The following is a 288358-nucleotide window of genomic DNA, read 5'->3' as shown; positions in this document are numbered from 1 at the left end:
TGAGGGGAGGAGTGTGGAGAATATGATGACAGATAGTATGCTTGGGAAAGGAGTGCAAAGAAGTGTATGATGAAAGGAAGTATGTTCAGGAGGGGAACAGAGTGTATGATGGCAGATAGTATGTTGAGGGGAGGAGTGTGGAGAATATGATGACAGATAGTATGCTTGGGAAAGGAGTGCAAAGAAGTGTATGATGAAAGGAAGTATGTTCAGGAGAGGAATACAGAGTGTATGATGGTAGATAGTATGTTGAGGAGAGGAGTGTGGAGAATATGATGACAGATGACAGTATGCTTGGGAAAGGAGTGCCGAGTGTATGATGACAGGTAGTATGTTGAGGGGTGTGAAGTGTATGATGGCAGATAGTATGTTTGGGAAAGGAGAGTGGAGGGTATGGTTACAGATAATATGCGGAGGAGAGGAGTGTAGAATGTATGAAGGCAGACAGTATATCGAGGAGAGGAGTTCAGCATGTATGATCATAAGTAGTATGTTGAGGAGTACGGAGTGTATTGAGGTAGATGGTGTGAATGGTCCCTAATTCTGTGCCCCATCGCTACAGACACATGTATGGTGACAATATCTGATGCTATCTGCAGACCCTCAGCACCAGGGCCTACCACCCTACTGCACACTCACCCTTCTTCTGCACCTTATTGCCATCTTAATACTTTGTCTAGCTGGCACCTGAACTCCTCTCCTTCCATTTGGCATGGCACACCATCCCTCCAGCTTACATTTCTATTCACATCCAGCAACAAGGAAGTACTGTCAATTTCAAACTTCTCGGCGGGAACTCCGAAGCCGCCACCTGGAAGTAGAGATGCTCCTCCCCCTTCATGGAGCTCCTCCTATAGCCGGCACTAGAGGGAAATATTTATTATTCAAGAGAGGAGCGTGGAGTGTGTGATGACAGATTGTATGTTCAGGAAAGGAGTGCATAGTGTATGATGACAGGTAGTATGTTTAGGAAAGGAGGTTGGAGTGTATAATGACAGATTGTATGTTCAGGAGGGGAATGCAGAGTGTTTGATGACAGGAAGTATGTTCAGGAGAGGAATGTGGAGTGTATGTTGGCAGACAGCATTCTAAGGAGAGGAGTGTGGAGAGTATGATGACAAGCAGTATGATCAGGAAAGGAGTAGAGTATATGCTGACAGGTGGTATGTTCAAGAGAGGAGTGCAAAGTGTATGATGTCACATAGCATGTTAAGCAGAGGTGTGCAGAGTGTATGATTACAGGGAGTATGTTTGGGAAAGGAGTGATGAGTGTACAATGACAGGTTGTATATTTTGGAAAGGAGAGCAGATTGTATGGTGACAGATAGCATGTTGAGAAGTGTGGAGTGTATGATAACAAGTAGTATTTTTGGGAAAGGAGTGTGGAGTGTATGATGACAGATAGTATGCTAAGGCGAGGAATGTGGAGTGTATGATGATAAGAAGTATGTTGAGGACAGGAGGACAGAGTGTATTGAGGTAGACTGTGTGAATGGGTCTAATTCTGTGCTCCATCATTGCAGTGACATGTATGATGACAATATCTGATGATATCTGAAGACATTCACTACCAGGGCCTACCACTCTCCTGCACACTCAACCATCTTCTGCACCTTTCTGCCACCTTAACACTTTGTCTAGCTTGTATCTGAACTCCTCTTCTTCCTGCTGACATTGCGCACCATCTCTCCAACTTACCTCTTCATTCATATCCTGCAGCGAAGAAGTTCTGTAGATTCCATACTTCCCGTCGGTAACGTTGAGGCCGGAACCTGAAAATAGAGATGCTCCGCCCCTCCTTCAAGCTCCTCCTACAGCAGGCACGAGAGCGTTATATTGAATGTCCAGGAGAGGAGTGCGGACTGTATGTAGACAGATAGTATGTTGAGGAGAGGAGTGTATGATGACAGGCAGTATATTTGGGAAAGAAGCACAGAGTGTAAGATGACAGGTATTATGTTCAAGAGAGAAGTATGGAGTGTATGATGAAACATAGTATGTTGAGGAGAGGAGTGTGGAGCGTATGATGACAAGTAGTTTGTTCAGAAGAGGAGTGCGGAGTGTATTATGGCAGCTAGCATGCTGAGGAGAGGAGTGCGGAGTCTATGATGGCAGATAGCATAATAGAGGAGAGGCGGGCAGAGTGTGTAATGACAGGGAATATGTTTGGGAAAGGAGTGCGGATAGATCGTGAAAAAGGGCCCTAGCAATGACAATATCTGATGTTATCCGCAGACACAGAGCAAAAGGGCCTCCCACCATCCTGTACACTCACTCCTCTTCTGCACCTTTTTGCCACCTTAACACTTTGTCTAGCTGGCACCTGAACTCCTCTCCTTCCTGCTGACATCACACACCATCCCTCTAGCTTATCTCTTTATTCACATTTTACAGAGGACAAGTTTTGTAGATTCCATCCTTCCCGGCGGTAACTCCGACACCCATATTTAGAGATGCTTCGCCTCTTCCTCTGAGCTCCTCCTACAGGCAGTACTAGAGGGAAATATAGTATGTTTAGGAGAGGAGTGCAGAGTGTATGATGGCAGGTAGTATGTTAAAGAGAGGAGTGCGGAGTTTATGATGGTAGATAGCATAGTTGAGGAGAGGACTACGGAGGGTATGATTACAGTTAGTATGTGTGGGAAAGGAGTGCAGGATGTATGATGACAGGAAGTATGTTCAGGAGAAGCGTGCGGAGTGTATGATGACAGGAAGTATGTTCAGGGGAGGAGTGCGGAGTATATGATGGAAGATAGTAAGTTAAGGAGAGGAGTGCGAAGTGTAGCTGGCACCCGAACTCCTCTCCTTCCTGTTGACATCACACACCATCCCTGCAGCTTACCTCTCCATTCACATCCTGCACAGAAAAAGTTCTGTAGATTCCATCTTTCCAGACGGTAACTCCAAGATCGACACCTGGAAGTAGAGATGCTCCACCCCTTCCTTTGAGCTCCTCCTACAGCCGGCTCTAGAGAGAAAAGTAATATATTCAGTAGAGGAGTGCGGAGTACATGGTGACAGACAGTATGTTTGGGAAAGGAGTGCAGAATGATGATGACAGGCAATATGCTTGGCAAGGGAGTGCGGAGTGAATTATGAAAGGTAATATATTCAGAAGAGGAGTGCGGAGTGTATGATGATAGGTAGTATGCAGAGGAGAGGAGTGCACGATGATATGTAGTATGTTGAAAAGAGGAGTGTGGAGTGTATGAGGAAAGGTAGTATGTTCAGGACAGAAGTGCAGAGTGTATGATGACAGGTAGTATGTTCTGGAGAGGAATGGGAGTGTATGATGATAGGTAGTATGTTCTGTAGAGGAGAGCGGAGTGCATAATGACAGGAAGTAAGTTCTGAAGAAGAGTGCAGAGTGAATGATTGCAGATAGCATGTTGAGGAGAAGAGTGCGGAGTGTATGATGGCAGACAGTATGTTGAGGAGAAGAGTGCGGAGTGTATGATGGCAGACAGTATGTTGAGGAGATGAGTGCGGAGTGTATGATGAGAAGTAGTATATTTGGGACAGGAGAGCAGAGGGCATAATGAAAGGTAGTTTGTTCAGCAGAGGTGTGCGGAGTGTATGATGAAAGGTAGTATGTTCAGGAGAGGTGTGCGGAGTGTATGATGAAAGGTAGTATGTTCAGGAGAGGTGTGCGGAGTGTATGATGAAAGGTAGTATGTTCAGGAGAGGTGTGCGGAGTGTATAATGGCAGACAGTATGTTGAGGAGATGAGTGCGGAGTGTATGATGAGAAGTAGTATATTTGGGACAGGAGAGCAGAGGGCATAATGAAAGGTAGTATGTTCAGGAGAGGTGTGCATACTGTATGATGAAAGGTAGTATGTTCAGGAGAGGTGTGCGGAGTGTATAATGGCAGACAGTATGTTGAGGAGATGAGTGCGGAGTGTATGATGAGAAGTAGTATATTTGGGACAGGAGAGCAGAGGGCATAATGAAAGGTAGTTTGTTCAGCAGAGGTGTGCGGAGTGTATGATGACAGGTAGTATGTTCAGGAGAGGTGTGCGGAGTGTATGATGAAAGGTAGTTTGTTCAGGAGAGGTGTGTGGAGTGTATGATGAAAGGTAGTATGTTCAGGAGAGGTGTGCAGAGTGTATGATGAAAGGTAGTATGTTCAGGAGAGGTGTGCGGAGTGTATGATGACAGGTAGTATGTTCAGGAGAGGTGTGCAGAGTGTATGATGACAGGTAGTATGTTCAGGAGAGGTGTGCAGAGTGTATGACGACAGGTAGTATGTTCAGGAGAGGTGTGCGGAGTGTATGATGGCAGACAGTATGTTGAGGACAGGAGTGCGGAGTGCATAAAAATAAATGGTGAGAACAGGCCCTCATTCTGTGCTCCATCATTGCTGTATCATGAATGATGATAAAATCTGATGTCATCTGAAGACACTAAGCACCAGAGCCTACCACCCTCTGGCAAACTCACACCTGTTCTGACTAGCTGACTAGGGAAATGTTGTATGTTGAGGAGAGGAGTGAGGACTGTATGATGACACGTAGTATGTTGAGGAGAGGAGTGCTGAGCGTATGATGACAGGAAGTATGTACCTTCCTGCACACTCACCCCTCTTCTGCACCTTTCTGCCACCTTAACACTGTCAGGGTAAAGAAGCTTCGTGTCGGCGCACATCTATGCGCCAACGCCGGGCACCCGTCAGCCGTGCCAGTGTGCATGAGCACGCGGTTGCACGCACGCATGCCGGCGTGCACAGGCGAGTTATTTAAACCCCTGCTGCACTTAGAATGGTGCCTTCTGGTCTACTTTGTTCTGTGCTTGTATCCGACTCCTATTATCTATCTGATTTGACCTGACTACGACTGAACTCCGCCTGCACCAATCCGGCTCATCCCTTGACTATCAGCTTGCCTGCTCCTCTGTACCTGATCCACCCGATTGATTCTGATCCGGCTTGTCTGGCGCTTCTACCTCTCCTGCCTGTGACTATCTCTAGCTGCCAGCTGCCTCAATTGTCCATACTTCCGCTACACCTTCCTGCTGCTGCACCTGCTCACCTGCATCCGCAACCGACATGCATCCTGGTCTTCCAGTGATCACCTGCCAACGGTCACCGCAGACCCGTCAGGCACTCGTGCCCCTCCTAGCTCGATACCTTCTATCAGGGGTCCCAAGAGGGAGTGGTAAGAGGAAGCCCTCTCTCAACGTCAGGCTCCCCAACCAAGTACGTTAAAACACTCTCGCTGACACCTGAACTCCTCTCCATCCTCATTGCACACCATCCCTCAAGTTTACCTCTACAATCACATCCTGCAGCGACAAAGTTCTATAGATTACATCCTTCCTGGTGGTAACTCAGAGGCCGGCTCAAGGAAGTGGAGCTGTTCTGCCCCTTCCTCCGAGCTCCTCCTTTAGCCAGCACTAGAGGGAAATGTTGTATGTTGTGTAGAGGAGTGCGGAGTGTATGATGACAAGCAGTATGTTTGGTAAAGGAGCACAAAGTGTATTATGACAGGTAGTATGTTCAGGAGAGGAGTGGGGAGTGTATGATGACAGGTAGTATGTTCAGGAGAAGAGTGCGAAGTGTATGATGACAGATAGTATGTTCTGGAGAGGAGTGGGAGTGTATTATGATAGGTAGTATGTTCAGGAGAGGAGTGTATGATGGCAGGTAGTATGTTTATGAGTGGAGTGGGTTGTGTATAATGATAGGTAGTATGTGTGGGAAAGGAGCACAGAGTGAATGAGGACAGGTAATATGTTCAGGAGAGGAATGCAAAGTGAATAGCGACGGATAGTATGTTGAGGAGAGTAGTGAAGGGTGAATGATGACAGGTAGTATGTTTAGGAGAGGATTGTGGAGTTTATGATGGAAGTAGTCAGTTGAGGAGAGGAGTGCGGAGTGTATGAAGGTAGATGGAGCAAATGGGCCCTAATTATATTCTCCATCACTGCAGTGACATGTATTGGTGACAATATCTGATGTTATCTGCAGACACTCAGCAACAAGGCCTACAACCCCCTACTCACTCACCCCTCTTCTGCACCTTTCTGCCACCTTAAGAGTTTGTACAGCTGGCACCCGAACTCCTCTCCTTCATGTTGACATCGCACACCATCCCTGCAGCTTACCTTTCCATTCACATTCTGCACAGAAAAAGTTCTGCAGATTCCATCCTTCCCGGCGGTAACTTCGAAATCGACACCCGTAAGTAGAGATGTTCTGCCTCTTCCTCCGAGCTCCTCCTACACCCGGCACTAGAGAGAAAAGTAATATGCTCAGTAGAAAAGTGCGGAGTATTTGGTGAAAGGTAGTGTGTTCATGTGAGGAGTGCGGAGAGTATGATGACATGTAGTGTGTTCAGGAGAGGAATGCAGGGTCTATAATGACAGGAAATATGTTCAGGAGAGGAGTGCAAAGTGTATGATGATAAAAAGTATGCTTGGGAAGGGAGTACAGAGTGTATGAGGACAGGTAGTATGCAGAGGAGAAGAGTGCGGAGTGCATGATGATATGCAGTATGTTGAAAAGAATTGTGCGGAGTGTATGATGACTGTAAGTATGTTCAGCAAAGGAGTGTGGAGGAAATGATGAAAGGTAGTATGTTTGGGAAAGGAGTGCGGAATGTATGATGAAAGATAGTATGTTGAGTGGCTATGGCCACTGACAATCACATGCTAAAAATTCATCATGGCTGACCGTATCCAAGTCAATCAATGGATCAACTTTGGTGCAATCAGCCTGCCCATAGATGGATCGAATTGCGGCTGGTTCCTGCTGAACTGGCCAAGATTCAATCGATCTATGACCGATCTTTAAACTTTTTCAGGCTCCTTTTGCTTTACTACTGTGCTCCTTCATTTCCATCCAATGCTCCTGATTTCAGAGAATGTCAAAGCAGACATTTGCAGGTTGAATCAGCATTCTTCTTTTAGAGCTGGTCAGTGGTAGCCAATAGTAGACTGAGCGTACCACAAAGTTCTGCTGTGCATACTCTGTACTGTCTGCAACAAGAATGTCTGCCTGCCACTAATGGAAGCATTAAACTAAAGCATAACTAGCTGAGCAGTTGAATGTATGGTTGAAACATGGGAACTGTTTTATCTGCCAGGGTAGTTGCATAGTTTTGCGTTGGACCCCTTCTGTCTGACAGTTGACAAGATAATAGGAGCACCTCTTTAATTTACTTTTTAACTGTATTGTCACTTTTCCAGTCACATTTAAGAATACCACAGTATACGCTTGTGTTCCTATCACACAGCATACCTAGATAGATATACAGACAGTACCTTGGAAAAAGTATTCATACCCCTTGAAAGTTTCCTCATTGGCATGTTACAACAAAAAACGTAAATGTATTTTATTGGGATTTTATGTGATAGACCAACACGAAGTGGCACATAATTGTGAAGTAGAAGGAAAATGATAAATTTCAAAACTTTTTTACAAATATGTGAAAAGTGTGGTGTGCATTTGTAGTCGGCCCCCCTGAGTCAATACTTTGTAGAACCGCCTTTCGCTGCAAGTCTTTTTGGAGATGTGTCTACCAGTTTTGCACATCTAGAGTGAAAGTTTTGCCCATTCTTTCCATCCAATCTGACAGAGCTTGAGCTATTTTGTAGAGTGTCCATGAACAGCAATTTTCAAGTCTTGCCACAGATTGTCAATTGGATTTAGGTCTGGGCTTTGACTGAGCCATTCTAACACATGAATATGCTTGATCTAAAACATTCCATTGTAGCTCTGGCTGTATGTTTAGGGTCGTTGTCCTGCTGGAAGGTGAACCTTCACCCCGATCTTGTCTTTTTTTTTTTTTGCAGACCCTAACAGATTTTCTTCTAAGATTGCCCTGTATTTGGCTCCATCCATTTTCCCATCAACTCCGACCAGCTTCCCAGTCCCTGCTGAGGAAAAGCATCCCCACTACTTGATGCTACCACCACCATGTTTCATGGTGGGTGTGTTTAGGGTGATGTGCAGTATTAGTGTTCTGCCACACATTGTGTTATGCTTTTATGCCAAAAAGTTAAATTTTGGTGTCATCTGACCAGATCACCTTCTTCCACATGTTTGCTGTGTCCCCTACATGGCTTCTCGCAAGCTGCAAACGGGACTTCTTATGGCTTTCTTCTTGCCACTCTTCCATAAAGGCCATATTTGTGGAGTGCATGACTAATAGTTGTCCTGTTTTTGTTGTGTTTTTTTTGTATTTTTTCATTTTCGGATGATGGATTGAACAGTGCTCTATGAGATGTCTCAAGCTTTGGATATTTTTTTTTTTTTTATATAACCTAACCCTGCTTTAAACTTTTCACAACGCTATCCCTGACCTGTCTGTGTTCCTTGGCTGTCATGATGCTGTTTATTCACCAATGTTCTCTAACAAACCTCTGAGGGCTTCACAGAGCAGCTATATTTATACTGAGAATAAATTACACACAGGTGGACTCTATTTACTAATTAGGTGACTTCTGAAGGCAATTTGTTCCACTAGATTTTAGTTATCAGAGTAAAGGGCGCTGAATACAAATGTACACCACACTTTTCAGAGACATTTGTAAAAAAAAAAAAAAATGTAGAAAGCCATTTATCAGTTTCCTTCCACTTCACAATTATGTGCCACTTTGTATTGGTCTATCGCATACAATCCCAATAAAATACATTTATGGTTTTGTAACATGGCAAAGGTGGGAAATTTCTAGGGGTATGAATACTTTTCTGTGTGTGTATATTATACACACACTATAGTCTCCAAAGTATTGGGACGCCTGCCTTTACACGCAAATAAACTTTAATAGCATCCCTTAGTCTGTAGGGTTCAATATTGAGTTGGCCCACTCTTTGCAGCTATAACAGCTTCAACTCTTCTGGAAAGGCTGTCCACAAGGTTTAGGAGTGTGTCTATGGGAATGTTTGACCATTCTTTCAGTAGCGCATGTGTGCGGTCGGACAAGAAGGCCTGGCTCACAGTCTCTGCTCTTTCATTCATGTTACAACCAAAAATGTAAATGTATTTTATTGGGATTTTATGTGATAGACCAATACAAAGTGGCACATAATTGTGAAGTGGAAGGAAATTGATAAATGGTTTTCAAAATTTTTTTACAAATATCTGAAAAGTGTGCATTTGTATTCAGCTCACTTTACTCTGATATCCCTAACTAAAGTCTAGTGGAACCAATTGCCTTCAGAAGTCGCCTAATTCGTAAATAGAGTCCACCTCTTTGTAATTTAATCTCAGTATAATATACAGCTGTTCTGTGAAGCCCTTATAGGTTTGTTACAGAACATTAGTGAACAAACCGCATCATGAAGGCCAAGTAACACATCAGATAGGTCAGAGATGAAGTTGTGGAGACATTTAAAACAGGGTTAGGTTATAAAGAAAATTCCAAGCTTTGAACATCTCACAGAGCATCTAATAATGCTGGCACAACTGTAAACCTACCAAGACATGGTCATTCACCTAAACTGAAAGGCTGGGCAAGGAGAGCATTAATCAGAGAAGCAGCCAAGAGGCCCATGGTAACTCTGGTGGAGCTGCAGAGATGCACAGCTCAGGTGGAAGAATCTGTCCACAGGACAACTATAAGTCGTGCACTCCACAAATCTGGCCTTTATGGAAGAGTGGCAAGAATAAAGCCATTGTTGAAAGAGCCATAAGAACTCCCGTTTGCAGTTTGGGAGAAGCCATGTGGGGGACACAGCAAACATGTAGAAAAAGGTGCTCTGGTCAGATGAGACCAAAATTTAATTTTTTGGCCTAGCTAAAATAGAATAGTTTAGATCAAAGCATATTCACATGTTAGAATGGCCTAGTCAAAGTCTAGACCTAAATTCAATTGAGAATCTGTGGCAAGACTTGAAAATTGATGTTCACAGACCCTCTCCGTCCAATCTGACAGTGCTTGAGCTGTTTTGCAAAGAAGAATGGGCAAACATTTCACTCTCTAGATGTGCAAAGCTGGTAGAGACATAACGAAAAGACTTGCAGCTGTATTTGCAGTGAAAGGTGGTTCTACAAAGTATTGACTCGGGGGCTGAATACAAATGCACGCCACACTCTTCAGATATTTATTTGTAAAAAATGTTGAAAACCATTTATCATTTTCTCTCCACTTAACAATTATGTGCCACTTTGTGTTGGTCTATCACATAAAATACACTTATGTTTTTGGTTGTAACATGACAAAATGTTGAACATTTCAAGGGGTATGAATACTTTTTCAAGGCACTGTATCCTTTGAAGCTGAGTGAACTGAACAATGACTTCATCAACTAGGTAGATTGCTGTGTGTGTGTACATTCTGCATTCTTTCTTCCATCATTCAGTCAAAATGAAGCATCTTCTTGCTGCTGTTACCGCTTTGAAAGCACTTTGTAGATTCCTTATCCGGTTCTGCTTCACTGCCTCCTTTTGGTGACTTTATCGTCTCCACCTATCAATGAACCTCTTCAGCTTCAGTTTGTGAGTACACACAAGTGTGGATGTTCACTCAAGTACACACAAAAGTTTGTAAGTACTCACTTAGGACTTAGTTGTTTTTCACTGTGTGGTTCAACATGTCTTTTCAGATATGTACAGAGGACAGTCCCTCCGAAACGAGGGACCGTTACTCCCTTGTTTCTTGGGGTGGTATCCTCCAGAAGGAACCAATGCTTGTAACCTCGATGCTGGGACCCCATTACTATAGCGTCATCCTCATTGGAGTTACAGGCCTGTGTCACACTAGTGCTGGCCATGCGGCCTGCGTCTGCTTGGGCAGGCATTCTGTTCATTTGAATGGGCTTCTGTGCTGCATGTCCTGCACAAAAAAAAGGTGCATGCACCTTTTCACAAATGCATCCGCAGGGAAACCACATGGTCTTTTTGACCATGCATTCCTGCACCCATGCTGTGGGCTGAGATGTGTGGGGGTGCTATGTCCCCAAGACCATTAATATCTACTTCAGATTTTGTTTTAGTGGTTTGTTTGCAAATATTGCAGCAATCTTCTCAGAGATTTGAAGTATGCTATGGTATCCTCCACAAAAGAATCCAATTATGATCCTTTTGGACTTCCATCTCTAAGTGTGCCTGAGACCCCCTTCACAACCTTCTATTATAAAGCTTGTGTTCAGCTGATTCAGCGTTATAATTCTCTGATGCAGTGCTTTATCCCCTGCAGTTGTAGAGTTAGCCTGCTGTTCCCGACATAGAGGCCTACCCATTACATTTGGTGTGTAAAACCTTCTTTGAGGAATTGAAACAACCTGTGGAAATATGGCTTCCTCCTAACAATGTGAATTGTGTGATCTTTTTTCCATTTAAAAGAGAACTTTAGATGTTCCTGCCCACTGTAAATACTCCTGTCATTCGCCACAGACATACCACCAAACAGGTCGATGAGATATTCTTGCCTCTTGACAAACCCTTGTCAGGAGCCATGCGTTGCAGTGGTTTATTGAAAGCATCTAAGCTTGTGTCTCGCATCTGTTCAGATGCGTAAGGTGCCTGTCCTTTGTTCCTGGTGCACTGGGAATATATTAAACAGTAAATTTATTTACCCCTTTTTAGGGTTTGTCTCTCTTTTGGTTCTGCCCATGACATGGTTATCCTTGATGCTTCTCGTGCTCATAATGTGTGCCTATCTCAAGGCAGGAGATTTTGAAAATGGGGAAGGAGGAACTTTATTCTTTGTCTACTACAGTATTTCCTCTTAACTGATCACAATTCACCTCAAACTCAAGCATCAGGTCTCATGGCCTGGTTCTCTGTCTCCTCTGCTCAGCTGTTCGCATGACCGGTATACCTCCACATTTGCAAGTGGGAGGTTGTTCATCCATCCTGCTAGTTCACTTGCTGGTTTGAATGCTCAATCTTTCCCTTGTGGCTCTACTGTAAACCTTTGGATCAAGAATCTTTTATGTAGTTTCCCCTTCTGACATTTCTGCAACCCACTGTGGAATACTTTTCTTTCATGTTTGATTGCATTCTTTGCAATGCCGGACTGTGTTCAAGCCTTATCCCTACTTTGAGGGATTTTGACCTGCAAAATCGAAAAGGATCAGTTCCTACTACACCTTTGCCCTTGTATAATCAAAAATTAAACTGTGTATTATCCCATGCCTCCAGTGTGTACATAGTGATAGATAAATGTAATAAAAATATCCCCAAAACTTTTAAAATGCGATAATTATATCAACTAAACAAAACACCATAAACATACTTCTATAGCAGGGGTCTTGAATTAAAATTTACGGAAGTCTCGTCAGCAAAATTTCCTTCCAGCAGAGGTCTGAATCTCGCTAGCGATATAACACATCACAGTCCCCTGGTACATTATCATCTTTAGCGTACCTTTCACACTGTAGCCCTAAATCACAGTCCCCTCTTTAACCATTTCAATACCGTGCAATTTTACACCTTCCTGCCCAGGCCATTTTTCAGGTTTCAGCGCTCTCACACTTTGAATGACAATTGCGCGGTCATACAACATTGTACCCAAACTAAAATTTTATCATTTTCTTCACACAACTAGAGCTTTCTTTTGGTGGTAATCACCGCTGGGGTTTTTATTTTTTGCTAAATTAACAAAAAAAGACCAAAAATTTTGAAAAAAAACACGTTTTTCTTTGTTTCTGTTATAAAAGTTTACAAATAAATAATTGTTCTTCATAAATTTAGGCCGAGATGTATTCTACTACATGTCTTTGGTGAAAATAACCCAAATTAGGATGTATTTTTTAGTTTGTAGGAAAGTTATAGAGTTCACAAACTATGGTATAGATCTGAATATTGATCAATCCTGAAGTACTGACGGCCAATCTAATTTCTTGAGGTCCAAGAATGTCAGAATAGTACAGATATCCCCAAATGACCCCTTTTTGCAAAGTAGACAGTCCGACGTACTTCATAAGAGGAATGGCGAGTTTTTTGAAGTTGTATTTTTTTTGTCATAATTTTTTGGAAAATGAAAAAATTAAAAAAATTATTTTCACAATTTTTTTTTTTACATACTGTCACCAGTGCAGTACAGCGTCAAATGGCGTGCACCCGGCATGCAGAAGCACTTTTGCCGCCGCCAAACGGCCATTGGCCGGGCGGCAAATGGTTAAAGAAGTCCCACAGTGTCCTCAGTTCCCCTTTACATCGCAGCGCCCCTTTAAACATCACAGCGCCCCTTTTAATGCAAGCTTTCCCCTGCACAGTCCTATGGTACCTTAGGCAGAGCAGAGGCACTAATTCCTTCCGGGGTTCCAGCCCACCACCGATGTCATCCTCATAGCGGGCGGGGGTGGGAGGAGCTTATATACACAGTTTATTTTCATGCTTTCTCATCAGTATATACTTTGTATTACTCATCAAATCCTTTGTATGTTATATTCTTACTGGTCATTGCATATGTTTTTGACTGATTTTTTTTTGCTGTTTCCTACTCTATAATAAAATTCTTTGTAAAAGAAAAGACTCCCACTCTCTGTCTCGAGCTGCAGAGATCGGAATGCGCTTACAAAAAGAAAATAATAATAATAATATATCAACTAGTACGTATCAACATAGTAATTTGAGGAACTCTTCAACATTTAATCCAAAGAATATAGGGAACGAATTTTTAGAGGTTTTTAAAAAGATGGTTGAGACCGATATCAAAAATATGGATCTAAAAAATAAAAAATATACCCCTAATGAAATTAGACAAGGAATCAAAGATTTAGAAAAAAGGAAAGATATTGTTATTAGAGGAGCAGATAAGGGAGGTAGTATTGTGATTCTGAATAAAAAGGACTATGAAATAGAGATGAATAGACTTTTAAATATTAAGGATACTTATAAAATTTTGACATCAAATCCTACGAAAGAATTAAAAAATCGATTAAAGCAGTTGATCAAGAAAGGAAAGGAATCTGATGTTTTGAATGAAAGGGAGGCAAAATATCTTTATATTAAGAACCCTAAAATTCCAGTAATATACTATTTGCCAAAATTACATAAGGACAAACAGAAGCCACCAGGAAGACCCATTGTGAGTGGGATTAATTCAATTTTTTCCCGTATTGGGGAATATATAGATTCATTTTTGCAGACAATAGTGAAGAACAATAGAGCTTTTTTAAGAGACAGTAGTGAGCTTATTAATATTCTTAAAAATGTGAGTGGGATTGAGGATTGTATCTTGGTGACCATTGATGTAGAAGCCTTGTATACTAGTATTCAGCAGAAAGATGGAATTGAAGCAGTGAGATGGGCTTTAAAACATAAATCTAGGATCAAAACTGTTCAGAGACGATTTATTGTCAAATTGTTGGAGTTTGCTATGTCAAATAACTTTTTTTGGTATAACAACACCTTTTTCCAGCAATGTAAAGGTGTCGCGATGGGAGCCAAATATGCTCCCAGCGTAGCAAACATTGTTATGGACAAATGGGAAGAAGAATATATCTTCGATAGATGGCCAGAAATAGTTTTATATAGGCGTTATATTGATGATATTGTGATGATCTGGAGAGGTTCAGAGGAAGACCTAAGTAGGTTTACCAACAGTATCAATATCAATCAATATGGGCTAAAATTTACAACAATTAGTGATCTTGAAAAAGTGAATTTTTTAGATCTCACATTGTATAAGTATGGAGGTGGTATTTACACGAAAAGCTTTTTTAAGGATGTTGACAAAAATAGTTATATTCCTACTTCCAGTGGACACCATCCAAGATGGTTGTTCAATACACCAAGGAGCCAGTTCACTAGAATAAAAAGAAACTGTAGCCGACAAGAAGATTTCGTGGATCAGACTAGTCTGCTGATAGAGAGATTTGTTGATAAAGGTTACAATAAGTCCTTTCTGGAGACCGAAAGGAAAGTGATTAGTAATAGAGATAGAGATGGGTTGTTAATGAACAAAAAAGTGAAGGAAAAGAAACAGGAAATTGCCTTTATCACTAATTTTAATAATCAATATAGGCATGTTGAGAAGATTTTTAATAAATACTGGCCAATACTACTTAAAGATGAGATACTAAAGAAGATTATCCCTAAAAAACCAAAATTTATATATAGAAAAAATAAGTCATTGAAGATGAAATTGGTTCACAACGTCTTGGACCCACCGATGGAAAAACATTTCTTTCCTGAATTGCAAGGTTTTTTTAACTGTAATAAGTGTAAGGCATGTAAAACAGTAAAAAAAGATACTAAGAAAAAAAGAAAGAATTTTACATCAACACATACGGGGAAGGAATATAAGATAAATTCATTAATTTCATGTAATTCATCCCATGTAATTTACGTCATAGAGTGCCCATGTCACTTACAGTACGTAGGGAGGACAGGGAGGCTACTAAAAACAAGAATTGGAGAACATCTTAACAATATAAAAAAGGGGTATGATAAACATAGTGTGTCAAAACACTTTAAATTAAAACATAATAGCGATCCAAGTCTAGCAACCTTTTATGGAATAGAAAGTGTAAAAAAACATTGGAGAGGAATAGATAGGATTAATGAAATATCCAAAAGGGATACGTTTTGGATATACGAATTAGATGTATTGAAACCGAATGGTTTAAATATAGATATTGATCTGAATTGTTTTTTGACGAATTTTTAAATATATTCTTTGGTAAAATGAGAGGTATATAGTAGAGATGTTTTGTTAAGGGAGAAAAGAGACATATATGTATACATATTAATAGATTATAGATGGAGTTCCTCTTTAAAATTTGGAGTTAGGTCCTTTGGAGGGAGGGGATTCATTTAAAAGGTTAATGGAGGTTCCCCATAGATAGGAATGATTCAGATCATTGGAATGTGTATATACATATATGTCTCTTGGAATTTTGAGTTCTTTTATGAAAATACATATAGTAATATATGATAAGAACTTGTAAATTGTATGGATTGTGATGGAGCTCATGTTGAGGCATAGAGTTCCCCTTTATAAGGCTTATTATTATGTGATTAGCTTTTTTAGATAATGACTTGCTGTAATATGTAGTTCACTCTTTTTAATATACAGTCATGGCCGAAATTGTTGGCACCCTTGATATTTCTCCAGGAAATCATGTATTTCTCACGAAACGTATTGCATTAACACATGTTTTGCTATACACATGTTTATTCCCTTTGTGTGTATTGGGACAAAACAAAAAAAGGGAGGAAAGAAAGCAAATTCGACATAATGTCACACAAACCTCCAAAAATGGGCTGGACAAAAGTATTGGCACCCTTTCACAACTGCGGATAAATAAGAATGTTACAAGCATGTGATGCTCCTGTAAACTCACCTGGGGCAAGTAACAGGTGTGGGCAATATAGAAATCACACCTGAAAGCAGATAAAAAGGAGAGACGTTCACTTAACCTTTGCATTGTGTGTCTGTCTGTGCCACACTAAGCATGGACAACAGAAAGAGGAGACGAGAACTGTCTGAGGACCTGAGAACCAAAATTGTGGCAAAATATCAACAATCTCAAGGTTACAAGTCCATCTCCAGAGAACTAGATTTGCCTTTGTCCACAGTGCGCAACATTATCAAGAAGTTTGCAACCCATGGCACTGTAGCTAATCTCCCTGGTCGTGGACGGATGAGGAAAATTGATGAAAGATTGCAACGCAGAATAGTCCGGATGGTGGATAAGCAGCCCCAAACATGTTCCAAAGACATTCAAGCTGTCCTGCAGGCTCAGGGAGCATCAGTGTCAGCGCGAACTATCCGTCGACATTTAAATGAAACGCTATGGCAGGAGACCCAGGAGGACCCCACTGCTGACACAGAGACATAAAAAAGCAAGACTACAGTTTGCCAAAATGTACTTGAGTAAGCCAAAAGCCTTCTGGGAAAACGTCTTGTGGACAGATGAGACCAAGATAGAGCTTTTCGGTAAAGCACATCATTCTACTGTTTACCGAAAACGGAATGAGGCCTACAAAGAACAAAACACAGTACCTACGGTAAAATATGGTGGAGGTTCAATGATGTTTTGGGGTTGTTTTGCTGCCTCTGGCACTGGGTGCCTTGACTGTGTGCAAGGCATCATGAAATCTGAGGATTACCAAAGGATTTTGGGTCGCACTGTAGGGCCCAGTGTCAGAAAGCTGGGTTTGCGTCCAAGATCCTGGGTCTTCCAGCAGGACAATGACCCCAAACATACGTCAAAAAGCACTCAGAAATGGATGGCAAAGAAGCGCTGGAGAGTTCTGAAGTGGCCAGCAATGAGCCCAGATCTAAATCCCATTGAACACCTGTGGAGAGATCTTAAAATTGCTGTTGGGAAAAGGTGTCCTTCCAATAAGAGAGACCTGGAGCTGTTTGCAAAGGAAGAGTGGTCCAAAATTCCGGGTGAGAGGTGTCAGAAGCTTATTGATGGTTATAGGAAGCGACTGATTTCAGTTATGTTTTCCAAAGGGTGTGCAACCAAATATTAAGTTAAGGGTGCCAATACTTTTGTCCAGCCCATTTTTGGGGTTTTGTGTGACATTATGTCATATTTGCTTTTCTGCCTCTGTTTTATATTTGTTCCAATACATACAAAGGGAATAAACATGTGTATAGCAAAACATGTGTTAATGCAATACCTTTTTTGTGTGAAATACTTGATTTTCAGGAAAAATATCAAGGGTGCCAACAATTTCGGCCATGACTGTATAGTTTATATGTTAAAACAAATATTGGATAATATATGTGATTGTAGGATTTGCTGATATAGCTGTATCTTTGCCAATTGACCGGCGGTGTATTATTATAGCGCCGCCGTGATTGGTTAAGAAGTACCGCTGTGTAGAGTGTGAGCGGTATATATGAATGGATTTGACGTCTGAATCCATGCCGCTCCGTGAGGACGTCAGAGTGACGAAACGCGTAGGGCGGAGCCTATTGGATGACGTCAGGACGTTCCCGGCAACTGTCGGCGAGGTGTCCGCGAAGAACGGAGTTCGTCCATTACATGCTTCCTTATATTTCTGCCGCTTGTTATACCAGTGTCAGGTGGACACTTGCTTTGTGAGTAAGATGAATTTTTAATAAATATATATAGTTTTTACTTACTGCACCATCATGCCTTTCCTTTATTTCTGAGTGATATTGCCATTTACTTGGAAGATGATCGATGTATAATAAGTCCTGACCATATCGCAGAGTGGCTGCAGAGTATTGCTCCTGGTGTCTGGATTTCAAATTACAGAGGGGTGTTTCTTTGGATTTTCTCATCGCTCCCAGAGCAAATACGCTTGTGCTGATTTATAATTTGATCAGCATTAAGCTCTGGTGAGTTTATTTCATTCATCTGGTGGTGGATTGAGCACGGTGGATTTATTTTCAAGAAAAAATGTTTTTGGGATATTGGACTTTTATATATGAATAATAATTTATAAAGAGGTTCACTGGGGACTTTTTCACAATATAAATTTATAGCATTTTGGACATTTTTTTGCACGATATATGAAAATTTTTGATATGATGTAAGCACATTCCGATTTTGTGTTTTTTACTTTTCACCAATATTTTGGGTTAGAGGTTTTGCAGCTTTATAGGATCAATTATTGTTGATTGGCGCTTTCTTTTTGTTTGTTTTTTGCAGAGATCGGAAGTCTTTACATATGAACAAGCTGGGTAATCACCAGTTCCCGCCCCTCAGTCCTGATCTGCAGCTCCTCACACCCTGCCCACTGTGAGGAAGAATCATATCGGTGGCTGAGTGAGAGGCCCGGAAGAGGATACCCAGCTGTGGCAGTGGCATTGCTGCGCTCCGGACAGGACTGTTCCTTGGTCCGGTTCCGGACTGCAGTCCGCCATTTAGTGATCACTGCTCTGTAGGATGGCTGGAAACAAAAAATTGTGTTCCCTTAACATGTACATAAATATACAACAAATAAAGTATTGCTGCACCTACCTCTCTATCAATGTTCACTTAATGTGCAAACCCTGTGCATATGTACATAAATACCACCCCAAATATATATGTAAATAAATACAGTGAATAGTGTAGCAACTCAAGATGCAATACCATATAAGCATAAGTGTCAAATCATGTCCTTTTTATTATCTTTGCAGTCTTGTGAAGGACCGTAAACGTCTCCACACCTTCCTGTGTTTCACCTCTTGTGTTTAATCCAAATAATACATAGTGATTCCCACCACCGTTCTCCACTGTGCTCACCTCAAGTGGTGGACCTGCCATCCACCAAGTCATAACACATTGTCCCCCTTTGGGGACTCCACTCGAATATAGCTTCAATAACATGTATTCTGCTGTTGTCCCTTGGGATATGTTCTTCCACATATATTGGTATATGGCCCTTTAAAAATCGTTCTGTGCAGTCGACTCCTATTAAAAGGGGGGTTCCCATTGTGTCATATGTCTCAATATATCAATTTATTAATTAAAAATGCCTTGAAAGCCTCTTCTAGGGTTCCCTACCAGCGCTCCTGATCTTCGGCGAGTCCCCCTATAGGAATCTGCTTCCTATTGGAGCACGCTTGCAGGCACTCCAGAGCTCCGCTTCTTCATCATAGGATTTGATTGACAGTAGAAGGATATTGGGCTCAGGTAAGTATAAGGTTGGGGGGGAGGGGGACACAGAAGGTTGGAGACCCTGTACACAGAAAGGCAGAGAATGTACAAGAACCTTACCCATAACATCTTGATAGCAAGGAACATACTTTCCACACTAATAATTTTGCTACCAAAATTAGTGTGCCCTGTAAATTGCCTTCAGCTTTGTTGCTGTTTCTTCTTGCTGGAGGCTGCCATTTTTCTGAAGCCCAAAGCCCCTGAGCAGCAGTTAATCTTAGGGTGTCAGCAGATCAGCTTCTACATTTTTTGCATCGTGGCGATAAATAGCAACTGAGCATGTGCAGAGTAGGGTGAGATGATGTAGTACTGGATTTTAAATGCCTTCCGCCCGCCATATAAGGAAATAATGGGAGGACGGTTGCTCTCTCATTCAGGGAGGAGTCATATGATGTCCACCCACTCTAGCTGCAAATGCGCGCCCCGGCAATCGGTGGTGCGCTGTGTCCCTGGACACAGCAGATCACCGATCACAGTAGAGAGCCAATGACACAGGCTGTATCATGTGATAAGCTGCATCCAATCACAGCTGATCACATGTAAATAGGAAATGCCGGTTATCGGCAGTCCTCACGCGCTGTCAATGTCAGCAAGTGGCATTCCGCAAAGGGGACATCTACACCGATTATCAGTAGCCCCATCAGTGCCACCTGTCAGTACTCATAATTGCCACCTGGTAATGCCCATCAATGCGACATACCAGTACGCATCAGTGCCCATCAGCGCTGCCTATCATTGCCAGTCAGTGCTGCCTATCAGTGCCACCTAACAGTTCCAATCAATGTCGCCTATCAGTGCCACCTAACCATGCCATATATGAGTGCTGCCTTTCAGTGCCCATCATTGCAGCCTCATTAGTGCACATCAGTGAAGGAGAAAAATTACTTATTTATAACATTTCATAACAGAAACTAAGAAAAAAACTTTTTTTTTCAAAATTTTCAGCCTTTTTTTTTTTTTTTTAGCAAACAAACCCCACCCCAGTGATGATTAAATACCACCAAAAGAAAGCTCTGTCTCAAAAAAAACCTAAACATTTTGTTTGAGTACTGTGTTGCATGACCGCACAATTGTCATTCAAAGTATGAGAACACTGAAAGCTGAAAATTGGTCTGGGCAGGAAGGGGGTAAAAGTGCCCGGTAGGCAAGTGGTTAAAAAGTATAAGCACTTCTTTTTAATATTTTCTAAAGCTATAAATGCAAAAGGGCCAGCCTGAAGTAATCTAGGAGGACCTCATTTTCTGACCAAAGTTCCATTTTAAGGCTTTGGAGCCACTTTAAGGGACAGTTGTATTACTTTACAAAGGACCTGTTCAAGAGTGACATCTAGTGGTGAGAAATGTGCACTGCAGAAATAGGGGAAGCAGAAACTATTAAAGTTCACTGTAGTTTCTTCCTATTGGGGTCCCCCACGTGGGTTATGTTATAATGTAATAGTATGCACAGCATATACTAGCATATTATAGCACACTTATCTGTGAGTGATCTGGCCGGTTCCAGGCACTTCCATCTTCGCCCGGTCTGCCTTCCTGGTTCTATGTCTTCGGCTGCTTGAATGGCTGGGCCGCGATGACGTCCCTCCTACACATGCACATGGAAGTCTCATCGCACAGATCAGCGGCCATAAATGTTCGCTGGGCTAGCAACGCTAACTTTACTACCACTTTAAATAAATAAACAGTGGCTTTTAAAGGTTTTTTTTGAAAAAAATAATAATGCACATATTTTTGCAGACAAAAAATGGCTATTTATTATTTTTCCTGCAGGAGTCTGCAAAGTTTGACTCCAGGGGAATAATTTCTCTAGAACAGCCCCCTCTTCTGTGATTGTCTCTGTGCTGGCCCAGCTTCTCTGCCCCTCTCCTCATCTACCTGCATAAACATTTATGTAGCTACCTGGGGAACAATAATAGGGAATACTGTACTATAGACTGTTGCTTGAGTAAGAGCCCTGAATCTGCTGGGGCAGCTGACAGCAAATCCAAGATGATGACACCCAGTAACAATCTCAGTGATTTTTGTTGTCTATGCAAGGGATGCAGTTTTTATGCTTACTTCCTTTTCCTTTCCATTAAAGAAGAAGTTTGGATATGTACAAAATAAACATACATACTCACCTTTATGCTGCAGCATCAATGGGATACTGCAACTGTCCCACGTCAGAGTTCTTGGACTGCTCAGTCGTTTTTATGCGTTTTTATTACATTTTACATGTAAGTACAACCAATAAAGTCTAGATATATTTATGTGACATATTACACTATATGGCTATTCTCTCTTTTCTATTGGTGTTTACCTGTGATTGGCCGGGGGACGATACAGTGGGGCAAAAAAGTATTTAGTCAGCCACCAATTGTGCAAGTTCTCCCACTTAAAAAGATGAGAGAGGCCTGTAATTGGCATCATAGGTAGACCTCAACTATGAGAGACAAAATGAGAAAACAAATCCAGACAATCACATTGGCTGATTTGGAAAGAATTTATTTGCAAATTATGGTGGAAAATAAGTATTTGGTCAATATCAAAAGTTCATCTCAATACTTTGTTATATATCCTTTGTTGGCAATGACAGAGGTCAAACGTTTCCTGCAAGTCTTCACAAGGTTGGCACACACTGTTGCTGGTATGTTGGCCCATTCCTCCATGCAGATATCCTCTAGAGCAGTGATGTTTTGGGGCTGTCGCTGGGCAACACAGACTTTCAACTCCCTCCAAAGGTTTTCTATGGGGTTGAGATCTGGAGACTGGCTAGGCCAATCCAGGACCTTGAAATGCTTCTTACGAAGCCACTCCTTCGTTGCCCGGGCTGTATGTTTGGGATCATTGTCATGTTGGAAGACCCAGCCACGTTTCATCTTCAATGCCCTTGCTGATCGAAGGAGGTTTGCACTAAAAATCTCACGATACATGGCCCCATTCATTCTGTCCTGTACATGGATCAGTCGTCCTGGTCCCTTTGCGGAAAAACAGCCCCAAAGCATGATGTTGCCACCCCCATGCTTCACAGTAGGTATGGTGTTCTTTGGATGCAACTCAGCATTCTCTCTCCTCCAAACATGACAAGTTGTGTTTCTACCAAACAGTTCTATTTTGGTTTCATCTGACCATATGACATTCTCCCAATCCTCTTCTGGATCATCCAAATGCTCTCTAGCAAACTTCAGACGGGCCAGGACATGTACTGGCTTAAGCATGGGGACACATCTGGCACTGCAGGATCTGAGTCCCTGGCGGCGTAGTGTGTTACTGATGGTAGCCTTTGGTACGTTGGTGCCAGCTCTCTGCAGGTCATTCACTAGGTCCCCCTGTGTGGTCCTGGGATTTTTGCTCACCGTTCATGTGATTATTTTGACCCCACGGGGTGAGATCTTGCGTGGAGCCCCAGAACGAGGGAGATTATCAGTCGTCTTGTATGTCTTCCATTTTCTAATTATTGCTCCCACAGTTGATTTGTTCACACCAAGCTGCTTGCCTATTGCAGATTCAGTCTTCCCAGCCTGGTGCAGGTCTACAATTTTGTTTCTGGTGTCCTTCAAGCTCCACTATGGTGAAGACCAAAGAGCTGTTGGAGTGTGACTGTTTGAGGTTGTGGACAGGTGTCTTTTATACTGATAACAAGTTCAAACAGGTGCCATTGATACAGGTAATGAGTGCAGGACAGAGGCGCCTCTTAAAGAAGGTACAGGTCTGTGAGAGCCAGAAATCTTGCTTGTTTGTAGGTGACCAAAATACTTATTTTCCACCATAATTTGCAAATAAATTCTTTCCAAATCAGCCAATGTGATTGTCTGGATTTGTTTTCTCATTTTGTCTCTCATAGTTGAGGTCTACCTATGATGCCAATTACAGGCCTCTCTCATCTTTTTAAATGGGAGAACATGCACAATTGGTGGCTGACTAAATACTTTTTTGCCCCACTGTATATATCAAACTTGGAAGCATAGGATGTCTGACATTTGACATAACGTTGAAGGATCTACTGAATGAGTGGTGGCAATTGGATTAAGGCTTTTTTGATCACATTTTGATGGTAAGAGTATTCACTCTAGCCACATAAAAGTGTTCACGGAGTAGTGTTTATGTTGGAGTGTACACGGAGTGCTGCACTAATTCATGTGTTCTCACGCAGTGTTTATTTTGTGTTTTTCACAATTTTTCACATATGTATATATGGTTGCAATTATTGTTACACTGAGGATAATACACTATTTTAGTTTTTGTATTTTTTGAGGTACACTGAGATATTGGATTTCATTTTTGGATTATCACATTGAAGATTGTTTGAAGGGACTTACTGACACTAATGGTATGGCATATGGTGGTGATTAGAACGCTGGTATGGCATATGGTGATGATCAGGATGTTGTTATGGGGTATTGTGGTGATCAGGACACTGGAATGGGGTATGGTGGTGATTAGGACACTGGTATGGGGTATGTCAGTGATCAAGATACTGGTATGACATATGACGGTGGTCAGGACGCTGGTATAGCGTATTGTGTTGAGCAAGATTCTGGTATGATGTAGTGGTGATCAGGATGCTGGTATGATGTATGGAGGTAATCAGAGCGCTGTTATGGTGTATGGCAGTGATCAAGGCACTGATATGACAGTGAGTAGGGCTCAGATATGGTGAATAGGCCTAAATTAACTGGTGGGAGTAGCAACCACAATAGATTTAAAAGCTATAGAAAGGTTTCCTTTATAACAATTAATCTAAAACCCTAATCTTGATACCAACTGGCCAGTGGCACAACAGTTTAATAGTATAGTTTATGGGCTTCTTTTGCAGCACCAAACTGCATTGTTTTAAAAGTGTATTAAAATTTCAAAACAGAGTGCATTCCCCAAACCTTCCAACTCTGTATCCCACTTATTCTCACAATGCTCCAAATATAGATCTTAGGGATTCACTTGGTAGAAATTAACCAGCATCTGGACAGTGCCTAAGCACTTTAATAGGGCAGCAAATATAAAGACATGGCAGGTTTTATCTTACAATTAAATTAAGAGAAAATAAAGTGTATTATCTGAGTGATGATAGCCATAAACAGTTTATAGTAGACGGTCAGTATTTAAGCAGCTTGCTTAAGCTGCCACTTAAGAGAAGGAGAGAGGTGAAAAGTTTTATCTTGAAATAAACACAGATAGCACAGATAATGCACAGTGGCTAAACAATATGTAAGCAGAGGGTATCCAGTCTAATATCATATTTATTGATTAAATCTGCCTACTCTCTCCACCAGAAAGAGTAGCCCATTCAACAATGTTTAAAAAAAGAGAATGGAATTCTGTAATATCTGGCTGCTCAAGCCCTCAGAAATTGTTAACTATCCAAAAGGCTTAAAAAGTATGCTTGGAATTGCTAACACTTTTCCTCATTAAATTTAATATAATTTTTTTTTCCAGATGCAATCTGCCATCTCTCTCTGCCTTAACATTCTTTGTCTGTCTAGCAGTTTAATAAAACGGTGTTGCAAACCTATATACCTTTGCCTCTTCTGCCTTTTAATAATAACCCAATTTTTGTTGTAAGATACAGTCTGCTTGCTCTCTGGCTCACTTATAGTGGCCTGTCCAAATTGGCTTAAAAATGTAGTACCAATCTATAAATAATGTACCATTGTCATTCAGGCTTTGAAAAAAAGGCAACAATGTCTTATTTCTAGCTGTAATCTATTTGCTTTCTCTCAGAAATAGCATCCTGTCTGATAAGCATTAAATGATGTGCAGTAAATCTGTAAAATGTTTATCTTTTTAATCAAAAATAAAAAGAATCTATCTTTTTTATTTCCAGATGAAAAAGTATAGTAACAGTGGTGCAGAATGTGTTCATTTTTTCATTCTACATTCCCTGAAGCAAGACACTGAGTTTTTATTTTCCAGATGCTTGCTTGATCCCTCAGAAATTGCAGCCTGTCCGTATACTGTATGCATAAATGATACGGTACAAAATTGTAGCATGTTTCCATCTCCAAATCAAGACACAAATATTTAATTCCCATATGCAATATCCCTCAAAAATTGTGATCTATTAACACCTAAATAGAATCTTTAAAATGTTTCAGTCTCCAGTCTTTGAAAATGGGCAATTGCTGATTGCTTATACAAGAAAGCTGCCTTTTCTATCCTGAAACTGCAGACTATCAAAAATACTCTTCTGTAAATATGTACAATTTTTAGGTCTTTAATCTCAGAAAAAGACACGGTTATTTATTTATTTCAGGTGAAGTCTGCCTAGTTTCTCCCTCTGAAGTTAAGTTGTTGGATTGCAACTCTAAAAATGCTTCTTTTATTTTATGATGAAAGTTGTAGTTTCTTAGTCTTCCATTGCGGTCTGAAAAAAAGGCCTACATTGTGTGCAGCATGTCCATTAAATATTTATGGCTTTTGACTGTGCCATAATAATTAGATTTTTTTTTTTCACAATACAATATGCCTTAAAGTGATTATCAACCCGTCTTTTTTTTTAAATAACAAGCATAGCATACTTACCTGCTCTTTGCAATGACCTTGCACAGAGGAGCCTCAAACCTCCTTTTCTTGGGTCCCCTGTCAAAGTTCTTGGTTCCTCCTGTTTGGCAGGTGCCCCCATAGAATGACGCTTCCTGTGGGGGAACTTGTGCAGGCTCAGTTCTGAGTCTTGGACACAGACAGTAAGGCTTGGACCTGCCCCCCCCCCCCCCCACTCCCTCATCACAAAATTTGATTGACAGCATTCCTTCTTTTATGTACTGAAATGTATTGTATTTGTACTGTTTCCCTTTATATTGTAAAGTGATACGCAAACTGTTTGCACTATATAAATCCTGTATAATAGTAATAATTAGGAGTCAATGGCTACCACTGCTGCCTCTCTGTCCTATGCAAAGAGAGAGAGCAAAGAGAGTAACAGTGCTGGATCAGGAGACTCAGATAAGTATTTAGACGGGCTGGGGAGGGTTCTCAGAAGATGTTTTACTTTAATGCTACTATGCACAAGAAAAGAAAATGAAAGCATTTAAAGCCATAATTTACCAAAAAGCAAACATTTAGTATACTGATGCTTATCAATTCTTAGATGAGGTGGCTGCATTCATTTTCTTATTTAGACTTTCTTTTATTTTCACCTGATAATCCTGCCAGTAAGCCGGTGGTTTTTCAACAGAACAAGCTGCAGATGTAGCAGTTAGAGGGTTGAGATAAACCATTTACCACTGACAGGAGTACTTACAACAGCCAGATTTTATTTGTGTAAAATCTTTATCCAAAAAAACAAAACAAAAACATTGCAGTAACTGCTTGCATAACTACAGTGTGAGTTGGAGTTTGGCTTCAATGTGTTCGTGTATCTAAATCTGCAAGTACATCTAACACCCCCTCCCCCCAGACTGACATTGCTACTGTCCAAAGATGCCCCCTGGGCTCCTTCATGCAGAGTGGAAGGACTCTAATATGAAAGGTGTGTTACTGGCCAGATCACCAGGTGTAAACAGAGGGAAAAACCCTAAAAAAAAAGAAAACTAATCCAGCCAGTACATCTAATGATTGGTAAGCTGATATATATTACATTTTTGGTTTAGGGTTTAATATTTCTTTAAAGTAGTATTGATTATCTGTAGTAATCTTCACAGGAGACCAGGTAATCCATACCTAATTTATTTTGTCTTCTTCAATATCATAGGTTAAAACTTCCGTATATTGATAATGGCATCCTAATAGACAAAAATGATGATACACTGAAAATTAGCGTTAAGTTGATGTTAGATATTTCTTGGGAACAAAATAACACCATTCATGTAAGTATATATGAAGGGAAAATAAAATGCAAGTTGGCAGACTATGTGAACTAGTAGAGGGTACATGCTGACGTTTCACTAAGGATAATTTTTTCATGAATGTTAGCTGCATATTTGTCAAAGATAAGTGTATTATGGAGGTCAATGAATTTAAGCACATGTAGCAAATATTTTGTCAGCGTACTGCAGCTGTTTATATTTGTCTTCAAACAGTGTAGTATCTTTCATTTTCTTTAAAGATTTGCATTCACCATTTGAAGTTAGCAACAAGTTTAAACTGCTCAAACTGCCATACTGCATATTCTAGAGTACATGTTGCTTAACAAATATAAACCCATTTCATGGCAAATTCAACAGGTGGAACCCCGAGCTTACTTTTCAGGTTTACTGTCTCTTCTTAGCTGCTCTGTTGCATTAGGCATGTTGCTAACAGAGCTCAGTGGCAGGTTATACTTTGTAACGGATTAGGCTTAGAAATGCCTTTACATACAGTAGCTTTTTGTCTAAGTGGAAATAAAGTTTTTTCACCTTACACAAAAGTGTTCTATGCTAGCATTACTGAGTAATAACTACAACCCTTAGCACCATCTTTGTAGAGCAAAGAAAGAGAAGAGGTGTATCTGACTAGGTCAGATTCTGGTACTTAAAGGGTAAGTTCACCTTTGGGAAAATGTTACATGTTCCATCCATTTTTAGGGTGGAACATGTAACACAGCCATTCTTTGCAACACAGAGGAACCCTTGACATAACTGTTCAGTCTCAGGGAACCTCTGCTAAAAATGACTTTATGTACAATTCATGATACATTAGTGTGATAGTCAGAGGTAAGAATGCTCTTTACACTTGTGGTCATTGGGAAGAATTACCCCCTTACAGATAACTAAAAAGATCAATGGTGTCAGTGTGAACTTACCCGAGAGGAAAAAATTGCTCATTGCTCAAGGAACCCCTAGCAACCTCTGGAGGAAACCTAGTTGAGAAACCCTGGTGTAACATGTTCCCATAGCCACAGCAACCACTGGCCACCCCCCCTTCCCCCGACAGATTGTACGGGGAAACTTCTCCCCATACTATCTGTCAAATTTGTAAACAGTGCGGCTGTGCGGGGCTCCGCCCACACGGCCGCATCATTCATTCACGGACTTCCATGAATTAATGAACTGCAAGTCCTGACAGCCTTAGTGGCTGTCGGCTTGTAGTTTTCAATGAACTACCGCAGCGCTGTGGAGCACCGTGGTAGTTAATTGAAGCTTCCTGTCAGAATATCTGCTTGACTATATGTACAGCAAGCAGATATACTGAGAGGTGTGCAGGAGACCTGCATGGCATCAGTAATCTGCTGATCGCTGGTGCAATGCTTTCCAGGCTCCTGTAGACAAAAATAAATGCACATTTTTTACCAGCAAAAAAATGTGCATTGATTATTTTTGTCTAAAAGGTGAACTTATCTTTTATATTTCAATATTTTTATTGAGGAACAAGCATATAGATGCATAAAACGAGAGGGCAAACAAAAAAAGCCCACCTACGTGGTGGAATGAGATATAGAATCAGAATCATGACACTTATAGGCATGCAAAAAAAGATTATCGGAAAATAGCATTACAAATACACACAGAGTGCCATAACCATCAAGACGTACAGGTTTCATAAATCAATAAACAGAAATTAAACCAAAGGAAAGAACCAAGAGTGACAGAAATAATTCAGCGAATAAAGTAGAAAAAGAGAGAAAAGAAGAAGGAAATTACTCCTAAGGAAAAGGAAGGAAACAAGAGGGGGGGTCAGCTACCAGACTCTCACAATACAGTAATATAATTAATCCAAGGCTCCCAAGTCCTCTAAAATCTGGACACATCGTCAGTGATAATACTCGTCAGTTTATCATTAACCATTATCCAGTTAAGTTTTTTTTTCACCCTATCTAGCGGGATCAAGGATTGTTTCCAACTTCTAGCAATGGTAATGCAAGCTGCCAGTACTATATATAAAATTAATTTAATCGATTTTTTGGGGACGTCAGAGGGTAGTATATTGAACAAAGCCACTTCCGGCGATCTACGGATACTAACTCCTGTTACTGAGTAAATAAAATTGAATATGCGGATCCAGAACCTACTCACAACTGGACATTTCCACCATATGTGGAACATGGTACCCTCTTGACCACAGCATCGGAAACAGCCAGATGACACGGAAGGATACATTATGGCTAGGCGAGCAGGAACCAAATACCATCGAAGTAGCGTTTTATAGTTAGATTCAACAAGATCAGTGTTAATCGAGATCTTCGATAGAGTATGGGCCGCATTCCGCCATGTATCTAAACCTAATGAACTATTTAAATCCCGCTCCCATTGGGTCATGTACGATAATTTAGTGAGGGAATCAACCAACAAAGCATAAATAATGGATATGCGACCTCGTATCATCCCACTTGCCCCACAGGAGACCTCGAGAGAAGTAAGGTTCTGTGAGTAGTCTAAGCTTGCTATTGATAAAAGAGCGAAGTTGGTGATAACGGAATATTTCTCCGCGAGGCATATTATAACTAGTCACAAAATAATGAGGAGACCGAGGATGAACCCCATCTAAATAGTCTCCGATACGTAACAACTCCTTACTAATCCACCACTGGAACCTTGCGAAAGATAGACCCAGGGCAAACTCAGGATTACCAAACACCGGGGCCAACGGGGTATGCGGAGAGGAGAAAGGTTTAGGAGCTCGCCATCTATCCCACACCGATAATGAATAGGATAGAGTAGGACACAAAATAGGAGGACGCAATCCACTGGGAAGCCACATGAGAGTACCAATAGCATATGGATGGCATGAAAGAGCCTCAATCCCAACCCATTGGGGGACATATCCCCTGGCCGTTGTACACAAAAGCTGTGCTATCTGGGCCGCCTGAAAGTATGCGAAAAGATTAGGGAGTCCCAAACTGCCGTGCCTCTTCAAAGAAAATAAGGCAGATTTGTTCAGCTCCACACAAATCTAGAGACTGCTGCTTGTAGTAAGAACAGTTCCCGTTTGGGGATCATGATTGGTAGCGTCCTGAAATAGTACAATAATCTTGGTAGAAAGGTCATTTTAATAGAATTAATTCTACCAAACCAGAAAAGTGAGAGATCCTGCCAGTCTAGTAAGTCATTTTTAAGTCGTTTGAAAAGCGGGAGATAGTTGGCCTTGTAAAACGTCGATATAGATTTCGTGAGGAGAATCCCCAGATAGGGGAGAGAACCAGGGGCCCACTGAAAATCAAAAATTTCCCGGCAGTAACAAACCTCCGAATCAGGTAACGAGATATTTAAAGCAACCGTTTTAGATGAGTTGAGTGTAAGACCGGAGGCCTCAGAAAACCGATGAAACAAATGGAAGAAACCAGGTAGAGATGTTCGAGGATTAGATATGTACATAAGAACATCATCAGCAAATAGGGCACATTTATGATCCTGTTGACCACAGTTAACACCCGAGATAGTGGGATCAGCGTGAATAGCAATCACAAGTTGTTCCATTTCCAACGCAAAGAGCAATGGAGAAAGAGGACATCCCTGTCTAGTCCCTCGTTCTATCGAAAAAGGGACTGATTTATATCCATGAATGGAAACGTGGGCGGACAGAGTAGAATAGAGGCCAAACCCAAATTTGTCTAACGTTCGAAATAAATAATCCCAGGACAGACTGTCGAATGCCTTCTGAATATCCAGTGACAGTAGTAGAATTTCCCTCTGTGGAGATCCGTCCCAATTGGACTGCACAGCTGACAGCAAAGCTATAGTCCGTCTAATTTGGTCCAATGTTTGTCGACCGCTTATGAATCCTGATTGGTCATCATGAATATACAGGGCCAAGAAGTTATGGAGACGTAGGGCCAGGATTTTAGTAAGAATCTTTAAATCACAATTAATTAAAGAAATAGGCCGGTAATTGGAGACCATAGCGGCATCCTTGAGAGGCTTGGGAATGACACTGATGAATGCCTTATCTTCATCCGGGAGTACCACTCCTCCATCCCGCAAATAATTATAGTACAGGGCCATATGGGGCGTCAGAATATCAGGGAAAGCTTTATAGTAATTATTGGGAAGACCATCCGGTCCCAGGGCTTTATGAGAGGCAAGAGATTTCACCGCATTCCCAATTTATTCACAGGAGATAGGTCGTTCCATCATCTTCCTATGGGCCTCCTGGAGGGGGGGAAGTGAAATAGACTCCAAAAAAGTATCAAGAGAAGAACAACCCCCTTTGGGCGAGCTATACATTTGAGTGTAAAAAGAATGAAATGTGTGGAGGATCTTACCAGGGTCCTGGGATAACAAACCGTTATCCAGTCTGAGTTTGGGGAGGGCCATCTGGGAATGTCTGGGAGTCAGCTTGCATGCTAACAGGGTGCCAGGTCTGTCCCTCCAAGTAAACAATTTATGATTAGACCAACGAAGTTGTTTGTCAGCAGTGGTAGTAAGACACAAATTAAGTTCCAGTCGGGCCTGGTCAAGTTTAAGTAACAAATCAGAACTGGGATTTTGCTTATGTTGAGCAACCAGGTCAGTGTATGACTGAGTTTTAGTAGCAAGTAGGTCATTTCGGGCTTTTTTTAGACGAGAAGAAAGTTGAATAATATATCCCCTGACTGAGGCCTTATGAGCTGCCCAATTAATCGCCGGGTTCTTGTCCTCTGCTTTATTAAAGTCAAAAAAATATCTGTAGGTGTGAGGAAATTTCCTGACAATGAGAGGGGTTACCCAAAATAGAGTCATTAAGACGCCAGTGAAAAGTCGTCTTACCAGGACGACAAGGTTATAGAAACTGGGTCTTGGTCAGACCAGGGCGTGGAAAAGATTTTAGTAGTAACAAGTTTGGGAAGTTAATGTGTATGAAGAAAAATATGATCAATGCGAGAATAACTAATATGAGCCCTGGAGTAGTGGGAGTAGTCTTGGGAAGTAGGATTAGCCTCCCTCCATGCATCAATAAAGTCATAGCAGTATAAGAGTTGAGCCAACTTACAGCTCCGTCTAGAAGGAGGCGGAAGCGTGACGGTTTGGGAACGAGTCTGGTCCAATGCTAGATTAGAGTCACCAGCCAGAATAATGTCACCCTCAAATTCTCCGACAAGAGTGCTTAGCAGGGACTGGAAAAATTCCACCTGATTGGTATTGGGGGTATAATAGATTAGAAAAGTGATAAGGTTTCCTCCCAAGTGGCCTTTCACCAAAAGATATCGCCCCTCCTTGTCCCGGATAATTTTAGATTCGGTAAAGGACAATCGGCGAGAAAAGCAAAGGGCCACCCCCCGTTTTTTCTCTGTAGCATTAGCAAAAAAGCAGAGAGGGTAATTTTTGTGGATAGAACGTGGAGAGAAGGAGGGGGGAAAATGTGTCTCCTGTAAGGTAACTATATCTGCCCCAAGGGAGTGGTATGAGCTAAAAGCCCGTATGCATTTGGATGGGGAATTAAGCTCCTGGACATTGTGAGAAATTTCTCCTCTAGTTGACCGAAGGGAAGAGATTATAAATAATTAAGGAGCTAATCATGATAAAGACCCCTCGTTCCCCAAAAGTGGTAAGGTCCCTAGGAGTCCTTAAATGTCGCCAGCTGACCCCAGAGAAAAACAGAGAAAGACAAAGAGAGAAAAATCGGAGAAAAAAAGAAGAAAAAGTCTGAATGTCAAGTAACCGCGGTACACGAAACAATACTATAGAAATGAATCAAACAATGTACCAGGAAATACAGAGCAATAGCCCTGTGGTGGAATGGATCTGCCCAGAGAGACAATCTCGGGGAAGAGTCTTCCAATCAGAGAGAGCACAAAGACACTCTCCGGCACCGACAGCAACTGTAACCCATCAGCAATAAATCAAAAGCATAGTGCATTGAAATATAAAAACAAAACAATAAAACCGCTTGAAATGGTATTCAGCAAACAGATGCAATTAACACCCCAAGTCCCGCACCCAGCCCCCCCGCCAATGCCCCCACGCCAACACAGCAGCAGCGGCCAATGCTCTTAGGAGCCACAGAGAGGCCACCACCAATCAACATATCACAGTGAAAAGTCCCCAAAAGGACAAGGAAATTCTAGAGATCTTCCCAGGTGGGTTCCGGGACCCCTTCTTCTTAGATGATGGTGTAGTCCACAATGGCCAGAGCAGCGGAGGTCGACGAGCCGATCCCATAGGGGAATGGGATGCCGGACTGTGAGAGATAATACCCAGCTGAAGCAGCAACTCCTCGCCATCCTGGAATGTAGCAAACCCATAGGACTTTCCATTAATAGTGAACTGCAGACGAAGAGGGTAGGCCCATATCTAATGCCCTTTTGAACCAAGTGAGAGAGTAGTGGCTTGAGGGATCGCCGCTTCTGGATAGTGGCCGAAGAGACATCAGCAAAGATTTGTATCTTGTGCCCCGCAAGCTCTATATCCGGATTCTCCCTGCCATACCGCATAACCGCTTCCTTGAACTGGAAAAAATGAGGCTTGACGATGCTATCTCTAGGAGGCCCCCCTTGCCGGGGGGGGGGGGATCAATGCCCTGTGAATGCGATCTATCTCAAGATGAAGGTCATCAATTGCAGGTAAAGCAGACCGCATGAGGGTGTGTGCGCAGCTAGTGAGCTCCTTAACAGACTCAGGGAATCCTTGAATGCGAAAATTGTATCGCCTGGCCCGATTCTCCAGATCATCAATTTAGAGTATGCTTCCTCCAGGCGATCTTGCAAGTCGGTGATCATGTTAGAATTTTGGGAGACACTTTGGACTGTCGCATCAACTTTAGCCTTGATACTGTCCAGACTGTGGTCCAAGGCCTGAAAATCCTGCTTAAGGTCAATTTTGAGGTAGCTCTGTCCAGTTTGCGTTGCAGCAAATCTGTGAACGCGTCACCCGAATATAGAGGCGGGTCAGGAGGAATTGTTGGCGAGGAAGCCGGGCTGTCATCTGCGGGCTCTGGACCACTATGCTGGCTGGAAAAAATGGCAGCGATCTCACTGCTCAAGGGCGAGGATGCAGGGGAGTCACGGCCCAGTGAACAGGCCGAAGCCTGGGATTCTGGTGGTACAGGGCTGGAAGGTGACTGGGGGGGCTGCATGGAGTCACTCATCCCAGCTGATGATGCTGCTGCAATTCTCCCTGGACCAGTGTGGGAAGAGGAGCCCATTTTCTCCCTCTGGGGGAGAGGTGCTGCCGTGAGAGAGGCAGAGGAGGCACCAGGAGCCGCGGGCGCCGATCCGGCCGCCATCTTGGATTCCCCAGCCCCCGCAGGGAGCCGCATCTGGGAGCCTCCACGGCTCTTCACCGCCATTTTTCCGGGCATGATGTCAGGCGCCCGAGGTCCGGTTCAAGACAGGGGGGGGGGCCCCGGGAGTGAGGCAGCACTATGCCCTTATATGGGCTGCTATCGGCACCAGAGATGTGCGGATAGTGCCGGGACATCCAATCCTGGCGGCCCTCTGAACTTATCTTTTAATAGACAGCACAGTCATATATAGACAGCAAGTGGCAAAAATGGTGAATCTAGCTGAATATTTATTTATATGGCTTCAAGTGCACTTTATTTGCGAAAATATGGATTTGATAAGAATAGTGAATAAAATCAGTTTAAAACATATAAATGTTAAAATAAAACTAATTCAAAAGCATTCTACAAGATCTACAAGAAAAGCAGAACACCACATTAATAAATATATTGCACCCAATATAGATGAATTGTAAATAGTAGTTCTAGAAATCTGACCTCCACTCACCTCCTCTCATTTAGAGGGATTTTACCAATTTAGGACCAATTCTCTCCGTCCCTTCTCCTCCAAAGCTTTCACTCTTTGGTGTGATTTATAAACTACTTTAAAAAAATAGCCGATTGAACTTGTAGTGCTGTACCTCTGTGACCAAACCTTCGGTGGGTGGGGCACAATGCAAAAGGGGGTGTGGCTGGCAGCAGCTGAGGTCAAAACCGCTATCCTTACTGGGGAGGTTGATGCAATGTCCATCCCTTTCTTACTTTCAAAAAACTATTACAATACAAAAACTGTTATTCATCTCTAAACCTTTCATCAAAGTTTGTTATTGGAAAAGCCAGGAAAACGGAAATGTAGACAAGTAAAAAAGCACTTAGAGGCTTAATTAATCATTATTATTATTTTTTTTAACATCTTAGTAGGTTCCAGCCTAGTAGTTGTATACTGTATTTACATCACTCTTGTCCTTCAGCAGCTGCACCTGGCCATGACTAGAGACACTGTAATGAACCGCCTGGCGGTACCTCTAGCGACCCACGGAATAGGATTCCCCAGAGTGCAGAGTCTAAGTCCCAGTCTGCTAGTTCACCAGGGCCCCTGATGGTGGGGATGGACTTGGAGCAGACAGAGACCAGGTCGCGGCCCCTGAGTACACCCACCCATGGTAGAGGGATGGATGGCTAAGCAGAAGCGTGGTCAGACAGGCCAAGTCGGTAACCGTGGGGACAGCGCGGTACAAGGCAGCAGGCAGAGAATAGTCGGGTCACTCGCCGGGTCAGTAACGGAAGGTCAGATCCAATGAGGGGCATCCAAAAGAGAGGTCAGGCAAGCCAGGGGTCAGAGCAGGAGAATACAGAGCGGTCAGGAACAATCCGGGTCAGCAACGATCAATCAGCACAGATACAGGAGCAGGAACAAACAGAAGAGACCATACGGTAACCAGTGTCAGCGCAGAGCAGATTTAAATACCGCGCCCTGCGCTGTCATTGGTGCCAGGCGCGCACCCGCGGTCCCGAGTGTGCATGTGCGAGTTCCGTCATCGCCGCGGCCGTCCAGGACCTAGTGCCCGTACACTAGTGCGAGTCGGCACACTGCGCCTGCACCGAGCCATACGCCGCTGCGGCTTCTGGCAGACACACAAAAGAAGAAGAGAGATTGTTCACTAGGAGCTACCAGTTGCTAACATTGACATCAATGCATCTACTATCCTTTTGCCCTGGTTCACACCTGAGTGATATGACGTGCTTTTCTAGGAGCATGTCAACGTACAACATGAGGATTTTTATTGCATCCTATGATGCCTGTACACACCTGAGAATTGCACCACCGCAAATGTGTTGATTGAAACTTAAAAAGTACATGAGCTTTTTTGGGAAAAAGTTATTTATTTTTGGTGCTTATACAATTCACTTGGAGAGCTTGCAAAATGTCTGTTTTTCTTGCAGTTTCTTGCCCCTCCAGCTCCTTGTGACTAGCTTTCCATTGGAAGTAACAAGTATACTGAAGCTTAAAAATGCCTGACAAATGCATGCAAAAACACTTACAGAAACTAAAGTTTAAGTGTGAACCTAGTCTTTCTTAGAGTTGAGCTAACATTTTGCCAGTATTTTGGGCAGCAAGACTTTGTATTAGGGGTTATCTGTAAAGACTATGAAACGTGGTATCTATACCAGGCTGTAAAGATTATTCTGAACCCCCATTTTGTATTCCAATTTTAGCCTAACTAGAGAATGAACTATAATACAATAATAGTCTTAAAGTGGTAGTAAAGCTACTTTGTTAATTTTTACCTACAGGTAAGCTTATAATAAAGTTTACCTGTAGGTAAAATGAATATCTCCTAAACATGCACCATTTAGAAGATATTCAGGTTTTATTAGAGCAAGCGCATTTGCACTGAAGGAACGGCATACCCGTGCTGTTCCTTCAGAGCACTGTGCCATGTCCCGAGACTCCCGTACGCATATGCGGGAGTGACATCATCATGGCTCAGTCAGCCAGATGTCTGGAGCTCACAAACCCAGAAGGAAGACCTAAATCTAAATGGCCATTGCCTGCTATAGAAATGCCATTACACTTACCTATCTAGCAATCCTTATCTCCTACTATTGCTTCATCCTACTATTGCTTCATGCACTTCAAGATTCTCTGTGCTTTTAGAGCTCACCCCCCCCTAAAACATAAGTGAAACACCACCATGCTTTACTCTGGGGATGTTTTTCTTGTCACTATAGGCTTTGTTGACCCCTCTCCAAACATAGAGCTTATGGTTGTGACCATAAAGCTCTATTTTGGTCTTGTCACTCCAGATTATAGTGTGCCAGAAGCTGTGAGAAGTGTCAAGGTGTTGTCGGGCATATTGTAACCGGCCTTTTTTGTGGCATTGGCGCAGTAAAGGCTTCTTTCTGGCAACTTGACCATGTAGTGTATTTTTGTTCAAGTAGCTTCTTATTGTGCTCATTGAAATAACCACACTGTCTTTTTCCAGAGCAGCCTGTATTTATCCTGAGGTTATCTGTGGGTTTTTCTTTGTATCCCAAACAATTCTTCTGCCAGTTGTGGCTGCAATCTTTCTTGGGTTACCTTGGCCTGGTATCGAGAACCCTGAATTTTCCACTTTTTAATAAGTATACGTATACTGGCACATTGGATATCTTTTTATATCCTGTTCCATCTTTATAAAGATCCATTGCTTTGTTACCCAGGTCTTTTGACAGTTTTCTTTTTGTTCTCCATGGCTCAGTATCTAGCCTGCTCAGTTCATCCACGTGAGAGCTTACAAACTCATTGCCTATCTGTACAAAGACACTAACTTCAATTTAAAAAGCCACAAATGTGGGAAATTAACCTTTAATTGCTGTTTCAACCTGTATGTGTATCACCCTGTGTGTCTGTACCAAGGACAAACATTCCAGGGTATGTAAACTTTTGATCAAGGCCATTGGGTGATTTATGTTATTGTCATGATTATTTATTTCAGGTACTTATATAGTGCCGTCAATTTACGCAGTGCTTTACACATATATACTGTACATTCACATCAGTCCCTAACCCTCAAGGGGTGTACAATCTAAGGTCCCTAACTTACATTCATACATACACATATTAGGGCCAATTTAGACAGGATCCAATTAACCTACCAGCATGTCTTTAGAGGGTGGGAGGAAACCGGAGTACCCGGACGAAATCCACGCAGGCACAGGGAGAACATGCGAACATGCAGGTGGTGCCGTGGCTGGGATTCGAAACATTGACCCTAGTACTGCCAGGCGGAAGTGCTAACCATTTAGCCACTGTGCTGCCACAATGATTGACGATTGAAAAAGGAGCCAAACAACAATGTGATAATAAATAGCTTCCTTAAATAAAAGACAGTTTTTTTGACATGATCAGTGATATTTTCAATATCAATGCCAAAATTTCACACTTTTCCACCAGGGTATGCAAACGTTTCAGCACAACTGGAAGTGCACTTTAAAAACAGTGTAAGTTCCTGATATAATGCTATCTGATGCTTTTTGGACTCCATTAAAGCTGAGTTCTACCCAAAAGTTTCTGCCCGCTTATCTGCCCCCCCCCCCCCCTCCGCTGCCACATTTGGCACCTTTTGGGGGAGAGTAGGTACCTTGTTTGCCCCCCTGCAGCTCTCTGGGACATTTTAGAGATACCAGAGGGCTGCGATCCATTCACAAAGTGCAGCTGGCTTTGCGCATGCGCTGTACGAAACTGACTGTGAAGCTGCATGGCTTCATTGCCGGTTTCCCTTAGTCAAGATGGCAGCACCAGCACCTGAAAGCCGATTGAAGAATCGGCTCAGTGTGAGGACATCTCTGGATTCCTGGACAGGCGAGTGCCCTAATATTAAAGGTCAGCAGCTACAGTATTTGTAGCTGCTGACTTTTATTTTTTTTTGGTGGGTGGGGCAGAGCTCCACTTTAATCTTCCCACACTGACCACCTTCAAGACTTTTCCTCCCCTTGCACATATCTCCTGGCAAGATGGCTTCATATATGAATATTATAGATTATTAATGGTTCACTTAACCCCTTATCTTACCGACTCCTTTAATATTATTGTGGACCATGGTTTTTGCTCCATGGAAATTCTTGAGTCAATCACTGTTACTATTCCCAAACCCGGTAAGTAGACTGATAGCCCTGATATAATTTATGTCCCATTTCCCTCATAAGGTTGTAAGACTATCTTGGGAGTCACAGTGATGTTGCCCACATCCTAAAAAGTACAAGCAAAGATTTTTTTCCCCTTAGGATGCAATGGGACTTTTAAGGGAAAACAACCAAAAATAAAAATACAACATCATTTTTATTACAAACAATTATTAAAAGGCATTATACAATCACACAAATGTGCATATGGCTAAAAACATATATAAGGTGGCTAAGTGAATAATGCAAGCTTATTGTAGATATGTGTCCTCCTTCTTCAACTGATTGGAATAAGTGGAGAAGGAGTGCTTCTTCAGTACCAGACGCATTTTAGAACACTATCTTTCATCAGGGGTAAACTGAAGAAAACAATGGCTGAGAAAAGCTCTATAGGTACAATAGAGAACAATAAGAATCCATATATATGAAAAATCAGCAACAGGGTGAGTTATCATATATAGGACAGCTGGTATAACCCCCTACCTTTCCTCCCTGAACCGCCGCTACAAACAAGGCTGACCATGGATGCCATGGCTGGCCCCAGTGTGCCAGATGGGGAAAGATGTGAAGGCTCCCCAAAGAGTATACTGGAGGCACCTGGTGGTGATGATAGAGAAAAAACTGGGAATCATCTTGGATAGCTACCAACATAAAAGTTACCAGCCACAAAGTACATAGCTTAACAAAAATATAAACCAATTATAACAAATACATACTTCAGATATCGAAAAAAACAGGCATGAATATGTTCAAACAGAAGTTTAGTAGGTGGGTAGTCTATGCTGGTTTCAAGCAGAGAACAAGTTATATATGAGTATCAAATCTCCAATAAACTGTTATTTGCTTGTTATTACACTATTTCTCCCAACCCCCTGAAGAAAATCCATCCAAAAATGGTCTAAAGCTCAGTGTATCATTAAGCCCAAGGGGAGAGGTGGCATTAAGAAGGACAATCCATCTTGTCTCATGTAGGAGAAATAGTTTGTTCCAATCTCCCCCTCTCCTGCTTGGATAGATCCGATCCAGGATAAGGAAATTCATTTTAGGGAATCTACCTCCATGTAAATCCCTAACATGACATCCTAAAGGTAAATCAGGGTTCACGGATCTCATACCTAAAATATGACGGTACGACTGTTTCAAAAAATTAAATTTAGTTTTCGCCTCCTAAACTCAGATAAGAAATTGTACACTAAAATCCTGGCCAACTGCTTAGCTACAGGTGAAACTCGAAAAATTTGAATATTGTGCAAAAGTTCATTTATTTCAGTAATGCAACTTAAAAGGTGAAACTAATATATGAGATAGATTCATTACATGCAAAGCAAGAAAGTTCAAGCTGTGATTTGTCATAATTGTGATGGTTATGGCTTACAGCTCATGAAAACCCCAAATCCACAATTTCAGAAAATTTGAATATTACATGCAATCAATAAAACAAGGATTGTACATAGAACAATATCGGACCTCTGTAAAGTATAAGCATGCATATGTACTCAGTACTTGGTTTGGGCCCCTTTTGCAGCAATTACTGCCTCAATGTGGCGTGGCATGGAATCTATCAGCCTGTGGCATTGCTGAGGTGTTATGGAAGACCAGGATGCTTCAATAGCGGCCTTCAGCTCTTCTGCATTGTTCGGTCTCATGTCTCCCATCTTTCTCTTGGCAGTGCCCCATAGATTCTCTATGGGGTTCAGGTCAGGCGAGTTTGCTGGCCAATCAAGCACAGTAATCCTACGGTCATTGAACCAGGTTTTTGGTGCTTTTGGCAATGTAGGCAGGTGCCAAGTACTGCTGGAAAATGAAGTCAGCATCCCTATAAAGCTTGTCTGCGGAAGGAAGCATGGAGTGCTCCAAAATCTCCTGGTAGACAGCTGCGTTGACCCTGGACTTAATGAAGCACAGTGGACCAACACCAGCAGATGACATGGCTCCCCTAATCAACACAGACTGTGGAAACTTCACACTGGACTTCAAGCATCTTGCAGTGTGTGCCTCTCCATTCTTCCTCCATACTCTGGGTCCTTGGTTTCTAAATGAGATGCAAAAGTTGCTCTCATCAGAAAAGAGGACTTTGGACCACTGAGCAACAGACCAGGTCTGTTTTTCTTTAGCCCAGGTAAGGCGCTTCTGACGTTGTTTGTTGTTCAGAAGCGGCTTGACAAGAGGAATACGACATTTGAAGCCCATGTCCAGGATCCGTCTGTGTGTGGTGGCTCTTGATGCACTGACTCCAGCCTCAGTCCACTCCTTGTGAAAGTCCCCAACACTTTTGAATGGCCTTTTCCTGACAATCCTCTCCACGCTGCGGTCATTCCAGCTGCTTGTGCACCTTTTTCTTCCACACTTTTCCCTTCCACATAACTTTCTGTTAATGTGCTTTGATACAGCACGTTGGGAACATCCAAATTCTCTTGCAATTACCTTTTGAGGCTTTCCCTCCTTATGGAGGGTGTCAATGATGGTTTTCTGCACAACTGTCAGGTCAGCAGTCTTTCCCATGATTGTGATTCCTACTGAACCAGACTGAGAGACCATTTAAAGGCTCAGGAACCCTTTGCAGGTGTTATGGCTTAATTAGTTGATTAGAGTGGGACACTTTGAGCCTAGAATATTGCACCTTTTCATAATATTGTAATTTTCTGAGATTGTGGATTTGGGGTTTTCATGAGCTGTAAGCCATAATCATCACAATTATGACAAATCACGGCTTGAACTATCTTGCTTTGCATGTAATGAGTCTATCTCATATATTAGTTTCACCTTTTAAGTTGCATTACTGAAATAAATGAACTTTTGCACGATATTCTAATTTTTTGAGTTTCACCAGTATAGTTGTTGGGTGGAGGCAGGATACGCTTCTCTAAAGGAGTAATGTTTTCAGGGATCACCTAAAGTTACGCCTCTGCTGTCAGGTTTTTATTGCTGTCTGTGGTCCTATTGGGGAGATTAACCCTCTCTATTTGTCCTGTTTTACTGTTATCATTGAAAGTGAAAATCCCAAATTCCAGGGTGTCCCGAGAAAAGTGGTATCTTATAATGGGGACACTGGTTCTGGTGACCTGGGGGTTCCAACGTATTCCTTTAATTTATAGTTTCCTTTCACTTCCTGTTTTGGCTATGGGACAGGAAGTGAATGTAAATCTCACCAATGGGACACAGATGACAAAACAAAACTGACAGGGGTATAACTCTCCCTTACTCTATCCAAAATGAAGAAAAGACTGTGCACTTTGCAAGTTGATCCAGAACTTAGCAAATGAGGTACAGCTTCACTTTACAAAGGATACTTACAACCAAGCAAGGGAAGTTAAAAAAAACTGCATTTTTGCTTGCATATGATTGGATGATGGAAGCTAGCAGAGCTTCCCATCATTTACTAAGCTATGGAGCAAGTGTACTTGCAAAGTGCTCATTGTGTGTGCCTTTAGTAAATCCACCCTATTACATGTAATAAATCCACCCAAATGCATTTAGTGAATCCGACCCATTACATGTAGTGAAATATATCTATTTTCTCTTGTCATTTCATCAGATTCTTAGAGACCTTTTTTGTGTATATATAAGCTTCTTGATGTGATGATGATATTTGGCAAGAAAAATTAATAAATCAAATAACTATGCAGTGCTAGTATGTGCAATAAATACATGCATAAAAAATAAAGATCAAACAAAATCAAATTAATTTAATAAGGAAATAACTTCCACCTCCAGAAATTCCTTTTTAGTATGATATGTGTTAGGACTGTTCCACTATCGGTGCTCCTAAATAACCACTGCAATCGTGACCACCACCAGATGTACTCTCACCTCAACTATTTGGCCTCACATTACATGCTTGGTCAAACTGCACTTTTTTCCCCTTTAAGATGGACCGTAGTAGATTCCTTGGTACATTCGCTGTTGTCCTCCACAGCCTGATGGTCGCTTCCTCCATTAACTCCACTCAGTGCCATGCAAACAAAACACCTAGATATATAGATGGAAAAAATGTAGCGTTACTCACATTCACAAATGTGCATATATCCATATACATATGAATATATATATAAATATATATACAGTGGGGCAAAAAAGTATTTAGTCAGCCACCAATTGTGCAAGTTCTCCCACTTAAAAAGATGAGAGAGGCCTGTAATTGGCATCATAGGTAGACCTCAACTATGAGAGACAAAATGAGAAAACAAATCCAGACAATCACATTGGCTGATTTGGAAAGAATTTATTTGCAAATTATGGTGGAAAATAAGTATTTGGTCACCTACAAACAAGCAAGATTTCTGGCTCTCACTGACCTTTACCTTCTACTTTAAGAGGCTCCTCTGTCCTGCACTCATTACCTGTATCAATGACACCTGTTTGAACTTGTTATCAGTATAAAAGACACCTGTCCACAACCTCAAACAGTCAGTTTATTTAGTGATTTTTCACTTATGATACACTATTTGACACCTATATATATATTTATATATATATTCATATGTATATGGATATATGCACATTTGTGAATGTGAGTAGCGCTACATTTTTTCCATCTATATGTTCATGTTAATCATTGGTATATGATTAAATGTTAACAGCTTCTCTTGAGTTTATGTAGCTGGACATTGTTAAGCGCAGGAGGTTCACACCATTAAAATACCTAGATAGTGCTTATCCTTTTAAAACATTTATTTCTTTCCCAACTATGACAATTGCTGCAATGTGCAGAATTGTCCGAGGCGTTTGGGAAGCAGTAAAAACGCTTCCCAAACGCCTCTCTGCCGCCTGCACACAACGCTAGTGTGAACGTAGCCTAATACATTCACGTTGATAAGAGGAATGAATTTTGGATTTAGAAGAGACAGTGCTTTTTTGAGGATTTCTGTACAGATATCTTTAGCATAGTAGCATAAAGCAAGTACTGAACCGGTTTGTTCTTCAGTTTTGGTTAGATGCCAGGTATTCTGTTTCCCTTTTTCTCAGTTTTTTTCAGATTGTGTTAGAATGACTATGAAGAAAGGTTAGCTTTGAGGACCAGAGGACCCCAGTAAAACACTCCTAAATCTTTAGAAGTTCCCCCATTTCTTTAATATCAGTAGAGAAAAGAAACAGCTAGACATGTGCCGTTCATTTAGTTCTAAATCGAAATCCAGACAAATTTTTTATTATTTGGAGATTTGGATGTATCTGAATTTCCGAATTACAGTTGTAATGAATTTAAATGAATCTGAAATAATAAAACAAACTTCATCAGAAATTTGAATCAAATTCAAAAAGGAAATTGAATTTGAAAACACATTCGAAATATAAACATATTGCTGAATATTGCTGATTTCCTTCAAAGGAATTTTGAAAAGAATTGAAGAGAATATAAAAGAATAGAATGGAAAATAAGAAAATAGAATAGAATTAAATAGAATAGAAAAGAAAAAAATAGAATCAAATTAAATCGAAAGAATATAGCCGTCTTCCAAAATTCGAATTTTGTAAAGAATAGAATAGAATAAAAAAAGAATAAAACCAAATGGAATAGAATAGAAAATAAAAGAATAGAATATGAAATAAAGGAATAGAATATAAAAGAAATGATTAGAATAGAGAATAATAGATTAGAAAAGAATAGAAAAAAATAATAGAATAGAATAAAATAGAATATAACCGTCTTCTAAAATTCAAATTCGAATAGAATAGAACCAGCTATTCTTCACAATGAATTTAGATAGTTTCAATATTTTGGATTCCAATACTTTTAATCCATTGGAAAATTTGAAAATTAATAAATGAAACTAAACAAATTTAGTTACGAATGTAATGGAATTAAATTAGTAACTTAACAAATCGAGCCAACACTAAACAAATGTTTGTTCCGCACATGGCTAGAAACAGCATATGTGAATGGGTGTTGGTCCTTTTTTTCAGTTATACTTGCCTTTCTAAGATATCAATATGTAGTTAAGTAGTTTAGTATGACTGTTTAAATGGATGTTTTTCAACCCTTTGACTGCCCCAGATGTTAACCCCTTCCTACTCAGTGTCTGTATAGTGTCAGTGAATATTATTAGCACTGATCACTATGTTAGTGTCACTGGAGATGTCAGTGGCAGTTACGGGTGCAGTGCACCGCCATTACTAGTTTACAAAAATAAATAAACAGAAATGCCAGTATATACACTCACTGGCCACTTTATTAGGTACACCTGCCTAGTACCAGGTTGGACCCCCTTTTGCCTTCAGAACTGCCTTAATTCTTTGTGACATAGATTCAACAAGGTGTTGGAAAAATTCCTCAGAGATTTTGGTGCATATTGCCATGCGTTACTGTTGCCTTTCTATCTTGTTGAACCAATCTGCCCATTTTCCTTTGACCTCTGACATCAGCAAGTCATTTTTGTTCACACAACCACCGCTCACTGGATATTTTCTCTGTAAACCCTACAGGTGGTTGTGCATGAAAATCCCAGTAGATCAGCAGTTTTTGAAATACTCAGACCAGCCCATCTGGCACCAACAATCATGCCACATTTAAAGTCACTTAAATCCCTTTCTTCTCCATTCTAATGCTTGGTTTGAGCTTTACCAAGTTATCTTCACCATGTTTAGATGCCTAAATGCATAGAGTTGCTGCCATGTGATTGGTTGATTAGCAACTTTTGTTACCAAGCAATTTAACAGGTGTAACTAATAAAGCAGCCGGTGAGTGTATACCGTCATTATTGGGGTTTTTACCATGACATATAGCAGAGTACATTTTGGCCTAAGTTTATGAAGAAATTTTATTTGTTTGAATTTTTCTTAAGGAATATGTTTTATAGCAAAACGTAAAAAAAAAACAATTTTTATTCAAACTTTTCAGTCTGTTTTCATTTATATGATAAAAAAATAAAAAACTCAATGGTGATCATATACCACCAAAAGAAAGCTCTATTTATGTTAAAAAAATTATATAAATTTAATTTGGGTACAGTGTTGCATAACGTGTACTTACCAGTTAAAGTAATAGTAACAGTGCTGCATAGCAAAAAATGACCTGGTCATGAAGGGGGCTAAGATGCAACATATTACTTTTGTGGTTTTGGGTGTATTACTGCTTTAATGTCAACAGAGAAAAGAAACTGCATATTTGAGTGGGTATTAATCCTTTTTTCGATTACAGTTGTCATTCTAAGATATCAATATGTTTGTTTGTACTACTGTTCAGATGGATGTTTTCATGATTAAGTTTGTTCTGCCACACATACAGATGGTAAGTATAATGTCTGATTCCTCATGGAATTGTACTTTTGAATTAATTTCCAATAGGGGTTGTGGGGATTTTTTCCTGGATTGGTCTCAAATAGTTTTGACCACTATAAAGAAAGGTTAGCTTTGACAATCTGAGGTCTCCTGCGAAAGACCCCAAATTTCTTTCATGTCAACAGAGAAAAGAAACAACATATTTGAATAGGTATTGGTCTTCTTTTTTCTAATAACAGTTTCAGTTCTAATATATGAAAATGTTGTGTTAATTTGACTATTCAGATGAATTGACAAGGCACCATACAGCCAGTTCTGTCACCTTAAAAGAAATTGTAGCACATAGGAAGATTTCCTAACACAAAATGAAGTCTAAAAGGAGTTTTTTTGGAAAAAAGCTATGGAAAAAAGCTATGCAGTCAGGGCGAAATATCAGTGATTTTTTAAAAAACCCCTAAAAAGAAACAGAGTGCCAGTCAGGAAACAGGAAAATACTCCTTTTTCAAGTCATAAAAAGAATTGGAATATACTGCCTAATGTCCCCATACTAAAGGAACATAACCCTGAGACCCCTAGAGTAGTATTCAGGAAGGCAAAAAGTTGTAATAACTATATAAAACTATATAAGTAAAACCATATAAGTAAAAATAAAATGAGAACTCAACCTGTTTTGACCACCATTCAAACATTTCTTTTAATTTTGGGCATGTACAAGTGTAGGAAAAATAAATGCTTAACCTGCTCTCTTGTACATTACCATCAGAAGCAATTCACAAATGGGAAGAGAGGGGAGTTACCCCCTCAACTGTTACTGATTTTTTTTAAATTTATGTTATCACTTTCTCACGCGGCCTAAATTATGTTGAAGAACAATTCGATCTCTGCACACCAGATTTGGTGAACATGGAAGAAAGAGCACTCCCAACTTCAGCATCTCTCACCCTATTACTATTTTCGATATGAACAAGATTTACGGTTATCAGATTGCTACAATACAGTGTACTGGAGGGGGAAAGATTCAGAAAGTTTTGTTCTCAAGAAACCTACTGAGTCTTCCAACTAGATTTGAGGCCAGGGGGCTTGAATGAGGAAATCAAGGTCCAGACTATACTTTATTAACTGTTTCAGGCAGTTTCCTTGATCTGACTCCTACCCTTTTCAAAAATTATTTTATTCACTACTTCCCCCCCCCCCCCTTTACTCACAAAGATCAATCTGTCTTTTCTGAAAAAATGTTCCTTGGCTCTGTTCATACAGTACTTTGTTTATTAGGGAATTTATTGGTTTACACAGCTGTGGATATGTGTGGGAATGTGTGTGTATACATAGGACATGCTATTCCCAGCCTAGTAACTTGGCCTGTTTTCCATACTTCTGGCAGAGCCTTCACTCTCTTGATATGATGGAGGCCACTCTATGAGGACTATTATATATAAATATGGACCGTTATATAGAAACAAAATTTTTGTTGGATTCCTGTCATAGAGCCTTTCCAGTTGTTTATGACTTGCTCTCCAAACATTCAGTGGTATCTCCATACATTTTCCCCTTTTATGGTGAGGGCTATTTTGTTTAGGAATAATCCTTTTACTATAAACTGGTCATTTCTTTTTTTTTTTTCAATCATTCATCTACCCATATACCTACCATCTGTGAGTGTGACGCATATCTAAAAAAACGTCAGTGGTTCCAGGTGTCTTTTCTGGCAGAAAGGGGTCTTCCCAATAGAGTTATGAATAAATGTTTTGCAGGCTTTTTGTAACATTTAATATTAATTATTAATACCATTTATAAAGTATTTACTGGTTAGCTAATATTTAATGCACTGTCTAATTAATAATTAATTATTTTTGAAGATTTTTATATAATTATTCTAATATATGGAAGTAATATTTTAGATAGTAATCAGAAGTTTATACATGATTTACATACTTCTTTTAACATGCAACTACAGGAATACTGAAATCTCTAAATCCTAAATAAAGTTGTATTGATGTGCTCAGAAAAAAACTATTCAAAGCTTCAATAAAGTAAAAAATAAATAAATGAATAAATAATGCACATGTATACCTTTACAGTAAATTCAATAAATAAATGCTCATTCATATAAATACATAGAGTCAGGGAAGAAGAACACAAATCTCAGGCATCTATATGGTGAAAGGAGAGTCCAAAGAAATGTCAGTCCAAGAGAAAAGATCCCCCTGAGGGTGAACCTGAGTGGAAGATAGAAAGCCTCCAGATCCCTGATGGCAAGCACGTCATATCACCTCAGTGAAACAGACAGTGGCTTACCAGAGCAAAATGACCACTAGATTTTAGTGGTCAAAGAGCACTGGTCTTACTCTAGCAGGGTATCTCCTCCCCACTGCCTGTATCAAGATCTTCCAATAGAGTGAGATATCCCTAGAGCAGTCAGTCTCCCAAGCCTCCGCTCTGGAAAATGGCAATACATGTGGATGAGGGAAACATTCAAACATCATACCGTAGTGTTACAAAAAAAAGAAAAACGCTCCCCATAGTGAAGGTCAGAAATAAAACATACATTTTATTAAGCCAATGCACTTACAAGAGTAGAAGAATATAAGGTGCTTTTATCACATAAAAATGTCCATCCACCAGAAACAATGATGGCAGTGGTCAGTCGCCGCACCCCACGCATTTTGCCACATATGACGTAATCAGGGTCTTGGGACACATGCCTAACCTCTGTTTGTTGCCAGAACCAGGGACCATCTAGCGTCAGATACCCTTTTTACACCCTGGTTTCAGTTCAGGCTAATTTATGCCTGTCCTCCTCTGTGGATTCAACCTCATTTGCTCTACAATATACAGCAAGAAAAGAAAACAGTGATGCTACTGGCTCCAAACTGGCCCAGAAAAACCTGGTACACAGACATACTCAGACTTCTAGCAGGTGGCAATTTGGCCTCTTCCCAACAGGCCAGATCTCCTGTCTCAAGGTCCTCTATTCCACCCTGCTTTGCGATTGCTGGCTTTAATGGTATGGCTGTTGAAACTCAAGTCTTACGGGATAGAGGAATTTCTGAGTCTGTAGTTCCTACCTTGATAATACCAAATCCAAAGAACAAAGGTATACCGCTCAGGCAAACAATCCAGATTAATCCACAGCAGGTGCAGGCTCTGGCTCGCCACGGCACACGATGCAATAGGAAGAAGGGTCAGCCGCACACTGGAGGATAGATGAATATAGTGTGTATTTACTGATCCATAGGACACACACAAAACACCAGGACATGAATACAGGACCTGTTAACGCGTTTCACACAATCTTGTGCTTATGATTAAGCACGAGATCATGTGAAACGCATTAACAGGTCCTGTATTCATGTCCTGGTGTTTTGTGTGTGTCCTATGGATCAATAAATACACACTATATTCATCTATCCTCCGGTGTGCGGCTGACCCTTCTTCCTATTGCTAAAACCAAAACAAGGCCACTTCCAGGAAATTCTACCTTTGCACCTGACAATCTTACTTTGCCTTGTGTAAACACAAGAAGTTCTGCCCCAGTGACTATTCTGTGCCTTGCATTATGGCCTTCCTGAAGACTGGTCTTGACCATTATCTAGCTCTCAGCACTCTGAAAGGGCAAGGATCAGCCTTATCCATCCTTTTCCAAAGGCCTCTGACCTCACACTCCCTTCTTAAAACCTTTATCCAAGGTGTTTCTCACATTAGGCCTTCCTTGCAGCTCACTTCCCTGGCACCTTAATCTGGTTCTCTCTGTGCTGCAGAAACCATCCTTTGAACCCATCAGGGATATCCCCTTGGAAATACATACCAGCAAGGTCGCCTTTTTTGTAGCCATCACATCAGACATATTCTGAATTGCAGCCCTTTCTTATAATGAACCTTTCCTTATCCTTCACAATTGTTGGGTGCATGTGGAGGAGTGCCTGGTACAAATGTTAATTTCACTTAAAGGACTTTCTGAATCATTAATGTTTAGAGCATCAAATACAGCCAATGTGTTTTGGGGGAATAGCCTCATATTTCCTCAGAGCTTGAGCAGTGAATATCAATGAAATCACAGCAGTCAGCTTTATAAGCAGCAGGCTGAGTCTATAGTACTCACAGAGGATGTAAGCCTTTACCAAGCCTTAACACAGGTCCCTTTGTACATTTTGGCATGATTAGAAATGTGCGGTTCGTTTTGTTCCGAATTTGGACACATTTTTCGTTATTCGGATATTCAGATGTCTTCGAATTTCCAAATTACAATTGTAACAAATAAAAAAAAAAGAAATAAAATTTGAATGAAATTTAAATTCAAGTCAAATTTGAAAAGAATAAAACATAAAAGAACAGAATATAATAAATTTGAATATAATAGAAAATAATAGAATAGATAGAATAGAAAAACAATTGAATAGAATAGAATAAAATATAAGAATAGAATAGATTTCAATAAAAAAGAATAGAATATAATAAAAAAGAATAGAATAGAAAAAAATAGAATAAAATAGAATATAACTGTCTTCTGAAATTTTAATTTCGCGTAGAAAAAATTCAAATAGAATAGATTAGAATTTAATAGAAAATAATAGAATAGACAATATAAGAATAGAATAGGATAGAAAAGAATAGCAAAAGAACAGAATACAATATTAAAGAATAGAATACAATATTAAACAATAGAATAGACTAAAATAGAAAAGAATTGAATAGAAAAAACAATATAATAGAATATAAAAGAAATAATATAACAGTCTTCTGAAATTCAAATTTTGAATAGAATAAATTTGAATAGATTAAAAAAAGAATAGAACAAAATAATAAAATAGAATATAACTGTCTTCCGTAATTTGAATAGAATACATTTGAATAGAATAGAATAGAAAAGAATAGAAAAAAACGATAGAATACAAAAGAATATAACTGTCTTCTGAAATTAAAATTTCGAACAAAATAAATTCAAATTTGAATATATTAGAATATAATAGAAAAGAATAGAATATAAAAAAAACTGTAGAATAGAGTAACATAGAATATAACTGTCTCCCGAAATTCTAATTTTGAATAGAATAAATTCAAATGTGAATTGATTAGAATAGAAAAGAATAGAAAATAAGAGAATTATAAGAATAAAATCACACACTTAATTCATCCACATTAAAAACATAGGTTGACTAACCCAGTGGTGGGCAACCTTTTTTTTCAACTGAGCCAAATCTCGCCAAAACCACGATTGAAATTTATTTTGAGAGCCACATTTTTAAAACTGAAAATACATCCCCCATATAGTAATTCATCCCCCATAGTAATTCATCCCCCATATAGTAATTCATCCCCCATAGTAATTCATCCCCCATATAGTAATTCATCCCCCATATAGTAATTCATCCCCCATAGTAATTCATCCCCCATATAGTAATTCATCCCCCATATAGTAATTCATCCCCCATAGTAATTCATCCCCCATATAGTAATTCATCCCCCATAGTAATTCATCCCCCATATAGTAATTCATCCCCCATATAGTAATTCATCCCCCATAGAGTAATTCATCCCCCATAGTAATTCATCCCCCATATAGTAATTCATCTCCCATAGTAATTCATCCCCCATACAGTAATTCATCCCCCATACAGTAATTCATCCCCCATAGTAATTCATCCCCCATAGTAATTCATCCCCCATATAGTAATTCATCCCCCATATAGTAATTCATCCTCCATATAGTAATTCATCCCCCATATAGTAATTAATCCCCCATAGTAATTCATCCCCCATATAGTAATTCATCCCCCATAGTAATTCATCCCCCATATAGTAATTTATCCCCCATAGAGTAATTCATCCCCCATAGAGTAATTCATCCCCCATAGTAATTCATCCCCCATAGTAATTTATCCCCCATATAGTAATTCATCCCCCATAGTAAGTCATCCCCCATTGTAAATCATCCCCCATAGTAATTTATCCCCCATATAGTAATTCATCCCCCATAGTAATTCATCCCCCATAGTAATTCATCCCCCATATAGTAATTCATCCCCCATAGAGTAATTCATTCCCCATAGTAATTAATCCCCCATATAGTAATTCATCCCCCATAGTAATTCATCCCCCATATAGTAATTCATCCCCCATAGTAATTCATCCCCCATATAATAATTCATCCCCCATAGTAATTCATCCCCCATATAGTAATTCATCCCCCATAGTAATTAATCCCCCATATAGTAATTCATCCCCCATAGTAATTTATCCCCCATATAGTAATTCATCCCCCATAGTAATTCATCCCCCATATAGTAATTCATCCCCCATAGAGTAATTCATTCCCCATAGTAATTAATCCCCCATATAGTAATTCATCCCCCATAGTAATTCATCCCCCATATAGTAATTCATCCCCCATAGTAATTCATCCCCCATATAGTAATTCATCCCCCATAGTAATTCATCCCCCATATAGTAATTCATCCCCCATAGTAATTAATCCCCCATATAGTAATTCATCCCCCATAGTAATTCATCCCCCATATAGTAATTCATCCCCCATAGTAATTCATCCCCCATATAGTAATTCATCCCCCATAGTAATTCATCCCCCATATAGTAATTCATCCCCCATAGTAATTCATCCCCCATATAGTAATTCATCCCCCATAGTAATTCATCCAACATAGTAATTCATCCCCCATAGTAATTCATCCCCCATATAGTAATTCATCCCCCATAGTAATTCATCCCCCATATAGTAATTCATCCCCCATAGTAATTCATCCCCCATATAGTAATTCATCCCCCATATAGTAATTCATCCCCCCTATAGTAATTCATCCCCCATATAGTAATTCAACATAGGTTGACTAACCCAGTGGTGGGCAACCTTTTTTTTCAACTGAGCCAAATCTCGCCAAAACCACGATTGAAATTTATTTTGAGAGCCACATTTTTAAAACTGAAAATACATCCCCCATATAGTAATTCATCCCCCATATAGTAATTCATCCCCCATAGTAATTCATCCCCCATATAGTAATTCATCCCCCATAGTAATTCATCCCCCATATAGTAATTCATCCCCCATAGAGTAATTCATCCCCCATAGTAATTCATCCCCCATATAGTAATTCATCCCCCATATAGTAATTCATCCCCCATAGTAATTCATCCCCCATATAGTAATTCATCCCCCATAGTAATTCATCCCCCATATAGTAATTCATCCCCCATAGTAATTCATCCCCCATATAGTAATTCATCCCCCATAGTAATTCATCCCCCATTTAGTAATTCATCCCCCATAGTAATTCATCCCCCATATAGTAATTCATCCCCCATATAGTAATTCATCCCCCATAGTAATTCATCCCCCATATAGTAATTCATCCCCCATAGTAATTCATCCCCCATATAGTAATTCACCCCCCATAGTAATTCATCCCCCATATAGTAATTCATCCCACATAGAGTAATTCGTCCCCCATATAGTAATTCATCCCCCATAGTAATTCATCCCCCATATAGTAATTCATCCCCCATAGTAATTCATCCCCCATATAGTAATTCATCCCCCATAGTAATTCATCCCCCATAGTAATTAATCCCCCATATAGTAATTCATCCCCCACAGTAATTCATCCCCCATATAGTAATTCACCCCCCATAGTAATTCATCCCCCATATAGTAATTCATTCCACATAGTAATTCATCCCCCATATAGTAATTCATCCCCCATAGCAATTAATCCCCCATATAGTAATTCATCCCCCACAGTAATTCATCCAACATAGTAATTCATCCCCCATAGTAATTCATCCCCCATATAGTAATTCATCCCCCCTATAGTAATTCATCCCCCATATAGTAATTCATCCCCCATATAGTAATTCATCCCCCATAGTAATTCATCCCCCATATAGTAATTCATCCCCCCTATAGTAATTCATCCCCCCTATAGTAATTCATTCCCCATATTGTGTCAATTCACTTACCTTTGCTCCGCGCGTTCCTCTTGCCGTGTTCCCGTGCCGTTCCGGTCTTCAGGGCGGACTGTGAGAGGAGAGGAGTTCGTCACGCTGCCCCGCCTACATCCTGACAGCCAATGTTTGCCACGCTCCGCGGGCCAGATTAAAAAGTCCTCCGGGCCGTAGTTTGCCCATTGCTGGGCTAGCTGCAGAGTCCTGACTTTTGGGGCGGCCGCCCGAGAGGAGGGAGGGGAGCGGGCGGCCGCCCGGCACACAGAAGAGCCGCATTAAAGTTTGTAAAGAGCCGCATGTGGCTCGCGAGCCGCGGCTTGCCGACCACTGGACTAACCCTAAAGAAATTTCAATGTCTTTTGCAGATTATTATCATTCACTATACAACCTAAGCAATGACTCTAATATACCACAACCATCCGATGCAAATATAGAAAACTTTCTATCATCCCTCAAACTAACTTGTCTCTCTTCCCACCAACTGGACTCACTAAATGCCCCCATTACATCTATAGAAATAACTAAAGCAATCAAATCCCTCCCTGTGGGTAAATCTCCTGGGCCTGATGGATTGTTTAATGACTGTTATAAACAATTTCACCATCTACTATGCCCAAACCTTTAAGATTTGTTCTCTGCTGCAAGGTCTTCTGCTTCTTTCCCATCAAAAATGCTCAAAGCTTACATCATTATTATTCCAAAACCTGGCAAGAAACCTACCTCGCCAGCCAGTTTTAGGCCGATTTCCTTACTCAATACAGATGTAAAGCTTAATGCCAAAATCTTAGCCAGAAGACTTCTTCCTATTTTACCTACTCTGATCAAGCAAGACCAAACAGGGTTCACTCACGTGTGTCAGGCCTCTGGTGCCACGTGCATTCTCCACCATGCAGGATCTCATTGGACACCTTCTCTGATGGATGCGGAGAAGGTGTTCGATAGAGTACATTGGGGCTATATGTTCCACATGCTCCAAAAATTTGGATTTGAAGGCCCTATTTTATCCGCTAATCTTGGTTTATACTACTCATCGTCAGCACAGGTATACACATCAAATACACTGTCTCACCCTTTTTCAATAACAAATGGTACTCGCCAAGGTTGTCCCTTATCTCCTACCATATTCAATCTTGAAACACTTGCAGAGGCTATCAGATCACACCCAGACATTCATGGATTCACGTTCAAAGATAAACCACGTCATCAACTTATTTGCAGATGATGTTATCATTTTCATGCAACATACATCCACTTAACTAGGCGCTGTCCATAGTATACTCACTTCCCTCAGTCAAATATCTTACTATGAAGTCTACTTCACAAAATCACTTATATTAGCCTTAAATATAAATCCTACTCTAAGGAAGACTGTACAATCCGCATACCCATATACGTGGAGCACCTCGTACATTCCTTATTTAGGATTACACTTGACAGCTGGCATTACTCAACTGGCCGATGCAAATTACATTCCCCTTATTGAAAAACTCACTAAAGAGGTCTTCCCTTCTAGCCAAAATAGAACTCACCTGGTCAGGACACCTGGCATCCATTAAAATAGCTGTTACCACAATTTCTTTACCTCTTTATGACACTGCCTATCCTGCTTAAAAAAAAAAACACCTACAAGCGTTAAACTCCTTACTTACATTTCATACTTGGTGTACCATAAAACCCAGATGGACAATGGATCACGCCCGCTACAGACATCCTATGGAGCAATATAGAAGCATCACTCTACCCCACTCATAGCTTACGCTCCTTCCTAATAACTGAAATTTGGACTCCACACTCCTTAACACATCTTCCACCATCCATCCAAGTGTCATTAACAGCCTGGAAAAGAGTACACTCTATTTCTCAAACCTCCTTTATCAAACGAGATATCTCAATACCTATACAGACAGTAGAAGACTCAATTTTAGACATCTCTCTAGTACATTGGGAAAATAAGGGCATAACAAATGTATCCGATCTATATTCAGCAGGAAAACAGAAAACATTTGTAACGTTAGCTAGTGAATTCCATCTTTCACAATCAGAGTTTTGCAAATATCTTCACATAAAACATTTTCTAAACTCCATCCCCACAAGAAGCAGCCTGGCAATTTTTTACTACAACTCCTGTTTCTCGTAAAGGTACATCCTCATTTTATAACTTACTCCAAGACAAACGCACCTTTTCCAAAACTTCACCCTACCTGAAATGGGAACAAGATCTGAACAGCTCTTACTCAGTTCACCAATAGCCACAATCTTTTAAAGTAAACTACAAAGCCTCTCATTGTGTAAATCATTGGGAACTGACCCAAAAGATTGCTTTACATTGGTACCTTACACCATATAGAATTTCAAAATTTTCTAAAAACCAATCCCCTATGGGCTGGAGAGAATTTGGAAACATTGGTCACCTTATACACATATTCTTGACCTGTAAACATCTCACTAGCTTCTGGAATATAATTTTTTGCATCCTTTCTGGAGTTACCGGCATTATTTCCCAACCCAACCCACCTTTAGCAATATTAAACTTGGGCAGAGAAAGGTTTCCTCCATCTTGCCGTACCATAGTGACCCATATCTTATTAGCAGCTAGAATACTCATCACAAGATCCTGGAAATCCAATTTAGCACCCAACCCTTCAGAAGTTAATCCTTTTGGAGAAAACAGATAAAGAGCAAAAAATTAAGAAAAAGAAAAAAATATGTAAGAGATTATTATGATTATAAAGAAAAATCTGTATTCAAATGGGAAGCAAAAAATTATGATTTTGATACCTCAAACAAACCAGACTCTAAGCCCATACAGGTTCATAATAATAATCGAACTAAGAACTTTCACCAAGGGAATGGGGTGTCACACCCTAAAACTCCCAACAACAGACAAAGAAATCTGTCCTACAATACACCCAAATACAATTACAATGTAGCTACATACAACAGATTTGAAGCGTTAGAATATGACCAAGAACCCCGAATAGGTAATAGAGATATGAGGACACATCCCCTAAATGAGTACCATCAGTATTTGAAAGGACCGAATAATAGGTCTAAACAATATCAACCTAAAGGAGGCTACCAACCTAAATCCAAATCTAGGAATGAAGTACACAATAACAACCAAAGAAAAGGAGGAGATTCCTATAACATGAGACCCTATGATGAACAGTATGACAGGCTTCACCAGAGGACTCCTAGGAATAGACAAAAAGATTTTGAATACCAAACTTATAATGAGACATACAGTATACAAACTCCCGACATAATCAACAGTCATCCTATCCCTACTATAATCCTGATTATAGAACCCCTATGGGCCAACCATACCGTAACCATCAAAATAGACCTAATGGTTATGATGTGCCCAACCCCCATCATTTTTTAGGAAAAGGTTCAGGCAGAAAAAGAAGCCTAAGACAAGAGGAAAGCGAGGAGGAATCAGGATTAATCGACAAAAGGAGAAAAATGTAACGAACACGGGCATTTTTAACCTCAGTAGTCAGACCCTAACTGCTAAAGAATTGGAACTTCTAAACAGAGGTCTCAAATTCGCACCCCCAGCAAGATTAAACAAATTTAATACGTTTATTGATATTCAGAAATTTACAAGGAAATTGTCTCTAAAAAGACACTTCCTCACTAATCCAATCAGCAGAACACCCCCAGAGACAGACAATACAGGTTTTAAAACCACAAGCTTAAGAAATGCGTCACTCTTCAATCCACAGGCCCACTCCCATATCAATATATTTTAAAATATGGTCATCAAGGACCTAGAAAATCTGAGAGTAAAGAAATGGAACAACAAACCATATGACCGTAAGCAGATTGACACTATGACCAAGGATTTGTTGGAAAATAAAAATCTGGTCATCAGACCTGCGGACAAGGGGGGTGGCGTTGTTGTGATGGACAAGGTGGATTATTTGGCCCAAGTCCATAACATCCTGGATGATAAGGACACATATATAGAATTACAAATGTATAAGGGGACATACATTTCCACAAAAACATTCTTTAAATTGACAGATAGGAACAGTTATATTCCTAAAGATAGCTGTCACTTACCGAGATGGCTAGAGAACATACCGAGGGGCCAATTTCTACGTGTCCGGAGAAATTGTACTGAACTAGAGGATTACAGATCACAGGCCAATATTCTTAAGGGCAGGTTCATTGAAAAGGGCTATGACATTAACGCTCTAGAAAAAGAAATTAACAAAGTGGCTAATGCAGACCGAACGAACCTCCTAACTTCCAAAAACAAAGCCCAAACAAAGAGGAGTTGTCCCTTCATTACCAGTTACTCGACACAGCATAAGGAAATATCGAACATTATTAGAAAGAATTGGAACATTTTAAAGAATGATCCTATATTAGGGGAAACGTTACCAGACTTACCGGAAATTACATATAGGAGAGCGCCAACATTAAGAAACATGCTGGCCCCGAATGTAGTTAACCCCCCTAAACCCGTGACGTTCAGTTTTCTCAACACCAAGGGTTTCTTCCCCTGTAACAGGTGCATGTTATGTACCTTTAATGGCATACATAAGAAACCTGTTAAAACTTTCAGCTCTAATGTGACTGGTATATCTTACGATATTCAATCGACTATCACCTGCTATAGCTCCCATGTGGTATATCTCTTGAGTTGCACATGTGGGAAGCAATATGTGGGTAGAACCACGAGAAGACTGAGAGATAGGTTGCGTGAGCACCTATCAAACATTAAAAAGGGTTTTAAGGAACATTCTCTTTCCATGCATTTTCGCCAACATCATAACAGGAATCCGCATACATTGAAATTTACAGGTATTGACATAATTAATAAAAATTGGAGAGGAACACACAAAAAGAGAGCTGTATCAATGCTAGAAACAAAGTGGATCTACCTGTTACACACTCAAGCACCACATGGCTTGAATGTAGAGCTAGATATTAATTGCTTTATTGACACCAGCTAAATATATAATACCCTGGCCTATTGAAGCATTATGAGTTTTATTTGTATTATTATATATTTTTACCGCTACTGGAATATGGATTTAGTTTTTATACTACGGGGTCTGTTTCTGCTTTGATTTTGTTTAATATCAGATTTTTATGTTATTATTGTTTTTAGAGTCTATTACTTTTTATATCATACTATATTTTATAATAAGTTGGATATAATAATTTGGATATATTCATTTTATGTTTATGTTTTTAAATATGAGGGTCTGAAGATTGATTTTAAACGGCAATCATTATTGATTTTAAATGGCAATCATTACTTTTTATCATTGATGGATGTTCTGACTCATCCATTTTACTTTGAGGAAATTATGATTATTTATTTATGATATTTATTTTCTATTGATTGATTGTATATTATTGTGAGGTTCATTACATTCCACTCTCATGTAAGCTCATCACACACTATATATGACTCTGATGCATTGTTAATTAATGCAAGTATAACTTATACAAGGAAAATGGAATGTCTGAACGATTTCCTTAATAACCACTAGATGGCACCAATTTTAGTTTTATTCATTAAAGTTTCATTCATTTAATATATTATTTAATTATAATTTTACTAATAGTAATGTAAGTTCACCCACTATCAAATATGGTATTAGTGGTTAGCAAAGTAGGAAGCCGCTGTTTAATAAGGACAGTTTGCTGTTCCATTGCTGTCCTTTGTATTTATACATGTATCACCACCTTGCCGGTATATGTGCACTGAGGCACCGACAAAATGGCAACCGTGATCGCTCACTGTGCATGCGCGAATGCCTATCTTTCTACCGAAGATTGATCATATGGAAAATGGCTGATTAGCGCTCACTGCGCATGCGCGAAAGCCCTTTCTCGGTTTCTCATAAAAACCTCCAAGAAAATGGCCGCGTCGTCGCAACTGCGCATGCGCGAACCGCGATGAACGCGATCGTGCAATAATGCACGCCAATTTCAAATTTAGTATATATAGAACTCACACAGCATGGGCACACTCCCTCTGAGGAAGTGTTTTGACACGAAACGCGTCAGAGAGGTGCCCCTGACCTGTGTGCATATACCGTAAGGCCATCCTGATTGGTTGACTTATCAGATCCGGATGTAAGTTTTATTTCTCTGTTTATGCAGGAATTTTGACCATTAAAGACCTACTTCACTATCAGAAGCTTTCTTGGGGCTCATTATTTCCATGTGAGCCCGTTTTTGAAGGTTCCTGAGGATTTGGAAGATATATGACTTCCCCTTTTCCCCTGCTGACGATGGCCCGGGTGGAATGCCTAAGAATACACCTAGACTGATGACATCTAGTGGCCAACTTGCTGATGACATCTGCCTGGTATCATAAGTCCAGAGCACCAGGAGCAGGTCTTAATTGCTCCATGCGCAATTTATGCGCTATCTGGTTAGTGCATTATTTGTACATTCACAACAACACAAGAGTCACGGTTTTCTTGATCATGGACTGTTGGAACATCTGCACTTAATCACTTTATTATAAGGACTGAGTTATCTAACATATTTAATATATGTTATGGTGCATTATTTAATTATTCATTATTTAATTATTCATCTTTTCCATCACTTTATTATACATATATAAGCGCTGCATACTTATTTTATATAACCCTTCAGAAGCTGTTGAGCTAGTACGCACAATTCAAGAATACAAAAAATTAATAGACAAGGAATCAGAAAGACATTTGACAGTTACTGGCAACTATGGAATATATGGCTAGGGGTAACTTGAAGATATCAATTTACTTTGATAACAATATAATTAACACTGCATTTAGTTTCTCTGTGTTTACTAGCAGACCTTTAAATAGCTTCTTTTTTTTGTGTAGTTAATATGCAGTTTATGTATCGTTCCTTGTAATTCTCTTTTTTTTCCTTGTTCAAATACAATTTGATCTAAGTTAGCCACATTTACAACTATATACTTCTACAACATTTGTAATGATCTGAATAATGGATATACTTTGTCTTTTATATACTGTATGTATATCTGTATTGTAATACTTTTGATAGCAATAAAAACTAATAAAAAAAATGTTTTTCCTCCTTGGCAGTATTAACCACCTCATTGCAGTTCAGTTGATACAGTTCATCTGTAATTTTAGCCTTTGCAAGTAAGATATCCCCTTTTGTGATGGCACAGCTGTCACCTTGGAAGGTCATTATGTTGCCTTGTTTTGTGAGCTTCTTCACTGACAAAATGTTAGTTTCAAGAGCAGGGACATATAGGACATTTTTCACAGGTATATTTCTTGTGAATCTCTGGGAAATAGGACAGTAAAGAAAACAGTCTCCTATTCCTTCTGATTCCATTATTTGCCCATTAGCTGTGGTGATTTTTTTTCTCTTTTATTCTGGTCAAGGTGAATAAATAAATGTCTGTCATTTGTCATGTGACTCATGGCTCCTTAATCAACATTAACACCTTAATCAATATGTAATCCTGCATATACTGGCCTTTCACCAGCTTGGTTTGGTATAGCTTTCTAATCAAATACAGTTTATTGCTAAGATTAGCTCTTTCATGCACCTTTTGTAATCCTTCTCACATTTATTTAGCATTTTCACACTTAGTATACTGTATGTATAATTTGATTATCTTCTGTGCTGAGAGGAATTGTACAACTAGCTTTCTGATATTTCTCTATCCACTCATCTGAAGGGTATTCTGGCCTGACTTTTGTTTATACATTTCCATGTATCTTATCTTACTAGCAACATTTTCATCTTGAATTTCCAAGATTGGTAGTTCTGATTTGTCAGGTTTGCAAATTAAAGCTTTGTTGCAACTGTGTTACTGGCCATTTTCTTTTAATCTGTTGCAGTGTTCTTTCTATTGCTGTATTTTGCACTTATTTGCTGTAGCTGGCTATGTCTGTGCCCATAGCCTGTTAGAAATTCTGTATATTGCCCTACAGAACAGACAGTGCACAGTCCACATGTGCTTTTCTGCAACAAGGAAAAAGGAAACTATATTTGTGAAAAGACATATAGTTTACCATAGGTGCAGCTACAAACTTATAAACACTGCAATCTACTGGTTGAAGAATATATCTTTACTGAATACTGATGTAGTTGTTGCACAAAATACTTAAACACTGTATTCCACAGCCTCTGTTGCCCAACACTGTAAAACCACCACCTAGTCTTCTGATCATGCTTTTAAAAATTTTACCAGGTGGATGTCTTGCAGATTCAGCTTTTGAATAAAAGGTTTCCCGCAGCAGCACTTTGAAGTTGTTGGTTTTGGGTCTGAAGGCACAGTTTAGTTTGCCTAGTTGTTGTCCACCCTTAAATTAATTTCTTGGGGATGTCCCATGGCGTATGCATAAGTTGCTTGTGTCCTGTACTGTACAATTAAGACAAGAGAAATTTTGACCTACCTGTGAATTCAATATCTTGGAGTATAGGACACAGGCCACTCGCCTTGTTAAATAGCATTGCTTGCTACAAAACAGAGGGCTTATGGGGTAGGGTAGCTATAGGGAAGGGAAGGGGTAGGGCGTGTTCTCAAAATCCTGCCAGTGTACAATCAGTTGAAGGTACAAGTCTATAACCCACGGTGTACGAATAAGCTGCCGATATCCTGTCTTCCAAGATATGGCAGCTACAGGTAAGTCAAAATTCCTCTTTTAATGGAGCAAGGAAGAGTTAGATTAAAACATTGCTTAGGATTGTATTAATGCTTGTTACAAAGAAGGAACTTTCTCTGACATCTGAAACAAGACTGGATAAGAAGAGAATTCTCTGTTATGTGGATGTTGATAACATTTAAATTCTGAAAGAAAATTACGTTTGATCAAAAATGTTTCTTCTATTTTTACCAACTTGCATTCAGTAATAGCGCCAAGGCCTCCCAGAGCGTTTCATGATGGTCAACAGGAATCTAGCATTTTTAAAATGTCAGCCATGGCAGACCCTGTTTTGATTTCATGATAGGTTTACTTTAGTTTAAAAATGGCTATATCAGACATCTCTAAGGAAAGCTTCCATTCCTGACTTCCTCATAGACAACATGGGTTCTCATTGGAGATATCTTTACCCACCATGAATCTGACAACAATTAACTTTATTGCCCTTAACCTCTTGCTGCCCATGAAAAGAGGGTGGACCTTAATGCCCACATGCTGCAAATATGCATCTATGGTCAGCAGAGCTTTCTGTGCTGAGACCGTGCTCACTGCGTGCTCCCAGCATAGTGACTGGTTTTGCAAAGACAGCTCTCAGCCTCCTCTAATGACCAAAAGCCAATCCTGTGGTCATGTGATTGGCTGGTCCTTCCCTCCCTTTGAGCATTCAGACCTTCTTAAAGGAATGCCAGAGCTGGGTGGGAAGAGGTTAAAATAATATGTAGTCTTTGACTGTGAACTTGATTGCTTCAATCAGCAGTGTTAGAGACAGGTCCTTATTCGTAACAAATTGCTTTTTAAGAGACCTGAACTGTAAGAATGTTTTTACAAGTTAATAGAGTTCTAATTAGAATTACTATTGCTCTCTCTAGTCAATGATTGTATAAACTGCAAAGTTATAGATGGTAGAAAAAATGAAACTTCCACATCTCCGGCTTAACTTATAAAAAAACACTATTCGCTATTTTACCTTAAAATATAGAAGCCTTTTCATCCTCTTGGGTGGTTGCCTTTTTGAGGCACCAAAGGTTCTGTAATTAATCTGCTCACATACATATACTGTAAATTTGGGTTATGCCGCTAAGTCATTCTGATTCTTTAACCCTTTCGCTGCCAGATGTGGTTTTTTTTTTTTTTCGTTTTTTTGCACACGTTTAAATAATTTTCGGCCTGAAGATTACACAAAACCCCCAACATTATATATTCTCTGAAAGCAGACACCCTGGAGAATAAAATAGTGGTAGTTCCAATTTTTTATGTCACACGATATTATTGTAAAATTTCAATAAAAATGACACCAAGGTGAATTTTAGGGCAAACAAATGTAATAAATTACCCACATTTTTGGTAAAATTTAAACAACAAGGCTGTACCTAATAAATAGATACCCAACATGCCAAACCTTACATTTGTGTGTGCCTATGAAATAGCAACAAACGTCAGTACCTTATATTTTCTATAGATGCTTCAAAACACCTATAGGTCATCAGTTTACCATTATAGAGGGAGGTCTGGTGCTAGAGCTCTCACTCTGGCGTGCGTAGTGATATATTACATGTGTATTGTAAAGGACGTTTTCATGCGTAGGCTCCCTGACGAGTGTGTTTACATTTGTACATGTGTATATGTGGGGTGGGGGGGGGGCTCAGATTTTTTTGGGGGGGCATCTTATGTGCTTGGGTGTAACTTATTTTTTAACGTTTTTTTCTTACTTAACGTTTTTTTTTATCACATAGGGGACACAAAGTCCCCTATGTGATGATTTTTTGGTGACAGGTTCTCTTTATTGTGTAAATGTAGGGTGCTACTCTATAAACTAGCAAGTGTAAATAGTTGCATCCATCTAGCACCAATAAATAAAATAAGTTCAAACATCAATGGGTGTAAACAATTATATCGAAAAGAAAAAATACTTTATGAATAAACACCCAGGAAAACCTAACACCAAAGGCTACAAAACAAAAACTCCACCAGTGTAAGTACTGTACATTATACTGTGTTCAAACTAGAAAATTGTTATAAAAAGAGGTCAAATAAGTAAATCAATGCAGTAAACAACATGCTGTCCTGCTAGGCTGATCTCCTCTGTGATCCGTTAGATGTATTGCAATGCATCTTTCTCTGGCTATTCTAGCTGGTCAAGTGACAGCTGTGACCCGGAAGTGACGTCATGGACGTCGTGTTCCAGGTCACACAAAGAAGTGGAGGGGAATGGACGTTCGTCCACTCTCTTCTCTCCCCTCCATCCACTGGCAAAAACCATGGCTCTCCCTGGGCCTGCAGACGGGCAAGCGGAGGCTAGTTACATAGCAGGATGGCGCCCGCAGGAGGGGCATCGGAACCAGGGGCTGTGGCAGTGGAGCCACCTGACTGCTTCCACCTGACAGGCAGGAGTCTGCCTGTTCGTTCTATACACAAACCCACATTCTGGTGGCTGCAGCTGGATTGTGTATAAAACTTCCTGCTGTCAGGTTGTACGGTGTACAGACCTGGCAGTGAAATGGTTAAAGAGTAACTACACTTTTGTTGAAAAAAAAACCATTCCCTTCTAGGTAATCTATGTACATTGCAGGGATTTTAACAAACTTTGTTGCTGATGTCTACCTTTTGTTATTCTGAACAAATAGTTGTTTGTTTGTGTGTGTCCATGTGCAGAGAGAATCTGTATGGGAATGTCTTCATAATTATCAATCAGCTGCTGCACCTGCAGGGCTCTAATGAGGAAACTTTTTGGGTCCCTTCAGACATGATTTCCCTTTGAGAGTATCTCACCAAAAATGACATTTTTGTTGCAGGGGATGCTCAAAAGCTGATTTGTATCTTAGTGCAGACTTCTGGGCAAATCAGTGGGCCAATCACACAAGCAGGAAATGACATTTCTGGGGGACGTTCTGTGTACAGAACACCTCCAGGTGGCCATATTGAATTGCATTTTACAGAAATTTACACCTCTGCAGATTGAAAAGGAAATGTAATTTATAATGACATTAAATTACAATATGGCGTGTATCGTAATTGTATATGCTATTTGTTTGTTATTTGCTAATTTTTTTCCACAAAAGTGGAATCACACTTTAAGTTGTATTGGCACTTACAATGCTGAAGTAACCTATCAAGCAATATTATCAGGTGTGATATATTCTGAGAGAAACTTTGGCTTCATGAATGTGGACCACTGTGCTGCTTTTAAAGCTATAGGCTGCAACTAGTGGGTCATACAGTATATAGAAGAGAACATGGTACAGATGGTACACTTTTTACATATAAAAACTTTTTGTTCAATATTCAGATATTGCAAGATTGGTTTTAGACACAAACACAGAAGAAAACACTTATGCATAAAGAAAACAGTTTATTATTTAAACTGTTAATAATCATTTCAGGTTGAGCATGGCAGTCTATTTTACAAGATGTTCTCTGATCTGGTAAATAAAATTGGTTTGAATTTACAAGGCAGAATACATATTGATGAAAGAGAAAATGTTTATTTGCTGGCGGAAATTCAATTAATATTAATGGTAACTGTTGTTAGAACATGGTACAGTGTTACATTCGCATTGTTCAATTATTTTGATCTGTATAACAGATTTTGATGAGTCGGGACAGTGAAGTTCTATCGATTTTACTGAGGTGCGCACTGGACTGCAACAGCGGCACCTACCCTCAACTGCTTCAAATCCATCGTGATACCTGAAATTAAAAACAAAGAATGACCAATGGCAGATATGTCAATGTTACAGTAATGGGCAGGGATGAAATATATTAGGCCAGCCGTTCTCAACCTTCTCATCACAGAGGAACCTCTAAATTAACGTTCTGGTCTCAGGGAACTCCTGCTAAAAATTGCTATATCTACAACTCATGATACATTAGAGTGGCTATTCAGTCAGGCAGAGGTGTGTGAATCACAAAACTGGCTGAACAGGCAGATAAGATGGATATATGTGGGGTTTTTTTTTGCCTTCCACTGGATCAACTGTGGGTATAGGATTATATCTTTTTTTTTTTTTGTAATGGTTGAACTGGATGGACTTTTGTGTAACTGTATGTAAGTATATATGTGTATTTCAACACTGTACTTGTTTGCCTGAATTTCAGCTTTAACTTTCCTATTTTATTCAGCTGAATAAATGTTAATATTCTGCCAATTCTGTGTTTGGTAATATAAATAAGAGTCAGAATAAAATATAAAAGCCTTTAGAAGTTTCACTAGTGTAGTGGGACCATTGCCGTTTCCCTTTTAAAGAACAGTTTCCCTTTTAAGACTGCATGTTGTCAGAAAGGGTTAGATTGGCTCAGCTCCCAGCAGTACTTGAGTGTTTGTGGGAGTTGCAGTTTCATCACAGAGGCAGACAATGTAACTTTATACTGCACAGGACTACAGGACCAGGATGCTTTGCAAGGAGGAAGGGGGTGGAGGAGCCATGTGGGCCTTTGCAGAGGACATATGGGAGCTAGTCTGCAGCCCCTACTGTTGAAGTATACTGACACTGTTTCCAGAACAGCAAAGGTTGCTAAGGACAATGGTTATCTACAGCAGCTGAAGTCAGCAGCAATTGTGATCATTGGTACCAGTCACCCGTGATGGCAGTTACCAACAGCAATGACATCTCCCACCGCAGAGAGAGGTCATAGTGTTGGAAATTACAGAGGAGGGTGTGACCATCCTAGGTGAGGCACCTGACAACAGGAAACACTAGTCAGATAGAGAGATCCCTTCAAGGAGTTAACCCATGGAGACTGTTCTTCGTGGATGTGGTGAGCAACTGCTAACCAGTGACATGTCAGTCCTTAAGAGCTTTCCACCGATTCACTAACACAGGCCTGTGCAACACATAGACTCACACAGTGCTACAGTCCTGCAGCATACAAGTGAATTTGGGACTGAGCCTAAAGAGATGTCAGTTTAGCTGGGGACATATTGCTGCTATAGTTGAAGGGGGTTAATTCTGATCTATAGCTATAGTGCATTTAACTGCTATTTTCCAAGTTAATTTGCAGTCTATTTGCAAAGTTTTTCCTGTCTTATTAAACCTGTTATAAAACTTCCCACAAAGAGTCCTAGTGTGCTGTGGATCCAATATATATATATATATGGTTCATCACTGAAGTAAGGACAGAAGTGCCCGTTATTTCCAGCGGCTCCTTTGGGGGTGAGCGTTACACTAGTAATACAATGATTGGTGAAAACAGGATAATGCATTTGTCCCTTACCATGATTCAGACTCGCAGTATCCCTGACACTTGGTCAGTGGCACTTCAGCCGTGCAATTGTCCTTAGTGATGGTGTGTTTGTATTGATGAGGGCTGCAGCTGGTTTCTAAAAGGAAAGACATGAATGAATATGTTGCTTTGAAAGATGGATCCCTATCATTATTTTCCTGTTTTATATACAGTATGCAACAAGAGGGCTGCTCTTCTATGCTTGTGCTGTATAACAGTTTTGCCTCTGACAAGTGTTTTAAAACTTGTGTCTTCCCAGCCAGAATTAACATCAGCAAAGTTCCCCCCCGTTAATTGATGGACTGTATTTTCCTGACAATCGTGTAATTTCATAATACATTCATTGCTCTAATTACAAACGTATGTTAAGTTTTTCTTGTCGATTGCCAAAGTAACCCGTTCACATCAACCAATCAGGGTGCCTTGTTGGTACCTATAATGGCACTTGTTGGTGAACCGAGGGACTGACATGTATACACAATGCAATGTCTGGGTATTGGCCTTCAGAAACATTTAAAAAAAAACAGGTAAATGGTAACTTCCACAGGGATAATGTAGTCAGTCCATTAGTTAGGTATTTGAGTCTCAGTTCACACTTGTGCGGTGCAGCATACTGCATGTGATTTGCACAGGAACCGCACCGCATTCCTGTGCAAATCACATGCGAATTCTGTGTGGTGCGGTTTGAGCCATACTTTTTTCACACCAAAAAGGTTCAGGACCCTTTTTTTGGTCCGCACTAGAATCAGACCGCATGGGTGTTCACACCAATTCTGCACATCGCACCGCGTTTTGCGAACTGATTTCGGGTGTCATTAACTTAAAATACACACCTGCAATGGTTCGTGTGAATGGGGTGCGATTATGATGCGGTGCAGAAACTGGTGCAAATTTTGCACCGCATCAGTGTGAACCCAGGTTGAAAACAATATTAAACCACAAACCAAAAATATTATATATTGCAGCTTACCAATCATTAGATGTGGCTGCTTTAGTTTTCTCTTTTTAGGATCCCCCCCTTTGTTTTCACTTGGTGATTTGGCCAGTAACATACCTCCCGTGTTAGAGTGCCTCCACGAGCACGAGCAACAGAGACACCTTTTGACAGCAGCGTTGTCAGTTTGGGGGGAGGGGAGTGTTAGATGTACTAGCAGATTTAGATACTGTAAACAAATTGAAGCCAAACTCCAGTTAAGACTTTTTAAGTAGGTAGGGCAACAGTTGTTTTTACTTTTGGAATAAAGGTTTTACATAAATAAATTAAAGTTGATCATTGTGAGCACCCCTGTCAGTGGTAAATAGTTTGACTCAAGCATCTAATTGCTATATCTGCAGAACAGCTTGTTCTGCTAAAAAACAACAGACTTACTGTCTAGATCAAAAGCTGAAAATAAAATCCTAAAAGCAAAACTAACGCATCCATCACATCTAAGAATTGGTAAGCTGCGGTATAATAAATGTTTGCTTTTGGGCTTAATACCACTTTAAAATGCAGGCATACTCAAACTTTTTTTTCAGTCTTTGAGGGAATGGGGATGGGCTAAAACCCTTCTGAGGTTGTTTTTGTTTGTCCATAGCCTGTTGACTTTCTAGGTAATTTCCCTTCACTCTCTTTCTTGGAGATGCAGCAGGAAGTGTGACAGTTCTGATCAGAACAGTTGTCCTCATTAGAGGTTTTTCCTTTACCCCTTATTCTGAAGACAACTCTAAAATGTAGAAATTCCCCTTATTTTCTGTCTTAGTGACAATGATGAATCTTCCCAGCGAGGACACAGTTCACAACAAAAAGTTGTCAGAGAGTCTATTCTTTTCCCACTCTGTACATAAGTTAATAAAAAAGTTTTACCTTTACATGAACTTTAATGATAAAGCAACATGATGTTAAAACACCAAATCTTGACTGTAGGAGGATCTCTATACTGTCTGACTGATTATCTCTGTTGTGTAGGGCTCCCATAGAAATTAGATTCCCCATGATGCAGACTGGGGTCCTCTAATATAGCCATAATCATCTATTAAACTCCTGTAAAATATATACTGTATTTATATCGTAATTATAGTTCTGAGCAGGTTTTTCCTCAAAAAATGGAATGCTCTTTTGGCCTTACTTCTGGGGATCACAGGAGTGCACTTAGATCTGCACTCCTGTGACCCATATTCAGCTGACAGCGGGCACTTTCAGCTGACCTCACTCAGCCAGTCGAGACTCTGCAGAGATCCCAATTTACGCCGATGAGAGCCCGAGCCAGCTGCATCAACCTCCTCCACAGCCCGGCACTCCAATGAGCACTGGAGGGGCAGAGCAGAGTGCCGATGATTGACAGTCACCGCTTTCTGCTCACTGAAGGCCACGAACTGAGCAATCAGCAGTCAAATGATCACTCAGTTCTTGGTCTTACAGGCGCCGGGGGACAGATGCAGCATTGGATCAATGTTACATTCACCTAGGTGAGTATGATTGTTTGTTTTTTTGAATCCCCATACTTCTCTTTTAAGATACAATATAAGACCTCAAACCCAATGTCTAAGCCATATAATCTACAACAGTGCATTTAAAAATATTTTTAGTGACTTCTGTACTCACTTATGATGGTACAATAAAGATAAATCAGACAGTAGATTGTGTGATACAATCCCGTAACTTTTCACTTTAAAGAAAACCTTTCATGAAAGAAATAGGATAGCCGTCATTAAGAGATGAGAACTTCTGATCTACCTAAATGGGAGCATGTTCATACTAGACCAGTTGCCATGTATGTGGGTGCATTATCCAATGTGGGCAAAATGTATGCTCTTGGCAAGAGGCAAAAATACAGCTGACTCCTTTCTAGCTGGCTTCCCTCCTTGTTCCCCTTTCCAAGCATTTTCATTAAGGAAAGGGGATTGTTCTAAATTGTTAAAGTGGTTGTAGACCTTAGACATGAAATATAAACAAACCGTATCCCTCTATAGTGTGTACTTGTCTCAAATAAAAGCGCTAAGTGTCATTTCTGTCTGCTGCTTTGTTCCTCTATTATCAGAATGAATCACTTCTGACAGGTTTTCCTGGCACCAAGAAAAATTGGTGATGGGAGAGGGATCTCCACCAGATTGTCAGCCTCAGCTGTATTGCTGTGAGCTGTGTGAAGGGGTGTGTCTCTTCCCTCCAATCAGCTCTCAGAGCTCTCCTCACTGAGCTCTGCAGAGTGTAATTTTAGTTCTCTGTCCCCTTTTTTCTGAACTCACAGACTAAAAATTCAGCACTTTGAACAGATGTAGAGAAGAGAGGACTGCAGATAAACAGGCACAACATACAGTATGTAGGGGTATTTGTTTAATCTGCGTGTATCATCTGAGGCCAGTCACTACACCGGGTATATGTAAGCCCCCTTTCACATGTGCTTTTCACCAGTTCAGTCACGTTTTTTCAAAGAATCAGTTTTTACATCACTTTTTAACATCTACTACCAGTGCAGAAACGGATGCAATAACGGACCGTTTGTCAGTTTACATCCCTTTTTCGTCTGTTTCATTTTTTTAACAGAACAAATATAGTGCTTTGATCCATTTTAAAAAAAATTGGATGTTGACACGTGGATTTAAACGGATGATCATCTATTTACATCCGTCTTTCCATACAAATGCATTGATGTCCATTTTTCGTCTGTCAACAGACGGAAGAAAAAATACAGTTTGCATGTGTGAGAGGGGAATTAGGGTTTATATCCACTTTAAAGTAGAATTCCAGCCTAAAACTAAATGTGCTTAAAAATGTTCACTTCCCCTCTCCTTACACCTATGCTATTTTACATGTATAAGGTCCCTTTCAGACGGGGCAGATCTGTCAAAAGATCTGCTTGCTCAGTGGGGATCTCTCCGCTGATCCCCAATGAGCAAGTGGATGACAGGTCTGTGTCTGTTCTGCTACACAGTGGACATAGACACACCCTGCTATTTTCTATGGGGATCACCTGTCCGTTTCCACCCAACTGTCAACTGATCCGATCCACTGGATGGATGGGGAACGGATCCCCATGGATTGGATTGAAGTTTGCTGACACCTGCCGCTCCATAGAGAGCTATGGATGGTCCGATCGGGTCCTCCTGAAAAACTGACAGGCGGACCCTATCGGATGTCAGTGTGAAAGGGACCTAAAAAAAGATGAGTATACTTGCCTATTTTTCATCCACTCCAGTCTGGTCATGTGATCCCCTGTATCAGTGCAGGGGAGAGGAAAGAGTGCTCGACAATGGCTGGGAATTCCAGGAGTCACGACTTCGCCTATAGGGGTCCATGTCCCAGCCAATGTCCATGCTCCCTCCTCCACACTACAGCCACCACTGATTGACACAGGGGAGCTTCAGGAACACATGACAGGACCGGAGCGGTCTAAAAATCGGTAACTATACATATCTTTTTTACCCAGGTTAGATTGCATAGGTTTTAGGAAGGGAAGGGAACATTTTTAAGACTAACTAGGTTTAGGTTGGAATTCCACTTTAAGCCTTTTTCTTAAAGGGAAACTGTGAAAAGAGAAATATGGCATCCCAGCTGATCCTGAGTCACAGACACATAGAGGATGGGAGTTGCACATTTACTGGATTTATGCTTGTTGTACATCCATGACTCAGTAGGTAATGAAGCCAGGACTTGGATGGACAGTTCAGCCAAGGTGGCTCCCATTCTGGTATGCTCACAGTATTGTTTTAAAAACAATAAGAAACAAAAATGAGCTCTGAAGCATTCCAGGAGCACGGGTTTCTTTCCTCCCCACACCCGTACTCTGCTCTGTACATTTATCTGTGGCTATATGCAGGTCCATGATTGCTTAGACCATTTTAGCAGGACCTACGTGACCCCGGGAATACTGCCAGATGATCCATTCTTAAGGCGGTATGTTTAAATAAAGCACATTGTGTGCAGCCCTGTGAATGATTGTTTTTCTAAATTATTTGCTGTGCACCTGTTAGACTCGTTGTGCACTGAAGCCCATTTTCTGTTGTCTTTCTTTAGCTCATTTGGCAGCAAGGAGTCATCTGTCTGTTACCTGACAAGGTCAGTACAATCCTTTGAAAGTAGTAAAGTTATAGCTCTTTGTCTGAATGTGTGTACCCTAGTGCGCCTACTGATTTGATTTTGTAGGTGCAGGTTATAGGGCTGTTTTTCTTACAATTGCTCTACTAACCAGTAACATATATGCAGTTTGGGAGCTCTGACTTTGTTGGCTGAATGCTGGTGAAAGTGGTATAAAAACCTCAATGTTTCAGTTTAACATATTGAGCACAATCAAGTAAACCTTCTTACACCAGCTCTTACAGTTTTCAACTTTCAGTGCTGTTGGCTCCTGCTTTCTAAGTGTTGCTCCCCTGAGCTTACGGTCTTTACTGGAAAGTATGAATACTGGACAGTGCAGTCTGCAGCCAGTCTGTTAGCATGGAGAATGGGGTGGGAGGAGAAAGGAGCAGGGGAGCCCTTTACCAACCTAGATCACAAGGCTTTGTGCTTCTATTGCACACAGTGTAGAGAGACATAACCCTTGCATGCAAGGGTGGCTCCATAGGATGTTGCAAAAGAAAGGAGCTACCCTGAAGTAGGAAACCAGGGGCAGAGGTCATGGCATCAGCTTAAACTGGAACATAGGCAAAGAGTAAAAGCTCAGTAAGTGATGGAATCAGCTGCTGAAACCTGAGGGTTTAATATCACCTAAAGCTAAGACAGTGATTAAATAGCGATACAATTTGCTGGATTTTTTGAGGTACAGGTTCTCAGTTCCTATTCTAATCCTGGCTTTACCAGCTTGAGAGTCAGTGACCTAAAAGTAGCAAATGGCATCGGAATTCTTTGTACACTTCATGTTTTGAATGTTTTCTCAAATCAGGAACTTACATGTAGCAAAGCTAAAATCAGTATGAAACTCTTCGCTCCATTTTTACTCCATCTGTGGTCTCTCTTCAATGGCTTACCACCTTGCCAGCATTCACATGTGCAAAGAAATGGACACACCACAGCAGGCACTCCCCTCACTTAGAAATTTACTGTTCCATTGAGAACTCCATATGCCTCCATATGCCTGAATGGAGTGGAGAGATCCCAGGTGGATGGAGTGGTTTTTAGAGCCATAAAGTTTTAGGTGAAGTGAGAGTCTTGCCTCCATTTCTTTGGACGTGTATGACAGCCTTTAAAAACAAGGCAGCATGGCGGTTCCCTATTATTTTTTACATTTACTTTAAAGGCCTTACTAGGCAGGACCTTTCAGGCACTCATGATTACAGACCTGGCCTGCTACCAGTATTTGCATTTTATCACTAATAAATAAAAGACTGGAGACTACGTACGTGGTTTAGTTGTTGACTGATGTGGCAAGGTTACATCATGAGCTGTAGAAGAAAAATTACAATATTTTAGATAAAATAAAGTACACATAGATTTAAAGAAAGTCAAAGGATCCAAGTGTCACATTTGCTTTATCCATTTGTATATGTCATCTAGAATTCTATCAGCCTGCCTTGTTTCTAACCCTTCTACCTTGTAATTTCTGTGAATCAAAGTGCCTGAACAGCTTTACTGCAGCATACTTGTCTGACCTACAAGTAGCATACAGCCTCAGGGGGAGTCTAGGTACAACAAAATCTGGCTTTGAATATATGATTTGTGGGCCTTCTTTAATGTGAGACAAACAATTACATTTTTCAGTATAAACCCTCTAGTGTTGTATTCTATTTTTCTTTGCCACAGGCATGGATGGAAGAACACACAGGAAACTTAGGGGACTTTTCACCCAATCATCGGATATGCTTCGCCACGTTGGGCGCCAAAATGTTTTGGATGCGATCACTTACCGACCACAGCTATTGTGATCTACCAGTGAGCCTAATTAATGTGAGAATACATGCACGTGGAAGTAAGACACTGGCACAGAATGCAGTTTGCCAACTTCCTAATTTCTACTTTATTGAGGAAATAACAGTAACATTTATAAGTCTCATGACGCAGGTGAAGCATATCCGATGATTGGGTGAAAAGTCCCCTAAGTTTCCTGCGTGTTCTTCCATCCGTGTTGATATCTTCCAATCATTGTCACCAAAACGACTCATTCCCTTTTATGGGGGTTGTTTACGTTAAAAGATACTTTTCTTCTAATGAGTCACCTAGGGTGAGACTCCGGATGAAGGCGCCATCTTAATTATCATTGTTCGGTTGCCCTATATCTGATTGTTTTCTTAAGAGAGTAAGGAATTTAGATAGCAAGAAGCAGAGAGTAGCAAGACTATAAAATTGTAATTTTACTGATCATCTAATAGAACGTGGACTGTCTATCACAATCCACTACAGGCACATATTGCTATATGTTTTATTCTATGAATCTAAAATTCATTACCTTCATGAGACCCAAAGCACAAAGTTCAAGAGAAGACCAAGAGTAGAATATTTTGAACTTCAGGAAGGGAATCATAATGGAGGACGCGCATAGGTAACTTTGAAAGAAAGGCAGTAGGGATTCAAAATGAAGGACCTGTTCACACCTATGCATTTCAGGAACATACTGTACAGTGTGTTCCTGTAATGCATGACTATATGTAGCCAGCGATCCCCTGTTCTTCAGGGATTAATCAGTGGGCAAGTTGTGCTGGTCTATCCCTCAGGCAGTATTTTCTCTGTGCCATGTGAACTGGTGAAGTATGTTGCCTCTATTTTTTTTTTGTCAGTGTTGGTCATTATTCTTTTCTTTTCTGTTGCCTACAGGTTCTCTGTTTTAAACCATGAGTTTGTCATCGTCCCCTTGTGGCCACCTTTGCCTAGCAGGTAAGGTACTGGCTGTTAGGTGACTTCTCTTTCAGGTGGCATTTGTATAATGGACTTTGTATTGATCAGTCCTTCCAGATCTCAGCATCAGAATTCCTCCAGGGAGGAAAGAGATTCCTCTGGACCCTTAAGACACAGCTTCTCATCCAGGTCACAGCAACGCAGGTCTTCATCCGGATTTTCATATCACAGATTTTCATCTATATCATGGCGACACAGGAGAAGCTCTCACTCTTTTTCTAGATACCACTCTCACCACCATTTTGCTTGCCCTAGATTTGGTACTTGTGGAGTTCATGCCTTGACTGGGAAAACTCTATGTGAACATTGCTTTACTCAGAGAGTGGGAGAAAGGGAAGACACCAACCAGAAGTTAGTTGCACTCATCAGGCAAGTGCCCCAGGACTTTATACGTGTTTGCAGCAGATCACCCTGCTCAGGATCCACCCACAGAGTCTTCTCAATCAACTCTCTCAAGACACTTCTAAGGGTGAAAATGTCGAGGAGAATGACCTATATGCAGGTTTTGACTTTTCTCTTTTTTCTGTCTTGGTAATGGCTGTTATAGATGCCTTAAAATTGAAAGATCCCCTGCAAAGCAGTGCAAATATTTTAAGCACCTTAAGAGTGCTGTATCTTTAAAATGCTGACAACGCTGAAAAATGTTATTCTAGAGGAACGGAGTAAGACTGAGCACAAAACATCTCTCCAAAGCAGGATAGCAAAACTGTATTTTTTTAGGAACAAGCATCTGGATTCAGCACCCTTAAATTATGTAGCCCTTATGAGGCTGGCTAGACACATAGCTTATCCCCCTAGAAAACATCATGTCTTTCAAGGAAAGCCTTGATAAGCAAACTGACACTGCTCTTAAAAGGATCTACCTGTTAGTGGGTGCAGCCTGTAAGCATAAGCTAGCTCTTGCTTCCATGTGTAAAGCAATTGAGGTCTGGATGGAGAATATTGATTATGCCCTGAAGAATGATTTGCAGTTTTCTTATGCCTTACAAAAGCTGAAATTGTTGTATAGCCAGGGCCACAGACAGTGAGTCTGGGTTCCAGCCTCAGGATAAACATCTGTTACATCAAATAAGACTGCAGTTCAGCAGACAGAACACGGATCACTCCAGGGAAGTGTGTTCCTATAGACCTGAAAGGGAAAAACTGGAAGAGGAGACGATCTTCATTCCAGAAGTTAGTAAAGAGCGCTACTGTTGAAGGTCGGGATGCTTCTAAATATTTTTGAGGTCACGCTTCGTGAGAGCCTGGTTGCTTCTCTTTTGGCATGTGTGGGAGGCTGAGAACTCCGAATCACACTTTTAGAAAAGTCTCTTCAAGTAATGCCTGGAAATTAAGTTGTCCTTCACATCTCTAGGTTGTGCTAACAAAATTGATATGCTACAGTGACAAGATTCTATTGATTTATGTTAAGACCCTAGTATCTCAAGGAGCAGTGACTCCAGTAGGTGAGGGTTTCAGGGCTTGTATTCCCCACTGCTCATGGTCTGCAAAAACACAGGAAATTGGAGGCCTGTTATCGATCTGACTCACCTGAACAGATTCATATTAAAACAAAACTGCAGGATGGAAATGCTATTCTGCATCTTACAGACACTCCCTCCAGGCCACTGATTTATCTCAGTAGATTTAAAAGACACTTATTTTCACATTTTTATATTAGCCACTTTTCAAAAGTTTCCCTGTTTTTCCATGGAGCAATAACATCTGCACTTTACACGCCTGCCTTTTGGCCTCTCAACTTTGCCTTGTGTATTCATGAAAGGTTTACTGGCAGTAGTAACCCTGATCGGGAAAAAAGGCATGCATCTATCATTTACACTACTTTCTCCTTCTCTCAGGACAATTAACTTCTGCTGGAGTACAGAGATCAGGTTCTCAGAACCCTTTAAGAATTTGGCTGGTTTATGAATCAGGAAAAGAGCTATCTCAGATCTACGCAAAGCTCCATTCAATACAGTTTTGAATGCAATTTCTCTGCTTTTAGAGAATATTCTGGTGATCATCCTGGCTCTTTCCTCTTCTCACCTCTCAGCATTCCTGTGATTACTGGTCATTGAGATCATAGTCTTGACTGCACTGACCGTGAAATGGGCACAATGGAGGATGCACCCTTTGCAGAGGAGTTTCTCCTACAGTGGTCATCAAGGGACATGAACCAAGTTATCTAGCAGGTGATGAAAAGAAGTCTGTGGTAGTTGGCATGGCAGAAGAACCCACTCCCACCTCATGCATCATAGTTACAGCCAATTTCAGCTTCAGGGGCAGGAGTGCTTTCTGTCAAAACAGAGGTAGCACCAGGTCAGTGGAACCTTCCTGCTCAGGAAGTTGTCTTTACCATTCTGGAACTTTGGAGAGCCGTCTGCCCTCTTCATGCCTTTCATTACCTGATAGTAGATTCTTCTGTTCTGATGAGGTTAAATACAGCAGTGTCCTGCATAAAGAGACAGGGTAGAACTTGCAGTCTGAGTCTACTGGGGGAAGTGGAGCCGATCATGGCCTGACCAGAAAATAACCTCACAAACATCTCTTCAGTCTACATTTCATGGGTTCATATCTCCCAAGCAGATTTTCTTTCATGCTCCCAATTAGGCAATAATAAGTTGTCTCTACATCCAGACTCCTTCATGTGACTCCTGTTCCTGGGAGTGTCTCTAAAGGTGGATCGATTAGCTTCATACAATCACAATGTCAAATGTCTGTGGTAGTGAGACCTTGTAGATCACCAACTCGGGGATCCCCAGGTCGTGGAGCCTGCTTCTTTACCAGGGTCCCTGATGGTGGGGATGGACTTGCAGGAAGCTGAGACCAGGATGCAGCCCCAAGCTATGCCCAGTTGAGCATGCGGAGACCACTCACATGGGAAATCCAAGAGACAAGATGAGGTCAGGAGGGGCAGCAGACAAGCACAGAAGGAAGCGAAGCCAGGCTTGGCACACGGGTAGCCAGACGCAGGATACACTAGAAGTAGCAAATGGGAGCTTAGAGAACTGTGAGGTTGCTCAGGCAAGGCAGACTGCACTGAGCACATGTGTGTACCCAGGAAGTGATAGAAGGGAAAATTATATAAATCCACAATAGAGCAAGTGACGCCCATAGGTGAACAGAGAACCCAACACACATGTGAATGAAATCACAGGTCTAGCAGAACAGCACCACTGCAGCAAGGAGGTAAGAAATGCACACACAGAAATCTGCAGGCACCAGCTTGTAGCACACAAGATGGAGAAGTACTGCATGAGGATCTGGTGCCAACAAGCTGTGGGAGAGGGACGCCTTTCTGCCAGTCCTCACCATTTTCAGTTTGTTTAGGAGCCTACTGTCAGTGAAGGCAGAACCAGTTGAAGTAATTCCATATTGCTTAGACTGTAATTTCCTCTGCAACTGCAGCTCAGTTACTGTGACCAAGTCTCTCCACTTCTCAAATAGAATTTTCTGTCGCAGGAGGCTGTAGTCCACCAGTGTCCCAGTCACCTCACCTGGTTTGCTTCTTGAACGATTAGCCCACTTAGTCTGTTCTGCAAAATTCATCACTACAATCATGAGCTCCAGAAGACCAAGCCCTAATAAAGTCTACAACAGAATTTGGTTGAGAATTATCCTGTTTGTAGCTTCCTCTGACTTTCCCTGCCCTAACCATCAGGTCCAGAACATTCTGTATTTCTTACAAACTGGCTTATATATTTTACTAAATATCTGTTCCCGTAAGGTACAGATATCTGCACTTTCAGCCTTTACCAGTGTCTTTTTTAGAAGTGCAATCCAGCTTAGACCTCTGAGTAAATTGAGATTTTCCATGTGGGATGTTCCTTTTATCCTTGGCTTCCTGTCCAACTCTAGATTTGACCAATCTCAATCCTTTTTGATTAAGGATTTATCCATCAAGACAACCTTCTAGGTAACTATCACCTCAGACAAGAGACTTTCCGGGATCAGGGCCTTCAGCCACAAAAACCCCTTTTTGAACTTTCATCAAGATCGGGTGGTTCTGATCCCCACACTGAAATTTAACCGAAAAGTGACTTCACTGTAGCACATGCAGCGAAATGTGTCGATCCTATATGCTTATTGTTTGTTCATCACAAACTTAAAAGACTGTATGCTGGTGCTAGACCATGATATTTATTGTTTTTATGTAAAATGTCTATTTTAACTGAATAAATTAATAAATATTATATTTTTTTTATAGTTTTGTGTTGTATATTTATTCTTGTGAGGTACATATAAAGTCCCTTTTTTCTGAGCAAGATAGTTCCACATTTATGCTTAGGTGTGGTTACTCATGCTTGCTCTTTTGTTCCTGCTTTGACAAGGTTGGGATGGTTCCACAATGTGGATACTTCTATCCTAACTCCTAATCACACATTTTCTCTTTCTTGCTGACTGTAAACACTAGATTTCATTGTTTTAAAATAACAAACAGGTTTAGACTTACCTGCTCTGTGCAATGGAATCACACAGTGCATTTCTGATCTTCCTGTTCTTGAGTCCCCCACTGGTGCTCCTGGCTCCTCCTCTACTTGGTGTGCCACCACAGAAAGCCACTTCCTATCGTGGCACACCTGCAGGCTCCATCCCACTGCCTGTGCTCTGCTCCCTCATCAAAACCAAGCCTGTGAGGGTGGGGAGAAGGGAAACAGCCCCAATAGACCGGCACAGCGCTGGATCGACTGAGGGCTCAGGTAAGTATGGGGGGGGGGGGGGAGTGTGTGAGGGGGTACAGTGGTATCTAAGCATTTTTTACCTTAATGCAAGGGACTTTATTCTATTTGTTTCATTACATGTATTCAGATTGTATGTTGTTATGCATCTCTTCCTAGTTTTACCCACCGTTTTGATTTATTGAAGGATGGGAGGTACGTGCATAAGTGCACACAGGTCTGGACAGAACAATTAGAGTGCACTGAAAGTGCAGTTACACTTTAGGAATGTATTCAGTGCAGGGCAAACATGATATCTATGGAACTTAAGCATTACTCAAGCAGTCCTTAAATTTCACATTTCAAAATGCACTAAAGCTTTCAGTACTGAGGGAAAGGTCAATGCTTACCTTTTATTGTTCCTGTTTTACTGCAAATCTACTAGTAAATGAGTAGTGAACGTAAAGAAAGCCTGTACAAGAAGAAAATTGTAGGTTGCCATTGATGACCTCCCTTTCTGAATGATGTATGCTTTTGTGTACTTTCTGTATCATTGACCCAAAACAAGCATGCTACTTCATACTTGTTTCAGGTAAATGACTCAAGGCAGCCAGGTAACTATAATTTTCAGGAGGTCAGCAATGGTATTGTATTTTTTTCAATAAAGGCTTCCTTTAAAGCTTAGATTTAATGAAATGCTTTTTAAAGATATTACATAAGACAGCCACCAGCATAAGGGACACTGCTAATTTAGTCTCCATACACACTAGTCTGTTTTCTTAACTAACAAAAAAACTGGAAAAAACCCTGGATAAAAAATGCTGGATAATAGAGTTTTTGAGTAGAGTTTTAGTAACGTTTAGAAGTGTTTATGAGCGTTAGCTTTTTATTAGCATTTTTACAGTACATGTAGAAACAAATAAGCTAAAAAAAGCTGTTAGGAGCGTTTAGCGTTTTTTTCTGCTGGAAAAACGCTCCAAAAATCTCTACAAATATTTTTTTTTCTGCTCCTAGATCCTGAAGCTCAAAAAAACGATAATAGCCTATAGTATGCATAGACACACAGGATAACACTATTTAGCTTCTAGGAGCAGAAAAAAAATGCTAAAAACAACTTCTGGGAGCTTCAAAATTGCTAGTGTGCATGGAGCCTAAATGTACTATCCTTGATGCTGATTTTTAAAAAAATACTTAATGTTAAAGCGGAGCTCCAGTCAAGTTAAAAAAAATAAAGGTCAACAGCTACAAAATCTGTAACTGCTGACTTTTAAAATACAACCATGCACCTGTTCCCCGATCCAGTGGTGTCCTCATCACAGTTGGGTTCACTGGCCGTCCTCCCTCCCTGGCGCCTGCATCTTCAGTGTGGGCACCCGGCTGTGAAAACTTGTGTCTTCGAAGCTGGGTGCCCACACGAGTATCGCTGCGCTTTGTGAATGGTCCCATAGTCTTCTGGGACCTGTCACGTGTCCCAGAAGATTATGGGAAGGGAGGGTAGAAGGACAACTTCCACTTCCGATCTCCTAGGCGATTGCAGCAGAAGTGGGAGTGGGTACCTGTCAAATTCGGGTATCCTTTCCCCCCCACTCCCCAAAGGTGCCCTTCCTTAACAGGGAGTGGGGGATGAAGCCTTAAAGCGGAACTTTCCCTTTTGGGTGGAACTCCGCTTTAAGCTTTAAAGCTGAACTCCAGCCTTGCCTTTAGTCTTGCACAGTTGTACAAGCTCCTCACATACTGTAATTGTTCATACTAATTTTATTGCGCACTGTGAGCCATTCTCATGCATTAGAATTTATAGCCCAGCATTTCCAGACGAAAGCATCATTCAGTCCTTTCTTTCCCAGCCTTGCTGTTTGTATCCTGATTTTTTCATTCATCTACTTTCAATTCTTTATTTAAGGAGGCCCAGTATCACATGTGAATATTACCTTTAGCAGTCTGCATGCAAATACAGGCTGCCTAGGAAAGCCCATTAACATTCAGGGCCCTCAATCCCCTCATGTTTTGCATTGTATTGGTATTGTTCTGTCACATGTTCTGTCCCCCTTTGTAATGTACAGCGCTGAGCGAACTATTGGCGCTTTATAAATACTGTATAATAATAATAATAATAATCCATCAAGACATTTTGATATTTGCATGCTTTCTCCTAAGAGCCAGCCCACTGCTTGCCCCAAGGCTGAGGGCTCTGGAGAGGAGTAAAGAGACAGAATGCTGTGATGTTTTTGGAAGCTATATACAGTACCCTACTGGCCCCTTCCACCAGTTATGATCTGCCTGCATTGCATAAGGGAGTACAGAGGCTCAGTGATTCAGAAGCTCATTCGCATGTGGATGGGGGAACCAAGGAAGGCAAAATATTAGCAGATTAAGTTTCAGCTTTATCATATGATCGTATTCTAATAGTGCATAAGCCTCCATATGGTTTAAGCTTTATTCACATTTGTGCCTTGTGGTAACTGGCATGTTATCTTCCATCATTACAACACATGGAAATGCACCTGCTCTCTGTGTCTTTGTGGGAGCCTTTCCAAAAAAGGTTATGTGCATTTGTTGGCACACTGTAGTGATTTTGGAGCACAATTATGGGCTGCCTCAACACTTGTTAATTCAAAGCATAACATGCAGCTGTGTGAATCAGCCCTCAATGGTTTTACTTTTGCAAGTTTAAATTGGTTCCAAAATCTAAGCATTTTTACCTTAATGCATTCCCTGCATAAAGGTAAAAAATGTATAGGTAGCAGTAACCCCCCTCAGGGGGCAGGGCTGAGCCATATTGTCTGTGTATATGTTTGCAGGCATTAGGATTGAGCCTGCACGAGTGCCCCCATAGCAAGCAGCGTGCTATGGGGCACTCGCAGAAGAGAAGAAGACAGGAGCGTCTATTGGGGACCCAAGAAGAGCAGGCTTGTGGCTGCTGTATGCAATTCCATTGCACAGAGCAGGTAATATATATATATATATATATATATATATATAAATATATATATATATATATACACTGTTTGTTTTTAAAAAAAATAAAACTTTGCAATCACTTTAATGTAAATTTTTTTGAATGAGCATCATATTTGTAGTCACTTTTTATTTCAAAAGACTACTGCAATATAAAATATTCTTACCTGGGGTGGTTTGTGGGTGTTTGGTAGAAACTGATGTTGATGTGGTAGTTGATACTGTAGAATATGTGATGGGTTTTGTGATTGTTGTCGTGTGATTAGTGGAGGGATGTGTTATAGTGGTCATAGTTGAGGGATGAGTGCTTCTAGTGCCTGCAATAGACAGAGCTGCGGTTAGAGGTAATGTTAGTAGTGATGAAATAGATCTTGTAGCTGGGAAAGAAGGCCATGAAGTAGAAATCAGTGGAGTTTTTCCAGTAGTAATTTGGTAGACTGGGGTAGTTTTTTGGGCTAATGTAGATAAATTGGTGGTAATTAAAACGAAACTGCAGGATGGAAATGCTATTCTGCATCTTACAGGCACTCCCTCCAGGCCACTGATTTATCTCAGTAGATTTAAAAGACACTTATTTTCACATTTTTATATTAGCCACTTTTCAAAAGTTTCCCTGTTTTTCCATGAAGCAATAACATCTGCACATTACACGCCTGCCTTTTGGCCTCTCAACTTTGCCTTGTGTATTCATGAAAGGTTTACTGGCAGTAGTAACCCTGATCGGGAAAAAAGGCATGCATCTATCATTTACACTACTTTCTCCTTCTCTCAGGACAATTAACTTCTGCTGGAGTACAGAGATCAGGTTCTCAGAACCCTTTAAGAATTTGGCTGGTTTATGAATCAGGAAAAGAGCTATCTCAGATCTACGCAAAGCTCCATTCAATACAGTTTTGAATGCAATTTCTCTGCTTTTAGAGAATATTCTGGTGATCATCCTGGCTCTTTCCTCTTCTCACCTCTCAGCATTCCTGTGATTACTGGTCATTGAGATCATAGTCTTGACTGCACTGACCGTGAAATGGGCACAATGGAGGATGCACCCTTTGCAGAGGGGTTTCTCCTACAGTGGTCATCAAGGGACATGAACCAAGTTATCTAGCAGGTGATGAAAAGAAGTCTGTGGTAGTTGGCATGGCAGAAGAACCCACTCCCACCTCATGCATCATAGTTACAGCCAATTTCAGCTTCAGGGGTAGGAGTGCTTTCTGTCAAAACAGAGGTAGCACCAGGTCAGTGGAACCTTCCTGCTCAGGAAGTTGTCTTTACCATTCTGGAACTTTGGAGAGCCGTCTGCCCTCTTCATGCCTTTCATTACCTGATAGTAGATTCTTCTGTTCTGATGAGGTTAAATACAGCAGTGTCCTGCATAAAGAGACAGGGTAGAACTTGCAGTCTGAGTCTACTGGGGGAAGTGGAGCCGATCATGGCCTGACCAGAAAATAACCTCACAAACATCTCTTCAGTCTACATTTCATGGGTTCATATCTCCCAAGCAGATTTTCTTTCAAGCTCCCAATTAGGCAATAATAAGTTGTCTCTACATCCAGACTCCTTCATGTGACTCCTGTTCCTGGGAGTGTCTCTAAAGGTGGATCGATTAGCTTCATACAATCACAATGTCAAATGTCTGTGGTAGTGAGACCTTGTAGATCACCAACTCGGGGATCCCCAGGTCGTGGAGCCTGCTTCTTTACCAGGGTCCCTGATGGTGGGGATGGACTTGCAGGAAGCTGAGACCAGGATGCAGCCCCAAGCTATGCCCAGTTGAGCATGCGGAGACCACTCACATGGGAAATCCAGGAGACAAGATGAGGTCAGGAGGGGCAGCAGACAAGCACAGAAGGAAGCGAAGCCAGGCTTGGCACACGGGTAGCCAGACGCAGGATACACTAGAAGTAGCAAATGGGAGCTTAGAGAACTGTGAGGTTGCTCAGGCAAGGCAGACTGCACTGAGCACATGTGTGTACCCAGGAAGTGATAGAAGGGAAAATTATATAAATCCACAATAGAGCAAGTGACGCCCATAGGTGAACAGAGAACCCAACACACATGTGAATGAAATCACAGGTCTAGCAGAACAGCACCACTGCAGCAAGGAGGTAAGAAATGCACACACAGAAATCTGCAGGCACCAGCTTGTAGCACACAAGATGGAGAAGTACTGCATGAGGATCTGGTGCCAACAAGCTGTGGGAGAGGGACGCCTTTCTGCCAGTCCTCACCATTTTCAGTTTGTTTAGGAGCCTACTGTCAGCAAAGGCAGAACCAGTTGAAGTAATTCCATATTGCTTAGACTGTAATTTCCTCTGCAACTGCAGCTCAGTTACTGTGACCAAGTCTCTCCACTTCTCAAATAGAATTTTCTGTCGCAGGAGGCTGTAGTCCACCAGTGTCCCAGTCACCTCACCTGGTTTGCTTCTTGAACGATTAGCCCACTTAGTCTGTTCTGCAAAATTCATCACTACAATCATGAGCTCCAGAAGACCAAGCCCTAATAAAGTCTACAACAGAATTTGGTTGAGAATTATCCAGTTTGTAGCTTCCTCTGACTTTTCCTGCCCTAACCATCAGGTCCAGAACATTCTGTATTTCTTACAAACTGGCTTATATATTTTACTAAATATCTGTTCCCTTAAGGTACAGATATCTGCACTTTCAGCCTTTATCAGTGTCTTTTTTAGAAGTGCAATCCAGCTTAGACCTCTGAGCAAACTGAGATTTTCCATGTGGGATGTTCCTTTTATCCTTGGCTTCCTGTCCAACTCTAGATTTGACCAATCTCAATCCTTTTTGATTAAGGATTTATCCATCAAGACAACCTTCTAGGTAACTATCACCTCAGACAAGAGACTTTCCGGGATCAGGGCCTTCAGCCACAAAAACCCCTTTTTGAACTTTCATCAAGATCGGGTGGTTCTGATCCCCACACTGAAATTTAACCGAAAAGTGACTTCACTGTAGCACATGCAGCGAAATGTGTCGATCCTATATGCTTATTGTTTGTTCATCACAAACTTAAAAGACTGTATGCTGGTGCTAGACCATGATATTTATTGTTTTTATGTAAAATGTCTATTTTAACTGAATAAATTAATAAATATTATATTTTTTTTATAGTTTTGTGTTGTATATTTATTCTTGTGAGGTACATATAAAGTCCCTTTTTTCTGAGCAAGATAGTTCCACATTTATGCTTAGATGTGGTTACTCATGCGTGCTCTTTTGTTCCTGCTTTGACAAGGTTGGGATGGTTCCACAATGTGGATACTTCTATCTTAACTCCTAATCACACATTTTCTCTTTCTTGCTGACTGTAAACACTAGATTTCATTGTTTTAAAATAACAAACAGGTTTAGACTTATCTGCTCTGTGCAATGGAATCACACAGTGCATTTCTGATCTTCCTGTTCTTGAGTCCCCCACTGGTGCTCCTGGCTCCTCCTCTACTTGGTGTGCCACCACAGAAAGCCACTTCCTATCGTGGCACACCTGCAGGCTCCATCCCACTGCCTGTGCTCTGCTCCCTCATCAAAACCAAGCCTGTGAGGGTGGGGAGAAGGGAGACAGCCCCAATAGACCGGCACAGCGCTGGATCGACTGAGGGCTCAGGTAAGTATGGGGGGGGGGGGGGAGTGTGTGAGGGGGTACAGTGCTATCTAAACATTTTTTACCTTAATGCAAGGGACTTTATTCTATTTGTTTCATTACATGTATTCAGATTGTATGTTGTTATGCATCTCTTCCTAGTTTTACCCACCGTTTTGATTTATTGAAGGATGGGAGGTACGTGCATAAGTGCACACAGGTCTGGACAGAACAATTAGAGTGCACTGAAAGTGCAGTTACACTTTAGGAATGTATTCAGTGCAGGGCAAACATGATATCTATGGAACTTAAGCATTACTCAAGCAGTCCTTAAATTTCACATTTCAAAATGCACTAAAGCTTTCAGTACTGAGGGAAAGGTCAATGCTTACCTTTTATTGTTCCTGTTTTACTGCAAATCTACTAGTAAATGAGTAGTGAACGTAAAGAAAGCCTGTACAAGAAGAAAATTGTAGGTTGCCATTGATGACCTCCCTTTCTGAATGATGTATGCTTTTGTGTACTTTCTGTATCATTGACCCAAAACAAGCATGCTACTTCATACTTGTTTCAGGTAAATGACTCAAGGCAGCCAGGTAACTATAATTTTCAGGAGGTCAGCAATGGTATTGTATTTTTTTCAATAAAGGCTTCCTTTAAAGCTTAGATTTAATGAAATGCTTTTTAAAGATATTACATAAGACAGCCACCAGCATAAGGGACACTTCTAATTTAGTCTCCATACACACTAGTCTGTTTTCTTAACTAACAAAAAAACTGGAAAAAACCCTGGATAAAAAATGCTGGATAATAGAGTTTTTGAGTAGAGTTTTAGTAACGTTTAGAAGTGTTTATGAGCGTTAGCTTTTTATTAGCATTTTTACAGTACATGTAGAAACAAATAAGCTAAAAAAAGCTGTTAGGAGCGTTTAGCGTTTTTTTCTGCTGGAAAAACGCTCCAAAAATCTTTACAAAATTTTTTTTTCTGCTCCTAGATGCTGAAGCTCAAAAAAAACGCTAATAGCCTAAAGTATGCATAGACACACAGGATAACACTATTTAGCTTCTAGGAGCAGAAAAAAAACGCTAAAAACAACTTCTGGGAGCTTCAAAATTGCTAGTGTGCATGGAGCCTAAATGTACTATCCTTGATGCTGATTTTTTAAAAAATACTTAACGTTAAAGCGGAGCTCCAGTCAAGTTAAAAAAATTAAAGGTCAACAGCTACAAAATCTGTAACTGCTGACCTGCACCTGTTCCTTTGATCCAGCGGTGTCCTCATCACAGTTGGGTTCACTGGCCGTCCTCTCTCCCTGGCGCCTGCATCTTCAGTGTGGGCACCCGGCTGTGAAAACTTGTGTCTTCGAAGCTGGGTGCCCACGCGAGTATCGCTGCTCTTTGTGAATGGTCCCATAGTCTTCTGGGACCTGTCACGTGTCCCAGAAGATTATGGGAAGGGAGGGTAGAAGGACAACTTCCACTTCCGATCTCCTAGGCGATTGCAGCAGAAGTGGGAGCGGGTACCTGTCAAATTCGGGTATCCCTTCCCCCCCACTCCCCAAAGGTGCCATTCCTTAACAGGGAGTGGGGGATGAAGCCTTAAAGCGGAACTTTCCCTTTTGGGTGGAACTCCGCTTTAAGCTTTAAAGCTGAACTCCAGCCTTGCCTTTAGTCTTGCACAGTTGTACAAGCTCCTCACATACTGTAATTGTTCATACTAATTTTACTGCCCACTATGAGCCTCTCTCATGCATCAGAATGTATAGCCCAGCATTTCCAGACTCAAGCATCATTCAGTCCTTTCTTTCCCAGCCTTGCTGTTTGTATCCTGCTTTTTTCATTCATCTGCTTTCAATTCTTTAATTAAGGAGGCCCAGTATCACATGTGGATATTACCTTTAGCAGTCTGCATGCAAATACAGGCTGCCTAGGAAAGCCCATTAACATTCATCCATCAAGACATTTTGATATTTGCATGCTTTCTCCTAAGAGCCAGCCCACTTCTTGCCCCAAGGCTGAGGGCTCTGGAGAGGAGTAAAGAGACAGAATACAGTGATGTTTTTGGAAGCTATATACAGTACCCTACTGGCCCCTTCCACCAGTTATGATCTGCCTGCATTGCATAAGGGAGTACAGAGGCTCAGTGATTCAGAAGCTCATTCGCATGTGGATGGGGGAACCAAGGAAGGCAAAATATTAGCAGATTAAGTTTCAGCTTTATCATATGATCGTATTATAATAGTGCATAAGCCTCCATATGGTTTAAGCTTTATTCACATTTGTGCCTTGTGGTAACTGGCATGTTATCTTCCATCATTACAACACATGGAAATGCACCTGCTCTCTGTGTCTTTGTGGGAACCTTTCCAAAAAAAGGTCATGTGCATTTGTTGGCACACTGTAGTGATTTTGGAGCACAATTAGGGCTGCCTCAACACTTGTTAATTCAAAGCATAACATGCAGCTGTGTGAATCAACCCTCAATGGTTTTACTTTTGCAAATTTAAATTGGTTCTAAAGTCTAAGCATTTTTACCTTAATGCATTCCCTGCATAAAGGTAAAAAATGTTTAGGTAGCAGTAACCCCCCTCAGAGCCATATTGTCTGTGTATATGTTTGCAGGCATTAGGATTGAGCCTGCACGAGTGCCCCCATAGCAAGCAGCGTGCTATAGGGCACTCGCAGAAGAGAAGGAGACAGGAGCGTCTACTGGGGACCCAAGAAGAGCAGGCTTGTGACTGCTGTATGCAATTCCATTGCACAGAGCAAGTAATATATATATATATATATATATATATATATATATACTGTTTGTTATTAAAAAAAAAAAAACTTTGCAATCACTTTAATGTAGATTTTTATGAATGAGCATCATATTTGTAGTCACTTTTTATTTCAAAAGACTACTGCAATATAAAATATTCTTACCTGGGGTGGTTTGTGGGTGTTTTGTAGAAACTGATGTTGATGTGGTAGTTGATACTGTAGAATATGTGATGGGTTTTGTGACTGTTGTCGTGTGATTAGTGGAGGGATGTGTTATAGTGGTCATAGTTGAGGGATGAGTGCTTCTAGTGCCTGCAATAGACAGAGCTGTGGTTAGAGTTAATGTTAGTAATGATGAAATAGATCTTGTAGCTGGGAAAGAAGGCCATGAAGTAGAAATCAGTGGAGTTTTTCCAGTAGTAATTTGGTAGACTGGGGTAGTTTTTTGGGCTAATGTAGATAAATTGGTGGTAATAGGTCTGACAGTGACAATGGCTGCGTTATTAGACGTCAAGTGAGTACCTTGTGGCTTATTAGATTTATTGGGATAAGACTGTTTAATGGGAACAACTGGAGCAATTAATGTGGTTAATGGGGTTTTAAAAGAAAAAAAGTTGGTTGATATTGGTGTTATTGTATTTGTAGTGCTATAAATACCTGTAGCAATTAATGGTGTTGAGGTACTAGATTTAGTAGAGAAAACATAGGAATTGGTTTTTGGAATCTGTGAGGGTGTTGTATTAATTAACTTATTACCAGCAGTCATGAAAATATAATTTGTAAAAGTAGAGAAAACAAAATTTGGATTTGCAACTACTGTGGACTTAATGTTGGAAGGAATGGATATAGCTGATCTTGGCTTAATGACAGACAAAGTGACCGATGAAAAATGTCTTCGTGGACCTAATGCAAGTACTCTACTCTGATCAATTGGGTAAGCTGACCCAAAAGTTTGAATGAATTTAGTAGAGTAAAAAGGTGTTCTAGGTAAAGTGACTAATGGAGTTCTATAAGAAGAAGAACCTGAGATTGTGTATCTTGATGTTATAGATGTGTTGAGGACAGAAACTGAAGTACCTTCTACTGAAGTCAGTGTGGGTGTATTGGAGGAAGCTGGCATGGCAAACAATGTGGCTGAAGAGATAATGGAAGGAGGGGGGACATGGGAAGCCAAAACTGAACTTTGTGGGACTATAGTGAAGGGAATAAAAGAGGTTTTTGAGAAAGGAGCTGGTAATGATGTGCTGACGGGAAATTTTGTAGTTGTTAAGATAATTGATAATGTAGTAGTAACAGGTGAAAGAGAAGAAGGTAGAGATGGAATTAGTGATGGGCGAATGGTAGAAATCCACCTTGTAATTATTGTACTAGGAAGAGTAAGGAGAGATGAGGCACTTGTTAAAGTTACTCTGGATGTAATGTTGGGAAATGGCATGGTAGTTATATGATCTGGGGAGCTAATTGTTGGGAAAACAGAAATAGTGGGTACAGTGGTAGAGAAAAAAGTGTTTGCTAATGGTGTTGAAGTGTATGTTTTAAGATAAGGTGTAGTTAGTAATGATATAAATTTGGATTTAGATACAGTTAAAGGAGTTGAGATGTGAACAGCACTGCTAGACACAGTTAGGGGAACTGGAGAACCTTCTATTGGAGCCAGTGCGGGTGTATTGAAAGAAGCTGGCAAGGCAGACAACGTGGTTGAAGAAATATAGGAGGTGGTGAAGGCATGATAAGCTGGTTCTGAACTTTGTGTGCATAAAGTGATAGGGATAAACATGTTTTTTGTGAAAGAAGTTAGTGTCGGTGTGCTGAGAGGAACTTGTGTAGTTGTTGAGCTGGTTGATAACATATTAATAATAAGTAAAACATAAGTAGTTTGAATTGGAATTAGTGTTGGCCTAACGGTGGAAAGCCTTGTAATGAATGTTTCTGGTATCCTAGAGGATGTAAGGAAAGATGGGGAATTTCGTAGAGGTATTTTGGATGTAATAGTTGAAGTTTGTGTGATGGTTAAAGGGACTGCGGTGGTGACAGTAGGCAGAACAAAAATAGTGGGTGTAGTAGTGGAGAGAATAGTTGATATTGGTGTTTGTGTTGCCATTGTGGTAGTAATTGATAACAGAGCTAAAGGAACTGAAATACTAGCTTTAGTTGGGAGAAAAAGAAAATCTGGCACAGGATTTATGGAAGTATGTTTCACAATGGGCATTGTAACTAATGTGATTGAGGAGCTGGTAGTAGGTAATACAGGGGTTGTCGGCATAGAAGATAGAATGGAGGAGATGCCTAGGAGAGCAGATAATAATGGTGTCTGAGTCAATCTCGACACTGTTGTTAATGGAACTTGAATGATCAATTTTGTAGTTGTTATAAATGTATTGAGACATTGTGCAGGTTTATGAACTTGGGGAAGAATAATTATTTGTGTATGAGTTATTTTGGACACAGTAGTAAGAACTGTTATGGCAGTGACTGGAGAAGTACTGGTAGCAACAGAGAAATATGACATAGAGGAGACAGGATATGTAACAGTGGGGAAAGACATAGTAGTTGTGACTATATTTAGTGTAGACTTTAGGTCAGGGACTAATGTATTTGTTAATGGGAAAAGAGAGGTAGTCATAGTAGATGGAACAAAGTTTGCACTTGATGTTATTATGAACAAATCTGTTGGAATCAGTTTGGTAGTTAATGTTAAAGTTGAGGCTTCTGTTTCTGTGGAAATAATGCTGGGAAAGGTTATGGTGTTTAGTGAAAAGGTTGATGTGAAAGGAATTTTAACTGTATCATAAACTGTGATGTATTCTGTAGTTGCTATCGTTGAAGTAGATGACAGGGATGGAATTGTATAGTCTGAAGTGGAAAGAAATGTGGGTAGTGGATAAGTTATGGTGGCCCTGCTTTGCCATGTGGATTCTGCAGAGGAAAATAGTTATTGAAGTGAGAATAATCCTATAATAAAAATTCAGTGACAATCAGTAAAAATAATCATAGCCACAATCAGAGGCGGACTGACAACTCATGGGGCCCCCAGGCAATAGGGGATCATGGGGCCCCTGTGTCCTCGCCCACACTCAAACCACACCCAAAAAAGCCTATGAAAGGTACCAGGGGCATCTCATGGGGCCCCCTACTGACCCCGGGCCCTCGGGCAGTGCCTGAGTTCCCAAATGGTCAGTCCGCCCCTGTCCACAATATAAGTTGTTAGAAAAGGGTCAGATGACTTCACACAGAATTAATTAAAGTAAGCCTGTATTGATATAAATGTGGAGGCCACCATGGCTGACCTCCTACTTAAAAATACTAGCTCAGCTTTCTCTGGCTTTAATAGTTTGAATCACTGACCTGGAACAAGCATGTGGCAAGTCATAACTCCTAATCTACATACTTGTTGAGGGTCAGTGACCCATAAAGTATTGAAGACACTGGCTGAGCAGGACAGCCAGGAAACTACCACTTTTAGTTTGGTAAAGGCAGCCTTTATATCTCCATAGTACAGGATTCCAGTAACTTTCATCCTTGGTCCTGGAACAGCCTCATCTGAAAAGATCTATTCAGTATACTCATATATAAAATGTTACACTTTTTAGAGAAAATCAAGGAAATCAGTCAGGTACATGCACAAATCTGTGTGGTCAGTGTGGTTTCAAAGCATTCATAATTGGGATTATAAAGAACGTTACCAGCACTGTGTGTTCAATTTTCTAATCTGATGGGAAAGTGGCCCATCACTGTGTATTTAGATAAACCCTTATACATAACGGTCATAAGTCAGCACAAAATTTTTTAGTAGGCTTTGGTATTCTGTGAACATTAAAAGTATTGGTAGATTGTGTAATTTCTAAAAAAAATGGACATACTAAATACTGCCAGTTTTTAATGTAATCCTGTTAATACTACATTTACGTCCATTGACACTCGATTACCAGCGTATCCATCTAGGTCCAAATAAATGGAAAAAGCTATGCGTCCTTTTTGGTTTTTCTTATCTAAACATGAAGGTCTGTTTACACCCTTCTGTCCATAGACCTAATATGAGTTTGTTAAAGCAGAACTAAAGGCAAAACTCCATCAGGTTTTTCTTTTGACATCTGTGTCCCATTGGAAGGCTTTCCCTTTACTTCCTGTCCCATAGCCAAAACAAAGAGAGAGGAAATTCCTCCAAACTGAAGGAATCCCTGGTTGTCACCAAGGTCACCAGAACTAGTCTTTCCATTGGAAGAATAAACTGAATAAATCGGTATCCAAATATTACAAAATTTGTGAAAAATATACAAATAAATGTGCAAAAATTATAGATATGAAAAATTATGAACAATTAATACCCTATCCCTTGACACTTAAAAGTCCCACTTTCCGCCCTGAAAGTCCAAAGTATAGATCATAAATCCTCTTTAGTGTCTGTAAGTCCCTTCAAACAATCTTCAATGTGATAATCCAAAAATGAAATCCAATATCGCAGTGTACCTCAAAAAATACAAAAACATCAAAATGTGATCAAAAAGACTTAATCCAATTGCCACCTCTCTTTCAGTAAATCCTCCAACGTTATGTCAAATGCCAGACACCCTATGCTTCCAAGTTTGATATATCCTTCCCAGCCAATCACAGGTAAACACCCATAGAAAAGAGAGAATAGCCATATGGTGTAATATGTCGCATACATATATCCAGACTTTATTTGTTGTGCTTACATGTAAATAGTGATAAAAACGCATAAAAACCGTTTCAAATTCCCATTCCTGCCTGCAGAGCAGCTTCCAGGAATGCCAATTGCTATATTCCCTCAGTTAAGATGGCCGCTTGGGCACTTCCGGTCACCGTGCAACTGCCCACTGTTGTATTGGGAACAGACCAAACTCTGGGATTTTCTTTCACTTTCAGTTATGACAGTAAATGGATAACTAGAGAGGTGAACATCTTTAACAGGGCATAGACAACAATAAAAACCTGACAGGTGTTCTAATCCTCCTCCACTCTGTCCAAAACTAAAAAGAAAGTTTTGCCTTTTGTTATACTTTAAAGTCCAGGCAGAAACAAAATTGGCACAGAACTGGCACAAATTAGCCTTATATTTGTTTCTAGACATAACATTATGCAGCATACTGTAAGTCATATATCTGGTAAGGATTGATATAACTACAGGAGGGAAGATGAGACAGCTGCTTAGGGACCTGTAAACAGCTTGGAACAGTGTTAGAGACAAGCTTGGCTCCAGACAGAAATAAAAACCTTACAGAAATTTTACTTTTTCCAAATTTATACAAAACTAAAAAAAAATTGTTCTGGAGTTTACTGCTACAAAGAGCTGCAACAGATCTCCTGAGAGCTTCATCTACATGATTGCAAACCGTACTATGGTACTTTTTTGTTAATTATAAAAAAGAGCAGAATGCAGTCTGGACAGTCTGTATCAGCAATTGTACAGTCTAGGGCTTCTATCAATAAACATGAATAAACAATCAGGGGCCCATGTGGAAGGAATGAGAGGGTCACACATAGCTTGTGTAGCCAGGTGCTGGACTACAGAAACATGTATTTTCCTTTTTACAGTCAGTTTATTTTTTTGCTCTTATGCTTTTGCTCTTATGCTGTTTTGTTGCACTATACCCTGCAGTCAGCAGAGGGAGAACTATAGCTAGGAAAGCCTATAGACGTCTATGCAGAACGCTGGGAATTGTAGTCTGAAATAATCAGAGAATGGTACTTATGGCCCTAATAATTCAGTTCCCATAGGACATTGCAGAGTAAGGGGAGTGGTGGATAGCTTACAGACTGCTCTAAGAACTTCTTCTGCTTGGCACTGGGGGAAGCAGTGAAAGCACATCTGCTGCATACTGAACAGTGCAGCACAGAACACAGCGACTGCATCTGCACTGTTGTGGCAGGGAGACTAGAAAATCCTCTCATTCTTTACTTCACAATGCTGAATCTCCGGAGGCATTCTGTGGAGAGACTGAAGAGACTTCCTTTATACAGCAAGATTTCACTTTTTCAAGATGTCATTTTTCAGGTTGTCTGTAAACACTGCAAGTGGAGCTGCCTTCGAGAAAGAGATGGGAGAGACGGAGCCCATGCATTTTGCGTGTTAGGCATTCCTGAGCAATGCACTTGGTATATCAAGCCCTTCAGCATTGTGCATTATGCACCCCTGACCTCTGCACTCTGTGTGATGGGCACTCTTGATCCCTGCATTCTATGTGCTATACACTTCTGATCACTGCACTCTGTGCGTCAGACTCTCCTGAGCCCTGCAGTTGGTGTGTCAGGCTCTCCTGAGTCCCGTGCTTAGTGGGGTTTATATACTAAAGTCAAATAGGTTGCTCAATTTGCAAGAGAATTTCCCCTTAGCTTAGTGAATAAAGTAAAGCCCTGCTGCATCATTCAATTGGGTGCAAGCAAAAGTATTTTTTTTCAAATTTTCCTTGCACTTAATTAGGCATTTTTTGTAAAATGTTAATCATATTCACTAAGCTAAGGGGAAATTCCCTTATCCTTGCCAACCTTTTTGCCTTTAGTAAATCAACCCAATTGTGTTACAGACTTCTGAACCCTGCACTCTGTGTGTTATGCACTCCTGAATCCTGCAGTCTGTGCAGTACATGCTCCTACACTTTGCATTATGCACTTGAGCCTTGCACTATGTTCAGTGTGCTACACAATGTTTACTCATGTCCACTGCACTTAGCACGCTGGACTGTATATGACATACTCCTGACCATTGCACCCTCTGCTCTGGGCTACATATGACATACTCCTGACACTCCACTTTTTAATGCTACTGTATATTGTACTGTATATTGCATACTTCTTACCAAAGCATTTATTGTCTCAACAGTTGCTGGTTACGAGGTAGTTTCTGATCTTATTAATGATGTTCTTCTTTAACAATTTTCCTGCCAATAGCTATTTTTGCAATTTTTGCACACCTGTTTAAAAAAGTCATCTTAGGTCAGTAGATCATTTATAACCAGCAAATATTACACAGTGCTCAGCATAAATGAGTACACCCCAAAAGACTTGTCAGAAAACCTTTACTCTTTTTCAATTTCAGCATTTTCTATGGGACACTATACTACAAAATACTCCCACAAATGCGGGCCATTGATTGCAAACAAGATTTGTTAATTTGCACACACAAAAAAGTATTTTTCCTAACAAATTTATTCAATACCATGTTGCAAAAATGAATACACCCCAATGAGAGTCTTAGAAGCAAAGATACATTTTAGACAACAAAATCCTTATTAACAAGAATTAGGGGGATAAAGGGGAGTCTAGTTATTCATTAAACAGGTGTCCAACAGACAGTTAATTATAAAAGGGCATTACTCAAAAAAAAAAATCCCTTCCCATTTCATGCTGTCAGCAATGGCACAACATGGAAGAGAAATGTCACAAGGCCTGAGAAAGAAAATAATTTATTTACACAAGAAAGGTGAAGACGAATAGAAGATCAGCAAAGCTTTCCTTATCAGTCAAAAGTGATACAAAATTTAAGAAAGATGGAACTGCAACCATCTCACAGAGATGTCCAGGCCACCCATGGAAGTTGAAACCTCGACAGGAATGTCTTCTGATGAGAAGGGTTGAAGAAAATCGCCATGCAAGTTCACTGCAGTTAGCGACAGAAGCAGCCAAACTGGAGTGATTACTTCCTATGACACAATACGGCATACACTGCAGAGGAATAGCATGCTTGGGTGTCGTTCACAAAGGAATCCTCCCATTAAGCCCATGCACAAAAAAGCCCACATAGAATCTACCAAGGTACATGCTGAAAAAGATGAAGACTACTTGGACTCTGTATTTTGGAGTAATGAGGCCAAGATAAATGTTTGTGGAACTGATGGCTTCAAAACTGTATGGTGTCGCAGTTGAGGTGTCGCAAGGTGAGGCGTACAAAGAAAAATGCATTGTGCCTACAGTGAAACATTTTGGTGGTAGTGTCCTTCTTTGGGGCTACTGGTGTCGGGGAGCTGCATTTCATTGATGGTATCATGAATTCACAGATGTACTGCTCTATATTGAAAGACAAGGTGCTACCATCACTCCGCGCCCTTGGTCATCTTGCACTTTTCCCACATGACAATGATCCAAAATCACACACCTAAGGCCACTGTTGCATTTCTGAAGAAGAACAGGGTGAAAGTGATTATTAGCAAATACGCCTCCTCTTCTGAACCCAATCAAACACCTATGGGGAATTCTGAAGAGACAAGTTGAGCATCACTCTCCATCCAGCATCCAGGCTCTAAAAGAGGTACTGTAGTTCTTGAAGAATGGAAAAAGATAAATGTTGCAATATGTCGCCAACTTGTTCATTCCATGCCTAGAAGACTTGGTGCTGTCCTTACAAATCATGGAGGTCATATAAAATACTAGATGTAGTAGTTTTTGTTGTGGGGTGTATTCATTTTTGCATCAACTAATTTGAGTAAAATTGAAGATTTTGTAATCTAAGTCAGTGTTTCTCAACCTTTTTCCAGTTGGGTCACCCTTGCAAAGTAATTTCAGTTTTGAGGCACCCCTGTCCAAGGCTTGGTTCACGTTACTGCATGTCGCAGAACGCATGCAAAATTGTGCTCATTCTAGACACACAGACAAATGCTCTGCTCTTTGGGGGTGCCATTAATTGGTAATGGTACTCCACACATTGGCAAATGTGGGGTGTTTTGGTGTGGCACAATTAAAAAAAGGGTCAGGGACTTCTTTCCCTGCATTTCTGCGGATAGGGCAGCCCACTGAAATAAATGGGCTGCGCTACACGCAGCATGTAGCCACATAAGGGCTTGTTCACATGTGTGGTTGGGGGTGGTAAAAGCTGGTTGAACTGTTTTTACAACCCCCAATTGCTCCCCTTTAGCTGCAGAGGCAGCAGCTGGGAGTGTACACATGATGTTGCCATGGCTGGAAGTATACCGCCAAGTGAATGGACTGCACTGCAACCACCATGCAACTGTGTGCATTACACACTGTTGTGGTGTGGTGATGCTGCATTTATGAGGTTAAAACAGGTTACCACCTGTCAAATGCCTCTGAAAAGCAATCTGAGCATTGACTGCTTCTCAGAGGAGCAGCAGTCCATGTTGCCATTATGAACAAGCCCTAAAAAAGCAGTTCTGACAGTACAGGAATAGGAAAAAGTAATGTGCATACACACATACATATAAACACACATACGTCAACACACATACAAACACATGTACACACACACATACTACAGACACATGTATACACACATACAGACGCGTGCACACACATATACACACACAGACACATGTAAACACAGACACACTCTCACACACACAGACATATGGGTTAAACACACATGGACACACTCTCACACAAGGACACATGTACACACAACACAAATATACAGACACACTCATACGTGTATACACAAGGACACATGTATACACAAGCGCACATTTATACAAACACACAAACACATACAGACACATATACACACACCACACACACGTGTACACACATGTCATAGGAAACCGCAGGTAACGCACACAAAAAACACGGGTACCCTGTGCAGGACCCACACTGTGGCCAAACTGCAGCAGGGCAATGTGTAAGAAGCATACAAAGTAAAAAGAAGTGCAGCATAACATTTAGCAAGTAATGAGAACCACATAGCAAACAAAAAAAATTATATATATATATAGATAACTTTAAAACCAATCACCAAATTTGCAATCATCATGTCTGCTACTATCACAAATAGTTTGTACCTCCCACAGCTCATATGCAACGCACCGATGAAAAGCCTTCTCCCTGTGTCTTTTTCTGCCCTCTTACACACCAGCATGTACTGTCTCAGCTACAGACAGAAGAGCGCTATCCACCACTGCAGATAGAGCAGACTGCTGGCTACACACACTCTCCCAGAAAGCCACGTGGGACGTGATGACATCATCAGTTGGCAGGACGTGGGTGGGTTGCCTGCAGACCTTCCTGAGTTCTGATGATGTCTGTATGCTATATTTACTCAGTGGACCAGTACCGCTGTAAAGAAAATACAGTACTGGTTGCAAGAACAATCTACCCAGCATGGATTGGGGAATTTTTGGCAATTTTCCTGCGGCACCCCTGGGGACTCTTCTCGGCACCCCAGTTGAGAAACACTGATCTAAGTTATATTGTTAACATTACTTTCATGTAATGAGCTACACAAATGTTCTATAAAACTTGGTTTTGTAAAAATTTTGGAAATTGTCCTTGTGTTCATTGAGATATTGATTAAAATCTTACTTTTCAAAAGGGGTGTACTCATTTATGCTGTGCACTGTATATTTTCTGAAAGACACCCTGGAGAGTAAAATAGTGGTAGTTCCAGTTTTATATACAACTGCATATTAGCCCAACTGTTTACCAAGAGCAACATTTCAGTACAAAAATACACTAAAATTAATTTTAGGGCACTCAAATGCAATTCATTACCTGATTTTTGTTACAACATAAAAGATGAGGTTGCACTGAGTAAATAGATACCCAACATGTCAAGCCTTAAAATTGCATTCGCGTGTGCAACACTGCAAAATCTGGAATACTACATTTTCCATAGGTAATATTTTTAAAAAGCCCCTACAGGTCATCACTTTAGGCCTCCCTCATGCAGCCATTGAGCTGCATACACCGGATTCCCGTGGCAAGAATTAATGGATTCTTGCATCTGGAATGACAGGTGCATGTGAATAGCAGAAGCCGCTTGACAGGCAGACAGCACCAAATGGATTCCTGCCGTTAGGGACAGATGTCCAAGCCAGGATGCAGCTGTCAATCCATTGGATTTGCAGCACAGTATTTAAGCATATTTTGTTGATATACAGACAAATTCAAAAGTGGATTGTAGTGAGCGCTCTTAAATGAGTGTAGCAGCTAGAACACCTAAGGCAACCACAATGCCTTTAAATGCAAAGTATAAACGTAAATAATATAGTGCAGCGCTTAAAGATAAACCAAAAAAATGCAGCAAAGAACAGCAATAAAGCAGCAAATAAAAGTCAATTAAATATCCGTGGTGCTCTCTAAAGTGGTGAAAATTTCCAGAGCTTGTCTGCCTCAAATGATAGAAGTGCGCACTCACCAGAAACGCATGGATTATGTGAGCACATGTGAGGAGGAACATTGATAGGAGGCTGGCCTCTTCTTCTGCTAGAGAAGGTGCCTGTACCATCTAGAGGAGGGATCATCACCATAGAGGATTACCTGGCTGACCTTAAGGGGATCTTTGGACCTGTACTGGAGCTCTGGATGACCCACCATGAGAAGGATGCCTATCACCTGGTCCTGGATCTAACATCGAGGATGACTATTTCTATATGTGCATAATCCATGCGTTTCTGGTGAGTGCGCACTTCTATCATTTGAGGCAGACAAGCTCTGGAGATTTTCACCACTTTAGAGAGCACCACGGATATTTAATTGACTTTTATTTGCTACTTTATTGCTGTTCTTTGCTGCAATTTTTTGATTTATCTTTAAGCGCTGCACTATATTATTTACGTTTATATTTTGTTGATATGTAAGGGTGTGGGGCGTGGATAAATACTGATGTGCAATGTTAAACTGCAATATGCTCTTTGGTCAGTAAATGGCAGCAAAGTACAAGAATCGATTTTGCATTGAGTTTTACTAAGACAAAAACTAATGCTTATTTACCTTATAAAGTTTAATGAATGCTAATTTAGGGGCCGAGTAGGACCCTCAGAAGGGTCATAGTGAACTGTAAATGCAGGTTTGAGGCTGCAATTAGGAAATTACTTACTGCATCACAAACTCTCTGGGAAGGGGAGGAGTTCCAGTGGAGAGCAGGAAGTGATAAGGGTCTGTGTCTGGCTGGTGTATGCTGAGGACGTCTGGAGAATCTGTGTGGAGCCTGGAAGAGGATTTACGGCTCACAGTGGCGTCTGGCGACGGCACCTAGGGAAGATTCACCGTGACGGAAAACAAGTGACTGCATGGTCTGGTTCTGGAGTGGACCAGTGGATCAGGAAAGAGCACCAAGAGCCTGCCAAGGAACTGTAAGTGCGGCTTTGCCGCAGTACATCGCACCACACGTGTTCAGTGACATTTTGGATATACCAGAAAGCTACTAGAGACACACTCCACTTTCCTTTGAATTACAAATAGTATTGCGCAATACTTAGGGTGCACTGGGGACATTATATCTTGCTCAGGAACATTCAGGCGCAGCCAGGCTGCTTTCTGGACATTGGAGGAAAATCCGCAAGTACGGGGTTAGTGTTAGACAGTATTATTCTTACTGTATGGTTATGCGCTGTTATCATTCTGCTTATGTGTGCTCAAATACTTGTTCACTATAACTGTTCAGTAAACTTAATAGTTGTAAAGGAACCGCTGTCTGTGTCTGTGTGGCATCGTGTACCCTCTGAATCTGTGGGCCCAGCCCTCGGTCCTCTTTCAGATACACAGATTGTGGCATATGTATGCTGTGTATACAGTGAGTAGACTCCAGTTTTATTTAACAATACCCATTTAAGCCCTTCTCATTATTAGTGCTATTTGGTCGCACCCACTATTTGGAGCGGCGCATTATGTATTATTCTTTCCCGCTAGGTGCAAAAGGGTGCCCCAGGTCTTTCACAACCCTAGCAATGCCTCTGCTTACCTGCAAATTTGCAACAAAATATTTCTTTATAAAAAGAAAACTCTATGTAGTGTAGCACCCTCCAGGTTAGCTAGATAGTGGTTTGTTGTTTTCTTTTTAGGCAGAGGCTGAGTAGCAGCCTGAGATGAGTCAGCCTGTGAGTAACGAAAGAGTTCACCTCAGGACAGGCTGGGAGGCTCTAAAAGGTTAGGGCTTCTGGAGCCCTCCTACCCTTCTAGAAACTTAGATAACTTTCTGGAAGAGGGGCAGAGGAGGGGAGGAGGTCCAGATCTGCATATTTGAGGGACCTTGGCCAATCCCCTGGCAGGAGGCTGGGCATGGTGACCAAGGCAACCTTTAAAAGTGACAGAGCCTGTGCAGCAGAGTGCAGTGTCAGATGGAAGATGGAGTGAGAGGCTGGATTGTGGAGCCTGGGAGGGGGCCCAGGGAAGAGGACTACCTACATGCAGCTTCTGGAGAAGAGGATCTCCACTGTACCACTGTCTTCTAGGAGGGATATCCTGAACAGCAGGGAAGGAGCCAGCCCAGCAAAAGGCATGAAGGCAGCAAACCTATTAAGCTATCAGGAAGGACAGTGGGAGTACTCTTACACCCCCTGGGCCGCATAAGGGGAGAAGGCAGTCAAGTGGAAAAACTCAACTAGATTCTCATCTGGGGCTGCTGTGCTAAATTGGCAGTTTCTGGGACCCTTGCCCAGGGAATACCCTCAGTACAGCTGGGTGAACAGGAGGATTCATCTGGGTACTGAAGAGGTACACTGGAATGCTTTCAAAGGAGAGACTATTTTGTACATATCTGTACATAGTTGCTAAGGGGTCTGTCCTCACATTTGCAGTTCCCTTGGGCATCCCATACACCCCTCAACCCTATCCAAGTTATCAACCCCTAAATATAATCACCAAGCTCAAGAAATGTTTACTGACTCTGAGTGCAACAGGTGAAAGAAAATGCGTGTTGCCTGGCTGTGAAGAGCTATAGGGGGACCCAAAACTCAGCCTCTCCTGCGGGCGTAGTGCTACAAGAGAAAAATAGTAAAGCTGCTATTGTGGATCTCCTTCTGAAAATGCTAGTTCCCTTGCAGGGATTGTGTACAGTACTTAGAGATAAAGACCTGGAACAAGAATGCAGATAAACAAAAATTCATGAAACCTATATTGCACAGATTGTTCCACCATCTGGCCACTAGAGAACTAGCAATTTTACAGAAGACAGTGATGGCAGCCTCCAAACCTTCTGAACAACGATGAACTAATATTCCCAGGTTTTATTTGCAATATGGGAAATCCTAAATGAAAATTGGAAAAAATTGGAAAGTGCTATTAAACTCTATAGGGGTCAACAAATCTTATTAATTAACCACTTCCTGTCCAGTCCATGTATATAAACGGCCGGATATGAGCAGTTCAGGAGTGGGTTGCCGTTCATAAACAGCGCCCGCATTTATGGCATCATTGCTTACTACGTGTGAAATCTGTGAATCAGAGAAAAGGAGAAATGATTACTTTTGCAGCCTTTATGGGTGTAAAAGCAATCAGTGTAAAAAAAAACAAATCTTCCTCACCCCCCACAAGTAGTACAGTGTCACTATGGTGACTGTACTGCTAGGGTGACAGTATGTTAAAAAAATCCCCCAAAAATCATAAATAATAATATAAAAAAATAAAATAAAAATATAAAAACAAATTTAGAAAAATTATAATTTTTGGTTCTAAACTAATTTGGGTTATTTATATTTACTAAAATGATAGCTGAATACGTTTTATGAAGAAAGATTATTTATTTGCAACATTTTATAAGAAAAACACTTTTTTTTCAAAATTTTTGGACTTTTTCATTTATATAGCAAAAAAAATAAAAATCCCAGTGGTGAATAAATACCAGCAAAATAAAGTTTTATCTGTCTCAAAAAAAAATGAATATGGGTACAGTGTTGCATGACCGCACAATTGTCATTCAAAGTGTGACAGCGCTGAAAGATGAAAATTGGCCTGGACAGGAAGGGGGTAAAAGTGTCCAGACTTGAAGTGGTTAAAGGACTAATAGGAAAGCCTAGTGTTGGAAAAAAATGGGAAGCAGGGCACTGTCATAGGTAACCTATACCATTTTTTTAACAAAATAGCAAACATTGGAGAGAGAGTCATTTTAATGTGGCTTCATAGACAAATCCTTAAAATCCCAGGTTTGGGGGATATCTTAAAGCTGTTATAGAGCTGTTAAAATTTCATGAACAACCTTAAGGACAGCATGCACCCTAATGTAATTAATTTCAGTATAAAATAAAGGCAGACGCATGCTGTTTTATGAAGTGGTAAAAGGCCTGTTTGCAGGAGCATAGAAATAGACCAGCATTTGTAAGGGCTCATGTACATGGGAGATTTGGAAAACTCTTCTGATCTCTGGAAACTGACTGCTGGAAAATGTAGGTTATAAAACGTCAGTTTGGCTGCGTTTGCATACTGTGTTTATGAATGTTTATGCGCGTTTATGTGCATTTGCGTTTAGAAGCATTTTTGAAAGATAACCTCAAGAGACCTTCCCAAATGCCCAGAATGCACTGAAAAATAGTAAAAAATTAACTATTTCAGACATTTTGAGAGGAAAAGAGAGAGCAGAAGCAGAGAGAGCAGTATGTGTTGAGATGACCTGTCTTTTCTGGTTGTATTCACTATGGATCCCATCATGAGCATAATGCAGCACGTTCTATCATTTTTTCCTTCATGCAAAACCTGGAACTAGTGGTCGTGGGTGTATGTGTGGTCTCTGTTGTAATTGGTGTTGTGTTGGAAGTTGTGTGAGTGGTTGAAGTTGTAGTGGGTGTTGATGTTGAGTGTGTTGTTGATGTAGTGGTCTCGGAAGTGGATGGTGTGTGAGTGGTTGAAGTAGAAGTAGGCGTTGATGTTGTGGTTTTAGTGGTAGTGGGTGTATGTGTGGTCTCTGTTGTAGTTGGCGTTGTCTTAGTAGTAGAAGTAGTTGTGTGAGTGGTTGAAGTTGTATGGGGTGTTGATGTTGAGTGTGCTGTTGATGTAGTGGTCTCTGAAGTGGATGGTGTGTGAGTACTCATTGTTGTAGTTGGCGATGTGGTGGAAGTTGTGTGAGTTGTTGAAGTAGACGTAGGTGTTGATGTTGTGGTTTTAGTGGTAGTAGGTGTATGTGTGGTCTCTGTTGTAGTTGATGTTGTGGTGGAAGTTGTGTGAGTGGTTGAAGTAGAAGTAGGTGTTGATGTTGTGGTTTCAGTGGTTGTTGTTATGAGTATACAACAAGTGGGTGTTTGCATTGTCTGCATTTAGCTACAGTAAATAGGTTCCTCTAACAGCAGCTAAAAGCTGAAATGTAACCGCCCACGTGAAAGGGGCCTAAATGGGTTTTATCAGGGACATTTTTGCAAATTTAAGAGAAGGGGAAGAAGAGGATGTGGTGAATGTAAGATGGTTTAAGTGCAAATTGTTTTTGCACTTCAAACCATGCAGCAGTGTGCTACTCACAAAAGACAGTTTCAAGAGAAGATAATAGCAAGTGAATGCCTCTAACATCTTAAAATGCAGGAAAACAGCTAAAAACGCAACTAAAATAACTACTGTATACTAGTATACTAATCAAAGGATGTATATATTTGTGCCAAAGTTGTGATTTAAACAACCTCTACTACAATGCACAGCCAGGAAGAGCACTCTAGTAGTTCTTGGCTTAGCTTTACTGTCTAACATTTGAAGAAATCAGAGGTGGAGAAGTGAAATTGTTATTAATATTATTATTATACAGGATAGTGCCAACAGTTTGTGCTGCGCTTTACAATATAAAGGGAGACAGTACAGTTACAATACAATAAAATAAAATAAGAGAGGGTTAAGAAGACCCTGCTCATAAGATCTTACAATCCAAAAGGGTGGAGAAAGTAGTACAAAAGGTTATAACTGTGGGGTATGAGCTGATGGAAGTGATAAAAGTTTAGTTGGAGGTGTGATAGGCTTCCCTGAAGAGGTGCGTTTTCAGGGATTGCCTAAAGGCAGCCAGAGTAAGAGACAGCCAAATATATTGAGGTAGAAAGTTCCAGAAGATGGGAGAGGCTCTAATGAAGTCCTGGAATCGAGCTTGGGAGGAGGAGACAAGGGAGCTTGAGAGCAGAAGGTCTTGTGGAGAGTAGGGAGGACAGTTTGGGTGATATTTGGAGATAAGATTGGTGATGTAGATCGGCTTATTCGCTGGGCAGTCAGAAGCCAGTGGAAGGAATTGCTGAGAGGGGTAGCAGACACTGAGCAGTTGGTAAGGTAGGTGAATCTGGCAGCAGCTTTCATGATAAACTGAAGAGGAGAACACCTATAGAGAGGTAGGCCTCTGAGGAAGATGTTGCAATAGTCAAGGTGAGAGATAGCATGGGAGTGAATGAGTAGCTTGGTGGTTTCATTAGTTAAAGAGGGGTGCATTTTAGAGATGTTATGGAGTTGAAGTCTACAAGCTTTTGACAGCAATTGGATTTGGGTCAGAAAGGACAGGTCAGAATCAAGGATTACACCTAGTACGCTGGTGTGAAGGGAGGGACTAATAGTTGTAATATTGATCTTGATTGAAAAGTCATGGAGAAGGGCATTAGCAGGGGGGAATATTATCAGCTTGGTTATAGAAAGATTTAGTTTAAGGAAGTGGTGCGACATCTGTTATGTCCGTTAGTAAGTTAGTAATGCAAGAGGAGACTGAAAGAGTAAGGTGAGGAGTAGAAGGATAGATTTTGGTGTCATCAGAAAGGAAGAGGAAGTGGAGAGGAGAAGACAGAAATATAGGTAACACTGAAGGAGCGCTGTGATAGACAGGAGTAGAACCAGGATAGAGCAGAATCTTAAAGGTCAAGGCAGTGGAGTTTACTGAGAAAGAGCTGTGTAAAGAGTATGGAGTAGTGGTCATTGGTTTTAACAGTTTGTAGATTATTAATAAGTTTTAGTAGGGGAGTTTCTGTGGAGTGCTGTGAGCAAAAGCCAGACTAAAAGGGGTCAAGAAGGTTGTTTTCAGTGAGGTAGGAGCTAAGACGGTTGTAGACTAAACATTCTACATGTTTAGATGTAAATGGGAGCAACGAGATGGGTCTTAAATTGTTCAGGTTGGTGGGGTCCAATGAGGGCTTTTTAAGTATGGAAGTGATCTGTGCATGCTTTAGAGGGGAGAGGAAAGGGCCAGTAGAAAGGGAGCGATATAAGATCTGAGTGAGAGAGTATAGGATAGGATAAGAGGGTGACCATAGTAGTTACGAGGAAACATGATCCAGGGGACAGTTGGTTAGGTGGGCATCTGAGAAAATTTTGGTGACCGCTTCAGTAGTAGCCAGTTCAAAAGAGGAAAGTGTTGACTGTTGATTGTTAGAAAAGGTATGTTAAGTGGGGAAGCTATCTGTACAATGGAGGTTTCCTCAAGTATTGCATCAATCTTGTCTTTGAAGTGATTGCCAATCTCTTAAATCGAATATTTCACCTGACTAGCTGAATGGTATCACAGATGTAATAAAAAAAAAACTACTGCTATAAAGTTCCTTTGACAAGTGAAATAGAAAAACTAAAAATATCAGCTGTGCATATGATGATGTCTGGAGTAATGATATAACACAGTAATTGATAAAAAGAAGAAAAGACATGCAAGGAAAAAAAACATTTTGTTGGCCTGGTAAAAGCAACTTGCATTAAACAGTAGTGTGGTAAACATGATTTTCCAAAGTGTAAAAACTTACTTGAAGTAATTGAAGATGTTCCACTTTCTTGAGCAGCAGCAGAAGGATGTGTTGATGAAATAGTTCCAATAATAACTGTAAATGGAGTAGAACTGAAAGAAGATGAATTAATAGGGCTAGATGAGGTGGATGGTGCATGGGAGGTTACAGCTGTGGTTGACATGGTTGTAGTTATCTTGGTAGTGGACATGGTTGTGTGAGTTGTTAAATTCAAAGCAGGTGATGAAGTTGAGTGTAGTAATAACGTAGTACTAGAAGTAGCTGTGTGAGTGGTTGAAGTTGTGGGCGTTGATGTTGAGTGTGTTGATGACATAGTGGTCTCTGAAGTGGATGGTGTGTGAGTACTCCTTGTTGTAGTTGGTGTTGTGGTGGAAATTATGTGAGTGGTTGAAGTAGAAGTAGGCATTGATGTTGGAGTGACACTGGTAGTGGAGGTTTGCGTGGTCTGAGGTGTAGTTGGAGTTGTCTTAGTAGTAGAAATAGTTGTGTGAGTGGTTGAGGTTGTAGTGGGTGTTGATGTTGAGTGTGTTGTTGATGTTGTGGTCTCTGAAGTGGATGGTGTGTGAGTGCTATTTGTTGTAGTAGGGCTTGTGGTGGAAGTTGTGTGAGTGGTTGAAGTTGTGGGCTTTGATGTTGAATGTGTTGATGACATATTGGTCTCTGAAGTGGATGGTGTGTGAGTACTCCTTGTTGTAGTTGGTGTTGTGGTGGAAATTATGTGAGTGGTTGACGTAGGCATTGATGTTGGGGTGACACTGGTAGTGGAGGTATGCGTGGTCTGTGGTGTAGTTGGAGTTGTCTTAGTAGTAGAAACAGTTGTGTGAGTGGTTGAGGTTGTAGTGGGTGTTGATGTTGAGTGTGTTGTTGATGTTGTGGTCTCTGAAGTGGATGGTGTGTGAGTGCTATTTGTTGTAGTAGGGCTTGTGGTGGAAGTTGCGTGAGTAGTTGAAGTAGAAGTAGGCAATGATGTTGTGGTTTTAGTGGTAGTGGGTGTATGTGTGGTCTCTGTTGTAGTTGGCGTTGTCTTAGTAGTAGAAGTAGTTGTGTGAGTGGTTGAAGTTGTATGGGGTGTTGATGTTGAGTGTGCTGTTGATGTAGTGGTCTCTGAAGTGGATGGTGTGTGAGTACTCATTGTTGTAGTTGGCAATGTGGTGGAAGTTGTGTGAGTGGTTGAAGTAGAGGTAGGCGTTGATGTTGTGGTTTTAGTGGTCATGGGTGTATGTGTGGTCTCTGTTGTAATTGGAGTTGTGTTGGAAGTTGTGTGAGTGGTTGAAGTTGTAGTGGGTGTTGATGTTGAGTGTGTTGTTGATGTAGTGGTCTCGGAAGTGGAAGTTGTGTGAGTGGTTGAAGTAGAAGTAGGCGTTGATGTTGTGGTTTTAGTGGTAGTGGGTGTATGTGTGGTCTCTGTTGTAGTTGGCGTTGTCTTAGTAGTAGAAGTAGTTGTGTGAGTGGTTGAAGTTGTAGGGGGTGTTGATGTTGAGTGCGTTGTTGATGTAGTGGTCTCTGAAGTGGATGGTGTGTGAGTGCTCATTGTTGTAGTTGGCGTTGTGGTGGAAGTTGTGTGAGTGGTTGAAGTAGAAGTAGGCATTGATGTTGTGGTTTTAGTGGTAGTGGGTGTATGTGTCGTCTCTGTTGTAGTTGGCGTTGTCTTAGTAGTAGAAGTAGTGGTGGGAGTTGTAGTGGGTGTTGATTTTGAGTGCTCTGTTGATGTAGTGGTCTCTGAAGTTGATGGTGTGTGAGTGCTCATTGTCGTAGTTGGCGTTGTGGTGGAAGTTGTGTGAGTGGTTGAAGTAGAGGTAGGCGTTGATGTTGCAGTTTTAGTAGTAGTGGGTGTATGTGTGGTCTCTGTCGTAATTGGTGTTGTGGAGGAAGTTGTCTGAGTGGTTGAAGTTGTAGTTGGTGTTGATGTTGAGTGTGTTGTTGATGTAGTGGTCTCTGAAGTGGATGGTGTGTGAGTGGTTGAAGTAGAAGTAGGCGTTGATGTTGTGGTTTTAGTGGTAGTGGGTGTATGTGTGGTCTCTGTTGTAGTTGGGGTTGTCTTAGTAGTAGAAGTAGTTGTGTGAGTGGTTGAAGTTGTAGGGGGTGTTGATGTTGAGTGTGTTGTTGATGTAGTGGTCTCTGAAGTGGATGGTGTGTGAGTACTCATTGTTGTAGTTGGCAATGTGGTGGAAGTTGTGTGAGTGGTTGAAGTAGAGGTAGGCGTTGATGTTGTGGTTTTAGTGGTCATGGGTGTATGTGTGGTCTCTGTTGTAATTGGAGTTGTGTTGGAAGTTGTGTGAGTGGTTGAAGTTGTAGTGGGTGTTGATGTTGAGTGTGTTGTTGATGTAGTGGTCTCGGAAGTGGAAGTTGTGTGAGTGGTTGAAGTAGAAGTAGGCGTTGATGTTGTGGTTTTAGTGGTAGTGGGTGTATGTGTGGTCTCTGTTGTAGTTGGCGTTGTCTTAGTAGTAGAAGTAGTTGTGTGAGTGGTTGAAGTTGTAGGGGGTGTTGATGTTGAGTGCGTTGTTGATGTAGTGGTCTCTGAAGTGGATGGTGTGTGAGTGCTCATTGTTGTAGTTGGCGTTGTGGTGGAAGTTGTGTGAGTGGTTGAAGTAGAAGTAGGCATTGATGTTGTGGTTTTAGTGGTAGTGGGTGTATGTGTCGTCTCTGTTGTAGTTGGCGTTGTCTTAGTAGTAGAAGTAGTGGTGGGAGTTGTAGTGGGTGTTGATTTTGAGTGCTCTGTTGATGTAGTGGTCTCTGAAGTTGATGGTGTGTGAGTGCTCATTGTCGTAGTTGGCGTTGTGGTGGAAGTTGTGTGAGTGGTTGAAGTAGAGGTAGGCGTTGATGTTGCAGTTTTAGTAGTAGTGGGTGTATGTGTGGTCTCTGTCGTAATTGGTGTTGTGGAGGAAGTTGTCTGAGTGGTTGAAGTTGTAGTTGGTGTTGATGTTGAGTGTGTTGTTGATGTAGTGGTCTCTGAAGTGGATGGTGTGTGAGTGGTTGAAGTAGAAGTAGGCGTTGATGTTGTGGTTTTAGTGGTAGTGGGTGTATGTGTGGTCTCTGTTGTAGTTGGGGTTGTCTTAGTAGTAGAAGTAGTTGTGTGAGTGGTTGAAGTTGTAGGGGGTGTTGATGTTGAGTGTGTTGTTGATGTAGTGGTCTCTGAAGTGGATGGTGTGTGAGTACTCATTGTTGTAGTTGGCGATGTGGTGGAAGTTGTGTGAGTGGTTGAAGTAGAGGTAGGCGTTGATGTTGTGGTTTTAGTGGTCGTGGGTGTATGTGTGGTCTCTGTTGTAATTGGTGTTGTGTTGGAAGTTGTGTGAGTGGTTGAAGTTGTAGTGGGTGTTGATGTTGAGTGTGTTGTTGATGTCGTGGTCTCGGAAGTGGATGGTGTGTGAGTGGTTGAAGTAGAAGTAGGCGTTGATGTTGTGGTTTTAGTGGTAGTGGGTGTATGTGTGGTCTCTGTTGTAGTTGGCGTTGTCTTAGTAGTAGAAGTAGTTGTGTGAGTGGTTGAAGTTGTAGGGGGTGTTGATGTTGAGTGCGTTGTTGATGTAGTGGTCTCTGAAGTGGATGGTGTGTGAGTGCTCATTGTTGTAGTTGGCGTTGTGGTGGAAGTTGTGTGAGTGGTTGAAGTAGAAGTAGGCATTGATGTTGTGGTTTTAGTGGTAGTGGGTGTATGTGTCGTCTCTGTTGTAGTTGGCGTTGTCTTAGTAGTAGAAGTAGTGGTGGGAGTTGTAGTGGGTGTTGATTTTGAGTGCTCTGTTGATGTAGTGGTCTCTGAAGTTGATGGTGTGTGAGTGCTCATTGTCGTAGTTGGCGTTGTGGTGGAAGTTGTGTGAGTGGTTGAAGTAGAGGTAGGCGTTGATGTTGTAGTTTTAGTAGTAGTGGGTGTATGTGTGGTCTCTGTCGTAATTGGTGTTGTGGAGGAAGTTGTCTGAGTGGTTGAAGTTGTAGTTGGTGTTGATGTTGAGTGTGTTGTTGATGTAGTGGTCTCTGAAGTGGATGGTGTGTGAGTGGTTGAAGTAGAAGTAGGCGTTGATGTTGTGGTTTTAGTGGAAGTGGGTGTATGTGTGGTCTCTGTTGTAGTTGGGGTTGTCTTAGTAGTAGAAGTAGTTGTGTGAGTGGTTGAAGTTGTAGGGGGTGTTGATGTTGAGTGTGTTGTTGATGTAGTGGTCTCTGAAGTGGATGGTGTGTGAGTACTCATTGTTGTAGTTGGCGATGTGGTGGAAGTTGTGTGAGTGGTTGAAGTAGAGGTAGGCGTTGATGTTGTGGTTTTAGTGGTCGTGGGTGTATGTGTGGTCTCTGTTGTAATTGGTGTTGTGTTGGAAGTTGTGTGAGTGGTTGAAGTTGTAGTGGGTGTTGATGTTGAGTGTGTTGTTGATGTCGTGGTCTCGGAAGTGGATGGTGTGTGAGTGGTTGAAGTAGAAGTAGGCGTTGATGTTGTGGTTTTAGTGGTAGTGGGTGTATGTGTGGTCTCTGTTGTAGTTGGCGTTGTCTTAGTAGTAGAAGTAGTTGTGTGAGTGGTTGAAGTTGTAGGGGGTGTTGATGTTGAGTGTGTTGTTGATGTAGTGGTCTCTGAAGTGGATGGTGTGTGAGTACTCATTGTTGTAGTTGGCGATGTGGTGGAAGTTGTGTGAGTGGTTGAAGTAGAGGTAGGCGTTGATGTTGTGGTTTTAGTGGTCGTGGGTGTATGTGTGGTCTCTGTTGTAATTGGTGTTGTGTTGGAAGTTGTGTGAGTGGTTGAAGTTGTAGTGGGTGTTGATGTTGAGTGTGTTGTTGATGTCGTGGTCTCGGAAGTGGATGGTGTGTGAGTGGTTGAAGTAGAAGTAGGCGTTGATGTTGTGGTTTTAGTGGTAGTGGGTGTATGTGTGGTCTCTGTTGTAGTTGGCGTTGTCTTAGTAGTAGAAGTAGTTGTGTGAGTGGTTGAAGTTGTATGGGGTGTTGATGTTGAGTGTGCTGTTGATGTAGTGGTCTCTGAAGTGGATGGTGTGTGAGTACTCATTGTTGTAGTTGGCGATGTGGTGGAAGTTGTGTGAGTTGTTGAAGTAGACGTAGGTGTTGATGTTGTGGTTTTAGTGGTAGTAGGTGTATGTGTGGTCTCTGTTGTAGTTGATGTTGTGGTGGAAGTTGTGTGAGTGGTTGAAGTAGAAGTAGGTGTTGATGTTGTGGTTTCAGTGGTTGTTGTTGTGAGTATACAACAAGTGGGTGTTTGTGTGGTGGTTGTACTTGGTGTTGTGTAAGTTACATGAGATGTTGAAGTCATAGTAGGGGTTGATGTTGAGGTTTTAGTAGTAGTGGAAGTGAGTGTGGTCTCTGGTGTAGTTGGTGATAATATTGTAGTAGAAGTAGTTGTGTGAGTGGTTGGTGTGTGAGTGCTCATTGATGTAGTTGGTGTTGTGGTAGAAGTTGTGTGAGTGGTTGAAATAGAAGTAGGCATTGATTTTGTGGTTTTAGTGGTAGTGGGAGTATGTGTGGTCTCTGTTGTAGTTGGTGTTGTGGTGGAAGTTGTGTGAGTAGTTGAAGTTGTATTGGGTGTTGATGTTGAGTGTGTTGTTGATGTAGTTGTCTCTGAAGTGGATGGCATGTGAGTGCTCATTGTTGTAGTTGGAGTTGTGGTGGAAGATTTGTGAGTGGTTGAAGTAGAAGTAGGTGTTGATGTTGTGGTTTTAGTGTAAGTGGGTGTATGTGTGGTCTCTGTTGTAGTTGGCGTTGTCTTAGTAGTAGAAGTAGTTGTGTGAGTGGTTGAAGTTGTAGGGGGTGTTGATGTTGAGTGCGTTGTTGATGTAGTGGTCTCTGAAGTGGTTGGTGTGTGAGTGCTCATTGTTGTAGTTGGTGTTGTGGTAGAAGTTGTGTGAGTGGTTGAAATAGAAGTAGGCATTGATTTTGTGGTTTTAGTGGTAGTGGGTGTATGTGTGGTCTCTGTTGTAGTTGGTGTTGTGGTGGAAGTTGTGTGAGTAGTTGACGTTGTATTGGGTGTTGATGTTGAGTGTGTTGTTGATGTAGTTGTCACTGAAGTGGATGGCATGTGAGTGCTCATTGTTGTAGTTGGAGTTGTGGTGGAAGATTTGTGAGTGGTTGAAGTAGAAGTAGGTGTTGATGTTGTGGTTTTAGTGGTAGTGGGTGTATGTGTGGTCTCTGTTGTAGTTGGCGTTGTCTTAGTAGTAGAAGTAGTTATGTGAGTGGTTGAAGTTGTAGTGGGTGTTGATATTGAGTGTGTTATTGATGTAGTGGTCTCTGAAGTGGATGGTGTGTGAGTGCTCATTGTTGTAGTTGGCGTTGTGGTGGAAGTTGTGTGAGTGGTTGAAGTAGAGGTAGGCGTTGATGTTGTGGTTTTAGTGGTCGTGGGTGTATGTGTGGTCTCTGTTGTAATTGGTGTTGTGGTGGAAGTTGTGTGAGTGGTTGAAGTTGTAGTGGGTGTTGATGTTGAGTGTGTTGTTGATGTAGTGGTCTCGGAAGTGGATGGTGTGTGAGTGGTTGAAGTAGAAGTAGGCGTTGATGTTGTGGTTTTAGTGGTAGTGGGTGTATGTGTGGTCTCTGTTGTAGTTGGCATTGTCTTAGTAGTAGAAGTAGTTGTGTGAGTGGTTGAAGTTGTAGGGGGTGTTGATGTTGAGTGCGTTGTTGATGTAGTGGTCTCTGAAGTGGATGGTGTGTGAGTGCTCATTGTTGTAGTTGGCGTTGTGGTGGAAGTTGTGTGAGTGGTTGAAGTAGAAGTAGGCATTGATGTTGTGGTTTTAGTGGTAGTGGGTGTATGTGTCGTCTCTGTTGTAGTTGGCGTTGTCTTAGTAGTAGAAGTAGTGGTGGGAGTTGTAGTGGGTGTTGATTTTGAGTGCTCTGTTGATGTAGTGGTCTCTGAAGTTGATGGTGTGTGAGTGCTCATTGTCGTAGTTGGCGTTGTGGTGGAAGTTGTGTGAGTGGTTGAAGTAGAGGTAGGCGTTGATGTTGTAGTTTTAGTGGTAGTGGGTGTATGTGTGGTCTCTGTCGTAATTGGTGTTGTGGAGGAAGTTGTCTGAGTGGTTGAAGTTGTAGTTGGTGTTGATGTTGAGTGTGTTGTTGATGTAGTGGTCTCTGAAGTGGATGGTGTGTGAGTGGTTGAAGTAGAAGTAGGCGTTGATGTTGTGGTTTTAGTGGTAGTGGGTGTATGTGTGGTCTCTGTTGTAGTTGGGGTTGTCTTAGTAGTAGAAGTAGTTGTGTGAGTGGTTGAAGTTGTAGGGGGTGTTGATGTTGAGTGTGTTGTTGATGTAGTGGTCTCTGAAGTGGATGGTGTGTGAGTGCTCATTGTTGTAGTTGGCATTGTGGTGGAAGTTGTGTGAGTGGTTGAAGTAGGTGTTGATGTTGTGGTTTTAGTGGTAGTAGGTGTATGTGTGGTCTCTGTTGTAGTTGATGTTGTGGTGGAAGTTGTGTGAGTGGTTGAAGTAGAAGTAAGTGTTGATGTTGTGGTTTCAGTGGTTGTTGTTGTGAGTATACAACAAGTGGGTGTTTGTGTGGTGGTTGTACTTGGTGTTGTGTAAGTTACATGAGATGTTGAAGTCATATTAGGGGTTGATGTTGAGGTTTTAGTATTAGTGGAAGTGAGTGTGGTCTCTGGTGTAGTTGGTGATAATATTGTAGTAGAAGTAGTTGTGTGAGTGGTTGGTGTGTGAGTGCTCATTGTTGTAGTTGGTGTTGTGGTAGAAGTTGTGTGAGTGGTTGAAATAGAAGTAGGCATTGATTTTGTGGTTTTAGTGGTAGTGGGAGTATGTGTGGTCTCTGTTGTAGTTGGCGTTGTGGTGGAAGTTGTGTGAGTAGTTGAAGTTGTATTGGGTGTTGATGTTGAGTGTGTTGTTGATGTAGTTGTCTCTGAAGTGGATGGCATGTGAGTGCTCATTGTTGTAGTTGGAGTTGTGGTGGAAGATTTGTGAGTGGTTGAAGTAGAAGTAGGTGTTGATGTTGTGGTTTTAGTGGTAGTGGGTGTATGTGTGATCTCTGTTGTAGTTGGCGTTGTCTTAGTAGTAGAAGTAGATATGTGAGTGGTTGAAGTTGTAGTGGGTGTTGAGTGTGTTCTTGATGTAGTGGTCTCTGAAGTGGATGGTGTGTGAGTGCTCATTGTTGTAGTTGGCGTTGTGGTGGAAGTTGTGTGAGTGGTTGAAGTAGAGGTAGGCGTTGATGTTGTGGTTTTAGTGGTCGTGGGTGTATGTGTGGTCTCTGTTGTAATTGGTGTTGTGGTGGAAGTTGTGTGAGTGGTTGAAGTTGTAGTGGGTGTTGATGTTGAGTGTGTTGTTGATGTAGTGGTCTCGGAAGTGGATGGTGTGTGAGTGGTTGAAGTAGAAGTAGGCGTTGATGTTGTGGTTTTAGTGGTAGTGGGTGTATGTGTGGTCTCTGTTGTAGTTGGCGTTGTCTTAGTAGTAGAAGTAGTTGTGTGAGTGGTTGAAGTTGTAGGGGGTGTTGATGTTGAGTGCGTTGTTGATGTAGTGGTCTCTGAAGTGGATGGTGTGTGAGTGCTCATTGTTGTAGTTGGCGTTGTGGTGGAAGTTGTGTGAGTGGTTGAAGTAGAAGTAGGCATTGATGTTGTGGTTTTAGTGGTAGTGGGTGTATGTGTCGTCTCTGTTGTAGTTGGCGTTGTCTTAGTAGTAGAAATAGTGGTGGGAGTTGTAGTGGGTGTTGATTTTGAGTGCTCTGTTGATGTAGTGGTCTCTGAAGTTGATGGTGTGTGAGTGCTCATTGTCGTAGTTGGCGTTGTGGTGGAAGTTGTGTGAGTGGTTGAAGTAGAGGTAGGCGTTGATGTTGTAGTTTTAGTGGTAGTGGGTGTATGTGTGGTCTCTGTCGTAATTGGTGTTGTGGAGGAAGTTGTCTGAGTGGTTGAAGTTGTAGTTGGTGTTGATGTTGAGTGTGTTGTTGATGTAGTGGTCTCTGAAGTGGATGGTGTGTGAGTGGTTGAAGTAGAAGTAGGCGTTGATGTTGTGGTTTTAGTGGTAGTGGGTGTATGTGTGGTCTCTGTTGTAGTTGGGGTTGTCTTAGTAGTAGAAGTAGTTGTGTGAGTGGTTGAAGTTGTAGGGGGTGTTGATGTTGAGTGTGTTGTTGATGTAGTGGTCTCTGAAGTGGATGGTGTGTGAGTGCTCATTGTTGTAGTTGGCATTGTGGTGGAAGTTGTGTGAGTGGTTGAAGTAGGTGTTGATGTTGTGGTTTTAGTGGTAGTTGGTGTATGTGTGGTCTCTGTTGTAGTTGGCGTTGTCTTCGTAGTAGAAGTAGTTGTGTGAGTGGTTGGAGTTGTAGTGGGTGTTGATGTTGAGTGTGTTGTAGATGTAGTGGTCTCTGAAGTGGATGGTGTGTGAGTGGTTGAAGTAGAAGTAGGCGTTGATGTTGTGGTTTTAGTGGTAGTGGGTGTATGTGTGGTCTCTGTTGTAGTTGGTGTTGTCTTAGTAGTAGAAGTAGTTTTTGGAGTTGTAGTGGGTGTTGATGTTGAGTGTGTTGTTGATGTAGTGGTCTCTGAAGTGGATGGTGTGTGAGTGGTTGAAGTAGAAGTAGGCGTTGATGTTGTGGTTTTAGTGGTAGTGGGTGTATGTGTGGTCTCTGTTGTAGTTGGGGTTGTCTTAGTAGTAGAAGTAGTTGTGTGAGTGGTTGAAGATGTAGGGGGTGTTGATGTTGAGTGTGTTGTTGATGTAGTGGTCTCTGAAGTGGATGGTGTGTGAGTGCTCATTGTTGTAATTGGCGTTGTGGTGGAAGTTGTGTGAGTGGTTGAAGTAGAAGTAGGTGTTGATGTTGTGGTTTTAGTGGTAGTTGGTGTATGTGTGGTCTCTGTTGTAGTTAGCGTTGTCTTAGTAGTAGAAGTAGTTGTGTGAGTGGTTGGAGTTGTAGTAGGTGTTGATGTTGAGTGTTTTGTTGATGTAGTGGTATTTGAAGTTGATGGTGTGTGAATGCTCATTGTGGTAGTTGGCGTTGTGGTGGAAGTTTTGTGAGTGGGTGAAGTAGAGGTAGGCGTTGATGTTGTGGTTTTAGTGGTCGTGGGTGTATGTGTGGTCTCTGTTGTAATTGGTGTTGTGGTGAAAGTTGTGTGAGTGGTTGAAGTTGTAGTGGGTGTTGATGTTGAGTGTGTTGTTGATGTAGTGGTCTCGGAAGTGGATGGTGTGTGAGTGGTTGAAGTAGAAGTAGGCGTTGATGTTGTGGTTTTAGTGGTAGTGGGTGTATGTGTGGTCTCTGTTGTAGTTGGCGTTGTCTTAGTAGTAGAAGTAGTTGTGTGAGTGGTTGAAGTTGTAGGGGGTGTTGATGTTGAGTGCGTTGTTGATGTAGTGGTCTCTGAAGTGGATGGTGTGTGAGTGCTCATTGTTGTAGTTGGCGTTGTGGTGGAAGTTGTGTGAGTGGTTGAAGTAGAGGTAGGCGTTGATGTTGTGGTTTTAGTGGTCGTGGGTGTATGTGTGGTCTCTGTTGTAATTGGTGTTGTGGTGGAAGTTGTGTGAGTGGTTGAAGTTGTAGTGGGTGTTGATGTTGAGTGTGTTGTTGATGTAGTGGTCTCGGAAGTGGATGGTGTGTGAGTGGTTGAAGTAGAAGTAGGCGTTGATGTTGTGGTTTTAGTGGTAGTGGGTGTATGTGTGGTCTCTGTTGTAGTTGGCGTTGTCTTAGTAGTAGAAGTAGTTGTGTGAGTGGTTGAAGTTGTAGGGGGTGTTGATGTTGAGTGCGTTGTTGATGTAGTGGTCTCTGAAGTGGATGGTGTGTAAGTGCTCATTGTTGTAGTTGGCATTGTGGTGGAAGTTGTGTGAGTGGTTGAAGTAGAAGTAGGCATTGATGTTGTGGTTTTAGTGGTAGTGGGTGTATGTGTCGTCTCTGTTGTAGTTGGCGTTGTCTTAGTAGTAGAAATAGTGGTGGGAGTTGTAGTGGGTGTTGATTTTGAGTGCTCTGTTGATGTAGTGGTCTCTGAAGTTGATGGTGTGTGAGTGCTCATTGTCGTAGTTGGCGTTGTGGTGGAAGTTGTGTGAGTGGTTGAAGTAGAGGTAGGCGTTGATGTTGTAGTTTTAGTGGTAGTGGGTGTATGTGTGGTCTCTGTCGTAATTGGTGTTGTGGAGGAAGTTGTCTGAGTGGTTGAAGTTGTAGTTGGTGTTGATGTTGAGTGTGTTGTTGATGTAGTGGTCTCTGAAGTGGATGGTGTGTGAGTGGTTGAAGTAGAAGTAGGCGTTGATGTTGTGGTTTTAGTGGTAGTGGGTGTATGTGTGGTCTCTGTTGTAGTTGGGGTTGTCTTAGTAGTAGAAGTAGTTGTGTGAGTGGTTGAAGTTGTAGGGGGTGTTGATGTTGAGTGTGTTGTTAATGTAGTGGTCTCTGAAGTGGATGGTGTGTGAGTGCTCATTGTTGTAGTTGGCATTGTGGTGGAAGTTGTGTGAGTGGTTGAAGTAGGTGTTGATGTTGTGGTTTTAGTGGTAGTTGGTGTATGTGTGGTCTCTGTTGTAGTTGGCGTTGTCTTCGTAGTAGAAGTAGTTGTGTGAGTGGTTGGAGTTGTAGTGGGTGTTGATGTTGAGTGTGTTGTAGATGTAGTGGTCTCTGAAGTGGATGGTGTGTGAGTGGTTGAAGTAGAAGTAGGCGTTGATGTTGTGGTTTTAGTGGTAGTGGGTGTATGTGTGGTCTCTGTTGTAGTTGGCTTTGTCTTAGTAGTAGAAGTAGTGGTTGGAGTTGTAGTGGGTGTTGATGTTGAGTGTGTTGTTGATGTAGTGGTCTCTGAAGTGGATGGTGTGTGAGTGGTTGAAGTAGAAGTAGGCGTTGATGTTGTGGTTTTAGTGGTAGTGGGTGTATGTGTGGTCTCTGTTGTAGTTGGGGTTGTCTTAGTAGTAGAAGTAGTTGTGTGAGTGGTTGAAGATGTAGGGGGTGTTGATGTTGAGTGTGTTGTTGATGTAGTGGTCTCTGAAGTGGATGGTGTGTGAGTGCTCATTGTTGTAATTGGCGTTGTGGTGGAAGTTGTGTGAGTGGTTGAAGTAGAAGTAGGTGTTGATGTTGTGGTTTTAGTGGTAGTTGGTGTATGTGTGGTCTCTGTTGTAGTTAGCGTTGTCTTAGTAGTAGAAGTAGTTGTGTGAGTGGTTGGAGTTGTAGTAGGTGTTGATGTTGAGTGTTTTGTTGATGTAGTGGTCTTTGAAGTTGATGGTGTGTGAATGCTCATTGTGGTAGTTGGCATTGTGGTGGAAGTTTTGTGAGTGGGTGAAGTAGAGGTAGGCGTTGATGTTGTGGTTTTAGTGGTCGTGGGTGTATGTGTGGTCTCTGTCGTAATTGGTGTTGTGGAGGAAGTTGTCTGAGTGGTTGAAGTTGTAGTTGGTGTTGATGTTGAGTGTGTTGTTGATGTAGTGGTCTCTGAAGTGGATGGTGTGTGAGTGGTTGAAGTAGAAGTAGGCGTTGATGTTGTGGTTTTAGTGGTAGTGGGTGTATGTGTGGTCTCTGTTGTAGTTGGGGTTGTCTTAGTAGTAGAAGTAGTTGTGTGAGTGGTTGAAGTTGTAGGGGGTCTTGATGTTGAGTGCGTTGTTGATGTAGTGGTCTCTGAAGTGGATGGTGTGTGAGTGCTCATTGTTGTAGTTGGCGTTGTGGTGGAAGTTGTGTGAGTGGTTGAAGTGGAAGTAGGCATTGATGTTGTGGTTTTAGTGGTAGTGGGTGTATGTGTCGTCTCTGTTGTAGTTGGCGTTGTCTTAGTAGTAGAAGTAGTGGTGGGAGTTGTAGTGGGTGTTGATTTTGAGTGCTCTGTTGATGTAGTGGTCTCTGAAGTGGATGGTGTGTGAGTGCTCATTGTCGTAGTTGGCGTTGTGGTGGAAGTTGTGTGAGTGGTTGAAGTAGAGGTAGGCGTTGATGTTGTAGTTTTAGTGGTAGTGGGTGTATGTGTGGTCTCTGTCGTAATTGGTGTTGTGGAGGAAGTTGTCTGAGTGGTTGAAGTTGTAGTTGGTGTTGATGTTGAGTGTGTTGTTGATGTAGTGGTCTCTGCAGTGGATGGTGTGTGAGTGGTTGAAGTAGAAGTAGGCGTTGATGTTGTGGTTTTAGTGGTAGTGGGTGTATGTGTGGTCTCTGTTGTAGTTGGGATTGTCTTAGTAGTAGAAGTAGTTGTGTGAGTGGTTGAAGTTGTAGGGGGTGTTGATGTTGAGTGTGTTGTTGATGTAGTGGTCTCTGAAGTGGATGGTGTGTGAGTGCTCATTGTTGTAGTTGGCATTGTGGTGGAAGTTGTGTGAGTGGTTGAAGTAGGTGTTGATGTTGTGGTTTTAGTGGTAGTTGGTGTATGTGTGGTCTCTGTTGTAGTTGGCGTTGTCTTCGTAGTAGAAGTACTTGTGTGAGTGGTTGGAGTTGTAGTGGGTGTTGATGTTGAGTGTGTTGCAGATGTAGTGGTCTCTGAAGTGGATGGTGTGTAAGTGGTTGAAGTAGAAGTGATGGTGGGCATTGATGTTGAATGTATTATTGATGTGGTAGTTCTAGAGGTGGTGAGTGTGTGTGATGTCACAGTTGTCTCTCGTGTTTTTGTCATCGTAGGTGTTGTTGAGTATGTTGTTGACGTTGAAGTTTCAGTGGTGAACGTAGGTGCAATCACTGTTGGAGTAGGAGACACGTTTATCGAAGTAGCTGATGACTCTTTTGTGGCTAGAAGACAATAACAAATTTCTTAAGGATCATGTTTATAGAATTTTAGTGGGCGTCCTAGGTTACAATAAAACCTGCATTTGAAATTTTACATAGTTCTTGCTGTTAAGTTTGGAATTGGTACAGAGTTTGGTGTGATTGTATTGTCATAGTTTAAAAGTACACTGTTGGGATGCTAATATTTTCTGTTTCAGTTTGGTTTACCATTATTGCTTTGCTGTATGTGTTTTTTAGAATGAGCTTATTGTCTTTTATCTCTAATGGTGCCATACTCACTTTGATAAATTATTTATTTCTTTTCTGATCAATCTTTATAATAGGAAGAATCAGTCTACAGTTGACAACCCATTCAATCAATGTGACACACACAGGGAAGTAGATTTTGATTGATTGTGAAATACGATTGTAAGTAATCAATTGCATCTCTGTTATCACCATGCAATATCATAATTTGATTGATCGAATTCATGAACAAAGCAACTCATTGCTGCTGATCAATGCAGCACAATTGATAATTTTCCAGCCTTGCCAATTGACTCAGTTTGGTTGAATTCTATCTAATCCGAGTCTAAAGCAATTGGAAGGGAAATTATCCCTTTACCGTCGTTTGCCAATTTGATTGTTTTGACTGAATGGCACCAATGGCATCAATGAGATAATAAAAGCGAAGCGTGTATGACTACCAATAATGTGTATAACGAATAGTAGTTATTCACACTGTATTGTTGAATATATTTATCTACTCATCCAAGTAGTTTCTGCAGAGCTAATTACTTTTAGGAAAAAAACTAGTCTTTAAAACTGCAGGATATAAACATGGTGATTGGATCTAATTTCACAAACGTTCACCATCTTGTCCTTGGAAAATTAACATCTGCCTTGACACATTCCATGGTGGTTGTATTAAAGTTACGTTTGGTTTTAAATGCTAGAATATGTTCCTGCCAATCATTACAACTGAGGAAGCTACTTAGAAGAATAATTAAATGTCTTTAAGTAACTTTTGTTCTTGAATGCTTACCAATATATATTCTTAACTAGAAAAGCTCCAATTTCTGGTGAAATTGTGTGAAGTGTTCTTGTCTCCACCAGTAGTCTACAACTGGAGTGGGCGGAGTGGCTTGAGTAACTGTTGTGTGGTTGGAGTAACTGTGAAAAGGTTTTGTCAGCTCCCACTAGTTTTGAACATTCCGCCATTCATTCCTATGGGACCAATTTCACCACAAAAAGGCCTATATTTTGTGAACCATTCGGCGAAACGTTCCACAAAGTAATAGCACACCAATCGGGAACAATCTGCATGTTTCGGTATATTACTGTCTATGTAGCGTAAAAACTGTGGGAGGAGTTAGGGTGGTAAATTTGGCTATAATAATAAGAATATATATGTGAGATAACAGTAAGTGGTCTTGCCATGCAAGAACACTTAATAATATAAAAGCTATAGAGTTAGAGTTTCATTTTCTAAGCACAGTTTCACTTTTCCTTTTAGGATATTACCTAAGTCAGAGTTTTGTTTTACTAGTGGGGGAGTTTGTCTCCAGTAGCAAGTTCTCCTCCCTCTTCCACTCCCTACATCTTTGGCTGTATTGACAAATCAGATTGCAGGTAAATACCAGTGCAATTCTCTGATCACTCACCCCCACCAATCCCCCTCCAATCAGATTTGCATGTCTTTCTGCTTCCATCAGCCTCCTACAGCCTTTTTTTCATGGATCCTTGCTCTGCTCCTACCAGTCCCCTGAGATCCTGTACTCTCTCCAGCCACTTACTTGGATGAGGAGAGGAAGAGTGCTACACAACAGCAGCAGCCTAGTAGGGACTAAAGATGAGCTTGGGCATCCTTTGAACATACCTCAATTGCACATCAAAATCATGTGATGCTGGTGATGCCAGTGCCCTTATATGGACTTTTGCCCATATTTAACCAATGGCATTTTGACTTAATGTGTTGTCTTTGTTTACATGCATTGATGGACCAGGAATGACCCAGCTCACAGATGATTGGATAAAAAAATTTACTTTTTTGATGTTCAGATAGAGACATGTTTGGAGGACAGTAAAGCTCATCTCTAGTAGGGAAATTCCTCTGACTGCTGCACTTCCTCCCTGCACACAACCCTCCCTTCCCCTACTGATATTTCTCAGTCAGCCTGGATGCTTCATAGAAGTGCCCCCTCTTTGCACAGAACCTGCCCCTCTCCCTGCTCACATAGCCAGGGATACAGCCCAAGAGTCCTGACAGATTACATTGTATTGCCAGGACTCAGACGGTAGGAGACCAGAAAACAAGCAGCAGAGAAGCCTTGTGGGCTGAACGAAAGAAATCACTCGATAATAGTGTGGATGGACAAATTTTCAGTGCTGGTTCTTTTGTTCTGACAGCTGGCACCTCCAGCTGGTAGAATATCCAAAGTGTCTGCATGTGATTGGTTGCAGGAACTGCCAAACAGAACCTGCATGTGATTGGATGCAAGCACTGTTGGGCCAAGGATTTCTGCCTCGCTCCTTTGACAAAAGTAGAGTTTTGTCGACTTGGTTGATGCCAACATGGAATGAATTTGTCCAATTCGATCTGTGTATGGCTAGCTTTAGGTAGTCTGTCATCCCTTTTGTCATAATCTCTAGCAGTGTGAGTGGGGAAAGTGGCGGTTTCTGTGCTGGGACGGAGCTCTCCTACCCATATCCAGGTTGGCTGGCAGCATCTCTGGAGCTGCTGCTTAGTGCATCCTACCCCTCTAAACCTAACTCCCCCTCTTATAATTTCAGGCTGGTCACCATCTATCACCCAACCTCCCCCTCTTGCAATATTAGCTCCCCGCCAACAACTATCACCCAACCCCCACTTCTGCAATGTCATCCAGCACCCTCCTGACAACCACTATCATCCAACCGCATTTCTGCAATGTCAGCCACCCCCCTCCACTATCTACCTATCTACCCATCACCACCTTCTGCTATGTCAGCCAGCCTTCCGCTCACCTTCCCGCACTCTCAGGCACTTTCTCCCACAAGCCTTTTTTCAAGAAATGTCTTCCAGCCTGCCTTGCTATCACCCAACCCCACCTCCTGCAATGTCAACCAGATCCGTTGACGGCATCACACAACCCTCCCTCCTCCAATGTTAGCCAGACCACCCTTGTCCAAACACTATCACCCCACACTTTCCCGCTCTCTTAAGAAGCCAACCACTGCACCCCCCCCCAACACACACACACACACACTGGTCCTGTAGTCCAGTTATCCCATTATCCACAATAATGCACCCCCTTTCTCTCAGTACCCATCATGTCGCACCCCCACTTCTTTAAGACTCCACTGCACCTACAGCCCTCTTTCGCTCAGCATTCAGTGCAACTGTATACCTTTATTTCTCACCCATCATGCCTGCACGCCCCATTTTATAGCATGTACTATGCTTGCAGATATATTTCTTTTATCTTCAAGTATGCTTGCATCCAGTATTACACCACTGTGCTGCCTCTCTCAACTGCATCTGTGCATTCTTAACGCCACTCTCACCAGCACACCTGGTATTTCTTAAGATTGCCTCCAAGAATTAGCATTTGATATTTGAAAGGCCATATGCCTAGGGTGGCAGGACTCACTCACTGTACAACAGTGGAGCAGTGTTGTTACCCTAGGACAATAATTGTGTTAGGACTACAGATTGCATCCCCCTCTTCATAACATATGGAGGAGGTGTTCTGTATTCTACAGAAGTGAACTGTAAAGGGCTGACTATGATGTCTGAAATAACCATGCTGATTGTGCAGAATCAACAGAAATGTTTTGCAACTATCATATAGATATAAAATAAAATGCTTTTAATTGTTTATCCACTTGAGCTCCGCAAGAGTGTACTACATTCATGACCAGGCCATTTATGCTATTCTGCACTGCATTACTTTAACTGGCAGTTGCACGGTCATGCGACATTGTACCCAAATTAAATTTATATCTTTTTTTTCCCATACAATAGAGCTTTCTTTTGGTGGTATTTGATCACCACTGGGTTTTTTATTTTTTCTTCAAAAAACTTAAATTCCTTCATAAATTTAGGCCACAATGTATTCCGCTACATGTTTTTGGTATAAAAAAATCCAATATGTATATATTAATTGGTTTGCTTGAAAGTAATAGCATCTACAAACAATGGTATATATACTGGAATTTTTATTTATTTATTTATACTAGTAATGGCAGCGATCAGTGACAGAGTGGGACTGCGGCGGGCAATCTGACACTAACTGATTCTTGGTGGGAACTGACTAACTGCCACTGACATCTCCAGTGACACTAATACAGAAATCATTGCTCATAATATATACTGTCACTGTACTAATGACACTGGCTGGGATCAAGGCAATCAAGGGGTTAATTGTGTGCCTAACAAGTGTTAATGTGTGTATTGTGTGCTGCTATTTACTATTGGTGGATTTGATTCTTTTCCCTGATTAGCAGGGAAAAGAAACAAAGCAATCGTTCCCTCTGTATAGAGCCCTGTGTTGTTTGCCAACACAGAGCTCTAGGCTATGATTGGACACAGTCATTCAGCAGGTCCCATCATTGAATCAATGGTTGGGATTTGTTGATGAACTCCCGCTGTGTCAAATCACAGCAGCGTAGGCGGGCGGGGGAGCGTGCCCGAAACTCGGAAGCAGGTAGAGATGTACCAGTACGTCACAGTGCCTGTAGCTGCCACCCTATCTCAGTACATGTACTGTGGTAGGTCGTCAAGCAGATATTTAACAGACCGAAAGGGAGCAGATAGGAGAACTTAATTGCAAGGGTTTACATACACTTTACAGGCCTCATTAATACTGGCAATGGCATACATGTGTTTACAAGACATTTCCAAATGCATGCAATGAGTTTAAATAGCTTAGCTTACACTGTTTATTTACTTGCTTAAGGAATTTTAGCTGCGTTTAGAGAAAATAGAATTCTGTGCGTCCATGGGCAGATTAGATACTGTCAATGTATCTAAATGCAAATACATTTAAATGCAGGAGCATTTGATCCAGGAAGCATAAAAATTGTTTAACGCAAATATAAAGAGGCAACACTCAATCCTATGGACTTGAGGAGGCTGGAATCAACAGTGCCCAGGTGCGAATGTCTCCACATTCTTCCAGACAATCCATCTAACAGAGTAGAGCCTGCAACTCAGTGGCATCAATAACATATATTTTGATTGACTCCTTGCTAAAATACAGTTAAAACACAGGCTTATGCATTTCGGCTATATAGCCTTACTCATAGCACTCTGCTATGACTAAGGCTCTAAAGCTGATACACGTAATCCTGTCTTTTAGCTGGATTTTACCATGTAGTCAGTAAAGATATATGTCTATGGATGCCACTGAGTTGCTGGCTCTACTCTGTTGGATTCAGGTGTCCTTTATGAAACTGAGATCAGCACCGATCCTAGGAATCGGTGCTGATCTCAGATCATTAGTGGTTTAGGAAATCGATGATCAGCGGAGAACATGTTCTCCACTAATCATCTCAGCACACAGATGGCCAGTGTATGAAGGAGCGATGTCAGCCCTTCACTGGCTGTCTGTTCTCCCTCCACATTCTCCAGCCCAGAGGTGGAGGATCAGGAGAACCGCAAATGTAGCAGCGGTAATTTACCGCTGCTTAGTAAACAGTGTTTTACTGATCTCTTACTGGAATCTCACGAGATTATAGTAAAAGCAGCCGTTTTCTAGCATTCAAAGCATTTGTAGATCGCTTCTCTCCTCATTCGGGGAAGCGATGTATACCTCTGCATAAAAAGGCATTCAGAGGAGAACTGTCTCCTCTGAGAATGTCAGAGAACCGAGCAGCAGTCATTTACCGCTGCATGATAAAAGGACACCAAAGTTTCCTTACACCTTCCAGGTTATGTCTGCTGCATATAAACCAATGCTAGTGTAATTGTAGCCTAACAGCAGGTTCACATCATTGCACGGTGGTTTGGCTGCAGTGTAAATGTATGTGTGGCTTACCTGCAGTTTTAGGTGTGCTCCTATTGAGTTCTATTAGGCTGTGTGTTTTCATGAAAGTGCCCCAAACTCCTGCATGCTGTATCTTCGAACATGCACAGTCTAATAGAAGTCAATGGGAGCGCACCTAAAACTACAGGTAAACCTCGCACTGCAGCCAAACTGAAGTTCACAGTGGGAACCCGCTCTAAGTACTATTTAGTGCAGAATGCATAAGGTTTCAAGGTAGTGCTTTTGTAGTTGCTCTTGCTTGTAATACAAGGTACGGTATCTATGAATGAAGACTTCTGCTTCCTCTGCTCTTTCTCGTAATCACCACAACCCCTTCCCTCTTTAACCCTCATCCATTGAGTGCTTCACCTGCTTCTTCTATTGCTATCTTCTCACCCCTACTACAGTATAGCCAAGTGGAAAACCGGCATACGTTATGCAATTGTTTGATATTTACTACTGGAAGATGATCTCTATGTTTCCCTACAACATAGTTTTTCAAAGTTTCCATTGTAAATGTGATAAACTGAAAAAGGTCCACAGTCTATTTTGGAACTCTACATCCGTACAACAAAGAAAATTCTCATTTTATAAAATTCTCCACAAAGCAATATTTCTTGGATTTCTCCATTTACCACCTTTGTTAAAGCCAAATTGAGCTTTCATTTCAAATAAGCTAATGCATTTCAGATGCATCAAAACAAAAAATGTTCAAAAACATACAGTTGGTTTTCTTTAGAAAGCAGCTGCAGAAAAGAAATGCCAGGCCTGTGCGAGCATTCTGCAGAGAAAAACCCTTCCTTTCTGTGTCAAAGCAGTGGTCTCTCTGCATATGTCTGATACACCCCCTGCTAAATCAGTCATTTAGTTCTGCAATCAGAAAAAGATTGTCAGATGTCTGTAGAGAGACAAATGTGTAGGCAGGTGAGGGCTGTAGTATATCCACCAACCTGAAGGTGGCACTGTGCCATTTCTTCAGTCTTTCCGGAGACCATTGAGAACTAACTGTCCCCTGCTATGGGCTCCAGGCAGCCATCTTAGGGAGGATGGCCTATCTTATTGGATATTGAAATCCTGTGAGATATAGGTGGCCGTCTTGAAACAAAATGCTATAAATAAAAGATTCTGCTTCAATTTGGTGCACCTACAGTGTGGGAGTAAGATATGGGTGATCAATGATGGAAAGGTTTTTCCCTTACAGAGCGTCCTGCTGGCAGCTGGATATCTGCAAGGACATTTGGGGATGGCAGTGTGAACAAGCTATATCATAGACCCCTCCTAGATACAGTATGTAATCCTCTGGGATTTTGTTGTATGCAAGTGTCTGAAATATTACTTCTGGAAAGTGCCTTGTGGATGTACAATGCCCTCTTCTACCTGAAGAAGTGTGTGACCTGCAACATACAGTATGTAGTGCAGTTTCTACAATATAGATAAGGTTTAGGTATCCACATGTGTTTACTCAATTCTCAGGTACACTGGTTCAATCCCACCTCCTAATGCTTTCAAACACAGAGCAAGGGTCCCTCTTTGCAGCATGCTGACAAGGGACAATCTTTTCTACTGTGGCTGCTTTCTAAAGGCTCATGTTGAGAGGCATTGTTTTTCTGCTTTTGGCACGTATACAGAATGCACATAAAAAGCAGGTCAATAAAATCCCATTGACGCTAATAGAGTAGTATGCATAGCAATTCAGTGGTTGTGTTTGACCTCTTTTGCACGGTGCTGCATTTCTTTGAGCACAGCATGCCCTATTGAAATACAGTTGGACTGCAGGCAAAGCAGGACAAATGCATCTTTTCCTTGTCAAATGCATGTGTTTGAATAGCAAACACAGTGCCTGACAAGAATGCCCTTCAACATGAGCCCTAAGAAACTGTAACATTTTTAACAGTTGATGTTTGATGCACCTGGAATGTATTTGGCTAATTCAAACTTAAAGGTCAGCTGGACATTAAACAATTCTAAAGTCTGCTGTCACCATGCATGTAGATTATTGTATAATGTTCTTCATATCTTACCATTTTTTCTGAAAAGAAATAATACAAAGATACAAAATACAGTGAATAAAAATACACTATAGGAAAATGTTCACAGAATTCCAGCTTTAATTTACAAGAGGGTGGTAGCCAATAACTGCAGAAATCTAAGAGACTAAAGCTGATAAACAACTGAAGTTTTCGTTAAGAGATGAATAAACTGAATAGACTTGGATCTCAGTATGAACATAGCCATAACAAATGGCATACTTATAAGCCCTGCAGCCTTAGGGGTTTGTTTAAAGTAGTTGAATACTGAGATGAATTTGCCACACAATAAATTACTCCACACTGGGTTATCTTTAAAAAAGAAGTATGGCCAAAGCTTTTTTTGGCCATACTTCTCTTGTGGGTCATAGGAGTACAATTCATTTTGTTGTCCTGTTACCCAGAGTCAGCTTATAGCGGGCTATTGCTTGCTATCAGCTGACAGGGCACAGCCGTGCCATGCCAATATTGTCAGGATCCACTTTGCCTTTCAGTGCCTGACTGAGAGCCATAAACAGCTACCTGTCCCTCATCTGTCCGGCATTCCAGCAAGCACTGGAAGGGCAGAGAAGAGAGCAGTGATTGACAGTCATTGCTTCCTGTTCTGAGCAGCCTGAGAACTGAGCGATAATTGGCTGTGTGATTGCTCAGTTCTTGGTCCTAGAGTTGAAGAGGCACACCTGCAGCATCACACAAGTGCTGCAGCATGGAGGTGAGTATGTATATTTTTTTTTAAAAAGCCTATACTTCTCCTTTATTTGATTATATTTATTTATATTATTGTTTATCATACACAATTGAGTAATATGTGCTGGTAAAAGTTCCTGTAGTAGTTATCAAATCACCTTTTGACAGCTATTTTCATAATATATTGAATGAACTCCCTTAACTCATACATCAACTGTATGTCATTAAAACAAGGGATCATATAAAATTACTAAAAGTGTATTATATAGCCAAAACGTTTTGTTCTATAAAGTAGGGAAGGATTTAAACTCTTTAAGTTTATTTTTTGCTGCCTGTCCCCCACTGCAGAGATTTACCCTCTCTACAGTAAGAGATATCCCCATTTTAGTAGTCACAGTAACAGTTGTCTACCTTGGAAGATTACACATTACCTCTTGTTCTGGTGACAACTGTAAAATGTTGGATTTCCCACCACTTTCTGTGACAGAAAGAGGTGGAATCTATGCAGCAGAGACATAGACCTTAAAAAATTTAAAATTTGGCAGAAGGTCTAACTACTCACTACTGTTGAAAAATAACATGTTTTGACTACACAGTACATACACTTTCAGACCCCTTTCATAAGTAGAGCATCTGTCCATTGATCCCCTCCTGAGCAGAGTGGATGAATGACAGGCCCATGTCAGCTCTAGTTTATGCAGAGCGGACATGGACAGAGACCACTCTGCTCTATGGCAGCCAGGAGTAAACGGACTGTCTGTCCATTTACATCCAACTGCCCTCCAATCAACCTAGACAGAGGGGGACAGATGACTTTCAATTTCTTTAGTAGACTGGATCAGATTGAAAGTAGGTGGGTGTAAACGGATAGGGAAAGGGAAAAGCAGCGCTTGGAGAGTGGCAGGAAAGGGAAAGGGCTATTGAAACAAAGATGTAATACTACTATGAGCAAAAGAATATGTATTTATTATATATAGTCCATGTATTGACCAGATGAAAGTTTAGGAACAAAGTCCAAATACACTCTTTGGGAAAGCAGCCAGCTATCAGAGCAGAAGCAACTCTAGGAAGCAATATAGGAAACACAGAGCAGTGCTTTCTGAGTGTAGTATGAAAAAAAACAATTTAATAGGATACAAAAAACTGTCAACTCACAGAAAGAAAACAATCAGGTGCAAGTCCATTTACACCCACGGGGCCATAGCAATACATAGATCATTTGATCAGGTCCATCTGAAAAACCAACAGGCAGACCTGATTGGATCGCCCATGCGAAAAGAGCCTAAAACACTAGTTGTGTCACTTGTTGAATTAAATTAGCAATCATAGTTAGAACAGACTAACTTAACACATTTGCTGAATGCAGAATTTGCTATAGAGGAAGGTTACTTAGCTACAGGCCTTCAGGTCCAAACAGGGGACATCATTTTCAGAAAAACATAGAAATTCCACTGGCTAAGCCTTACATTGCTTCATTCTGTTAATTATAGAAATCCTAAAACAGTGGAAGGGTTGTGCCCCTTTTTTGGACAGCATAGTCATAGACCATTGACTTTTTATGATCATATGACAATATACCATAGTTATGAACAGAGTGGAGAGGGATTAGAACACCTGTCAGGGTTTTATTGCTGTCTCTGCCCTCATCAGGGAGTTTCACCCTCTATTTGTCATGTTTACCGTTTTCAAAGTAAAAAGAAAAGTGAAAGAAAATCCCAATTTTTCTGTTGTCCCCAGAACAGTAATAATGGGAATATATTCCAATGGGGACAATAGCTGTGGTGACCCTGATGTCAACCTCACCTTGGAGGGATTTTCTTGTACTTCCTGTTTTGGCTATGGGACAGGAAGTAATGGGAAATCTCCCAAATGGGATGCTGATGGCAAAAAAAACCCTGACAGGTTACTGTAGCAAAATTGAAAAACAAAGTTTTGCCTTTAGTTCTGCTTTAAGCCTGGTTTGCCATTTGAGGAAGGATAGATGTAGAAGTTAAAGGATATGTGCACCTTCAAACAACCCCCTACCCTTACCAAACTATCTTTCTGAAACTCAAATGTGCCATGGGCTTGACTGTGCAGTAGCTCCCTGTAGATTTCTATAAGACCATTTCTCTGCAGCACATTGTAGTGTATTGCCGGCCATACATGTATTATTACAACCACTTAATATGTTGGGTCATTTTAGTGAAGCTTTCTTACAAAAAATAATTAAAATAAATAGGCTGTTCGAACAATAGATGATCAATTCCTAAAAAAAAATAATGATTATTTGACTGTGGGTAAGTGGAATAACCATTTATTATTAGGTGTATGGCCAGAAAAATGGGAAAATGAGAAATGTGTGTCTTTGTTTAATCTCTGATTAAACAGGTGTACATGTAAGTGCTATTTGCCTCCTGTAAAGAAGGATAATATTACTGAACTGGGTGATAGTAGTATGGAAAGGGGGTGAATATGTAGTGTACATACCTGTGCTTGAACTTGATGTTGGAGTTGTAGAATGAGCTGATGTAGTGGATACAGGTGTAGTAGTTGGTGCTGGTGTTGTGCTTGTTGGCTCACCTGAACATGAAATAGGAGAAAATTTAAATATTTTGAAATAAGAATATGGCTATCGGTATTTTCACTTTCCATAAATAATATAATGAATGAATACCACCCTAAAATAATAAAAAGTAAGTCACTTTTGATTATTGTATATTTTATTTTGCCCAGATCTGAGAACTGACTGGCACAAATTCTATTTGGCAAATCCTCTAGGCTGCCACTGCTGTTAAATGTCAGAAATTGACGTACACCCAACTGATTCCAAACCAGGCAACATTTCATGCATTGAAGAGGAGATATATCCATCCCAACCAATAATAGTTATAGGTAAAAAAAATGTGGCTTCACCCAGGTCTTGTTCCTGGCTCTTTGACTGGTTGTTGTCAGGCAGGACAATGTCCATAAGATGTGTCCTCCTGAGAATAACTATTGACGCCAGAGGTGTCTGCTGCTTGTCCCCGTGGGGTTTATTTACTAAATTGGGGAGTGCAAAATCATGCTCACTCCTGCATAGAAACCAATTAGCTTTTAACCTCAGCTTGTTCAATTAGGCTTTGGCAATAAAACCTGGAAGCTTATTGGTTTCTATGCAGGAGTGATTTTGCACTCTCCAGATTTAGTAAATAAATCCTCATGTGTCGTGAGCAGCAGTCCTTGTAGCAAAGCAGAAATCGTCAGTAACCAGCAACCTACTGCCTGTAACGTGCACTGAGTTGCCTACAGTCCCAGGAGAAGGGGTGGATCAAGGAAGGCCAAAGATTATTATCTAAACAGAAGGGGCGCACACAGTTACAGCTTCCTGCCCGAAACACTGACATGTTTGCAAGTATAAAAGTTGGTTGTGGGATATGACAGCAACTGAAGAATGTGTAGTGGCTGCAGTGTGATTTATACAGCTAGACCAGCAATTCTGAACCTCTTTAATATGGAGGAACTCTTGAAATAATGTTCCAGTCTCAGGGAACCTCTGCTAAGAATTACTGCACTTACAGCTCATTGTACATTAGTGTGACGATCAAGAATGCTCCTTACATTTGTGGTTGGTGGGAATACTCTCCCCCTTACCCATAGCTAAAAAAATAATTGATTTCAGTGGCAAATTATTTGAGTGGATTGTGGTATATACTGTTGGGTGGTGGTTGTATACTGCTGGGTGAAGGTGTGTATTACTGGGTGGGATCGTATACTGGGAATAGTACTGTTAGGTGGGGAGGTTACACTGCTGGGTGGAGGCTGAGTAGCAGCCTAGGTGCAATAGTTAGGAGGTCAAATTGTGGTCAGGAGCTGAGAGGCTCTGCAGACCAGCTCTCTGGAATTTCCCCTGCTCTAGATCTTTGGAGTATGGTCCAGAAGCAGAGGGCTGGGGAGTGGCTGGCCTAGGCTCTTGGAAGATCCTAGCTAATCCCCAAAAGGAAGCTTGGAAAAGGGCAGGGGCAACCTTTGAGAGTTACTGAGCCTGCTCAGCTGCAGGAGGGAGAGTTCAGGTGGAAGACAGAGAGAAAGATGTGAGGCTGAAGGCAGGAGCCTGGGAGGGGACCCAAATGGAGAGAGGGGCTCATCTACAGGCAGTGGAGCTGGAAAGGAAGAAAGCTCAGAGGTTCACTGACCCCCAGAGTGAGGACCACCTGTACAGCGAGGAAAGGAGCTGCCCAGCTAGAAGGCCTGGTAGCATCCGCCAACCCAGCAGTGATACAGGAGAGAATTTGAGTGAGTACCCCTGCACCTCCTGGGTGGATAGGGGAAAGAGCACTCTGGTGGGAAACCAGATTCACCACCTACAGTTGCAAGAAAAAGTATGTGAACCCCTTGGGATTACGTGGAGTTTTGCATGAATTGGGCATAAAATGTGCTCTGAATGTCATCTAAGTCACAACAATAGAACACATTCTGCTGAACATAATACTACACAAACATTAGATGTTGCCATGGTTTAATTGCACATAACATGAAAATATTCACAGTGCAGGGAGGAAAAAGTATGTGAGACCCTAGCTTAATGACTTCTCCAAGAGCAAGTTGGAGCCAGGAGTAAGCCAACCTTGACTCCAAACAGTGTGATGATATTGGATGTGTTGCTGAAAGCTGTCCTGCCCTTAAAAAACACACACCTGTTTTGGGTTTACTGGTTTTAAGAAGCACGGTCTGATGTGAACCATGCCTCGCAGAAAAGAGCTCTCAGAAGACCTACGTTTAAGAATTGTTGACTTGCATGAAGCTGGAAAGGATTAAAAAAGTATCTCCAAAAGCCTTGATGTTCATGTGTCCATGGTAATACAGTCTACAAATGGAGAAAGTTTAGCACTGTTGCTACTCTCCCTAGGCGTGGTCGTCCTGTAAAAATGACTGCAAGAGCACAGCGCAGAATGCTGCATGAGGTAAAGAAGAATCCCAGAGTGTCAGCTAAAGACCTACAGAAATCTCTGGCACATGCTAACATTTTTGTTGACACATCTACAATAAGGAAAACATTAAACAAGAATGGAGTACATGGGAGGACACCACGGAGGAAGCCATTGCTGTCCAAAAAGAATATTGCAGCACGTTTGAAGTTTGCAAAAGAGCACCTGGATGTTCCACAGCACTACTGGCAAAATATACTGTGGACAGATGAAACCAAGATTGAGTTGTTTGGGAAGAACACACAATACTATGTGTGGAGAAAAAAAGGCACAGCACACCAACATCAAAACCTAATCCCCACTGTAAAACATGGCGGAGGGAGCATCATGGTTTGGGGCTGCTTTGCTGCCTCAGGGCCTGGACGGATTGTTGTCATTGATGGGAAAATGAATTCCAGAGTTTATCAAGACATTTTGCAGGAAAACGTACGACCATCTGTCCGCCAACTGAAGCTCCGCAGAGGATGGGTGATGCAACAGAACAATGACCCAAAGCATACAAGTAATTCAACAAAACAATGGCTGCAACAGCACAGAATACACCTTCTGGAGTGGCCCAGTCAGAGTCCTGACCTCAACCCTATTGAAATGCTGTGGCATGACCTTAAGAGAGCGATTCACACCAGACATCCCAAGAATACTGCTACACTGACACAGTTTTGTGAAGAGGAGTGGTCCAAAATTACTCCAGATCGTTGTGCAGGTCTGATCTGCAACTACAGGAAACGTTTGGTTGAGGTTATTGCTGCCAAAGGAGGGTCAACCAGTTATTAAGTCCAAAGGTTCACATACTTTTTCCTCCCTGCACTGTGAATGTTTACATGTTATGTGCAATTAAACCATGACAACATCTAATGTTTGTGTAGTATTATGTTCAGCAGACTGTGTTCTTCTATTGTTGTGACTTAGATGACGTTCAGAGCACATTTTATGCCCATTTCATGCAAAACTCCACATAATCCCAAGGGGTTCACATACGTTTTCTTGCAACTGTATCTGGGACTGTCCATTTCTTAAAGAAACAGGCACCAGATCCCCTGCTCAGGGATACCTCCAGATTCCTGGATGAAGGAAGAGGACTTCATCTAGGGTCTGGGGTGGTACATTGGGACACACTGGCTAGCTCTCCAACAGAGACTGTGCTACGTGTGGAGGCTTGTAAATAGTTCCAGGAAGTTGTCCTCAGTTCATCAGTTCCATTGGGCATCCTGTACACACCTAACCCTATCCCAGTTCAAATCCCCTAATAAAAAAAATAAGCTAAAGGTCTGATTTCTGACTCTGGATGCAAGCCTGTGTGAAGATGCATGTTGCCTGATTGTGCAGGACTATAGGTGGACCCGAAATCTCTTTTCCAACTCCTAAGGGTGTAGTACTACACATATATTGCGGGATTACAGATATACTGCTGTGTACTGCAATGTATTAAGTAATTTTGTTGTTTTACTGCTGTATCAAAAAACATCTATTGGAACAGCATAGAGGACACAGACGGGAATATGACTGCACTGTATCTTCACTGGACCTTGACAATGCTGCTACATTTTTGCATAGCAAATCATAACAATCTTTTCAGCCCAGTGCTGTGGAGTTCTTTTGTCAAACTCTTCCTCTTGTAGCTCACACTGCCCCTGGATCACAGAATTTGATGTGGACACCACTGACATCCAAATGTCTATGATGTCAAATAAGTTGATATCAACAGTATATATTAAAACCTATGTTGAAAAAAAAATTGGAGGCTGCGATTGCTGACCTTTTTTTTGAAAATGCTAGCCTGGTAGTGATGTCTGTCTTCTGACTTTATTAATAGATTCAGGAGCCACTGATTTGGAACAATCATTTAGCAAATTAAATCAGATCTGCAAGCTTGTTCCAGGTCAAGGACTCGAAAACAATTAAAGCCATTAAATTAAATTACATTAAATTAAACTGGCAGCCAGCAACCTTTTAGAAGGAAGGCAGTAATGGCACATTATTCTCAACACAAGTTTTTTTAAGCAGAGTATCCAAAAATGTAACCACTAAAGGGAAAAGAATTTAAGAGGATCAACAAGTGCATAAAATGGTTGAAGTCAAAATTACTTTCAGGAAACAGTAATATTATTAATTCCAAACGTGTGCACCTCCTGCAAATGTACTATAGTTTCCCCTTAAGGTATATCCAAACCCAGAAAGGAAGATATGCATTTATTCCAGCTCACCAGTCCTTAGTTGTGGTGTCTGCATTTTTGTTTCGGCTTTTCTTTGTTTATTTCACCTGATCACCCTGCCAGTAATGCACTTCTTGTCATAGAGTGACAACGCTCACTCACTGTAGTGTATTCATGGAGGAACACTGTTGTTATCTTAGGCTGCTTTCCTTATTTGGACTACAAATACCCCCACCTCAACTCCATTACGTGGTAGATGGTGTTTTGTAGTTCTGTAGCTCACAAGGCTGATAAAATTGTTTGAAGTATCAGTTCAGTGCACAGAAAATAACAAGGACACCTCACTTCTGGCAGTATCAACAGCAGCTTTTCTGTACTTGCAAAAAATGTAAAGGTAAAGGAAACCAACGCAGTCATCACATCTGAGGACTGCTGAGTTGCAATACAATATATCTTTGTTCTTGGGTTTAGATATCCTATAATGCAATACGTTGCATCATGGCTCCTAGTGTTCTACTGCAGATATTTAGATGTTTCCAATACGGTGAAAAGAGACTACTCACCACAGGGCACACATGTCTTTTTATCTGGATCCCAGTACTTTTCAGGACCACACTGATAACAACCTGTATTGAGAAACAGAGAAAAACGGCATTATTACTTTTTACGATGAGAGGAATACAATCATGCACATCCACTAAATAATAAGAGAATGAAACAGGAAACAGCAGTAGGAGAGAATATCACTTCGACATCAGGTAGAGCAGCGTTGTGATTTACAGATGATGTGTGGACAATGAGGCTAATATACCACCAGGATAATTTTAATGATGTTGAATTTTGGCCAGGTTTTGCAGAGACACCCTGACAGTGGTATGTAAAATGTATGCAACTGGGTTTTCTTTGTTATTAGAAGCAAGTTTTATATTAAGCTTTCATTGTTCTCTTACAGCAACGAGTGCTGAGAAATTTTACAGTTTCGGGTGTATGTAATGAATTGCTACTTCTAAATGCCCCTTTTTCTGGTTAGAACTATTGTTGGATTTCTGCACAGCCCACAGAACCAGTGGCCTAGGGAAGCAGGACTGCCAAGGGCAGCAGGATTGCCAGGGGCAGCAAACAGCCATCCACAGATCATGTTGCTGGCAATCAGTAACACATTCCCATTCTCACAGGCTCCAGACTGCTGCCATTCCTCCTTGTGCAGTTCAGCTGGGTCTTTGCTGTAGTTTTCCCTGTTTAATGTCTTTATATTTTATGCAATAGTGTGTTGTACTCTTACAGTTATAGAAGAACTAAAGACTGTTTTTTCATTTTGGATAGAGTAAGGAAAGGTTTTTGTAGCAATCGTGCTCCCAGAGGTGGGTAAGAAACCTCCATTTTGTTAAGAATTTTCCATGTTGTACCATTTCTCACTCCCAAAGCAGGCTGCCTCCTTCAATCATCCCCCCCTCCTCCCTTGCTGTGGAGTGACATGTGGGCTGAGTGATGACAGAGGTCACAGACAGCCAAAGCAAATCAGGAGAGCTCTGAGCTATAGAACCCCCGACAGAGCTGGGGCCTAGCTGTCTGTTAGTTTTGCAATCTGGGATATTGTAAAAGAGTAAACCAAGCCCTTCACCGAGTTCAAAGACATTCCAGAGAAGGCATAAAACAAGACACCACATTTAACATCCATTTTCCCCTATGGTTTCATATTTTGGAATATGAGAGACTTGCATAAAAACCAGGCATATCATCAGATTGGTTAAGTTAATACAAACCGTTTGGTATATTACATTCCCTAACTGGAATATATAGGAGGGCAGGAAATGCCCCGAGGAAAAGTTATGGGCCATAATATAAGCTACGAGGGATTTTTGTTCTAGCTTAGGTCACCGCCCCAACACCCCTCCCCAAATGATGCAATTGGCTCTCTGCTGTAAGGAGACACCCTGCTGAGATCCTAGAAAAAGGATGTTATGCTTGGAGTGGGGTGTGAGAGAGAAAAGAAGAGTCTCCTGTGTTAACATCGAAACTGACAGTAGAGACGAAATCCTTTTGACTTATGAAACTTGAAGCTGCTTATACCAAGGCTGACTGGCAAGTACTTTAACCCTCTAAACTCCTTTCTGTTATCTCTTTGCTGTGCTATTGTTTTCTGTATATATATATATATATATATATATATATACTGTATATATATATATATATTGGCTACATCTTTTTCTGTAAATATTTTTTATTGCACCCTTTTGACCTTTTAGTAATAAATCTTACTTTCTGCAAGTGTTGAACTGTTTCTAACGCCTTTAATGCAAACTACGAATTTCTGCTGCTGAAGAGCGCTACTGTGTGAGTTTAACCCTCTGTATAACCTGCCTGCGGTGACAGTGGTATACAGGCGATTATTTCAACCATTATAGTGTTATTGCCTAGTTTCCTCTTTCTCTGTACAAAAAGGAGGTGGTGGCAGTGTGAAGGGTTAGTTGCGTAATTAACCTGACCCAGTAACAATCGCGCTCAGGCTGCCGGTACATCTATTGTGGTCCATTAGCTGTAAAATCATTGTGCAGGGTGCAGCTGGGCGTGGCATTGTTATGCACATGACATCATGGTTTTAGATTGGCTAGTCCTTCGGTCACGAGTTTGGTGTGAAGGGCTGGGATTTGATGTCGCGATCGTCACAGTTATAACCCCTGTCAGTTTGTTTTGGCATCTATGTTCCATTGGAGTGATTTCTCTTTTGGTTCGGGTCCCATAGCCAAAACAGGAAGTGAGAGGAGTTAGGGAATCCCTGGTTGTCACCAGAACTAGTGTCCCAATTGGAAAATTTCACCTTTATTCCTGTTCTGGTGACAACACAAAATCTGGCATTTCCTTTCAATTTCACTCTCAATGATAACGATAAACGGTCAAATAAAGAAGATGAATCTCCCTAATGGCAGCACAGGCAGCAATGAAAATCTGACAGGTGTTCTAATCCCTCCACACTCTATCCAATACTATTCTTGTCGTTGGTTTTAAGTGTACTGATGCAGAGTGGGCTAACTCTTTTAGCCTCTCTGCCCCCAGCCTTGTGTGTCTTGTGGGGCTATGGCTTTTGACCTTGTTGGTGTGACACCACGGCTAGCCAGGCCACTAAAGTAGGAAAAAGGCTGGCCTGGGGGTAGAAATATAAATCCTTTACTAATTATAATGTGTCTGTATGCTAGGCTATGTGAGAAGTCAGCAGCTGCCTTGAGCCTGATCCTCATAGACCTTACGGGTTGAAGGGCCTTAAGAAGAGCTGGGGAAATGTCCAGGTGAACTCTGTTGTCAATAAGCATTAAATGTGTCTGGTGTGTACACTAGGTCCTGGTTTGCCAAGGCCTAGGATAGTAGTCAGGACAGGGATTGATTGAAAATCTCTCCAATAGGGACATAGAAAAACATCACAATGTTAGTAGAGTGATAAAGGGTTAGCAATATTTTATTTGCTGTCTGAGTCTTATCTCTGTGACAACTGCACCCAACCTATGTCATAAGGACAACATGGAGGAGAAAATCTGCTTAGTAATGTCACAAACAGAAAAAACACCCTGATACAATTTAACTTATGCACACTAATAATGAAAAAAAAAATAGCTAGAGTTATTCTTTCACATTAATGCTTGGAAAGGTGTGCTGCTACTAATAAAGACAGCCCCAAAAGGAATAAAATGAATGTAGGCGCTACATGACAGGGAACAGGTGTTATTCTCTGGACAGAGTTTGATGCATGTGGGCAATGTAAGTGTCAGAGACCTTACCTGATGGAAGGATGATGGTCAAGAGGTAGGGAGGTGTTGCAGGGGTAGGAGTGGTGGGGACCAGGGGTGGACTGACAACTCATGGGGCCCCCGGGCAATAGGGGATCATGGCGCCCCTGTGTCCTTGCCCAAACTCAAAAAAGCCTATGAAAATGGTATCAGAGGCATCTCATGGGGCCCCCTACTGACCCCTGGCCCTCGGGCAGTGCCCGAGTTTCCAAATGGTCAGTCCGCCCCTGGTGGGGACTGCTAAGAAATCATTCCGGAAGCATGGACAAGAAGAGAAAGTTGTCCCACCCACTCTCCCTTAGTTATGATAGGTCAGTGGGGTCAGATTACCCCAAAAGTTGTCATGCAGCTTGGTGGGTTAGGGGGTCTTTGGAAAAGTTGGATGATTACAAAATATAGGGTCCATTGGGTGGTAAGCTACTTTTCTTCTGATGTTTGTTAGTTTATGTTTAAACTCAGGACTCAGAACCTAGACCTTGCAGGAGTATTCTAGTTACTGAAATCGGCTGTACTCTTTGGCTAGAGTAATTTCTCTCTATACATGTGATTATGTGGCAAAGATTTGTAATAGGCATTTAGACTGGTGTGTCATGGTAATGCATCACACAGACATGATTAATATCTCATTCAAAATTCATGGGCTGCTTTTTTCTGCAATGCATATCAACGTGCAGTAATGCATTGAAACCCAGTGGAAATGGCTGAATAGGCCTTTAACATTTTGATTGCTAGGAATAAATGAATTACAGTCATTGGAAGTTCTGTGTTGCAGAGATTAGTAGCTCACTTGCTTTATCCACCTAAAACAACAATTCATATGCTTCAATAAAATAAAAACAATAAAATAAACAGTGAGATTTGTAAGAATAAAAAGAGCAAGAATAGGATACATCAGAGAATGGCATAGAAAAGAGAATTAATCCTACACCATAATTGTACTGTACCTTCACTGTTTTGATGTGGATAGCCATGAGGAACAAATGGGCACTGGCAAGGCTGGTAATGCCAAGAGCAAGTCACATTAGGATTTATTTCAATACCATTCCCTTTGTTAATGTGTGTATTTTCAAAGTCGCAGTAAACAGCTAAACAAAAAGAAAATAAAACAGATTGTTTTAAATCACCAAAGCTTAAAGTAGAACTATAGCCCCTTAACAAATATGTGCTACAGAAGCTAATTATGAGTACAAATGACCAAATACAGTTTCTTCTTCATCCCATTGCAAACTCAAACATACAGTATACTTGTAAAGCCTGCCACTGTAGTACATCTAATGTAGCTTCTTGTGATGGTGTGGCAACAATGCTGCTCTGCTCCTGAATCAAGGAGCAGAGTTTCTACTCTCATGTTTGCCACGCTTGCATACATTACAGTGAGATGAGAGTTTGTCATGGGGCCATGGATATCACTGCTGATTCAAAATCCAGTAGCTTTGCAGTCCTCTGCATATTGGGAAGTCCTTGGTACTAAATGGAAAACACAACAAGAAAGGTGCACCAGCCTTGTGCAGTATCCTAAAGCACCATTTATTATTATAAAAGTGATTAACATATACTCACAAATGACATATAGTCACAAGCTAGTACACCAATGAAGTGTTAGGCTCCATGTACACAAGCCTACCCTGACCGACGGCCGTGGGAAAATGCAAATCGTGGCAACACCGCAGCAAAATCGCGGTTGCCATGGTTTTGCCACAATTTGCGTTTTCCCACAGTCGGCGGTCACAACGTTCCTATCCTGAACACGATTATTCCGTGTTCAGGAGAGGGAGGTTTAACCTCACCTAAATGCAGCAGCTCCTAAACTCTGCTAAAAGCCTATGCGTACATGGACACACGGGCTTTTATGGAGTTGAGTTTCGGAGCTTTGGCAAAAAAATGACAAAAGCTCATAAACTCGAGTTTAGGAGATGCTTGTGTACATGAGCCCTAAACCTCAGAACAGGACAAAGTTCAATACAAGGATCTGGATGACACTCCACAGCAAAAACAAGTGTTAACATGTTTCGAGGGATACACCCTCTTCTTTAGAGCTCTGAAGTCCTGATCTGAGGATGACACTTCAGTGACGTGTTGACTTGCAGCTATATGTCATTCGTGAGTATATTTTATTCACTTTTATATCAACAAAAGGTGCTTTAAGGTAATGAACAAGGCTTTTCCATTTAGTACAAAGGAAGTTTTTTGTTTAATTTATGAGGCTTGTGCATCACAAAGCAACTGTATTTGGGACTTGAACAGACTGTCATACTGGAGCTTTCAGTACTAAATGTGTAAAAAATTTTCCAAAAGTGTTAAAAGAGAATCTAGTGGGTTTCTTTAGACCAATGTATATGTGTGTGTTATTATGTTAATATTTTAAATCTTTTCTGTGCACAGTTTACAAATATGAATATGCATGGGTAAAGGCATGCTGTATTTATTTATTCCTTAGGCAGGCTGGGCTTCCTGCTTAGTAGCACTGCACATTGATTGCGCTTTACTTTTGGTGTTTCTTAAGCCTTACCCATACAAATTAGGATTTTTTTTTACACCAACAGCCAACAAGCCTGAACAGCTGTAAGCAAGCAGGTTGGAATGAATGGACTGATGCATTCAAGTTGTATCTGTGCAGTTCTGAATGTACTGCTGACCCGGGCCAAAAAAAGAGTGATCTGCATGGCTCCAATCACCAGTTCCCGAAATGTACTTTAAATGGTACTGGAACTCTTCTGTGACATGTAATATTCAGATAATTGATAGGAGGGAATACATTTATCTAATGTTACACAGCACAAGAAGAGTCATAAAAATGTACTGTTTGGTTATGTGGTGGAATTAATAATGCATTGTATTACCAGGCACTAAATTTGGACATGAGTGCAGACAGATGACTTACGACAAAAATCTGGTCTTCTCCAGTCAATACAAACTCCAGCTGAAAGGCAAGCTGCAGCATACGCAGCAATAGCTTCACACAGGCATTCACAGTCCCCTCCTGTGTCACATGCGCAGGCATCATTTAAACAAGAATCATGGTATTTTTCAAAATTCACCTGCAAACCAAAAACAGCTATTCAGGAGGTTCACTGGTACAAAAGATTCTCAAACTCCAAATGAGCGGACTTGCCTGATTGATGGCCTGCAAAGTAGCTTTTAGTGGCTTCAGTAATGTTTGAATAAGTTAGACCCAAACTGAAGGAAAAAGTGCTGGAACACACAAGGGTGAATGGGAATAGTCTAAACTGCCAAAAAGACAGAAAAAGAGCCGGGAGGATTTTGTTCTGTCAGTCTAATATACTTTATCAAGTAAAATATGACTTTGTACTTTAGACTGACACTTTATTGCTAGCCATACACTTTACAATATACACTTTACAATCTGATTGTACAACCTCAGTACTATTTCAACTTACCAGAAGTGTGAGGGCCTACTCAAACAAGCTATTTAATTGGTAAAGTCTAAACGCAGCTATGGCCAAGCTGTCAAAGAGCAATTTGAGCTACTAATGCTATTCGGTAAACACAGTAACTGAGTTTAGTAGGAATGTAGGTAATGTCATCTCTCTCCTCACTGCTTCTCCAAACACATTCAAACTTCAAAATATGACTGGTGACTACTGGCATTTATTTTTAACCTGAACTTCTCTGTGTTAGAGAATCAGTAAGGAGGGTGTTCCATCATCACTAGCATATGTGTTCCAGGATCATTAGATCACAGAGGGGAGGGGGGGTGGGTAGGTTGGTGCATTACAGCAATGTTTGAAAGGAGAAATAAATAACACAAATGTTTGCTGAATAAACTTTAAGGTTTCATTTTAAAATATGATTTGTGCACAACTGTAAAACTGCTACAACCTTTAGGGGCACTTCTGAATAAAAAGAAATTTCCTTTTGACTCCTCTGGGATCTCTGATGACCTGTTATGAGGGGTGACCATACTTTTTGTTAGAGGAAATATTCTACAAATAAAATAAACTATTCTCACTTAACATGAAGAGGTGGAAAGGTACCAAATCTGCTTATATGTGAGAAGAAAACATACAGTAGTATTACTTACCAACTTATGGCACTGTGTAAAAGGATCTTTTTGAAGAATCTGGCAGCTCATTTCAGCCCAGGTCTTACGCTTTGGGTTTGCTGCGCAGGCATCCACAGCAAATTCTACATCCATGCACGTTGGCCTGTCCTTCCATGAGTTAATGAACTCAAGTTGGGTGGCGGCCACATACTTGCTCCTAGTTTCAAAATCATCCTTCATGTTTCCGTTGTAGTTGCCACAAAGCCCACACACTGATTCCTGCAGGATGATTGTGTTCATATAAGATCACATAAACAGTAAAAGCTGCAGTTAGAGGCTCACAACCAAATAAAATAGTAACTGTCCATCATGGAATCAAAAATAACATTTTATGTAAAATAGACCCCACTCTATAAGGTTTGTATTCAAAATACATTTAAACAATTATTTTTGGATAATATATTGCAATAAAATATGTTTTCCTTTATATTTCTGTTGGGAATTTATTTGCTATGTATGTGCTGTTTTTACCCACACTTTCAGGTCTAATCCTTTGTAGAGTGTCATAGATCCACACAAGCTAGAACATTCTGTTATGTAAACAACCTCCTGATTTCCAGCTTACCAAAAGAAGGGTGAAGGAGGCAAGGGGCACTGGTAGAGCTGACAACCATAGGCTATCAAGGTGACCTGGCTAGTGGAGATTCCTTAGTAGTAAAAAGAGAATAAAACCCAACATGCAGGCACCTAGAGATGCCAATCTGAAAGGCAAATGGTGGATCTATTGTGAGTACCGGAACACTTTAAGTTCCACTGGAATAGGAAGTGATATGAATTATGATCATGTGAATGGACATATATTTTTCAAAGTAAGGTACAGTTGCAAGAAAAAGTATGTGAACCCCTTGGGATTACGTGAAGTTTTGCATGAATTGGGCATAAAATGTGCTCTGAACGTCATCTAAGTCACAACAATAGAAGAACACAGTCTGCTGAACATAATACTACACAAACATTAGATGTTGCCATGGTTTAATTGCACATAACATGTAAACATTCACAGTGCAGGGAGGAAAAAGTATGTGAGGCCCTAGCTTAATGACTTCTCCCAGAGCTAATTGGAGCCAGGAGTGAGCCAACCTTGACTCCAATCAGTGTGATGATATTGGATGTGTTGCTGACAGCTGTCCTGCCCTTAAAAAACACACACCTGTTTTGGGTTTACTGGTTTCAAGAAGCACTGTCCGATGTGAACCATGCCTCGCAGCAAAGAGCTCTCAGAAGACCTACGATCAATAATTGTTGACATGCATGAAGCTGGAAAGGGTTACAAAAGTATCTCCAAAAGCCTTGATGTTCATGTGTCCATGGTAAGACAGACTGTCTACAAATGGAGAAAGTTTAGCACTGTTGCTACTCTCCCTAGGCGAGGTCGTCCTGTAAAAATGACTGCAAGAGCACAGCGCAGAATGCTGCATGAGGTAAAGAAGAATCCCAGAGTGTCAGCTAAAGACCTACAGAAATCTCTGGCACATGCTAACATTTTTGTTGACACATCTACAATAAGGAAAACATTAAACAAGAATGGAGTACATGGGAGGAGACCACGGAGGAAGCCATTGCTGTCCAAAAGGAATATTGCAGCACGTTTGAAGTTTGCAAAAGAGCACCTGGATGTTCCACAGCACTACTGGCAAAATATACTGTGGACAGATGAAACCAAGATTGAGTTGTTTGGGAAGAACACACAACACTATGTGTGGAGAAAAAAAGGCACAGCACACCAACATCAAAACCTCATCCCCACTGTAAAACATGGCGGAGGGAGCATCATGGTTTGGGGCTGCTTTGCTGCCTCAGGGCCTGGACGGATTGTTGTCATTGATGGGAAAATGAATTCCAGAGTTTATCAAGACATTTTGCAGGAAAACGTACGACCATCTGTCCGCCAACTGAAGCTCCGCAGAGAATGGGTGATGCAACAGGACAATGACCCAAAGCATACAAGTAATTCAACAAAACAATGGCTGCAACAGCACAGAATACGCCTTCTGGAGTGGCCCAGTCAGAGTCCTGACCTCAACCCGATTGAAATGCTGTGGCATGACCTTAAGAGAGCGATTCACACCAGACATCCCAAGAATATTACTACACTGAAACAGTTTTGTGAAGAGGAGTGGTCCAAAATTATTCCAGATCGTTGTGCAGGTCTGATCTGCAACTACAGGAAACGTTTGGTTGAGGTTATTGCTGCCAAAGGAGGGTCAACCAGTCATTAAGTCCAAAGGTTCACATACTTTTTCCTCCCTGCACTGTGAATGTTTACATGTTATGTGCAATTAAACCATGGCAACATCTAATGTTTGTGTAGTATTATGTTCAGCAGACTGTGTTCTTCTATTGTTGTGACTTAGATGACGTTCAGAGCACATTTTATGCCCAATTCATGCAAAACTCCACGTAATCCCAAGGGGTTCACATACTTTTTCTTGCAACTGTATATTATATTATAGATAATGAATAAACATTAGTCATTTAACTTATTTTAACATGTCACTTACTCAAGACATTTCCTTCAATTTACTCTTGTATTTTATTTTACACATAACCCAAAATCTATTTATGGAGCTCTGTTCATACAATATGTATGGTTTGCTAAATTGCTCCTTGTGGGTTCTATATACACACTTTCTAAAAATTTCCTCGGTTGTGTGTTTACTTTCATCTATATGTTCAAAGTAGACCTTAAATAACTTTTTAAGTCTACATGAATATATTCTTGATATGTCACAATATACAGAAAGAGTATAATTTAACATTACCTTTTATAGTTAAAATGCAACCTTTGAATTCTAGCCAATTGACTGTGTGCAGGACTAAGAGGACCATCTTGAGATAATGGTAGTTTGCTGAGGCTGGTTGAAGTAATTTTCTTGGCCATACCTTTCCCTATTGATCAGTTACTGGGATTGCTTTAGCTTTCTGGTAGCTCACAAGGTAAGAGGGAGAATGGGAGTTGACCTGTCTAAAACTTTGTATTTGCAGCCAAGAATAAAAAGACTATTGTACAGGCACCATGATGTAAATGACTGCACCATTCCAGCATCTTAGTTCTGAATGTAGATGTTGGCCTTGGAAGATGGCTCCTATCTTTTAGGGAGAAACAGAAATGCAGATATTGTTGGGGGAATATTGTGATCATTTTTGGAGGTAATAAACACCCTTAACCAGTTTCCTACTGCGCTATAGCCGAAGGACGGCTACAGCACGGTTGTCTGGTTCTGGGATGACGGACACAGCTGATCAAGGGATACAGTAAATGGCTAATCACTGCAGCCTTTTACCAGGTGATCAGCTGTGTCCAATGACACAGCAGATCACTGGGTAAATACAGTTGCCGGTAATCGGCTGCGCTTTCCTCACACTGTCACAGCGTGAGAAAAGTACTGCTGATAACTGCCAATTGTCAAAGAAGTGATCGGCACTGATGATCAGTGCCCTGATGATCAGTGCCCATCAGTGCCGCCCACTTGTGCCCATCAGTGCCGCCCACTTGTACCCATCAGTGCCACCCACCTGTACCCATCAGTGCCACCCACCTATATCGTGCAGTGCCACCCACCTGTGCCCAGCAGTGCCACCCATCTGTGCCTAGCAGTGCAACCCACCTGTGCCCTGCAGTGCCACCTATCAGTGCAGCATCATCAGTGCCACCTATCAATGCTGCCTATCAGAGCCTCCTATCAGTGCCTTCTATCAGTGCCCATCAGTGCTGCCTATCCTTGCTACCTCATCAGTGCCCATCAGTGCTGCCTATCAGTGTAGCCTCATCATCGCACATTAGTGAAGGAGAAAAATTACCTGTTTGCAAAATTTTTATTTATAGCGCAAAAAAAAAAAAAAAAAGTGGCGAATACCACCAAAAAAAGCTCTATTTGTGTGAATAAAATGATAAAAATTTCATATGGGTGCAGTGTTGCATGACAGCGCAATTGTCATTCAAAGTGCGACAGCGCTGAAAGCTGAAAATTAGCCTGAGCAGGAAGGGGGTATAAGTCCCCAGTAGACAAGTGGTTAAAGTAGAACAAAAAGCAATATTTTTGTTTTTTAATTTTTGATATAGTAAGGGAAGATTTTAACCTCTTCCAGATTTTTTGCCCTTCTCTGTCCCATTGGTAGATTTCCCTTCGCTTCTTGTCCCATAGCCAAAACAGGAATTGAAAGGAAATCCCTCCAAAGTGAGGGAATCCAAAGGTGTCACCAGGGTCACCAGAATTAGCATCCCCATTGGAAGGTTTCCCCTCTATTGCTCTTCTAGTGTTAACCCAAAATGTGGGATTTTCTTGTACTTTCCCTTTCAATGATAACAGTTAACAGGATAGAGAGGGCGAGTCTCCCCAATGGGGGCACAGACATCAGTAAAACCTGACAAGTGTTCTAATTCCTCTCCTCTCTATCCAAAAAAAGTTTTACCTTAAGTTATGCTTTAAATGTTACAAATTTCTTAGCATGCATGCACCCATGTAAATAAAACAAAAAAAATATCTATGAGGCTAAGACCGTATTAGATTCTATTCCATTAATTTTTACAACTGTTGTTACATTTGCCATTATTCAATATTGTTAGCCAATGATAATACCTAGTTCTTTTAGGCATGGATGAACATGTGACTCATCCTGTGTGACAGTGCTGGACTATCCAAGAGTCCAAAGCTCTGTGTGAGCTATGACTCTGGAAAACCATGGTAACTCATAGCTCACATAAGACTTTTTTTTATATCTGGCAGCTAAACAAGGCAGTGAGGACATGAGCAAAAAGTGATTATAAGCTAGTGGGGTGGGCTTAGTCAAAGTGAACCTGCATGGCCAAAGCTCAGATTCACTTTAATGGCCTTTTCATAATTTTGTATGGTGATAGAGTTGTTCTTGGAAGATGCCCACTACTACCCTGTACATGAAGTTCACTCAAACAGTTGCTTGCACGCATCTGGGAGAATTGTATGATTGTGTAACTTGTTAGAAACTGGAAAATCACAGACACCATTTTCAACAAAAACAGTATTCTATGTTGAGAAGCTATCCCAGCTAGTGTTATAGATCTAGCCCCCTTCCACTACCTCGTTATAGCATAGTAATAGTCACTACAAATACAGAGGATTGTTTTACTCTCTGTACAATATGCCCTTATCTGTCTCTACAATACAGACCATTATGTAATGGTGTACAACACCATGGAAAGTGTGTGTAAAATGCACAAAACTTATGACTGGTATATTAAATAGCAATCCAGAGGCACATCATAACTTTGTAAAGTGATTTGGTCCAGATGGATGATATACCTCCAAAAGAAAGTTTGGGTACAAAATGGGACTAAAAACGCTGTGTACTCTGAGGGATAATTCAGAATGGGGGAATGTACACATATATCTACTGTACAGAAATGCACGTACCTTGCCAAGTTTCAGAATCTTTATAAATAAATTCATATTCTTGTTCCAGAGGAGTGAGATGTAGAATTTATTGGGGATGGTGATATCAAACATGATGAAAAGGGTGTTGTTGTGCACTTCAATATCCACATTTGGCGTGTCTTGTGAGATGGAGTATTTTTCATCAAACAGCTTCAGTTCTGTGCTCTGTGAAATCAAAATGTTTCATGAACATTTCATGAAGCTGAACAGTTTTGTATCATACTTTTACATGTCTTGGTATATATACAGTCAGATTAGGGTTGCCCCAGGCATTGTAGCAGTAGCACCTTAAAATTAACCTTTCATCCAAAATTAAAGTGATGATGCCTGCCCAAGAACAGACACCACAGAGTACCTGACATTACCTTTATAAGCCAGAAAACCCCCCCTTGTGTGTTTTTCTGAAGCTAAGTTTATTTTGTTACTGAAGGCCTGAAGTCATGGTTTGACAATGAAAAGTGGTCTGAGGAATTATCTTTAGACAGGGGAATGACTGTTGGTGGTAACCTGTACGATACGCCTCAGGAGAAATCCTGACCTTTGATTTGTACAGTCCCGGATATGACGAAACGCGTTAGAAATGTGACGTTGGACGTACGGAGCAGGAACCGGAAGTGGGGAATCGTGAGGATATCCACCCAGGAGCTACGTGGTAATCCCCAGGCAGTGGGGTTTTCCTCGTAATGCGCAATTGTTACTACATTCATGTAAGCAGATATAATAAAGTGTATTTTACGGTATTTTGTGGATTTACACTATTACTGTCTCATACATCCTGCGTGGATCTGAGCGACCAGGAAACTGGCTGGTGATACCAGGAGGGGATGAGATTGGAAAGTGGAGGCAAGGAGGCTGAATAGTGTTAAAGACTTCCCCAGATTGCACCTTACAACGATTCTGAGATTTTGATCTCTGGTAAGGGTATATAATCTATAAGCATTAGAAGTGAGACACCATTGTAGTGAATACACTGAGTGTAACACATCACTGTTGTGGCACAAGTTGCTGTGGTTGTTTTTTTGTCTCACGTTTTTGCACTTATACACTTTAAAAACATGTGTGGAGTGCTATATATTTTAATGTTAATGCACTATGCTGAGCTTTTGATTTCTTTGAGGGTCTGTGTGGAAGCTGGCCTATGAGGATCTTCAACAATTCAAAGGAGTGATTTCGAGTGGGACATATTAATTTTACTTTTCTCTTTTCTTTTAATTTTTGGAATATAAGACACTGGACACTTATAAATAGAGTGTATATGTGTTAGTACACTGATTATTTGGATAGGCACGAATTGTTGATTATAATATTGTGTGAATAGGGTAATTTGTCACTAGTGGTGGGTTGGTTGATTCTTTCTAGAAAAAATATTTTTTGATGTTTGTAACTTTCTAGGATGGATAGTGGTTTCTATTTAGAATTGGATAGCTGGCAGGGGTGTGTTGAGGATTCTACCACATTTACTTTTGTACAGTAGTTGCACACTGCATTGTGTGGCCAAGCTTTCATTAGATATTTTCTGACAGCTACAGTGAAGGAAATCAGTATTTGATCCCCTGCTGATTTTGAATGTTTGCCCACTCACAAAGAAATGATCAGTCTAAAAATTGAATGGTAGGTGTATTGTAACACTGAGAGACAGAATAGCAACAAAAAAATCAAAAGAAAAGCCCTGGGTAGGTGGGCAAGACACTTTCACTAGCCCTTGTGGGACAACTGGAATTTTTGTGGACCAACTGCTGCCCTTGTGAGATGTCTTTAGCCACTTGTTCCTGCCCGAGTGATCCAATGCAACAAAACAGGTACCCCAACACCAGCAGGGCCTTATCATCTTTGCCTTTAGTCAGGTTAGAGGGTCTGAAAATCTGTCTCTTCTGCATTTGAAACCATATGTGTTCCATTTTGCTCCTGTTGATCTATTCTTATTTTTACAGTGTTTTGAAGTCCAATAAAGCCCATTTAAATATTCACAAGTATGTCATAATGTAATTCAAGTCCAAGTAAGGGTAGGACATCACAAGTGCAGAAAAGAAGGAATCCAAAACATCAACAGTTCCTTCAGGGGTGAGTTCTACAGATATATGTAAATGTACTTGTTCCACTAACTACTTTTTTGCAGCATTGGTTGTTTTTGAAGGGGGTTCCATTTTAATGAAATTTAACTTACTGGAACTCTTACTGAGCAATTCAGACTGTTATGTTGATCTCTGGCATCATTTGTACCTGAGAAATGTACCCTGTGTTGTTTTCACCAAAAGTTTCTTTATCAGGAACATTATTGTTAAAGAGCTATTTCAGGTAAAGTGAAATCAAGTATTTAATGAAGAAAATGTTTTCCCTAAGTATCACTATGATTAAAGATACATATTTATGCCATTTTGCTTTTAAGGGCTCACTAATGCAGGGCACAGAGCGTGTCTCATTTCTCTTATACAGACTGCCTGCATACAGCTGCCTGATAGTCCAAAAAGATAAACAAGTGGCTCTTGACTCTGTACAGGGCTCTCTGCCCATGTGAATGAACCCTAAAAGACATTTATAGATTCTAAATATATAAGTTAGTAGGTTTTAAAGCTTAATTCTGTGTGATTTTTATTTTCCATCATGAAATATTACCAACAAGCAAATCTAAAATCTAATCTGTGATTTTACAGTTCTCACCCCAATTGTGATAGTGATGGCACGTGAACAGGTGGCTCCAGTGGTACTGCAGATCACATTCTCTGTTACTATCTTAAACGAAGCTTCAGATGTGTTCATTCCACATCCATCCTAAACAAAACAGAAATTTTATATATTGGTGTATGATATATCAGTGTGGTGTCTACAAACATATAGTTAATTAAGATAGAGGTCTTTATTTTATACCTACTGCTGCCTAAGGACACTTATACACCCTTCTTCTGCTCCTTTTGAATCCTCTGCTTCCATTTCCCTTAGCTAGTGGTGGTTAGTCACTGTAATACACTGCACTGCTACTGTTTGCAGGATGTTGATTAACCACAAGATGGTGGTGTTCCACAGTTTAGCTATCACAGACTTGAGTTTAGCAAGGTATTGTTGAACTTGTATAATGAAGGCAGGACTGTTTTGCATGGACATAATGACAGCAGACTACATTTCCCAGAGGAGCTGGCGAAGGGGCTGGGGACTTTATAACTGAAAGCCCAGGAACTTCCTGGGGGGAGGAGAAAGACTGTGTGAGAGGGAGGAAGTGTGCCGGACGCTGATGCGGGGCTCAGTGGGCCCAGACCAGATTGAGTTGCATCGGAAGGCCAGACAGAAGGATTACAGATAGCTGGCATGGCTGACAAGCAGGAGAGATGATCCTGCAGATCATGGAATCATGCCTTGTGTCATTCCATTCTCAGGGGGACCAAGAGGACAAGGGGTCCCCCCAATCAAGAGACTGTTCTTTACTCCCTTCAGACTGCAGACTTGGCAAGAGGGTTCCAGAACCCAAACTGTCTTCATTTACCAGATAACCTGTTCTATTCTCAGTTATATCAATGAAGTACACTTTGCATTACAGTTTGCCACCTGCAACACAGACTTCTCAGCCCAATTCAGTACTGCAACCTACAGCTTCTATGCCCCATCCCATTGCTGTGAACACAGGACTACTCCTGCAATACATGTGCCTTTGTGGACAGCGACACTGTTAATACCTCTTCTCCAACATATTATAGCCTTAAAGGAGCTTGCTTCATCAAGTCAATTCCCTATCTGTTGGAATATAAATAAAATTGGAGTTCACTCCCGCCCCTTCTTCATCTATACTGATCCTTGCCTTCTTCACTTCCACTAAAGGACCCTTTCTCTAACTGGGCTGCCATCAGTCAGGGAAGGAATTTTTCCAACTACTGTGCTTTTCCTTCCTCAATAAATCTTGCTCTCAAACAAAAAGGACCTCGATCTTATTGTGCACCAACTAGGGCCCCAACAAGCACACAGAAGAAGAGTTGTTTCTTTTTTTTCCTATTCTGATCTCAATACAATTCAAATATTGGTTTGCCCTAAACTGTGTGATTACTTTGTGTCCCAGGGCCGAGGTTTTACAGTGGTGTCAGCAGGGGGTGCACTTCCAAAACAGGCTCAGAACAGACAGGGCTACAACACCTTAAAGAGCAGAAACCATTTTTATAAAACAATCCTGATTGTGACAAGAAAACAACTAAATCAGTGACCTTTCACTTGCTGAGGAAACTATTGAGCTTAGCCTTTAAAGCCCGACTCCTGGAAAAAAAAATCTGAACTATTCCTTATGTCTAGGAGATTATAGATCAGCCTCTTTGACTCATCTGGTTCCACACTCCAGTGCATGCTTCCTCAGCCTGAAGTTCTGGTCTGTGGAAGGACCCTCAGTGTCATCATGTGCCATAACATTAAAATTATATTAAAGTCTGTTTTTTTTTAAACAACCAAAAGGTCATACTTACCTGCTCTGTGCAACAATATTGAACAAGAAGCACCCATACATGTGTCCTCCAGAGCTGGGCTGTGTGTGTCCATAGACACAGTGCCAGTAAGGCATGCCCCCATTCCCTCCGCCCTGATTTACTTTGACTGCAACAGGAGCCTATGGCTTCTGCTGCCCTCAGTGTCTTCTGTTAAAGCAGGAAGTGAGAGGAATGGTGCTGCAGCCAAGACAGCACTGGAGTGGTGACCGAAGCCAATTGTTTAGGGTCAGGGGGTCTAGGAAAGACAGCGGGGTGTTTTTAACCTTAATGCAGAGAAAGCAATAGGGTAAAAGAAACATTTAGACCCTAACCCTATATGGTATGTTGAGGGAGCTGGGGTGCGTTTTAAAGAGGAGCTGCAGGAAACCATTTGCAGCATTGGAAGAACCCTGCTGGAGTGATGAGTAAGTTAACTATTAACACCTTAATCCTCTGCCCCTAAGCAAAATGAGCATTTAAACGGGGGGGGTCACTGCAAGGGTGCATCTTATTTTTCTGGAGTTGGGATTTAGGCTGGTTTGAAACCGCCACACTGTGGTTTTCACACATTTTATCCACGGCATTAGCAGTGGTGCCATTTGTTTTTCTATTAGGTCATGCATTTTTGGCACATTTTCTGAAAGTGCACCAAAGATGCAGCATGCATGAGTTTTGGTGAACTTTCAGAAAATGCACCCAAAACAGGCAGTCTAATAGAAATGGAAAGTCTATGAAACTGTGCCTAAAACTTTGGGTAACACAAGTGAAAACTGTGGATACACCTGTGCTGAGCCCAAACTGCAGCTAAAGCCACTGAGTCATGCACAGTGGTCCGTATCCATTGAATGAAGGACTGTCTAGATGCTGCTTTGGATACAGGGGTGCATAGGATGCCTTTGGAGTCACTATATGACACAGGAAGCTCTGGAGCACTCTTGAAATCACAGGGATGAACAGGTATGCATTGACATCAGTAGATAACATAGGATGCTTTGGGGGGCACCTGGAGTCACAAGGTGCACTGGAGTCACTGCATAACACAGGATGCACTTGAATCAAGGGGTGCACAGAGAACCTTATGGTCACTGGCTGATACAGGATGCTCAGGGGCACGCTGGAGTCATGGGGAGTACTGGGGTCACTGGATGACACAGGATGCTTAGAGGTGCACTGCAGTCAAAGGCTAAACAGGGCAAACTGCTGTCACTAGGTGTCAGAAGCTGGAAGACTGGCATAGAGGACAGAGGAGACATGAGGAATCAGGTAAGTACTGTAGAACTATAGAAGGAGAAGGAATGGTGGAAATATAGTGACATGCTGTTCAATGTTTGCTTTGCAATTTAAGGTGGCACCAATCAGGAGAGCTGTCTTCTGATTGGCTGTGGTGCTAATCAGGAGAACTATCTCTGCACTGGTTTCAGCGCAGGCATTTGGGGTGAAACCCAGAAGTACCAGTGGCCGTATGCCAGAGAGGAGACTCAGCACTAGATCCCAGGAGAGGTGAGTGTAACACACTGAAGTGGACACCCATCAGTGTCCAAATGCTACTTGCTACCTTTTTGTAGCCATCCATGTGAATATAGCCTAAGGCTTCATTTAATTTTGAGCATAACTTTGCTTTAATAAATAACCCCTCCTGTGTATTATGTTTTGTATGCCAAATTGAAAGCCTGACTTTTTGTTAAAGAGAGTAATAAGGCTTTTTTCAGCACAAATTCTATACTTTAGTCTAACTGCTCACCGTCACCAGAGTATATTCGCAGTCCCCATCAAACAAATACTGTTGTCCATCAAACGTTTTTATGTGGCTTTCTCCATACATCATACAGGTTGAGGCACAGCGCGGGTTCTCTTTGCACTGCCAATGGCCTCCACTGCAGGTGCTGTGGGAGAGATGCAAATAGAATTTATGACAGATACAAATATATGAAACATAGTCAAACTTTCAATATAACAGACATACAGTACAGCATAAATACAGAAATGGAACCCTACATCATGCCAAAATATGGGGTTCTGCAGTGTAAAGTCCAAAAAAAAATTATGTTCCTTTTCAGTAACAGTTCACAATGCTGTTTTTGACTTTTGATGCACAAACCACACAGAAAAGGTATCACACCTCGACAAAGACCAAGCAGGAGCATGATCTGATTTACATTAGTTCACATTAGTACCTAAATGTGACTGCCAAAGCTTTTTTGTGAATCACAGGAGTTCAGTTCGTTTTGCACTCCTGTAATCTGTTTTCAACTGACAGTGGGCTGAAGCCTACTGTCGGCTGATGTCACTCAGCCAGTCCAGGCTGGGGAAAGATCCCGACTTTAAAGCTGATATTCACCCCAGAGTCTGGAGCGGTACCTGGCTCAGCCTCTCACGATCCACTGAGAGCCTGAGCCTGCTGCCCCCCCCCCTCCACAGCTCAGGGCTCCAGTTAGCGCAAGGGTGGGGGGTGGGGAGTAGAGCAGACATCGGTGACTGACAGTCACCGCTCTCTGCTCAGAGTGGCTGTGAGAACTCAGTGATCAGCGGTCATGTGATTGCTGAGTTCTCACCAATAGAGCCGACGGGGGGACAGATGGAACATGGAACCGATGCTGCATCCATCTAGGTCAGTGATTCTCAACCTTCCTAATGCCGCGACCCTTTAATACAGTTCCTCATGTTGTGGTGACCCCAACCATAACATTATTTATAATTCATGAAGTGTCATTTTACCTCCAATACTACTGCTTTCAACTCAGTAGCTGCTTTTAACAGAGTAGCTGCTTTCAACACAGCAGCTGCTTTCTACACAGTAGCTGCTCTTTACACATCGGAAATATGTGTTTTCCGATGGTCTTAGGCGACCCCTGTGAAAGGGTCGTTCAACCCCCAAAGGGGTCACGACCCACAGGTTGAGAACCACTGATCTAGGAGAACATGATTTTAAAAAATACCATACTTCTATTTTAGTGTTTCTCTTACCAGCTCTGGCACTCCCCATGCATGGACTCTCCACTCTTGTATATGACACCTCCATATTCACAGGAACATTTACTTTCAAGCACACAACTACCATCATGGTCCTCATAGGTACCAGTGGGGCAGACACAACCAGCTTCACACTTGGTTGGTACCTGTAAATACATGCAAAAATGTGAGAGGGGATTCACTACATTGATTAACCATCAGGTCTGGGATCTACTTAAATTTACCTGGATTTTTTAAAATGACCAACACATACAATTAAAGATACGCTGCATACTTTGCATTTCTTGCCCCCACCTCTTTCAACATGCTAATAAAACTTTCAAATATAACCTTCCTGTTTTATTACATACTTTTGATCATTAGATCTCTGCTCTTCTCTATGCAATGCAAATCATAGCTGGTGGGGGTGGGTGTGTCAGCAGGGTGCTGTATATAGCTTCCCGATAACATAACACCCTGCCCTTTGCTCTGATGCAAACACTTGGATAGCTCTTGGGAGGAGTTATGCAAATATCAAAATGCTGTGATGGGTGGCTGTCATTCTGGAGAAGTAGGCATTCCTAAGTAGGCTGCCTGCAAACAGCCCTAGGTAATGCTCACGTGATACTGTGCCTACATGATTGAAAAAATGATGACAATGCTGGACATCATCCAGCCAGGAAATAAGATGGGTTTTATCTGACTTAGAAGCTACAGTTTCTAATATACACTATGAGAAGCTCACAGTGTGTAGTGAAATCAGAGTAAGTTCAGTACAGTAGAGGATCATTTACAAATGTGAAAAACTGAAGGGAAGACTGGAGTTTAGCTTTAAAGTACTTATGTCATGACCAAGCTTTGTAGACTTTCATTTCTGACTTCTTTCAAAAATGTTTTTGTGCCTGTCTGTCAGGCTGATGTTTTGACTTCAATATTTTTGAGTCACTAACCCAGACCAAGTATAGAAATGGGAAAATCCAACTTTTCCTGAATTAAACTGTATGTGCTGCATGCTTGCTAGGGTCTGTGATTTAGTAATATTGTAGGCAAACACAGCCAGGCAACTATAATTTTTAAAAGGAGGCCAGAAACCTCAGACTAACAATAACATTGAATATTTGCTACACCAACATTAGTGATTTCTGTCCACATGTCTGCTGGTCACAGGCATTGGTAGCAATTAAGTTTGCTGATCATGTTCATCCAGATATCTCAGGCTGTTCTCACCTATTACTGCTGACAAAAGTGACAGTATCTTACCTGAGCTGCAGAGAATTTTGTAATTGCTCCCTGCACTTTCCACCAAGTGGAGAGTAGAATGAGAAATGTGAGTATTAGAGCTCAGTCAATATTGCATGAAAACATTTGTGAAATGTACGCACTCAGTAAAGTGATAACAATGCTTTAAGGGCAGTATGGTCCCTTTAACATGGCTTGTGCCTAATTAATTAAAGGTTTGTGCCAGTTTCAGTACCAGTAATAACGTGTGCCAAATTCAGCTAGGTCTGACTAATGCAACTTTTAGAACCTGTCAATATGGCAGCAACAGATTAAAAAAGAATTAATGTTAGTTCACAGATAAGCAAAGCCCAACCCTTAGTTGGCAAACAGAGATCCCAGCGCTCAAAGTTGACCGTATGTGCTGTAAAGCTGTCATTAATGGTTCCTGAACAAGTTTTGGGGTTGCTAGGTCACCAGTAGCCGCTGGCTTCCTAGTGTCTCACTACCCTCTTGAGGGCCACTGGGTTTATTTTGGGTCCCCCTATGCTCTGCACGGCCAGGCAACACACATTTTCCACACTTGCACATTCAGAATCAGTAAACAGTCCTTGAGCTGGTTTTTAGTTGTTTTTATTAAGGGGTTAACAACTTCGGGTATATGGGATGCCCAAGGAACTGCAAAGTTTAGGACAAACTTCTTAGCAACAATAATATACAAAAACGTGGATCAGTAAAAAAGAAATAGAGCACATTCTCTTTAAGGAGCACTAAAATCTCTTTGGTGCACCTCTCCAGACCCCAGATGAATATTCCTTTTCACCCAGTTGCACTGAGGGTATCCCTGGGCAAGGGATTCCAAGATCTTACAATTAAGTAGTCCCGGATGAGAGCTAGTTGGGTCTTGCACCTGACCGCCCTCTCCCTTTATCCGGCTCAGCGGGTGTAGAAGTACTCACACTGTCCTGTCCTGTTAGCTTGGTGGGTTGAAGCTTCTTTCAGGCCTTTCACTTTACCCCAGGCTTTCCTACATTTAAGGGTTGTCCTGGCCACCATGCACAGCCTCCTGCCAGGAGATTGGCCAAGGTCCTTCAAACATGCAGATCTGGGACTCCTCCCCTCCTCCGCCCCTCTTTCAGAAAGTTCTCAGAATTTCTGGAAGGGTGGGTGGGCTCCAGAAATATTGACCTGACCTCCCAGCCTGTCCTGAGGTGAACTCACTACCTCACTCCCAGGCTGACTCATCCCAGACTGCTACCCAGCCTCTATCTAACATAAAAACAAAAAGCCAATCTAGCTAAACCTGGAGGGTGCTACACTAGCAACCAATGACTCATCTCCAAACCCATTCAGTTGCTGACTGGGAGAGTCCCCAGCCAAGAGCTGAAAGTAAACAAAGGTGCATTGGGATGTTGGCTGACATCATTCTCCAAATATAATACCTATGTGAAATTAGTGCTTGCTAAATATAAACACTGCTTTTTCATTCATATGGAAATTATTTATTAAAGACAAAGGGTAGGGTTCGGAGTATGACACAGGTATATGGGGCGACAGACAACATAGGGGCACATATGGGAAGATACTAGAGCTAAGTGAAGTAGTAAAATGTGAATACTTGATTATTAAAATATAATTTAGTGTAATGCTGTTCTAAATTATATTATTGGTGGCAATATGGTAATTATAATTTTACGTAGCATACTGGGCAATGAGCAGAACAGCTGGTACCTAGCTAGGGGCACCTCTAGGATCAGAAATGGACCCAATAGTCAGTGTTCTAAAGACAACAGAAACCATTTACAGATGATTTGGGGAAAGTTTGTATGTCTGTGGTGTTCCGCAATGCCTCTTGGCACTGCCTGCATAAAAAGCAAGAAGGATCGGTGGGGATATATTTTCCTGGTTAGTTACTACTATTTTCCCTAAACCATTATTTGGCAGCCAGATTGTGCCTGTGCATAATGTAGACCTGTATGCGTGGATATGATACGTTATAAGCAATTTCCAAATTTTGCAATTTAACTGACAATTAATATGTTTCCATTATACTGACCAGAAATTAAATCTACACCTGCAAAACTCAAGATTGCATATAGGAAACAGTCTGCAAAAGTACAGTCAAATTTGAAAAAAAGTATGTATATGTGCATAAGTACATACTTTTTTAACTTTATATCTGTGCTAATATTTCATCAAACAAATTGTTGGATTAAACATTATAAACATTTTCAGACTGTAACATTTCAGCAACAAAGTAAGTTCAAAATTTTTAAGTCACAGCATACGTACTGAGCAGCAGATACAATTGCACTGTAGCAATATGTTTCTAACACCTATTGAATCTCACCAATCACAGATCAGTCCCCATAGTCCTTTTAATCAGTGCTCTAACCTGCCCGTAATTTATCCACTGCTATATGTGCTCCAACATGGAGAATCTGAAATTTAGAGTTTTGCAGAAACGCACAGCAGTCTATTTAACATGATTTCCTATGGGACAGGTTCACATCTTCACATTTTCACCAAGTGTGGAAAGGGTCAGGGACTTTTTTAAATGCAAAACATTGTGTTTTTGGTTCTATAGACTTCAATGGAGACCCTGCAGAAAAGCATGTAGTTCATTCTTGATGCTTTTTATTCTGCCCAGCAACAAGTTGAAAAAAACCCCCACAAAGTGCATCAAAAACACATTTGCAAAAACGCAAAATGCACCACAAAAAGCACTGCACAAACGCATCACACGCAAACTGCATAGGTGTGAACCTAACCTTAAGAAGGAATGGGTTCCCTCCAAGTAAATCTGCCCTTAATTTTTCCACTGCTATATGTGCTCCAACGTGGAGACTCTCAAATAACGAGTTAAGACCACAGTACACAGAGGAGTCTTAGGGAGGCACTGCGGCTTTCAAATATATTTGCGAATGTGTGCAACTAAACACTCTGTTTTTAACGTGATTTGTTAGGGTCAATTTGGGTTTTTTTTTTTTGGGGGGGGGGGGTTTGCAGGCTACCTGGGATTTTTTTGTTTTTTTGTGATAGTCCTTTTAATAACTCTATGGAGCATAGACCCAGTAGTTCCTTGCAATAAAAGTTATACTCATAAGCACTTGGAGGAAGCTTACACAACGGATGCCAGTAGCCAGAAGCTGACACGTAGGAGCACAAGCTGCTCCATATTTATCAGTCAAGGATCCACATGTTTTCATGACTTTTGGGGCCTCACAGGTTTCTGAAAAAGATAGAAAAATATTAAATGAGACGCATGAAATTCATTGCAACAACTTGACAGCATTATCATAAAATGACAAGAAATCTATACCAGCAAATTCAAGTGATTTTCCAATGCAGTTAAGTCTTCCTCTGATGCAGTAACTGAAAAATAAACATAGTGTACCAATGTCAGTAAAAAAACTGCTGATTTAGCAATACCATAAAAAAAAAATCCATGTACAATATAGATACTACAGATTTCTAGGTGAACTCTATTTTACTTTTTGGTTATTGGGTGGATCCCCCTGTCTTGTCTGCTGTGTGTAATCTTGTTGGGGAGATCTCCATCTACCCCTAGTCTTCTCATAATAGCAAAAACTTTGCTGTGAGCTGATCTTCTCCATATACTGTATATGTTTTTGTATCCACAGAAGCTTTTTGCAACACTGTAATACTGTTGTCTAGTTTAATGATTCACTTTAGGAATATATAAAATATACATTCCAGAAAGGGAACCAAGAGACCACAACTGTCACTCACAGGCTTGCAAGAGACGGAGGTAGATCTGCCCGACAGTAAAAAAGATCCAATTAGTGATAAAACTTGCAACACTCTGCCCATGGGTAAAAAAAGTGTTTTGGAGGATTTCACACTAAATTGAGTCTCTCAAGTACTAAACATTATGTAAATGTAAACCGTATGTAAATGGATAGTAAACTGGCTAAAAGATCATATTCAGAGAGTAGTGGTTAATGATTCATACTCTGAATGGTCTACGGTTGTCAGTGGTGTACTCCAAGGTTCAGTGTTGGGACCCTTACTTTATATTTATAAACAATATAGGGTCTGGGATTAGAAATCCCATTTCAGTCTTTGCAGATGACACCAAGCTGTGCAGTAGAATAACGTCCTTACAGGATGTCTCCAACTTACAAGCCAACCTCAATGCACTGTTTAATTGGGCAACTATGTGGCAAATGAGGTTTAATGTTGATAAATGTAAGGTTATGCACTTGGGGGCTAAGAATATGCATGCATCATACCTACTAGGGGGGGGGGGGGGGTACAACTGGGGGAATCAATGGTGGAGAAGAATCTGGGAGTTCTGGTAGATCACAAGCTTAATAATGGCATGCAATGCCAAGCTGCAGTTTCTAACGCAAGCAAAATCCTCTCTTAAATCCTCTTATTAAAAGAGGTATAGACTCTTGAAAAGATTAGATTAAGGGGGATATGATCAACATGTATAAATATATCAGTGGTTCATATGGTGAACCCGGCGTAGAGTTATTCACCCTGCAGTCATCACAGAGGACAAGGGGGCACTCTTTACGGCTGGAGGAAAGGAAATTTAATCTCCAAACACGGAAAGGTTTCTTCACAGTGAGAGCTGTGAAAATGTGGAATATACTCCCTCAAGAGTTAGTTCTGGCCAGCTCAGTGGATTGCTTTAAAAAAGGCCTGGATTCTTTCTTGGATACACAGAATATAACTGGATACTAACATTTAAAGGTAAAGTTGATCCAGGGAATTATCTGATTGCCTCTCAGGAGGATCAGGAAGGAATTTTTTCCCCTGCAGGAGCAAATTGGATCATGCTTTGCTGGGTTTTTTTGCCTTCCTCTGGATCAACTGTGGGTGTAGGATTATAACTTTTTTTCTTTAATGGTTGAATTGGATGGACGTGTCTTTTTTCAGCCAGACTAACTATGTAACTATGTAAACACTGACAAAGCTAACAGTACTGATGACATGGAGATGAAGTGCTTTAGTTAGCCTTTAAATCAATGTCTCCATCCATGTGGAGTCCATTATATTCCAGGCCCAGGTGTTGTATACAGAGCTTTGCCATTTGCCCAATCTGCAAATCTTGGTGTTAAGCCCTTCATGGTCATTGAGCAGGCCAATACTCCAACTTATCTAGGGGTCTTTGGAATGCATTCTTTTATAGTAGTTTGGGTTTTGGCACCAGGAGGGGCAGAGCTTAATACTGACTTGGATAGAAGTCTAGACCTTGTATACAGCCTGGGCCTGAAACCCAAGAACTTCACATTGACACAGGAACATATTTGAAGAATAACACAGGTATGGTGCATGTACTTTAGCTATATTATTTTATTAGTATAAACAATGTTTTGGATCTGATGGGTTCCTTTTATAACTATTTCTATCTCTTGTGCCTCAGTGTCTCAAAACAATTTACATATAACACATACAACTCCCTTTTTAGTTATACATTGGTTGACTTGCTTTGTCATTTTCTGTTTTTGCTTTTTGCTCCGGTTTCTAATGTCATGAACCCAGACCTTTAGCTGCATCAGCTGTATGTAGTGTTTAGTACCTGAGGTAATTAAGCAGTCAGTATGTGAGTCCATGGTGCTCCAGGTGAGCAGAGACAAACGGAAAATATAGATAAAAAGCCACTAGAGAGATCCTTCTAAGAGTAGTGTTTAGTTGTGTACAAATGGAAAATATAGAAAAGTGTGTTAAGCATGTATAGGGTCAAGTAACATATTTTAATACATGTGGAGAATATGACTGTCTGTACGCAAATTGTGGGTAGTTGCACTTGATATTCATTCTGGTTTTCCAGAGGTTTCTGTGTTGCTTTAGGTTGTGGTCAGATCCATTGGACAATGGTAAAGGGTATGAACCCCCCCCCCTTCCACCCACCCAAAAAAACAAGGAGTGGTCAGCAGAAGCACCCATTAGATATATAAATGCTTTCATAAAGAAATGCACAGAGATCCCTCCCATTAGAGTGTACTGTACACCTTTTCTTAATGAAGTGGCCTCTAAAGAGCCACAAATAGCAATGATGGTGTTTTTTAACCTGTTCTTATGATCAGTACATACGGATCATCCTAAAGAATTCCCTTGGAAGCACCTTTTTATTTATTGTAAGCTAAACTAAGGGACTTTACCTTTTTCATGCTATGTACCCTGTCATAGCTGATCTATAGTTGCAGTGATGGTGTTTTGATATCACTTACCAAGTGAGTCCGTTGAGGACTGTTTGCTGGTTAGGCTTGATGACAGTATTCTCATTAACATAACAGGGACATTGTGATTTTGGGACACATCTGTGTTTATCATCTAAATAAAATCCCAAAGGACAGTTGCAACCTTCAATTGGGATGTCATTTGGGTAACACTCCAGCTGTACATTAGAGAGAGACAAGCAGGTCCGTCCACAGGCAGTAGTGTCATCACTGTATGTCTGGTTACCGCTGCAAGCAATATCTACAGAGAAGGGTATAAAAAAATTAAAGTAAATGTTTAGTGTTTTTCTTATATTTTGTTATTTTGCTCAGGATAAGTGTTTTATTATGGTATATATAACATATTAGATATTGCACATACAGTACATATACTGTATATGTCTTATCTTAATTGATTTGCTGAAAAATAACCTATTTACATAGCTCAACGTCTCAAGCTCAAAATACCAACACAGATAAATAATCAGAATAGTGAATTTGCCCCTTCTCTTTTGCTTTGTACATACAGTTGTGGCCAAAATTATTCAACCCCCACTGAAATTGAGTGTTTTGGCCAGTTTGACATTGCTTTTGATCATTCAGTCATCTTGCTTACATTTACATTAAAGAGGCACTTGTAGGTCAGACAAATATAACATAACAGTTATAATGAAATAACCACAAATGTCTTTTCTGTGCTCACAGCATTATCAGTTTTATTCAACCCCCAAGTGACATTCAATCTTAGTACTTAGTACAGCATCCTTTTACAGTTATAACAGCTTTTAAACGTGAAGCATAGCTTGACACAAGTGTCTTGCAGCGATCTACGGGTATCTTCGCCCATTCTTCATGGGCAAAGGCCTCCAGTTCAGTCACATTCTTAGGCTTGCGCACTGCAACTGCTTTCTTTAAGTCCCACCAGAGGTTCTCAATCGGATTTAAGTCTGGTGACTGCGATGGCCACTCCAAAATGTTCCAGCCTTTCCTCTGCAACCATGCTCTAGTGGACTTGGAGGTATGCTTGGGATCATTGTCCTGTTGAAAGGTCCAACGTCTCCCAAGCCTCAGGTGTGTGACGGACTGCATCACGTTTCCATCCAATATCTCCTGGTACTGAAGAGAATTCATGGTACCTTGCACACGCTGAAGCTTCCCTGTACCTGCAGAAGCAAAACAGCCCCAAAGCATGATTGACCCTCCACCATGCTTCACAGTAGGCAAGGTGTTCTTTTCATCATAGGCCTTGTTCTTCCTCCTCCAAACATAGCGTTGATCCATGGGCCCAAACAGTTCTAATTTTGTTTCATCAGTCCACAGAACACTATCCCACAACTTTTGTGGTTTGTCCACATGGCTTTTGGCATACTGCAGTCGACTCTTCTTATTCTTTGGAGACAGCAAGGGGGTACGCCTGGGAGTTCTGGCACGGAGGCCTTCATTACGCAGTGTGCGTCTTATTGTCTGGGCTGAAACTTCTGTACCCACATCTGACAAATCTTTTCTCAGTTCCTCAGCAGTCACACGGGGACTTCTCTCCACTCTACGCTTCAGGTAGCGCACAGCAGTCGAAGTCAGCATCTTCTTTCTGCCACGACCAGGTAGCGTTTCAACAGTGCCCTTTGCCTTGAATTTGCGAATGATGCTTCCTAAGGTGTCTCTTGGTATGTTTAACATCTTTGCAATCTTCTTATAGCCATTGCCCTTCCTGTGAAGAGAAATCACCTCTTCTCTTGTCTTCCTGGACCATTCTCTTGCCTTCACCATGTTTGTAACCACACCAGTAAATGTCTAGAAGGAGCTGAGTATCACAGTCATTTTAAAGCTGCCTAATTGGTGCTTATTATGCTTGATTGCTGCTCGGTGACATCCACAGGTGTTTTCAATACCTGATGGAAAGCACCTGTATGAACCTCTGTTCTTCAGAGTGGTAGTCTTTAAGGGGTTGAATAATTGTGGCAATGAAGAAACCACATAAGAACCATTTACTACTGTATTACATAAACAATTGATGTCATTTTAGTTGCATTTGGGTAGTTACAACGTCCTTGTAGGATTTGATTCTGAATACAATTCCAAATGTACACTATAGTCCCTAAACCCCTTTACAGCATTGGGGGTTGAATAATTTTGGCCACAACTGTATCTATATCAGAGAATGGGTTGATTTACAGGCAAATAGGCTGTTAACTTTAATTGGGAATTTGCTCTAGAGCTTAGTGAACAAGGTGAAGCTCTGCTGACCTCCATCTTCCAATCATGTGCAAGTAAAAATGCTGTTTTTTATTTTTCTTGCACGTAATTGGGTATGCTTTGCATAGTGAAATTGTACTACTTTCTCTAAGCTCTGGAGCAAATTCACTTGCAAAGAACTACTTCTCTTGCAAAATGAATCTAGTTGTCAAAGAGTCTAAAACGATAGTGCTGTGCTCAATTTCCAGAAAACCCATAATTCTTTGCTAAACCATAGTAAATAGTATAAATGTAAAAAAATAAAATACAGATGACCCAAAAACATTATAGTTTTTATCTTTAAACTTAAACAGCATGCTGAATGCACACACTAATACTGTGTGGATCACTAGTATTGCTTTCACACTAGGTGGCACAGTTGCATTATGTATAACAGGTCTCCTCCGGAATATATCAGTAGATAAGGTTTTTAGTCACACATTTTTTAGAAACTGTGTCACATTTAAAGCTTAAAAAGTAAACAATTGTACCAGCAACAGAAATGTCACACAGGCAAAAAATATTCTTCCTTTATTATAATAGCCAGCAGGAATGGGTTATATTGTGACATGTTTCAAACTAGGCAAACCACTTTGTAAAAGAAACGTTTTTCATTCAAAATGTATTGAAGCTCTCAGATCAGTGTTCTGAAAATCTGTGGTTGGGTCGAAGATCTATTCTTAGAACACCATAAAGTTCTAAGGAACACCATAAAGTTCTAAGGGTGGCACAGCGGCGAAGTGGTTAGCACTTCCAGCTGGTTGTTGGTTCGAACCCCAGCCTTGGCACAACCTGCCTAGAGTTTGCATGTATCTCTCTGTGCCTGTGTGGGGTTCTTCTGGGTATTCCGGTTTCCTTCCACACTCTAAAGATATGCTGGTGCATAAATTGGCCCTAGTATGTATGAATGTGAGTTAGGGACTTTAGATTGTGCGCTCCTTGAGGGTTAGTGACTGGTGTGAATATACAATGAATGCTGTCAATTAAGCGCTGATGGCACTATATAAGTACTTTTAATAGTAATAAAGTTGGAATAAGATTCAAAATTCTGAATATGATTTTTCCATGAATGCAAAAAAAGGGGGGGCGTGGTCTGACCTTGTCCAAGATGGCCACCTGAGAATGGAGTGCCCGCTGCCAGAGAGACATCCTGATCCATCCTGGAGGAGCCACATGTCAGACATGGGGAAGTCACACCGCAGCGAGTCCGAATCGCGGTCCCTTTCCCCCAGGGAAATGGGGATGCTGCTGAGCTGGAATATCCCAGAGATATTCTGAACACATCCACAGGCCGCATCCCAGGCCTCCCAGGCCGAGATCTCGCATACTGCTAGCTCCAGGAGTTGGAGTCCGAGCTGCGAGCGGGAAACACATCATCAGCCTGCTGCTACCTCTTCCACGGCTCCACAAGCCCCTAGTTTGGTTGACCTACATGTCATAGCGGTGGACATCAAAAACACCCTGTCAGCAGCGATCACAGAGCTCCGCCAGGATATTCACGTTATGGCTATTCGCCTGCAATCGGCGGAACATCAAACTTTACATCAAGAGGCCTCCATTAAACGCATGGCATGCGTTGCTGACTCCCATATACTGCAGATGAGAGATCTTCAGAGGCACTTGGAGGATCTGGATCATAGAGGCCGCCGCCATAACCTACACCTCAGGGGGTTGCCAGAAAAAGCCGAGCAAGAGCAGTTGTCTAAATCAGTCATTCATATCTTCAATAATCTGCTTGATTGAGACCCGGAGTCCCCTATTGAAATGGAGCATATCCACCATGCTCACCGCCCCCAGGTCATAGATAATGATCCCCCGAGTGATGTCATTTGCTGCTTAGTGACTTTCGCTACCAAAGAAGAGCTCTTACACAGTGCCAGAAACAGGCGCAGCGTTACCTTCAATGGGGTTGAGCTTCAACTTTTTCAAGACCTCTCCGCCATTACATTACAGCACAGAAGGGATCTTCGTCCCTTGTTGGATCTCCTAAGAGCCAGGCAGATATCTTATCAGTGGAAGTTCCCCTTTTGCCTATCAGCCACCTCCATGGGCCTCACAGCTCTGCTTCGCATACCAGAGGACTTATCCCACTTCTACGAATGCCAAGATATTCCAACGACTGACCTGCCAGCCTGGTATAGCGCATTCTGCCCCTTAGACCTGGAGAAAACTGCTCTGCAGGAAGTATCGGGTCCCCCCCCTCGTTCCCGAAGCCATAGCTCGCTGCCTTTTGATTTCCCATCTGCAAGCCACGCAGGGACTCGAAATACCCCAGCCCGTCAGCTTCCCCGGCTCACAAGAGAGCCCTCCATAATGACTAACTTCCCCACGGTCTCTTTACACTGCAGTGCGGGCATCCTCCGGAATCTCGGCACCCCGCCTTCCTCGTATCCTGTAACCTTTGCACACCTTTAGCAAATAACTACTTTGCCTTGGGGCTCCCTCGGAGGTACTTGATCCGTTGTATTACAGGGGTCACTGCTCTCTCTGTCTTAACCTTTCATCTTTCCACAAGATGACGTCTGGCGTGACCTTTGGAGGACGTAAGCTGTTATAAGCCCCCACTTTTACCCTGTTGGTTCTGTTCTGTTACCCTGTTATAATGTATTATGCTGTTTGGGTCACTGTTTCACAACAAACGCTAGATTTCGGCTCATGGTTTCATATATTTCTGCTACGCTTGACCTACCCCTTCCTTCCGCTTTACACTCCGAACTCATGGATACTGCCAGCAAGGCCTTGGGTAGACGACTCAATCCCCTCACCAGATGGGCTCATGGTTTCCTCTGCCCGCTCCTCTGGTTCTTTTCTTTCAGCCTGTCTGCAACCCTTGCAGCCAAACTCACTTCCTCCAATTCTCTTTGTCTCCGTGAGTCGAAACACAATATCTACGTATCTGAGCTGGGTCCGAGGCATACTGGGGCTCCCCTGTTCCCCGAGAGGGGTTTCACCATTCATAGCCACATACTTCATATCTGTATTAATATTAATGCTATTTTGTGTTATGTGGTGCAGCTGTTTTAGAATTTGTCTTGCACAATTTTATATAAGTAGCTCATGGTGGTCAGGTCAGATCGACCTCCCCACCAAGACCTAACGAAGATGTTTCTCTGTTAACAGTCTCAATGTGTAAGTGGTAATTTCCAGTTAGTGCCCAGTGGAACAGTTCCGTAATTTTGTGGCTCCCCCTAGAGCCCTATTTGGTAGGCCCCATGCGTGGTTGCCACTAGTGTCCCATCTGATTTCGCTTGACCCTATGTCTCCTTTCTGCCTCTTCAGTTCGTGCTCTCCCCCTCCCATTCTCCCCTTGCCCCCATGTGAATACTCCGGTGTTCTCCCTTTCCCCCTCCTTCGTACATTTCACTCCTCATATGCTTGATTCTCTCTGGTCAGCGGGCCTCTCACCCCCTGGTCGTCTTCACCCACGCACCCACACAGCGGACTAAGCTGAGTCTACTGACCTCCCTGGACTTCTCTCTACCATTTTAGCTGACCTAGTATTCTAGTATCACCTCCAGAAGTTCCCGTATCCCATCCTATCTCTCTTTCTCTCTTTCCTTCGGCCTGCTCTTTTTCTTGGTTCCTCCCTCTTCTCCTTTCCGACACGTACCCCTCCCCCTTCCACTTCTTTTCCTTATTCTAATTCTCCCAGCCCCTGCATGGGCCTCGGTCCCCCAGGAGAGATCAACTTTCTTATAACGTTTATAGCCCCTGAACAGTTGTGCAAGATGCCTTCTTATAACGGCCACTCCTCCCATTCATATATAATATTTCTCAATGCAAAAGGGTTAAATATACCGGAAAAAGATCACAAGTTCTGAGAGAGTCTCGTTGACTCAAAGCCCATATTATCATGTTTCAAGAGACGCACTTCAAAACTGGAGCCATCCCCTCCAACGCAGCATCCAAAACCAAGGGTGTCTTTATTCTCCTATCTAAAAGCCTCAATTACAAGATGAATTAGCGGATCACATTTACACCCCAAACTCCAAACAGGTGACCACCTTCCACCATGTCAATGAGTGTTTAGCCGAGTTTCCATCTGGTTTACTTGTCCTCAGGGGAGACTTTAATGTTCCCCTCAACCCCCTCATCGACACATCTTCAGCTTCCTCGGAGTTACCCTATAGAGCACTGAGACAAATCAAACACCAACTTACTTACTTGCGCCCTCATGATTCGTGGCGTCTGTTACAACCCAGCGATAAAGATTATACTTTTTGTTCTGTGTTACACCAGAAGCACTCCAGAATTGATTATTTCTTTCTTTCTCAAACTGACCTCCCTTTTTTGCACCAGGCTACGATAGAACCAATGGTCCTATCCAACCACAATCCGAGCACGCTCACCCTAGCTTTTCCGTATTCTCACTCTAGATTAAACATTTGGCGACATAATACCGCCCTCCTGAAGGACCACGTTGACGTCCAACACCTGGTATCCTGTATGCATGACTTTTTTGCACAAAACGATACTCCAGACACATCCCCGTTGATGCTTTGGGAAGCTCACAAGTGTGTAATTATTGGTGAACTTATTGCTTTTGCAGCTAAACAAAAAAAGAACACCAAGCATTGATCCATTCCTTACTATCCCAAGTCAGCTCTCTTGAATGCACACACAAAAGGACTAGGGCGTTAGCTATCCATCAGAAATTGACCACAGTTAGATCCCAGCTCCTTGAAGAACTAGAGAAGAAATCCAAATGCAAACTTCTCCTTAGAAGTAGGCTATTCTATGAGCACGGTAACAAATGTGGTCGCCTCTTAGCGAAAGCAGTGCAAACAAAGATTGCTTCCCGGACAATCCGCCAAATCTGAGATACTAAGGGGGGGCTTCATGCGTCAAATGATTCCTTAGCGGCGGAGTTTGAGAGGTTCTATAGGGAGTTATACAACCTTTCTCCTTCTAGTCCTTCGATTCATGCATTAACCAAACATGAGACTACCTTACAGGGCATTCTTGAGCACTATGGCCCTAAACCGAGCGCTTGGCTGCACGTAAATTAGAGCTTCCTCTTTCGCCAGAAAAATTCAATCCAGCACTGAAGGACATGAAACAGGGTAAGGCCCCAATGGTCTTACTTTGCAATACTTCAAAACCTTTACTTATGAGCTTAAGCCTCAATTTCTTGAGGCTTTCAGGTCCCTGTCATCTTCCTCCACTGCCCAGTCAAATCTCCTGGAGGCCCACATTGTAGTAATTCCAAAAGAAGGCAAAGATGATACCCAAGTCACACACTATCGCCCGATCTCCCTTCTAAATGTAGATGTTAAACTCTTTTGCGATGATTCTGGCCAATAGACTGCTTCCCGTGCTTCCTAATCTAATTTCCATGGACCAAGTAGGCTTTATCCCCGGTAGGGAGGGTCGTGATAATATCACTAAAGCCTTGAACCTGCACCACTGATTAACCTCTCACTCGCAACCAGAATTTTTTCTTTCATTGGATGCCGAAAAGGCTTTCCACAGAGTGGCCTGGGACCATATGGATTCTGTATTGTGTTCAGTGGGGCTTCTCCCATGCATGTGTGCGTATATTTGGGCCCTCTACTGTAACCCTGTTGCCAGAGTTAGAGTCAATGACCACGTGTTGAACTCCTTTGAGTTCCACAACAGTACGAGACAGGGCTGTCTCCATTGCTGTTTGTCCTCACCCTAGAACCCTTCCTAAACAAATTACTCCATAATCTGAATGTAAAGGGCATTGAGGTCAAGGATCGTGTTTATAAACGCTAAACGTTTGCAGATGACATACTCCTTTTCCTCTCCAATTTGCTCACTTTTATCCCCAACCTTTTACGCAAAATAGAACAATTTGGTTGCATCTCCAACCTGAAGATAAACTATACAAAATCTTTTGCCCTTAATATAATGCTCACGGAGTCGGTGGTGGCTCTTTGCAAATGGAATTTTCCCTTTATATGGGCGACTGAGGCGATTACTTATCTGGGCATCCAAATTCCAGGGTCCCTGTCGGATCTATACTCCCGTAACTTCCTGCCAGCCCTGGAGCGCCTCCGCAGAGACCTGGGGTCATGGGCTTCTTTGCGAATATCCTGGTTTGGAAGAGTTGCTCTGATCAGAATGATTAATCTACAACGCTTTCTCTACCTAATGCAAACTAGTCCCATTCGTCTTCTCCCTTCTTTCTTTGGCACCTTCAGATGAATTTGTTCTTTTTTCATTTGGCAGAGCAAACCCTCAAGAATTAGTTTTTCCCACCTTACTCTGTCCAAGACAAAGGGGGGTGTAGACTTGCCCAATTTATACTGTTATCATCGCGCTTGCCTACTCTCACGGGTGGTGGATTGGCATATTCATGATGCACTCAAGGGCTGGGTCCTCCTAGAGTAGTCCCAGACACCACAACCATTACGGAATAGCCCTTGCCTCTCTCACCATGACACCACTATGTCTCAACCCAGCCTTTCCTCCGGGTATGTCGATTACATATTTAATGCAGCTATGGCCGCATCGTGACATTTGGGCAATGCACTTTTTCCTGTAGGGGCACTCTTCTTTCCCTGGATGCTCTCAACAGATCCCTTGCCCTGCAAGCCTTTACATTTTGGCCTTACACACAAATCCAACACTTTCTTCTCTCTAGACCCCACATGTCTTTAGAAGCTCTCTGCAATAAGAAGCATCCACAGAGCATGTGATCTCTAATCTCTATTCCTTCCTATTCAGCAAGGTGTCCGCACAAAGAACCAACTCTTGCATTGCTTGGGAACGGGATATAGGCATTTCCTTATCTCCTGAAAACTGGGAGTCGATCTGCTCGCTCATACATAATGGCACCATGAATGTGACCGCTCAAGAATGCGGCTATAAAATCTCTTTGCACTGGTACAGGACCCCCTCTCTCCTCCATAAATTTCTTCCCACAGTTTCCGAACGCTGTTGGTGTTGTGGATTGGATGAGGGGTCGCTGCTCCATGTGTGGTGGTCGTGCTCTGGGCTGAAACCCTTCTGGGAAAAAATACATCAAATGATTACTGTAATCACGGGCAGGAGGCTGGATTTCTGTCTGGCGCAATACTTGCTTCATCACACTTCAATCCCCAGAAAATTGTAGCGCCGTTCCCTGGCCATTTACATGATCCTGGCTGCAAGATAATGTATGCCATGCCACTGGCGCTCAATGAAAACGCTGTCTTTGGAGGAGTGGTGCCATAGACTAGACAGGTTGAAAGAGTTAAAAGAGCTCATTGCGATTTCTAAATTCTCAGCCATATGGCACGACTGGACCCAGTTTAAGCAGACATCGAGATATCTCAACCTCCTCTCTTGTAACACTAGGCTTCCCCCAGAACCAGGCTAATAACATCTGAGCATATCACACCCTACCTTAGGAAGCTCTCTCCTCAATCAGTTCCTGCTCTGTTAAGCAGGGGATGGGAGAATCCAGATTTCTGTAGCCCTTGTCCCCCACTACCACTTTTCCTTTCTGCTTCACTACCCTACTCTTTCTCTTAGCCTGTTCTTACTATTCCTTATGTGTTCCATCCTCATCCCTTCAGAAGTCCTGAGACATGCTCCGGTACTGGCATAACCCCAGCTGGGCTCTGATGGGACAACACTAGAGATCCCCCGTTCTGGAGTCTTACTTCCAGTCATTACTGTTGACCCTTAATTGGTGACTGGTCTGTGTTAATGTTTATTCTTCTGTTAAAGACAAGCGGTTTCTCTTGTGCTCAGGGTATGTTCACATTACTACCTGATTGTACCTCGTCATGCCTGTATTGTTTTGCTTTTCAATAAACTCTTTACGGAAAAAAAAAATATCAGGGTATACATCTTCATCTTTGAAACTTGTAAGCTTGATCTTACTAAATCATCTTGATAAATTCAAAGCAGAACTCCATGCAGATACAATATAAATGGTATATTTTTGTGCTCAATGTAAAACACTTTTCTACAGTAGTTTATTGAGGGACACATAAAGTCAGTCCTTGATTGATGGGTATAGCTGTTGCCTCTTAGAGGTTGGACCCTAACAAAAACATGGCTCAGTGTGCTCTAGTGGCTACATCCCTGCATGTACTGCACAAGCTCAGTAGCACCAATCAATAAGCAAACTGTAGTAAAGGAAGGTAACCTTCCTTAGAATAAATGTAACTTAGGTAATGGGCCAGCCACTCAAAAGAATAAAAACCCTTTTTAATCCCAGCTTTCACTGGTGGACAAAGGATGTTATTCCTTGATTGATGGGATCCTCAAAACAGTCCCAAGCAAGAGAAGGGCAAAAGAAAATAATATCAAAGTAATCCTAAAAGTCCATTGTGTGATGGGATTGCACTGCTGCCTTACATCCAGAACTAGCCTCTTGGACTTTACCATATCCACACAGAAAAAGTGCTCTTCTTTTTCCTTCATTGAGGGACATAGAAAACAGAGACAAATGGGTTTATACAATTTTTTACTATTTTCCTAGGTAGGTGAAAATGTACTACTCGGCTCTCAGATTCTTTAATCAAAGAGTCATGCAACTTTTCACTTCTGCATGAGAGTTCTTGAGCTGATGGTAGGGTAACCTCATTCAAAGCAGTCTTGTGTGTCCAGTTTGACTCCGGAACACTACAGCTCAACATTTTGCCATTTTTTAATAAAAAGTTCAGTCTCTGGACAAAGCGATTCACCTGATACCAAGGACTAGGTTGTCTCTGGAGAAGTTGGTTCTGGAGTCTGAAAAATCCTTCCTTCATTTTCAACCGTAGTTATGAAAAAATTCAAGGAGCAGAACTGAAAATTTTGTCCTTGAGTCATGAGACTGTTGTGCTGCTGTGAGCCTGGGTGCTTTGAACTGAATTGGGAATAGCACCTCTGGCAAATCTGTGGGGTTCCTCAGCAGTCTGTGCTACACAAATATTTATACAAATGTTCCTAAAAAAATGTAATAGTGTATTGCCAGCTTTAGTCAGGCTGACAAAAAATTGGAAACCCAGGGAAGAAATTGTAGTATGGTGATGCTCATTCGTAGGCTAATGGGAATATACAAAAGGTAGGGATACCACAATAAACAGAGCTTCATTTCATGACAGTGGTGTCACCCCATAGGCGTGTAGCATTGCAGGGAAGAATGACTGAACAGAAGTTACAGAAAATATTTTGTATTAAAATTTTTACTTTTCACTACTAGTACATCTAATAGGATAGTAGTCTGAGATCAAGAAGGACTCAGCTTGGACTAAGCATAAACAATTAACCCTTGTACAGATTTTCTTCTGTCATTTTTGGTATTGAGAAAACTTAGTGCAGTTTGACAATATGTTATATTTATCGGTATGAAATTCACACCTCGTGTGGCAATATTTACTCACTGCAGTTGGTGGCAGTTCGCCAGTTCTTCACTTGGACGCCCTTTGTTGCACAGGTCCTGGCATAGGAGCCCAATGCAGAACAGATGAAGTTAATTGTCTCCTGATAGTTACATGCGTCATAGACACATCTCTGAAATGCAGAACATACAGAATGCAAATATTAACATGTGATTTACAGTACATACACAGTGCCATCATTGTATGCTGTGGAGAGCATATGGCTTATGGTAAGATTTAGCTAGTAAAAGAGAGAAGTTAGAGATCAGTATGAACCTGGTGTTTATTCCCAATTTTTCCACCATATTGTAACAACAGAGGTTCTGTTTTTTGATTAAAGGAAACCTTGCTTGAATTAAGAGAAGGGGTGCTATCTGTTGGGTGGAGAAGGTCATTCTGTGGAGGCAGTCAAAGGAGTAACACCTTTTTCTATGTTTAAAAAGTGAATACTTGTGAGCTATTATGAATGAGGTGTTCAATAAAATATTGACAATTGTCTGCTTAAATAATGTGCTTGGTTCGCTGGCACTTACACAAACCCACTTAGTTGTGTTCCTATTATCCAATTATATACCCTTATAGTGCCGCGCTCCTATTTCAAATCCTTAATCACAAAATATATCACGCTTATAAATGCATAAGCTAATAAATTAATTAATACATAAAAATGTGACAGTCACAGTAATTAATTTTGTCACATTTTTATGTATTAATTAATTTATTAGCTTATGCATTTATAAGCGTGATATATTTTGTGATTAAGGATTTGAAATAGGAGCGCGGCACTATAAGGGTATATAATTGGACCTTTTTCTATGTGCTGAAGACAACCAAGCCTCCCATGTGATCACTACATAGAATTCCCCATGCTTAGAGGAATACAGGATTAGGACTGTGTTGTCCCAGGATTTCCCTGGGGGCCCATTCAGACTATTGTGATATATTGGGACACTGCTTGAACATTATTATGCATCACATCAAGGGTGCCTATTAATTTTGAGTAGGCTGCTAATGCATCAAAATGCAAATTTGAATGGACATGCAGCATTTTTTACAATGCAAAATACGCATATATGTTTTACATCTGGCATTGTGGTGGGCTAAAACACATTTTGAATGCCGTCCTAATGCACTGCATTGTGTTTCATGTGTTTCAGTGATGCCACTGTAGCACACGGTAAAACATGGGATTTACTTACCGCATAGATCTGAATGAGCCTTAAATGTTCCTTAGCATGAAATTAGGTATGTGTTTTTTATATCCAGTAGTGCTAATGAAGAATCTGTGCTGTGGAAAGTGAAGTTAATGTTGGTTGGAGGATGTAAATTGGGCTACAGGCAAGGTGTGCAGAAGCCATATGCGTAACTGTTGATACATGGAGAAAGGACAGTATGTCACTCAGGTCTGGTTTTCCTGTGTGAGTAGTCAGATTGTAATATACTCCAGGAGTATAGAGGCCTCTCAGGATGAGCAATGAGACCTGTGAATGAAAGCTGGTTCGTGTCTCAAAACAATTGCATAAAGTTGGGTCTCTGGCACCCTCACTCAGAGAGCCCACTGAGTGCTGCAAAATGTAGCCTGGAGGCACTTGGTAACTATGCAGTTCAGAAACATCTGCTGGTGTGAGAAATTATGTAGGCTCAGAAGATGTACTGAATGTATATTTGCCCATTTCACTTCAGATATGACCTTCTCTGTTCAACACTGAAGTGTCTCACTCTCCAAAAAAGACCTAGGAAGAGTTTCAGAGGCTTGACCCACCCAGCTAGAACTGATTAGAAAATGTGTTTCAATAATGTTCCTCTGAATAAAGGAGCTTTTACTGTACGTGTCCAGCACAAACTGGATTCATGCCTTTGCCTTTTTTCTTGATGAGTTTTCAATTTAAATCGATCATGACACACAACAATGCACATTGATGCATGCTGACATTTAATTCAAAGTGCATTGAAAAATCATGATAATGCATGTTAACCGTTGTTGACACATGCTTCCATTGATTAGAATGGAAACTACAAATGGGGAAAAACTCACAGGTGTAAATCCAAATCTTTCACTTTCTTACCTTGTAATAGGGCTCAGGATCCACAAGTGAATGGCATGCATCAAATGGGGTTCCCTTGTTCACCAGAGCTGCACAATGTGCCTGTGCAAATAGTTCTAACAATCGGAACAAAGTAATTAAAGTTAGCCTGGAATGCAATATGTGTCTTCATGGCCACAAGCACATTACATTTCTCTATTAACGTGTAGTATCACAACCGTTTTAAACAGTAATGCCTCATTTTCTATTCCATAGGTACTTCCGTATTTACATATAATCCTAAAACAGAATTACTTTGTTGGAATAATTTTGAGTGAGATTTTCCTCCTCAATGGAGTTGGTCTGAGAAAGTTTAGCCAAACAAAACAGGCCCGTTGTCTAAAACAACCAATAAAGTGTAACCTTTCATGCTGTAATTATTTTTTTTTTTCTGGCTGCAATCATCTCAGCCTTCACTTATTTTATTTCAGATCCATAGTAAACTGTACTGTTTGTGACTGCATGTTGTCTGTGCATGTCATCTTCTTTATTATTTTGTTCATGTATTCTCAAGCTTTTATATTATTAGCACTATCAGACTGTCTTCATTAGGTCAATTGTACTGCTGCACTGAATTGTGTTTGCACTTACCATTGGATATACTCATGGAACATGGATTGACATCCATATTTTGCGCTGCTTTACAGTTGGCAGCTGCTCTCCAAGAGTCTACAAATACTGTAACCGTCCCTTCTATAATTCCAGAGCTGGACATGAAGTCATCCTTGGTTTCACTGTTAAAGTTGCCGCACAAACCTGATATAAAAATTAGATTTATTAATTACTGCAAAAAGACATAGCTAAACATAAGTATATTTAAATATGGTATGTTCTGGGCACCAAAAGATTGGTGTTGGTAGTTTTCAGCATTAAATAAATGAAAGCCATCAAAGTTCCCATAGGTGCCACTAGGTCCCAAACCATCCATTAGCACACCCTCTTCCCCTACACGCAATGTAAAATAGGCACCTAATTTTTAATCTCCTGCTCATCACTAATTCCTGTAACCTAGGCCTTAACTTTTAACCTTTGCCACTTACTATTTAAACCCTCTCCAGCACTAAACAACTGACCTCAATAACCAAATATTCACCTTAACCCTACATTTTAAACTAAAACTAAAAAAAACCTAAACACCTTTAGCTGAGGTAGAATGTTCCTTTCCTTTACACACAACCTCCCCAGAATGTTGGTTCTGTCCCCTCCTACTCTGTAGAATTTATGGTTGTGCCAGGGTGGAGAGGGTTAATGGGTGTACTGAGGTTTGAGATGAGATCCAAGACAATCTCATTTCTCATTTTATTTCATGCTTGTTATTACCTTTGGTGTTTCCAAAGAAACCTCTGTTCACTTTAATATAAGCACTGAAAACAGGAATTATCTGCACCACGATCTCCAGACCAAAAGTTGTGTACAGGATGATAGTTGTGGAAGACTGTCTTATCACAAATACATTATCTGTAAGAAAAGAAAGTATATTTTTCTGTAATTAAAAAAAATGTAATGCTAGGATTTATTGTTAATAATGATTGTTAAATACAGCAGAGCCACTCACCTGTTTGCCATCATGTTGGTATAATGATTTTTTTTTTCAACGTATAATTAAGTACTATCCTAATGATACATCTAAATGAAAAGTACTGTATATACTGTACATCAGCAAAGTTTATGTCTAATTAAAGAGCACTAAGTCTAAAACTAAAATGCTTCAATTTTGGGTAAAAAGGGGCAGGGTTTAATTATACACTAGGGCTTTACTGCTGACTCCAGCACAGCCATAGGTGGCCTTTCACCAGAGCAATTGCTGTCACCCACCTAACTGAATTCTCTTTACATTCCTGGGCAGAATACACTAGAGTGGGTAGGACAAAAACGCTGTATTGTATGCTCCATTTTCAAATGAAGAATTCTCTTAGGACAGTCACAAGTGTTAGCTAGGCTAAGGTGCTGAGCTCAGTCTCTGGAGCTGTGCTGTATGAAAGGAAAGATCCTCCCAATATGCTCCTTCCAAAGATATGAGCAGGTAATCACAATAGTAGCACTCACCTGAAATAAAAGGTAGCTGTGTAATCTGACCATCCACCATGATTTGATCATTCTTGGACAATGTTATTGCACCCTGTAGTGAAGGAATGCAAGAGGGATTTAACCATTATTTTTTTCCCATTCAAGGCATGCAATATAATAACCACCAAGTATCTCTCCCCTATGTAAAATTACCATGTAATATATAAATGAATTCCAAAAAATGACTTTTTGTGTTGCCCATAACCAGATTCTCAGTTTATTTTAAGGTTGTTATTTTCTTTTGTGAGCACCTTTTGAGCACTTTTATTATTATTGCATAGTATGGTGATCTAAAACCTCATATATTCATCTGACACCCATAGGTGAATGTGTGGTTATTGGATAGCTTATGTGTATTCTGATAAAGGCAATACTAACTATGAGGTTGGGGCAGCTCTAGATATATAGAAACAAGAGCTAGAAGTCCATTCCCCCCCCCTCCCTTTTAGAGCTAGTTTTCCAGCAATAGCTTCCAGTCAGTAACCTATGGGGAGTATTGCCTTTTTTCAGTTATGGGTGGATATAGATGTATATTACGCTTTACAATCCTGGTTAAGGGAGACATCCCGCCATCAGAACACACTGATCACTGCAGCAGTCTATAGCCTTCAAGGCTGACTGAGGAGCTAAAATCTGACAGGGCGGTTGACCAGAAATCAATCAACAGATTGACTTCTGTTCAACCAGAGTGGTTGAATTTCGATCCGTGTATGGCCATATTTACAGGTACATTATACTCCCTCTTTCAATAAACTCTTGCAAGCATCATTTTTTTTTCTGTTTTTATTCAGAATGATTTTTTGTTTTGCACTTAAGAATATATAAACCGCAAGCATAAATATAATTGTCAAGTGATTAAACTTCTCTCAATGAACACTTGCATAGAATGTTTAATTGTCAAGTGATTTAAAGCTAAAATTGAATATACACTATATTGCCAAAAGTATTGGGACGCCTGCCTCTACAAGCACATATACTTTAATGGCATCCCAGTCTTAGTCCGTAGGGTTCAACATTGAGTTGGCCCACCCTTTGCAGCTATAACAGCTTCAACTCTTCTGGAAAGGCTGTCCACAAGGTTTAGGAGTGTGTCTATGGGAATGTTTGACCATTCTTTCAGAAGCGCATTTGTGAGGTCAGGCACTTATGTCGGCTGAGAACGCCTGGCTCGCAGTCTCTGCTCTATTTCATCCCAAAGGTGTTCTATTGGGTTGAAGCCAGGGCTCTGTGCAGGCCAGTAAAGTTCCTCCACCCCAAACTCACTCATCCATGTCTTTTTGGACCTTGCTTTGTGCACAGGTACGCAGTCATGTTGTAGCATGAAATTGTCCAGAATGTCTTGGTATGCTGACGCCTTAAAAGTTCCCTTCACTGGAACTAATGGACCAAGCCCAACCCCTGAAAAACAATCCCACATCATTATCCCCCCTCCACCAAACTTTACACTTGGCACAATGCAGTCAGGCAAGTACCGTTCTCCTGGCAAATGCCAAACCCAGACACATCCATTGAATTGCCAGACAGAGAAGTGTGATTCGTCACTCCAGAGAACACGTCTCCACTGCTTTAGAGTCCAGTGCCGGCATGCTTTACACCACTGCATCCAACGCTTTGCATTGCAGTTGGTGATGTAAGGCTTGGATGCAGCTGCTCAGCCATGTTAACCTGCTCCATGAAGCTCTCTATGCACTGTTGTTGTGCTAATCTGAAGGCCACCCGACGTTTGGAGGTCTTTAGCTATTGACTCTGCAGACAGTTGGCGACTTCTGCGCACTGTGCGCTTCAGCATGCGCTGACACCACTCTGTCATTTTACGTGGCCTACCACTTCATGGCTGAGTTGCTGTTGTTCCCAGTTGCTTTCACTTTGTTATAATACCACTAACAGTTGACTGTGAAATATTTAGTAGCAAGGAAATGTCATGGATGGAAGGGAGAGACCTTTCCCACAAAGTACTGCTTTTGATGCTTTTAACCAATTCAATATTTGAGTGATATGAACTTTTGTACCCACCACATATCTCTACTTCAAGCAAAGTGGACTTCATAGAAATCTTTTTCTATGCCATCTACATATTTAATTCTTGATTTCAGTGTCATATAAAACTGTAGATTTTAATGGCTGAAGCAACTCACATTTGATGTTAAGTAGATAATACTTGTGAAACAGGTTTCTGATGAGCTCACACCACACTTTTCAAAGGTTCCCATGATGGTGCCTCCTTCAGGAAAATTGGGGCTCTGTGCCATGAAAGTAAGCAATAATTCATGTTATTTAAGATGCATGTCAAAAACATACTGTATATTAGTCTTTCTTAAACATATTACCCTATAGGGCAATAGGGCTATCACAAAAATCATGGATACAGCATAGATTCGCTCTAGAAGATAAATACATAAATATAGAAAAAAAAGTAAACTTGTAGCTAAAACATGTCTGTTGAAAAGCCATGTCACAAAGAAAAGTTTCATTTTTCTACTTTTTCACTTCCATTTAGTACTATGTTGTTTGTGTTATTTTCTGCAGTTATATCTCTTTAATGTGACCTAGGTTAAAAAAAAAAAGCCTAAAGAAAATTTTGGTTTTTTTAATGTTAACATGCCTAAATGTCAGGACAGTGTTTTTTAATGAACTGATTGCAGACATTTTTAGACATGCCCAGACCCAGGGGTGGACTGACCATTTGGAAACTCGGGCACTGCCCGAGGGCCCGGGGTCAGTAGGGGGCCCCATGAGATGCCCCTGGTACCTTTTTTTTCATAGGCTTTTTTGAGTTTGGGCAAGGACACAGGGGCCCCATGATCCCCTAATCCCCGGGGGCCCCATGAGTTGTCAGTCCGCCCCTGCTCAGACCCCAATATTATCTATGTTTTTAGTGGTTAAAATGAATATTACTAGAGCGTGGAAAACTCCAGTTGTCCATATAGTTGCCATTAAAAAAAAACTCTCCTGGATTTTGCTCTATAAGAAGCTGGCCAGCATTCTTCAGGACAAGCAAACAAGATTTGGTAAGATCTGGAATCCTTGGCTATGATGGTTTCAATCTCCAGACTAACACGGGGATAGTCACAGAGCATTGGGATCCGACACAGGAGGCGCAACCTTCTGATCTGTTTTTGTATCTTCTTTTGCTTCTTTCTTTTTCTCTTCCTCTCTCTCTCTCTCTCTCTCTCTCTCTCAACTGTTGATTGTTGTATCTTTACATGTGGTATGAGGCATAGACCATTTTCTTTTTATTATAAATGTTTGATTACACACACCACTAATGATCATTAGTGAGCTTTCCCACTCTAACTTTGGGAAATGCTTGGATCATGCTTTATCCAAATACATTGCCTATGAACTGGGAATTTGGGCTTTCAGTGTTTTTTATTATATAGATCTCTCAATCCTGTGTATTAAGGTGACATATTCTGTAAACATGAGCTCATTGTGCCTTAATTGAATTGTTAATTTGAATGTCTATAATCCTTTATGTTGTTAAAACTCTAAATATATAGTAAAAGAAAATATTGGTCTCTCGTAAGTTCTATTACAATCTTCAGGATATAGGCCACCTTGCTTTTGACAAAAGTATGATGCTTGTTTAATTAAGTCTCAGCAGAAGGAAAATCAATGTGTAAAACATGGAAGGAAAAAATATTTTTTTTCTTTTACTGCTATTCTTACCGAGACCAGGACATAAGTACAAATTCCATGAAACCGGTATGAGCTGGTGTCAAACGTTGTGATCACTGAGCCACCTTCTATAGAACATCTTCCAGGGCAAGGAGTGTTTGTGCAGCTCCACTGTCCTGCATTACATTGGCTAGAAAGTACAAAATACAATGAATTGGTGTGCAATTGTTATATTATTATTATTATGTTAGTTCAACAAATTGTAATCCAGTTTCTTAATTTACTGAATGTTAAAGCCTAATCAAACTTTTAAACTCTTGGCGCTGGCCAAACGCAATGTGCGGCCTCCTGGCATCTGGGCCTAGATGCATAGTGGCCGCACATTTGCGTTCTATTAAAAAAAAGTGAGAGTGCACACCCTGGCTGCTCCCAGCACACACGTTCGGTGCTCACGGAAAGGTCCCGATCTCCTCTTTCGATCGGGACCTTTCCCGATTATGTGACCGCCGTGACAGTGAATCCTGGCGGTCACATGACCCTAAAATCCCGCCCCACCCCCCGACTTCTGGAACCCTTAAAGGGCTGGGAGGCACTGGCGCCAAGGGGTTAATTTAAATTAGCTAAATGAATTCCAGGTGTATTAAAAGAAAAGGGAAAGTCTTGCACCTTGTTTACGTCAAAAACCAGCCACAGTTGAAATAGAAAAGTCTATGTCTTGCCAGCATGTTGCAGACTGGGACTTTTGCTCTCTGTGGAAAAGCAGTGATCTCTTTACAGTAGTCTGACACACCCCTAATTAAGCCAGGGCCCTCCAATCAGCAGTGAACAAGAGCTTTGCTAATTGCAGAGCTATAGGTGTGACTTAGTAGGGGCCATGTCAGACCTCTGCAGAGAGATCGCTGCTTCCCTATATAGAGAACAGTATGTGAATGATTTATAAGGAAATAGAACTAAGAGACATTGAACGCCCTTTTGTTCTGATGCACCTGGAATTTTTTAAGCTAGTTTAAACTGAAGGCTCTGGAGTAGAGTTACTAAAACTGGAGCACTCAGAATCTGGTGCAGTTGTGCATGGTAGCCAATCAGCTTCTAACTTCAGCTTGTTCAGTTAAGCTTTGACAATAAAACCTGGAAGCTGATCAGTTTCTATGCACAGCTGCACCAGATTTTGCACTCTCTAGTTTTAGTAAATCTCCCCCTCTGTTAGGCTTCAGGGCTCATTCACTCTGTCCACAGGCTAGATGCTCTGTTTCATGTGAAATTTTTGGATGCAGTGAGCCAAGGTGAGGGGTTGTGCGAAGCGCGTTTCTGCAAACAACACTCTTTAATTTTTTTCTTTTAACTTTATTTGAAGTGCACAAAGTCACACTTCATTGATGTCTCCACACAGCAGTGCAGTGCATTTGTGCTGCTGTGTGGTGACAATCGAGGCATTCCTGTGTGCTCTAGTAAAATGCTGTCTGTATTTTACAGAAGCTCTCTGCAACTCTGGGTTGCGTTGCAGTGCAAGTGGGGCACATAGAAAACAATTGTTTTTTATGTGCCTAAACAGGGACTGGTGTTATATGGAAAAACCTCAGTCACAGCACTATATGTGAACAAGCCCTTAATATAGTCAAACTAGTCAGAATTACAATCACATTTCACCATGTAAACAACATACAGCCAGGGGTGGACTGACCATTTGGAAACTCGGGCACTGCCTGAGGGCCTGGGGTCAGTAGGGGGCCCTATGAGATGCCCCTGGTACCTTTTTCAAAGGCTTTTTTTGAGTTTGGGCAAGGACACAGGGGCCCCATGATCCCCTATTACCCAGGGGTCCCATGAGTTGCCAGTCTGCCCCTGCATACAGCACATATGAAAACATAAACAACAGCTTAGATATAGAGAATAGCATTGTCTCTGATAAGCCTCCTATACTATAAAATGGTTTGCTGACAAACCCGCTAGATGCGTGTCAGGTTTTTCCAATCTCTGTTTATATGTGAGATGTCCCCTTTTTTCCTGTCCCACTGGCTATTCAAGGAGAACAAATGAAATCTCACAGGGACCCTTGGGGAACAAATAAAATGTCTCAGAGACAGGGACACAGACATTAAAAAAAGGGTTGCAATCCTTCTTAAATATACAGTACTAAACTTCCTTTTATTGTCATATGTCTCCCTGTTGAAGAGCTAAACCTCACTCCCTTTGACAATAATCATGCAGAAAGTGAAAGGATATTTAGCCACTAGCATCAAAAATAGCAGCAAAAACTTCAGCACTTTCTACATCATTAATGCCACATTCACACTTGTGAATGGGCCAGACACTGATTACATGTGAGAACCCTAATGGGCGTTCCCAGCAATTAGCTGTGGGACACAGCCCCATTTAAAGCAATAGGAGGCTGCTAGCTCCCATAGCTAAACATAGCCGCTCACATGTAATCACTCATGTAACAATCCCCTGTGAGTGACTGTCTGCATCCAGCCTGTAATCAACTGTGGGAGCCTACACAATGCTTTCAATGGGGCTGCGTCCCACAACTGGGGTTCTTACATGTAAACGATGTCAGGTCCTTTCACAAGTGTGAATGTGGCCTAACCCGGAAACAAGTGCAGGGATCTGAATTTCAGACTTCCCTCTAACTTTACTTGCTGCATTCTTGATCCAGGCCCATTGCAAATTACTGATGGGGAGACAGGCAGACAACAAGTATTTGCAGAATGAGCTCAGCACTGACAGCTTCTATATTTCTTTTATAGATCTCTTGATTGAAAGATGCTGGTGACACTTCTATATTCTGTATGTCACATGAACCTAACCAATTATTTCTATTCTTCAGAAATTTATGAAGACATGATTCTGTGCTGATCTGGTGTAAAATTAATGCCCTTACGTTGCTCAATGGACAATCATGGGTAATTGACTATGATGGGAACATTACACAGACAGACGTATCAAGTCTTTAAACCTAATAATACACAGGCATTTATTGGAATTCACATGGTAGTTGTCCATAACTCACACTTGCCATGCAAAGGGGAGATTAGGATACTTTTCACTAGTTGTCACAGTAGATTCTGATGTGACACAGATAAGTAGGTTTTTATGTAATGACTGATTGTGAAATGTACGGATAAGCTGACACGTGATTGCTACTAGACAAAGCAGCAAATTATGCAGCAATTAGAATTATTTGGCCAGCTCTATTTGCCATCTCGTGGTGTGGTCCTTTTATTGTAGTTTTGTATTTGCAGTGCTGCCCTTATTTCCCAGTATAGTGATTCACCTTCATAAAAAAACTGGTACTGTGTATTATGTTTAAAGCACTACTGCGGCCATATATAGAGCTGTATATTTTTTATATTCCCATACTTTAAAAGAACCTCTTATTCACAATAAGTCTAACATGTGGTTTTGTTATTAGCCATTTCAAGAGTATATAGAGCCAAATCTTTTTGTGAATAGTGATGAGAACCCCTGATTGGTATCCATTACTGTCTTTATCTCCGTTAGACATTTACTTTTTCTATTTGCCCTGGTAGCTGCTTTCACTGAGACTAATTCTGAGGGAGAATCCATTTTTTAATGCAAAAGAGTTTTCATTAGTGTTAAACGGGTATAAACTTACAACAGCGATGCTGAAAAAGACATGCACCTATGTTGTACATATGCAAGAATCCAACATTTTGAGTTGCCTCCAAAACAGGAATAGAAGAGAACATTTCCAGTGGCAACACCTGATCCAGTGACATCTGTTTAATATGGAATTTCTCTCACTTTGGAGAGATTTCCTCTCACTTCATGTTGTGTGCACAGGGCAGGAACAGAAGGGACACCTCCCCAATTGGGACACAATGGCAAAAAAAACACCCTGAACATATGATATTTCAAAATGGGAAAAAAAAGTTTCTAGTTTAGATATACATTAAAGGGAGACCCTCTACCAATACAATCTGGAGAAGTATGGCCATAACGTTTTTGGTTATACTTCCCTTTTGGGTCTCAGGAGAAGAGTCAACTACAGTGCAGAGCTGTGCTACATTTGGGAAGGATCCCGATAGTATTGTTTTGGGGTAAGGCTGAGAGCCAGCTGCGCCATCTCCCTCCCCAACTTGGTGCTCCAGTGAGTGCTAGAGAAGCAGAGCACAGTGCAGGGACTGACAGTCACTGTTCTCCAATACGAGCTGACTGATCATTGGCTATGTAATCTGTCAGCTCTCTGTCTTAGAGCCTGCATGTTGCAGTGTCACATGGAGGTGAATATGTAAGTTTGTGGGTTTTTTTGTAACTGTAATTCTCCATTAAATACAGATTTCACCCATGGTACTAATGTAACAGAGCATTGAAGAGACACTGGAGGAGATTTAGTAAAACTGGTGAACTCAGAATCTGGTGCAGCTGTGCATGGTGCCAATTAGCTTCTAACTTCAACTTGTTCAATTAAACTTTGGCAAGAAAACCTGCAAGCTGATTGGTTTCTATGCAGAGCTGCACCCATTTTAGTAAATAACCCCTATTGCCTCCACATTTTACCCAGTCTGCTAAACACATGCTTGCAATCTGTCCAAGATGTTCTGACAGCAGCAGTCTCTGCTGCAGCAAGTTGATCTGCCTAAGAGGAGCTCTCATCACTGTCATTCTGTCAGAAAATCAACAGTTTCAGGGGTGCTGGAGTCTTAGGAATCTGGGTCTCTAGCACCAGCTAACTCCCCATCCCTACTTCATCAATCTCTTAATCCTACTGGTAGAAATATCTAAAAAAAAAAGGAAGTGATACATGCAAGATAGTTCATTTTTAGTTGTGTGGTAAATTTCAATTTGAATTGTTGCTTCTTTGCTTCGTAACCAGATATTTGATCAACAGAGCAACTTAGAAAAGACAGGTAAACATGCAAAAGAAGCTAGCGCCATAACTGCTAGATGGTAAAGCAACATATTCATTTAAAATGGTTCATGTTTGTCGTATTAAAAACAAAATATGTATTGTACAAGAAAATAGAAATGTATAAAGAAACACTATGTGGGACATTTATGAAGAAAATTAGCAATGTGAAAGATTTGCAGTGTATATGATTCCTGTGTATCTGAATTCTTGGATAGCCGACTGTGACATACTGTATTTGCAAGGTCTGTGGCAGATGTATTATTAAAGACAAGACAGACTTGCATTTTAAACAGATGCATAAATAAGAAGTAGTAAACGTCAGATTTTATTTGAAGCATTTTGCAGAGCAGAGTAGGAACTGGACAGATAGAGATTACTTTGATGCAGTTAGCCAGATAAACCAACTGCCTACCAGGCATTTTTACCCAACTTTTGGGGTTTTTTTTTGTGGTGAAAATGAAAACATTTTGAATAAAATTGTGTTTTTCTTTGTTTCTGCTATAACATTTTGTAAATAAATAATCTTCCTACACAAATTAATGCTACATGTCTTTGGTAAAAATTACGTAAATCAGTGTTTATTATTTAGTTGGTAGGAAAGTTATAGAGTCCAAAACAATGGTGTATATCTAAAAATTGATAAATCCTGATGTACTGATGGTTGATCTCATTTCTTGAGGCCCAAAAACACCAGGACAGTACAAATACCCCCAAAATGACTGATTTTCAGAAAATAGACAGTCTGACAGTCTGAGGTGTTTAGTAAGAGGCATGGCGAGTTTTTTGACGTTGTAATTTTTTGCCATAATTTTGTAGAAAAAGAAGAAATGCAAAAAACATTTTGCACAATTTTTTTACATACTGTCATCAATGCAGTACAGCATCATCATATAACAAGTGCAGCGTTGAACAGGGATAATGACTGGCAACAATATGTAATTTGTGGGGTTTTTTTTATTACCTGCCTCTTGAGGATTGAACACAAGTTCTTCTTTTGTTCCCCAAGCCACTTAGTTATCACTTTTGCCTTATGGCAAGAAGCTCCATCATGCTGGAAAAGGCATTTCTCATCACCAACTTTAGAGCAGCCAAAGGACAAATTTGGGACTATTACCTTAGTGTTGCCTTGCTGCGTTAAATAATTCATAAATGTCCTTCTACTTTACTACATATGCCTAACTAAAAGTGTGGTTATAACAATTTGATCTTTCTGCCAAGTGAAACAAAATGTGGCGCAAATCATAAAGCATCAATCAAGTCAGAGGGCCAACACCTGCTCCAATTGTGTAACTGTCTGACTGAAAGATGTCAACTCAGAATGAAACAATATTACACAATGGATGGGGAAACTTCCTCATTTGTTTAGTTTGCTTGCTCACCAAACACTGCAGTCAGTACGAATGTGTTCCCCAGGATTGTAGATTTGTCCATTAAAAAAACAAGGGCAGTCGCTGAGTAGGACACAGGTGTTGTCTTTAGACAGGTCATCAAGGATAGTTCCTACAAAAGGAATAAGATGTTCATATCATTTTTTTATCTGATGCAATGTATCTAAACTGTAAGAAACAAAAGTATCTATGGTATCAATAGAAAACAAATTACAGCTTTTTTTAGTTGTTCTTCCATTTTCCTTCAACTGGCGAAATGATTCATGAAAATGTAGTGGCGGTATACCTACTGGTAAATCTATATATTGAGTATGTGTTACAGCCTTAGAGATAGTGGAAGAAGTGCTGCATAACAATGTTTAAAGCATAGTACACATTATTAGAAAATCGGACGATCATCTAATTTCCCCCAAATGTTCATACCATGCTTAAAACGAGAATGCCATTCATTGTACAAAAATTCTCAAATGACAGAGGACAACTACATAACTATGTTCCAGGGCAGATCAGTGTTTCCAGTCATGAGTGGTCTTGCTCATTTAGTTTTATTAAGGATGAATACTGTACTAGCTAAATGAAAATCATTTGTTCTACTTACGACAACATTTTCCAATAAGTCCCTCTGGACAGTTGACAATGGCACTTGAAAGCAGTACGCTAACAAACAGATATTGGAGCGATTGTTCTGAATACGGATATTTTGGTCCAATTTCCAATAATATGTATTAGTCCTAATATTAGCAGACTTCACCAGTATTACACTATTTTATAAAATGAAATGCTCTGTCACTTTTGGAGCAATCAATGCATTGGACTTATTAACAAAGTTATAGGAAATCTTCACACGTCAGCAAATTGCAGTGCAGTTTACTGTGAATGACACTACAGCAAAATAAGGGATCAATTTATCAACATTGTCACCCAAAATTTATACAACTTTCATTCAAGATTCACCCAATTACCATTTAAGATTCAAATGGGAAAATGTATGAATTTTGGGTAAACATTGTGTGAATCTTGGGTGATAAGACTGATAAATAGAACCTTTAAGCTCCATGCACACTTGCGGTTTTTAAGCTTCTAGAAGCTATTAGCAAATTTAGTTCTGCTTTTAGAAGCTAAATTGTGTTATCTTGTGTGTCCATGCACACTACTTTAGGCTATTAGCATTTTTTTGAGCTTCAGCTTCCAAATGCAGAAAAAAAAAAACGTTTTTGTAGAGTTTCTTTTAGCGTTTTCCAGCAGAAAAAAGCGCTAAATGCTTCTGAACGCTACTAAAACATTACTATAAAACGTTATTACCAATGTTTTGTTATTCAGCATTTTTCCCAATTTTTTATTAGCTTAAAAAAACCACTAGTGTGCATGGAGCCTAAAACATCACAGCTGAGTTGCAGCTCTTTGCAATGCATAATGCAATGTGGTGCATTGCATTGTAAAAAACGTTTTAGGTACAGTTTCTAGTGTACAGTACTGGGGTGCATTGGCAGCCCATTTATAATAAAGGAGCTGCCTTAATACAATGCATGTTAACCCATATTGTGTTTCTGCATAGCAAAAAGTGAACTTGGAGTCAGAACACGCATGCATATAAGGACTCCTAGTCTACATACTTTTTCCAGTTCAGAGACTCAACAACTAAGTGGACCAGCATAACAACATTTGCAAAATAACAGGTCAGCACATTTGACAGCCCCTATATTTCTCCCATGGCATGCCTTTGCCCTTTAAAGTGGCTTTAGCTTAACCCAATTAAAGCGGAGTTCCACCCAAAAGTGGAAGCTCTGCTTTTCTGCCTCCTCTCTCCCTCCGCTGCCACATTTGTCAACTTTTGGGGGGGGGTGGGGAGCAGGTACCTGGTTTTGACAGGTACCCACTTCCACTTCAGGCTTAGAAGTTCTGCACCCCCCCGCAGCCCTCTGGGACACTTCCAAGGTCCCATAGGACTGCAGCCCATTCACAAGGTGCAGTTCTTTTTGCACATGCGCAGTAGGAAGCTGCTAGTTTTCCTTAGTCAAGATGGCGGAGCCAGCAACAGGAAGATAATTGAAAAATCGTCTCAGGGTGAGGACACCACTAGATGCATGGACATGTAAGTGCCCTACTATCAAAAGTCAGCAGCCACAGCATTTGTAGCTGTTGACCTTAAACTTTTATTTGGGGCGGTGGCGGGACCGGAACTCCTCTTTAAGTTTCCATCCAAACAGTAATATTGTACAGCAGGACTTTCTCAAGAGAAAAATTTAAAAAATATATTTGGCCAGGACAGCATAACATCACTAATTGTGATGAAGCCAAAAAAATATATTGCGGTTGTGGCGAGAACTGCAATTTCTGGGGCTAACCTATAACCTGGGATGTAGTAAAGGTTCAAAAAGCCATACTGCTGGAGCTCCATGGCTTTTTGCTTTGATTTATTTATTCTTTAAATGGAGAAGATAGGTTCTCAGACTGTATAGATAATTGCTGGTAACAGGGCAAACCCAATGGGCCACAGCAAGTTGTAGATCAATGCTTTTCTGTTCCATTACCCTCATATAATACTTTTTGTGCAAAAAGACATTTCAAGTTTGGTATATTACATGGCTAGCATGACCTAATTTCCTAGTCAAGTTACTTTTGTCCTCACCTGTGAGTATAAGTTGGTTGTTATGTCAAACATCCCAAATATCTTTATAATATATTTCAGCTATGGCTTGGGCTAGGATTTATTCCATACATTCCAGCTAAAACATTGAAGACTGCTGTGCGATCTAACATGTATTAAAATTTGCTGGAATTCAAAGATCCCCTGGTTTTAGACTGTTTTCTATTGTATCTAAGATGTGCTACAGTCAGGCTAGGCTGGGCCTTTGAAAAAGCGCTGGAAAAAAGTAAGTTCATGGAGCAGGAGAATGAGTTGTGTGCATATAGTCATGTGAATTTGGATAGTGCAGAACTCTTTATTCTCTGTCATTTCATACTATCCAATTTACCTGGTGGGCAGAAGCAGCCGTAAACACAGTGTGAATTACATGTGTATTGAGGGTTTGAACAAGTGGGGCTGCAGGGACTCGCACATTCATCATAAAGCTGATTGGATGGACATGTGCCCACGGCTAAAAAGCAAAAAGGAAAGAAAAGAATATGGATAATACACATCAGTAGAGCATAGTTTTATTATATATAGTATTATAGCATAAATCAATGTTTTTGCAAGTATTTTGGAACCATTGAAAGTGTATCTAAATTCAAAATTACAAATGTAGTATATTGCAGCTTAACAGCCTACATGTGATGGCTACATTAGTTTGCTTTTTGCAGAATTTTTAACTTTTTTGCATCTGGTGCTAGTAATACACTTCCTGTCATAGAGAGCCAATACTTACTCACTGTACTATATCTATGGTGAAACTGTGTGATTACATGAGCACAAAAATTCTTTTAGGACTACAGAACACCCACTTTCATCTTAACAATGTATCATTGTAGAAGCATGCTTTCCCACACTGTAATCTGTGTGCTTCTTCTAGAAAGGTACAGTGTAGTACATGGTAAATGGGCAGTTTGTGATCTTGCTCTTCCTTAAGTAAGCATAAATGATGTTCTCCTGTGATTTATAATGGGCTTTGTTACAAAAAGAAAGAAATGTGACTTTCTAGATGCAAACAGCACAGCAGAATGGGTTCATAGAAGGGTCCATGTGAACATCCCATTTCTAGTAGGGGGTTCAAGGATTATTTAAATTGTTTCAAGTACTAAAAGGGAGCAAATATCTAAAATTTTCACTTGACTCTGTTATAGAAATAGAAGGGAAGTTGTCCAATGAGGACACTTATTCAAGAGAAGACATCCCCTTCTTTGTAGCTTAGTGGACCACATAATAATGTAAAAGTGTCCTTGTAGTGTAAAGCAGGCCATATACTGTTTTTTGGTTCAGCCAGCAAGCCAAAAAAAAAACAGATTCCTACACCCAAACAATTTCCACCATTCACACAAAATAGGTGGATGAAAGAATTAACCCTCCCATGACAACTGCAGCTACTAATAGAGGGAAAATTTTCCACAAGCCCTATCATCAGAAGCTGATCAAACAGCCACAAACTGATCAAAATTTGGCCGATTTTCCATTTGTGAATGGCTAGGTTAACTCATGCTCTATCTCCTTACAATGTCATGTGCTACACTATATCTGCAAGGCATTTAATATTGCGATGACATGTATAATACCTATTATCCTCTTGGATAGAAACCTGCTGAGATGTTTTCAACCTTGCAGCCTGTGTAGAACTGCTATATCTTATATCCCCCCATACCTATAGTGAATCTAAGGTTACTCCTCGGTCATTACACGTATCACAGCATTCACATTGTGAAATATACCCATATAATAGTCTAAGATAAAAAGGCAGACGAGCTCATTTTTCCAGATATATAAGAGTAATCAGTCCATTGTAATGCGATAAAAAGTCACATATTTAATGACCTCTGTGTATTTTAATGACATTATTATTTATCTCTGTAGTAAGGATACTGATTTTGAATTGTATCATGTTTAACTGGTATCAGCTTGAAATAAACAACTAAAATAATTTTTTAATTCCCCATCTGGCAAGCACATTTTAATCATCACCCTTCCTACAAATTACTGGGTCATTAAATAATTATAGGCATTTCACTTTTTGATAGAAGAAATAGTACAAGTCTGATATAACATATCTTCGCTTCATTGCTCAAAAATGCAAACTCTTCCCTACTGTTTTTTGGAAAGGTAAGGGTTTTCCTGTTGAGACTTGTATCTCCTTTGTGCATGGACCCAAATTCTCACTGGCACACATTCAAAATCTTATGGAAAGCCTTCCCAAGAGATGAGAGATTGTTATAGCTACAACAGGGGGAAGGATGGATTGGAGGATAGGTGAAAAATCCAAAATAATACCCATGGTTTTGGATTGGCAAGTGCAACAGACTCATACATATGTGATTGTCAAGGTGTCGCAAACTTGTGACTTTTTTTCTAGGTTTCCAAAATGATAGTTTCTTGGCTGGATCTAGCATCTCTACATTCTACATCACTGACCCAGAACATGTATGAGGCAATTGAAGTAAGAACCTACATACATACCTATGGTCAGTGACTTTAGAGGTATTGAAGCCAATTAGGACCAGATTTTCATCATTGTAGCCTGTAGCCTAGCAATGCCAGCTATACCCCTTTGCTAGTACATGTTGTATTACCTCCTTTACATTTTACCAAAGGCATGTCCTTGTTTTCCTGGCTCTAACCTGGCCTAAAATATTGTGGTAACAGATATACAATATGAGGTGAATATTTCAACTGTAAAAATGGAAGGAAAAACGTGTGGCCAATAATTATACAGGAAAAGTCTACTGTGCTTAATGGTAAATCCAGACCTAAAACCAATAAAATAGCCTGACAGACAGGCAAATACATATTCAGAAAGAGACTTCAGATGGATCATTTCTCAGTACAGCATTCCTTTGACCTTTCGTCTGATGAGCCACCATATCCTTTCCCCTATATCAGAGAATGACTATTACTATTAATGTTCTGTTTGTTTGCCCTTTTTTCTCTAAGTATCAAATGCAGAAATCTGTGATGCAAAGAAAGAGGCAAAGAAAAATTAGTTTTAATCATTGTATGTGGATACAGTGTAGGCTGACATGTATCCAACTCTGTGAAAGAAAAACAATATGCTCTTTATGTTGCCCATAGCTATGAACTTTTGGACCAAAATTGCAGTCCATTTTCTGAATGGCTTGAAGTGTCACTGACTTTGAGGAAATCAGTAATGCTTACTGAGGAATTTAGCCTAAGCAAATACACTTATCACGGCAGTGGGCTTGGTGAGAACACATTCCAAATTCTCCCTTGTAAATTTTTGTATGTACCGAAAATAGACAGAGCTTTATGGCCAGTCAGTTATCTTCTGCATGATTGTGTTTCATTTCATCAGCAGATGGTGCTACAATTCTGCTGTTCCCAAGTAAAAGTACAGCAAGCATCCCCAAATCCGAAGAATCAGTGCGCTGAATTGTGAGGACTAAGACTCATGTACACTGCAGCTCCTAAACTGACGTTCAGAAGCTTTTCTGCATTTTTTCAGCAGCCCCGGAACGCTTCCTAATGTTTTCCTATGTGTCCATGTGCACATAGTAATTTACAGTTGTGTACAGGCAGCTGAGTTTACAGTAGTTTTTTTTAATGCACCAAACTTGCATTCAGGAGTAGATTTTACTGGCGATTCAATGCTTGTAAACGCGCGTAAACGTGGTTAACCATATAACCTTATAAGCATTTGCGTTTATAAGCGCATTAAGATCATGACACTTCAGAATTCAATGCCGAAGTTTAGTAATTTGTGGAGAGACAATACAACACAAAACGAATTATTTAGTGTGATGGTATGTATCCCATGTCTTGCACACTGCTGCTTATTGTAAAAATCCTCCCTTCATACAGTCTTCATAGTTGTTGGATATTGCCCTGAGCATCTATCTCTTGGTGCTATGGGTTAACAGCACATGCTGCTAGTGTGATGAGTTTACTATTACTCTCCCAGAATGCATTGTGTTCTGTGAATGGAGGAAGAGTGTATGAATGACAGAATATTCACTGCCCATTCACAAAACAGATTGCATTCTGGGAAAAAGAGGTCTCTGAATAGTGGAGAAGGCAGAAGGGGATGGGTGAGCGACACAACTTCTATTGTACTGCTGATATTGAGAAGAGTTGAGCCACTTGCCTGTCCCCTTATGCCCTCTTTGCCATTCAGAGAAACCTTACTACTATTCTTACTACTAATGCAATATTTTCTGTGAAGGGGCAGTGCAGGTTGTGTCATTCACTTACTCCTCCTCCATTCATATTCGATGCATCGTGGGAGAATATTAGTAAAAGCTTACTGAATGGCGAATGGGGCATTACACATCACTTTGGTGTTTAGTACTCTATCACTCAAAAATTCTAAACTTCAGGTTTAGCATTATAGTAAAAACAGCAGCATTCCATAGTTAAAGTGATTCTAAAGCCAAAGGGTTTTTTTTTTTACCTTAATGCATTATCTGCATTAAGGTAAAAAGATCTTCCACTAGTTGTTCCCTCCACCCCTCTCCCAAAACATTTACCCGAGTCCTATATCTATGCAGCAGTTTGCCCATCTACACCAGCACTGCTTCTTTATCTACCCTCTCTCAGGCTCAGAAGCAGTAGCATTAGCAATTGGCTCCTGCTGCACTCAATCAAGCTGAGAGCGGTGGTCAGGGCTGAGTTAGATACACATAGCCCAGCTCAGGATTGAACCCGCGCAAATGTCTCCATAGCAAGCTTGCTATGAGAGCACTCAGAGAAGAGGAGGAGCCAAGATCATGGGCGGGGGACCCCAGTAACTGATAATTGGGGACACTCTGTGCAAAACCATTGCACAGAGCAGGTAAGTATGATATGTTTGTAATTAAAATAAAAATAAAAAAAGCTTTAATTTCAGAGAAAGGGGCTTTAAAACATTTCCTGAAGTATTTAGCTGTAAAATTATGTAAGAAGGTGTAACTCATCTACTGGAGAGCATATAAGGGCACTTTTAATTTTTCCTAGCTGAGCCAATGACAGCTGTAGAGATGGAGCAAAAGGACCACATGTGGCCCTTAAACACCAGTCTGACATACCTGAATTCAGGAAAGTAGAAAATGCGACTTCCTGTTATAACACAGAAAAGATTTTGGAGGAAAATTAAATATACTAAAGCTACCTTATGCTAGTAGAATTTTTTTTTTAAAAATCCATTTTAAGAACATTCATTCTATGTTCTAATCTTGGTGGGGTCAAATCGACATGCCATAATGATAAAATCTCAAGAAGCAGGATGGAATATTTTTCATGAACAATTGAATTTCTAACAGTGTTTTTGTTCAGGAAAATCCAACCAAGATCAAATGTCAAAAGCAAACATTTTTTGAAATACTTTTGAACATTAGTCAAGTCATAGATGTACTGGGGAGAATCTTGACATGAATGTTCCTATGAATCTCTGTTCAAAGGTCCACAAGGGTATGGCCAGCGTAAACATGCCACATCTTTTTTGGGAGGTTGTTCCTAGAGTACTCACAGCAGAGGTTCTTGGTCCTCCAGTTGTTGAGTGGCTGTGAGCACAAGGCACACCTTGTAGAGTACTCTGAAAGTGTTGCACAGGCACAGTTTCTCTCCCCTGGAATGTCACATTCCTGCAGGTCTTGCTGGCATCTTTTAAGAAAAGGAATTTTGGATACCATACAAGTGGCAGATACCAGATCCAGAAGATCATAACACTCAGTTAGCTAGAAGAAAGGCAAATAAAATTCAGTTAATTGTTTTATACCACTGCAAATAAGAAGGTTAATTAAAAAGTCAACTTACATATCGATGATTGTTTAACATGTTTATCTGTGGAGCCTGAGGAGGGCAAATTTCATTTGGGTCATCCATCTGCTGCAAACTGGCGTACTGATAAGGAGTCAACATTTTTCCTGTAAAACACAATAAGGAGGATTATTTACTATGAATAGGAATGTGTACATTCTCCTGTGCTAAAAGTTTACATTGCTAGTAATATACCACATTGCAATAAATGAAACATGTACTGTATAAATAAATTTGAACAAATGTACTATGTAATATGCAAAAGTTTATGCATGGGCCTTTTTAAGCAAGTTCCACATTTGTATTTATTTAGGGCCATTTTGTTGTCTTTCTTAAGTGTTTTTCAAGCTCTGTCAAGAAATTAACATTTAAGAGTATTTTTTTTAAAGTAGAACGAAAGGCAAAACTTATTTTTGCATTTTGGATAAAGTAAGGGAGGGTTATAACCCCTGTCTGTTTGTTTTTTTTTGCCCTTTGTGTCCTATTAGGGATTTTTGTGAGAATCTCACAGTGTGCAATGAAATTAGAGTAAGTGATTTCAGTAACACGGAGGAATCTGTGCAACCGTGGAATACTGAAGGTAAGGCTGGAGTTCAGTTTTAATTCAACCAGAAAAGCAGGAAAGGACTGGGCTGGGGGAAGGGTAGCATCTGTCCTCTGGGCCAGTCCTAATAACATGTTTTGGACTGGTGGCACTGAGTAAACATGCATCACTATTCAGACATAAATTTGCACCACAGTCAGTGATGGAGTTATATAGCTCCCCATTCAAACCTGTAATTATTTATTTATTTCAGGTACTTATATAGCACCATCAATTTACATAGCGCTTTACATATATATTGTACATTCACATCAGTCCCTAACTCTCAAGGGGGTACAATCAGAGGTCCCTAACTTACATTCATACATACACATACTAGGGACAATTTAGATAGGATTCAATTAACCTACCAGCATGTCTTTGGAGTGTGGGAGGAAACCAGAATACCCAGAGGAAACCCATCCAGGCACAGGGAGAACATACAAACTCCAGACAGGTGGTGCTGTGGTTGGGATTCGAACCATCGGCCCAGATACTGCGAGGTGGAAGTGCTAACCATTTATCCACTATACTGCCCGTTAACCTATAATGACAGTGTCTGCTAAAGGGAAGTCTTCCAGCACCAGCTTCCTTTGCAACTTTGAGATATCATGTGAGGAAATGCCAAGAGCCACAAAGAAAACTGAATCTGCAAAATGTGAATCTGCTCTTATCATTAAGGGGCCACTTGGTTGTATTTACTCCACAGGCAAAAGGCTCTCAGTCCCTTCCTGCAGGAAGCACTGGTCCCTGCTGTGACTATCACTGTCAGTTTAAAACAGTACCTGGTGTACATGTAGTTTGATTTATGACCAAAAGGTTGTATATCATAAATGATCTGGGAAACTTACCATTAACCACAAAGTCATCCATGTGGACACCATTGAAGTTCCCACAAAGTCCACATGTTCTATTCATGTAATTTCTGTCCACTTCCACCTATTTATATAGAAACAAATTTAGAGTGGGACTTTCAAAATATTATTAATAGCAGCATTCTGGATTTACATTGGAATAATTAAATGCCCATATGAACTGATTCCCCATGTACCCTCTGTTATCTGCCATGGGTAGCTTACAGTAGAGTGAACATATTTGGACTGATTTACTGAAAAAGTTAAAGGAATTGAGTATCCAATGATATGGAGAAGAAATAAGTAAAAATGACATTTCTTTTCACATGGCTGGATACCTGAAATGAATATTCACATTATGCACTGTATGAAGTTTCTCAATTTCTTTACTGAATCAACCTAATTCTCTAACAAGGCAGGTATGTACAGACATTCAGAGCCCTGTAGTGGACATCCACCAGTGGTTGATACCCACACTAGAGGATATTCTGTCTAATAATGAGGGTGTTGCTTTGTAATATATTATTGGATTGCAAATATGAATGCAATTAGATAATAACTGGCAATAATAATCATTGTTGTTAGATAAAGCTTGTTTCCTCTTTAATTACATGTGGACATGAGGCAGTAGCTATTGATTCAGACATAAGGATTTATGTTAGTTTCCTATTAGATGTTTACATTAAGGATGGACGTTGGAAAAATCTATAGGGGTTGATTTACTGAAGGAAAAAAACACTGTTCACTTTGCAAGTGAATTTGCATTGTGCAAGGGAATTTTGCGCGGAATTTAGTTAATGTGGTGCTGTTTGCAAAAAACACCAAATCACATTCAAGGAAAACTAAAAACAGCATTTTTGTTTGCACATAATTGGATGATGGAAGTCAGCAGAACTTCACCTCATTTATTAAGCTTTGTGGAAATTTTCCTTGCAAAATGCAAGAATGCCAACCAACACCCTAGCCTTTTGTTTTTGAGGGAACAAGCAATTGTGTGGGTTAAAGTTTTTGTTTTTGGTTAATAAATGCATTACATAGTTGATTATCACCAGTGTCAAATATGTCATCTACACTGCATGAACATTGGGTGAAACATGTCGGTGTATTTATATTTGAAAAATTTCTCCTTCACTTGCATCTGATGTCCGTGACACATCTCAACTTCGGCATTAAAAGAGCTGAAATACTAAAGGCAAAATAGCCATTCACTTTGCAAGGGAATTTTCCTCAGAGATTAGTCAATATGGTGAAATTTCACTTCGCAAAGAATACCCAATCCCCTGCAAGGAAATTTAAGAAAGTAGCATTTTTGCATGCACATGACTGGATGATGGAAGTCAACAGAGCTTCATCTCACTTACTAAGCTTTGGGGCCAATTCTCTTTCAAAGTGAACAGCCTATTTGCCTTTGGTAAATCAACCCCAAAATGTCAATAAAGATTTAATCCTGAAACACTTTTCTTTTGTGCTTGGTAATTCAGTAAACATTTCCTATTTAATGCTGTTTCCTATTCTGTAGGTTTAAAAACCTGAGAATAGTAGTCTAATAGTCTAAACACATCCTCATAGTACAAGGTGTCCCAAAAGTTGCCATACATGTATGGAGACTTTTGGGATACCCTGTACTTTGAACAAATAAAAAATGTTTTGATACATTATTATTATTATTATTATTATACAGTATTTATAAAGCGCCAATAGTTCGCTCAGCGCTGTACATTACAAAGGGGGACAGAACATGTGACAGAACAATACCAATACAATGTGATACACGAGGGGTTCGAGGGCCCTGCTCTTTCGAGCTTACAATCTAGGAGGGAGGGGATGGTGGCACAGGAGGAGATAGCTGTGGGGGATGGAGTGGTAGGAAGAGTGGAGGAGATCGGCAAGTTAGCAGGGGGTGGGGTAGGCTTCCCTGAAGAGATGGGTTTTCAGGGTGCGCCTAAAGGAGAGGAGAGTAGGTGATAATCTGATGGGTTGGGGCAGGGAGTTCCAGAGGATGGGTGACACCCTGGAGAAGTCCTGGAGGCGGGCATGGGAGGAGGAGACCAGGGAACTAGAGAGAAGGAGGTCTTGTGAGGAGCGGAGTGTGCGTGCTGGGCGGTACTTGGATATTAGGTCAGTGATGTAGTTTGGGGCAATATGGTGGACAGCTTTGTACGTCAGCGTTAGAATTTTGAATTTGATCCGTTGCGCAATCGGAAGCCAGTGGAGGGATTGGCAGAGGGGGGTGGCGGAGACAGAGCGGTTGGAAAGGTGAATGAGTCTGGCAGCCGTATTCAGGATCGACTGAAGCGGGGATAGCCAGCGGTGAGGCAGGCCAGTGAGGAGGGAGTTGCAGTAGTCGAGTCGTGATATGATGAGAGAGTGGATGAGCTGTTTAGTGGTTTCTGGGGTTAGGAACCATAATAAACTTTGATTAATCTGGAACATAGCTGGGTTTTTAAGAACCTTTAAATTTTACATTTATATAAAATATATATTGGAAATAAGGAAAATCTTTGAATATGTGTGTTACTTAATCCATGGCCATTAGATTCTGAGCCATTAGCTGAAAGAAGGAATTTGTATTTATTGTTGTCAAATCACTAAACCATTATCACATGCAGTTCTAAAAAAAATCATCATCATAATGACAAACATTCTAGCTCTTCCCGGTCTATTCAAAACTAAAAGATTTGTTAGTTGGAAATGGACTTTAAAGCAACCTTGTCAAGTTTTAAAAATATGCTGCAAAAGTTCAAGTGAAGAGGTTAATCGATCGATTGATTGAATAATCATCGCTCTGGCATCCCATGCCTCCTGCTTCTATTCTGATCCAGAGCTGCAGCCTCTGCCAGAGTGTCCCTGTTTCCTCCGCAGCACTGTGGTAGCTTTCTCTGACCCCTATAACATGACAGGACAAAGTCCTGATATGTCAAAAGTTGGAACCAGAGTGACGGAGGATACAAACATCCAAAGCTCCCAGTTGTTGAACAGTTTATACTGATTAAGGCAGTAGCTGGAACAGAGGAGAGGTCGAAAACATGGGCCATCCCACAGTTAAGTATAATACTTCTTCTTTAGTGGGGGACTTTTACCTGCTTTCTTTTAGAACCTGAAAGGGTTCCTTTGGGCTACATTATAAAAACCCTTGGTATTGACAACTTGCTATAGGAGACATCTCCTGTAATGTTGATTCCTACGATGGTCAGATTTTTTGACAAATATTGAATAATATCCTTGGTTACCCCAACTTACCATGAGATTGCTGTCATTACTCCATGTCACAATCAGCTCAAATTCCTTTTGTTTAGCAAATAGCTTAGTTATAGCCCCAGTTTTGACAATTTCAATTCCACTTGTCATATAAGGTAGACTTATTTTCCTAGCAAAAAAAGAAAAAAAAATATAAGAATTATAAAAATAAGTAACTATGGGAAACAAATTGACTGTATTATGTTTTGATGAAGTTACTATGAAATTAAACATCATCTAAATTCAACAGTCTTGCTTCAAGTGGTAAAGGGTTGATGCCTGTGTCTTTGCTAGGGAGACACCCAGTTTCTATTTGTCTTGATGAGCATTGTCGCCATGACTGAAAGTAAAGGGAAACATAGGATCTTGATTTGTCACCAGATCAAAAACACATGGGAAATCTTTGGAGGGGGACACTTATTCTGGTGACAACTATCTGATTTTACTTGCTTTACAGCAACTGGGAAGAGAAGGAAAATCTCGCCAGTGTGACACATGCAGCGAAAAATGTGACCTGTTGATGTTTTACCTATTTAATTTGCTAGAAAATATAAAAAAATGTTTGGTTTTAGAAATTAGTAAAATTTAGGCTTACTTTCCCTTGATTTTGATTGTGTTTCCATTTATGACCACGTTGATGGCTCCAACCTGTATCATAATCCTGGTAACAGAAGTTCCACTGGATCTCTGCACTTGGACATTAAACTCTGGAGAGTTAGTGTTGCAGACAGTGGCGAAGACATAGTTGCAAGACCCAGTGAACTCATAGAGATCGTTGTCAAATGTGAAGAAGTGGTTTTTGCCCCAGGTGGAGCAAGTTCCTTTGCTGGAGCCTAGAAAAAGATAAAACACCTTTTGAAATAAAATAAAGAAATTTATCATAAGCGATTAAATGGTTTGTTTTTTTACTTTGTTGGTGAATATTTTTGTGCTAGATTTGTTCCCAATTGTCCTTGTGGTCTACTTTTATTCTTTAAGCTAATCCTGTTTTAGGGAGTTACAGGTAAATCCATTTTAGGACATCTACAATGGAGCCAATTTTTAACTCATCTACTTCCACTTCAACTAAACTATACTTTCTATTGTGTCAGCTGAGGGCTTCCCCTCTTCCTTCATTGCTAAGTAATAGACCAACTTCCATCCATGCCAGTACTACCTAATCCTCATCTTAGGACCCAATACCTCTAATCCAACTTTAAAGTGGAACTGCACTGTATCTGACCATCACAAACCATAAATGCTATTTAATTCATTGTTAATATTCAAAGCAAACTCCCCCATCTATCTATCCATGTCTCCATGCTTTATTTTGCTGATAAATAATTTTGGAAAACACCCCCTGGCATTTCTGGCCGTGGCCATCTTGGGTAAGGGCAGATGATTCAAGTAGCATTTACTTCCTAGAATCCATTTTCCCTTATCTCAGGCATTGGCTGAGCTGGGAACCCTCCCCCCCCCCTCCTGAAGACTCCTGGAATGTATGACATAATTTTCCGAGGCATGGAAACCAAGAAGTAACTGAAGAAATCCAAAAAAAGGTCAAAGCAAGCAGATGTTGTATACTCTCCTATCTATTTACTAATGCTAGCAGCATAAGGAATAAAAATATTAGTCAATGCTGACTGAGAGAGTGAAGTTCCACTGTATCTATGCTAATAAAATGATCCCTGTTATTTTTGTATTGTTCTACTGGCCACATTTTGCTGACATTCTCATTGTTAACTATGTCCCTGCATACAAAATACAACGAAAAAGGGTAATCTGTATTCTGGAGGATGAACATATCACATTTCTCCAAAAGTATTTTTACGTTTATAAAAGTTGGGGTTTTATGGATTCTTAGAATTTGTGGGGGGCTTATTTACTGTTTATTTATAGCTCTCTGTTTGTGTGCTTTGTATAACATTAATCCACTCAGTATGGTTGAGGTAGTGTTAATTTTTTTTAATTAATTAGTTTTCTATTGTATGGCTCATTGTTAAGGGCACAGAGACCCATACAGCAGTCAAAAGTGTTTTTTTATGCTTCCAGAGCAGTGTAGGGCTGTGTACAGGCAGCCTATGCTAGTCAATGGAGACACAGTGACTTTACAGACTCACCTACACATTCGAGTTTGAATGGATGGGTGCAAAGCCCTGAACACACACAGTGTGCTTTCTCTATTGACTAATATAGGCTGCCTGCATGAAGCTCCACGCTGCTCTGGAAACATAAACAAATGGCTCTTGCATGCTGTTTGGGTCTATGGTCCTATGTGAATGAGCCCTTAGCCTTTTAATAATTTAGGGTTAGGGTTGAGAATGAGATCATCATGCATGAGAAGTTTTTTTCCCCCTCAAAATAAGAGGTCACCTTAAAGGATTCAAGGGGGCCTTAATAAAATTTACCTTACAGTTAGCTGCTAGGCTACAAATCACCACAGTTAATGCAATATACAAACAGCAATAGAATTTAAACAGAGGTTCTACTCTTTCTCTACTCTATCCAAAAAAAGAAAAAAACTTTTGGATGAAGGTGGATTTTAACAGGGCAAATAAAGAAATAAAATAAGTAAAGTGGCTAGGTTTTTTGGTAGAAGGTAAAAAAAACACTCACAGGTTGAATAGTTAGCAGGGCCTACTCCAAGACCACCAATGAAATAGTCATCTGTAAAAAGGAAAAAGTCAAAGTAAATTGTTCTGTAGATCTTTATATAAGCAAAGGCTTAGCACACCTAAAACTGAAAAAATATTTCAGTTGAGCGAAAGTGGTAGAAATGAATAGAATAATAATTTCATAAAAACACACATTAACTTGGTGTACTCCAATGGTGAGGGGGTCTCGATTACTGATTTTGACCTAAAGAAAGATGCAACAACAGTGTGGGAGAGATAGTGAGGCTGGTTTACTAAGAGAGTTAAGTCATGTGATAAGCAAATTGCTATTCACGTTGAATATCCAATCATGTGCAGTTGAAATAAGTGGGAATTTCGGTTTCACATGACTGGATAACTGAGATTAATATTTATACAATTTATTTAGTAAATCAGCCAAATTACCTTGGGAACCTAGGAACTACATTGTATTTATAAGTACAATATATGAAGGAAATCTTGAAATTACTTAAAAGAACTCTTTTGATAATGCATCAGATTGCCCCTTAACATACTATGAGCAGATACAAGTTTGGGCTCCTTTAACCCAGTTTTCCACAATTTTCTGGGCCCCAACAAGCCCCTGGGTTCCTGGAGAAGCCCAGGTGTATATATTGTTCTCCTGCTCGTAGTGCTCAAAAAGACCATGTCTGATTAGACAACAGTGACTAGGCATGTGAGCTGTATCCTGGGAACTGGTCCTCCTACCTTATTCCAGACATGATGGCCGCCTGGTTTGAGCACAAGAACACATAGCTTCCTTCTAAGCTCAGTCAGTATATAGAGCACTGTACCTGCTGTTTACAGAGTACTAAACCTAATGGCCCTGTGTATGCAGCCATTGGCCTATGTATCCAGAATAGACACTCTACCTGTGACTTCTATGTGGAACATGTCCTAGGATCCAAGCACCTGCTCACCTGAACTGCCAGAAACTTCCTACCTCCTCAAAAGCGTTGTTGTCCCAAAGGAAAAACAGGTATTCATTTGTACCTACTGCTTATGTGTATCTACTGAGAGTGCTGCCACCTATTGCCACCCAAACTGCTTCTAGTGGTTCTTGTTTTTGTAACAGTCACATTACTGGTTGTTCACTGTTATCTACTCTATGCATAGCTTTTTGTTCTTTCACCCTGTTTGTACAGTTATTTCTTTTTGCATTTATTCAGTAAACGCCAACTTTAAAGTGCCCTCTGTCTAATCAGTCAGCTGATCACAAATCCTGTTATGCAGCAATAGATTAAGCCATTAAAAAGATGTCCATGCAAGAAATGAATCCTTGCTCTCTTGCAGAGCTAAAATTCATGAAGAAATTCCAGCATTCAAAACATCTAGTAGGATCAGATGCCTAGTTCCCCACTGCACTTTGGTTCCTTCTGCCAACCCCCAATGTCACTACAGGGCACAGTAGTGATGTAGGAGCTGGCAGAAAAAAATATACTGGATGGAACCGATGTTAAAAATTCTTCTGCAAGCTTAGGTCGTTAATGAAAGTGAAGATCAGCGGCACGTACAGCAGGACAGGTATGAACTTTTTTTTTAACAGAGACATCTTTTTTTTAGTTGTTTAAACTTATAACAGAGTCACTTTGACAATAACCTGCTCTCCATTTTAAAATGTTTTAAGTGAAAAATGTTTTAAGCTAAAGTGCTGCCAGACAAAATGCCTATTTCCTCTATTACCCAAAGAAGCGTCTTCTGTGTCTTCTCTGAGTTAGTCCACACTGATTTAGTCCCACTTTGATACTGAAGTCTAGTCTATCAGTCTAATCTATCTAGGCCATCAAGCAAAGGAATGCAAGCCTTCATAACAAAGTGAAACTAAGTCAGAGAGGATCACAGGAGATGATTTTCTGTCTAAAAGGGTAATATTAGGCATTGTGTGATTTCTGCTGTTTCACAGAGCATTATTTTTAAATGTTTTAATTAAGTAAGGTTCAAAAAAGGAAACCCATGCTGCTTTATAATTAGGAATAATATGAGGGACAATATGGTGGCTTAGCCATTAACACTTTTGCCTTGTAGCACTCTCACAATCTGCATGGAGTCTGAAGCAGAGGAAGAAACCAAAGGAAACTAATGCATGCAAAAGGAGAAGATACAAAGGATATGCGGGTAGGCCCCTTTCTAAATTGATTCTAGTATGTGTGTAAGCATGTAAGTAACTTTAGATTGTTGTTAGCATGTAACTTTAGATTGTTGTTAGCTCCTTGGGGGCAGGGCCTAATGTACATGGACAGTATGTAAAATAATGTGTAAATGTTTTCCCCTATATAAATACCTGTAATAAATAATCATATATAATGTACCTATCACAACACTAAAGGTTGCATTTTAGAGGACAATCTAAACATATACTTACTGCCAGCGGAATCATAATCTGCTTCTGCCGGATCACTGGTATCTATAGAAAACATAAAAATAAGAGAAAGACAAATAAATGGTAAATTTTACTAACTGTTGTTGTATGTGTAAAAAGAGACCCACGCTATCCAAAAAAGCATTTTGGCTAGAGATATTAGGCAGTAGAGTAGTGCAGTCAAATCAACATTGCCAGAAACCAGGTAGGCCATGTTCTCCCATCTGGCCAATGCCATATGAAATTATGACTTGCCTCCTAACAGGAAGGCATATGAAGGAAGGGATCCAACCTCCACCATTCACCAGTATAAATACATAGTTTATAAACAGTGCCTTCTGTAGAAAAAGGACTACAGATCAAGACTCTCACCATTGGGCAGCGGAATCAAATATCGTTGAAATGCTGTAAAAACATAAACAGTATTTTATTAGCAGGTGTGCGTTTCAACATAAGCAAAACTGCCAGACATCAATTTTTGTGACTAATAGCAAGAAGTATAAAACTAAGATATCACATAATATTTTCACAGTAGTAACAGAAATACTGCTGCCTCTAAAAATGCAGTTTTGATGTAACACATTATAAGATGCTATAACTAATTGAACGTTTTGTGAAAAAAAAAGACAGCACCAGAGCCTGATCATTTGAACTGTTTACATGACAATGGCAGCTCTCCTCCAGTCACAGAACCTTCTCTGCTGCACTAAGCAGAGAAAACTCTGTGGGGCAATGGAGGCTCCACATTGTGGCCTTCATTTTAGGACTGGGTCTTAAAATGTGGGCCTTGATGTGGGCTTGTGCTGTAGGACAATATGGAGAGTGGATAGTGTTATCTTCTCTTCGCTATAAATGTCCCCTATGTATGGTATGTTTTAAAAACACCATTTGGTCCTATTTATAATGCTGAACTCCAGACTACAACACAAAAATACTCCTGCAGGGGGGACCCTGTATGGGTTAAATGCTTGTTGTTTCTATGGGAACCAAATAATGAGTAATACTTTCTTTATTCTCTGCATCCATGTAACCGGTCCAGCACTGCCTCCCCTCTAAGCTGCTCATAGCCACGATTACACGGCTCTTTCACAGGGTTAACAGTCCTACATTGCAGGGGACTGCAGGGTTAACAGTCCTACATTGTATGTGATGGCACTGAGGTACCACCCACAGTCTGGAGCTTTGGGGAGAAGAGAACTGCACTGAAGCCTGCTGAATTGGAAATTTAATATGCAATACAGTTTCTTCCACTTCCTCCTACAAAGTGCAAAGGGACCCCACTGTGAGGGTATTTTTGTGTCTCTGCCCGGACTTGAGTTTCAAGCAACGTATGACCTTGCTGTGGCCATACCACTGTTTATGAAAAATAAATACCCTACATTTTAAAAGCACAGCAATGTGATTTTAAAGTTGTGCTTAGCATGCTGCCAACTTTGGAATTCTAAAGCTAATAGAAAGTTTTTAATAAACGGAGAGTGTTCCAAAAAAAAAAAAAGCTGGGAGGAGAGCCCAGAATGTGATCTGTCAAAATCACATGGGCAACAATCCTCCAGTCACAGAGCTCTCTCTGCAGCTTTAGTCCTCATGCACACATGGCGTTTTGATAATGCTGGTAACGTTAGCTGTGTAAAGTCTTGTTAAAAACTTGTCCAAAAACACCAGTTTGTGGTGTTTTACAGTGTTTTGCTGCATTTTTCAGTGTTTGTCAGTATTAGAGTGTTTTTACCACTAAAAAACCCCTCCAGAAACCCACTAGTCCTGGGTTTTTTTCTAGCCAAAAAATGCCCCAGCCATAAAACATTGATTACAGTCTATGTATGCATGCAGTGGTGTATTTAGGTTTTGTGCTGGCAACACAAAATTGGACGCCCCCCCTCCCCGGCGGAGAAAGCCTGACACTGGCCAACACCAGATCCCTCACCCCCGCGGAGAGAGCTCGACAGTGACCAACAACACCCTTGCGCCACCCCCCCCACCCAAGAGAGCATTCCACTGACACCCCCCCCCGGTGACAGAGAGAAAGACACTCAACTTCACAGCTCTGGCCATCCCCAGGAATAACAGTCGGGCTTAAGCAGCCCACAGCCTCTCTCGGATCTCACCTGGTCCCCATTCCACATATGTTCCTTCTTCCAGGAGGCAGTACTGCCCCCCTAAAAAATGCTGCCCTAGGCAAATGCCTTGTGGTAATTTTGCCCCTGTGTGCATGGACACATAGGATAACTTGCTGGGGTGTTTACTAGCTGATGTAAAAAATGTCAAAAGCCAAAAACAGCAGCTGTAAAAATGTCCAGTGTGCATGAGGACTTAAGCAGGAGAAAACTGCATACTACTGCAGGCTCCACACTAAGGCCCATGGTGTGCATAGCCCTGCAGAGTAAAATGAACAGCGAATACTGATATCTGCTCTTCATTATAAATGCCCCAATTGTGTTACCAATAAGTACAGTTTGCTCCCAATGTTTGCTAAGTTGCCATTAAAATAAGCATGATAACCACCACGTGGCTGCAGTGAACAATCCAAACAATTTTTCAACATTAAAAGAAAGAAATTTATTTGACTTACATAGCCTATTGTTTGGACTTAACCCTGGGGGAAAAATAATGATGTTTAATTAGTCTGATAATATGCCAAACAGCAAATAATATTGATTGTTTGGGATAGTTATTAGGAGGTGGATTTCACATTTAATTTTTATTATACAGCATGCAACTAGCAAATGTGTTCTTGGAGTCAGTGGAGGTCTCTGGTTGTGTAATGATTGTGGTTATTTTGTGCATGTGGAATATATAATGTAAGATAGTTAAAGTGGAACTGTGTTGCATCTGAGAACCACAAACCAAAAAAGCTAAATATTTCATTTGTAATATTTAAATCATACTCTTCTATCTCCTTGCTTTATTTTGCTGAGAAATAATTTTTAAAAGCATCCCCTGGCATGTCTGGCTGTAGCCATCTTGAGTAAGGGCAGATGATTCATGTAGCAGTTACTTCCTGGAATCCATCTGGCCCTTACCTTAGGCTGAGCTGAAAACCCTCTACTCCCTTCCTGAAGACTCCTGGGATCTATGACATCATTTGCCTAGGCATGGAAACCAGGAAGTAAATGAAATGCCAAAAAAAGGTTAAAGCAAGTTCATAAGATATATGTTCATATCTATTTACTAATGCTAGCTGCATAAGGATTAGAAATAGCCAATGTTGATTGAGAGAGTGCAGTTTTGCTTTAAATTCTGTTTTGTGCATATGTTACAGAAAAAAAAAATGTTTATTATAGTAATTGGTGGGCAGGCATGGGAAAGGATAGGCAGATCTCTGACATGGACTTGACATGACATAGAATAAAACAGTAAAATGAAGCAGCACTGCTTTAACCAGGAAATCGTAAACAAGATAACCAATGGTGGCCTCAAGATGCTCACAATATCCCTGTAACACGTCTCTTCACAACCGGGGTTCTTTCAGAGATTACTCCACTGACACCAATGATCTTTTCAGCTATATGTATGGGAAGCATTCTTCCCACTGACCACCAATATAATAATTTATAAAGTGTTTGTACACATCTATGACCTAGGAGCAACCTGTCTACCAAACACTGGACTTTTGTGAAGTGATGGAGACTTAGCTTATGCTGGAATTGGTATAAGCTGACCATACATGTAATGATTCTCCTAAAATCAACTTGGATGGATGAATCTCTTACTGCTGGCTATTGTTTTCTGATAGTTGTCACCTGCATCTGTCAAAATACCTGAAAAGTGATCACAGCTGATTGTCTGCAGTCACTGTTCGTCCAACATTGCTCCTTTCATTTCTCAGTCAGTTTTTCAATTCAGGTTATGTTTTTAGGACCACCCATGGATAGAATTTTAGCTGAGTAACACAAATTGTCCAAAATCCAAGCCATGTATGGCCAATTGTAATATATTGCCAGCTCTTAATAGGTTTGCTGAAGATCAGCCTGGCTTTCATTCTTTCACCTAGTAATACAGTTGACAATATTGTTTAATGACTGCACAAATACACACTTCTTACACAAGATTTATCCTTGAGATAACTTTATCTAAGCTGCGTTTGTACAAAACCCAATAAAAGTAAGCAACATAAGCATCACTTATGGAAGATTGGCCATGTATAGGGTTACTAGAGAGACATTACTTTTTACAACTATTAAAAGAACTAATAAATGACAAGAGTGATCTGTGACACACCCAACAATTTTCTTTTGCATTGGAGACTTACTGACTGATCACCTGTTTTACTTTTATTTAGCAGCGAAGTTAGGGAGAACATTCTATTTTTTTTCAGTCCTGTGTTATTTGTTTTAATGATCTTTATTTACAACCATGTAAATGAAATTCTTAGTTCTTATAGGCTGTCATTGATGAAAATAAAGATAGTCAATGCAAATAATGATCTTTGTTAATTAAGAGAAAGGGCAGAGAGAACTGTCTGTCTATGGCTACCCTAAGGAATCTCTTTCTACTGAGTGACTGAATCACTTGTTGGTAATCATATTACACCATACGACCAAAGGTTTGTGGGCACATGACCACCACACCTGTAAAAGATTTTTGGAAATCCCCTTCCAAATCTGTAGGCAATAATATGACGTTGCCCTCCTCTTTTCCGCTATAAGTGCCTCCAATCTTTTGATAAGGCTTTCTTCAAGATTTTGGGGTACGTCTGTGGGAATTTGCAGCCAATAAGACAAAAGAGCATTTTAAAGATCAGGTAGTGATGATGGACGAAAGACCTATAGCTCATCTCCAAGGAGTTCAGTAGAATGGGGTCAGGGCTCTGTACGGGATGTCAACTGGCTAATATAGGTGTAATAGTCAGGTGTCCAAAACATTTTGGCCATGTAGCGTGTCAGCAGATTGAAAACAATGTACTGTTAGTCATTGGGTAAATAATTAATTAACAAGAAATTAAAACTGTCCAGGAAATGTAGTCCTTTGAAGCAGTCTCAATGCCAATATTCTTTCTATAATAAAATGAAACTTACCTGCTTTTAGATGATTGCTTGAAGCACCTGCAGCTAACTCATGAATTGCAGCTGGTGGAAGAAGGGAAAAAGTATGTTTTAACTACAATTCATGAAACATATTTAATATCAGAGCTTCAGGATAAGATGATCTAGAAGTAAAACCATGTGTGGAGAATTCTATGATAGTCAGTATATTAAAGCTGGACTCTGGGAATGAGAAAAAATCCATCCTTGCAATAGGGACCATTAAATACATGTTCAGTCTAGCAGTGCAGGGATAAGATGTTTTACTTACCCTATTCTTGGCTCTGGTAGGCTTCCTAAAAACTGAGCAACCGGCCCCCCTCAGTGTCCTCTCTATGCAGCTTAGGGCAATGGTTGCATGCTCACTTACTCATGTATTGGAGGGTTAATAGCCCTACACTGTGCATGATGATGCTGAGGGGCCACCCACAGCCTGCAGCATGAGGACAGTGCTGTGGTAAGGTAAGTAAAACACTTTATACATGCACCTCTAGACTAAGCAAGCATTAAACCCCTGCAGTTTGTGGAGGCCCAATGCAAAGGTAGATTTTGACCAATTCCCAGAGTTTAACTTTACATTTTTAGAAGATTGATAATTAGCTTATTTAAAGTGTATGTCTGGCCAAAAAGAACATATTCATACTTGCAATAAATGCACACTTCCCATGCTTTGTCTCCTTACAAATTCTGTAAGTATAGAAAAGTAGCTGTTGATCCTTACAGATATCCATTTGGTTTTTTAAATGCCTTTATTGAGCTGAAATGCTGCCTCTGATGCAATGAATTCCAAAGTAATGTTGTTAACCCTTGCTGGATTATAGAACACATCCCCCCTCTCCGCATCTACATAACATATAGGGAAATGGTTCTGTAGTGCAACAGAGGAGAACACAGGCAGAGGTGACAACAGTGCTTTGGGTTTCAGTGCAACAAAGGCACAGTGTTGTCAGGTCACTACAGGAAATTAAGAACTAACTGGCTTTCTGACAGCATCATGAATTTTTCTGCACTTCTACTTTTATGCAACAGTTGTAACATGGGGAATTGTGCATGTATTGCAGAGATGTACTGAATATGATTTATTAGGTTTTTTTTTATTTTTGCTTTGACTTACCATTTAGTAGAAAAATATATCTAATGTAAAATTTCCTTTCAGAGGTAGACTGAAATCACATTGATTGGTAGGTAATTGCACACTATGGGGGGGATTTAATAAAGGTAAAAAGTCATTTTGCATGAGAGTTTTCCCTTAGTATAGTAAATAAGGAAAAGCTAGGCTAGCTTGCATCATCCAATCCTGTGCAAGCAAAAGTACTGTTTACTTTTCTATTTTCCTTGCAGGTGATTGGGTATTCTTTGCCAATGAATTTTCACTGTATCAAACTCAGGGAAAATTTCCTTGCAAAGTGAAAATTTCCTTGCAAACTGAACAGTTTATTTTCCTTTAGTAAATCAACCCCAAGTTCTCTTTTTCATATTTGTCTTGGACTGTTGTATGTCACCCTGTTGGTGAATATTACTTTGGACTACATATAGAAAATATATAATCTGCATCTATGTTATTGAAAAAATATTTAAACCACAATCCCATTATCCAAAATGTTCCAAAAGTGACAAAAAATACATTTCCATTATTTTACTGATTACTTGACAATGAAAAATGTATATGAATAGAAATGAGGAGATATTAGTATTGCAAATCCTTCCATTATTTTATTAATAACCCAGTGTGGTGTGAATCCAGGTCTGCAAGAAGGAAAGTGATGGCAGCATGGTGTAGGATGTAGGTTATGGTGTGAATGTAATGTATGTTCTGCTCATCCAATAAAATGGTGAACCATTGCTTTGTGTGTAGTGATGTCCTATTGTGTTTGTTGGGTTGTGTGACTTGTCTTCATGTTCCAAAATTTACAACATACCTGTGCTGCTCAGCAAGATGCTGAGGCATAGAAGTAAGGAGAGGTTCATTGCAGGATCCCTGTAGCTTCCCTTCTATCTTTGGCTCTTTCTTCCAGTTCCCGATTATACCCTTTTGTATGGCAGTCCTGCTGCTGCCCGGGTTTTGGTAAAACAGGTCACGCCAACCTCAAATGTTATATATAGTTTTGTGGCACCTCCCTCCCCAGAATTTGTTACGTTAACCTAACAGGATATGCTCCTTATCAGTCTTCATCCTTAAGAAAAATTGCCAACTGCAATGGTAAATGCATTAACTGATTATCTCAATTCCTTTAGCAGCACCAGGATGCATTAATGGCTCTAATGTGTATGCTCTAGGCCTCATATTTACTCTCAATATAAAAGCATTTTTTCAACAAATACCTTGAAAGGTTTGAGACTATTGTTGGATCATTAAGAATATTTCATGTTGCAATCCTAAAGTAATTATTTACGAAAACTGAAGCAGAATTTGGCTTTTGTCTATAGCAACCACACAGGGGTTTCTTTACCTGCCATGGGAGAAAGTAATAAAGATTCTGACAAGTGACTTTGGTCAGTGGTTCTTCTTTTCTTGGTAGTAGGCTTCATATATAATCCCTAGAACCTCACCTGTAAATGTATACATAAGTGAACATCAGTAAACGTTTTCCATCAAGAAAATTGCAATCAGCAGAATTGTATGTTATACAAAGTGACCAAACGTTAGCAAATATAAAGCAGTAAACGTTATCGTTATATGAGAGGGCTTAAGGAAGGATCAGTGGACTACACAGCAGAGGTATAATGGCATTCACCGATTCTTGTGCAGACCAGAAGTATTGCTGTATTGCTATATGCTAGCCTAGTAATGTACATTAATTCTGATAGATAGATAGATAGATAGATAGATAGATAGATAGATAGCAGTAGCATAGTAATGGGATTAGCCTGTAGCAAATCAGCAGAGATATACAAGCAACAATTGTACTGATATATTATATACTTTGGCATTATTGTCATATAATGGTCACCCTTCTCTATTACGTACATATTTTATATTGTATAGAAAATTTTAAGTGACATGGTAAGGATATAGTTGTACTTATATGATAATTGGTTTATCATTTGAAGATGGCCATCATTTGCTACAGTGTACAGGCATTTTTTTGTTATCAAATATCTCTCAACAGCTTAAATGTACAGTTTTTATCAAACGTATCTCAACACCAAAAAAATTCTTGGTGACCTTTTATCCAGAAGCGACATAAAAAGTCTGGACTACTATACAAATAATCTACAATTACCCTCCACTGAAATATTACAATACCACCAAATAACATGTTTTCTAAAAACTAAGCTGAAACATTCTACTATCCCATTTTTATTGACATAATTTATTTGTAGAAGGGCTGTATATCTATACTTTATATTCTTTTAGTGGTTCTGACCCACAGAAATCCTTATATTGGAACATGATGTTCATATAACATTGTATTTACCAGAAGGACAGACAATAGCTGACAATCTACCTAAAATATGCACTACTACCACCCTGGTTGAATCTAATTATAAAACACTACATAATTGGTACTTGGTCCCCATTAGAGTCGCCAAAATGTACCCAAAAGCGTCCTCTTACTGCTTCTGACAATGTGACCAGGTAGGCACCATGTTTTATGTTTGGTGGAAGTGCACTAAGGTAACTAAGTTTTGAATCAGACTTTTTAATTTAATCAACTCTGTAAAGTGGATATACCTAGAGCTCCAGAAGTAACCCTTTTACAGAAATTAGACATTGAGAACATTTTACGATTTCTAAACACTTGAAAAGATTAATCTCACACATAATTCTGGCATCCACAATCGAAATTACACATAGTTTGAAGCATTTGGTGGAGGTCTTGATTATGTCAAACAAAATTTGAATTGGATCATGATTATTGACAAACTTTAATTTATTCTCAATAATATCCAAACTAAATTGGACAAAACATGAAACCCCGGATAAATTATCTAGTGACAGACTGGGGAGAACTTGGAAACACCTACTCTGACTTCTATTTTCTCTTCTCTTTTTTCTCTATAGGTTACTTTCTCCTCTTTAGTTCTTTATTCATTCTATTTTATGTGTAGGGAACTTGTTTATTGTTCTTATTTTGCTGTCTTATTTAGTACAGGGTTTCTGTACATAATCTAAGACAGCCTTTTTCAGCCAGGGTGCCCAGGCACCCTGGGGTGCCTTCAGGTTTCTTAAGGGGTGCCTTGGCAAAATGCCTCAAAATTGCCCAAAAATTGCATACAAGCCAGCAGGTGGATCAAGCCTACCTTTTAGCTACACAAAGCCACAAGTTTTCATTGTGCTCCATTACAAGATTCTAGCCCCTGGCGTCCTTAAAACCAATGATGGACCAAAGGAGGATGTTAGGCACCTGCACAGCATCCTTGTTTGCTACTCCCCTGCCCCTATCTGTTACCACTGGGGTCACATTAGCTGAGAGAGAGAGAAACTGAGGTAGAAGAGAAACATTGGAATACTAGTCAGTACCAGTGAGCAAAGGTGTATTTGCTTTGGAAGAATGAATCACCTCTAACATTGGGTGCCCTACATGTTTGGATGCTGCTGCATTATGTAAAACTAATAGTTTCGTTTTTACATTTCAAAATGGGGTGCCTCGATATTGTGCATAATTTTAAAGGGTGTCTTGACTGAATAAATGTTGAGAAACACCTATCTAAGACACAATAGGGTTGATTTACTGAAACTGGAAAGTGCAAAATCTGGTGCAGCTCTGCATGGAAACCAATCAGCGTCCAGGTTTTTTTTTGTCATAGCTTAATTGCACCAGATTTTGCACTCCCCAGTTTTAGTAAATCAATACTATGGTATAACATCTATATTGCTTATAATGAAAGTAATTTTTGAACACTTGTCTTTAACATCCTAAAAGTAGACATCCGTCTCTAGTATATTATATACATAAACAACGTCAAACTTGCTAACCTAGAATAATTAGAACTTGTACGCATCCAATTACTTAGGAACAACCTAGCCCTGGACTTTATTAATAGAGACTCTGCCTGTGCTGGAATTGGTTTAGATTTAATATTTTAAAGGTTTGCTGAAGATTGGCCTTGCTTTCACTCTTTCACCTGGCAATTCAAATGGCAGTATTGTTTAATGACTGGAATACACACACTGCTTACACAATTATACTTCAGGTAACTATTTATTTAAGCTGTGTTTATACAAAACCCATTAAAAGCAAGCAATTTCACAATGGCATTTTCTTGGGGAACATAAGATGTATGCTGCAGGATATTTTGTTCACATAAATTAAAAATGATCCTGTTTCGTTTTTTAAGGGCTTATTTAGATCTGAGTGTGCATAGAGGTGCGCATTTTGTAGAATTAGGCAGATGTGTTGTCTTGCACCAACCTGTGCATCTCCTTTGTGCGTTACCACACATTTTGAACAGTAAAGGCATATTTTCAATGCATTAACATAGTAGAGAATGTTAATGCAAGCTACAGGCTTGTTAATACCTGTAGCCAATGCATCACAGCACGTTATATGCATTTTGATGCACTGCCATTGATTTCCAGGGGTCTCCCAATGCAGTAAAATGCAGAAAAATACATTTTCACAACACACTGCACTGCAGCACTGGGATGGGAGCAGACACCATCTTTATTATAAGGAAATTTGACACGTTTTAAGGCGTTGCAACACTAATGTCAAAACACTAATGTCAACACACAACAGCTTAAATGGGTCCTAAAGCATACTAGCTATTCAGTGTAGAAGCCTGTAAAGTACCATTTCACAATGACATTATTCACTGTGAACATATGATGTATGCTGTCGGTTATTTTTCTTGCAAATTAAAAGTAATCTTGCTTAAATTTTTAAGCTTCAACAACTAAAATAAAAAGTATACTAGCTACCAAACAGAAATGCTTAGGGTCTTAGTATGTGACATTGTTACTGAAACCAGCGCAATGGGGGAGATTTACTAAAACTGGAGCACTCAGAATCTGGTGCAGCTGTGCATGGTAGCCAATCAGCTTCTCTCTTTAGCTTGTTCAATTAAACTTTGATAATAAAACCTGGAAGCTGATTGATTAATATGCATCAGTTTTAGTAAACCCCAAAGGGTCCAAGGGAATGCTAGCCATATAGCCATACACCAGCAATTTCTAAAAATCTGACAAGTGATCAATTCAAAATTGTTTGGTTGCAACATACACCATACGACTAACATTAAAATGATATAAATTTTTCTACCTTGGAAGGAAAAACCAATTGATAAGTGTTGCTTTTTTGTTGTTAATTTTGCTAGTCATCTTAATTATTTTCCTAAAAATTAAGTTCCGCTTTAAAATTGATTTACAACAGTCATCAAAACAGACTGGAATATTACCCGTGTTTTTTACTTAATTTTTCATAGATATGATTAAAAATCTAATTGGATTATCACCCGATTGGGTGAAATTATGGCATTTTTGCAACTGATAAGTTTCACACATGCAAACCAGGTTGTGGAAAAAAATTCCTTTTAGGACACTATTCATTCCTCCAAGCTTTCAAGGCAGCCCCGGTTCCTTTATCATGCATGGTTTAGACGTTATTGTATAACTTAATGACAAAGAGTCCTGTAAAGGGTTGCAGTTTTTTTTCTGTTTGTTTAATAAGCAAAAAGCATCACTTTAACTTTACATCCTTTTGTGTTAGTGTTGGGGTAACCAATTGATAAGTGCTATTCGTAATAATGGAAACCTTGCTTTATCAAACAACCAGATTAATATGTATATGGCTAGTATGTTTCATGTTTTATGAACTGCTCATCACCCACTTCTAAGCACTAACATTAAAATCAACAACAACATTTTATAATGCTATATACAGTATAAATGTATTATAGCTATAGTGGATAGTAATAGTAAAAATTACAATACCTTTTTAAATTGTGTCCTGCAGCTCCTTCAAGACCATAAAATGTTCATTATCTTTCATTGGCAAATACAAAAAAGAAGTTAAAAATTATGTTAAAATAATCTCCAGGATTTCGTTCCTTCCTATATACTAAAAATTCACGCATGGCATTTGCAACAAACTTTTAAATTGAAAATGAAAAACTAAACAAATTAAGTATGGGAAGGTTCTTAACATTAGCTAAAGCACATCTTTTACTAAACTTCAAACAGATCTTCAGTGTTTATATGTTAGCTGCTGCAAATGTTAGCTGTAATGCAGGGCCATGTTGATTTGAAGTTTCCCATGCTTTCTAAATCTAATTGTTTCTCAGCGATATAGCTGGTTCAGACTAAGATCATCGCTCTTTTAAATGGCTATTGCAAACTAATGGAGCCTGAAAAAGCCAAGTAACATGTTTAAGCTTATACCTTGATCAAGAGAAAAAAAACTTAAAAAGCCGTCTGCATATTAGATTTTAGACAGTTTTCTACTGACCTTTGCTTTGTCTTTCATCTTTCTGATGCTTTTACAATAAACACTATTTAGCTCTATAGTAGTCAAAAAACATCTTTTTTGGAGAAAAAAAAAAAAAAAAAATATATATATATATATATACACAAATAGCTTGCCCCACCACCCCATAGCAGATGTACTGCTACAGGGCGGCTGCACTGTGGAAAATCACGTAAATACACGTGATTTTGCATTTACGGCTAGGGGGCCCACACACAACCCTACTCGTGCTATTATTGACTTCTGAGGATGTCAATCACCGGGTCCCTACTCCGTGAGAGTTGGCGAAGCTCAGAGGGGAGAACAACACAGGTCTTTCTCCTGTCAGCATGGATGTGCTGCTTTCTATCTCTCTGCACAGCAGAGAGATAGAGAGCAGCAGGTCTCCTTAGTAAAACAGCACACAGTACACAGTCTAATCACTCCCTAACACACATTTAACCCTTTGATAGCCTCATATGTTAACCCCTTCCTGTCCAGTGTCAATAGTATAGTGTCAGTGCTTTGTATTAGCACAGTTCACTGTATTAGTGTCACTGGAGATATCAGTGGCAGTTAATCAGTTCCCACCCTGTGTCAGAATGCCCGCCGCAGTCCCGCAGTCTTGCTATAAGTCGCTGATCGCCGCCATTATTAATATAAAAAAAAATTAAATTCCAGTATATATAACATCATTTGTAGACGCTATAACTTTCATGTAACCTAATTAATATACACTTATTGTGATTTATTTAGCAAAGACATGTAGCAGAATACATTTTGGCCTAAATTTGTGAAGAAATAATATTTTTTTATATTTTTATTGGATATGTTTTATAGCAAAAAGTAAAAATATAATTTTTTTTTTCAAAATTGACGGTATTTTTTTGTGTATAGAGCAAAAGGTAAAAAATGCAGAGGTGATCACCAAAAGAAAGCTCTATTTGTGTTAAAAAAATTACATAACTTTTACAACATTGCATGACCGCACAATGTCAGTTAAAGTAACGCAGCACTGCAAAAAGTGGCCTGGTCAAGAATGGGGGTTAATATTCCAGAGGGCAAGATTTTTGTCACAGTGTTTTTCATTTTGTTTGTTTATGCAGATATGAATTGTCCTAGATATATATTTCATATTTACCATTTGCAGCCAGCAGACTGTGCACTGGAGCCTGTTTCACCTCACTTGTGTTTGTCATTTACTACTGTGGAATGAATAGCCATTGTAATCAGATTTCTTGCAATTCCAAATTATTCTCAATACACAAAGTAAATGACAGATGAAGTTATAAAATGAACAGGCATTTCTGGGGTTTATTATTAGAAAATCCAGTATTCCCAGCAAACACAGGGGTTGATTTACTAAAACTGGAGGATGCGAAAATCTGGTGCAGCTCTGCATTGCAGCCAGTGAGCTTCTAACTTCAGCTTGTTCAATTAAGCTTTGACAAAAAAACTGGAAGCTGATTGGTTTCTATGCAGCACTGCACTAGATTTTGCACCTACAAGGTCATGTAAGCACCTTGTATTTTAAAGTTTACTTTTAAAATATAGCTTAATACTAGCAATGAATTAAAATTCTATAAAAATCACTTTAGAAACAAGTAAACAATAAAAAATGAGGTTTACAAAAACCCATTACAGTTTTACTTTTATGACTGGAAGTAATGGAATAAATTAATTTTGTAATCTGCTTTAAATCCAAACTGAGCATTAGATTTTTTTCTGTTGGCCCAACTTTCAAAATACAGGTGAATGACTATTTGGGAAATGAGCTTTAAGATGTTACTCTCCTACAGAGCATCAGGTGATGGGAAAGCTTTTTCTTTATGAAATACCTAACATTTGACTGTGCTGGCCATAAACCTCCACAGGTTTTGTACAGAGCAGCCCTGTGATGGGAGTCACTTTGGGTGGGGGGCCCATGGAACCCAGCTCACTTTGGAGAGGTGGGGAGACCCCTGTCTCAGATCCCCATATCCCTCTTATGTGTAAGTCACCCTGTGCCTGTTAGTTAGGGGTACAGGGTGATCTGTCCTAATATTGTGTGGACCTGTCTAGTAGATAGGTGGGGTGGGGGGTTGTGAATTGTTTGGTGTTACAGTTGCAAGAAAAAGTATGTGAACCCCTTGGGATTACGTGGAGTTTTGCATGAATTGGGCATAAAATGTGCTCTGAACGTCATCTAAGTCACAACAATAGAAGAACACAGTCTGCTGAACATAATACTACACAAACATTAGATGTTGCCATGGTTTAATTGCACATAACATGTAAACATTCACAGTGCAGGGAGGAAAAAGTATGTGAACCTTTGGACTTAATAACTGGTTGACCCTCCTTTGGCAGCAATAACCTCAACCAAACGTTTCCTGTAGTTGCAGATCAGACCTGCACAACGATCTGGAGTAATTTTGGACCACTCCTCTTCTCAAAACTGTTTCAGTATAGCAATATTCTTGGGATGTCTGGTGTGAATCGCTCTCTTAAGGTCATGCCACAGCATTTCAATCGGGTTGAGGTCAGGACTCTGACTGGGCCACTCCAGAAGGCGTATTCTGTGCTGTTGCAGCCATTGTTTTGTTGAATTACTTGTATGGTTTGGGTCATTGTCCTGTTGCATCACCCATCCTCTGAGGAGCTTCACTTGGCGGACAGATGGTAGTACGTTTTCCTGCAAAATGTCTTGATAAACTCTGGAATTCATTTTCCCATCAATGACAACAATCCGTCCAGGCCCTGAGGCAGCAAAGCAGCCCCAAACCATGATGCTCCCTCCGCCATGTTTTACAGTGGGGATGAGGTTTTGATGTTGGTGTGCTGTGCCTTTTTTTCTCCACACATAGTGTTGTGTGTTCTTCCCAAACAACTCAATCTTGGTTTCATCTGTCCACAGTATATTTTGTCAGTAGTGCTGTGGAACATCCAGGTGCTCTTTTGCAAACTTCAAACGTGCTACAATATTCTTTTTGGACAGAAATGGCTTCCTCCGTGGTGTCCTCCCATGTACTCCATTCTTGTTTAATGTTTTCCTTATTGTAGATGGGTCAACAAAAATGTTAGCATGTGCCAGAGATTTCTGAAGGTCTTTAGCTGACACTCTGGGATTCTTCTTTACCTCATGCAGCATTCTGCGCTGTGCTCTTGCAGTCATTTTTACAGGATGCCCAGGCCTAGGGAGAGTAGCAACAGTGCTAAACTTTCTCCATTTGTAGACAGTCTGTCTTACCGTGGACACATGAACATCAAGGCTTTTGGAGATACTTTTGTAACCCTTTCCAGCTTTATGCAAGTCAACAATTCTTGATCGTAGGTCTTCTGAGAGCTCTTTTCTGTGAGGCATGGTTCACATCAGACAGTGCTTCTTGAAACCAGTAAACCAAAAACAGGTGTGTGTTTTTTAAGGGCAGGACAGCTGTCAGCAACACATCCAATATCATCACACTGATTGGAGTCAAGGTTGGCTCACGCCTGGCTCCAATTAGCTCTGGGAGATGTCATTAAGCTAGGGCCTCACATACTTTTTCCTCCCTGCACTGTGAATGTATACATGTTATGTGCAATTAAACCATGGCAACATCTAATGTTTGTGTAGTATTATGTTCAGTAGACTGTGTTCTTCTATTGTTGTGACTTAGATGACGTTCAGAGCACATTTTATGCCCAATTCATGCAAAACTACACGTAATCCCAAGGGGTTCACATACTTTTTCTTGCAACTGTATATGGTTGCATCCCATTGTTCTATTGTTTGTCTTGCTTGGGAGCAAACTATTATGGAATGTATGTGTTTATGTGTATTAGCTTAGTGGGAGGTTGTCTCCAGCAGCCCTCCCTCCTGATGGGACTGTCTGCTGGAGTGAAGTTTGAATACCTGTGTGTCTCTTGTTACTATATGTAGATTGCCCCTCCCTGTGACATTATGCAGGGAGGGGGGATTTGTCCCTTGAGTGTCTGTATCTTGTATCTGTGTTAAAATGAACTAGTCTACTTTCTGGATTATTTCAAGATTGGTGTCGTCTAGTCTTGTATGGTCATCTGTGGTGTCTGTTGTCGGTGTTTGGACAGGGAAGCGGTATTATAACGGAAATACCCAAGTGCAGTCGGGGTCGGTTCCGTTACATTGGTGGCAGCAGTGGGATTATGCTTCCTGGCTGTGAACACGTCCAAACCACCACCGGCATTCAAGATCAGGAAAGTAGACGTCGGTCACCCCAGTGGAGATATGGACCTGGCATCAGAGTTCCTGGGGCTGCTGCGGATCGTTCTTGCAACATACCACAGGACTGTGTCTGCGGATGAGTACCTGGAGCTCAGGCAGCGGATTTAGGTGGTGTTTTTTAGTGGAGCCCTCCAGGTTGCTGGTATGTACAAGGGCAAGTGCTATCCAACCCCAGGGGAATGGGCCAAGGACCATTGGAAGTTACGGATGCCATTCCTGGGAGAGCGACCCCAGGAGCAATGGATGACTGATTTGGACAGGCTGGTCTAGCAGGAGATAGAGCTGGACAACCAATATCAGGCTCTGCAATGGTACGCAGAGCAGAAATATTTAGGGGTGTCAACAGAATGCTCTCCAGAGGGATATGACTTTGATGGCCCTGGATTGCTGTGGGAGAGCCCTACATATTATTTTGTGTTTGGCGATGAAGGAGAACCTACCCTTGAGGACCTGCGAGAAGACAGAGAGGCTATGTTTGGTCTCACAGGGGTTTCAGAGCTTGAACCAGATCTGGAATACCTGCTGATGAAAGAACAGCATCTGTAAAGGGCATACAGGCTAAAACATGTTCAGCAGCATGCCCAAAAATCGGCAGTGTAAATTCCAGAGATTGCCAAACCCAAACCTGAAGTGCTGACAAAAGAGCAGAGCTCTGCTAGCCTCTGCCCAACACTGGTAACATCTTCTGGGTTACACAGATAGGAGATGGTGAACCCCTATCCCCAGACACCATTTCCACAGACTGGGGATTTGATAGACTTCTCTGCTGAGGAAAAACAACCTGGTGAGCCTCCAGCAGAAGAGCTGGCAACAGGGCCAAACATTGCTGAACTCTGCCCAGCACTGGTAACATCTTCTGGGTTCCACGGACAGGAGATGGTGAACCCCTATCCCCAGACACCAGTTCCAGAGACTGGGGATTTGATTGACTTTTCTGCTGAGGAGGAATCAGCCGGTGTGTCTCCAGCAGAAGAGCTGGCATCAGGGCATGGCGTTGTTGACCTCTGCCCACAACAATCAGCACCACAGGAAGAGGATGCAATTGGCACCTCGCAATTGCAGCTTGAGCTGATGTCCGTGGATGGGACTTCGGTCTCTACTGACACAACCCCAGAAAAGGGTCTGGCATTGGCACAGGAGGATGTCAGACTTACTTTGCGAACACTGGGGGATGACCATTAAGTCAAAGTGGATGAGACTACAGTCACCACCTGGATACCCCAGGGATGCTGGGCTGTTGGCCCAGATCCCCAACAGCATGATGGATTCGGCCCAGCCACCCTTTCTTCTCTCCAGTGGCTGAGAGGACTTCAGGGAGAAGGACCAGTCTGTACTTCTCCCCAGCGGTGGGTATGTTCTACGGGAGAGGCAGAGGTTGGCTGGGTGAGTAATGCTATGTTTTGGACAATTTGTTTGGGGAACTGTGTGGGTGCTGGTCTTGGGGGACTGGAAGTACAGACTAACTTCAGAGCCCACTCATCTGGGGTCTCCTTCTGTGTTATTCTCCTGCTGAAAGGGGAGATATGTGACGGGAGTCGCTTTTGGTGGGGGGCCCATGGAACCCAGCTCACTTTGGAGAGGTGGGGAGACCCCTGTCTCAGCTCCCCATATCCCTCTTATGTATAAGTCACCCTGTGCCTGTTAGGGGTACAGGGTGATCTGTCCTAATATTGTGTGGACATGTCTAGGAGATAGGTGGGGTGGGGGGTTGTGAATTGTTTGGTGTTATGTGGTTGCATCCCATTGTTCTATTGTTTATCGCCTGTAAAGCTGGTGGGAGTAGAAAGAAAAAAATCAATACATATCTTTCCAACCAAACTCACAAAACATACGAGATTGATCACTTTATTTGTTGTGACAGTAAATTTGTTGTATATTTGTTGGAATGCCCATGCTCCAAACAATATGTTGGTCGGACAACGAGAAGGCTGAGGGATCGTCTCCTTGAACACATTGCCAATATCAAAAAAGGATACAAAGATCATTCCTTGTCCTTACACTATAGGCGTCACCATCAGAGAGAACCCTCATTGCTCAAATTTGTTGGAATTAACACAGTTACCCCACATTGGAGAGGGACACATAAAGCTAGGGCAGTCTCCCAATTGGAAACACACAGCACAAGAAACAAGCCACCCCCTTGTTCCCTCCTCCTCCCTGTAAGCTGTTGCCAGAGCACCCCACTGCATGGAAGTTCAGGCAACTGGCACTGATACCACCTTGAACCAGTGGTGAACAGGAAAGTTTGTAAGTATTTGGGCAGAGATGTAAAAGCAAAAATGCACTTTGTTGTCTTTCACTGCATGCTTAGAATGTGTTTATTATAAAAAAAAAAGCAAAAAAGCAAAAAAAAGCTGAGGGTTTAATATAACTTTAAGTAAATCAGCAGACCTCCCAGGGCCAAGTAGTACAGACTCAACTCAACATTAACAAGCCTTTGAAACAAGTCAGGTCAGAGCAAATTTCAGCCAGGCCTAAACCCAACCAACAAGATCAGATTGTATCAACCAAGCCAGAACTCAAACCAGCCAACCAAGCCAGACCTCAAACCAGTCAGCCAGGCCAGAATTCTAACCAATCATCCAGGCTTTAGCTCAAACTAGCCAGTCAGCACAGATCTCAGACCAGTCAGCCAGCCAGGAAAGAACTCAAACCAGTCAGCCAAGCCAGACCTCAAACCAGTTAGCCAGGCTGGAGCTCAGCCCAGCCAACCAGGCCAGAACTTAGCCAAGCATTAATTCAGACCAGCCAACCAGGCCAGACCTCAAACCAGCCATATGGATTAGAACTGAGGATATCCAGGCCTGACACTAGCTGATCAAGTCAGCCTGCAGTGCCAGTTAGTCTTCCTTCATAATAGACAGTCTTGGGGTAACAATTATTCTCCCCCCCCCAAAAAAAAAAAGTGACTAAAAGTTAATGCCAGTTTTCACATTGCAACTAACTCTTAAGGAAGGCTAAGGATACATTTTTGCAGTTACATTTGTTTTATATTTTTCTTCATGTCATTCTTTTTATTAGGGCCTTGCTGGTTAATCTCTTAAAAAAGAGTGCCATATTCTGGTGATTTTTGGTCTATTCAATGTTGTCCAAGTAGATCTCCACCTCTCAAAGATGTTCTACCCCTAGCACAAGGAATGATGAAAAGCCTTATCAGCTTGTTTTACGTTTCTGTATCCCATTGAGAAGCTTTCCCTTCACTTCCTGTTTTACAGACACATCAAGAAAAGAAATATATTTTTTCTAAAGTGAGAGGATATCCCCCTACTCAGTTATCTCCAAAACAGGTGTCCTAACATGTAATATATTACTAAAGCTCCTGCCCATACCCTGACCAGATCCGCCACTGTGACAGCAGGTGGGGGATCCACTCCCCGAACCCACTATAACAATTCAAGAAATAATGCTGCCATGCAGGGCTCTGCCCACACAGCTGTGTCATTCATTTCTGTGCATAAATGAACTGCAAGTACCGTCAGCCACCATGGCCGATGACTTGTAGCGTTCATTGACTTGCAGGGGTGCTGGTGAGTGCTCTTCCTGGACTTTGATTGATCTTCCTGGACTTCAGTAACTGTCTTCCTGTTGGGAGAGGTAGACAGCTGTACTGATAGCCTACAGGAATTTGACTATGCACTTACGTTCTGCTGACCACAGCTGGAATACTTTGCAGGCTCCTAAGAATAAAAATAATAAATGCACATTTTTAAACATTTTTTTACCTGCAAAAATATGTGCATTTATTATTATTTTATTTAAAGTGAACTTATTCTTTAAAACAACTTTTGGTTCTGGTGACAATGGTCACTACTACAAATAGAAAGGGTGTTGGCATATTCAGCAGTACAAATAAGACAGGGATGAGACAAAAAATGAGTTTGTAATCCTCTCCTGTTTTATTCACAATTAAAAAAAAAATGTTTTGGCTGGAGAAACATTTTAAAGTGTATGTCAATCCAAACAATGAGTTTGTTTTATTTTCTCCTGACTGGTCTGTTTATTTGAATCGTAAAAGCATTTTGTTATAGCCATTTAACAACTTCCAAAAATACCTATTGCCCTTGCCGAAATTCTTGTGAGCTGAAAACTTCATGTGCTTTTTGCCTGTGCCGAATATTATTAACCATTTGCCTACTGGGCACTTTTACCCCCTTCCAGCCCAGGTCAATTTTAAGCTTTCAGTGCTGTTGCATTTTGAATGACAGTTGCATAGTCATGCAACACTGTACCCATATGAAATTTGTATCTTTTTTTCACACACATAGAGCTTTCTTTTGGTGGTATTTAATCACAATTGGGTGTTTTATTTTCTGCACTATAAGCAACAAAAGAGCAAAAAAATTTGAAAAAAATACGTTTTTCTTTGTTTCTATTATAAAATTTTGCAAACAGGTAAATTTTCTCCTTCACTGATGTGCATTGATGAGACTGCACTGATAGGCAGCAATGATGAGGCGGCACTGGTGGGAATTGATGAGGAATTGATGCCAGTCTGTCCCAGCCTGCCTGCAACTGACATCTGCCTCCCTATTGCCCTTGGTAACCACTGCTTCCACTGCTCTCTCAATCGCTAAGCTACTTTGCATGCCTGAATTTATCTGCTTTGTTAGATTTTTTCTGTTTTTTTTTTTGTAACTACTGTGTATACTTGCCTGTATAAAGTGACCTTAGCCTCATAGTGCCTTAGCTGAGATCAAACACCTTGCCTCATCTTGTGTCCATCCTGCTTGCAATTTGTTAAGGGCAGAACACATCCCCCATGTGTCATTTATTAGCTCTTAATTGAACGATTGCCTAACCCCCCCCGTCCATTCAAGTATAAATTCAGTATAGTCCTTGGGACGGCTGGCGAGGGGAAAGGCTGGCATTCCTTGGGCAAAGTACGCATTACGGTGCTAAGTACATGGCACTTTAAACACGGCACTTTGACTAAGGAAAGTACAAACATTAGTGCTCCAACTGAAGTAGATTGCATGTGCTCTTCCCTCTTACCTCTTCCCATCTGCTTTCCTTTGTTATCTCTCCTCTCTCCAGCATGCTCTTGCTAACTCTCTTTGTTGCTATAATGCCCTCTCTTCTCAAACTCTCTTGTTTACCCCCCCTCCCCACCACACAACCTATACATATCACCCTCACTTCTGCCCTCTCAATATCTCTGCACTTTTCTCCCGCTCTCTCTTGGTCCACATAATGTCACCACTACAAAATCACTGCGGCATTTGCCCTCATATAAATCTCGCTCCCACCTCACCTCCCTCACCCTCCTATTACTACTAACTTCTGGAGACATTGCCCCAAACCCTGGCCCTCCATCATCAAACTCCAACCCACTGAAGCAGCAGCCTCCCCTCTCTGGCCGCAACCCTCAACCCTTAACCCTCACTCTCTCATCTCAATTCCCCTGCTTGCACGCACCAACCCCTCCCTCCTATGTGCCCTCTGGAATGCCCACTCAGTCTCTAACAAACTCTCTACTATCAATGACCTCTTCCTCTCCCACTCCTTCAACCTACTTGCTATTACTAAACCTGGCTCCAGGATTCTGACTCTGTCTCCTCAGCTGCACTCTCCCATGGCGGCCCCCTCTGGACTCACTCGCCCAGACCCAGTGGATGAAAAGGGGGCGGAGCCAGACTTCTTCTTTCCCCACAAAGCACGTTCCAGGTTCTTCCTGCCCCTCCATCTCTGTCCCTCCGCTCTTTTGAAGTGCACTATATTCATCTCTTTTCTCCTGTTTGTCTGAGGATCGCAGTCATGTACCGGGCCCCAGGCCCAGTTTCACGCTTTCTTGGTGACTTTTCAGCATGGCTACTGTACTTTCTCTCCTCTGAGGTGTCTGCCATCATGCTCGGTGACTTTAACATCCCAGTCAATGTTCACACCCCTGCCACCTCTCAACTACTCAACCTATCTTCCTCCTTTAACCTAACACAATGGTCACATTCCAATGGCAACACCCGTGATCTTGTATTCTCCCACCTATGCACTCCCTGTAACCTCTCTAACACCACTTTTCCTCTCTCTGATCACAACTTTATCAGCTTCACATTCTCCCTGCCTCCTACCTCCCATGCCTCCAACCAGCAAACCGTTACCTGTAGAAACCTCCACCACCTCAGCCCTGACCTTCTTCACTCCGCTACTGAGCACCTATATGATGAAATTACACCCCTGTCCTGCCCAGAGCTGGCCACATCTGCCTACAACAACTGTCTATCATCCTCCCTGGACGCCCTTGCTCCTCTTTCTACATGCAGAACCAGGCCTCGCCTGTCACAACCCTGGCAAACAGATGACACCAGAAGTCTCAAGAAATGCAGCCACACTCTTGAGCGAGCATGGCGTAAAACTAAATCCCTGAAAGACTTTACCCTCTACAAATCCGCTCTTCTCAAATACAACTCTAGCCTCCACGCTGATAAGCAAACCTACTACAACACTCTCATCAAGAGCCTCTCATCCAATCCTCGTCAACTCTTCTCTACCCTTAACTGCTTACTCCACCCCCCACTGCCTCCACCCACCAACTTACTTACTGCACAAGAGATTGCCAGTCATTTCAAGAAGAAGATCGACACAATTTGTGATGAGATCTCCAGTGTTAAGCTTCCTCTTCTAACCAACATACCAGGCCCAACACCAAACTCAACACTCTCCTCCTTCGACCCTGTTACCACCAAGGAAGTTACCGAACTCCTTTCCAAGGCCCACTTCACCACCTGTCCCCTGGATCCTGTCCCCTCACGACTCTTGCAGCCTCCTTCCTGCTATATCCTAAAATCTCGAACCCACATCTTCAACCTCTCACTCTCCATGGGCACCTTTCCCTCCCCTCTCAAACATGCACTGGTTACCCCCATTCTCAAAAAACCCCCGCTGGACCCCACCTGTTTGAATAACTTAAGACCCATCTCCCTGCTCCCGTTTGCCTCCAAGCTTCTCGAGTGCCTTGTTCAAACCACATGAACTGCTTGTCAAGGTCCTACCTTTCTTCAGAGCTTGTGCATCTCCATGAGCTGGCATCCATCTTGGTTTTCTGCAAAGCATGGTGGGAACCTTTATGCCTTCAGGCTTCTGCGGCTCCTCCTCAGTAGGGTGTGGTTGAGCACATTTAAACCTGCTGTCTGCAAGTGTGCTCTGCACTTGTGTCCTGTATGTTGCCCTGTTGCAAGCTCTTGTGTTGTTCCCATTGCTCTCCTGGTAACCGACTCGGCTTGGACAAGACTACTCTCTGCGTTAACCCTTTATCTGACCTCCCGTTGCTGAACCCGGCCCGTGACCTGAGTATTCTTTGCCTACCGTCTAGTACTGTCTGCTCTGTTGTTATTGACCCGGCTTGTCTGACTACTCTACTCGTGTTCCCATCTAGCTCCCACCAGCTGCACGCCATTGGCGGCAGTCGTTATCGCAGCTGGGGTCACTCGGGGGCCGCGACCTGGTCTCAGGCTGCGTCAAGTCCATCCCCACCATCAGGGGCCCTGGTGAAGGGTAGCCTGGGGCTTAGACTCCGCGCCCTGAGGGACTCTGGTCTGTGGGTAGTGGCTGTCGTCAGTCACAGCGTGACCGTACCATAGGCCTGCCTGCCCATTCCATCGTTCCTGCCCTGACATTACACAAGTGCCATGAATCCTGACGGTGCAGGTATGCCTTCGATCCCTATGTTACTCGCCAGACTTGACCAACAGGATCGCTTGTTGGATCAGTTCGCTCAGGCGTTGCAGGCTCTGCTTGCACGCACAGCGCACCTTACCCCTGGGGCTATCAGGTCAGTTGTTACTCTGGTGGACTCTCCCACTGTTGCTCCGGTTGTTGCACCTACCTCCGCATCTGTTGCGGAACCCGCGGTACCCAGAGGTATGACTGGTTCTGCCCCTCTTCCTCAGCGCTTTGGGGGGGAACCGAGTCAGTGTCGTGGGTTTCTTAACCAAGTGGGGATTTACTTTGAATTAATACCTCACGCTTTCCCTACTGAGAGGGCAAAAGTGGGCTTCCTAATCTCGCTGCTCTCTGATAGGGCCTTGGCCTGGGCTAATCCCTTATGGGAGAGGAATGACCCGGTGATTCACGTGTTTACCCGTTTCGTTGCCTCCTTCCGTACGGTATTCGACGTACCCGCTCGCTCCGCTTCTGCTGCCAAATTGCTCATGTCCATGCATCAGGGTTCACGAACCGTTGCCGAGTACGCCATCGAATTTCGTACTTTGGCGGCAGAGGTGGGTTGGAACAATGAGGCTCTAGTGGCTGCTTTCTCTCATGGTCTCTCTGATGCGTTGAAGGACGAGATCGCAGCCAAAGAACTGCCTGTGGAGTTAGAGGCACTCATCTCCTTCCTAATCTTGATTGACACCAGGCTCAGAGAGAGGCCTTCATTTAAGGAGCGGCTGCGGAGGCCTCCTAACCGTTTGGCGCCTACGTTTTCTGTCCCACCCGTGCCTCCCTCTCCTCCCACGCCTCCTGGGGATGGTTTGTCTGGTAGTGAGCCCATGCAGCTGGGGTTTGCTCGCCTTTCTGAGGGGGAGCGGGCCTCTCGGCGTCGGGAGGGTCGCTGCCTGTACTGTGGACTCGGGGGGCATTTTCGGCAGTCCTGTCCGGTCCGTCCGGGAAACGCCCGCACCTGAGATCCTGTCGGGGGCAGATCTTGGGTGGAGTTTCCTCGTCCCCGGTTTCCCGTAAAGATAAACCGCTTATCACCGTTGTCCTCTCTTGGGCAGGAGGCTCGGTGACGGCCCAGGCGCTGGTAGACTCTGGGGCTGGCGGTTTGTTTATGGACAGTTCGTTTGCGGCCCAGTACTCCATTCCTCTGCAGGCTCGAGAGACTCCATTGGTTCTCGAGGCGATAGATGGCAGGCCCTTGCAGCCATCGCAGGTTACCCACGAGACCCTGCCGGTGGAGGTAGCTATTGGGGCTGTTCACAGGGAATTGGCCTGTTTCCAGGTAATTTCTTCCCCGCACTACTCCGTGGTTTTGGGCTATCCCTGGCTTCAGAGGCACAATCCGACCTTTGATTGGCGATCGGCCGAGATTCTCTCATGGTCACCACGGTGTGGGGCTGGTTGCATCCGTGGTCCGGTTAAGGTGCTGTGCACCTCCTCGGACTCTGTGCTGCCCACTGAATATGGGGAGTACCTGGACGTGTTTGACAAGGTGCGCGCCGGTGCTCTGCCTCCTCATCGTCCATACGATTGTGCCATAACCTTACAAACTGGTGCTATTCCTCCGCGTGGCAGGGTGTATCCTCTTTCGGTGGCAGAGAATCAGGCCATGGAGGAATACGTTGCGGATGCGCTTTCCCGGGGGCACATTCGCAAGTCTACGTCTCCAGCAGGAGCTGGGTTTTTTTTTGTGAAAAAGAAGGGAAGTGAGCTGAGACCCTGCATTGATTTTAGGGGTCTCAATCGGATCACGATTAAAAATGCTTATCCTATTCCGTTGATCACCGAGTTGTTTGACCGCCTCAAGGGAGCAACGGTCTTTACTAAACTCGACCTTAGGGCTGCCTACAACCTTGTACGGATCAAGGAGGGCGATGAGTGGAAGACCGCGTTCAACACCAGAACCGGCCACTATGAATACCTGGTTATGCCCTTCGGGTTGTGTAACGCACCCGCGGTCTTTCAGGAGTTTATTAACGATGTCTTACGTGACTTGTTGCAGCAGTGCGTGGTGGTTTACTTGGACGACATCCTGGTTTACTCTGCGTCTATGGAGACTCATATCCAGGATGTTAAGCGGGTGCTGCAACGGTTACGTGAAAACGAGCTTTTCTGTAAGCTCGAGAAGTGTGAATTTCACCAATCCCAGGTTGCCTTTTTAGGCTACATTATTTCCCCGATGGGTTTTTCTATGGACCCTGAGAAGGTTTCAGCGGTTCTGCAGTGGCCTCGTCCCAGTGGTCTTCGGTCCATTCAGCGCTTTTTGGGATTTGCCAACTATTATCGGAAGTTTATCAGGAACTTTTCCACATTGGCAAAGCCTCTCTCAGATCTGACCAAGAAGGGCAGTAACCCTCACGAGTGGTCACCCGAGGCCATCTCAGCTTTCAAAGCTCTGAAAGTCGCCTTCACTTCGGCCCCAATTCTGTCTCATCCCAATCCTGGGTTGCCTTTTGTTCTCGAGGTTGATGCATCTGAGACAGGAGTAGGCGCCCTCTTGTCCCAGCGTCGGTCACCCGAGGGACCCCTACTTCCTTGTGGGTTCTACTCCAAGAAGCTTTCCTCTGCAGAGTGCAACTACCAGATTGGAGACAGGGAGTTGTTGGCCATTATTCTGGCTCTCAAGGAATGGAGGCACCTGCTTGAGGGTTCTGTGGTCCCGGTCCTAGTTCTCACTGACCACAAGAACCTCACATATCTCTCGGAGGCTAAGAGGTTGACACCCCGTCAGGCCAGGTGGGCGCTGTTTTTGTCACGTTTTAACTATGTGGTCTCTTACTTGCCTGGTTCCAAGAATGTCAGGGCTGATGCCTTGTCGCGGCAATACTCCGAGCTGTCCAGGGAGGACACTGAGCCGACCTCGGTCATTCCTCCAAACCAGATCCTGGCTGCCATTCGTACCAACCTGACTTCTCCCCTTGGGGAGCAGATTTTGGCGGCTCAAACTAACGCTCCCCCTGAGAGACCTGCTGGAAGATGTTTTGTACCTGAGGGATTGCGTACCCGCTTGCTACGTACCTACCATAATTCCAAGACTGCCGGTCATCCTGGTAGGAACCAATTGTCCTGGGTCGTTTCTCGGTTATTCTGGTGGCCATCTCTCCGTTCTGACATCGCCTCATATGTAGCAGCTTGTTCGGTCTGTGCCCAGAATAAATCTCCTCGGCACCTTCCATTGGGCCTTCTGCAACCCATTCCCAATGGGGAGCGTCCCTGGTCACACCTGGGAATGGATTTCATTGTGGATCTTCCTGCTTCTCAAGGTCATACGGTCATTCTTATGGTGATCGATCGTTTTTCTAAGATGTGCCATTGCGTTCCATTCAAGAAATTGCCGACTGCACAGGAACTGGCTACAGTTTTCGCCAAGGAGATCTTTCGCTTGCACGGGTTGCCCAAGGTGATTGTCTCGGACCGTGGGAGCCAGTTTGTGTCCAGGTTCTGGCGTGCCTTCTGCTCCCAGTTGGGTATCGAGCTTTCCTTCTCCTCGGCCTACCACCCTCAGTCCAATGGGGCTGCGGAGCGTTCCAACCAGGCCCTGGAACAATTCCTTCGTTGCTATATATCGGATCATCAGGACAACTGGGTCGATCTCCTGCCATGGGCAGAGTTTGCGAGGAACTCGGCTGTCAACTCCTCCTCTGGGATGTCCCCCTTCATGGCCAACTATGGGTTCCAACCCACTGTATTGCCTGAGTTGTTCTCTCCACAGGACATTCCGGCTGTGGATAACCACCTGGCTGCTCTGCGCTCCTCATGGGGGCAGATTCAGAGGTCCTTGAAGGACTCAGCACAGCGCCAGAAGCTCCAGGCTGATCGTAGACGGTTGCCCGCTCCCTCATACCAGGTCGGAGATCGGGTGTGGTTGTCCACTCGCAACCTCAAGCTTCGGGTGCCCGCACCAAAGCTGGCCCCCCGTTTTGTTGGTCCTTTCCGCATTCTTCGCAGGGTGAACCCGGTTGCCTATGCCCTTGCTCTTCCTCCTGGGATGCACATCTCCAATGTCTTCCACGTATCCCTGTTGAAACCTCTGATCTGTAATCGCTTTACTGCCTCTCCGCCTCGGCCTCGTCCTATCAGGGTCGACGGTCATGAGGAGTACGAGGTGAGCCGCATCTTGGATTCTCGGTTGGTCCGCGGTCGGGTACAGTTTTTGGTCCATTGGCGTGGTTATGGTCCCGAGGAACGTTCCTGGGTTCCTTCCGCGGATGTTCATGCTCCTGCCCTCCTCCGCGCTTTTCACGCCCGATTTCCTCAGAAACCTTTTGTTGAGCCACGGAGGGGGAGGGGCCTTTGAGGGGGAGGTACTGTCAAGGTCCTACCTTTCTTCAGAGCTTGTGCATCTCCATGAGCTGGCATCCATCTTGGTTTTCTGCAAAGCATGGTGGGAACCTTTATGCCTTCAGGCTTCTGCGGCTCCTCCTCAGTAGGGTGTGGTTGAGCACATTTAAACCTGCTGTCTGCAAGTGTGCTCTGCACTTGTGTCCTGTATGTTGCCCTGTTGCAAGCTCTTGTGTTGTTCCCATTGCTCTCCTGGTAACCGACTCGGCTTGGACAAGACTACTCTCTGCGTTAACCCTTTATCTGACCTCCCGTTGCTGAACCCGGCCCGTGACCTGAGTATTCTTTGCCTACCGTCTAGTACTGTCTGCTCTGTTGTTATTGACCCGGCTTGTCTGACTACTCTACTCGTGTTCCCATCTAGCTCCCACCAGCTGCACGCCATTGGCGGCAGTCGTTATCGCAGCTGGGGTCACTCGGGGGCCGCGACCTGGTCTCAGGCTGCGTCAAGTCCATCCCCACCATCAGGGGCCCTGGTGAAGGGTAGCCTGGGGCTTAGACTCCGCGCCCTGAGGGACTCTGGTCTGTGGGTAGTGGCTGTCGTCAGTCACAGCGTGACCGTACCATAGGCCTGCCTGCCCATTCCATCGTTCCTGCCCTGACACTGCTACCTCACCAACAACAACTTTCTTGATCCCCGACAGTCTGGCTTCCGTCCACAACATTCCACAGAAACTGCCCTACTAAAACTCACTAATGACTTACTAACTGCTAAACCAACGGCCATTACTCCATACTCATACTCCTTGACCTTTCCGCTGCCTTTGACACAGTCAACCACCCACTCCTCCTCAGTAAACTCCACTCCATAGGCCTCCGTGACTCTGCTCTCTCCTGGTTCTCCTCTTACCTTTCCCAGTGCACTTTCAGTGTCACATACAACTCCTCCTCCTGCTCCGCTCCTCTTTCTGTTGGGGTACCCCAAGGTTCTGTCCTTGGGCCCCTCCTTTTCTCTCTCTACACCTCCTCCCTGGGCCAACTGATAACTTCCCATGGCTTCCAATACCACCTCTATGCTGATGACACCCAGATCTATCTCTCCACTCCCCAGATCACCCCCTCAATCTCCTCACGTATCACAAATCTGCTAAGCGACATATCAGCATGGATGTCACATCGCTACCTTAAACTCAATCTTTCAAAAACTGAGCTTGTAATATTTCCTCCTCCCCGATCCCCCCACTCACAACTTTACCATTAAGATCAACGGCACAACCATTGGTCCTTCCCCTCATGCCAGGGTGCTAGGCATAATCCTAGACTCTGACCTCTCCTTTGGGCCACACATCCACTCACTGGCTAAATCCTGCCACCTCAACCCCCGGAACATCTCCAAAATCCACCCCTTTCTGACCAATGACACCACAAACATCTTATCCACGTCTTGGTTATATCCTGCCTTGATTACTGCAACTCCCTCCTCACTGGTCTACCGTTACACAGGCTATCCCCCCTTCAGTCTATTATGAATGCTGCTGCTAGACTCATACACCTTACCAACCGATCAGCGACTGCTGCCCCTCTCTGCCAATCCCTTCACTGGCTTCCACTAACCCAACGTATAAAATTCAAAATACTAACCACAGCTTACAAAGCCATCCACAACACTGCCCCTAGCTACATCGCCAACCTCATCCACATATACCACCCAAATCACCCACTCTGCTCCTCCCAAGATATCTTCCTCTCTAGCTCCCTCATCATCTCCACGCTCGCCTCCAGGACTTCTCCAGAGCCTCACCCATCCTCTGGAACTCCCTACCACAGCATGTCCGGTCAGCCCCCACCCTGTCTGCCTTTAGGCGATCTTTGAAAACTCTCTTCTTGAAGGAAGCCTACCCCACCTCCACCTAAGAACTGTACTTGAATCACCTGCACTGGATCATCCCCCGCAGCTATCAGCTTTTGTATCACCTCCCCCTTCCTTTAGATTGTAAGCTCCACGAGCAGGGCCCTCACATTCCTTGTACTGAAATGTATTGTAATTGTACTGTCTCCCTTATATTGTAAAGCGCTGCGCAAACTGTTGACGCTATATAAATCCTGTATAATAATAATAATTGATGATGTTGCACTGATATGCAGCACTGATGGGCACTGATAGGCGGTACTGATGGGCACTGACTGGTGGCACTGACTGACAGCCCTGACTGGTGGCACTGACTGATGGCACTGACAAGCGACACTGATGGGTGGCACTGCTGGGTACTGATGGGTGGCATTGTTAGGCACTGATGGGCGCCACCGCTGGGCACTTTTGGGGCTGCACTGATCATCAGGGCACTGATAATCAGTGCCTTGATTATCAGTGCAGATGTCCTCTGTTACACTTGCCGGTTATCGGCAGTACTTTCCTCATGTGACAATGTGAGGAAGGTGCTGCCAATAACTGGCTACTGTATTTACTTTATGGTCAGCTGTGATCATGTGGTAAAAGGCCACTGTAATTGGCCTTTTACCTTGTCATGTGTTCAGCTGTGTCCGTAGGACACAGCGATCACACACAGCACTGGGTGCATGCCGCTGGTGGCGCGTTCTGGGAGGACGTCATATGACGCCCTTCCAGAACTGGACAACCGTGCTGTAGCTGTCATTCAGCTATAGCCCAGTTGTCAAGTGCTTAAAGCTGTCTGTGAGGATTACTGAATTATGCCCCTCTTTGTTATGAAGAATATTAGAAGGGCAAGGTTATGCAGTCCTATCTTGTTTCTGTGATCCTGTATAGAACAGTGAGTGAGTGTTGTCACCATTGGATTGGAAGTGTGTTATTGGCAGGATCACAGAAGAAAATAAAGGAAAAAGCAAGAAAGATAATTACTGCACTACCACATCTAATGACTGGTAAGTTGGAATATGTCACATTTTTCTTTTTGGGTTTAGATGCATTTTGAGACCCACTTCTGGTAATGCAGTTAACACAGGGTCACCCACTTCCCTTTCTGAACACAGTAATAATCAGTCAAGATACGTGAGACGTCAGAGCAGTGTGCCTATTTTGCTAATTCATTCACTCCCTATTGTCAAACCTTAGCAGTAAAAGCTGGGGAAGTCATTGCTGTGTTTGGTTAGAAAATATTTACACATGAAGATCAAGTTATTAGTATCAGGAACAAGGAAAATACGCTTATCTGTATCAGCAGTGAGAAACAAACTTTACTTAGCGCAGTCCTAAGCTGTATTTTGTGGAAAAGTAAATCCCGGAACTTTTTTTTATAAGTGTCTGCATATGGTGATATGCAGTGACGAACATTGACAAGGTATAGTTGCTCTACGTCGCTGTCATCATGCATGACAATTACACTTTGCTACCTAATCTAAGGGTTTTTTTTTATTTTTGCTTAAAGTGGTTCTAAAGGCTCAAAGTTTTTTACCTTCAAGTATTGTATGCATGCAGGTAAAAAAGCCACCTGTGTGCAGCTGCCCCCCCCAATCCTTACCTGAGCCTCCTCAGATCCAGCAATGTTCACGACAGCCTCTGCTGTCTGGGGACTCTTCCTCCTCATTGGCTGAGACATTTGGCTCCCACTGCTGTCAATCACAGCCAGTGAGCTAGTGAGTGGGGGGATGGGGCCAAGCCACGGCTCTATGTGTTTTATGGACCCATAGAACAGTGGCTCGGGGATGAACACGGGGCTGTGTCCCCAAGGTGAGCGGTTTTCTCTGGGGGCACTGCTCAAGGGGGAGGAGCGCCAGCAAGGACCCGAAAAGAAGAGGATTGGGGCTGCTCTGTGCAAAACCACTGCACAGAGCAGGTAAGTATAGACATGTTGTTTGTTATTTTTAAGGGGGAAAAAAATTAAGGTTTAGTGTCACTTTAGTACTGGTTTGCAGTATCTCTTCATTTCCAGACCATTTCTTAATTTCCAAGTTTTAGTACTGTGATAGTTTGATTGACAATTACTAAACGTCCCCTCGCATCTATTGCCTGTGCGTGCTCCCTAGGAGTGCGTGGCTCTGCGATCTCTGTCTGCTATGCTCAGTAAACACTGATCGCTCTACGGGACCACTGTGTGAGGTCCCAATTCATGTGATCAGTGAAGTTAAAGTAGCACAGTGCTGAATGGAAAAAAATGTCATGATAATGAACAGGGTATAATCTTCTAGAGCTGGCATGGTTAAGAATATATTTTAGTTGTTTGTTTAAGTGTTAACACAAGTGATCTTTATGGGACGAATGACGCTTTATTACGTAAGGGCAATCCTAAAATAAACAGAGTGAATGATAGGAGTTTGCACATACTGTGAACGTTTTCTGGCTAACTTGTATCCCAGCTGTTGGACAGCATTATTGCAGGTGGAAAGTGCAAAGCATGTATATAAATAGCATTGATGCTTTGAAAAGGATGATTCACCTGGAGGAAACATATTAGGCAATAAAGCTTGCTGGGAACAAATTTACATATTTAAAGTGGTTCTAAAGCCTTACATTTTTTCACCTTAATGCATTCCATGCAGTAGGTAAAAAACCTTCTGTGCCAAAAGATTTCCCCCCCCCCCAGGCCCCCTTATACTTTCCACCAGCGATGTGCACAAGACCAGAGGCTCTCTCAGCTCTCTCCCTCCTCACTGGACAGACTGATAGCAGTGGAAGCCATTGGCTCCTATTGCTGTCAATCAAATTCTGTGACGAAGGAGCAGGGGGTTGTCCGAACCATGCTGTCTGGGTGGCTCAGAAGAAACTTTCAATGGTGGGCACTCACTAAAGAGGAGGATTGGGGCTGCTCAGTGCACAGAGCAGGTAAGTATAACATGTTCATTACTTTAATAAAAAAATGTAAGTTTTACTATCACTTTAATTTATATTTAAAACAAAAATACTAAAACAAATGCCATGTGATTCCTTTGACAAGCCATTTATTTAAATTATACCTAAAAGCAAACCCTTTTTTTAGTTTTGGGTAGAGTGGAGAGGGGTTAGAATGCCTGTCGGTTTTTATTGCTGTCTATGCTCCCATTAGAGAGATTCACCCTCTCTATTTTTCCTGTTTATCATTATTATTGAAAGTGGAAGTAAAGAAAATCCCAAATTTTGGGTTGCCCCAGAAACGTAAAAGAGAGAAAATCTTCCAATGGGGACACTAGTTCTGGTGACCTGAGGGCCCCAGAGGATTCCTTTAGTTTGAAGGGAAATCTCCCCAATGGGACAAAGATGGCGAAAAGATTCTGACGGGTATAACCAGTGTTAATTTTGACTAAAATGCCATTTTAGTTTTAGTCATATCTTAGTCATCTGATTTTAGTTTTAGTTCTATTTTAGTTGACTAAAATCTCCAGTAAATTTTAGCTGACTAAAATCTAATTGGTTTAGATAAATTGGAATGCATTATTTAAGCATTTCTCTAGAATTTCCAAAATCCTCAAGTAAAAATCTAATAACAGGTTATTATTTATGGTATTAAAGTGATACTAAAGGTTTTTTTTTTTTCTTTTTTTTAAATAACGAACATGTCATACGTACTGGAGAAGCTGTCAGAGAGCCCCCACAGGAACCTAGGAAAAACTATCAGATGGAACTGTCAAAAGCTAGTTGCCAATCAGGAAACAGTTCACAGGCAAAATCACGCCTTCTTCATCAGCTGGTGAAGGAGGCGGGACAATTACCACTACTGATGGCTTCACTTGAAGTTAATTATATGCCTGTTTCACACTGAAGCTTGTGAGTGCATTAGCATTGTTTTTATACATTTCATATGAATAAAATCTTGCTGCACTATTGGCAGCCTTGTGCCTCTCTCTAACTAAAAAAATAAAAGTCTCTCCCTCCCATTTTATTTCATTTGTTGGTGAACTTTGACATTGATTTTTGTCATAGTTTTCATCAATTGACAAAAATTCTAATTGATTTTCATCTAGTTTTCACTGAAAACATGCCTCTGATGAGAATGATGACGCAAATATTTTTGTCAATGATATTATAACCCTACCTTGCTCTATCCAAAATAAAAAAAAATGTTTTGCCTATTCTACTTTAAGATTATTTTTTTTATTCATCCACCTGCCTCTCCACCTCAGCCAATCAGAAGAAGCCCTGTGTTAATTGATGAAGTACAAGGCCTCCTGTGAATGGCTGAGCGGTGCTCAGCCCGACTTGATTTAGGTCTGTGAGTGGAACTGGAAGTTTCCATCTCACTGTTGAAACACAATTCTAAATAATGTATGTGGCTGATACTACATACTGTTCATACATCACTCCTGGTATACTACATATATATATACTGTATATACACACACACTATATTTCCAAAAGTATTGGAGCACCCCTAAAAATCATTGGATTCAAGTGTTTCACCTCCATGGCCACAGGTGTATAAAATAGAGCACCCAGGCATGCAGACTGCTTCTACAAACATTTGTGAAAGAATGGGTCGCTGTCAGGAGCTCAGAGAATTCAAGTGTGGTACCGTGATAGGTTGCCACCTGTGTAATAAGTCCATCCATGAAATTGCCTTGCTACTAATATTCCACCGTCAACTGTTAGTGGTATTATAACAAAGTGGAAGCAACTGGGAACAACAACAACTCAGCCATCAAGTGGTAGGCCACGTAAAATGACAGAGCGGGGTCAGCGCATGCTGAAGCACACAATGCGCAGAAGTTGCCAACTGTCTGCAGAGTCAATAGCTAAAGACCTCCAAACTTCACGTAAAAAAATGTATACAATTGAGTACAAATAATGAAGGATCAAGAGCAAAATCAGTTATACCAAATATGGTGACAATATATAGGCAGAAGGGTAAGGTGAGGTCTCAAAATGCCAGTATTTTGGGGTGAGGACCCCTTTATCAGGAGTTACTACAAGAGACAGAGTGGTGATGACTAGCAAATGATCTGGGGTCTAACTATTTGGTAAGGAACAGTGTGTTTTTTGGGGTGGTGGGCACGAAAGTCTCTATTTCACTACACAAGAGGAGAATTATTGTGGATACAGCTGTTCATCATAATCAGAATTTTGTCATTAAGATACTTTTTCATTGTTTTGTGATTCATGCTTTTTGACTTAATATTGGCTGGATTACTTTTAAAGTATAAATGACTAACTATTAGCATCTTTTTTTATCAATAGCGCAACAACTGGATATCACTTATTGAGTATTTGTATTGGTATTTTTGAGTGTGGCTATTGTTTCACTGTTTGTTTGTTTTATGGTTCACAATTTGGATTTTTTTGGCACTCAGCACAGTTACATCATTTTCACATTGGTGATAAATAGCAGCCTACATTTTTTCCTAAATACAGATTTGTTTTAAAGTGGAACTTTAACTATAACAACTTGATAAAAAAAATATTTTTTTTAGCAAGGAACATGCATTCCACAATTATAATTTTGCTACCAAAATTAGTGTGTGCTGTGAATTGCATCCATGATTGCTGCTGATTGTGATTGCTGGAAGTTGCCATTTTGCCATTTTACACGCTGGTGGCCCTGGGATTAGGTAATATATGTATCTTCCTTCTACAGGAGCCTGTAAAAGATGCTTCAAAAGGTTGAAGACCTCTCCAAAAAGGTACAATGTGTTGGCAAGTCCAAAAAATGTGAAAGAGAGTGCCAGTGTCCTAGCCACATCACCAGCACGTAGAAGGAACACCCCGATTGTGAGCATGAAGAACCTCAGGGGTCCTATACCAAAACATCAGTATTTTGTAAGTATTTTCCTTATACACTACACAGAAGATCTGGAGGCAGCCTGCCAAATCCTGCTCCATTAATCCAAAGCAATATCACATTGGAGGATCTGGGGCCATTTGCGCATATAAAAGTGTGTATCAATAGAAAGGGGGCAGGCATCTTGAAGAAGTTTATAAGTAGAGGAAATGATGCCCTGCTGATGTGGACCTTGAATACAGATGCGTTCAAAGGGGGTAGATTTCTCAAGAGTTAACGATGGAGCTTTGGAGGAGAAAAAATGTAAACATAATATTGATGAGAAGGTAAATGGGCAGCTTTTTGAATCTCAGAAAAGGATTTTAGCTTACGAGTCACTGGATGGACCAGGTGACGCAACTCAAATAAATTGGCTTTAGCCCATGAATTCACATGAGCCAAAGCCAAACCATCTGGGAGACTGGGATTGAATATGACATTGGTCAGGGGAGAACACTGAGAAAACAGAGCGAATTTAACCCTACACCACCGCCATATAGACATTGTGAATTGCATGGACCCAAGTAGAAAGTATCTGTGAGAGGTGCTTTCAACATTGGACTGTGACCAGAGTAGGGAACAAGGATACACTGGACATAATTGTAGCCATTCGATCTCCGCCCATTTATTAGGGGGGTGCTGAGAGGACCACGAGATAAGGGCACGTAGGTGGGTAGCAAAGTAATACAACACAATGTCTGGGGCCCCCAAGCGTCCCCTAGATTGAGGGGCGAGAAGGACAGTTCGGGTAAATCAGTGAGCTCTGCCATGCCAGATGAAGTGGAGGAAGGATTTTTGAGTGCAACCTGGACATGGGCATAGGAACAGGAAGCATCTCAAACAGACACAGAAGTTTGGGCAATATGGCCATTTTTAGCACATTAACCCGTCCAAGGAAGGAGATGAAAAGATTGTCCCAAGATTTTAAAGACTGGGAAATTGTATGAAACGGGGGCAAAATTAGCTGCATAAAGGGAATGATATTAGGAAGTAAGATTGGTGCCTAGATATTTCAAGGTGTGGGGACACCACTGATAGGGATAATTTAGCTGAAGGGAAGATAAGATTGTAGGTGGTATATGGATTGGCAATGCTTCCGTTTTAGACGCGTTTACCTTTTAACCCAACAAAACACCAAAAAGCTGCAAAGTGCGATGTACAAGTGGGTTGTAGCAAATATTTAAATGAGATTATTTTAGGTCAAAGTTCAGGAAGGTTCTTTGTGAATGGCAGTTAAATATAGGTTGTTTGGTCTGAAAAGATCTTCTAGTCATTAGTTCCAGGTGTATGATACAGAGTGAACAAAATACCCCTTTCAACCTTTACAGTTTTGACATGGCTTGGTGGATATGGCGTCTGAACTCATCAGTTTGTTACTAAGGCTAGCTAGTTTATTGGAATAGGGGAATTAGGTGTCAGAAGACAGCTGGTCTAGGGGTATAGGCCGTATAAATTCAACCCTTAATGCAACAAGCACAGTGAAAGAGAAGACAGAACTCTCTGAGGTACCCTGAGCCTCAATACTATTTGGAAAAAATTGACTAGTACCTAGATATGTGCAGCCATTCCCCTTTTTTTAGCATGTAAAAGCTATCATCAGCCAAGAAGGACATAAACACAGTATGGTTCACATTGAGTCACAAAGATCATAAAAGATCACTCCACTCAAAACGTATTTAAATTTTTGGAACTTTTTGTAAAGTATATCTAAAACCAAAGCTTTTTTAAATTTTGAATACAGAAGGAAATGGTTAAAACCCCAATATATTTTTTATTCCATCTGTGTCTCATTGGGGAGATTTCCCTTCACTTCCTATCCTGAAGGAATCTTTATAGTGAGAGAAATCCACTATTATGCTGACCATACATGGCTTAAATTTCAACCAAACTCTGCTGAATTAGCCTAAAATTTGAGCTGATTCAGCAGGGCAGCAGTTGTGGTGGCCCTAAGATTGTTCTTGTACAGGGGTCTCCTTTTTTACTTTGGCTGGCACTGGTTTTGTCCCTTCTATTTAAAATAATTATAAAATAGTGTGTATTTTTACTTCAGCACCCTAAATGTAAAGCCAAGGTTTTTCAAGCACCCAAGGCAAAGATACCAAAGCGTGCACCTATATTTTCAATGTAAAATCTAAAAATTATTTGCAACTGGGGATGGCAATTGAAATGCAGCAGTTTCTCTGCTCTGCCAGCCTTTTTTCTAGACTAACTTTCAGTTCCTCTGCACAGACTGCAGAATACCTTAGGGCCTCTCGGGATTCCTGGGCCCCCTACCTGTGTATGGGTTGTTCCCCCTGATGGTGCCTCTGAATGTTACCGATCTGGATTGCCCTGAGATTAGGTAATATATTCATCTTCCTTCTACAGAGTAGTAAGAATAGGGGTTAGAAGAGTGGCAGGAGCAGTCTTAAGCTTAGTTAGTTCTAGCCTGGAATTCCACTTTAAAATGATACTAAACACAGTACCATGTGATCCAGTTATGGTGTATTTTTAAAAGTAGTGCATCACACTGAATCCCACAGGAAAGTAGAGTGCATTCCTCTGTGATTCTGGTGTGAACCGGCACCCTAAGCTGAACTAAGCTGGATATATGAAAAAACTACCCTTGCAGTGGGATGTCATCTTTTGATTCCCTAACAGCTGGTGCTTACCTCTTCTCTATGAAACACCGGCTTGAGGGTGGGCTGTCGGCATCCTGTGACTGATGGCCTAATAATCATATGTGCTGACATTGCAGCTGCAACCCCTGAGTGGAGTGTAAGCTGTGTACTGGGGTGGGCTCCCCAGGATACAGTGAAGTCACGGACGAGGAAAGCAACCCCAACACCAACTTTTGCCACAACAGAATTTTACTTAGATGTGGCAAATAAACACAACCAGAAATGCTGAGAACATACAATAAATTTACATACACCCAGCCCAAAGGCTGAGACCCTGCACAGCACAGCACCTTCTGATGGATGAAGGTAGAAAGTGTAGTAATTTACCTACTGGCGGGCACAAAAAAGCTGCCACATCTTACCCGTTATTACCCTAAAAGAGCAGGAATCAGTGTATGGGTGTTTGGTATGGGCTAGCCTGTGGTGCAGCACGACAGCTTACATTCTTACACAAATCTACAGTATTCCCCCTCCCATAACTGGTCCTGTAGCACGTGCCTGAGTATTCCTTCTGAGCAAAACGCCAGTCTGGCTTGAGTTTGTGGGATTTTATCAGCTCTCCAATGTGAAATGTCGCTTTAAGTTATAAAGTCCTTCCAATGATCAGTAATAACACTTATGGCCAGACATAGAGACCCTAACTAACTAACTATAGGCCTGGTCTCAGTCTCTAGGTGCCAACACTGAAATGAGGTGCGTGCACGATCTTACCGACCCGGGTCTGCTTTGCATCAGCTGGTGACTCTGAACAGGACAAATGTCTCTCCAAAAAAGCATGCGGTATCGCAGTGTATGTTGCTTTGTTCCTCTGCTCTCATCAGCATTCCTGGCAGCAATCTTCCTTTCTCTGAACAGGATCAGGGTCTTGGACACGATCAGCTTCACTTAGCTGCAGCTCTGGTTACTGAGGGATGCTCTCACACCTTGATGCCATCAGATTCTCTGCTCACCCGGCTCCTTCATTCACCATCCTCCAAACATGGCTCCTCTCTCTCTCATCTTCCTGTTCTCTCAACTCTGAGTGAAAACCCCACCTCTTCATGAATATAGAAATATCTATGCAGTCTGAGGCTGTGTTAGGAAAACAGTGGCATCTTGTGGCTAAACCGCAGAATGTCAGTCCAGAACATTTAATTTACTCCACACAGTGTTCAAACAATGAGAGCTGTTTCCCCATCTCACAGGAGCACCAAAGATAAGAGGCTGCAGGGGACTTGTCTCATGGAATGTTAGACTATGGGAGCAAAGGATGAAGTAAATAAATGTGTTTTTTACTAGTTCTCTAGGTAAGAATAAGGATTTATCTCTTAAGCTGGGTACACGCAGACTGAAAATCATCTGCTGCCTATCCGATAGGAAAACCAGCATCCAATTGGCAGCCGATGACTGTGAGTGCTGATCAGTGTGTTCTGGTGGGGAGGGGGCAGTCTTCCATGCCAGAACACAATAGCACAGCAGGGCAGATCGCTGCATTAACATCGTTTGTATTAGTACAGAAATCTGTCAGTTTTTTTCATTCAGCCCTCTGGGTTCAATGAAAAAAAAATGACTGTGTGTACCCAGCTTTACAGTGTTGGGGGGGGGACCCCACCACAAGGGTATTTATTCTTTCAGCTGTAAGCCCTTTTGTGGGCTGACAACACTCAATAATTTTGTGGAATTAAGTGTTGTCATTCCTTCCATCGTCTTTGCTACACTTACCAGCAACTGTCTCTCTAGATCTCAACATAATAACGGTTAATCAATCTGTAGTTAAACATATGAGCTAGGAGGGATAAACAGGCTTTTTATGATAACATAAGAAGTTTGCAGGGAACACAGAAAGGCTCTAAATTTATGATATGATCAACAGGTATTTTTCTGCATTTATTCAACAAATAAAGCAAAATGCTTCCAATGATACACTTTATCGGCTCATTTTGCATCAATATGTACTTTGTATGCAACTCTAAGAAGCTCCCTCTAGTGTTTTAAAGAGTTTTCTACTTTTAACTCAAATGTTGATTCGCAGTCCAGAGAAGCCTCTAACAATTTATTCTGCACTTCGTGCAGTCCCTGACCAGGAGAATTATAATAATTGTATCTTTGTATAAACTATATACCATCTGATTATATTGTGATTGCTAAAGATAGGTCAAAGTTGTTCTATTTTCCAGCATTTACCATTGAAGTATATTAGCAGTTTCTATACTCCATAAAAGCAGGAATTGTTTTCAGCAGGAACTTGGTGGAACTCAGTTCCACCATCTCTGGTTCTCACCCTCCACTCCTAGTTCACCACTGTCATTTGTAAAACGGAAGCCTGACTTCTGTGCTTACAAGGACAGCTTGCCTCTCCCAGTGGCTCCACAGATCCCTCCTTGCCCTACATTCACAGCTTGGACAAGGGAGATGCAGGTGCTAGTGTAGTGGGGTTATGGGTGGGAGGGGGCATTGTGTGGTCAGCTGAACCCTCTATGTTCATCATCTGTTCCTAGGTCCATGGATGCCGATGCCTATAGATGATCTTGCTGCAAATAAGGGAGGTAGAGCTGCCTACAGTACAGGGGTAAAATGCATAGACATTATGAAGGAATGGGGAGGGGGAAGATGAGGGCAGTGAAGGGGTGTGTGCAGAGTTGGAGCATGGGGGCAGTGGTGCAGAGGTCAGAGCTGAGAAGGGGTGGAAATGAGATGTTCATGGGAGGATGCAGAGGTAAAGCACTGTGAAAGAGAGTTGAACCCTGCACTCTGTATGTGGTATACCCCTAAACCCTGAACCATGTACATAGCTCACTAATGAATCCTGTGCTCTGTACATAGCACATTCCTGAACCCCTGAATCATTCAAACTGTGTGTAGTGCACCCTTGAAATCTGCCCTCTGTACATTGCACACCCCTAAATTTTGCACTCTGTACGTAGCACACTCCTAAATTTTTGCACTCTGCACATAGTACACCCCTGAACTATGTATGTAGCATGTCCCTGAACCCTGCACTCTGTACGTAGTGCACTCCTGAACTCTGCACTCTGAAAGTAGCACACCCCTGAAACCTGCAGTCTGTACATAGTGCACTCCTGTACTCTGCATTCTGTGCCAGTGTACCCCTGAACTCTGCACTCTGTACGTAACACACTCCTCATATATAATACCCCTTAAAACTCTCCCACTGCAGTTTGGACACACCCATTATTTGATGCGGTTTGGTGGGAAGGGGGGCATAGTTGAGTTCCTGCACCTATTCTCTGAGAAAAAAAAACCTGCGTAAAAGTATATCTAAACTCACAGCTCCTAACTCATAGTATGCAGGCATGGTACACTGTTTTCACCATCAAGAAGCTGTATGTAGCTGATGTAGGAGTGAATCCATGTAACCAGGAATGTCCATAATGTTTTAGCAAACTGAGGGGCCTGTTTATAAAAAATTTGCTTTGCGAATGTCTCAGCATTCGTGCTAGCATAACACATAACGCAATGTTTGTAATATGTATGTAATAATTTCCTTGTTACCTTTTGACAGGCAAATGTAACAATTCCCTACATTCAGTCCTAATAGAAAAATAACTATTAGAACATGTGCCCACGAGAGTTAACATCCACCAATAGAGAAAATAACCTAATACTATAGTTGGTAAATGACATCAAAATAATCCCAGTGATGTCATGGACCAAATAAAGTCATGGTCATGACTGGTCAATGATGTCACTCATCATTCCTTTGCTTATATTGTGGCAGCAGGGACCAAGAGATGACATTTGGTGGGAGTCAAGTGATGTGTCAATGGGTGGCAGGTTTTTTTCATTTGGTTAGTGGGCATTGACATGTATCCGCATCGCTGAACTAAGTGATTGATTTGAGAAAAGGTGTGTGTGTTTATTTACCATTGTTTTTTCTTCATGAATGAATAGGGATACTATGTACCTCTTATTCATGGAGGGGGGATGAAATATCTGGGTGTCCTGGTTTTTAAAAGGGGCTTCCAGATTCTAGCAAGCTCCCGCATGCCACCACAACCACCAAGCCAGGGTTGTGGGGAAATGGCTCTTGTCCTAATCAATCTGGGAACAAGGTGCTTCCCCAGATAAAAACATGAGGCAGAAGTTTGTCTTTTTGCCATAGTACCACTTACCGCTGCTAAATGACAGGTTCCTGTGGGCTTCTGTTTGTAAACAAACTGGTGGGGGATACAAATTGATGTCATGGACCAAATGAGGAAGGGTCCTTGTGTGGTCCTGAAACATAGCTTTTTCTGTGTGATCATATAAGAAAAAAAAAACCTTTTCACCTTGAAACATGCTTGTCTGTGTGTTGGAGACACGTTGCATCTATGCTGTAGACTCTAACCAGATGGGAGTTGTTTCAGTAACCTTTTCATCACATGGTTTATCCCAGTATGGTATGCACGAGGACATTACCACAAGTATGACACAACAACACATCCTTGCATTGCAAATCCTTCATTCATGAAGGTGACAGAACGTTCAATGCTGTGGGGCTGTGTGATCCATCAGCCAGGGCTGTGTATGTGTATGAGCAGCTGCAGATAGACATACACGGCACCACAGGCTGTGTAATCTTTTGTGAATGGCAACACTGATCTCCAGAGCGATCCCTGCTGCCAGAGAACAGAGCTATCACTAACAAATCTGTCTCCATCTTAGCAGGATTATCAAATAGCAGAAAGAAAACTGTCCAACTAATCTGTTTAGCAAAAGCAGGACAGATTCCAATGAGACCAAGTGCTACATGCACTTGGTGCCCCAAAAAGTTAAATAAAAGTCTCTGGCACACGTTTCGAATGTCATAAAATTTTTCTGTTCTATGTTGTGTTGAAGAGTTGTTTTACAGAAAAAATAATTCAAAAAATTTGTGCCTATGCAGTTGATTGCTGATTGATACATACAGATTGCTTATTGATACATTATATTGGCAGTATTAAACAAGAAGGCTTTATGAGTGAGGGTAAAATGACAAGGATTTATGACTACATTTCAGCTTTTTTTTGAATACTTGAGAGAAACTGACAGCTGAAAGCCACAGTACAAAGGATTAATGAGTAACCACTTAGCACACGTACAATAGAAAGTGTGTGCTACTGATTATAGAATATATCACTATATTGACTATAGAATATACGTCGACTTTCACATTGTCACAAAACAAAGTTTTATCAAAGGAAAGGGCTTCGATATCTTGCAGTTCCCTTTCTACAGCTGTGTCGTCCTCTTAACTTCAGCCACACCTAAACCATGCACTGCTTTAAGAACCCGGATACAGACATAAATGAGTGAAAAAGCAACACAATCAACCACCGCCTCGCAGAGCAGCTGTCAGAATGTGTACCAGGAACTGGATTTGTTCCTTTAGGTATCTAGGTGGTAGCTGTATTAGAGGAGAACTGAGAGAGCCCTACTATCTGATAGATGATTTTTTTGCAGTGTGTATATACAGGAAGAGCTGGGAGGATTACAACTATTATATATGTCAAAATATCTTTGCTACAAATAAAGAAAGCAACCTCTTTGATTGTAAGCTCTAACGAGCAGGGCCCTCTGATTCCTTGTGTACCAAGTTGTATTGTAACTGTAATGTCTGCCTTCATTTTGTAAAGCACTGCGCAAACTGTTGGTGCTATATAAATCCTGTATTATAATAATATTGAGCAAGAAACGTTTGGGAGTGCGGTGACTCATTGGAATGGTATAGTAGTGGCAGTTTGCAGCCTGCCTGTTCCCAGCACCCAGTACACAGGACGTGCAGCCCACCTTCTTGACAGGTATATATTTTTTCCCTGCAGGGCACATTGGATCATGCTTTGCTGGGTTTTTTTTTGCCTTCCTCTGGATAAAATGTGGGTATATGATTATAACTTTTTTTTTTTTCTGTGTAATGGTTGAACTGGATGGACTTTTGTCTTTTTGAGCCAGACTAACTATGTAACTATATATGTGTATATATATATATATATATATATATATATATAGATATAGACATTGGTGTATTTTGGTTTTGTGCTGCCCTAGGCAAGACTAAAATCGGGCACCCCCTGCATCTAAATGTGTCCCACCCTTTCATCTGCAAACTCCACCCCTTCCTCTTTAGGCTACACCTCTTCCTATTAGAGCCCCGCCCACTGACAACGATGGGCGCTATTCCTCCCACTGACACCAATGATGGGGCACGATTCCTCCCACTGACACAAATGATGGGGCACTATTCCTCACACTGACACTAATGATGGTGCCCCATCATTAGTGTCAGTGTGTGAGGAATAGTGCCCCATCATTAGTGTCAGTGGGAGGAATCGTGCCCCATCATTGGTGTCGGTGGGAGGAATCGTGCCCCATCATTGGTGTCAGGGGGATGAATAGTGCCCCATCATTGGTATCAGTGGGAGGAAGTGCCCCATCATTAGTGTCAGTGGGAGGAATAGTGCCCCATCATTGGTGTCAGTGGGAGGAGTAGTGCCCCATCTTTGGTGTCAGTGGGAGGAATAGTGCCCCATCATTGGTGTCAGTGGGAGGAATAGTGCCCCATCATTGGTGTCAGTGGGAGGAATAGTGCCCCCTCATTGGTGTCAGTGGGAGGAAAAGTGTCCCCTCATTGATGTCAGTGACACCAATGAGGGGGCACTATTCCTCCCACAATGACACTAATGATGGGGCACTATTACTCCCACTGACACCAATTATACTTACATTGCTGTGCTGACCCCTGCTCCAGCCTGGGCTCCCTCCTTCAGGCACAGACACTTACCCATCAGCTGTCTTCTTTCTCCAGCCGCTCTCCTCCTCTTCACCGGCTCCAGCTGCTCCCTCACTCGATCTTCAATCTTTGCGCTGCCGCTCAGCTCCTCCTCTCCAAGCTCCACCTCCTCGCCGGTGATTGGCTGCCTGTGTGCCTTTTCTGAGCTACATCTCTGGCGACCAATCACCGGCGAGGAGGAGGAGCTTGCAGAGGGAGGGACAGGCTGCCATAGGCTGCCCAGTGATTCCAGGTGTTTGGCCAGATTCGAGGGGCGGCTATTGTATATATAAACCCCTAATGAAAAAAAATGATAATCATAAAATATGTGAAACACCAACAACCAAAATTGCTGCTGTAATAGAACACCCCCAAAATGTATAAAATAAATGGTCTATAATGCCTCGTATAGTACATTGCAGTGATATATACAGGTGAAACTCGAAAAATTAGAATATCGTGCAAAAGTTAATTTATTTCAGTAATGCAACTTAAAAGGTGAAACTAATATATGAAATAAACTCATTACATGCAAAGCAAGATAGTTCAAGCCGTGATTTGTCATAATTGTGATGATTATGGCTTACGGCTCATGAAAATCCCAAATCCACAATCTCAGAAAATTAGAATATACATGAATCAATAAAACAAGGATTGTACATAGAACAATATCAGACCTCTGAAAAGTATGCATATGTACTCAGTACTTGGTTTGGGCCCCTTTTTCAGCAATGACTGCCTCAATGCTGCGTGGCATGGAAGCTATCAGCCTGTGAGGTGTTATGGAAGACCAGGATGCTTCAATAGCGGCCTTCAGCTCTTCTGCATTGTTCAGTCTCATGTCTCTCATCTTTCTCTTGGCAATGCCCCATAGATTCTCTATGGGGTTCAGGTCAGGCGAGTTTGCTGGCCAATCAAGCACAGTAATCCCATGGTCATTGAACCAGGTTTTTGGTGCTTTTGGCAGTGTGGGCAGGTGCCAAATCCTGCTGGAAAATGAAATCAGCATCCCCATAAAGCTCGTCTGCGGAAGGAAGCATGACGTGCTCCAAAATCTCCTGGTAGACGACTGCGTTGACCCTGGACTTAATGAAGCACAGTGGACCAACACCAGCAGATGACATGGCTCCCCAAATCAACACAGACTGTGGAAACTTCGCACTGGACTTCAAGCATCTTGAAGTGTGTGCCTCTCCATTCTTCCTCCATACCCTGGGTCCTTGGTTTCCAAATGAGATGCAAAAGTTGCTCTCATCAGAAAAGAGGACTTTGGATCACTGAGCAACAGACCAGGTCTGTTTTTCTTTAGCCCAGGTAAAACGCTTCTGATGTTGTTTATTGTTCAGGAGTGGCTTGACAAGAGGAATACGACATTTGAAGCCCATGTCCAGGATCCGTCTGTGTGTGGTGGCTCTTGATGCACTGACTCCAGCCTCAGTCCACTCCTTGTGAAAGTCCCCAACACTTTTGAATGGCCTTTTCCTGACAATCCTCTCCAGGCTGTGGTCATCCCTGCTGCTTGTACACCTTTTTCTTCCACACTTTTCCCTCCCACATAACTTTCTATTAATGTGCTTTGATATAGCACTTTGGGAACATCCAACTTATTTTGCAATTACCTTTTGAGGTTTTCCCTTCTAATGGAGGGTGTCAATGATGGTTTTCTGCACAACTGTCAGGTCAGCAGTCTTTCCCATGATTGTGATTCCTACTGAACCAGACTGAGAGACCATTTAAAGGCTCAGGCACCCTTTGCAGGTGTTATGGTTTAATTTGCTGATTAGAGTGGGACACTTTGAGCCTAGAATATTGCACCTTTTCACAATATTCAAATTTTCTGAGATTGTGGATTTGGGGTTTATATGAGCTGTAAGCCATAATCATCACAAATATGAAAACTCACGGCTTGAACTATCTTGCTTTGCATGTAATGAGCCTATCTCATATATTAGTTTCACCGTTTAAGTTGCATTACTGAAATAAATGAACTTTTGCACGATATTCAAATTTCTGGAGTTTCACCTGTACCGCACAATACAATAAAACATTTAAAATTATCCAAATAAAATTGAAGTTGATTTAATAAGAATAAGGTGAAGCAATAGATGTTAGACACCAAACTTCACATAGGAAAATTGCTTTTAGGAAATGTCGAATTGGCATAGTCATGTTTACATAGTAGGCAATGCTAAACTTGGACCCTAGAGGGCGTATGAGCGCAGGATTAAACCAAGATCCCTTTTATTTGTGTGTGTGTGTAAAAAGAAACAATTGGCAGGTTTGATATGTTGTCTTGCTTCTTTTGATGCTAATTCTATTGTTAACTCTTTTCTTTTGTAGTGTTTTTTACATGTTCTGCAAACAAATGCATTTATTTAATGAATGTTACAGAGTAATGCATACTATTTTCTAATTATAAATATATTTCTAAAAATTACAATTATGTCTCCGTTACATGACAAATCATTTTTAACATCACAAGTGTAATAAAAGCGCCACACCCTTAATACTTTAAAGCAGCAATTCCACCTCAAAGAAACCAAATAAATTTCTTAGTGCTATAACTTAAATAAAGGAATGCGCTAAAACCACAAACTATTCCTAATTTAGTGTAGAAACATTAGTGCAAAAGATGTATATATTTGTTCTCAATTAATATCAAAAAATATAAAAATTATGTGCAAAACTATTTTTTAGTGCATAAGTAATTTAAATAATTAAATTTGTGAATATAAAAATTGTCCAGTTCTGAATTTCTTCAAATGTCCAAACAAATCCTTTTCAAATTCAGGTGCTCTCAAAGAAATTGTGGCAAAATCCACCACCAAAGTAAAGTTGGGTAACTCACCAGAGCTCCATGCTGATCAATCTCTAGATCAGCAAAAAACGCTTTTTGCTCTGGGAGCAGATGCAATAAATCAACTTCTCAGGTGTGATGATCAATAGCTACACAATCATCCATAAGGTAGGTATCCACCACTCAATATAATGGTTCCAGGAGCATTATATCACTCTCTCTTTTTATATCTCTCCACCGAGGTCATGTTTGGGAATGAAAGAAAAAATCATGGTGCAGCCAGTTTTTTTATAAAAGTATCCAACAATTTAATAAAGATTTACACTCACAAAAAGGGTGTCTTCACCGACACCAGTATAACAGCATAAAACAGCGAATGGTATAACAGTCTCCTGTTCCCCGCACACTCACTACAGCGCTCGTGACTCAATCCTCTCCACAGACGTCAGCATCCAGCAAGCCAAGCCCTACTAGTTTCGTCATGAATGACGTCTTCAAGAGACCGCCCCTTGAAGACGTGATTCATGACGAAACTAGTAGGGCTTGGCTTGCTGGATGCTGATGTTTGTGGAGAAGATTTAAGTTAAATAATTTTTAATGTCTAATTCGAATTTTCTTATAATATCTACTTATATATCTTAATTCTTGAATAATGGTACTGCTATATACTCTACAGTATGGTCAGCATTGTGGCTTAGCCTACCACCACTAAGGTTGCTGGTTCAAATCCCATCCATGGTACTAAATGTGTGGAGTTCGCATGTTGTTCCTGTGTGGGTTTCCTCCCACACTTCATAGACATGCTGGTAGCTATTTTGGCTCCTGTCGAAATTGTTCCTAGTATGTGAATGTTTGGGATTTTAGATTGTAAACTCCTTGAAGGCAGTGCCTGATGTGAATATACAATATATATGTAAAGCGCTGTGTAAATTGACAGCGCTATATCGGTACTGTGCTGTCACGTGCCCACAGAGTTGCAGTCTATAGGCCTGTGACAGCACAGTGACTTTGTGGTTAGCACTGCTACCTATCAACACTAGGGTCATTGGTTCAAATCCCAAACATGTTACCATGTGCCTGGAGTTTGTATGTTCTCCCTGTGCCTGTTTCTAACCCACATGCCAAAGACATGCTGGAAAGTTAGTTGACACTAGTATGAATGTAAGCTCATAGAGGTGTATAATTGCCTCTTCCCTAAGCAAAGCCAGTAATGGACATCCACGTCCTGCATGTTTTCCAAGTATACACATGGTGCAAAAAAGCTGTGGCTGGGGAAGGCACTTGGCTGTGCTCCTCCTATCTACTTGCTGAAGGCTCTTGCAGCACCTCCACCTCTTCAACTATGATTACAAGAAGGGGTCGTTTGCACAAATAAATACACACAATTGACGTCTGTTTGGTGTTCCTGCATTTTTGAGTTTGGTAAGTGTCACCTGCCTCCAGCTGCTGTGTGTTTACTTTTGGCAAAAGAACTGAAATTTCTTGGTCTCTGAGTGCATGTGAAAATACTCCCGCAAATGTGAAGATGCAATTCCAGTCAGGGAGCTAGTCCTGAGACCATTTGTGCATGGTAACTAATTTTTATGTGCGATCGTGGCCCCCACACATGCAAATAAATTTTCTTTTGTGTGCAATACATTTATTGTAAAAACCATTTGACTTTATTTCCAAATTGAGTGGTATTCCTCAGATTGCAACTGGTGAATTAAAAAAAACAAAGGCCCAGTTTGACATGTTAAAGACTATACCTATCCACCAGCTGAATTCAATGAAAGCTGAAGTTCAGCTTTGGAGCTGTTAAAGGGTTTTTTTTTTTAAAAGGGGAGGGGTTATTTTTATTTAACACCTTGCATGTGTACAAAAAAATGTGTATTTTGTAAACTATTATTTGTATGGATGTTAACAATACATTCTACTTGAGAAAAAAGCTTTATAAATCTATCAAATACAGAAATAGTTGAATATTCTACATTTATTTTGACAGCAGCAACACAATTCGGTACATTCATTTATTTGTGTAGAAACCCCCCCCAAAAAAAAACGGTATTTATGGTGCTACATTTTGCACAGCACTTTACAATAGGGTTAGAAGGGCCCTGCTCATAAGAGCTTACAGTCAAAAAAGGGATCACAACTTAACTTACACAGTATACAGCTGGGGACAAATAAGGCCAATATTAACTAGGCAACACATTTCCCAACAACATTTACAACTGATCTCACCATTCTACTCATATCAATTTGTTAGGTGCAAGATTTGCAAAAACAAAACAGGCCATAAACAACACCCACCGCCCCCCAATTCCCACACATACACATTTCTGATTATAGTAAGCAGGAAGCTGCATTTCTGTCTACATGATTAGGCAAACTATATCAAAGTTAGGAGTTGTAAGAGTAGAACAAATGACATTTGTTAGTAACAACAAGGGTTAGCAGATGCTCACAAACCATAAAAGCGTGGTCAAACTGGAAAAATACACGCAAAATTGAAGTCATGCCCACAAAAACCCACAATTATTACCTCAAACATGCAAAACAAACATCAAACATGGCGTGTTTGTCATTACGCACTAATTCCTCTTCCCCACAAAAAAAATCCACCAAGGACTGACAGCAAATAATCTGGCCTTTTCTCAGGCCAAGCAAACCCCACTACTGCAGTCCTATCTATAACATAGGCTGTATTGTTAGCATGCCCAATGAATGACGCGCCCAATCATACTGTCTCTTTATGAATGCAGCAAGTGATTGCAGCTGATTAGCAGGCAAATACTCCTCCCAAATGTGTTATTGCTTGGCTATGTGCATCAATTCACAGACTACAGGCCAAAGATCTAAGTCCATTAGCATGCATGGAAAGAAAGCAACAGTTACCTGAGCATATGTACCTGTGCAGCATACAACAGAAAATGTGAAATATAGTTAATATATCTCAAAAGTATAAGTCCCTGAACATGTTCAATGCACATAGCAGTACATACATAGGTATATACTGTATACTGCAGAGAATATATATAAAGAAAAAGATGCCATTAAAGACTGGGTGTAATCACCCCTTCATAAATATTCCCCAACTCACCAAGATAAAAGATGTGGATTCTTAAACCAAAAACCTTTTTTTGATGTAAAGGAGAATATACCATTCTTCAACTTAAGAATTTACACAGATTCATATTTCATCAGTGACAACAACATGGTCTCTATTATGGTAATTATTTAATGAGTTGGTTATTTCCACGTTTTTTTCCAGCAATTGGTACATTAACAAATGTTTGTTCATTTTGGAAACCTTATCACTGCAATCCTATGAAAATACTTCATTTAAGGAATATCTGCCGATTGAGATTGGCCATACACTGTGAAACTACTATAATTCATCTGTATGATGTTGATGATTCGTTAAGAAGGTAATATTCCAATACATCATTTATTATATGCCCTTTGTGGTCATTTAGGATTCTTCTTGATTTAGCTAGCCTATGACAGCAGTTCAACTTTTTCTAGGACTTCATATATTCATTATTCAATTTTTTCTCCAGGAGTTTTGATGCTCATACCTCTATTACTACACTAGAGGTATTTGAAGGAATTTCAGATAATCCTAAAATCAAAGATATAGATTGAAAATTGGAAGATTTACATATACCTGGATTTTTCTACATGGACTTTTCATAATGAATACAGAAGTAGTCTTTACCTATTTTGTCTGGCTTATTTGTCACATATGCAGCTAAGTGGAAAATGCTGAACAGTTTTTTGTTTTTACATTTTGATTTTATTTTTATGAATGACATATGTTCACCATGATATAATGTCTACCTTTTCATGATCCATGTGATCTTAATAAATAAAATTTGCATTCACTAATGTAGTGATTATTACTCCGCATAGGATTTGTAATGCACCGCTTTATAGCAGGTTTGCACTTGTCAACTGCTAACATTTATTCATACTGCAGAGCATACATGCTCCCAAAAAAAAAGAATAAAACATGGTACTAGCATTATTTCATTATTTAAAAAAATGAGAAAAGATAAATATTGTATAAGAAGCAAAAGACACAGCTATATAAAATTACAAAGGAAATGAAAAAGTTCTTCGAATATATATGTTGGTGTTTCTGTGTAAATATATATATATATATATATATATATGTTAGCCTGTTTAATATCACGCTTTCACAAAAACAGGTTCACTCTTTTCAAGGACATTTGTAAGCTTGCCAACAAAGGCATTTACTATAGCACTTCACAAAAAAACAACAGAGTGAAGGAACTCTTTAGTTTTCCTGGTCTGGGCATGCTCAGTTGTGTCACTACTGAGATGTTTGAACTAGGTGAAGTCAATGCCTGTTTGGATTTTTGTAAATATATCACTTTATACAGACAAATTTAAATGTCTTTTAAAGTAGTTATTCTTTAAAATGTTCAACATATGTATATGAAGCATAAATTGCTTGCGATTATGGCATTAAAAAGATTTTTCTCTGCTGTTCACCTGGTTCTAAGAGGTGAGCTCATTTAGACAGTCATAAGTGTTGTGACAATTAGTAAATTCTGAATCTCTCTCTTCTAAAGTAGTTGGTCATGCACGGAACTGCAACCATTTGCAGACTTTAGTAAATTAACCCCATTGTGTCAATAAAAACACACATAAAGGTGAAAATACAATGGTGTCCCTTGCTTACAATAAAAAAACAAACCCAATAGTAATACAAAATGTTTGATAAACAAATGTAAAAAGAAACAGTGTCCACTTCAATCCTTTATTGCCTTTTTTTGTGAAAAAATATAATGCGTCTTGTAACATTAAACTTTCACCCTGTGATCAATGTCCTCTTGTGCACAACCCCAGAACAATCCACAGTGATCCTTTTCACCACAATAATCAGGTCCTCATTCACCAGATTAAAATGCCTTTCTTTCTCAAGAAAAGGTATACAATTGCAAGCTGTCTCACAAGGAATCCTCATCTGTTAGCATAAATGGCTGCTGGGAACTCCAAACTTTAGTTTTCCCTTAAGGCTAGGATCACATATGTGCAGGTGGTGCGGCTGCGGATCCGCTTCTAATGGCACGCCGCCCGGACTGGAAAACGCAACCGTACTGGGAGCAGAGGTTCCCGTGCGGGCTGCGTTTTCAGAAGAAGTGCAGGGACTTCTTCCCTGTGTGTCACGGGGCACGGGAGTCCAAAAACGTGGCCCGCACGGCCGCTTATATGTGAATCAGGGGTCACAGAGTTAAACCAGGCTCAAGTTGTCTCTCAAGGAATCCTTCTCTGCCTATGTGGATAGCGATGTTCCAGACTCCAAAGGAGGATGATTTGCCCACAGAAAGGAAATTATCATATAGTATATAATAAACTTTATAAAGTAATTTTATAAAACAACTATTACAAGTATACAAGTAACAGTTTTAAAAATAAATTTTCAGTAGGTCTATATAAAGTATTGATTAAGTTTATTTATCTACATATATATTATATATATAATTTTTTTTTTCCCTTGATTTTTTTTTTTATTAAGCATGCAGCTGAGTGTTTTCTGTGTTAATTATGCCAGCCCTGTAGGTTTTCTTGTTCATTTGCGAGATATGCAGTGATGGTATAAAGTTGTACAGTATATGGCAATAGGTAGTCATGAGAAAGGGGCAGATGCATGGCTTGCCATAGCTCATCCCTCAGCACAGCGATATTACTGTAGAGTATAACATTTTGTTCAACCTGATAGCTCAAGCTTCAATTATATATAACACCCAGCACTGTCATCTCTCACTGTTCCTGTGTCTCTGTGCCACTGACTGCTGATCATCACCTGTTGCACCTGATCAAACCGATCTACTGTATCTCAGTTTGATCTGAGGAACCCTAGGTTCACACCTAAGCATTTTCCGCAGCGTTTTGCAGTAATGCACTACAGTCCATTTACCATGATTTCCTATGGAACACGTCACATGTTTACACCGGGTGCGTTTTTTGGAAAGGGTCAGGGACTTTCTTGAACGCTAAAAAGTTGTGTTTTTGGTTCTATCGACTTCAATGGAAATGCTGCAGAAAAGCATTTAGTGTGTTTTTGCCAATTTTTTGTGGCATTTTGCATTTTAAATCAACAAGAAAAAAAAACACAAAACGCAGTAAAAATGCAAGTGCAAAAATGTGACTCAAAACGCACTGCAGAAACGGAGCAAACGTAAACTGCATAGTTGTGAACCTAGCCAAAGGCAAAAACCCCAGTTAAGCATGACCCAGTTTACTCCAGCAGGGACAAAAAATAATTCCTGATCCCCCAAGAGGCAATTAGATATTTCCTGGAACAACTTTACCTGTAAATATTAGTATCCAGTTATATTTTGTACCTGACAGATCTGTGTACCTGCCCCGTTTCCAGTACCATGTGACCTGCTGTGACCAATCACAGCAGATCACATGACAGTTGTATACAATAGATGGCTTCCTTTCATGCCATCCATTGTATGCAAGTGTGTTTAGCTTTGAATGGTCACAGCGATCACATGCACAAGCTGGGCTAATCACAGCCCAGCTGTGTCATGTGCTTAGCCGTGGCAAAATCACAGCTAATCACAAAAAAAAACCCTGAATGAATCGATGTCATTCAGGTAAATGCTTGCTTATAGCAAAGTAATTCTTTCCTATAAGCAAATTGTGTAAAAAAAAATACTGATCACTTCCCCAAAGTAGTACAATGTTACTATGGTAACTTTATACTACTTTGGTCATAGGGAAATAAGAAAAAAAAAATCTTAAAAAAAGAGAAAACATTCATGAAGAACAATTATTTATTTGGAAACTTTTATAACAGAAACAAAGAAAAATGTGGGGTTTTTTTTTCAACATTTTCAGTCTTTTTTTGTTAATTTAGCAAAAAAAAAAACCCCAGTGTTGATTAAATACTACCAAAAAAAAGCTCTAGTTGTGTGAAGAAAATTTTAAAATTTTAGTTTGGGTACAGTGTTGTGCAATTGTCATTCAAAGTGTGAGAGTGCTGAAACCTGAAAAATGGCCTGGGCAAGAAGGGAGTAAAAGTGCCCGGTATGGAAGCGGTTAAATGATCTACTGAGCTGGCCAGAGCCAACTCTTGAGGGAGTCCAGTCCACATGTTCACAACTCTTACTGTGAAGAAATATGATGTGTGCAGGATGCACAGAAAACACAGTGCTCCTTGCAGTGTTGGCCCAGGGACGTAGATAAGGAGGGGGGTCAGGGGGTTCAAACCCCCCCCAGGGCATCTTGCCAAAATCAACTGAATGATGTCCCTGCTGTGCTGCTTGTCGCTAGTGGAATGTGTGGCTGGCAGCAGAGCAGGGAAAAAATGCAGTTAATTTCTGGACTGACCCCAGTGGCAGGCAGCAGAGACGAGTGTCTCTCTCTACAAAGAGTACATTAGCACTCTCCTCCACTCTGAAGTCTGGGCCGGCAACAACCACAGGGCAGTGTGTGCTCTGTACTGAGCCTGTCAGGCTTGGGTTGGGCCATGGGCTGAGTTCCTCTTCCTACCTTTGGCTTGGGGAAGGAGATTGCCTGGGTCCTTCACCAGTGCAGAACGCTGCCTGCCATGTGGATGAAGTGCTCCAGTCATTCCAGACTCCAGGTATGTGACCAAGGGCGGACTGACAACTCATGGGGCCCTATTGTCTCCTATTGACATTTGTTCTGTTCTGAGTTACCAGTGGATGCAAGGCAGACCCAGGTCGGTAAGATCGTGCACGCACCTCATTTCAGTGTTGGCGCCTCCAGAGACTGAGACAGGCCTATAGTTAGTTAGGGTCTCTGTTTGTCAGGCCACAAGTGTTGTTACTGATTATTGGAAGGACTCCACAACTTAAAGTGACATTTCACATTGGAGAGCTGATAAAATACCACAAACTCAAGCCAGACTGGCGTTTTGCTCAGAAGGAATACTCAGGCACGTGCTACAGGACCAGTTATGGGAGGGGGAATACTGTAGATTTGTGTAAGATGGTAAGCTGTTGTGCTGCACCGCAGGCTAGCCCATACCATACACCCATACACTGATTCCTGCTCTTTTAGGGTAATACCGGGTAAGGTGTGGCAGCTTAGTTGTGCCCGCCAGTAGGTAAATCACTACACTTTCTACCTTAATCAATCAGGAGGCGCCGTGCTGTGCAGCACAAGGGTCTCAGCCTTTGGGGTGGGTGTATGTAAATTTATTGTATGTTCCCAGTGAAGGGAAATGTATGTCTTTTAGGTCTGTCATTTTGTTTCCCCCCCACTCCATTCTATATTTTGTACTAACATGTTGATTAATTGTTTTGTATTATACCCAGAATGAGTTAATGAAAATATGCTGTGTCAGTTATGTGTTATAGAATTATACTCACAATATTCTTCTTCTAGCTTAGCCCTGGTAGAGACGGAGATAGTATCCAATTATTTCTTTATACTAACAGCACCTGTTTCTGTTATGATATAATTAAAAGTCAAATACTTCTGTCCCATGGGAAAATAATTGTTGGATACTTGTAACTGATTTCAAGGCCTGAGAAAGTCATGTTCATAGCCTTGACAAGTATCTAGTGAGATTCTATTGTATGTAGTAGATAAGTGTTTTAAAACAATGTAGAAACTTTCTTTATTCCTGGGAAAGTGAAACTCCACTTCTCATCACTTTTCAGAATTGACGTCAATGTTGTCTTTTTGTATTCAGCCAATCAATTACTGACAACTCAGCTTTTTGATACTCTGTGCCCCCCACCTTTCTTTTTTCTGTTATATTAATTTTCTTCCCGCTAATAAACTTGAGAGATTGATTTCACCTATCGCTGTGTGTATGTGTATGTTGTCTCTTCTGAGATGAAGTCAATCTTCCCGACGCGTCGTACCTTCAACAGCCTGATAAAGACTGATAGCCAGGGGCTATTGACAACCTTTCATCCAGCATTTGTGGTTGTGTTTATTTGCCACATCTAAGTAAAATTCTGTTGTGGCAAAACCTGGTGTTGGGGTTGCCTTCCTCGTTCGTGACTTCACTGTATCCTTACAACTGCATTGTAGTGATTTGGAATTGAGGCGACTCCGCACAGCACACAATCCCAAATCACTATATGTGAACAGGGCCTTAATGACTGACTGAGGCTGGGCTGAGTTTTAAAATGCTGTTGTGTTAGGTCCTGGGCCAGTTCACATCTTGCGATTTGAGATCGTGGGTGGAAATGCTGTGATTCTGCCTGTGATTCCAAATTGCACTGCAATGCTGGCAAAACGCAGCACACATGATGTGTTTGTGCTCCATTCATTTTTAGTGGCACCAAAATGTAGTGTTGTTTTTGTTGTGATCATTAAGCGATTTATCGCACAACAAACACTGAAAAACCACACCGCATTTGTGGTGCCACTAAAAGTGAATGGAGCGCGTCACGTGTGCGGCATTTTGCCAGCATTGCAGTGCGATTTGGAATTGTGGACAGAATCACTGTGATTCCACCCACAATCCTAATTCGCTAGATGTGAACAGGGCCTTAATGAAAGGCTGGGCAGAGTTTTCCATTGCTGTTGTGATACTGTGACATTCTAATGTGACCCTAGGCTAATGGTACCTCCATGCATTTCTACTAAGTAGCAGCGTGTTTTTCTTTGCAGGTGCAGAAAGGTGTGCGATTACCGGCTCAGATGTGAAACAATAACATTATGTGATTGCTTGAAAACATTTTTTTTTACCCATGCAGTGAGGCTGTGCCCAAACTGCACAGGTTAATGGCTCGTTTTTATCTAAGGACTGCAGAGCAGAGATATACTTACATAATCCTCCAATTCTCCCAGGCCAAGAGCAAGACCAGTCCCTGCCACTCTTGCCTCCTGCAGTCTAGTGATCTTGTGCAGTGGACTGTTCCTGATGTCATCACACCCATAGACCGGTTCTGGACGGGAGAATGGCAGGATCAGTCCACTGCCAATCATGGCAAAGCGCCATTTCTAGAGGATCAAAGGATTGGGTGAGTATAAACTCTATGTTCACCCCTGGAAAAATCAAGCAGTTAACCCATGCAGTGTGGGCACAGCACCACAGTATTTGGCAAAAGAAATGTTCTGGATTTCTGCATGCGTGAACACTACCTAATTTTATGAAATTAGTGGTTGGTTTGTGGGCTGGGTAAAGTCCTGTGTGCTGTAATTCTCAGTATCTGTCCTTATTCTGTACGTATGGACTCTGCACAGTCCCACTTCTGTCTTGCAAGCCGGGTGTAATTCTCGGTATCTGTCCTTATTCTGTATGTATGGACTCTGCACAGTCCCACTTCTCCTGTCCTGTAAGCCGGGTGGCATTCTCGGTATCTGTCCTTATTCTGTATGTATGGACTCTGCACAGTCCCACTTCTCCTGTCCTGGATGCCGGGTGTATTTCTCGGTATCTGTCCTTATTCTGTATGTATGGACTCTGCACAGTCCCATTGCTCCTGTCCTGTATGCCACGCTCATAAAAACTGGAAGAAGGAAAAACCGAAAGGATATTTAATTTTTAAGAGAACTTGAGAAAATAGAATTAAGTATGTGATTGCTTACTGTGGGCAACACATTTAATTTTACTTTTTCCAGTCTTTATGAATTTGGCGCGATTTATGTTATTTAACCTCCCTATTCCTGAGTGTAGCTCTGGGTAAAATTTCAGTACCAAAATCGGTAACCCCGAGCTACACTCGGTCTTACCATGCGGCGCTGCATAGGGATTCCCTGCAGAGCTTACCTTGTCCTGCGCTCCCGCGATGTGTCCCCTGCAGCGTCCCCGGCCATCTCCTCCGGCCGATGCCGGCATCTGGCTTCTGTGTTCCGGTCCCTGTGACGTCGGTACGTACGGGCACTGCTGGCGGCGGGAAATTTAAAAATTTTCAAAAATGTCATTTTTTTTCCAAACAAATTTTACATAGTAAAACATTGCTGTTTCAACCCATTTCACATACATTTTGTCCCTAGCGCTTTGTCCTGTGCCCTGCCTGCATTTTGTCTGTTCTTTCTGCCTGGAAACTGAGAAACGTCCATGGCGTCCAAAGAGCGTCCCTTTAGGTCAAAAGCGGTTTTAGACTGGCTAGAGAACAGCGATATTAAATCAGAACTACTTGCAGAATTGAGTGATAATGATTCGTGGGGAAATTCGTCATCAGACACTGAAAACGATTTTGCGACTTTGCTCAGCAATGTGTTAACTTGGCGCTCTATTTCAAATTTCAGTGTTTTCGGTTTGATTATATTATTGAATTAAATGTATTATTATTATATTATTATTTTTTATGATTATTTATTAAATTATAATTTATGATTTCGTGTTTCAAATTTTATCATACCCGGGATGTTTAATAGACTCTTGTTCGGACAGATTTCAGTGAGTTATTCCTAAAAATTACAGCGTACAATAAAAAAACTACACGTTTCCATGCAAAATAATGGTACCACTTTCAGCACCAAAAATCTGAAACAATCATACCTCTAGGGAGGTTAAAAACATTTACTTGGTACCTGCTGCTGAACCCGCCCCCCCCCCCCCAGACCAAAAAATTATCTACGGCAAGTCAGAGGTGTCTGAAATAAAATCCATGGGATGGATGGATGACTGAACTGTAAACCCCTGAAGCTCCTTTGGGGGACTTGGGATGGATCCCCTCAGCAAGAAACATCACCTGTAACCACCGTAAGGCAGAGCAGCACAATGTAAGTCATCCAACATTTCAGTTGTGATATGAAATTTATAAACCAATTTCATTCCAAATTCAAACAAATGGAGAGAGTTATTTCTCAGCATTGGGGTATCCTGCTTAAGGACCCCAAGTTGGGGCCTGTGCTCCCTGATAGACCTAGATTTGGCTATAGGAGAGCCCCCAACACTAAAAACAATAAATTACCCTTCTTAAAAAATCTACTCCTCATCCTCTATCTACTTTTTATAAAATTGTCAGGATGTTTCAGAATAGAAAATTGAAGTGTAAGATGTATAAATTTGTCAACCATTGCCAGAAATACTTTCTGGATACGAAGCACAAAAGGTATCCCATTAGTTCTTTCTTTTCTTGTGCCACTGAATATGTGATCTCCTGCTTCACATGCCCCTGTGGTCACCTTTATGTGATCTGAATGATACATACAGTCCAGATATGTTTTGGCAAGCACAGGAGGCTCATTGAGGAGGGCAGTACGGATCACAGTGTCCCCCATCATTTCAAGTTCAAACATAATTGTTCCACGGAGGGCCTCAGAGTGTGGGTGACAGAACTTGTTCCCCCCTGTGTAGTGATGGGCTTGATGTTCAAGTTGAATGTAAGTTCAACTTGAACATCGGCTGTTTGTTTGCTCGGCGAACACACAAATGGTAAGGACGTTTGGCAGGCTATTCGCCTGCCGTGCCCCACAGTGCACTGCGCTCTGATAGTGCATTGTAATTGTCAAAAGCAATGCACCACACCACAGGTCCGGTGCAATGCTTTGGCCAATCACAGCACAATTGGGTGGAGCTAGTGGTGACGTCACGGCTAGCTCCACCCAATTGTATACATCTGACCGGCAAATGTCAGATAGCGGCGAGTGCTCAGCAGGTGCGGACAGGTTTGTGGGCGTAGTTTTTTAAAAATATGTTGGTAAGTTGGCATCATTGTACCAATGCTGGATACCGTTATTGATGATGGATTACGATGGAACCATTTTTTAGCTTTTTTTTTAACAAAGGACTTTTAAAACACTGTTGTGTTTTTTTCACATTTTACACTTTTTTGGTAAATGGGTAGGGGTACTATGTACCCCATACTCATTCACAAGGGGGGGGCCGGGATCTGGGGGCCACTTTGTTAAGATAAGTCAACCCCGGCAGACTCCCACAACCATAGTCTAGGGTTGTGGAGAAGAGGCCCTTGTCCCCATCAAAATGATGATCAGTGCCCAGCAATGCCACCCATCAGTGACAAGCAGTGCCACCTATCAGTGCCCAGCAGTTCCACCCACCAGTGCCCAACAGTGCTACCCACCTGTGCCCAGCAGTGCCCCCATCAGTGCCGCTCAGCAGTGGTGCCAAACAGTAGTGCCCATCAGTGCCACTAGTCAGTGCTGTCAGTGCCGCCCATCAGTGCCACCTATCAGTGCTCATAATTGCTGCATATCAGTGCAGCATCATCAGTGCCACCTCATCAGTGCCGCTTATCAGCGCCCATCAGTGCTGCCTATCCATGCCACCTCATCAGTACCCATCAGTGCTGCCTATCAGTGCCCATCAGTGCTGCCTATCCGTGCAGCCTCATCAACGCACATCAGTGAAGGAGAAAAATTACCTCTTTGCAAAATATTATAATAGAAACAAAGAAAAACTTTTTTTTTCATATTTTTTGTTTTTTTTGTTTATAGTGCAAAAAATAAAACACCCATAATCCAATGATACAAATTTCATATGGCTACAATATTGCATGACACCGCAATTGTCATTCCAAGTACGACAGCGCTGAAAGCTGAAAATTGGCCTTGGCAGGAAGAGGGTATAAGCGCCCAGTAGGCGAGTGGTTAAAGGAATTTTTAATTTTTTTTCTTTAAGCAATGAAAAATGACTGCCTCTTTAAAAACAGTACTTTTAATAAAAAATTTTTCACTCATTCATGTCCCTCAGGGCAGTACCCGAGTCCCCATACCCCTTTTATGGCCAATACTTTGCATATAAGCCTTTAAAATGGGCACTTTTGAATTTACAAGTTCAAGTCCCGACTTGCATTATGTTCAAAGTTCGCAGTCAACTGCAAACCAAACAAGGGGGTGTTCAGGCCATCACTATCCCTGTGACTGCAGTAGAGAGATTTCATAAACTTTGCTGCAGGGAAAATGTTTGAATATACAATCTCAACACCCTGACCCCGAGTGTGGGGTGGGCTTAATGAGGAGCTAGAAGTGTGCACTATCCTCTAACATGTTCATTATTTTCATTTATTTTAAACTTTCTCATTCAGCCCCATCATCCTTCCCGGTTTTATTAGGTTCACATGCTTTTACATTTGTATACACGATACATATGCGTTCGTTCAATTTTTTATTAAGTGATATTAAAGGCAATTTTTAAAAAAAATAACAAACATGTCATACTTACCTGCTCTGTGCTTTGCATAGAGCAGCCCTAATCCTCCCCTTTTTGGGTCCCCCGCCGGCGCTCCTGGCCTTTCCCTCCTGCTGAGTACCCCCAGAGTAAGCAGCTTACTATGGGGGCACCCAAGCAGGCTCACTCCAGAGCCACTGCTCTGAGTGTCCATTTACACATAAGGCCATGGCTCGACCCTGCCCCCTCTCTCTCCTCATTGGCTCACTGTCTGTGATTGACAGCAGTGGGAGTCTCAGCCAATGAGGATGGAGAGTCCCCGGAGAGCTGAGGCTCTTGCACACATCACTGAATTGCGATGGGACTCAGGTAAATATTAGGGAGGGCACACAGAAGGTTTTTTACCTTCATGCATAGAATGTATGAAGATAAAAAACCTTGAGCCTTTACAACCTCTTTAAAATTGTTGATTTTCCTATTGTAACCATCCTATAGTATTTTTGTGCTCATATGCAGGCTTGTCAATTGTTCTTTTATTATATATGCTTTTATTTACATACACACGTTTTACATGCATTTAATTGTTTTTAACTTTTTACATTCTTTTTACTTTTTAGTTTCCCTTTGTTTTTTGTTAAATATTATAACATATGCACATCATTGACATTTACAGTCTAAACAGGGCCATTCAAGGCTCCACGCAGGGAGAAGCAGGCTGTGGCCCATGTCAGGTATGAATTAGAGCGTTGGCATTACAACAGCATAACAAAAGGCAGTGAATGGTTTGTGTGGGACTCTATTTCCACAAACAAATAAATAATGTAGATATAAGATATCAGGTGAATGCCAAATGCCCCTTCCCAGCCATAGCTTGGGGTGTACTCAATGCAAGAACAATAATGTTTACGTGTCTTTTTGTTGTAATTTTTTTAGTTATCTGGGAGGTTTTTGGCTATTTTATGTAGTACAGGTGAAACTCGAAAAATTAGAATATCGTGCAAAAGTTCATTTATTTCAGTAATGCAATTTAAAAGGTGAAACTAATATATGAGATAGACTCATTACATGCAAAGCAAGATAGTTCAAGCTGTGATTTGTCATAATTGTGATGATTATGGCTTACAGCTCATGAAAACCCCAAATCCATAATCTCAGAAAATTTGAATATTACATGCAATCAATAAAACAAGGATTGTACATAGAACAATATCGGACCTCTAAAAGTATAAGCATGCATATGTACTCAGTACTTGGTTTGGGCCCCTTTTGCAGCAATGACTGCCTCAATGCGGCGTGGCAGTGAAGCTATCAGCCTGTGGCACTGCTGAGGTGTTATGGAAGACCAGGATGCTTCAATAGTGGCCTTCAGCTCTTCTGCATTGTTCCGTCTCATGTCTCTCATCTTTCTCTTGGCAATGCCCCATAGATTCCCTATGGGGTGCAGGTCAGGCGAGTTTGCTGGCCAATCAAGCACAGTAATCCCACGGTCATTGAATCAGGTTTTGGTGCTTTTGGCAGTGTGGGCAGTTGCCAAGTCCTGCTGGAAAATGAAGTCAGTATCCCCATAAAGCTCATCTGCGGAAGGAAGCATGAAGTGCTCCAAAATCTCCTGGTAGAAGGCTGCGTTGACCCTGGACTTAATGAAGCACAGTGGACCAACACCAGCAGATGACATGGCTCCCCAAATCAACACAGACTGTAGAAACTTCACACTGGACTTCAAGCATCTTGCAGTGTGTGCCTCTCCATTCTTCCTCCATACTCTGGGTCCTTGGTTTCCAAATGAGATGCAAAAGTTGCTCTCATCAGAAAAGAGGACTTTGGACCACTGAGCAACAGACCAGGTCTGTTTTTCTTAGCCCAGGTAAGGCGCTTCTGATGTTGTTTGTTGTTCAGGAGTGGCTTGACAAGAGGAATACGACATTTGAAGCCCATGTCCAGGATCCGTCTGTGTGTGGTGGTGTCAGGGCTCCCAGGTATGACCAGAGATGTGTGACTGATGCAGGGAAATGCAGACTTCAGAAATGTGATAAACAATATAATTTATTAACACTAACCATACAAACATAAACGCAGTGCAATACTAAACATAATACAGTGCAAACAAACCAAACCAACCACCCACAGATAACAGTACATACAAGCAAGCGTCGTCAGGCAGGCCGGGTCAATATCAATTGGGCAGGTAGGTACGGGGGGAGCAAGCAGAGAATGGTCGGGGTCACAGGCCAGGTTCAGCAGGTAGCAAGCAGCGAGGTACAGAGGGTCAGACAGAGGGGTGGTCAGGGTCACAAGCCAGGATCAGAGCAGGAGAAGTCAGCAGCAGTTCAGATCAGGGTCAGCAAAGGAACAGAAACAGGATGCAGGACAGATACAGGGCCCAGGACAAACACAACACCAAGGCAGAGTCTGCAAGTCTGGCCATCCCTTAAATACCCCAGTATCATCAGTTCCAGGTGTTAGCTGGCTGAAAGGTTGAGTCTCTGATTGCTGGGAGCACCCGCTGGCCAGCCCTGGTACTGCAGATCAAAAGGCAGGTGAGTCCCACCATTGCTGGCCAGTCCATTCCTAACAGTACCCCCCCCTCAAGGAGCGGCCTCAGGACGCTCCAAACAGTCCTAGCTGGGCAAAATGTTCCACCGCCCGGGTCTGGCAACTGGCGGGATAGCAAAGACTGGCACACCGGGCAGGACTCCGGGCAGCGGCACACCGGGCTGGACTCCGGGCAGCGGCACATCGAGCAGAGGCACTCCGGGCAGAGGCACACCGGGCAGAGGCACATCGGGCAGGACTCCGGGCAGAGGCACATCGGGCAGAGGCACATCGGGCAGGACTCCGGGCAGAGGCACACCGGGCAGAGGCACATCGGGCAGGACTCCGGGCAGAGGCACATCGGGCAGAGGCACATCGGGCAGGACTCCGGGCAGAGGCACATCGGGCAGGATTCTGGGCAGAGGCACATCGGGCAGGACTCCGGGCAGAGGCACATCGGGCAGGATTCCGGGCAGAGGCACATCGGGCAGGACTCCGGGCAGAGGCACATCGGATTACCAGGCGAAGCAGCAGGCAGCGGGCCACCAGGCGGAGCAGCAGGCACCGGGCCCCCGGGCGGGGCGACAGGCACCGGGCCCCCGGGCGGGGCGACAGGCACCGGGCCCCCGGGCGGGGCGACAGGCACCGGGCCCCCGGGCGGGGCGACAGGCACCGGGCCCCCGGGCGGAGCGGCAGGCACCGGGCCCCCGGGCGGGGCGACAGGCACCAGGCACCGGGCCCCCGGGCGGAGCGGCAGGCACCGGGCCCCCGGGCGGGGCGACAGGCATCGTGCCCCCGGGCGGGGCGACAGGCATCGTGCCCCCAGGCGGGGCGACAGGCATCGTGCCCCCAGGCGGGGCGACAGGCATCGTGCCCCCAGGCGGAGCGGCGGGCGCCGGACCCCCAGGCGGAGCGACAGGTCTCGGGCCCTCAGGCGGAGCGGCGGGCGCCGGACCCCCAGGCGGAGCGACAGGTCTCGGGCCCTCAGGCGGAGCGGCGGGCGCCGGACCCCCAGGAGGAGCGACAGGTCTCGGGCCCTCAGGCGGAGCGGCGGGCGCCGGACCCCCAGGAGGAGCGACAGGTCTCGGGCCCTCAGGCGGAGCGGCGGGCGCCGGACCCCCAGGTGGAGCGACAGGTCTCGGGCCCTCAGGCGGAGCGGCGGGCGCCGGACCCCCAGGCGGAGCGACAGGTCTCGGGCCCATAGGCGGAGCGGCGGGCGCCGGACCCCCAGGAGGAGCGACAGGTCTCGGGCCCTCAGGCGGAGCGGCGGGCGCCGGACCCCCAGATGGAGCGACAGGTCTCGGGCCCTCAGGCGGAGCGGCGGGCGCCGGACCCCCAGGTGGAGCGACAGGTCTCGGGCCCTCAGGCGGAGCGGCGGGCGCCGGACCCCCAGGTGGAGCGACAGGTCTCGGGCCCTCAGGCGGGGCGGCGGGCGCCGGATCCCCAGGCGGAGCGGCGGGCGCTGGACCCCCAAGCGGAGCAACAGGTCTCGGGCCCCCAGGCGGAGCGGCGGGCACCGAGTCACCAGGCACGACAGTGGGCTCCGAGTCAACTGGTATGACCGCGGGCACTGGGTCAGACATTGGATCGTCTGACCGGACAGCGGGCATCGGGTCACCAGGCATCAGGTCATTTGGCTCGACCGCGGGCACCGCGTCATCTGGCAAGGCAGTGGGCTCCGAGTCAACTGGTATGACCGCAGGCACTGGGTCAGACATTGTATGGTCTGGCTGGACAGTAGGCATCGGGTCACCAGGCATCAGGTCATTTGGCTCGACAGCGGGCACCGCGTCATCTGGCAAGGCAGTGGGCTTCAAGTCAACTGGTATGACCGCGGGCACTGGGTCAGACATTGGATCGTCTGACTGGACAGCGGGCACTGGGTCACCAGGCATCAGGTCATTTGGCTCGACAGCGGGCACCGCGTCATCCGGCAAGGCAGTGGGCTCCGAGTCAACTGGTATGACCGCGGGCACTGGGTCAGACATTGGATCGTCTGACTGGACAGCGGGCACTGGGTCACCAGGCATCAGGTCATTTGGCTCGACAGCGGGCACCGCGTCATCTGGCAAGGCAGTGGGCACCGGGTCACCAGGCATTGGATCTTCTGGCTCGACAGCGGGCATCGGGTCACCAGGTATGACAGCGGGCACTGGGTCACCAGGCATCAGGTCATTTGGCTTGCCAGCGGGCACCGCGTCATCTGGCAAGGCAGTGGGCACCGGGTCACCAGGTATGACAGCGGGCTCTGAGTCAATTGGCACGACAGCGGGCACTGTATCAGGTACCGGATCATCTGGATCAACAGCGGGCATCGAGTCAACTGGCCTAATAGGATCGTCGGGCTGGATCAGTTCATCATGCTGAGTAGCGGCATCAGGCTGAATGCAGGCATCAGGCTGAGGAGAGGCTTCAGGCTGAGGAGAGGCTTCAGGCTGAGGAGAGGCTTCAGGCTGAGGAGAGGCTTCAGGCTGAGGAGAGGCTTCAGGCTGAGGAGAGGCTTCAGGCTGAAGAGAGGCATCCGGCTGAAGAGAGGCATCCGGCTGAAGAGAGGCATCAGGCCGAGTAGAGGCTTCAGGCTGAGTAGAGGCTTCAGGCCGAGTCACGGAAGGCAGGCTCACCGGTTTGGATACTGGCAGGATGGTATTGGTTGGAAAGAATTTTCGCTTTTTTCTGGTTTTAACTACTGGAGCACTGCAAGTAAACGCAGGTCTGCAAACGAATGGAGCAGCTGGAGACAGAGAAAAACTGGAGGATGGAACAGGAGAGGGAGCAGTTGCTACAGAGGGCTCTTTTACAGGGTTAAAGGCAGGATAGGTGCAGCGAGTGGGAACAGGGTACTGACATGCGGTAGATAGCAGGGCAGGAGGAGCTGGTGGGAATACAGGAGTAGAGTTAGAAGCAGGACTGGGTCTTTGTAAGCTGACTGAGGCTGGGTGCAACAAATCTGTCCATGTCTGCAGTAGGGGTTGAACAAAGCTGAGCTTACACAAAGTCTGTCTGGTCAATGACTGCACTGCGTTGATACAATCTCTTAGTGTCTGTGGTGAACATGTGGAGTAACGCTCCAAAAGGAAACCCACATCATCCTCTAATAACCACACCAGGGACTCTACCTGGTCTGCACTAAATGGTGGCAAAAATTCATCCCTGCATTCGGGGGAACCAGATGAAACCAACTCAGCACAAACCTCAATCAATGGCTGCACCTCAGAGAACACTGTGCCCTGATCTACTAGAACATGAGCGAGCCGTATACATTCTAGCAATTCATCCCGCGTATACTCCTTCAGAGTTTGATAAGCATACTCCCTGTCATCAAACACTAGCAGATATAAATACTCAACCTCATCAAGATCCATCCTTCCCATCAACAAGCCAAGATGGCTTCCCTGTGCAGCCACTTCTGGTCAGGATTGGCCTTGGTGTAATGTCAGGGCTCCCAGGTATGACCAGAGATGTGTGACTGATGCAGGGAAACGCAGACTTCAGAAATGTGATAAACAATATAATTTATTAACACTAACCATACAAACATAAACGCAGTGCAATACTAAACATAATACAGTGCAAACAAACCAAACCAACCACCCACAGATAACAGTACATACAAGCAAGCGTCGTCAGGCAGGCCGGGTCAATATCAATTGGGCAGGTAGGTACGGGGGGAGCAAGCAGAGAATGGTCGGGGTCACAGGCCAGGTTCAGCAGGTAGCAAGCAGCGAGGTACAGAGGGTCAGACAGAGGGGTGGTCAGGGTCACAAGCCAGGATCAGAGCAGGAGAAGTCAGCAGCAGTTCAGATCAGGGTCAGCAAAGGAACAGAAACAGGATGCAGGACAGATACAGGGCCCAGGACAAACACAACACCAAGGCAGAGTCTGCAAGTCTGGCCATCCCTTAAATACCCCAGTATCATCAGTTCCAGGTGTTAGCTGGCTGAAAGGTTGAGTCTCTGATTGCTGGGAGCACCCGCTGGCCAGCCCTGGTACTGCAGATCAAAAGGCAGGTGAGTCCCACCATTGCTGGCCAGTCCATTCCTAACAGGTGGCTCTTGATTCACTGACTCCAGTCTCAGACCACTTCTTGTGAAAGTCCCCAACACTTTTGAATGGCCTTTTCCTGACAATCCTCTCCAGGCTGTGGTCATCCCTGCTGCTTGTGCACCTTTTTCTTCTACACGTTTCCCTTACACATAACTTTCTATTAATGTGCTTTGATACAGCACTTTGGGAACATCCAAATGTCAATGATGGTTTTCTGCACAACTGTCAGGTTAGCAGTCTTTCCCATGATTGTGATTCCTACTGAACCAGACTGAGAGACCATTTAAAGGCTCAGGAACCCTTTGCAGATGTTATGGCTTAATTAGCTGATTAGAGTGGGACACTTTGAGCCTAGAATATTGCACCTTTTCTCAATATTCTAATTTTCTGAGATTGTGGATTTGGGGATTTCGTGAGCTGTAAGCCATAATCATCACAATTATGACAAATCACGGCTTGAACTATCTTGCTTTGCATGTAATGAGTCTATCTCATATATTAGTTTCACCTTTTAAGTTGCATTACTGAAATAAATTAACTTTTGCACGATATTCTAAATTTTTGAGTTTCACCTGTATTTTTATTTTTAAGATTTGTATGCATTATATAGCATCTCACTGATACTGTATAATTTTTCCATTATTTAGTCTAGCTGTGACTTGCTGTCCCTCTAGCCTTTGATGCAGCAGCTTAGTTTTACACACCTATTGTTGTTCCCCTCCCACATGATCCAGTCCTGCTTATAAGCTGGTCTTTTCTTTCTGTTTAGATTCCTCGACAAAGGGGGTGAGGCAACTGAAAGGCGTTGTGCCCCGCTCACACCCACCTATTCCTGACATCATCTTAGCAGGTTGACAGCTCTGTTGGCCATGGACACTGTGACTCCCTCCTGCCTAGCAGGTTTGTTAGGCGCTCTGCTCCTATTGATGCTGCATCCCCAGCTGCTTGTTGGATGACTCAACATTGTTCTGCTCTGCCTCATGCTAGTTACAGAAAGTTTTACATGTAAGTGTGTTGGTTTTCAATAAAGCCCCATTCACATGATGACGTTTTGAGTTGTGGGCAAAATTGCTGTGATTTTGCCAGCGATTTCAAGACGCTTTGCTAAAATAACATCGCACAACAGCGTGTTCTGCAATTTGGTATTTTAGCAAAAGTTTTGAAATCACTGGCAGAGTAGCGGCAATCCTGCCTGTGAGTCAACACTGCAAAGTGTGAATGGGGCCTAAAGGTGTTGTTTCCTGCTATTAATCCCAGTGTCCTGTTTCTATTCCTGTTTCTTTCTCTGAAGAAGACTTTCAATACTTGGAAGTTAAATCTCTTTTCCTCCAGATGTAAAGAGTGCTCCCTTGTCCCTTATGTTGACCTGAAAGTGAATAACTCTACACCAAGTTCACTATATGGACCACCTATGTGTTTATGCATGTTGATAATATTCCCCCCTAATCTTCTCTTCTCAAGAGAGAATAAATTCAGTTCCTCTAATCTTTCCTCATAGCTGAGCTCCTCAGTGCCTCTTATCAGTTTGGTTGCCCTTTTTTGCACTTTCTCCAGTTCCCCAGTATCTTTCTTTTGCTCAAAATTGAACTGCATATTCTAAATGAAGTATTACTAATAATTTGTACAGGGGTAAAATGATATCTCTCTCTCCGGAGACTATACCTGTTTTAACAGTAAAACCCCCCATATCTGAAGAAAATGGACCGCTTCAATTCCACCCAGGTTCCATAATAGGAATTTGCAACATTATTTTGGAATATATGTTAATGCAATGTATATATTTTTTAAATCACTGATATTGTTTTAGACAAGTTATATGAATAATGAAATATATGGTTTTATATACTGTGGTGCTGAGTATATGTGCCTAGAAAGTCCATAATTGCTGTACTTAGAATTTATACCTCTTTTAATACAAGGGAGGATTTTGCTCGCTTTGGAAACTGCAGCTTGGCATTGCATGTCATTATTAAGTCTATGATCTACCAGAACACCAAAGTTATTCTTCACTGTTGATTCCCCCAGTTGCACTCCTCCTATATAGTATGATACATGCATGCTCTCAATTGTATAACTTTACATTTATCAAGATCAAACTTCATTTGCCCAATTAAACAGTGTATTGAGGTCGGCTTGTAAGTTGGAGACATCCTGTAAGGACGTTATTCCACTGCACAGCTTGGTGTCATCTGCAAAGACTTAAAAAATATTTTTAATCCCAGACCCTATATTTTTATTAAATATAAATTTATTAAAAAGTAAGGGTCCCAACACCGAACCTTGGGGTACACCACTGATAACCATAGACCATTCAGAGTATGAATTATTAACCACTACTCTCTGAATATGTTCTTTAAGCCAGTTTTCTATCCATTTAAAAACTGATTTTTACAAGCCAGTCAAGGCCTGGACTGAGCGAAGCTAAAAGGGAGGGCCAGCATGACTGGGGCGTGCAGACGAGGCGGAGCGTGTATTTTGGGTGGGAGTTTATGCAGGAGGTAAAGGGGGGGGTTACTTACCTGATTGGAGTACGCAACATTGAGGGGTGGTCTTGCCAGGATTTGAAGGGGGGTTGGGTCTTGTCGGAGTTCAGTCGGAGCTTGTGCCAGCACGGGGGTGGTTTCTCCCATCCTCCCTCCCTGGAGTTGTTTTCGTATTTTTGTTTTGCTGTGTTGGTTATGGTTTGTCCTTTGTGTTTGTCCTGGTGTTGGTTTTGCTGTTTGGTTTGTTCGTGGTGTTTGTTCGGTGTTTGTTTTGTGTGGGTTCATTGCATTTGTTCCTTGTTCAGGACAGCTTTTTGTGTCCCGAGGTGTTTGTTTGTTTTGTCATGGCAGCCGGCAGGGGTGGATGGGTCTTTGAAGGCAGTGTTGGAGTGACAATTTGGTGAATTATGGGTTGGGCCCATCGTAGGTATGGGTGTCCCTTCCCAATTATCAGGTCATATTGGTAATTTGGGAGTTCATTGGCTGTATCTGGGACTACGTAACTGTAGTATTGTCCCCAAGGCGATGTAGTAGCAGCTGGGGGCCTTTCATTGGGTGTCAGATACAGCCGAGTTTGTGATGGGAGTTGCTGACCCTAGCTTTTACTCTGACTACGCTTGCGGCTCTGATTTTGCTGTAAAGTCCTGCCGAGTGCTTATCCTGGCTATCTATTATATCATCTCCGGTTGTCACGGTGTGTTCCGGCCTCATACTTATCAGAAGTTCCTGCAAGCCATGTACCCAGATCTTGCAGTTCCAGTGGAGTGCTTCCTTAACCTCAGCTGGCCGTTCTGGCATCTCCTCTGTTTCTGACTGGATGCCCTGTTTGATTTACCGAGGTTACACCTCCAGCCGCAAGTTCTGCAATCAATATCCACAGGCACTCGTGTTTCTCCTGTCCCTCGACACTATCTGTTCCACCTTCAGTGGGGCCTGGGTTGGGGATACAAGAGAGGCTGACCTTGTCAATTCAGACCTCTCTCAGCTACGTGACATTTAGTTACATTACCTACCTTTCACAGTCCAAGTCCTTAAAGGATAAGTTCACCTTACATGCTACATATTACACCCATATTCAAGGTATAACATGTAACATGTTACAAAAGGACCGCCCCCCCCCCCCAAAAACTCTGTATTGACAGCTGGCAGGGGATCTTCTCTCCCCTGCTAGCATTCACAAATTCAAAAAAGAGGCACTCCGCTCACAGGGCAGCATCACTCATTCAGTTTTCTGCAGTATAGTGCAGCACTTCTCTAAGACTCTGAACCAATTTCATAAAATAAAAAGTACTCCCCAAAACCTATCACTGTGCTAAACCACATAATCCAGCTTAAAAACAGGCATTTAAAATGTTTATACAAATATAAATGTCTTGTGGACACTACATAAATCATCTCATGTGCTCATACAGTTTGTAGAAAAAACAAGTCCAACAAAAGTCCCAATGTATTAATTGTGAATCACACAGGAACTGCATTAAACAGAAATGTATTCCAAAAAACATGAATCAGCAATGTTGTGATTCCTTCCACATTAAACATAACACACCGTGTCATCCAGGTGCTCTTATACATGTAGACCTCAGTGTTAAACAGAAGGTCAGGTACAGCTTTAACAAAACAGGTCCCCCAGGTCTCCCTCTTGTATTGGGTCCTCCTTCTAATGCTGCTTGAGTGCTCATACAATTACACAAAAAAACAAAACAAAAATATCCCATTCACATTTACAGTATGTATGTATACACATATTTTCACAATGTAATCTTGAGTCGGCAATAGTTACCAGGCTGTAGTTACCAGACTGAAACACTCCTTGGTGTTGTTACTGGCCCACCCAGTGTGATTATGTCAATAGACCATGCCCACCTGACTCATTGTACCTCTGGACTTGCATCCCCCAGACTCTGAGAAAGTCCGGAGGGTCGCAACCTGCCAAGTGGGCATGGCCTATTGATGTCATCACGCTGGCAGGGCCTACAGCGATACCGAAGAGTGTTTCAGCAATTTTCACAGGTAAATTTTATGAAATATTTATTTTATATATTTATTGATTTCTGCACTATTTATTTGGATTCGCCACATTTTAAATACATTTTGGAGATTAGGAGAGAGTGCAGTCACACAATATTTTATATGCTAGGATATAGCACCTATTTTAGAGATTGAGTGACTGTAGCTGCGTTATTATTCCAATTACAGAAGCTTGGCACAGACTTCTTTCTTATTTTTCAAGAAAAAATATTTGGCTAGAACTAGGTTTAAAAGGAAAAACAAAACTCCATTTCAGTGAAAATTGATCAGCACTTAATAAAAATAGAATAAGATCTTGGACATTTTGGAACAAGCAATGTATATTTAATATATTATTAGCATATTACTCAAGTATATTTAACAAAAGAAATCATAAGCCTTATACAGTCATCCAGATTTGTAGAGTAATCCAGCCAAGGAAATAACTGAAGGAGAGTAATGAGGCATGTAAAGGTATCAGGATGAAAGATAACACGAAAAAAGCCAGGACACAGCAGCAAGTATATTTATAGTATATTTATTACAAAGTGAAGAAACAGCTCCAGATGATCATACTGTTGCATTTCTGCCTACAGAGATGTCTTAGTAATAGGTATGACTAGTTGCTGTGTGCTGGCTTTCTTCGTTTTACCATATGATTTATGGGTTGACAAGAGTCTAGGCTGAGCACCGGGGTTTCTGAGCGGTCCAATTGGAAAAGAGAGATATAGCGGTTTCATTTTGCCTACTATTTCAGAATGAAAGAATTCTTTGTTCAGAATGGATTGCCTCTTGCCTCTCTGTTCTCGACACCTATCAGCTTGTTCGAAAATGGGCACTGATTGACCCCTTTTGACACTTCTCCTTCTCTCTCCTTCTGCTGTACAGACAACTCCACTCATATGTCTGCAGTACAAGCATGCATGTTTCTACCATGATCTCAACAGTTGCTGCGTAGAATAATTAAAAGGTGGTCTGATCTGTATTGTGAAAGCACAATGGCTACATGTTTGGAGCTTCCACATGGCAGTACTAGGATCGTTGGTTCAAATCCCAACCACGGCACCACCTGCCTGGAGTTTGTATGTTCTCCCTGTGCCTGTGTGGCTTCCCTCCGGGTACTCCGGTTTCGGGTACTCCGGTTTCTTCCCACACTCCAAAGACATGCTGGTAGAATAATTGGAAGCTGTCTAAATGGGCCCTAGTATATGCATGTATGAATGTAATTTAGGGATCTTAGACTGTATGCCCCTTGAGGGTTAGGGACTGGTGTAAATGTACAATATATACCGGTATGTAAAGCGCTGTGTAAATTGACAGCGCGATAAAAGTACCTGTAATAAATAAAATACATATTTACATAGTTAGAAGTCATCGCTCTCATCACAATGAGCCACCTCATTTACCTCATTTACCCGGATGGGCGTAAAAGATCAATAAATATATGAATGATATGCAGTGACACTAATTTTAAGCTTGCTCTGAACAAAGAATAGATTTTGATTAGACAAATTGTAAATGTATTTTTCTGTGGCTGCCTATGTACAGGATAAACAGTGATGACTTGCAAACAATTCAATTTGCTTAAGGTGCACCAAGAACAATGCTTTACTAATACTGTGTTTGTATATTAAAATTGACTGCCATTGCTGACCACTGCTTTGGCTTCAAAACCTTGGGTCATTGACCCAGGACAAACTAGAGAATAAGAATTCTGATTTTCTCTGGCTTTCATTTGCTACATGTATAGATTCTGGGTCACTGACTTGTGAATCCAGTAAGACCCCTGTTACGCTGGCAATCACATCTCTGGTATTAGCTAGTCAGTGGCAGGATCACTATGCAGGATACAGCAGGGCAGTGAAAAAATCACCTACTTCTATGTGTTATTCCCAGCTGGATGAGTGAGGCATCCCTGTCTTGCTGGAAACTTACATTTTGCAGCATTTTTGTCTACGAGAAAGCAAAGCTTCACTCATCCAACCAGCTCATCACTCATCCAAAAGAACAACTCAAGCAAGCATGTGAACATTTTCCCTGTACATCCTGTTGCTGGTGAGTTTGCATCAGTGACAGGAACGCTATTGTGACCTGGGGATAACAGTCAGACAACTAGCATTTTATGAAGGATGCCAGCAATGGCATGGAAAGTTAATGCTGAATTCCAGGCATGTTTTTTTTTAGTACATTCAGGGTTTTTTTCTCAGAGAATAGGTGCAGGAACTCCCCTCTTCTGAGTCAACCCTTGTCTCTGCCCCCTACCCACCTCCCAGTTTGAAAATACAGAGCCAAGTATCATTTTGAGGTGCTAAGTGATTTGTATGGAATTTGTTAATGATAAAAAGAAAAGCAGTACAGTAGACCCTCCCCAGCAACATTAGATGCCCCCCCCCAGTAACAATATACCCCAGCAGCAATAACAGACCACCCAACATCCAACAGTTGATCTCTCTCAGAAACAACGGATCCCCAGCAACATAATACCCCTCTTCCCAGCAACATTAGATTCCACACAAGCAACAATAGACCCCACACAAAAATCGATGACAATAGATCCCCCAGCAGCCAGCATCAATAGACCCTGCAGCACACCCCAGCAACCCTTGCCATTACATACATTCAGTACTGGAGGTACCAGAACTACGTTCCCCCATGTTCCTGCTGAAAAAAAGCCCTGATTACATTGATCTAGCTTGGACCATTGTTGGTATACATATTCCATATTTTCCCCATCCCTATGGAAGTAGATCAGTGATCCTCACTATTTTCTGGGTCCTATTCACACCTGAGCAACTTTCTGCTTGAAGCTTGTAACTCTAAAACGCTCAACAAGTCAAATCCCATTCATTTCAATGGTCCCTGTTCACATTTGAATGTTCTGTCGCCTGAAGCAAAATGCCTGTTGCCCAGAAAAGTACATGAGCTTCTTTTTGGCAGGTCACAAAGCGTTTATGGCCACATAGACTTCAATAGAAACACCTGAAAATGTGTGACTTGAGCATTTTAGGAGAATTTTTTCACGCGTTTTCTGCTCAAACAGCAGATCTCCACCCCTAATTTTCTCCCCCTCTCCCCCACCTAGTGCTTTCTATTGGCTAAACAAAAACTGTGCTGTGAAATGCTTGTAATACGCTTCTAAAATGCTTATAATATGCTTCTAAAAACACTCAGGTGTGTATGCAGACTTAACAATTATTTTTTTGATTTTGTCTGTCCCTGGTAAAGAGATTTGCTAGCACTGCCAGTCCTGACAAGAAAAAGAGAGGAAATCTCCCCAGTAGATAACTAAGGTTTTATCCAAAATAAAGTACAACATTTTCAGTGGAGTTTGGGCTTTAAAATAAATGTAACTTTGTGACTCAGGCCCCTTTCACACGGATGGACTACAATCAGCGAATCTGCCTACTCAGCCGGGGATCTGTCCGCTAATCCTTGCTGAGGAGGCAGATGAAAGAGGTTTGTGTCCACTCCGCTTATGCTGTGTGGATACAGATTCTTTCTTCTATGGGCAGTTGGATGTACTATCAATGGACCGCCTGTCTGTTTACATCTGACGGTCATCCGGTCTGTTCTGCTAGACTGTTGGTGTGATCTGTCTCTTTTTAGCCTGCTTACATCCACCACTCCATAGAAGGCAATGGATAGTTCCATCTGGTCTGCCTGAAAAATGGACAGGTGGATCCAATGGGCCGTTCGTGTGACAGGGGCCTTAGTCCCCCCCCAAACACACACACATGCACTTTCTGAAGCAAGGAATTGTGGCTGAATTAGCTGTTTGTTTTACAGATGTATTAAGATAATAGGTTATAGCATCATTTAAATCAGTTGAATTGTTACCATGTTGAAAATCTAAGACAGTCCATCAGTCCTTATTTGACATGTCTTTGTTTAGTATTAATAAAGAGTAAAGCTGGCCATAGATGGATCAAATCTCGGATGGTTCAGCAGGGACTGGCCAAGATTTGTTCCATCTATGGGTAGGTTGGGTACAACCAGCCTGTTTGATTTGTTACCTGTGATTACTGCTGGTGAATATAGCTTATAGCAGTAATCATTTTGTTCTGCCAGCCGGGAAGGCTCCCTGCCTGGAGAACACAATAGCGCTGCGGGAGGGATTCCCTCATCAACAATGACTGTGTTGATGTGGGAATCAAATGATTTTCTTTCCTTTTACCCGTGGTGGAAAGAAAAAAAAATCAAATCATCTATGGCAGAGGTAAGAATGCAAAAAAGATGTGCATGTATTATTTTTTTTAGGTGAACTTATCCTTAAATATAGTAAAGAAATTTAACAAAATATATCTAAGTTTCTTGAATGAGTGCGTGAATAATAGCAAAAGTAGGACAGACATGAGTAAATCTAGAACCCAGTGATTGTGGCCTGCATTAATAAGTATGCTCATAAAATATTAATTCAGCTTCCTTTTACAAAAATTGGAAAACTTATTCATAGAGTCTATATATCCCTTAAAAATGTTTTAACAACTAAGTCTTTAAATGTATGTTTTACATTTTCTGTAATAGTTCGAGGAGTGCCCTTTGAAATTGTGAGTACTCCACAGTGTTGAAGTTTATTTAGCGCTTATATAGGGGCGGACTGACAACTCATGGGGCCCCCAGGCAATAGGGGATCATGGGGCCCCTGTGTCCTTGCCCAAACTCAAAAAAGCCTATGAAAAAGGTACCAGGAGCATCTCATGGGGCCCCCTACTGACCCCGGGCCCTCGGGCAGTTCCCGAGTTTCCAAATGGTCAGTCTGCCCCTGCGCTTATATAAAGCTCACATATACAACTAGCTTTTTTCCCAATACAAGCAAAACACATACTGGTGTGTGTATATACAGTGAGGAACAGAAGTATTTGAACACTCTGCGATTTTTCAAGTTCTCCCACTTAGAAATCATGGAGGGGTCTGAAATTTACATTGTAGGTGTATCCCCACTCTGAGAGACAGAATTAAAAAAAAAATTCAGGAAATCACATTGTATGATTTTTAAAGAATTTATTTGTCTTTCACTGCTGAACATAAGTATTTCGAACACCTGAGAAAATCAGTGTTAATATTTAGTACAGAAGCTTTTGTTTGCAATTACAGAGGTCAAACGTTTCCTGTAGTTCTTGACTAGGTTTGCACACACTGCAACAGAGATTTTGGCCTACTCCTCCACACAGATCTCCTCTAGATCTGTCAGGTTTCGGGGCTGTCGCTGAGCAACATGGAGTTTCAGCTCCCTCCAAAGATGTTCTATTGGATTTAGGTCTGGAGACTGGCTAGGCCACTCCAGAACCTTGATATGCTTCTTACGGAGCCACTCCCTGGTTATCCTGGCTGTGTGCTTCGGGTCATTGTCATGTTGGAAGACCCAGCCACGACCCATCTTCAATGCTCTGACTGAGGGAAGGAGGTTGTTGCTCAAAATCTCACAATAAA

At 41.6% G+C, this 288358-nt stretch overlaps 3 protein-coding genes across 8 annotated transcripts in view; all 3 read right to left on the bottom strand.

Annotated features, from left to right (window-relative positions):
• LOC149445627 (uncharacterized) overlaps nucleotides 1–43294 on the bottom strand; it is a 78934-nt gene extending 35640 nt beyond the window's left edge. For 2 of the 6 annotated variants that reach the window (XM_089653542.1, XM_089653545.1), the window contains exons 1-3: nucleotides 43023–43267; nucleotides 6105–6230; nucleotides 2843–2968 (exon numbers count right to left, since the gene is read on the bottom strand). In XM_089653542.1, the coding sequence (XP_089509668.1) occupies nucleotides 2843–2850 (8 nt within the window). In that variant the 5' untranslated portion in view covers nucleotides 2851–2968; nucleotides 6105–6230; nucleotides 43023–43267. Of the gene's footprint in view, nucleotides 1–737; nucleotides 864–2842; nucleotides 2969–6104; nucleotides 6231–43022 lie in introns of all 6 variants that reach the window. The other 4 variants (XR_016306367.1, XM_089653544.1, XR_016306368.1 and 1 more) reach the window with 4 other exon arrangements.
• A 23066-nt stretch (nucleotides 43295–66360) lies between these two features.
• Nucleotides 66361–136617, bottom strand: LOC149445626 (uncharacterized). Its single transcript, XM_089653509.1, has 23 exons — nucleotides 136584–136617; nucleotides 133056–133148; nucleotides 119501–121888; nucleotides 117826–119326; nucleotides 116602–117687; nucleotides 116035–116439; nucleotides 115396–115662; nucleotides 114781–115017; nucleotides 113710–114618; nucleotides 112723–113343; nucleotides 112324–112560; nucleotides 111779–112161; nucleotides 111310–111604; nucleotides 110695–110931; nucleotides 110330–110532; nucleotides 109715–110149; nucleotides 109129–109534; nucleotides 108806–108942; nucleotides 108356–108520; nucleotides 83815–83964; nucleotides 74567–74608; nucleotides 68243–68348; nucleotides 66361–66718 (listed from the first exon to the last, which is right to left on the bottom strand). The coding sequence occupies exons 1-23, from the start codon at nucleotides 136615–136617 to the stop codon at nucleotides 66541–66543; spliced, it is 10515 nt and encodes a 3504-aa protein (XP_089509635.1). The 3' UTR covers nucleotides 66361–66540.
• An 865-nt stretch (nucleotides 136618–137482) lies between these two features.
• On the bottom strand, nucleotides 137483–216367 carry MUC6 (mucin 6, oligomeric mucus/gel-forming). The gene is made up of 30 exons (XM_089653508.1): nucleotides 216319–216367; nucleotides 214394–214444; nucleotides 209385–209426; nucleotides 206985–207035; nucleotides 204985–205222; nucleotides 204393–204519; nucleotides 201150–201237; nucleotides 199713–199822; nucleotides 199426–199633; nucleotides 194296–194418; nucleotides 191312–191432; nucleotides 185111–185249; nucleotides 183577–183681; nucleotides 181421–181493; nucleotides 180695–180832; nucleotides 179966–180130; nucleotides 179357–179451; nucleotides 177294–177423; nucleotides 165748–165997; nucleotides 162864–162916; nucleotides 162667–162773; nucleotides 158339–158490; nucleotides 157116–157257; nucleotides 153597–153707; nucleotides 150918–151103; nucleotides 145507–145746; nucleotides 144346–144502; nucleotides 142409–142549; nucleotides 138249–138311; nucleotides 137483–137556 (listed from the first exon to the last, which is right to left on the bottom strand). The coding sequence occupies exons 1-30, from the start codon at nucleotides 216365–216367 to the stop codon at nucleotides 137483–137485; spliced, it is 3729 nt and encodes a 1242-aa protein (XP_089509634.1).
• Nucleotides 216368–288358: the final 71991 nt, after the last annotated feature.

Source organism: Staurois parvus, unplaced genomic scaffold (assembly GCF_062004578.1).
Source record: "Staurois parvus isolate SC_StPar_1 unplaced genomic scaffold, SC_StPar_1.0 ptg000715l, whole genome shotgun sequence".
Classification (NCBI taxonomy): domain Eukaryota; kingdom Metazoa; phylum Chordata; class Amphibia; order Anura; family Ranidae; genus Staurois; species Staurois parvus.
The sequence above is the reverse complement of the archived record's forward strand: the minus strand, read 5'-3'. Positions and strand labels throughout refer to the sequence as shown.

Coding starts and splice junctions, on each gene's coding strand:
- LOC149445626 (XM_089653509.1), bottom strand. CDS start 136,617: ATGAAGTCCTCTTCCTTCATCCAGGAATCTGGAG. Junction 119,327..119,500: donor AACTACAACAGAGACCACAC/ATACACCCACTA, acceptor CAGAGACCACAC/ATACACCCACTACCACTAAA. Junction 110,150..110,329: donor TAAAACCACAACATCAACGC/CTACTTCTACTT, acceptor CAACGCCTACCT/CTACTTCAACCACTCACACA.
- MUC6 (XM_089653508.1), bottom strand. CDS start 216,367: ATGAACCTCTCCTTACTTCTATGCCTCAGCATCTTGCTGAGCAGCACA. Junction 204,520..204,984: donor ACAATCAAAATCAAGGGAAA/GTAAGCCTAAAT, acceptor TTTTTTTGCTAG/GAAAATAAGTCTACCTTATA. Junction 165,998..177,293: donor GCGAACTGCCACCAACTGCA/GTGAGTAAATAT, acceptor CCTTCTCTGTAG/ATATTGCTTGCAGCGGTAAC.